The sequence below is a fragment of the Myxocyprinus asiaticus genome, chromosome 24, assembly GCF_019703515.2.
Source record: "Myxocyprinus asiaticus isolate MX2 ecotype Aquarium Trade chromosome 24, UBuf_Myxa_2, whole genome shotgun sequence".
Taxonomy (NCBI): Eukaryota; Metazoa; Chordata; class Actinopteri; order Cypriniformes; family Catostomidae; genus Myxocyprinus; species Myxocyprinus asiaticus.
In genome coordinates this window covers 26,418,486-26,699,113 of record NC_059367.1, presented here as the reverse complement: position 1 = coordinate 26,699,113, position 280,628 = coordinate 26,418,486, and the positions used below count along the sequence as shown (strand labels likewise).

General features: G+C 39.4%; 1 protein-coding gene across 1 annotated transcript; it reads left to right on the top strand.

Annotated features, from left to right (window-relative positions):
• Positions 1–85,123: 85,123 nt before the first annotated feature.
• Positions 85,124–280,253, top strand: ipo11 (importin 11). Its single transcript, XM_051654108.1, is given in 30 exon segments — positions 85,124–85,145; positions 86,340–86,398; positions 89,100–89,148; positions 103,400–103,426; positions 103,429–103,466; positions 103,612–103,808; positions 104,176–104,324; positions 104,494–104,680; positions 105,519–105,656; positions 105,798–106,323; positions 111,952–112,033; positions 114,737–114,784; positions 115,341–115,446; positions 124,960–125,081; positions 146,813–146,845; positions 147,130–147,170; positions 147,792–147,905; positions 154,709–154,826; positions 161,704–161,781; positions 193,332–193,411; positions 196,233–196,313; positions 203,026–203,121; positions 203,236–203,308; positions 205,542–205,586; positions 208,646–208,763; positions 239,334–239,429; positions 242,171–242,205; positions 242,208–242,258; positions 264,539–264,547; positions 280,102–280,253. Coding segments are annotated over 30 exon segments (2,970 nt in total).
• The last annotated feature ends 375 nt before the right edge of the window (positions 280,254–280,628 follow it).

Genomic DNA, 280,628 nt, shown 5'->3' with positions numbered 1-280,628 from the left:
ATAATTTAAATTTTTGGGTGAACTATCCATTTAAGTAAGGAATACCTTAGTGATTTCTAACTGATTTCTGCCCTCAATTATGAAAGCTCATTTACAGTATGTAAAGACCCTACAACAAATATATTTATTGCAGGATCTGTTTTATTATGAGCATGATTATTTATTGATAATTATATTCATGGTCTTTGGTAACGCTAACGCAGGACTACAATAATGTCTTTTAGGAAACAATTTGTTCATCAAAAAATATAATAGATTTTGGAATGTGGGTGCGGTTAACAAGTACATGAATGTCACTATGGGTGTGAGAATTCTGTGTTGATCTATACCTTTTGCTGACACACATTGCTTCATTTGTGTCATAACACTATACATTTTTATAAATCATGGAATTGAGCATATCAATGTGTTTCTCCAGAATTCCTCAAGTTTCCAGACCCACTTGAGAAGTTCCAGTTAAGCTCTTGGGACTGTATAAGTATTCACAAATAACAGTGATACATCATGTTGCATTTGAGGGGTCATGTCCAAACATGTAAACATTCAGTGTTCTGGTTCCGGGAATAACTGATTCCATGCAGAAATGCAACTGCCCCTTTTGGCAAATGAATTAAAAAAGGTAATTCCCATGACTTGCAAAGTAATTTCCATGAGAACAGCCTGAGATCTTTCAGAATCAGTAAGAATTAAGGATTCATGATGGCATGATGTTAATTTCACAAGATTCTAAGAAGGTTATTGTCACGGTTCCGGCATGTGCGCAGGCTCACACTGTTGTTTGTTTTTCAACTCCCTTGTGTCTCACAGATGGAGCCTGCACTTGTTTCCATGGGAACGCTGATCTATCCCATGGAGACGCTGATCACGGTGATGAATTACATGCCCGCTTCCACCTGCTTCCCTCTGATTGCACTCCCTTCTTATTCCTTGTGTTTCCCCTCCTGCTTTGCCAGTTTATTGTTCGCTGTTTGCTGTCATGTCTAACGTTTCTCTCTTGTGTAGCTGGAGCGTCCTCGTGTATCTGTTGGTTGTCTGTCTATAGAAGTGCGGTTACCAGCCTGCTTGCGGTCACTCTCACCAGTTAATGCCCAGTACTGTGGAGGAGGATTCCTCTGTATCTGCCACGTCTTGGGAGGTTCGTCTGGGCTTCGCTTCGCACCACACCAGCTTCAACGGACTCTCTCTTCGGATTGCTCCAGACTACCACAACGCACACACTCATCTCATGAACACACTAATTCCTACCAGCGGCTTGTTGGATCAGCCATCTGAAGCCGGCACTGGAAGCGCCTTTGTGTGACTCTAATTCTACTAGTTCGGCTTGTTGGATCAGCTGTCAGCAGCCGGCACCAGGAGCGCCATTCAGTTACTACACATTCTCTGTCAATAAATACTATTTATTTGTCATCTCTGCTTTTGGGTCCTTTATCCTCCCCCACCCCCCACCCCCCAACCGTGACAGTTATTATCACACAATTTTTCATATATTAATAATCACATTTAATGTTTTGGTTAACGGTCTGTACTTAAAGCCCAACCTCCTGTTAACACATTGCACATAGGCTGTCGTGGCACACACAGAGTGACTCACTCATTTTTTCACATGGGGTCACCTGGCTCTGGTAGCAATTTGGATGCAAATGCATTTTTTTCTGTCTCTGCTTAAATATGAATTTCATACATTCTAAAAATCATAAGTAAAATTGTCATAGGGACAAAAATGTCTATTTTTATTATTTTTTCTAATAATAATAACAATAAAAAAAGAGCAAAATACTGTACGAAGTATCATGTATCGCTGGCAATCTCAATTATCTCATGATTGGCAGGGGTGGCAGACAGTTTCAGGACAGCTGTGCTGAATTTTGGATAGTGCTGATATTCAGTAAAACAGCACAGTTCCATGTGCAATATTGCTTAAAGTGATAGTTCACTCAAAAATTGAACTTCTGTCATCCTTTACAAAAGCTAATGTTGTTGAAAACCTGTACAACTTTCTTCCTTCCACTGAACCAGGACTTGACATCTACACCCGCCAAATGCGAGTAGAAATCGGCAGTGACGGGTAACTCAGTCACTCTTACTAGCCATTTTTGCTTTTCAAGGGTTTCTCCTGTATTGAAAATTCTGTGAATCTCAGGATGCCGAAGCAAATGAAATAATATACATTTTACGTTCAATGCTTTATAAGCGCTAAATATACTTCTCATCTCAAACGCAGGCACGTCTTTTGTGAGATGCGATTGATGCATGGTTTTCATGTGAGTGTGGCGCGAGCCTTTACAGGCCCACTCGCGCGAGTGAACCACTCTACTTTCATGCTCGTCAAACAGGCTTCTCTCACTGTCCACACTTTATCATTAAGCACGCTCACACTGGCGCAGATCATAAAACTTATGCAACCTATTAGAAAATGTACATAGATTGTTCTACATTAAAGTGCTTTGAAGGAAGACAAACATCTCAATCGGTTAGACAGCATCGACATTATAAACAGCACTGATGAGAAAAAGGGGGAAACAACACTGTGGCATGTACCAACATAAGTTTTTTTATGTAGTAACACTAACTGGTATTATAACAGAAATGAAAGACTATCTACATTGACCTAACTACGGTAATGAGGAGCCATCCACGGTCTTACATGTGGTAATGACCTTATTATTACAAATACCACTGTTAAACAATGGAAGAACAATGGTCAACTTTCATTAGGGCAAGTCTTGTAGAATTTTGAATGAAGGGGTATAAAGTCTGCACTTCCATGAATTATGACAAAGTTTTCTTCCTGTTCTATCCTACTCCTTTTTGGACTGGTCATGTTTAATTTCAGATATTCCAAGAGATTACTTAAATTATTAGGCTTGTGTGCTGCTAAATTCATATCATTTTCATTCAAATAAAATGTCCAAACAAATGCATGCAGTTAAAGTCTCCAGTTACCTTTATGACTTTTTGTGGGGCGGGGGATTTTGACTAGTGTTTAGCCCAGCATAGAACACAAAAATAGATACAAGACAGAATGTAAGTCTCAGTCACTACTTTCACTTTTCCCAAACAATGAAAGTGAATGCTGACTGAGGCTGTGATTCTGCTTAACATCTCCTTACATCTCCATACAGGTTTGAAACAACATAAGTGTGAGTACTGTACATGATGGCAGAATTTTCATTTTTGGGTGAACTATCTCTTTCAGTATTGTACCACACCTGTGAGTCAGTGAAGGCCATAATTATGTCTGCTATGCGTCTGTAGAAATCCTGTATTTCCTCATGCCTTCAACAAGGCAATAATCATTCAGATTTTATGTGTGAAACAATTTGCAATCGACTAGTGTTACAGAAATATTTTTTGTGCATCATTCTGAGAAATACAAGATTCAAAGCCATCTTATCGTTGATTACAAATAATAGTCTCCCAGGCTATAATCTACAGATCTCACATTAGGCTTTCTCACATTGTACTTTGAGACTTTCTCATGGGAAACAAGCAGAGGACACGAAGAATGTGAGAAGAATGCTCTTTGAATAGAAGGCATCTTTGGCATGAGTTGGATTAATGTAGGCCTATAATGTAACTATCATAAGAAACTAAATCACAATTTGACCTTTTAAATATGGACAGATGGAGTTTGAAATTACTGTGTTGTGTGGCCAGAAGTTCTTTAAAAAACAGTTTGAAAAGATCCTTTTCAATGTATAGTCTGATCCTCTGTGAAGGCAACTATGGCTCTTTAAACATGCAAAATAATCTGATTATCCATCTTCATCAACCAACTTTAATGCTGATAATGCAAACAATGATAACAGTAGCAGAAGCTGGCAACAGATGTAAGTGGAAGGACTGGACTGCTGATAATCAGAAACTGCATCTGTATCTGCATTCCACAGAATCTAAAGCTGAATTAAAGTTAACACAAAAGTTGCTGTTTCAGTTACAGGTTAAGGGTGACAAAAGAAGTACGGAATACTGGTAATGAAACCCTGCTTATTCAATTCTGAGCAAGGTATTTCACCCTGAATGTGCCAGGGGCATACCTTTGCACTTACTGTTCTGTAGTTGATGTGGCTGAAAAGCATGCCCAGAAATGACATTTAACAGAAACATAACATCATGTAACTACATCAAGAATGTATAAGGTATACTTGGAATGCCAGAGAGCATAACACAGAATCACCATGTTCAATACAGTAAGCTGAATTCCATCTAGGGGTAAATGTGAGTTATTATGGGGAAAAAGATAACATATAAAAACTCTTCTGTGCTATCTATGACTTTACAAGTGCTATAAAGATAAACATTCAAAGAGCAAGATTCAGTATGCTGTAGTTCACTAGAATCCATCGGTCTTGAAACAGCTAAAATAAAATAGTTGTGGGAACTCACAACTTGGATAGTAATTGCAACATTCCGGAGAGACATCCTGGAGACCTATAGTGCCCCATGGAGAAGTGATGAGACAGGATGCAGATTTAAGGAAATTGCCATGAATCAGTATCTAGATTAATTGTATTTCTAGATGACCACACTGTTTTTGTGTCAAATTGTTGTCTTATGACACATCTTTTCCTTACTGTAAATCACATGGTACTAAATCCCACTGAAGGTAGACTTTTCCCACAGACATCAAAGTGAGATTGCCCCTTCTCACCCTAGCGTGCCAGGAGAGTAAAATACTGTGGGGTTACAGCAAGCTTTCTCATCTGAAAACTGGCATGAATCCACAAGATCCTCAAGAGGACAGCTCAGTAACAAGGGAACCGTTTTGCCTGTCTTGGAATGCATGAATGCATACAAGTGTTTTATTGTTTTAGGAAAAAATTATATTGCAGCACAATGCACAATACTGCTTTTTTTGAAGCCCTGCAAAATGTTACCCAAATGACAGACAGACAGACAGACAGACAGATAGATAGATAGATAGACATATAGATAGATAGATATGTTACATAACTTAGTACAGTAAGGTAACATGCTGTGCATTGCAGTGCAGTTCTCCAGTTTCAAATATATTTAGTTCAACTCCTGCACACAAAAAGCAATGTGGGTCACTGTGGGTCAGCATGCAAAACACATAGTAACGAAACAAAACGAAAAAAAAAAATCCTTCAGACATAGTTTATGGAATTAGTTCCTTTTTTTTATCAGGATAATCTATGATGAACTTAATGTGCTGTTTTGTTTTGTCAGTAAGGGACATATCAGGTGTAAATGTGAGAAAGCATGAAGCAATGAATCAAAAATATGAGTGGCACCCTAACAAAGCCTTTCAATCCTTCTAACAGATGCTAACTGTTTTTGTCTGTGGGTGTGAATGCCTAAAATAGTATTTAGAAGGATAATGCAGAGAAAAATGAATGTAAATATGTTGATTGGTCCACAGCTACTGCATGATTCTGTCCTGTTTCTGATTGGCTGTGAGTGTCTCACCTTAAAAGGGGGTTACTGGAGTTCAGTGACGTTCTAAAACTGCGGTGCGTGGCTTTGCTTTACTACCACCTCTGTTTATGGAAGGATTTTATTCTGAGCCTCCTGACACTATTGGCAAGCTTCTCTATAAAAGAGTTAGAGTTTAATTTAACCTCATCAGTTTTCTGTCTGCTGGGTAACATTTGCTTCTCATAGTAAATTCTGCTGAAGTTGGACATTCTCATGCAGTTGCCATGGCCTTCCTCAGATCACTGACATACTGGCTAGCTCGCCGCTGACCACTAAAGCATAAAAACCCACTATTCTGCTCATAAAATACAGCATGCTGGCACATGTGTAGTATATCTGGGGGCAATAAGAGAATCTGCTGAGTCTTAAAATTCAATCTTTAAAATTAAAGACAGAACCAGGTGTCATAAAATGTTTGCTTGAGGAAAGGAGTTTGCCCACTCTTTATAGGATTATTAATTAAAACTAATCCTGTTCTAGTTGTACATTTACAAATTGCTTTGGAACATACTGTAGGGGTAGACTGAGTACAGTTGTAAAACTTTTAGCTTTTTGCTGTACTGCACAAATACAAAGTAGAATAAACATTCCATTTTTTTTTTCACGAGATACCTTTATCTGTCTACTAACAAAATAAATACCAAAAACCGGTGTACATTGTTCCTATTTTTTACAATTAGTGTTTGAAGACAAGGAGTGCTTTTTTTTTAACAACTGTCCCCATATCAGGTAAGATTGTAACAGTATCCCGAGACAGTTGCAATGTGCTAAAAAAAGGCATTGTGCCTAAGGCGCCGTTTACACGACAACGTTTTCAACAAAAAACAGAAAACTTTTTATGTGTTTTGGCTGTTCGTTTACACGACAACGGCGTTTTGGGGCCTGAAAACGCAAACTTTTGAAAACGGGTTTCAAAGTGCAAGTTTTTGAAAACGATGCTGTTATCGTCTCCGTGTAAACATACAAAAACACGAATTTGTGAAAATGATGACGTCATGCGCACGCGTATATTTATAAAGAATGATGGATTGATAGGCATCAATTTGAGATGTATAATTATCAATATGAATACTGGTGTCTGTGCAAATAACAATAATCAACAATTTATTCATTTGGAGTGTTTTGTATGGAGTGTGAACATTGTACAGTAGGCAGAACCTGCAGTTTGAAAATCTTGAAATTAATGTATGGATTCAGATGGGAAAAAATGTATTTGTATTTTAAATATTATTAATTTATTTACTTAATTTTTTTTTATGTACCTTTACTCTGCAATTCATTTACCCACCGCTTATGTATATAGCCTATAGACAGAGATGTGATGCCATGTAGAGTATTTAATGATATGCTTAGAATATGAAGACATGAAGCAGTGAAAATGCATGTTAGATCCAGTGTACACAAGACCTCTCTCTCCGTCAGAAGATATCCATATATCAGAGTTCTGTCTGATATCCAAAACCAGTCAACATCAACAGTTTGTTATGTTGACTTACTCTCCTACCAGCCCAAGAGTCAGCAGGGGGAATACAGAAGAAGGCAGGACACAAAGTGATGGTAAAAATGAGCAGAGTTTATTGAATAATCTTGAGTTCAGTCTAAAGGTATGCGCGCGAGTTCTTCAAAACAAAGCGCGAAACATTCAAAACTACAATGGCGGACTACAGGACTGTGTTTGTGCTGCTCAAGATTTTGAGTTTATTGAGGCTTCTACAGCAAAGTAATTGTAGTAATAAAGCAAACTCATCGTCCGTCCAGACAAAATTGCTCTATGCTTTCACCATCTTCATTGTTTGTATTCACCGCTCTGTGGAAGAATGCTTATGTGCGCAGGCACGTAGTGTTTTTTTATACAGTGGCATCGCCAACTACTGGCCTGGCATGCATAATACAGCCTTTTTAGTCGTTTTCGCGGAACCGTGTGAACGGGGATTGTTTTGACAGTGTTGTCGTCTGTACGCGAAACTTTTCAAAAATGCGAAGGGAAAACGTTTCCATTTTTAGTACATCGTTGTCGTGTAAACGTACCCTAACTTAAGTGAAATATACTGACACATTTTATACTCTGTGATTGTTTTCAAACATTTATAATGCTTGCATATGTATCACTTTTAACACATCAGCTGGAAATATTTTCTTAGTTTTCCTCACCCTGATACAAGGCATCCTGACATGCACACAAATGCAAACAAACCAAAATACTAATTTACAATCATATTTCTTTTTTTTTGACTAAATCTACTTTACAAAATCCTTTACACTGCATAATTCTATCTATCTATTCATCCATACATCAATCTCTTAATTCATTACTTGTTTTGCTTATCTAAGCTTTCTAACTGAATACTGTAAAAGCTAACAAGAAGGAGCATAAGCAACCATGATTCTTATGTAGCGGGTACAGTTGTAAAGTATTTCATCTGTCTGCTGCTGATCACCTTGCATAATTGCCTGATTGTTTCCATTACCTTACATGCTAGGACGTCCCAAAATACATCAGTTGAAGGTAGACAAATCAATAATTACGGACATGTTTCCTTTCATGGTCATTCTGAAATAATGATTTATTCACAATAAAAAAGGAGTGAGAAATTGAAAAAAATACCCCCCAAAACTGTTCTCTTATAATGTTTTCAGCAATGTGGACTATGTTCTTCAAAATGTCCACACAGAGAGAGGACGCTAATGTGAATATGCATAGGCCTACTGAAAATAAAGGTTCAAACTTGCATTAGAAGATAAATATTTACTTACCCCTACTTTTAAAACAATTGTCATGCAACATAAAGTTGAACAAATTCTGTTCTATTCTTTATACCCACATTCAGAGAGGAAAAAGCACTTTTTATAAAACCATGATTCCGTGATATGTGTAGCCTACTTCACCCACTCTTTCTCTGTACAGAAAACCTGCTGACTTTCCCTGGTTTCTGACTGTTAAAAACAAAACAAGTTGTGGTTTTAGCACATAATTGTGTCTCACCCCCCTGATCACACACACTGATCTTTCCTATTCAGAAAGCCGTCTGATGTTCTGTGCAAGGTACACTAATTGGGAAACTGGTGGTGCCACAGAATGAACTTTCAGTCGGTCCAGAGACACAGCAAAGCATATTTGCGTAACTACACGTATACTTCACGACCCCTAAACTCTAGTCTCATCCACGGACCACTCTCAGTCCATTAGTCAAACGTCTGGCTCCGCGGGACTGTACTATGTCCAAACTCTAACTACACACGGGTCGTGTCTAAAAGGGAATCGTCTGGCTGGAGAAAGTCTCGCGAGTCGTGACCCCGCTGTCTGCTGATAACTGGTTGGATGCGTTAGCAGACACTTGACTTCAGCATGCGCGTCACCTGCTGGATAATCAATATAACTACAACAATACATGCAAAACACTAGCATATTCATTATTTAAATAATCACATATTAATAAAAAAGTCCCATACACTTGTTTTCACTATGTCAAACAAATGCATACCGCGCCACATTTTAACAGCCTATGTATCCTACTTTTCCATTTATGACTGAAACTTTGGAAGGCCTAAACGGTTTTACAGTTGTAATTAAAATTTTTGTATCTTTAATGCCTCGCGTGTATAGTAGCACATAACTGGAACAACAACAACAAAAATATTAAAATCCCTTTATGATAAAGGACGTTTTTAAATCAAGGACACATTTTCGGTCTTTTTTTTTATTTGATTGAAATACAAATACAAAACAAACAACCAAAAAAAAAAAAAAAAAAAAAAAAAAGGAATTCACATTACTATCAACGGAGCCAATATAAAATAGAAGTCGATACACAATACAATAATAGTAGTATTAGTAGTAGTAATACTACTACTAATAATAATAATAACAACAACAACTACTAAAACAACAACAATTCCTTCATTGTTTAGTTGCTTCTTTCTTAAATACTGGGGATTTGAAAAAACTGCATTTACGGATAAAAAGTTTCCCCAATATGATAACATTATTGATCAGAAAACTTAATAGAAATCCTCTTTATGCATAAGGAAAATGTATCAGCAACATCATTTTCTGCTGACCAGTCCTGCACTCTTAACCAAAAGGCAACTGCATACAAAAACGATCCATATAGTCTTAGTAGAGGAGTTACATGAGTGACATTTTCAACATTACATTTTAAACTTAAAAACTAATTGGAAGGATTCTGTTCTGTTTCAAGCTTTATTTGCATTCACAACATTTACAATGTGTAGTTATATTAAAACAGAGAAAACAGAGGGGACAAAGTTTTAACGAATATTTTATGTCATTTTGGCGCCACATCTGCCAATGTGGATGACGCCATCCTCACAGCAACGTGCACGCTGTGTTTAGAGTTGAGATGGGCGATACCACTTATTTTCTTTTCGATCCGATACCAATAATTTCAAGTCCAATATCGTCGATACCGATACCAATACCGATACTTCTATTTTTGTTTTTTTCGGTTTCTTGGGATAAAATGGGTCATTTAAAATATAATTTTTGGTCATAATTAAATTATTTATTTATTTATTTATTTATTTTTTTTTTTTTTTTTTTTTACATTTGTGAGACTAAACAGAAAATTATTAGACTTCTGTTTTGTTGACCCTTACAACAATTAACCATGGTTACTACTACAATATTACTGCAGTGAAACCATGTTTAAAAAAAAAAAAAAAATTACTTATTAACAACAATTACACAGAATTATAAGAAATGTCACCTTTAGATATGTTGTTATTTTAGCGTGAATGTACTTCAGAAGCTGTTTCTCTGATTTTCTGTCATTACCTCCACAAGGCACTGATCCCTCTTGTTTGAACGAGCCTTGTGACGGCGCATGCGCTTGTCTGCTTGTGTCTTTCAGCATGCATGTTAAGATGGGTGGAAGAAGAAATAGTTCTAATATAGTCTAGTCCTTTTTATTTCACTTTGAAGCTTATGATTATTGTTCATGGTAACCAAATAATAATATCCCTAGTTTAATTTTTTTAATTTTTTTTTTTAGAATCGATATGTTCGTGTGAGGATCGATATTTTTGATACAACATCAGTATCGGAAGTATTGATACTTTAGACCGCCCCATCCCTAGTTTAGAGCCGACTGCGAAATTGTATTGATCTCACAGGCATTAGCCCTATTCGGACGGTAATTGTTTCTCAGGGTGATGTCTGTAAAGTACATTTTCATGGCTCCTCTGTGATAAAACTCGTGCGTTCGGATGATGATTAAATCACAGGGGACAAGCCAGATTGTTGTGCTTGTTATATGGAAAATTCACAAATCCACAAACTGTGTCATCTGTATTTGCATTTAAATATGTTTGGAATTACATTAATTGCTAAAGTGAAAATAAAAATGTTAAAGCATGAGGGAACCGCGCGGCAAAGCGCTGCGGACATTTAGGCCAACAGTGTACGTTTTCACATACGGAGAAAGCCAAATTTCTTCGAAGAGCAATTAAACGAATCAAGAAACTGTAGGGACAAGACTGTTTATCAATGAGCCAAATAAATCTGTCAATGGTGGTGCGCATGTTTCGTCACCCACATCACCTCATTTGCCGATTGCGCGTTAGAAATGGGAAGTCCGATACTTTTCCGCGAACTGGTTCTTTCGGACAGTTCGTTTCAATAAAGCCGTTAAAAAAACCGATTCACCAGTTCGATTACGTCATCACGCAATGACGTCACTAATACGTAACGCTATTATCCTGGCGGATGAAAATACACGGTCAAAACACATTCAAATAAAGCCATGTGTAAGCACACAGCTGATTTACATTTTATTCAATTAAATAATAATAATAATCTTGGATAAGTTTCATACATTAAAGTTTTCCAACTAAAACACCGAAAAGGGCAATGATGTGCAAACGTGGATGTTTTAACTACATGTCTAAAGTATATAAAGTAAAAAAGTCTTCTTAATCAACTCAACTATTCACAGAAACCATGAGAAACCATAAAGGAACTTACATTTCGCCCCCTCATTCAAGTCATCGGTTCACGCATGCTCGTTATCAGCAGCTCATCAGTTCTCAGCGGACATGTCCGAGACTCCGAGTAGTGATGAAAAGTCAGATTCTTTTCCGCGAATCGGTTCTTTCGGACGGTTCGTTTCAATGAACTGGTTCAAAAACCTGATTCACCAGTTTGACGTCATCACATAATGACGTCACTATATATCCTTTCCCCAATCCTGTAAAATTAGCCTAAAACGCCTATTCAAGGCATTTTAGGCTAATTCAAGTAAATTTAAAGCTGTTCTTGAACACTTTGGAGTACATGCATTATTTTGGTCTCTTTTGAAAGGTGACACTGAAGTTTTTTCCCCAGCAGTCAGAATCACTGTAGTGCTACTGGTTTTGAGTAACAGAAGTTTGAACACTGAAATATAAGTTTTTTTTTTTTTTTTTTTTTGCATACAGGTGCCTGCAGATGACTATAACTGGGAGCTATTTGCTGGAAAACACAATGGGACCACAGCATGAAGCCTTACCTAGTCCAAGATCAAATTTTATAATAATACAACAGAAAATGAATATTTTACACATGTTTTTCTAAGGGTATGTCCAGGTGTTTTCCAAAAGTGCCTTTTGGATATGCCAAAGGACCTTTGGTAACCATGGCTACATACCTAGGATAAAAAGGCTACTACTTTGGAACGCTTTAACGTACAGTCATAATTTTGGGCTATAATGAAAGGTGACACTCGGAGCTGTCATATCCCATATCCACTATTTGTATTTCTGACGCAGAGTAACTTAAGCATAAACACATTAGAGTGCTTTTTTCCCTTATTGAAACTAAACTTTGTGCATATAAAAGTCAAAACAAGTGCTATGGTGGAAAAGCAGTTTATATAAGAAATACACACCAAACTATTTACATACTTTTTTTACACAACATATTTACATACAATTATACCTTTTACAGGTTTTTGGCAACATGCCAGTCATTGTAGCAGTCACGTTTGGGGACAAAGCACAAAGGCACATCACAGGAGGAGCACTTCAATGGATATCTTTGCATGGCACTGCCTGCACTTCAGTCGACCAGCGGTGCTGAGTCCACTGATATGCACTGACCTGTGATGTGCTTTGTTTGGAGCAGGAGATACGGGTCTGGCTGTGGAGTGAGACCCTAATTCTGCCAGCTCCTCAGCAAGGGTCTCTCTGAATGCCTTCTGGTGCATAGGAACCACTGCTTTACCTTTTGCAATGTCTTTGTGGATGAGAAAGGTGTTCACAATTGCCATGTCCATGAAATTATAAAAGAACGTCTTGTACCACTTCTGGGTCTTGTGGATAACTTTATAGTACCCTATCAGGGCATCAGAAAGGTCCACTTCACCCATGCACCTGGATGGACAGAAAGAAAACAACATTGAGAAAAATATCCCAAAACATAAATATATCAACCACACATATTATTACATTTCAAAGAGCATAAAAATAGTTAAATATATAGTACATACTGGTTGTACTCCTTTACCGCTGGTGGAACTGGGATATCCTTCAATGCCCAATGCTGATCTGCACCTCACATCTCAGCAGTTCACACAATGAAACAAAGAGTTACATACACACCTCCCCCACAGGTCAGCAGTAACATCTCAAGACACACACAAACAAACACAAATTATATTCTTATATTCAACTTATATATATATATATATATATATAGTTTTTCTTTTCGTGTAAATATGCATGCATGTATGTATATTTACTGTAAATACTGTATGCTTTGGCAATGTAAAACATCTTTATACCATGCCAATAGAGCTATATGAATCAGAAACAGTGAAACAAAGGGGTAATAAAACTTCACACACGCACAAACAAATACAAAAACCTCCCGCAAACAGTTCAACAGACTCACTGGGGAAACACACAACAAAAGATAATCTACAAAATGTGTATTCATAATTCAAACTAAAGCTTATTTATGCGGAATATACAGTAATATATGTTATATAATAAAAGAAAACACTTACTTGTGGAGAGTAATTTCTCCTCCTTTCCAGAAACATTGCCTCTGCCTCGGAGTCAATATATGATTCATCATTGTTTACTTCTGAAACTTCATCCCCAGATCGTCGCTTTCACACCGAGTACATTCTTCCAGCACATCTTGGAGCAAATATTTTGTTTTCCTCGTCCGTTTCGCCATAATTCACCTTCCAGAAGCGTCAACAGTCACAAAACTACACCTTTCACCTTTTGCGCACGGACGTACAAAACACTTGGCACTGGTTATACAGCTTTACGCATGGACTTCTTTGTTGTAGCTTTGAAACTTCCTACTAAAGTTGCATATAATTTGTTTTCAGAATTTCATTGGCTATACGATGTGCCAGTCATCCACACAATCTGTTGCAACTGGCTCGATATTTACACCAAGGAAAAGGGATAGGCACTTCTTTTTGATGTGGACTATCCTTGGCTATTGAAGGCTATGGAAAGGACATGGAAGCTTCTATTGGGTCAAATGAGGTGTCAATCGAAAGGTAAAAAGTGCAGCAGCCATTCTGATAGCAGATATATGAAATGCTTACATCTGAACTGAAGTTATGATGGAGAATACAAAGATTAGGCACATCTGCCAGATACTTTGAAATGATGCAACAAGAGTCTGTGGGTATTTATTGATGTAATAATGTGTTTTGGACTAAATATTTTACTTGATTGGATCGTTTGGACCTTTGCCAATGTAACGACCATTTTTGTCAGGATGTTATGGATCAGTGGACTACTATGAGGCTTCATAGGTGAGTTGCCTCAATTTTGTTATTGTTTGTTTATATGTTTGTGGTCTGACAAAGACGTTGATTTTACATGCTGTTGTGATTGTATCTTGAAATGGTTTACATTAATAGAATCACAAGAATCTTAACTTTCCAAAGATATGTGGCATGTGTACCAATGCACACACAGCGGTTGTGTACATCGCATAGTTTTATACACTTAACATCCGTGGGCCCACCCGCGGGCCGTCGGAATTCCAACAGGATATATATATATATATATATATATATATATATATAGCTAATATGCCGGGATCATAGAATACACGTACAAACACATTCAATAAAACCATATGTATGTTCTACACATGTTTAAAGCATAAAAAGTGATTAAACTAGTCTTAATCAATTTAATCAGAAACCATTATCCAGCTCATCACAACTTCAGATATACAGTTATGCTCAAAAGTTTGCATACCCTGGCAGAAATTGTGAAATTTTGGCATTGATTTGAAAAATATTAATGATCATGCAAAAACTGATCCTAAAAAACTATCCTTTTATTTAAGGATAGTAATCATATGAAGCCATTTATTATCACATAGTTGTTTGGCTCTTTTTTAAATCATAATGATAACAGAAATCACCCAAATGGCCCTGATCAAAAGTTTACATACCCATGAATGTTTGGCCTTGTTACAGACACACAAAGTGACACACACAGGTTTAAATGGCAATTAAAGGTTAATTTCACACACCTGTGGCTTTTTAAATTGTAATTAGTGTCCGTGTATAAATAGTCAATGAGTTTGTTAGCTCTCACGTGATTGCACTGAGCAGGCTAGATACTGAGCCATGGGGAGCAGAAAAGAACTGTCAAAAGACCTGTGTAACAAGGTAATGGAACTTTATAAAGATGGAAAAGGATATAAAAAGATATCCAAAGCCTTGAAAATGCCAGTCAGTACTGTTCAATCACTTATTAAGAAGTGGAAAATTCGGGGATCTCTTGATACCAAGCCAAAGTCAGGTAGACCAAGAAAGATTTCAGCCACAACTGCCAGAAGAATTGTTCGGGATACAAAGAAAAACCCACAGGTAGCCTCAGGAGAAATACAGGCTGCTCTGGAAAAAGACAGTGTGGTTGTTTCAAGGAGCACAATACTTGTTGACCCCTCTCCAAACATAGCGCTTATGGTTGTGACCATAAAGCTCTATTTTGGTCTCGTCACTCCAAATTACAGTGTGCCAGAAGCTGTGAGGCGTGTCAAGGTGTTGTCGGGCATAATGTAACCGGGCTTTTTTGTAGCATTGGCTTCTTTCTGGCAACTCGACCATGCAGCTCATTTTTATTCAAGTATCTTCGTATTGTGCTCCTTGAAACAACCACACCATCTTTTTCCAGAGCAGCCTTTTTTATATCTTTTTATATCCTTTTCCATCTTTATAAATTTCCATTACCTTGTTACACAGGTCTTTTGACAGTTCTTTTCTGCTCACCATGGCTCAGTATCTAGTCTGCTCAGTGCATCCACGTGAGAGCTAACAAACTCATTGACTATTTATACACAGACACTAACTGCAATTTAAAAAGCCACAGGTGTGGGAAATTAACATTTAATTGCCATTTAAACCTGTGTGTGTCACCTTGTGTGTCTGTAACAAGGCCTAACATTCAAGGGTATGTAAACTTTTGATCAGGGCCATTTGGGTGATTTCTGGTATCATTGTGATTTAAAAAGGAGCCAAACAACTATGTGATAATAAATGGCTTCATATGATCACTATCCTTAAATAAAAGACTTAAAAGGTAAAAGTAAAAAAAAATAAAAAGGTTTTTTGCATGATCAGTCCTATTTTCCAAATCAATGTCAAAATTTCACAATTTCTGCCAGGGTGTGCAAACTTTTGAGCACAACTGTAATCTGCATACACAATACTCAATAGTAAAATTTGTTTACATCTCTCGACTGAAACATTTCACCCCCTCATTCAAGTCCTCGGTTCACGCATGCTCATCAGCTGCTCACTGATCAGCAGTTCTCAGTATTTTGCCCGAAAGAGGCGATTCTCAGTTCAGTGTACTGGTGACTTGAAAACTGCTGTGATCGACTCAATGTACTGTTGACTCAAGAGCTGCTGTCCTCAGATCAGTGTACTGTTGACTCGAGAGCTGTAGACTGGATTGTCCGTTGATAAAATGGTAATACAATCAAGTCATAAACATATTTCCAGTATGTTTTATTCGTTACACTCTCTGTTGTTCAGCAAAATACACCTGAAACATACATTTCGCCCCTTAATCACACACATGCTCAATGTCAGCAGCTCATCGGTTCTCAGGATGTCGGACAAAGAGGTGTCCGAGAACTGTTACAAGCAACTCATTGTACTGTGAACTCGAGAGCTGTTGTGACCCAAGCGTTCAGTTCGATTTGTGAACTAGTTCTAATTACTACTCTAATTGTAAAGAAGAGTTGTCAAAAGCAAATATCACCAGTTCTAGGATCATATTACTCCCGGTTATCGGCTCATTTCAAATGTTTCAAACAATTCAGTCTGATTTGGTGAACTAGTTCAACTTGTTCATCAATATTTCTCAGTTCAGTGTACTGGTGACTCAAGAACTGTTGTACTCCGAATCAGCAGCTCATCGGTTCTCAGTGGACATGTCCGAAAGAGACAGTTCTCAGTTCAGAGTGTACTGTGTACTGGCTCGCGAGCTGTCAAAGACTCGTGACTGTCAATGTAATGTTGATGTGAATTTTTGCGACCAGATAATCGTCGATAACACTGACAGTTATGACACAACATATTTCCAGAATGTTTTATGTGTTATTATCCTTATTTGCTGCTCTGTACATAAGAAGCTTTCATTTCGTCACCACACACTCCAACCCTCGGTACACGCATGCTCAGATTCAGGCAGCAGCTCGAGATAGCCTACTGTTCTCAGTTCAGTGTACTGTTGGAGTAATTGGAGCTCTCTCTCCTAAGCGCACGCAAGAAAAGATAGAAGCCGCACATATCAAGGACAGTAAAATAGTTAAAATTACATTTGAGAAGCTATGGTAAAAAAAAAAAAGTCTTATGTTTTATCTATCAAAATGACAGACATCATTTGGAATCATCTGTCAGTGTTTAAAAAGTGGAGGTGGAAATTAAACCTTTTAAGTAAGACATTAACCCGGCAACGTTTCTGGGACTACTCGACCCGTATAAATAAGTAGTCATGCAAGCCCTATGTATAAATGTATTTAGTAAACGTTTCTATATTAAAATGTGATATATTCCAGTTTTATTACATTGCTGCCATAATAATGGACCATTTCAAAAGTTTATGTGTGTCAGGTTATATCACTAGGAGAGTAGGATGCAAGTGCAGTATGGCAGTTTAATGAAGTTTAGGCAACAATCCAATAAAGACGACAGGCAAAATCCAACAATGAGTACAGGCAGAAGGTCAGGCAATCGGCAAACAGACATAACAGGGCTAGAAGTAAACTCATGGTCAAAACAGGCAAAGGAACTATAACAAAATATCAGGCAGACTATGATGACTTTGCAATGTTAAACACAAAGGAATAGAATGTATATTTTGCACTGACAAAACGTGACAGGGTTTCTTACAAACGGTGCAGTCATAACCTTGGTGACAGGTGCAGGTGAGGCTGATCAGAGTTCAGGTGATTGGGATCGAGGTAGTACATTGTGTTGTGGGAATTGGAGTCTGGGGCAGCCATGTTTGGAGGCCGCATTGCTTGTTGGGAAACTGAGATTATGACAACATGATCTGGCTCTCGCTTTTCTTTCACTTCTACTTAAGAGTTCACACTCACACTGGTGGAGCGGCAATGTAATTTTTACTGTGAATTATTTAAAAGATTTCTGTTACACAATCCTCCAACTTTCACAACTGTCCATTACCGCCAGACCTGTTACGACGCACAGTGCAAACGTACAGCACTTAGCAATGGTCAATAAAGATTTCCAAAATGGCTTTTGGATAAACTCAGAGATGTGGATTCGGACAGTAATTAAATTACCACATGACTTTGGTGTTTGTCAAAAAAACAGTAGGTAATGTGGCTGGGAATTTTCTCGCAGGAGGTGGTAGAAACACACCGACATTTTGGATTCGGACGCCAATAAAATCATTGAATACCCCCTGTAAATGCTAGAATTACCTCACGTCCCCATGTAAAATAATTGCCATCCGAATAGGACTACTGACATTTGCGGAAGGTACGTCAACGAGAATTTTAGCTTGAAATTATGGTGTGATACCTCAAAGATCCCACACTTTAAATAGTCTGTGTTACATTCTTCACTTTTATCTATGTAGGCCAACAGCGTGAAAGCTTGTAGCCACTAAGCTAACGTGCTAGATGTTTCACCGGTTTTGTTTCGAGTGTAGATTATATTATATTCTGAATGATTGGTCACAATGTGCTTCATTTATTAATTATTATCAAATGAAACTAATTAATAAAAATGTGTGACATTATTCAACATTTTCAAGGTGGATTTGGCAGTTTGATTACTTGAGTGCTTCCGCTAACATTAATAATAATATGCTATTGTTTTGTAAGCACAAACGACATGCATATTTGTGTCATGCTATTTATCACATAGCAGGGGTAATGTTTATATAGGCTAAAGCTCATGGATTGCATGCACCAACATGCCAAGAAAAAGCCCTAAGACATAATAATCATTCTGCAATCATGTTTGTACATGAGATACACATACATTAACTAATATGATGCATTCTGTCTACCAATGCTGTTTCTTATGGAGCTGCTCTTGATGGTGCAAGGTTAAGGAAACGCGGATAATAAATGTATAATAGGCCTTTGTTTTGGTTGTGGAGTCCTCAGGTTTTATGTAAGACTGATTTTATAAGTATTGTTTTCCATTAATTTTAACTTATAAGCACTTTGTGGTGGCCCAAGATATCATGCCTGTATTCAGTTCACTTCAATTCAAATGTGACATTTCACCGACATGTACAAATGTTCTCTCATGGCTTTGTACTGTTTAATATACAGCTCTGGAAAAACTGCAGAATTATCAGTTTCTCTGGATTTAATATTTATAGGTATTTGTTTCAGTAAAATTAAAATTTTTGTTTAATTCTATAAACTATTGACAACATTTATCCAAAATTCCAAATAAAAATATTGTCATTTAGAGCTTTTATTTGCAGAAACTGGTCAAAATAACAAAAAAGATGCTGTTTTCAGACCTCGAATAATGAAAAGAAAACAAGTTCATATTCATTTTTAAACAACACAGTACTAATGTTCTAACTTAGGAAGAGTTCAGAAATCAATATTTGGTGGAATAACCCTGATTGTCAATCACAGCTTTCATGCATCTTGGCATGCTCTCTACCAGTCTTTCACATTGCTGTTGGGTGACTTTATGCCACTCCTGGCACAAAAAGTCAAGCAGCTCGGCTTTGTTTGATGGTTTGTGGCCATCCATCTTCCTCTTGATCACATTCCAGAGGTTTTCAATGGGGTTCAGGTCAGGAGATTGGGTTGGCCATGATGGTCTTGATCTGGTGGTCCTCCATCCACACATTCATTGACCTGGCTGTGTGGCATGGAGCATTGTCTTGCTGGAAAAACCAATCCTCAGAGTTGGGGAACATAGTCAGAGCAGAAGGAAGCAGGTTTTCTCCCAGGATAACCTTGTACGTGGCTTGATTCATGCATCCTTCACAAAGACAAATCTGCCCATTTCCAGCCTTGCTGAAGCACCCCCAGGTCATCTACGATCCTCCACCAAATTTCACAGTGGGTGCGAGACACTGTGGCTTGTAGGCCTCTCCAGGACTCCGTCTAACTATTAGATGACCAGGTGTTGGGCAAAGCTGAAAATTGGACTTATCAGAGAAGATGACCTTACTCCAGTCCTCTACGGTCCAATCCTTATGGCCTTTTGCAAACCTCAGCCTGGCTCTTCTTTGCTTCTCATTGATGAAGGGCTTTTTTTCAAGCTTTGCATGACTTCAGCCCTGCCCCTAGGAGCCTGTTACGAACCGTCCTCGCCGTGCACTTCACCCCAGCTGCCGTTTGCCATTCTTTTTGTAGGTCACTTGATGTCATCCTACAAAATCTGTTCATATGTATTTGTATTTGTATCTGTATCTGTGCATATGCCAAAATGATCTGTATCTGTCTCTTTATTCGCATAAAAACGGGTGTTTAAAATTATTATTTAAAAAAATATTTTATTCTTTTTTTTTCTTATCTGATGAAGCTGAATTTGTTGGCTACATTAACTGTGGAATATGTTGTGGTTTCTCCTGGTATAAAACAAGGTAAAAGTATAAATAAACATGCAAATAATAGGACATATAACATAGAATGGCGCATGTACATGTGCAAGTGGTAATGTATCAAGGTAGGGGTATGTACAGTTATTGAATTAAATCTGAGTGGATTTACATATGTACATGAGATATTTATTTACATTATTGCACTATGGGAGAGTCCTGAGGCAGTTTAATTGTTCATGTGGAAATGGCCTGAGGGTAGAAACTGTTCTTGTGCCTGGATGTCCTGGCACTCAGTGCTCTGTAGCGCTGGCCAGAGGGCAACAGTTCAAAGAGGGAGTGGGCAGGGTGTGTGGGGTCCAGAGTGATTCTACCTGTACGTTTCCTCACTCTGGAGACATACAGGTTTTAGAGTTTCAGCAGGGGTCCAGTGATGTCCTTCAGGTATGCCAAAACCAGTCTCTCAAGCAACTTCATGACCACAGACGTGAGAGCGACAGGTCTGTAGCATTAAGTCCTGTGATTTAGTTTTTCTGGGGGACCGGAATGATGGTGGAGCATTTGAAGCAGCAGGGAACTTCACACTGCTCCAATGATCTAGTGAAGATCTGTGTGATGATGGGGGCCAGCTGGTCAGTGCAGATTTTCAGACAGGCAGGTGAAACACCGTCTGGGCCTGAAGCTTTCCTAGTCTTTTGTTTGCGGAAGACCCTGCACACATCCTCCTCACATTTCATAAGTGCAGACTGAGTAGCAGGAGGGGGGAGGAGGTGGGTTTCAGGAGGTGTTGGTGCATGTGTGAAGTGAAGACCAGAGCGGGGGAGGGGTGTGAGACTGGGCTTTTCAAACCTGCAGTAAAATGCATTCAGTTCATCAGCCATTAGTTGACTCTCTACAGAGTGAGAGGGAGGTGTCAACAGAGCGAGAGAGTTTCAAAATTCTACCGTTTGATAAACCTTCTCGGTTGGAGTGTTCACTGCAGCTAGATTTTAATGTGATGGATCGCGACAAAGTGAACCATAATATATGTGTCATGGTATGTATCTTATCGTGAAGAAAATTTGTGATATGCAGCTCTGTTAAAAAGAGAGAGTTTGTTTTTTGTGAGTTAGAGATGGATCGAAGTGAACAAAAAGGTAAGAGTGTAGTCTTAGCCCAATATACAATGCAAAAAAAAAAAAAAAAAAACATTGGTTATTGATTTGTCTTTTTTGTCTTTACTGCACTGGCAGGAAAATGAACAAATTAAAAATTACACTTATTCAAGATATATTCTCTGAAAGCAGATATCTAAATCTAAATATTCTATATGTTTCTATTATATATGATTTTTAGATAATTTAAAATGGAAACACTTGATAATGTTACGTCCAAACACGTTATGTGTTTATTCTTCTACTTTTTTTTTTTTTTTTTGGTGCTGTGTGAGATATGGTGCTTGTTTCAGCCTGTGTTCTGTGTTTGTGTTTCTCTGTTGCTCCTCCTCCTAGCCATTTGACAGGATCATGAGTGTCACCTGATCTGGATTCCAGCTCTTAAGGGGTGACTGGTGGAGTATAAAAGAACCCAGTGATCTTCAGACTATGAGAGAGACTGAGATTATTCCTCTGTGAGAAACTGTCATCTTCTGGTCTCAGCGCTCATTGTTGTTTTTCATGTGTGTATTGTGTTACCTGTAGTGTTAAAGTGGACACTGAAAAGGTATGCATTGTGTTTTCTGCTAACCTCTGTGTGTGTAAGGTTAGTAGTTGGCCTGAATGTGTGAGTAGTGTTACATCCAGCCATTTTGAATGTGTACAAGTAGCTTATTTTGTACATAGTGTATATAGGTGTATATAGTACCGGCCTGTGTGCCTGGGGTTTTTCCTTTTATTTGTTATTTTGCATAATATATTGCTAAAGACCTTTTTGTGGTATCATCCGTAGGGAGGTGGATGCCATTTTTATTTGAGAACCCTTGTTTTCTCCTGTTTGTGAATAGAGAGGGAGAAAGGGAAGCATTTGTGTCTTTATTTTCTCTTTTATTTTGAAAACAGGTAAGGTGTTTCCAAAACCCTCTAGAAAGAATGTCTTTTATTTATTATTTTGGCTGTTTCCCCTCCTGAAGCCTTGTTTATATCCCACGATAAGTAAGCACGATAAGTGCTTTGTGCCTGACATGGAGACAGGAGTCTCTCTCTCCTCACATTTTTTGTTACCCTCCTTTCCAGCCCCTAGACAGAAATGGGGCCCGTAACAATAACAATAGGAATTTTTGCAGTGAATTTAATGAATTAAATTTAATAAAAATCCAAGTATTTTCTCCTTGTAATTCAGAGAATGTCATTTAGAGGAATTTTTAAAAGATGATTTTGTCCTCTTTATTGTTTTATTCACATTTAATAGAACCTTTAAGTTGAGGCACAAGACGAATAGTCTGTTAAGAGCTAATCGTTGCAATAATCGAAGAAAGTCGAATAATCTTTCTAATAATCGTTAAATTAGTCGATTATCAAAATCATTAGTTGCAGCCCTAATATGCATGTATAACAACATTATTCTGGAGGCAAGAGGTGTAAAGCAAAATGTGAAATGTCAAGCATACATTTTGCAGTGAATAATAAATACAAATGCAAACATTAGAAATTAAAATAAAATCAATATAGCCTACAAACAGATGAAAGTCCCGTAAGTCTATTAGGAATTTTTACGATAAGACACCATTATTTAGTTTAATAATTATTATTATTATGTTAAATTTATATAGCGCCTTACCAGAGTTCAAGAACACATAACATTTTCATATGTAGCACAGTTTAAAGAAGAAGAAGAAATACGGAGCATGTTTTAGTTTTTTTTTTGTTTTGTTTTGTTTTTTTACATAAGGAGGAATATTCCTAATATATGAATACTGTATGGAGCATTTAAACCTTTATGGAGCATTTTAACTTTTTTTCAGAATAATGACTTAACCAGTTAATTACCTTAATCGCTGATGTGGATATAAATGTGGTCAACTTTAAGAGATGGAAAGATGAGCTCCGAAGTTAAATCACTTCAGGTCATGAATTTAACATTGTGCTCAGGTTTAGGCTATAAATAAATACATGAAAATCACGTGTGAATCGTGTGATACATTAACATAGACATTTCATGAAGTGGAAAGTGTATATGATGTCCTGTCTTAATGTTACACTTGATAAGCTCCATACTCGCACAATTAACAGAGACCGCAAACTGAGGGAGACTGCGCCCATCCAATCCGAAATCACAGCGTGCGCATTTCCATTCATAAGGTTTACACTTTAGAAATATTGGTTGCACAGATTCATAAATTCTTTGTAATTTTGGATATGTTTATTTAAAATGTCGCTTTATCCTTATGCCTCTTGGATAATCAGTCAAATTAATATTTTTTTATATTATTCGGATGAATCCATTAATCGTTTTGAAGTCATTATTCGTACCTTTCCGAACAAGGTATTCGGCTTCGGGCTCATCCCGAATGGAATGGCTGCCATACATGTAGAGATGCTGATTTAAGAAAAAATTGGAGTGGTCTCTTAATTTTTTCCAGAGCTGTATATGCTTTTTGTCACACATCTTAAATGTCATGGCCTAAAAAAGCAGATAAACTTATGTCACAATTCCTCAAATCGAGGTGACATTTACCTGCTCCTGAACCTAGAGCAGAACCTTTATTGTTGAAATTAGTGTTGTCAAAAATACAGGTACTTCGGTATAAAGTCGATCCTAAAATAAAAAATATGTAATGATATCAGTGTTTCTGCAGTACCGTTAGTACCGAGCACCGCTCAATCCGGTACCAGCGCGCAATATGACTGACACATGACAGCTTTAAAATGCTCACATGCTTATTTTGAACGCATGCTCTGTTACTCCTTTTACACTGAAATGACCAATTAATCAAATTAAAATCGTGACATGTCCTAGTGTGATTTTATTAAACCGCTGAAGGCTGCAATCTTAGTGTGGAAGAGCTTTGTCCTGTATAAATCCGACCGCTCAAACACTGGAAACTCCACACACATTGAGAATCATTCATGTTGTATCAGATGACAAAACAGAGCACCAAGCACTGTAAAGTGCGTATTACATGTAGATTATATATTTATATAATTAAATCATGGCATTTGTGCTTTAATTCCAACTAAACTTTATTATATAGCATTTAAAACAACAGAGTTGACCAAAGCGCTTCAAAGTTATACAATTTTAAACATGACAACATTTCAAAATTACACAAACACCAGTAATCTAAAATACAAACACTCCAAGACTATGTCCTATGTTTCATTTGTCCGACTCAAAGGCCAGTGTAAAGAGATGAGATTTCAGACATGACTTAAAAGTATTCAGTTATCACACTGGACTGTGTCATGAACTGTTTATCTGGAAAAGTGAAGCTACCTGCAAAAAACACACGTCATAATAAAAGCACGATTCATAATAAAAGCTAGATGCCTGAAATTGAAGAAATTGTGACAGAAATATATTACAACTGTATAGTAAAATGTAATATTCACTGTAGTAGTAGTAGTAGTAGTAGTAGTAGTAGTAGTAGTAGTAATAATAATAATAATAATAATAATAATAATAATAAAGTAATATACAGTTGAAGTCAGAAGTTTACATACACTGAGGTTGAAGTCATTAAAGCTCATTAACCAATGTCCTCTGGTCTGATGAAACAAAAATTGAACTGTTTGGCCATAATGACCATCATTATGTTTGGAGGAAAAAGGGTGAGGCTTGCAAGCCGAAGAACACCATCCCAACCGTGAAGCATGGGGGTGGCAGCATCATTTAGTGGGGCTGCTTTGCTGCAGGACAGACTGGTGCATTTCACAAAATAGATGGCATCATGAGGAAGGAAAATTATGTGGATATATTTAAGCAACATCTCAAGACATCAGCCAGGAAGGTAAACCTCGGTCGCAAATGGGTCTTCCAAATGGACAATGAGCATACCCCAAGCATACCTCCAAAGTTGTGGCAAAATGGCTTAAGGACAACAAAGTCAAGGTATTAGAGTGGCCATCACAAAGCCCTGACCTCAATCAGATAGAAAATTTGTGGCCGAGCAAGGAGGTCTACAAACCTGACTCTGTTACACTAGTTCTGTCTGGAGGAATGGGCCAAAATTCCAGCAGCTTATTGTGAGAAGCTTGTGGAAGGCTATCCAAAATGTTTGACCCAAGTTAAACAATTTAAAGGCAATGCTACCAAATACTAACAAAGTGTATGTAAACTTCTGACCCACTGGGAATGTGATGAAAGAAATAAAAGCTGAAATAAATAATTCTTTCTACAATTATTCTGACATTTCACATTCTTAAAATAAAGTAGTGATCCTAGAAGATACATCATGATGGTGCCGCGGATGGCCGCCTCGGTGTGGAGCGCTTGTATTGTTTTGTTATTTTTGTTTGTTTGTCCTGTGTTTAGTAATCTTTTTTCAGTCAGTTTTACCAGAGACGAACTGCTGAACATTCGACAGCATACACCAGTCAATATTTTCCTGGATTTTGTTTGACATTCTAGTGGGAGGCGCGGCTGTGTTGTTTAAACGCGCTATGAGATGCAGGCGAGGGAGACGAGCAGGCGCGCTGGTCAGGCTCCATTGGCGTGGATTTCGAACAACGCTGCCGAGCATTCATCTAGCAAATCTCCGCTCTCTCCCTAACAAAACGGACAAACTACATCTCCTCACCTGCACAAACAAGGACTTTTCAAACACTGCTGCCTTGTGCTTCACAGAAACCTGGCTGAGTGAAGCCATTCCGGACAGCGCGTTACATCTGCCGGGCTTTCAGTTGTTCAGAGCAGATCGCATTGCGGTGTTAACGGGGAAAACGAGAGGTGGTGGAACATGCTTTTACATCAATGAAAGTTGGTGTACAGATGTAACAACATTAAAGAGGATGTGCTGTCCTAATTTGGAAGTGCTCTTTATTAACTGTAAGCCTTCTACTCACCGCGGGAGTTTTCCTCGTTTATTCTGGTGAGTGTGTATATCGCGCCAAACGCGTGTGTGAACACAGCGCTGCAACAGCTGGCTGATTAAATCACAGACACAGAACAACAATACCCGGACTCAGTTATTATTATTCATGGGGATTTTAACAAAGCAAACCTCACACTTGAACTGCCCAAATACAAACAGCACATCACATGCCCAACCAGAGACAGAAATATACTGGATCACTGCTACACAACAATAAAGGATGCATATCGCTCTGTTCCTAGAGCAGCTTTGGGACTATCTGATCACTGTCTGGTTCATCTTCTTCCAATCTACAGACAGAAATTAAAATCTGCTAAGCCTGTATTAAGGACTGTAAAGGAATGGACCAACGAAGCAGAGCTGGAACTACAAGCCTGCTTTGACTGCACTGATTGGAGTGTTTTTGAGGCTGCAGACACCAATCTGGATGAGCTCACAGATACTGTTACATCATGTATCAGTTTCTGTGAGGATATGTGCATTCCTACTAGGACTTATTTAACATTTAACAACGACAAACCATGGTTTACAGCGGAACTCAGGCAGCTTCATCAGGCCAAAGAGGATGCTTACAGAGGTGGGGATAAAGTCTTGTACAATCAGGCCAGGAACACACTGAATAAGGGAATCAGAGTGGCTAAAAGAAGATACTCTGAGAAGCTGAAAAACAAGTTTTCAGCTAACGACCCTGCATCAGTGTGGAGTGGCATGAAACAACTTACGAATTACAGGACTCCTGCCCCCAACCCTGTAGGGAACCAACAACTGGCTGACGACCTGAATATGTTCTACTGTAGATCTGAAAGGCCCAATCTCACACCCCACACTCACTCTGACCTTCACTTCACACAAACACCAACACCTCCTGCAACCCCCCTCCTGCTACTCAACCTGCACTTAAGATCTGTGAAGATGATGTGAGCCACGTCTTTCGACTACAAAGGATAAGGAAAGCACAGGGCCCAGATGGCATTTCACCTGCATGTCTTAGATCCTGTGCTAACCAGCTGGCCCCCATCTTCACACAGATCTTCAATAGATCACTGGAGCAGTGTGAAGTTCCATGCTGCTTCAAATGTTCTACTATCATCCCCATCCCAAAGAAACCAAAAATCACAGGACTTAATGACTACAGACCTGTTGCCCTGACATCTGTGGTCATGAAATCATTTGAGAGACTGGTGCTGGCCCACCTGAAGAACATCACTGGACCCTTTATAGATCCCCTTCAATTTGCTTATTGAGCAAACAGGTCTGTGGATGTTGCAGTCAACATGGGATTGTATCATATCCTGCAACATCTGGACAGACCAGGGACATATGCAAGAATCCTTTTTGTGGACTTCAGTTCAGCTTTCAATACCATCATCCCAGCTATACTCCAGAATAAATTACACCAACTCTCTGTTCCCTTGTCTATCTGTCAGTGGATTACCAGCTTTCTGACAGACAGGCAGCAGCTTGTGAGACAGGGGACACTCACTTCCAGCACCTGTACAATCAGCACTGGTGCCCCCCAGGGATGTGTGCTCTCCCCACTACTCTTCTCCCTCTACACCAATGACTGCATCACCAAGGACCCCTCTGTCAAGCTCCTGAAGTTTACAGATGACACCACTGTCATCGGCCTCATCCGAGATAACGATGAGTCTGCATACAGAAGGGAGGTTGAACAGCTGGCTGTCTGGTGCAGTCAAAACAACCTTGAGCTGAACACGCTCGAAACGGTGGAGATGATTGTGGACTTTAGGAGGAACACCCCAACACTGACCCCCTCACCATTCTAAACAGCACTGAGGCAGTAGTGGAGTCATTCAGGTTCCTGGGCACTACCATCTCACAGGACCTGAAGTGGGAGACACACATTGACTCCACTGTGAAAAAGGCCCAGCAGAGGTTGTACTTCCTTCACCAGCTGAGGAAATTCAACCTGCCACAGGCGCTGCTGATACAGTTCTACTCAGCAGTCATTGAGTCTGTCCTCTGCACTTTAATAACTGTCTGGTTTGGTTCATCTACGAAATCAGATATCAGAAGACTACAAAGGACGGTTCGGACTGCTGAGAGGATTATTGGTTGCCCCCTGCCCCCCCTTCAAGAACTATACACTTCCAGAGTGAGGAAAATGGCTGGAAAAATCACTCTGGACCCCACTCACCCTGCCCACTACCTTTTTGAACTGTTGCCTTCTGGCCGACACTTCAGAGCTCTGAGCACCAGAACCGTCAGGCACAGGAACAGTTTTTTCCCTCAGGCTATCCATCTCATGAACAGTTAAATTGCCCCATTGAGCAATAACTATGTGCAATACACATTTTAGTCTTTCTTATATTTATCCAACACATCCAACCTCTTCTGCCATTTCCTTCCTCTGAAAAAAAAAAAAACAAAACAACAAAAAAAAAAAAACAACAACATTTGCACTGTACATAACAGATATGTATTTACACTGTACATAACAGATTGTATTAGATTTGCCCTACCCATGTGTATGTGTGTATGTATATACAGGTGCATCTCAATAAATTAGAATGTCGTGGAAAAGTTCATTTATTTCAGTAATTCAACTCAAATTGTGAAACTCGTGTATTAAATAAATTCAATGCACACAGACTGAAGTAGTTTAAGTCTTTGGTTCTTTTAATTGTGATGATTTTGGCTCATATTTAACAAAAACCCACCAATTCACTATCTCAAAAAATTAGAATATGGTGACATGCCAATCAGCTAATCAACTCAAAACACCTGCAAAGGTTTCCTGAGCCTTCAAAATGGTCTCTCAGTTTGGTTCACTAGGCTACAAAATCATGGGGAAGACTGCTGATCTGACAGTTGTCCAGAAGACAATCATTGACACCCTTCACAAGGAGGGTAAGCCACAAACATTCATTGCCAAAGAAGCTGGCTGTTCACAGAGTGCTGTATCCAAGCATGTTAACAGAAAGTTGAGTGGAAGGAAAAAGTGTTGAAGAAAAAGATGCACAACCAACCGAGAGAACCGCAGCCTTATGATTATCCAGCAAAATCGATTCAAGAATTTGGGTGAACTTCACAAGGAATGGCTGGGGTCAAGGCATCAAGAGCCACCACACACAGACATGTCAAGGAATTAGGCTACAGTTGTCGTATTCCTCTTGTTAAGCCACTCCTGAACCACAGACAACATCAGAGGCATCTTACCTGGGCTAAGGAGAAGAAGAACTGGATGTTGCCCAGTGTTCCAAAGTCCTCTTTTCAGATGAGAGCAAGTTTTGTATTTCATTTGGAAACCAAGGTCCTAGAGTCTGGAGGAAGGGTGGAGAAGCTCATAGCCCAAGTTGCTTGAAGTCCAGTGTTAAGTTTCCACAGTCTGTGATGATTTGGGGTGCAATGTCATCTGCTGGTGTTGGTCCATTGTGTTTTTTGAAAACCAAAGTCACTGCACCCGTTTACCAAGAAATTTTGGAGCACTTCATGCTTCCTTCTGCTGACCAGCTTTTTAAAGATGCTGATTTCATTTTCCAGCAGGATTTGACACCTGCCCACACTGCCAAAAGCACCAAAAGTTGGTTAAATGACCATGGTGTTGGTGTGCTTGACTGGCCAGCAAACTCACCAGACCTGAACCCCATAGAGAATCTATGGGGTATTGTCAAGAGGAAAATGAGAAACAAGAGACCAAAAAATGCAGATGAGCTGAAGGCCACTGTCAAAGAAACCTGGGCTTCCATACCACCTCAGCAGTGCCACAAACTGATCACCTCCATGCCACGCCGAATTGAGGCAGTAATTAAAGCAAAAGGAGCCCCTACCAAGTATTGAGTACATATACAGTAAATGAACATACTTTCCAGAAGGCCAACAATTCACTAAAAATGTTTTTTTTATTGGTCTTATGATGTATTCTAATTTTTTGAGATAGTGAATTGGTGGGTTTTTGTTAAATGTGAGCCAAAATCATCACAATTAAAAGAACCAAGGACTTAAACTACTTCAGTCTGTGTGCATTGAATTTATTTAATACACGAGTTTCACAATTTGAGTTGAATTACTGAAATAAATGAACTTTTCCACGACATTCTAATTTATTGAGATGCACCTGTATGTGTGTGTCTGTATGTATGTGTATAATTATTTTTTATTATTATCTATGTCTTGCTGCTGTTTTTGTATTGTTTTTGTATGGTTGTACACTGGAAGCTCCTGTCACCAAGACAAATTCCTTGTGTGTGTAAGCATACTTGGCAATAAAGGTCATTCTGTTTCTGATTCTAACTGGCCTAAGACAGGGAATGTTTTCTATGGTTAAATGTCAGGAGTTTAAATGTATTTGGCTAAGGTGCATGTAAACTTCTGACTTCAACTGTATCACAAGCAAGACTGCTATTAAATAAAAGTTTGGTAAAAAAAATAAATAAATAAAAAAATAAAAAAATGCATTGGCATGTTGAAAAGTTCTACTTTCACTTGTTAAAAGTTTTAAGAATTAATTGATTAGACACTATTTTGATGATCAAATTAAACTTTAAAACATTGATTTCTTGAAAATAATAATCATTATAAAGATAACTATGAAATTAACTAAACTGGTGTGTTCAATAGCATATTGGCATATTTTTTTCTGTGGTATTGAAACTGGTATTGAGAACCGTGAAATTTCACTGGCATCGGTACCGACTACTGAAATTTTCATATCGTGACAACACTAGTTGGAGTAAACAATCGTTGTCTGTGCTCTTGCCAGATATGAACTGGCACACTGTAGCCTGCATGTATAGAAGCTGGTCCATTTTGGTTTTATAATTACAACAGATTGATTAAACAGAGCAAATCTGCAAGCTCAGTGTCATGCTTGCTTCAGGGAAGCGAATTGAATGTAGAGATAGATCACTTTTTAACGCCCTTTAACCTAATTTGAGATCAGGCTATACGCATGCCATGGCAAATGTCTAGCACTGAATGAAAACTGAACCAACGGTAGATGGTTAAGTGTGACTTAAACACAAGATTGCCTGGAACCAAGAGATCACAGCTGCCACCTTCCGCTTGAAACACTTTCACGTTTACACCGCAGATGCACTTATCGCTCTAATAACTAGGAGTTTGAACCCCAAGCGTTGCTTACAACTATTTGGTCTGTCTGCAGAACTGGAGACAAGGTGCTTTGAGTTCACAATAGATGAGACTTGCACTGCATCTGTGCAGTATTTATCAAAAATGATAATGGGACTCTAGTCAATTGCAGCATAAACAATTTTTGCAGCTACTTTCCTGTTTGTTCATGAGATGAAAAAACCCCAAAAGCCATCTGTTGTCCTGCCCTTGTTTTTGCCAGTGTCCACAGGACTAGTGCATAAAAACATTGTTTCACACTTCATTTATGCTTTGTACCAATAGGGGGCAAAGTTGTACAGCAAATTTTGTTTTGTCCATGAAGTCATTTTCTTGAATATTCTTGATATTGTGGTTGCAAAACGGACCAAGCAAGTTTTTGCTTACTCTGTGTTTTTATGCAATTTGAGAAATATACAATGTTACTTTATAACTACATTTACTATTGATATTGGTTTCTGTGCTTTGACTGACTGAGATGTAATGGGAGGACAATACTGTGTTGTTTTGTTGTGGAAAAATACAGGAGTGTAAGACAAAGATAACAGCACTGTTGCAGAAATCCAATCTCTGTCAAGTGTCTTTATACAGGCTATGCATTTACTGTAGCTATGAACTTGAATTATTTTATTTTCCTTTCAAATGAATTGAATGTGCGATGAGTGTTTAAATTACTAAAAACACAAGGTTATGATTTAATTATTTCAGTCTTTTATTTTGAATTGTAGGATTAACATAGCAAAATCTAAATTTTTCCAAGTACCCACTGGAACCTGCTTTAGTCCCCCCTGAGGTATACATAACCCCATTTTAGGAATCAATTTGCTAGGAGATAGGCGGTTTCTTAATGTGTGTTCTTATATGTTCTTACATTTGTGGACTTGTCAACTCATTATCCACTGGCAAAAAAAAGAAGAAAATTTATATCAGGTTGTTGAATCTAAATATCGTAGCATATCTCAAAACTTGCAAACAGTGGCAAGAAAAAGTATGTGAACCCTTTGCAATTAGCTGGTTGTCTGCATTAATTGGCATAAAATGTGATCTCATCTTCATCAGTCACAAGTATAGACAAACACAATGTGCTTAAGTTAACAACACACAAAACATTATAATATTTCATGTCTTTACTGAACACATCCCATTAAACATAACACAGTGCTGTGGAAAAAGTAAGTGAACCCTTGGATTTAATAACAGGTCGATCCTCCTTTGATAGCAATAACCTTAATCAAGTGTTTCCAGTAGCTGCGGATTAGACCTGCACAACTTTCAGAAGGAATTTTGGACCATTCTTCCTTACAGAACTGCTTCAGCTCAGTCATATTCTTAGGATGTCTGGTGTGAATGGCTCTCTTGAGGTCATTCCAGAGCATCTTTATTGGGTTAAGGTCTGGGCTCTGACTGAGCCACTCCAAAAGATGAATTTTCTTTTGACGTGGAATCCATTCTGTAGTGGATTTACTTTGACATTTAGGGTCATTGTCCTGCTGCATCACCCAACTTCTACTGAGCTTCAGCTGGCATGCAGGCATCCTGACATTATCCTGTTGGATATCTTGATGAACTTCAATACATTTTCCCTTGATGATGGCAAGTGGTCCAGGCCCAGAAGCAGCAAAGCAGCCCCGAATCATGATGCTCCCTCCACCGTACTTCACCACTGGGATGATGTTTTCATGTTGGTATGCGGTACCCTACACCATTCGTAGTGATGCTTGTTCTTCCTAAATTCAACTTTAGTTTCATCAGTTCACAAAACATTTTCCCAGTTGCATTGTGAGGTGTCAAGGTGGTCTTTTGCAAACTTCAGGCGCGCAGCAATGTTTTTGTTGAAAAGCAGTGACTTACATTGTGGTGTCCTGCCATAGACACAATGCCTTTAGTTGTGACTCTAAGGTTCGATTTTACCTCATTGAGCATTCTGAGGTGTGCCCTTTGACTCATCTTGGCTGGATGGCCACTTTTAGGGAGAGGAGCCACAGTACTAAATCATCTCCATTTTATAAACAATTTGTCTAATTGTGGACAGATGTATATCTAAGCTCTCTGAGATAACTTTGCCCTAAGTACTGGTGGGTAGCAGAAGTGTACTTGATTTTTTTTTTTTTTTTTTTTTTTTTATGATTATAGACTAATAAAATGCTAAATGAGCCATGTCTTGTGCTCTGTTTGTGTCTGCAGTCTCACCAAATGGACATCCAGAGTGCCAGCTCGGTGGTGGTGCAGGCTTTGACCCAGGCCACTAGTCAGGACACAGCTGTGCTGAATCCTGCAGAGGAGCAGCATCGCCAATGGGAGATCCAGCCTGGCTTTTATTCTGTGCTGCTGGTAAGAATATGCTCTTTAAAGCCTGAATACAGCAGTTACAGTGGCATGCAAAAGTTTGGGCACCCCTGGTCAAAATTTCTGTTACTGTGAATAGTTAAGTGAGTAGAAGATGAACTGATCTCCAAAAGGCATAAAATTAAAGATGAAACATTCTTCTCAACATTTTAAGCAATATTAGTGTATTATTTTTATTTTGTACAATTTTAGAGTGAAAAAAGGGAAAGAAGCACCATGCAAAAGTTTGGGCACCTCAATAGACTGGAGCTCTCAGATAACTTTTACCAAGGTCTCAGACCTTAATTAGCTTGTTAGAGCTATGGCTTGTTCACAATCATCATTTGGAAAGGCCAGGTGATGCAAATTTCAAAGCTTTATACATACTCTGACTCCTCAAATCTTGTCCCAACAATCAGCAGCCATGGGCTCCTCTAAGCAGCTGCCTAGCACTCTGAAAATTAAAATAATTGATGCCCACAAATCAGGAGAAGGCTATAAGAAGATAGCAAAGTGTTTTCAGGTAGCCGTTTCCTCAGTTCATAATGTAATTAAGAAATGGCAGTTAACAGGAATGGTGGAGTTCAAGTTGAGGTCTGGAGTCGTAGGATTGCTAGAAAGGCAAATCAAAACCCCTGTTTGACTGCAAAAGACCTTAAGGAAGATTTAGCAGACTCTGGAGTAGTGGTGCACTGTTCTACTGTGCAGCGACACCTGCACAAATATGACCTTCATGGAAAAGTCATGAGAAGAAAACCTTTCATGCATCCTCACCACAAATTTCAGCGTCAGAAGTTTGCAAATGAACATCTAAACAAGCCTGATGCATTTTGGAAACAAGTCCTGCGGACTGATTAAGGTAAAATATAACTTTCTGGCCGCAATGAGCAAAGGTTTGGAGAAAAAAGGGTGCAGAATTTCATGAAAAGATCACCTCTCCAACTGTTAAGCACAGGGTGGATCGATCATGCTTTGGGCTTGTGTTGATGCCAGTGGCACAGGGGAACATTTCACTGGTAGAGGAAAGAATGGATTAAATTAAATACCAGCAAATTCTGGAAGCAAACATTACACCATCTGTAAAAAAGCTGAAGTTGAAAAGAGGATTGCTTCTACAACAGGATAATGATCCTAAACACACCTCAAAATCCACAATGGACTACCTCAAGAGGCGCAAGCTGAAGGTTTTGCCATGGCCCTCACAGTCCCCTGACCTAAACATCATCGAAATTCTGTGGATAGACCTCAAAAGAGCAGTGCATGCAAGACGTCCCAAGAATCTCACAGAACTAGAAGCCTTTTGCAAGGAAAAATGGGCGAAAATCCCCCAAACAAAAACTGAAATACACTTAGCTGGCTACAAAAAGCTTTTACAAGCTGTGATACTTGCCAGGGGGTGTTACTAAGTACTGACCATGCAGGGTGCCCAAACCTTTGCTTCGGGCCCTTTTCCTTTTTTGTTATTTTGAAACTGTAAAAGATGAATATAAAAAAGTAAAATTGCTTAAAATATTAAAGAAATGTGTCATCTTTAACTTTAAGCCTTTTGGAAATCAGGCCATCTTTTACTCGCTTAGCTATTCACAGCAACAGAAAGTTTGATCAGGGGTGCCCAAACTTTTGCATGCCACTGTAAGTGGAGCTGGTTACAATGGAAAACTAAGAGTAAATGGGACTGTATGATTATGACAAAAATGACACATTTTCTTGATAGTGTAATTGTGATTCTTAATTATAAATTAATTAATCCAATTTACATCGAAATACTTTTTGTGGGGCAACTGGATGTCATTTTCTTAATGTAGACAACACATGCAACACTAGTTTGATTTAGGGGCGTCGCTAGACTTCATTGTCATCCGGGGCTTAGCCCACAGGCCATATTATAATATAAAAATAAGAAGAATCATTCCTTCCATGACTTAATATAATTATTAGTTGACAGGTAGGGTGGTCAATTTTTAAGTGCAACACTGACACCAGTTCAGAACTTTATACGAGTAAATGTCAGGCGCACAATAAACAAATCAAACACGTTTGAATTTTAATTGTGGAGGATCAAAGCAAGAATTAAATCTTGTCGGCTTATTGTTCATTGTGCAGAAACAAATGATAACAATAAAATCAAAGTAATTTAACAATTTAAATGTGCTATTGTCTTTATCATAATATTTTGAGAATAAAGTAAAAATTGCAAGAAGAAATTAGAAGCATTATGAGACTGAAGTAATATACTTCCGAAAGGAAAGTAATGTCAATGTCTGTATCTAAATGATGATTGGCTCTTTTACCTGTAAGGTGGGACTTACTACATCAGTTGACCGTTGGGCACTAGAGCTTCTTGGTTGGGCATTCCAGTTTCTCCCATTCATTTAAATAGAAGTGGCCCGACTGTGCAAATCTGTCTGGTTCTTTCTCCTGAATAAATAAAATTTACATAACTGCTGCAGAGTCCAGATACTAATAACTCTGTGCTGATGAGTCAAAAGACAAAGGACTTTTTTATTGCTAAATCCTATCCTAAAGTATTATTTAACTACGTCCTCCACATCCATCTCTTGCTTTAACGAAGCTGCTGGCTCGGTGTCCATTCTATCGTTGTGATAATGACACTCTGTTTAGCCAAATATTGAGATTTTTTCTATAATATTTCTACTTCAGTCACACAATATAGGCTACTACTTTATTCTCAAAATGCTACGACTTTATTGTAATAATGTTTACTTTATTCTCAAAATATTATGACTATAACCTCAAAATGCTATGACTTTATTCTCAAACGATCACGACTTTAATCTCTTAATGCTACAACTTTATTCTAGTAAGCTTTACATTCTTTGCAAAATATTACGACTTTATTATCGAAATACAAATTTTTGCATTTAACGTGGCAATAAAATGGCATCGTGGTATCACCAAGTAAAGTTAAAAATAACGTACATTTTATCAACGCATCTCGAAACACCTTCGTTGGGTTTCAAGACTGTTATTAAACATGATTCCAGTTTGTTTTTAACAAAGCACAGTTTCAACGCTTGATAAACAGTAAGACAGTGTTTTTTCCCTTTTGCTCTGGTGTGCAGACTTAATACAATAATTAAATAAGTTCAATGTCATTTGATTTTAAACCATTTAAAAATCAAGGTTCCCCAAAGAGGCTATTTAAACGCAGCAGTTTAACTTCACGCATGTGACATGGAAATGTGAACCAGCATGGGCAGAGCGCATATAGAGGCAGTGGCAGTTTGAACATTTTTGTTTTACTTTTTGTTTGACTTTTGTGAGATTTATCATTTTAAGGCCTACATATGTATTGTGCTATTTAAGCTTATAGCTCACTGTGCTGCTATTTTGAGTTGCATTTGAGGAAATTCCATTGCAATAAACATTTTTTAGTCCTGCGTCTCGACTAAATCCGAATAACAAGTTGAGTGACGCATGCATTAAAATCTACTTGGTGTGTGAATTGTTAAAAATAAATGAAGATTAGAAATGAGGCTTATAGATTATATATTTAGGAATGGTAAAACCTCAGTGCCTCTGATGCAGAAAAGCTGCACCCCCTGTGAGAGAAAACAGAAAGCTCCCACTTGAGGTGTTCGTAATGTGTCTGATGAACTTGAGCACAAACAGCAGGTAAAAGTCAAAGTGCGAACTGTCAGTTAATGCAAGTTGGGTTCTCTGATCAGAATTAATTTACATTTGAAGCCAGAATTGCAGACCTACTTGTTGCTTTTGTACCCTGATGTAATAAACATTAAGCCTTACTTATTTAAAAAAAAAATTTTCATCACAAAATTCAGCCCTATCAGCCAGGGTCTAGCTACGTCGCTGGCTTGATTAAATTATGCAAAGCAAGCACTACAACAATAGTCGAACACTCCCATTACATTATAATTAACTAAGCTGTTTACACCCTTTCAACTGTTTGAGCACAAATCCATCTACACTGAAAAATAAATCGCTTTTTTACATGTCTGTGCTTTTATTTGTGATGATGGGAGCATTGCAGTTTTGTTGGGTTGTTCGCTTGCAGTGTATATTGGGTGTTACACTGACTGCATTGCAAGTGAGCTGTGCAACATTTAGCAAATCCATTTTCATCAATCTTCTGTTTCTAACCTTCTGCATGTTCCCATTGAGAACATGCAGAAGGTTATAATTTTTTTTGTTTTTGTTTTGTTTTTTTAAATTCTTGGAGCTGGGCTGTTTCATTAGGAGAGTGACATTGAGCAAAAGTTTGTTGCTCTCTGCACTGAGGGGTGATCCACTGATGCGCTGGCCAGATGGCCCTAAGCGATCATGATTCATTTTGCAATTCATTTCTTGCCCGTGTTTTATTTATGAGTACTTTTATTATAAAATAAGACATTTAATTTTGTAAGAAGATGAAGTATGCTAAAGTTCTAAAGGGACATCAAGGGCAACCAGTTATGAGAAAGCAAACCGAACAACACAGGGCTAAGTGGTCCAAGAGGGCATTGCTTCTGCATGCAGCATCCAAATTACATCCATAATAATATGCGGCTCATCCAATGATAAAATTCTTTCTCCTTTCCCAACGTAATATGCAGAGATCTTGAAAACATAAGTATCTGTTTAACTGGCCAATGTTGTGTCCAGGAAACGTTTTTTCATAATTTTCATTGGCCCATGGTCTAATTTATTTTAAATGTGAAATTAATATTTTACACTTGTGGCAGGGTGTAGCTCTTTACAAACTGGTTGCACATACAATTGTAATGACCTTTAAGCTGCATGGGGGTTAAATGCAGGGCATGTAATTGTTACATGCCATGCCCTATCTCTTTAGAAACACCCTGAATCAGGGCTCAAAAATAAGGATTGTTTTTGCATGCTATGCCAACATTTTCATTGGCCCCACCATCACAAATCATTATACATTTTATTTTTAACAATGCATTTTTATGTCAAGTTTTCTTTACAAGAAATCTGTTAGGTTTAGTTTCTATATAAAGTAATGTCTTGAGATCTTTATTCAAAGACACTCTTTTGCCTAAAAATGATTGCAAATGGTGCATGCCTAAGGCAAATGGTACATTACTGATTAGTTTGTAATTTCATCCCATTATTACTGAACAATCACAAGTCATTCTTGCAATTTCAACAAAACCTCAGTTTCATAACGTTATCTTGGTGAAGTATAAATCAACAGAATTTTCAAAACAATTGTTCAAAGAAAATCAGATGTTTAAGTTTGGCATAATAGGCATAGAATCACACAGATCAAGATCAATGAATGTAAGATGTAGTGCAACACAGCACTGGGGCAAGAGGTGAAGTGACAGTTTTGTCAACTGGCCAAAAACTTCCTCACAGTGACCTTGGGTCATCAGGCCATGCTTTTTGTTTTTAAAGTGATATTTTTGGATAGGGAGAAGTGGGGAACAGGATAGGCAAAGGACCTCGAGCTGGATCTCATGCTCGGGATGCCTGTGACCCTACTGCACCATATATCGGAGCACTGCCCACAAGACTTTTAGATGCCTAACAAAGGCAGACCGGGAGCGATGTTTAAACCAATTTATGGTTTTACAGAAGAGACCGTCTCAGGTGTCTGAGGGCATCATCTTTGTGGTTTGCGTTTAGCTCATTGGCAGGAGGAGCAACAGGGTGATTCAAGACATACAAAATCTTCAGGATTTGCAGAAATTCCTGTCTCAACTGTTATGGCTGCGAGTGACTAAATGTTCTTTAGCTCTTGAACCAGAGAATGGGGTGTTATGTGGACCCTCAGGCCTGACCGGTAGGACCACTAATTTACTCTCAGGGGGGCTCAGCAGTGCCAATATTGTCATACAGCACACTGGCTATGGTGGTATGTGTTGGCTTAAATCCTTTAAACCCTCAAACTTGGCACAATCTCCTTCGTTATTGAGGTTTAGCATGAAATAGGATTGTAAACACAATCCCACATATCAACAGAGTTTTCTTGTTGAGATTTCTTCAGGCATCAACAATAGTGTGTGTAACTGACATGCACTATGGAGATGTTCACTCATGGCATAGATTTGTAGGCCAACCCCGAAGGCTAATTTGCTGTGGGTTCTCTTAGGAATATCTAATGGGTTTTTAGAATACTGTAGATTATAGTTTGTATTCCCAAAACCTAAGAGAATTAGCATTTTCAATTCATGAGTTTCCTCAGGAATTTACAAAAGGTTTTGGGGGTTATTTAGTAAAATAATGTCTGTGATTTACCATTTCTTGAATACTTTTTGTTCATCATAAATACATACAGTCAAAGCCTACTTTAAATGTGAATTTGAAGCTGCTGTGTTTAAAAAAAAAAAAAAAAAAAAAGTTTGCTAGCAAGTTGCAGTGTAAGAAGTACAATGTCAAGCACTTAAAGCTAAAGTGTGTAATTTCTGCACCACTAGCGCTACCAAAGGAACTGCAGAAATAAACTTTTTTTTTGTTTTTTTGTTTTTTTTGCCAAATGTATTTATTGATATTTTTAAATCTTTTAACATAAAAAATACAAGCTTATTATAAATAAAAGAACATAAAAAAAAAAATAAATAAAAAAAAAAACATTATCCAAAGGTGCACACAGAGGATTCAGATGAAGGCAGTGCTATATTATACAGTATATTAGCGGATACAGATAAATAAAAGAATCACAAATAGGTCACTTCAGGGCTTTTGCAAAATGGTGACTCTCTACGAATTCAATAAATGACCCTCAAATCATCTGAAAATCTGAATATTTCCCTTTTGTCACAAAGGTGAGTTTTTCCATAGCCAGAGAAAGCAACAAACCATTAAGTCAACCTTGACCATTAGGTCGATAAACTAACTTCCAGAACTTGGCTAGTGTATATCTAGCTTGCAGTAAAGAAAAAGTAATCACATTCTTAACTGTCTTAGGGGGTCACAATCTACCGCGTAGGGTCCAAAAATACACAGCTTAGGACAAATTCATAGCCTAACATTGAAGGCAGTGGACAAAACATCCAATACTTCCCTCCATAAATCTTGTACAAAAGGGCAAGCCCATAGACAATGAAAAGGAGAGCCTTTATGTATCCCACATTTAATACATAAATCAGGTATATTGGCATTGAAATTATGTATTAAAGAAGTTGTGATGTACATCCTCATTTTCCACTTACTGTATATTGAAGTAATCTAAAATGTGAGTTAATTGTCTGCGTTTTTGGACTCATTGATTTTATAGCCTGAGAAAGTACCATATGCTCTTATTAGGTCCATTAAATTAGGAATGGAATTTTTAATTTGGAGAGAAAAGTACGATATCATCTGCATGCAATCCAATTTTATTCTCAGTCATTGATAGTAATGTCTGCTATACTTTCATGGTCTCTAATTGCTATAGCTAAAGGCTCTATAGCTATAACAAACCATAACAGTGACAAGGGACAGCTTTGTCTTGTGCCTCTTGAGAGATTGAAAGGTTGAGAAACCAAGTTATTAGTTAATACTGAAGCCATGGGATTTTTGTATAATATTTTGATCCAATTACAAAACTAGTGACCAAACCCGAAACGTTGCAGTATTTCAAAAAGATAATTGTGTTCAATTCTGTCAAACACTTTTTCTGCATCGAGAGAAATACTCTAGTCAAAATCAAAAGTAACAGTCAATATCTGGTGTGGCCACCAGCTGCATTAAGTACTGCAGTGCATCTCCTCCTCATGGACTGCACCAGATTTGCCAGTTCTTGCTGTGAGATGTTACCCCAATCTTCCACCAAGGCACTTGCAAGTTCCCGGACATTTCTGGGGGGAATGGTCCTAGCCCTCACCCTCCGATCCAACAGGTCCCAGACGTGCTTAGTGGGATTGAGATCCGGGCTCTTCGCTGGACATGGCAGAACACTGACATTCCTGTTTTGCAGGAAATCATGCATAGAACGAGCAGTATTGCTGGTAGCATTGTCATGCTGTCGGGTCATGTCAGGATAAGCCTGCAGGAAGGGTACAACATGAGGGAGGAGGATATCTTCCCTGTATTACACAGCATTAAGATTACCTGCAATGACAACAAGCTCAGTCCGATGATGCTGTGACACACTGTCCCAGCCCATGATGGACCCTCCACCTCCAAATCGATCCTGCTCCAGAGTACAGGCCTCAGTGTAACGCTCATTCCTTCGACGATAAACGCGAGTCTGACCATCACCCCTGGTGAGACAAAACCGCAACTCGTCAGTGAAGAGCACTATTTGCCAGTCCTGTTTGGTCCAGAGAAGGTGGGTTTGTGCCCATAGGCGACATTGTTGCCAGTGATGTCTGGTAAAGACCTGCCTTACAACAGGCCTATAAGCCCTCAGTCCAACCTCTCTCAGCCTATTGCAGACAGTCTGAGCACTGATGGAGGGATTGTACATTCCTGGTGTAACTCGGGCAGTTGTTGTTCCCATCCTGTACCTGTCCCGCAGGTGTGATATTCGGATGTACCGATCCTGTGCAGGTGTTGTTACACGTGGTCTGCCACTGCGAGGATGATCAGCTGTCCTTCCTGTCTCCCTGTAGTGCTGTCTTAGGCGTCTCACAGTACGGACATTGCAATTTATTGCCCTGGCCACATCTGCAGTCCTCGTGCCTCCATGCAGCATGCCTAAGGCACATTCACACAGATGAGCAGGGACTCTGGGCATCTTTCTTTTGGTGTTTTTCAGAGTTAGTAGAAAGGTCTCTTTAGTGTCCTAAATTCCACAGGTGCATGTTCATTAATTGTTTATGGTTCATTGAACAAGCATGGAAAACATTGTTTAAACCCTTTACAATAAAGATCTGTAAAGTTATTTGGATTTTTACAAAATTATCTTTAAAATACAGTGTCCTGAAAAAGGGACGTTTCTTTTTTGCTGAGTTTATATATATATATATATATATATATATATATATATATATATATATATATATATATATACACACACACACCGATCAGCCACAACATTAAAATCACCTGCCTAATATTATGTAGGTCCCCCTCGTGCCGCCAAAACAGCGCCAACCCCTTTCTCACCACAATTGTACAGAGCGGTTATCGGAGTTACCGGTTATCTGAGTTACTGACTTTGGCCAGACTGGTTCAAACTGACATTCTCTGTTGACCTCTCTCAAGGCATTTCTGTCCACACAACTGCTGCTCACTGGATGTTTTTTGTTTTTGGCACCATTTGGAGTAAATTCTAGAGACTGTTTTGCATGAAAATCCCAGGAAATCAGCAGTTACAGAAATACTCAAACCAGCCCATCTCGCACCAACAATCATGCCACGGTCCAAATCACTGAGATCACATTTTTTCCCCATTCTGATGGTTGATGTGAAAATTAACTGAATCTCCTGACCTGTATCTGCATGATTTTATGCACTGTACTGCTGCCAGACGATCAGGGTTGGGGAGTAACGGAACAAGTGTGAGTGTAGTGCCTGGGCTGGCCTGCTGGAATTGCAGGGATCCGGAGCACTTCCAGGATCAGTGTCCTGTGATGGAGCTGGGAACTGTAGTCCGGATCCCCGACACACCACAGGCTGCACCTGATCGGGCTGGAGTGTACAGAATACCGGTAAGAATCAAGGGAAGTACACACCAAGCCTTGGTGGACACGGGTTGTAACCAGACCACTATCCGCCAATGCTTGGTTCAGCACGAGGCTTTGGGCACAGCTAAAATGTTGAGGGTAAAGCATGTGCATGGGGATATTCACAACTACCCTGTGGTGACCCTTGTGATTAAATTCTGCGGTTAGTTCCCGCCTCACCCAGCTGCTGATTTTGGGGACTAATTGGCCTGAATTTAGAAATGTATTAAAGGGAATATGCGTGGATGGGTCCTGCACAAAAGCGATGAGATGTGAAATGTGCGATGCTCTGGTAGGTGAGGTGGAGCCGGGGCCATCTTCGTCAGCTCCACGTCATGATGATGTGAGGGGGGAGAGGCTGCAGCCCCTCCCATCCTCAGGGGATTTCCCGAAGGAGATTTCCCTTTGGAGCAATCGCGAGATGAAACCCTCAAGCACGCCTTCGATCAAGTTAGAGTGATCGATGGTCCACAACTCCAGCCGAGTGTCGCACTTTCATATCCCTATTTCACAATTATAAACGAGCGGTTGTATATAGTGACGCAGGATGCTCAAACAAAGATGCAACCCAGCTCCTAATACCGCGGAGCCGCCGGGAAATGGTGTTCCAGGCAGCTCATTATAATCCGATGGTGGGTCACATAGGGGAAAGAAAGACACTGAACCAACTAATAGCCCGTTTTTACTGGCCGGGCATTGGTGGCGATGTTCGCAGGTGGTGTGCGGCAGGCCGCAAATGTCAGTTGGTGAATCCACCGACCACCCCAAAAGCACCTTTGCGCCCCCTTCCGCTGATCGAGGTCCCCTTCAAGAGAATTGGCATGGACCTTGTCGGGCCATTAGAGTGGTCAGCATGCTGACATCGCTGTGTATTAGCCCTGGTGGACTATGCAATGCGATATCCGGAAGCAGTGCCTCTGCGCAACACCTCAGCATGCAGTGTTGCGGAGGCACTCTTCAAAATAATCTCCTGGGTGGGGATTCCGAAAGAAATCCTCACCGATCAGTGCACAACCTTTATGTCACGGACACTATGCAAGCTTTACGAATTATTGGGCATTAAGTCAATTCGCACCAGCGTTTACCATCCACAGAAAGATGGCCTGGTGGAGCCATTTAATAAAACCCTTAAAAACATGATTTGTAAGTTCGTGCATGAGGATGCTAGAAATTGGGACAAATGGCTCGATCCCCTGTTATTCATACTGGCTTCAAATGTCACGTTTGAAGTATGACTGTGTGTAATTTTATTTTTTGAAGAACAAAGCGTGAATGTCTCTTCAAGTTATGTTAACCACTAACCTCATTTTACTCATAAATCAAAAACCGCCATTCTAAAAGACCAATTGGAAATTCTCGAGAGATGCCATAGCTTGAAAATGCTAATTTTCTTCCAGGTTTTTGGACTACAAACTGAACAACTCTTAAGAATGTTTCTCACGTTCCATCAACCTCTTATCTGTTTGTGTTTGTGCCAACCTGCTGTCACTCGGCCTGCCACTCAAGCAATCAGCCTGATTTGTATGGACTTGTGTTTGGCCTATTTGTGGACCCAAACGCTGCCTTTGTTATGGGGACTTGCAGTGCCCAGTAATTTAAAACTTTAGGATCATCGTCTTAGGTAGGAAATGGGTCTCTGTATGGACTCGTATCTGGCATAGTGGAATGAGCCCCGATCTCTGTGAAGCAGAGCGTGCAGACTTTAGGGTATGGTGGCCCTACGTCAGAGCCTGGTTGAGCTGCTCCCTCTTGAACACAGCTGCTACTACATATTTATCAATGAGCATTAGCTCACTGTGGCTTGCTCCTCGCTCCTTGCACTCCTATTCCAGACACATACTGTGGAATAGCCTTTAATTATTCAGTTTTGGACTTTAGCCTTGCTAAATTTAGAGGCTGCTTCTCTTCACAAGTCCTCATGTGTATTTCATGTTATCACATATTTTAAAGTATTTATTGAAACTTATATGCTGTCTGTTGTCATTTACAGAATAAAGCAAGAGAATTCAGATTAACAGCAGTCCCCAACAACAGACTAGTTTCTTTTTATACATTTTTTTGTTTTCTTTGTGTGGGTTTGATATTTTTAGTGGTGGCACTTTTATTAGCATGCTATGCTTTAGCTGTTAGACACTTTTTTTTGCGTCTTTTAAATTCCTCCCCTTTAAAGGACCACTGCTACAGCCATACACATTCGTTTTTTTGCCGTTACATTGTCTTTTTTGTCATGTGCTTTACATTTTTTAGACATCACGTCAAAAATGTTAATATAGTAATATAGTTAAACTTTTAAACACAACTCCAGACCCATGGATTCTGCTCCATTCCATAGCGTTCTCGGCTAGTCTAACTGTTTGTAATCGCAAGAATGCATCTTATGCAATTGTGTCCAATTAAGGACAGGTGGACCCAAAACCAGCCTATTTATACAGGGCTGCCTGCAAGCAGATTTGATTTTGAAACTTTTCACTTCATCCCAAAGTTTGATTCTGTTGGGTTTAAAGGTTCATCTCTGTTTTAATTTTGTCTTGTTCAGAGCATCTTGATGTTTAGAAATGGCTTGCTGTACTTTATTTCAAGAATGGTATTGATCATTACTGGAGAAGAGTCACACCCCAGTAAGTATACCTTAATCTTCATTTTTTTAACTTTTCAATCAAGGCTCTCACTTGAGAGAGATGAGCGTGACTGTTCTTTTCAAATATGCCTTCATAACCCACTTTGAACCATTATCACATTTATGTCCAAGCAGACCATCAAAATCTTAACAATCTTGCAACTAACAATGGCCCATTAGGCACACCACTGTCCGATGTATAATTATTTTTGAAAAGCATCATTTGGTTTTTGAGTATTTCGCACAGATGTTTAATTCTGTATATTTGACGTAACTAATTTAGTGAAAACTGTAACTGCACAGGTAATAACCAGGTGCCATTCAAACTTTTACATTTACATTTATTCATTTGGCAGACGCTTTTATCCAAAGTGACTTACAAAAGAGCAAAACATAAGCGAATCATCTTAAGGAGACAGTGGTACGAAAAGTGCCATATTACAAAGTTTCACTAGCATCAGAATAGTATTCAGAACAGATTAAAGTGCAATAAGAATGTTTTTTTTTTTTTTTTTTTTTTTTTTTTTTTTTTTAGTGACTGGTTAAGTGCTAAAATTTCAGACAGTTTCATCTGAAATGCTATTTGTCCTTTTCTTAATCATCTTTTGAGATTTGTACTTGTTTTCTGTAAAAAGTGTTTTCTGTTGGAACACTGAAAGTGGTTACTAATGCTTTAAAGGAATAGTTCACCCAAAAATTAAAATTTGCTGATAATTTACTCACCCTCAGGCCATCCAAGATGTATCTGAGTTTCTTTCTTCATCAAAACAGAATTTAAGATTTTCAGGATTTAATTTCAGGCCTCCTCCTTTAAACAATGCAAGTGAATGTACTCCATTTATTTGACGGTCCAAAATGCATATTTAGGGTGCATCAAAATAATCCACACAACTCCAGTCGACAAATAAAGTTCTTCTGACCCCAAACGATTGATTTGTTTTAGAAACAAAACAATACTTATATACTTTTTAAGTATATATATATCTTTGTGACCCGTGCTCATGAGAGGGATGACGTAAGCTCGTTGGTAAGGTCACGCGTCACGTGGAGGAGGTGGCAAGAAGCGCGTCATTGTTTACAAGAGAAGGAGCGCTGTACAAAAGTTTAATTGTCTTTGCTGTAGATTTGTATTTGTATAAGTGTATTGTTCAAAATGGTCGTTTGTCGTGTGTATCCTGGATGCTTCAACCTTCAAAAACCCCAAAGAAAATGCACGCCGGGAAAAATATTAACTTTTCGTCAATTACATGATACATGATCATGAGCGATTGAAGCTCTGGCTTATCGCGCTGAACCTGGATATCAGTACACCCCTACATTCTCTCAAATATTGGAGGGTGTGCAGTGAACATTTTACCCCTGAGGATTTCAGACCATCGAAAGAAACAAAGGGTTAATATCTGAATTCATCGGCTGTGCCCATGCTGTATTTCCAGCGAACTCAGGTATGTGTGAAAACTTTGTCACTGTCATGCCTCCCTCGGGCTCTGCACCTCCCTCAGTGCGCCACTCCTCATCACCCAATTTCTAATTCACCGCACCTGCACTCAATTCACTCGCTCATCACTGCCTGCATAAATAACTCACCTCCACGCCACTTCACTGTCAAGTCTCACACAAAGGACACTTGGTTTCACTAACTACAACTTGTGTGGCTTGAATTTCTGACAGTCATATAGCCTATATATTTCTGCTAAAGAAAAAGCACAAGTAGATAATGCAATGGCATGTCTCCTAAATAAAGTATGGTTATTTACTGCAGTAATGTTTTTAAAAAAAAAAAAAAAAAAAATTATTATTATTATTTGGAATTTTTTTAAATTTTATATTTTTTTGAAATTGTTTTGGACTGTTTTGGTTTGTGAACGGCGCTTGGTCTGTGGTCTGTGCAAGTTTCTCTTGTAAACAATGACTCGCTTCCTGCCTCCACCACAACGTGACGCGTGACCTTATCAACGAGCTTACGTCATCCCACTCATGAGCGCGTGTCACAGAGATGTACGGAAGCAAACATTTATAGATAAAAAGTATATAAGTATTGTTTTGTTTTTTAAAAATAATCAATCGTTTGGGTTCAGAAGAACTTTATTTGTCGACTGGAGTCGTGTGGATTATTTTGATGCACCCTAAATATGCATTTTGGACCGTCAAAAAATGGAGTACATTCACTTGCATTGTTTAAAGGAGGAGGCCTGAAATGAAATCCTAAAAATAAAATTTTCATTTTTGGGTGAACTATTCCTTTAAGGTAGTAAAACTGCACACATGACAACTTCAGTATTCATTCAGCTAGACAGCATTTTAACTTGATATAGCCACCTGCCTATTAGTGAGGCCATGTTCAAAATCATTGCACTCCTTTTCTGCTTTGCTCTCCATTTGGTCGATGTGCATGGCCACGCTCTATGTAACATCTGAAGTTTAAAGGCAACAGCCGATGTAGTGTTCTCCATGCCCAGCTCAAAAACCAGACTGATAATATAGTTTGATGTTATATATTTTCATTAATGATTTTTAGTAATTTATAATGATCTTATTATCTTTTATGATTTTTTTTCTTTATTTGATTTTATTGATTCAGGGCTCTCATGGTCATGGAAAACATAGACATTTCAGGGAATTTTTAAATTGTGTTTTCCAGGCCTGGAGAATTCATGAAAATTTATAAAATCTCAAGAAGCATGGAAAATTAATATGCATTTTTGAAGTTCTAAAATATTTTGTGAGCTAGATATTGCTTTATTGCAGAGTAAAACATGCTCGCTAGCCATAGGGATGTCCAATTTGTCAGAGATTTGCTCTTTTAGTGAGTTCTTTTCAGTGAATCAAAATGGTTCACACATAGATTCAAATGATTAATTTGCAAATCAATCTGTCGCAATGATTTTTTTAAATGTCTGTCCAGAAATCACAAATGGCTGTAAAAGCAAAAAAAAAAAAAAAAAAGGTCAAGGAAAATTCACAGAAATTAATTGGTCAAAAAGAGTGGGAAACCTGTTGATTAGTTGAAGTAGTCAGGATGCTAAGGTGGACACTCCTCCATAAATGCAATGGCTTTTATTATTCCTACTATTGTTCTATGAGGTTTTAATGACAAATTAATTGACTAGAGTAGTCCTGTGCTGTCCTTGACAACCACTTGTTATGGTATTTTGGTATTTCTCTACTTTTATCCTCCGGCCCCAACTCGATAGGCTTTTACTTAAGTGCTTCTGTCACCTGTGGCCTCCAGTGAATGTCTAATTCTTTTGGAGCTGTTGTCTGGCATATAATTCACAGTTCAGCTAAAACTGTTTGGTGTAATTCTGCTTAGTGAAAGACACGCTAGAAATTTTAACTCAAAATGCTGAACAAAGTGTTCAGTCCGCAAGCATTTAAGCAGCGTTTTAATGTTATTGTCACAGCACAGAATAGTACATAAACATATAGAATTACTCTTTTGTGTGTGTTTTATTTATTTATTTATTTTTTTTAAACAAAACAAAATTATCCACAATGGTGGGCATGTTAAGTTGTTAAATTCAGATTTTTTTTTATTTTATACTTTGTCAAAATTTGTCAGAAAATGTTTCAGTTGCAGTTATGTATCATATAAATACAGTGGCCCCAAAGGTATTTGGACACGTACTGTAAGTCAGTCTTGCACATGAATTGCGTATGAATGTCATAGCATTAAATAAAAAAATCTCAAATCAATTGGCATATGAAAACAAATGATGCCAGAACTTTTTTGAGAACTATCTTCACCTTTCTGAGCCATTTTTGCATTTTTAAAATTCACACTTTTGTTTTGTTTTTTTTTGCCATATTTCTATTTTTTATATTTTATAACCTTAATTTAAAACCTGCTTTAAAAGTGTGTTTGTGGTATCTTTCTTTAAAATAAATTCTATTTGGTATGATTCCACTTGCTCTATGGTTGGTCTATTTACTGAAAAGGAGTTATCCCTCCGTGCAGGTCTCATCACCAATTTTAACGAACCAGTCAACCAGGTCAGTGTGTGTGTGTAAAATAAGGCATTGCACATAACGCACACAGACTCCCCACATGAAGAGAATTACAGTTCATTCTCCTATAATATGCTTTATCTGTTTATGAATGTAATGCTTCAAAGGAAATCACACGAGCAGCTGAACTAAGAACTAGGAAATAAAACAAACTAAACATCCACGATGGGAACTGGTACATATGAACAGGAGAGAAAAACACAACAACTCACAATGACTGGGTAGAAATCAGGGTTGTTGATTTGCATAAAGCTGGAAAGGGTTTCAAAGTTATCTCGAAGAGCTTAGATGTTCTTCTGGCCACATTTAGACAAAGTGTCTAAATGGAGATGATTTAGTACTGTGGCTACTCTCCCTAGAAGTGGCCATCCAGCCAAGATGACTCAAAGGGCACACCGCAGTTGGCAGGTGTCCATGGCAGGACACCACGAAGGAAGCCGCTGCTTTCCAACAAAAACATGCGCTGCATGCCTGAAGTTTGCCAAATACCACCTTGACACTCCACAACGCTACTGGGCCATATTTTGTGGTTTGATGAAACTAAAGTTGAATTGTTTGGGAAGAACACACAGCACTACATATGGCATAAAAAGGGCACCGCATCATCCTAACGGTGAAGTACAGTGAAGGGAGCATCATGATTTGGGGCTGCTTTGCTGCTTCGGGGCCTGGACCGCTTGCCATCATCGAGGGAAAAATGAATTCCCAAATTTATCAAGATGTCCTACAGGATAATGCCAGTGTGGCTGTGTGCCAGCTGAAGCTCAGTATAAGTTGAGTGATGCAGCAGGACAATGACCATAAACATAGAAGTAAATCCACTACAGAATGGCATAAAAAAAAAGAAAATCCAACTTTTGGAGTGGCCCAGTCAGAGCCCAGACCTTAACCCAATAAAGATGCTCTGGAATGACCTCGAGAGTCGTTCACACCAGACATCCTAAAAATATAGCTGAGCTGAAGCAGTTCTTTAAGGAATAATGGTCCAAAATTCCTTTGAATGTTGTGCAGGTCTAATCCGCAGCTACCGGAAGCGCTTGGTTGAGGTTATTGCTGCCAAAGGAGGATCGACCAGTTATTAAATCCAAGGATTCAATTACTTTTTCCACAGCACTGTGATTGTTTTAGGGCATGTATTCAATAAAGACATGAACGATTATAATTGTTTGTGTGTTGTTAGCTTAAGCACATTGTGTTTGTCTATACTTGTGACTGATGAAGTTGAGATCACATTTTTTGTCCAATTAATGCAAAAAACCAGCTAACTCCAAAGTGTTCATATACTTTTTCTTGCCACTGTTTTACAATGAATTCTGTATTCTAGATTTGAAAGGGTTGTTATTTGGGCTGGTCTTATACACCGTTGGTTTATCAAAGCCTGATGACTGTTCTCAATTCTTGTTTCAGAGCAAAGTCACATGCATATGAAAATTAATTATAAGCTTAACAAATAGCAAGAGACTTGCATAAATTAGTCAGTAAAGTAGATGTAGTACACACATGCTGTTATTTCTATATTGGACACAGAAATTATACATACGAAAATGTAGAAATTACACAATTAAATGTAAAAAAAATATTTTAGAATTTTTCACTTCACTGTTTCTGTATCCATTTCATTAATTTAATTGTCCATTGATTTATTTGTCCCCTATGAAAGAATGACTCCTGCTGTGATAAAAGGATGGATTTTTTTTTTTTTCTGAGAATTTTATATGTGCAGTATCACTTTTTTCATCCCTAGTAGTGATGCAAAACAGATTAAATGGAATGTTTTCTGCATTTACAACTTTGTCTAACTTGTAATTGCAGTCTTGTAATTGGATAGAACATTGCAATATAATTTGCAATGAGTGTGCTTTACTGAGATTAAGTTTGAGATGATTTTTTTTGCACACAAAAACGATTGTGACTCTTGTAACTCTTGTTACATTTATATGAACATATAATTGCTATCGCTGAAATGTTGCCATGTATTCTGTTGCAGATCACCACACAGATAGCAGTGCTGGTCACTAAAGTGGTGCGTCTGGATTGTCCTCAGCAGTGGCCGAGCTGATCCCTATTCTGCTGGAGTCAGTGAAAGTTCAGGACAGCCTTCAACAGCACAGAGCTCTGCTCACCTTCTAGCATGTCACCAAGACTTTGGCCCCCACTGACAGAAGACTCTTTCAGGATGTGAGTAAAGCACTATCAACCTTTTTCGTTAGATTTATACCCACTGGTCTTGGTATCTTCATGTTGCATTTTTCTTTTCTTTATTAATTATTAACACCCAGGTGTTTTTTGATGTGCGAAAGGATGCCCAGTGTCTCTGTCTCAATAGGAAGATGAATGTATCTCTTTCTGGTGGATTTTTCTTGGTGATTTCACGGTTGTCACGGTCAATGTGGAAAAATCAGGGAATTTAAACATTGTACATTTTCCGACCTGGAAAACACATGGAAATTAATAGAAACTTTAAAGGTTGTTGAAAAGTCATAGATATTTTAATAGTGAATATACATTTTTGTAGTTATGCTCCGCTCTTAAGTGTTTCATCAACTAGAAATTTTAAGTGCAGTCTCTTTAAAATGATATATATATATATATATATATATATATATATATATATATATATATATATATATATATATATATATAATAATACAAATCCTAATCAGTAACCACAAATGGCTGGAGATGTGGTTGGTTGGTTGATGACCTGTTTGTCATCAAACGGGAGTCCATGTGGCACAATTATATGTATGTTGCCTGCCATTTAATGACTGAAAACACATGGCACTTAGCCATGTCTTCCAAACTTTCAATGTACTCTGGTACAATGTGCATGGTACACTGATGTTGGTTGTGTTCATGCTGCTTATATTCCACAGAGCCTTACATTTTTCAGTGCTTCATTTTTATTTTTCTACCCTGACTTGAGAGAAGCTTAATGTTACTCAATGATCTCCCTGATTAGCATGCCTCCTTTTTCCTGCTTTACAAGCATCTGCCTCTAGGAGGCACTGTTAAGCTGTGTACATGCTTACACACTCTGTCCCAGTTCACTGAGCATCCCAGGAGATCAGTCCTGTGTGAAATATCAGCTGAAGTTTTGACTTCAAGCTGTATCACATTTCCCCTCCTCTACATTTCGGTGAGGTTCTGACCGGCGGATAGAACAGCAGAGATAAGACAGCTGTTAATTCCCATTTTGTTGGAAGCTCTGAGAAAACTCTGAATTTTGACAAGTGATTTATCACTGGAATTTGCTCATGTTAAGGCAAGAGTCCTTTTTTCTTTATGAAGAACTAATTTTCATTTTCATATGACCCTTGAATTCAGCTTTTTTCTGATGTTTACTAGCCAACTGTGGAGAGTTCCTTTGAACACACCAAAAAGCAAATGAATGTTGTGTTCATATGCCATTTATTTTTTAGATGCCTATTTATTAAAATAATTCATTTGGTTTGCATATTTGGTTATCGTGGAAAATAGATACAGTTGCTCAAATATATTTTAACATATTTAGACACTTTAAATGTAAGAATTCAATTGCATTAGATTTCATAATGTATAACCAATTGGCATCTACAAACAAATACCCTTTTTTCAAATACTTTTAAACAACTGGTCCTAAGTTCATTTTAATGGATGTATGAATTCAGTTCCCCTGAAGTTCACACGGGTGTCCTAGCAGAGTAACCACATGTGTAGTTCATCACTTGAACTATGGACAAGTTGCTCTGACATTTGACAACCAGCAAGTGTACAAATAATTATTTGTCCTAATTTTGAACAATATATATTTTTTATGTAATTTGAAAGTTAGCAAACTTCTTGCCAATGTTTTGCTTGAAATGCATGCTTGTGCTTTTTTTCTCTAAAAATTCATTCCCCTTGGTTTGGTATTTTGTTATATAATGCATAGGCATTGGGTGATGCTATAGTATATAAGTTTAATCTCATCATTATTTAAAGGTTATCAAATACTTTCTCCTTTTCCATTTGAATACGTAGAGACAGCTATAAATACACCACTGGGAGATTGTTACATTGATTTCCCCCCAAAGCTGTAAAACTGTTTGGAGAGGGACTATCTGTTATTTGACCAATGGCTGGAAACTGGCAGATAGGGGGAATTGTTCAGGAAACCTGTTTGCCAACAGTCATCATTCTTTCAATTATGTTAGGTGACTGTAGTGGAATAGATATTCCACACTTTACCTTTAACTGTTACACTTAAGGTCTTGACGTAGTTTGGACTTTAAAGACCTTTAGAGGACAGGGTTCTGACTTTTCATTGTGATTTGTAAAGCATCGTCCAGGCTTATTGTAGTAAAAATGGATTAATGGCCGGTGAGTGTGGGCAGACTAACAAGACTGAATTGAGTGTCCATATGGGAATGGTAGTCATTAGCTTTAGTATTTTTATTGTGTAGGCAAAGCATACGGCTCACTGTTGGCATCAGATTAGCCTTAAGGTTTTCGGAGAGGAAATCCGTGACACACTAATTCAAAGCAGAATGAGCTTCAGCAGTGGAGCGACACAGTATGTAGCATTTCTGAATGTTTACAGAAGTTTAATTTAGAATTTATTACATGATGTGTAAGGTGTGATTAATGTAGGTTCACGGTCACAAACAAACAATTGTTCAGGTGCCCATTTTATGAGATTTTCTGTAATTGGTGTTGATCACTGACATTAAAGAGGTAGTTCATCCAAAAATGAAAACTGTCCACCTTTACACAACCTCATGCTGTTCCAAGCCATATTACTTTCTTCCGTTGAATGCAAAAGATGTTATGCAAAATGTTAGCCTCGGTCACCATGCACATAAATTTTTACTGATTTGGAGATTTTCCCTCCAAAATCTGTACATAAAATGTGATTTAGTAATAGGGCTGGATAAAAAATATAGATTTTTCTGATGAATCACGATCTTCACTGAAAGATCTAAATATTGACCATGTTTACATGCACTTAAGAAAACGTCCTGGTTACTTTCGTAACCTTCGTTCCTTGATGGAGGGAACGAGATGTTGTGTCGATGTAGTGACACAAGGGGTCACCCTTGGGAGCCCCAAACACCTCTGATCTTTGAGAAAAGGAGAAGACACCTCTGATCTTTGAGCCAAGGGGAAGACACCGCGGAGACCACACCCTGCCCGAAGGGGAGGCAATTGTGTGGAAATACGTCACATGGTCTTACCGAGTCTTGTTGGCAGTGTCGCATGTGGAGAAGTCCCCGTGGTAGGTCATACCCAGAGGGGATGGAGCTCTACAAACACGGCGACCTGTGGCAGAGGGGGACTCTGCACAAGGAAGACGTGAGTTTACCAATGGGGAAACCGTCTCATGAAAGACACATCACACAGGGTTACATAGAGGCAACCAGCGCATGTGGAGCACCTACCCCAGTACTGGGCCTATTAGTACACGTACTGGGCCAGCATCAAATTTCTATGTGGATCCGCCTGCCACAGGGCTAAGGAGGAAGGACATCCAGGGTCCACGGTCTCGTGAACACTGCTGGGGGTTAAAAAGTGCACGTCTTCCCCTCATGAGGTGAAAGGCACTATACGCAAGCGGTACACCCGGCCAGTTGTTCTGCCAACTTACCTGTTCGTACCTGACAACACACGGGATGAACCGGCTCAACCCGGAGATTGTGGAACCTCGCGAAGGTATTGGTGTTGCCCAGCCCGCTGCTCTACAGATGTCTGCTAAAGAGGCTCCATTGGTCAGGGCCCAGGAGGACGCCACACTCCTAGTGAAGTGTGCCCGAAGCCCCTAGGGGGGCAGCACGTCCTGGGTATGGAATACCAAAGCGATGATGTCAACGACCCAGTGGGCGATCCTCTGTTTGGAGACAGCACTCCCTTTCCGCTGTCCTACGAAGCAGACAAAGAGCTGCTCGGAGCGTCTAAAGCTCTGCGTGTTTGTAGATGCGCAAAGCACGCACTGGACACAGCAACGAAAAGGCTGAGTCTGCCTCCTCCTGGGGCAGTTTCGCTTGCAGGTTTACCACCTGATCCCTAAACGGGGTCATGGGAACCTTGGGCATATAGCTCGGTCGGGGTCTCTGGACCATGTGAGAGAATTCTGGATCAAACTCCAGGCACGTTTCACTGACAGAGAACGCCTGCAGGTCCCCTACCCTCTTGATGGACGTGAGCTCAGTCAGGAGGGCAGTCTTCAAGAGACTGCCTTTAGCTCAACTGACTCCAGGGCTCAAACGGGGCTCCCTGCAGGACCACAGAGAGATCCCATGAGGCAACGAGGCATGATCTCGGAGGACTCAGCCTTCTCACACCTCTAAGGAACCTGATGATCAGGTCATGCTTCCCGAGAGACCTACCGTCAACTGCATTGTAGTGCACTGAACCAACTGCGCATCTCTGGAGGTCTTCGCGTCGGCAAGAACACCACTTAGCGAACAGATGCCACTGCAAGGCATACAGGTGCCACATAGAGGGAACCCTAGACTGAGTAATCGTGTCTACCACCGTGGGACCTTGTACTGGTGCGCCCGGCCTTCGAAGGCGAACTGAAGAAAGGGCCTGTGCCGAGGAGAAACCGAGATGTTGAAGTACGCATCCTTCAGGTCTACCGGCACAAACCAATCCTGATGCCGGACACTCGCTAAAATGCGTTTCTGCATCAGCATCTTGAACGGGAGTTTGTGCAAGGCCCGGTTCAGAACTCGCAGGTCCAGGATTGGCCGCAACTCACCGCCTTTTCTTGGTTCAATGAAGTAGGGGCCATAGAACACCTTCTTCATCTCAGTTGGAGGGACAGGCTCTATGCACGCAGGGCAGCGGCATTCTCGCCCTGCACTTGAGGTAAAATGGACGCTGCTGAACCCGGACGGGTGCCTGGTAAATGAATCGCATAGCCGAATCGGACGTCATGGTCAGCCATCGCGACGGGTTGGGGAGCGCAAACCACGCCCCCAAGCTCAAGGAGACAGTCACGTTGGACGTACCGGTGGGTGGGGCCTCGAGGCGGGGCGGAGCTGGAGGTGCCACCTTGAGGGGGCTCGGACCCCGAACTCGTGGCCGAGCTGAGTCTGGGGACATTGAAGAACTTACCTGGCTCCAGATACCCACCATAGGGCCTGGGTCACCCGTCTCAGGAGCACCTAGAAGCCTTCCTCGGGTTCTTGGCAGTGGGCTGTGAGATGGGGGCGTCTGCTTCCTGTGGGGGCTCTACACTGGGGCCGGGCCGCTGGTGCTCAGAGTCAGGACCCAATCGTCAAGCTGCGAGGGTTCAGGGCGGGGCAGAGGGTTCCACTTTAGCCCGACGCTCGCGGCAGCCCGGGCAAGCATGGCTGTCAGCTCGCCGTCAGCCTCAGACTGGGCAACCACACCCGAAGGCGGAAGCCCAGCCGAGTCCTCTGCATCAGACTGAAGCAGCCTGCTCTCCGATACTGCTATCCAGATCTCATCCTCCTCCTGAGCGCCAAATGAGAGGTTGAACCTGCTGTGAGGTGGGCCGCCTGACTCATCCCAGAACTCAACCAGGTTGCACGAGCGTGCTGGGGAATGGGAGGTCCGTGGGGATTCACCCGGCGGAGTTACTACCATTGAAGTCCCCAAATTGTCCCCAGCGCTAACCGTTGTGGTCATGTGCCTGCAGGCAGAAGAACCTAGGTAGGGAGCAGCTGGAGTGGCTTTCCCTCTGAGGAAGGAAAGCCGCAATGTGGCCATGGTCATGCTCTCGCAGTGCGGACATGAACCATCCACGAATGCTGTCTCAGCATGTCTGGAGCCCAGACACCTAAGGCAGCGATCGTGACCGTCAGAAGTGGAGAGATAACAACCGCAACCAGGAACTGCACATAACCGGAAAGGCATCTTTAAAAAGACGCTTTCCATCAGTGCCCACTCTTTTAGGGAATATATACTCTTTTAGGGAGAAATATACTTTTTTAGTGCTCAACGCGCGCTGTCAAAGCGCTCAGGGGCGTTCTCCGCACTTATCTGTGCGAGAGGGGGAGAAACCGCTGTGATGCGTCGTAAAATCCAACAGCCGCGGAGATTACTTGCTTTCTACAGAGGCGAATGGATTGGCAGTGGATTACATCAACACCACTCAACTCCGAAGAAAAAAATCTTAATGAGTGGTTGCGAGCCAGCTCCTTTTATACTCGTATGTCTGGGGGAGTGGCATGCAAATTCCACTCACCAATTCTCATTGGCCTTTTCTCAAAGATCAGAGGTGTTTGGGGCTCCCAAGGGTGACCCCTAGTGTCACTACATCGACACAACGTCGAGTGAGTGACAGATAGGGAACGGTTAATTCCAGGGTTTTTGCAGAAAGTGACGTCATGAATAGTCATTTAATCGATTTAATTATGCCATTTGAGGGATTAAGAGAAAGCGATTTAACACACCCAGGTTTCTCCTGGAGAATGCGGCTTAATGTGGCCATGTAAACGCACAAGAACTGTTCTTACAGGTTTTTGAGGAGTGCGCATGTGTGTGGAACAGACCAGATAACAAACGTAATAAGATGGAGCCCAACAACAAATCAACACAGCGGAAAGAATTAAACATTTCTTGGACTAATGTGGGTAAAGCAAATACACTATAAACTACACCCATATATACACACCAATATAAAATATCGACTGTCCCTCAAGTTCGCGTAAATGGACTCCTACATGACTGGGGGAATCCCAGAGTTTTACATAAGAGGGAAACCCCAATATTGCAGCACAATTCTGGTGCAGGTCACGATAGAAAGGAAACAAACACAGCAACAACTCTGGAATATCTAGTCTGTCCTCTGGTTTGGTTCATCTACCAAATCAGACATCAGAAGACTACAAAGAACAATTCGGACTGCTGAGCTGATTATTGGTTCTCCCCTTCCCACCCTCAAAGAACTGTACACATCCAGTGAGGAAAGGGCTGGAAAATCACCCTTGACCCGCTCACCCAGCCCACAACCTTTTTGAACTGTTGCCCTCAGGTGGCACTACAGAGCACTGAGCACCAGAACAGCCTGGCACAAGAACAGTTTTTCCCTCAGGCTATCCATCTCATGAACAGTTAAATTGCCCCATTGAGCAATAATTACGTGCAATAAATGTCTATTATATTTATTTAACATATCCTACTTCTTCTGCACATTACATTCCCTTGCACCATCTGTATATAACAGATTTGTATTGTACATGTATATTTTTTGTCTTATTGTGTATTTTTATACTTTATTTTTCTATTCACTTAATTTTTATTTTATTACATTTTTTACTATGTCTTGTTGTTGTATTGTTTGTTCACTGGAAGCTTCTATCGCCAAGACAAAATATTTGTATGCGTAAGCATACTTGGCAATAAAGCTCATTCTGACTCTGATTCTGAAATAAAGTGAAGCAAACAGAGAATAAAGTAGCGAAGTTTTCCTTGGATGCCATGTTTGTTATTTACACAAGCGTTGAGGGGAAATTACATTGCCATGGAGAAAGTTGCACTGACCGAGTCACATGTATACAGGAGTAAAGAGTATGCCGCTTATACAGTGCATGTAAATGGAAACGCCCCTTTCTCGCAATAAGTGCAACCCTCTACAATGCGAATAAATCATTGCGTATGCAATAACATTTTGAGCAATGCGACTAATATTGTCAGTGATTAGCCACTGGCTAGTGAAGTAGAGTAGTAGTAGTGAAGAACTCCGTGTTGAGAGTAAAAGTTTGGTTTGACTTGTTTTGTGTAATGTGTGTCCAAAGATGAGATTCACACAACCCATTTGTCATTGAATAATTAGTTGTTGACCAATAACAACAAAAATAGAAACATTCAATTCTAAGCACACATAGCACAGATGTGGTAAAGAAGCCATGCTTCTCCACTCTCGTTAAGATGTGCTTAGTCTTGCGTAGCCAGACCTTTGACTAAAATGGCAAAGTTCTGGACCGTATAGCAACTTAATTGGCCAAGAACCGCCTGCTTAGACAGGTCAAGTCGTTGAACTGGCAGATAAATCAATCAATCAAAGTCATTTTTGTCATTTCATGCTGTTTAGGGGCAGTGTTATCAGAGATACATCATACCAAGACCGTCATGGGGAAAGAAATAATTTATATAAAGGTGCAGCAGTCACTGCGTGCGATTGCACAGAAAACGTGGGACAATAGCGGAAAATGTGTAGAGTCTAAGTACAGCACAGAAAACCTCATCACAGAGAATTTCACATAAGGTAAGCAAAGCAGAAAGCGCAGTTCTGATCATGGATTTCCGCTTTACTTTCTGCTGCGTTCCTCAAACGAAACTCTGAATATATTTAAAAGATTTGATGTCACTAATCTGGCAAATTTGGGCAAATCTGGTGATTATTTTATCCTTTAAAATGATCGTTGTATTAACATGGGACCTTGTGAACACTGCTCTTTCAGGTGACTGATGAAAAGTCTTGTGTGCTTCTAACCGAAAAAGTTCCAACAAACCAGCCAAAAAGACTTGTGCTCACTGATATATAATATAGAACTGGATTGCTCATGATGTCATATCAGTGAAGCCTCTGCACCGCCATATTGCTATGCCTAAACATTCCAATGTCCCTATTCACTTAATAGGAAATCATCTAATTTCAGTGAGTAAACATTGTTCATTCAATCACCAGTTTTATATCTGAAATCTGCCTGTACATCCCTACAATGCAAATGTCCTACACATGTAATTATTTATTTATTTATTTAAAGTCAGGAATTTTTCCTGTTTCTTGAAAGCCCGAGCAAGTTATGTGTATCTATATCAAACAGTATCCACCACTAACAAACATAATCGGTGATCAGATCAGTTGAATGTAAACAAGTTTACTGAAACTGAGGTAAGATACAAACAGACATTTTCAGACTTATTTATTGTGAACATCGAAGTGTTTGTTTAGAGTTATTTGTTTTAGGTTTTCATCAAAAAGTGCCTTTTTCGTAGTCACTTGAATAGGAGCGTGCGCTCTCTCTCCCTCACGCGCAGTGCCTGAGGGAGACACGCAAAGTATCAAACTGATATGCTAGGTTTAAATGGCAAATGAACACGTATTTATGACATGTATCCATGTATGACTACAGAAAGCACTTCAGTATGAAAACAGGCAAATCCCAGGGCGAATTAAAAAAATCCGGTTTGAATTTTTTAAGGACCCTCCAAGGCAAACGGACAAGTTGTCACCCCAAAACAAGCAAATATTACAGCTTTTCATACTTACATTACAACTTGTGGACAGTTTTGCTGCTTCCTTTGGTGATCATTGTGCTGCACTGATGGACTGAACAGTGTGAATAGGTGAATGCTCTGACATCGCGATCCGCTAATATTTTCTCCCTCGTAACGAATATTATCTATAATGAGCAAATTAAACATTAAACATGATTGTCAATAGAGGGGGCGAAATGCAACTGTCGTATCCGCAGGTCGGAGGTGGTGAAACGGGGTTGTTTTCGCCTGTCAGTCATTGATGCTCTATGGCAGTTTGGGCATACTAAAATGTCTGCTCGAACATTTCTGGTGGCTTCACCTCCTGCTAGCAGTTTAACGTTGCATCAGCGATCCCGTTCTATATATATATATATATATATATATATACATACAGTGCTTGTGCTTCATAGCTCAAGTATCTGTTTTCCAATTTTTGTGCTATGCGCATCAGTCGGTCAGAGCATAGACTATGGCCGGTCTGTGCTCTCTGAGGCTGAGACTAGCATGCGCTCAACCAAAACACTTGCTGAACTGCCTCTATCCTTAAAGAGACAGTTTTAGAACTTGTTCTACATATACAGGTGCTGGTCATATAATTAGAATATCATCAAAAAGTTCCATTCAAAAAGTGAAACTTGTATATTATATTCATTCATTACACACAGACTGATATATTTCAAATGTATATTTCTTTTAATTTTGATGATTATAACTGACAACTAAGGAAAATCCCACATTCAGTATCTCAGAAAATTAGAATATTACTTAAGACCAATACAAAGAAAGGACTTTTAGAAATCTTGGCCAAATAAAAAGTATGAACATGAAAAGTATGAGCATGTACAGCACTCAATACTTAGTTGGGGCTCCTTTTGCCTGAATTTCTGCAGCAACGCGGCGTGGCATGGAGTCGATCAGTCTGTGGCACTGCTCAGGTGTTATGAGAGCCCAGGTTGCTCTGATAGTGGCCTTCAGCTCTTCTGCATTGTTGGGTCTGGCATATCGCATCTTCCTCTTCACAATACCCCATAGATTTTCTATGGGGTTAAGGTCAGGCGAGTTTGCTGGCCAATTAAGAACAGGGATACCATGGTCCTTAAACCAGATACTGGTTGCTTTGGCACTGTGTGCAGGTGCCAAGTCCTGTTGGAAAATGAAATCTGCATCTCCATAAAGTTGGTCAGCAGCAGGAAGCATGAAGTGCTCTAAAACTTCCTGGTATACGGCTGCGTTGACCTTGGACCTCAGAAAACACCCCAAACCATCACTGACTGTGGAAACTTTACACTGGACCTCAAGCAACGTGGATTGTGTGCCTCTCTTCCTCCAGACTCTGGGACCCTGATTTTCAAAGGAAATGCAAAATTTACTTTCATCAGAGAACATAACTTTGGACCACTCAGCAGCAGTCCAGTCCTTTTTGTCTTTAGCCCAGGCAAGACGCTTCTGACGCTGTCTGTTGTTCAAGAGTGGCTTGACACAAGGAACGCGACAGCTGAAACCCATGTCTTGCATACATCTGTGCGTAGTGGTTCTCCCCCACATTTTTGAATGGGTTTTGTTTCACAATCCTCTCCAGGGTGCGGTTATCCCTATTGCTTGTACACTTTTTTCTACCACATCTTTTCCTTCCCTTCGCCTCTCTATTAATGTGCTTGGACACAGAGCTCTGTGAACAGCCAGCCTCTTTTGCAATGACCTTTTGTGTCTTGCCCTCCTTGTGCAACGTGTCAATGGTCGTCTTTTGGACAACTGTCAAGTCAGCAGTCTTCCCCATCATTGTGTAGCGTACAGAACTAGACTGAGAGACCATTTAAAGGCCTTTGCAGGTGTTTTGAGTTAATTAGCTGATTAGAGTGTGGCACCAGGTGTCTTCAATATTGAATCTTTTCACAATATTCTAATTTTCTGAGATACTGAATTTGGGATTTTCCTTAGCTGTCAGTTATAATCATCAAAATGAAAAGAAATAAACATTTGAAATATATCAGTCTGTGTGTAATGAATGAATATAATATACAAGTTTCACTTTTTGAATGGAATTAGTGAAATAAATCAACTTTTTGATGATATTCTAATTATATGACCAGCACCTGTAAGTGTAAATACTTGTAAACAGAAAAAATTATGCTTGTAAACAATATACATGTAACCAAATACTTATAGTGCAATATAATACATGCAATTTCAAGACATCATATTTATTAATGGAATGCATGGAATCTGGACATTTTTAAAAGCTAAAATGTGACAAATTATGAAAAACTGATAAAATAAAATTTGAAAAATGTATATTTTTGTAATGTACCAAGTTATAAGGTCCTTGTATAAAAAATGCCATCAAAATGGACATTAAAACTAAAATATACCCAAATGAATCTGAATTTAATCGGAATCAACATCAAATCGAGAGCTAATGAATTGGAATCAAATTGGGAAATCTGTGGCATTACCCAGCCCTTCTAATACACTCAGTATTTGAAAGTAAAACCAGTTGAAATTCAGGATCTAAAGGCCTATTCACATCTGTGGACAAAACTAAAACCTCACCGACCAATAAAATAAGATTTTGGGTCAGATCCGGCACTCCAGCTGTTGATGTCATTGGTCGCCAAGTATAAGGATAATTTAAAAGCTATAGTGGTAACAAACTAGCAGAGCAAAAAGTAGGAGTATGAAAAGCAAGCCAACAAAATCGGGAATGTAATATTTATTATACTAAGCCTATATTAGCACTGTTTTATTACAAAGCCGTTCTATTATTTCTAACAGTATTGTATTGTTATCATTATACTGTAATATATTCCTGTATCACACTTTTGTTTTTGTTTAACTCTTGGCCTTAAAAGTGAATAAGTGTTCAAAAGCAGTTTACAGGTACAGTGATGTCATGAGTTATGTTTTTATTATACTCCCCATCTGGTAAAAGATATGTTATCCAAAAGCCCAGACTGCTTATCCTTGCACTATGTGCGGCCTGAACCTCTCAACTTCGTTCAGTATTCAGAAAATGTGCACACGCTTTTGGAGGCCCATAGAGCTCAGTAAAATTCTCCAGTGGTTGTATTGTAATGAGGCATGCCAGGTGCTTTGCTGTTGATAACTCCCAGAGGCCTAATACACCTCAAAGCCTCAAAACTGCTATTTCTTATTTAGTCTGGTGAACACCTTCCTTAGGCATATTTAGTTTGTGTGTGTGTGTGTGTGTGTGTGTGTGTGTGTGTGTGTGTGTGTGTGTGTGTGTGTGTGTGTGTGTGTGTTTGTGTGAGTGAAAATCTGCATCTGGATGTGGGGATTGTGTGTAAACCGCAGCTGCATGCTGTATTCCGCAAAAATGAGCGACATGGTAGGCAAGTTGCTTTTTTTTTTTTTTTCACATTTTTCTGCTTGCTAATGAAACACCACAGAAAAAGCGTCTTCTGTTGAATGGCGATAATTTACTGCGAATTCCTGTGATTTACAAGGAATTAGCACATATTTTTCCTCCTGTTTTTGTAGAAAAGTTTGACAAATTGACGTTGAGCCAAAGAATTAAGGATTTTGTGCAACACCTACACTAAATAAAGATGATGAATTTGCTGTGCTCACTGCACCAATGGAAGCAATTTGTTTTCAGGTAATTTTAAGGCATTTCGGGAATTTATTTGCTAATAAAATTTAGGAAGTGAAGTCCCTGTGCTGTAAAGATAAGCGTAGAACGAAGATGATTTTGAAAAATGGTGTGTGCAATTTCATTTTTCCTCGAATGTGCATGTGTGTTCTGTCATACGTTGTAAATTTGCCTGTATTTATTGAGCAATATGAGGGAATTCACAACCCAGGTGAGAAAAGGGAGAGATGAAATAAATCATTATCAATGGGAGAAATCAGACCAACCTTGGACGTCATGAAACTGGGATGAGAGCTTTAACTGTATCAGACTCGCTTTCAACATTTCATGTTAAGTGTAGAGGTGCAGGGGCCAATAGTGGTGTTTGGTTTTATTATTCACTTCATATTGTTTTTTTTTGTTTGTTAAATATTTCAACTCTCACGGATGTGAGATCACGGATGTGATGTATTCATTCAAAACAATGAGCGCGAAGTGAGAAATATCAACAGATATTGTCCTAAACTTTATTTTAAATGCGTGCTATTTCTGTATATTAGACAATTATGAATGTAGAAGTCAAAGTCAGAAATAACCATTTATGTTGCAAATATATCACAAAAGACTTTTGTAATTACAGTAAATGTGTGATTAAATGTGTACGTGTCATTTATTTCTGCACAAGCAAAACCTTCATTTTTAAAATCCCATCTATAAATTTCTACAACCTATTTGCAGAATTTATTATTGTTATTGTTAATTATCATAATAACAACTATAAAAACAGTATTGATATTAAATAATGATAATATTTATAAAATACTGTGTGAATTTTAATCATGAATTTAACTGAATTAATACATCTGCTCAACAAAATCACACACAGTAATGTCATTCTGAGTTTTGGTAGCAAACCATTGGTAGCTTATCCCTTACAACGAACAAAATCCTTTGCAAGCAAATTGATAGTTAATTATGACTGCCAGAAATATGACAGTCGTATGTGAATGTCGGAGACAGTGAAAAGGCAGCTTGGGACTCTTTGGCCACAATAACACTAATCTGTTTTTGTTTGAAAAAATGTATAGTTTGCTAACGTCATCGTTTCCAAAGTATGCTCATAATAGAGAGCATTTTCAAAAGTCTCTTTGTTCGGTGGAGGAAAACGTTCCAATATTAGGTGAGAGGCTTAAAGTTTTTTCAAACAAAGACTTATAAGTGTGGACGTGGCCTTTGTCCTCGCTTGGAACCACTTTGCTTGGCTTGCTGCATATTTTACATCGGAAGTTCTATTTCTTTGCAATGACAAATGTTTATTCCCCCAACCTAGTTTGCAAGCAATGAAAAATATAAGCTTTTTTACAAAAGGTTGCATTTGCTGACTTTTTAATGCAGCATAAGTGTATTTACACTGGATTCACAATCTTGGTATACAATAGATCACAAATTTCCAGCACAGATTGTCATGACAACGGCAAAGTTTATAGCTCGTACCTGTGAGCTCCAGAGCAAAGCAATTCCTCTGCTGCTTTGAGGCAACAATCAGATTCTGATAATGATTACTGGAACTGGATTTCACTGAAGCACTCTGATTTATTGTCGTTTACCATCACTCAGTCTGGCTTCTCTCTATAGCGTTTACCTTTAAACACTATGGAGGTTCACTATGGAAGTCAAACTGCTAGACAGCTCAGCATTCTAACCACAACTGATGAGGAAAACAGCTACAACAATGTGTCATTAAACTAAACATCATCACCCTTAATAAAATTCTGTTTAAATGATGTTAGATATTAGGATACAAACCGGCCATGTTTGCCTTCAGATATTCATATATTCTCTACAGAGATGACTTAAATATTTAAGAGCCTATAAGTGTTTATTTTCGTTGGATTTTTTATTTTTATTTGATTTAGTCTATGTATTATTTCCTTTGTTGTATTGCTTTGAGAAGATGTCGAGTTTTTTGAGGGTAGTTATAAAAAATATAAATATCAGGGTGGACTTAAAGAAAATTGGCACTCACACACACTGACTTGTATGTCACTGATAATCATGTCTCTCTGTAGAACTGCAGTAGTTTTAACATTTTGAAAAATGTATTAATTTATTCAATGAAAACGTGACTTATTACATTATGTGACTATTATTATATTATATAACTGGATAATATTTGGCATGTGAACATGTATTGTAAAGGCAGAGGATGGGCTCCTCCAGTAGTTTCTATCCCTCCACTAACTAACATCTGATGTAGTTTATTTTTCCTTTCCACAGTTGCCTTTAAGCATTATTTTCGGTAAAGCTGCTTTAAATCAATACGTTTTGTGAATTTGATATACAATTAAAGTTTACTTGACTTAATACCTATCATGCTTACACATACTACAATTTTCAACATGCTCAAATCCTACAATGCATGCACACAATATACCACATTTTCTCCAAACATGGGGAAGCAAGAGGTTTTCCTTTGTATTACTCTGAAAATAATTAAATAGAAAGGGAATGCACACCTATTTGAACTTTGATATTAGGATGCAATTTAACAAGTAACGCATTACTTTACTCATTGTTTAAAGCTATTTGATTTCGTAACAGACATTTCTTTCAGGTTACCCCAACAGTGCTGATAAAATAACGAATTGCACACTGTGAAGAATCGCTAATCATCATAGCACCAGGAGCACTCCACATGTGTTTAGATTTGACCACAGAGTTAAACCAACAATTTATAAGACTTTCCCTGACCTCAATTTTAGGAGAGGGAAATGGCACAGAAGTGCTCCTCATCCTTTCTGCTTGCCTTCAATTTTGATTATTTTCTCTGTCAGATGCAGAAGTTGTTGCTGCTAAATGTAAGCACTGCCTGCAAATTTGTTGGGAAAATGATATGTGTTCATTGCTTGATGGTTGATTGTCAATTCACAGTGAAGGCGAAATGTTCCAATTTCCATCAAATGGTTAGGCTGTCTTAAAGACCCTGTGAAATCGAAATGAAAGTTTTGCTGCTTTCAGTCCATATCTTTTAGCTTTTAAGGTCATCTATATGCTTGTGTACTTCTAAACATTGACAAAAGTAGTTTTCAGAAGATATAAGCATTTAAAATCTGCAGTTTCTCTCTTCCGACTAAAAAGACTTTGGGACATCCATGACGTCACATAGAGGTTTAGAAACCTTGTCCAATCAAATGCTTTCTAGAACGAGAATGGGAGCACAATCCATGCTTTAAGGTCGCAATTTCCAATAAGAATCGCTTAAAAAGCGAGTTCTGACTGACCGTTATCACCTTTCAGCCATCTGAAGCACTCACAACAGCGGATAATTGAACAGGGCAAAGGGATGATCACTTCTGAATGGGATGTGGCAACACAGGTGCTAGATGCGAGGAAAGTTGCTGGAGTTTATTTATATCTTTTGTGCAGCCGGAGGTTTCTTGGGATGTACATCTCAAGTGTTCTTTATTCTTTATACTTGGTGTATTGTGATTCAAAACATAGATATTAGGGGTGAGCGATATATTGTTAGACACTATAAACTGGTAGGATTTGACAACCAGTATACATTTTGGATTATCGTCTTAAATCGCGGTTAAGCAAAAATTGCCACCCTGTGACAAGAAAGTGCACCTTATTCTATTCACGTTACATGTACGCGATACACATTCTGTCTGAGAAATGGAGGAGGAAGATGGAGCGGCTTCACGTGAGATTGAGAGAACTGAAAAACTTGGACCGGGCTTTTCAGGCAATTAATCGGCACACAAACCACAAAATTTAAGTGACCCATTTGAATTCTACTGAGTTTATTTTTTTACTTTTAAGAGATATGGAGGAAGTCAAACATCTCAAACTGCTAGACAGCCCGACATTCTAACCACCACTGACGAGGAAAACAGCTACAACAATGGCTTTGTTTACATGCACCCTCAAAATACGATTATAGTGTGATTAAGGCAATACTGCGATTAAACTGTTGCTCATGTAAACAAAATATTGTGATTATGATATTGCGATTATGCTAACAATCAGAGTAATGAGAATCTCAGTATGGTATGTTGAGTACTCCTATTTTAATCACTTTATACTGGCATGTAAATACTCTATTCACATTTCTTCCAGTCTGGCCAAAGTGCACCTGCACCAGTGCTGCAGACGGTGATGTTACACTCAAGCACAGGTTCGAAAACATCACGAAACAGAAGAAGCTGCACATACTTCTTGGCTTCATGTGAAACGGCAGTTTCTTGCACTGTTTTTCAGCAGTGGTGCTCCCCAACTGCAGAATCTACGTATAGCCCAGCGGCAAAAGAAAACCTATTTTCGCAAGTTGTGAATGTCCATTTGCAGTCTTAATTGAATGTTGGTGAGATAAAAAGGCCGCATTCCACAAAAAATGGGCAAATATGTCTTTCAAATGAGTTTGTCCTTGCAGCGGAACACAACAACATCCAGCACTTGTAATCCGATTCACAAACAAGTGACTCTTATGAACCGATTCTTTTGAGTGAATCAAATGAGACACCACAACCAGTGTAGTTGAAAATGACTCTTAACCGGTTCTTTTAATAAATCGCTCGATAAAAACATTTTAATACATATACATTTTTTTGACTAGCCAATGTATTATTTCCTTTTTTGCATTGCTTTGAGATGTTGAGTTTCTAAAGGGAAGTTTAAAAGGTAAGTTTGATTTAAAACCAAATTGAGTTCACAGGGACTTTAAAGTTTGCTCATTTTGTACTGTGCCAAATTAGTTTGGAAAGGCAGCAGATAATTAGTTTATGCTGACCTCTCTGTCTGACCTGTAGCATGACATAAGCTGTTGCTTATTTTAATGGTCATATCATTTTTCATGCATTATTCTTACTGTGGCCAGTAATGATTTGTATTGTCTATGCACTATTCTTATGAAAAACGAGACATATTATTATATTTTATATTATTACAAATACATATTATATCTTAATGATCAGGATAAAAACCCTACTGTTTCCATGGTAATTGAGTAATTGCAATGTTAAGCGGGTGATATGCTTCTGTTAAGTAACCTAATTTGGAGTGTGCACTCTCAGATGCTTATTTTGGCTGTACTTACGTTCTAGCTTTTTGCCTGAATGATTAGGAATGATAATTACTGTACATTTAACTTGTCGCTAGGCTGTGTTGACAAGGCAATGTATAATGCCGTCTAAATGCACATGCCTGGTGAAAGGTTTTAAAAATGTGCTCTCACTATAACTAATATTTGCCACCAGACATTCCCAGTCTTAACTGTTGCAACATTTGCACTATAAATGGCAAATAACTATTTGAGCCATATACACATACTGTAAATCAAAATTTCAATACTAATACTAATGGAAATGTGTTGTCATGCACAAATTGGAGACCTTTTACATATTCTTGAGATGCCTTTCATCTGTAAAATGAGAATTGATGTCTTTCAGTCAAGGACAAGCATGCCCAGTGTATTGCCAATAGAGTGCAAATTAGGGATCCGAAAGTAAAGATCCCATTTTTTTTTTTTTTGATAATGTAAACACAGATGTATCATGAGATTCAAGATTTCTTAAAGGTGCAATATGTATGTATGTTTTTTTTTGTTTGTTTTTTTGCCAATGTGTGAATGGCTTGTAATGCAACTTAAAAAATGAGCTCTTCCCGGACTTCCTAGTTTGCCTATTAAAGCCTGTAGACTGATTTTCATGCGAAGGGAGCAGGTCGCTTTTGCCGGGAAAATCCAAAGGATGTGATGTTTATGCGTGCTCCCAAGATCCTTGCCTAAGTGCTTCTCTTCCACTATTCAACAGTGTCAACAAACTGCAACACTAGGTAACATTATTTTAGAGATGGAATTCAGCAAACGTCCGGCTCCCAGCACAACACAGACTCCTACACAAACTCCAAGTAAGCCAAAACAAACAAACAAACAAACAAAAAACATGTATCTAATGAATCCCATCTGGCTAAGCCTGATCGTGATCGCGATCGAGTGAAAACTAGAGTGAACATTGGCAGGGCATTTGATTCCTGGAGGGACCTTCATTCGGTTTTGGGGATCAAAACTGACCCTGAATTGGCATTCTTCTCATTGGACAGGTAAGCTACATAACTGCAAAGTATGTGAAATATAGTGCCATAAGTACTGATCTGTGTAATTTTAGCTAACTTGATTTTGCCTGCACAGTAACTGTCATAATCAATGTTAATCTGTAATTATTCAGTAAGGTAAACTACAATAACACATGAAATGAATGCTAGACAATGTTCAAGATAATGCAAAAATACCCATTAATTAGTGTAACGTAACTTGGTTATACAGAAAATATATACATTCTATTATTATAAAACAATAGCACATCGATATATCAAAATGACAGTTGTGATGGAATCACATCAATACTGAATTGTGTCAACATATTTATAATGTACAGTCTATTTTATAAACTGCTTCTATCATCATCCACCAAATTTAGCTAACTTTATTAATAAAGCTGGCTAGTTGGCTAATGCAGACATAGGCTATCGTATAAACAAGGTTGGGAGGGTCATTTTTGAAATGTATTCCACTACAGATTACAGAATACATGCTGTAAAATGTAATTTGTAACGTATTCTGTTAGATTACTCAAGGTCAGTAACGTATTCTAAATACTTTGGATTACTTCTTCAGCACTGGTAGATTTTTTCACTTGTTTTGACTATAAAAACTCTGCCAGTACAATAAGACAAAATACACCTTAAAAATACATTCTCTGAAAAACCTAAATATCTTATGCAGTGTTGTTTGTAAAACAATATAAATCTAATTGATTTTGTTTTAAGGGTTTTTAGATATTTTTACAGGAAAACAATTCAAAAATTATTATCAAGAATACGATTTTTGCCCTTATATCAAAGGTCTTACTAGGAAAATAAATTATGATCCAACGTGAATTTTCTTGATAAAGAAATATGATCGTGCCTGGTAACATGTGCATGTAAAATGGCTAGAAATCTGATGATATTACAATAATCTTAAAATATATTGTTTTTACACCTATAATCAATTAATTTTTCAATAGATTTTTATATTGACCCTTATACTTTATACTATTTTTTGTTTTCCCTTCAAATCATAGTTAGTAATGTTGTGGTTCATCTCTGGGCTGGTTGATGTATTATTGAATAATTTTTAAAATCCCAGTGGAGAAAATGGATTGGACAAATACCTTCAGTACCAAGGCAGCTAAAAAAGTGGACTGTCACAGTTGCATGCTTGAGCAGTCTACAGATTGGGTGGTAGTAGAAGGGCTAGGTGGTGCTTCGGAAAATGGATGGGATCAATACCTTCTGTACCAAGGCAGCTGGAAAAGTGGACTGTCACAGTTGCATGCTTTAGCAGCCTACAGATCGTGTGGTAGTAGGAGGGCTAGGTGCTTCTTCAGAGCTTTTTAGTTAGAAGATGCTATTTTAAGGTGTGGACAATAAATGTAATTGTTGACAATATACCGAAATTGGAATTTGTGATCCATGTAATTCCCAAGACTACTTTTCAATAGATAGAAATTCTTTGTTTTATTGTCCTCCTTTCCATTGTGGACATATTCCATTACCTTCATTCTCTAACCATCAGTTCACTAGATGTTCTGCTTGTAGCAACAGTTCAAGTGTGTGTTTGCACCTTGTGCAAAAATGCAAAAAAAGTGGTGTAAATGATGTGCTACATGTGCAAGACCAAAATGTGTCCAGGGAAATACAGTATACAATGATCAAAGCTCAAGTGTTAAAGCCTCACTGACAACAGAGTAATATGATACTGTGGAATTTGATTTGACAGAAGAAACAGTTCTGTGTAACCTCATAAAAAGTTGCTTGCAAAAATCAGTTTTCGTTTTGCTTTGGCAAGAAAATATGTGATAAAATAGATGTTGTGAAATACAGTTTTATATACGGTAGATCATCTTGTTTATGGAACGATACAGTGCATGCAACATATACACAGTAGTGCAATACTTCTGATTACTGGTGTAATGTTCAGTAGTGCACTTTCCATGTGTAGTTTAAAAAGAATTATTACTAGCTGTACTTTTTGGCTCATGATTGCACACACAAAGCCTAGACTACCATTCTTTTTCATTGCTTCTTTTTTTTTTTTTTTTTTCATACAATGAAATAGGGATGTGCAGGAGTAATCAATTATTCAAGTACTCGTTCAGCTTTAAAGGGATAGTTCACCCAAAAATTAAAATTCAGTCATTGTTTACTCACCCCTTTTTCTTAATACAAAGGGAGAAATTGTGAAAACATTTTGTGCTCAGTGATGTCATACAATGGCAGTTTATGGTAGGGCTGGGCGATTAATCAAATTTTATTTTCAATTATGATTTTGGCTTCCAATAATATGAAAACATGATAAAATGTTGGACTTCTAAGTATAAATGTAAGCTAGTAGACCTGCTGCCATCTAGTGTAGTGTGTCATTATAATAATCAAACAAACATAACAAAAAAACGAGAAAACACTCACTGCTCTTGCCTGGGTAACTTTAGTAGCTTTTAAAGTAAATGTCCAGTTACAAGCTGGATATTCTATCTCTGTGCCTTTTTAAAGACATTTTTACAACTATTAGTTCCAGTGTGACAGCGATAGTTAACAGCTCATTAGCTAATGGAGTTGTTCCAAGCAGTTTTAAGCATGCAATTCTACATCCTTTGTTAAAAAAAGCCTTCTTTAGATTCAGCAATACACAATAATTATAGGCCAATCTATAAATTGCCTTTTATTTCCAAGATCTTGGAAAGAGTTGTCCATTCACAGCTTTACTCCTGTCTAAATACATTTGACATTTCAGACACATTTCAGTCTGGCTTCAGACACTTGCACAGCACTGAATCTGCATTGCTCAAGGTTACTAATGCTATTTTTCTCTCCATGGATTCAGGCTTACATGTTGTCTTAGTCTTATTAGATCTTAGTGTCACGTTTGACACTATCGACCATAACATTCTTCTCAATCGTCTTGAGTTTAGGGTTGGCATCTAGGGTATGGCCTTCCAGTGGTTTGCCTCCTATCTAAAAGATAGGACTTTTTCTGTAAATATAGGGAATTTCTCTTCTACATCGACTCATTTATCATGTGGCGTCCCTCAAGGGTCAATTTTAGGACCTTATTATTTTCCTTGCATATGCTTACTCTGAGCTCTATTTCCCAGAAGTACAGTATGTCCTATCACTGTTATGCTGACGATTCCCAGTTTTACTTACCAGTGAGTTTAGACAAGAAGTGTTCATTTGATAGCATGCTAAATTTCTTTAAACATAGATATTAAACATTGCTGGCAAACAATTTGTTTTATAATTAAACAAAAGCAAGACTGAAGTTCTGATTTTAGGTCCCCCCATGTCCTCCTTACCTGGCCTGGCCACCCAGTTAGGTCCTCTGACGTCAAATGTACAAGATCCTGTAAGAAGTCTTTTGAGTGATTTTAGATTCATCATTACTTTTTAATAAACAAATTAGTGCTGTTGTTAAGGGTAGCTTTTTCCACCTGAGATCTATTGCTAAAGTCAAACATTTTCTTTCCAGCAAAGACCTGGAAATTGTGATCCACTCACTAATTTCATCAAGGTAAGACTATTGTAACTCATTGTACATTGGCCTCCCTCAAACTGTGTTATCCCACCTACATCTGGTTGAAAATGCAGCAGCTAGACTTTTGACAGTGTCAAGAAAGAGTGATCACATTACCCCTGTATTAGTGTCTCTACACTGGCTTCCCGTTAAATTCAGGTTAGATGTTAAAATTGTGCTTTATGTTTACAAGGCACTATCTGATCTCGTGCCCAAATACATCAGTGATCTTCTCGTCCCTTACTCCCCTACCAGAGCACTCAGGTCTTCTCATTAACTTCTTCTGAGGGTTCCTCGTTGTCATTATAGATCTAAGGGTGATCGTGCCTTCTCTGTGGTAGGTCCTAAACTCTGGAATATTCTCCCTTACCATGTGAGTTCAGCTTCTTCAATAGCTATTTTTAAATCCTCTTTGAAAACTTATTTATATTGTTTAGCATTTGAATAGGACTTTTTAATAGGTTAAATTAGGTAAATACTTGATACAGTTTTTTAATTGTATCTATTTATTTATTATTATTATTATTTATTTTTTGTGTATGTAGATAATTCTGTCATTGTATATTTATTTGATTGATTTGTAAAGCACTTTGGGTCAACTTCTGTTGTTTTTAAATGTGCTCTATAAATAAAGGCTGACTTGACATGAAAAAGTATTAATGTATTATAATCATACAGTGAAGACCAGTAGTAGTTTTATGTTGCATTTCATTCTGAATGTTTACTTGAATGCTTGATAGCCTACTGCTCTTAAAAACTTTTAAAGCTGTTAAAAAAAGCACTGAATTTTCTTAATTTGTATTTTTTTGTTTTATAATTTTTTATCTATTTCTATTCATTGCTGTTTTTTATTGTTATTTTATTACTGACTGTTTACTAGTCTTGAATAATTAAGAACCATTTTTCCATAATTAACAAATTAGTTAGTGTTATTATTTGTTGTGGTTTTAAAGCTGGTATTGAGAATCGTCAAATTTCACTACAGACTACTGAAATTTTGGTATTGTGATAATGTATAGCCTTTTTTGTACATGATAGATCTTGCTGCAATAACATGATGAAAAAGTAGGTCTCATTCCATTGAAGTGTGCGCATCCCTGCTGTTAATGGTGGCGATGGAGGCTTTTTTTATTTGACTACCATATGAAACATAAATTAATTATCATATGACAATAGCCTCCTCCCCTACCCAGTGCAGTTTACATTTCAAGTTCAAGGAAATCCACTGTTAAAAAGACAAGCTTTTTAAAAAAAAGTTCAATAAACTCATGGTGTTTCCAAAGTCAATGAGTAATCGTGTTAAATAATTGTGATCTCAATATTGACCAAAATTTTTGCCATAATCGAGCACCCCTAGTTTATGGTGACTACCTCTTCGAGCTTCAAAAGAACACAAAAGTATAATTCAGAAGTCTAATAAATTATTCCATGAGACTCATGATTGTTATGGAAACATATGATAGGGTTTGGTGAGAAACAAACTGAAATCGAATGTATTTTTTGTGAAACTGGACCGACCGCTGATTTCTTGTGCGCATTCATGATCGGGCATGAGAGCAACAGTTCATGCAGCCCCCTCATGACATGGGGCAGAACACAACATAACTGCACATAAACCAGAGATCAGAGCTAACTAAACATGTCTGAGGAGTTTGTAGTTGAAGAATTGATGCATTTCTATGCCCAGCCTTATTTTTTTGAACGGAGTACTCGTAAAATCAAACAAAAACATAGGAGGCCACAGGCAATCACACTGTGTCCTAACCTGACGGCAAACGAAACATGATAAAAGGTATCTTTTCTATGTTAATCAGAGTTTTTGTCCTAACCAGCTGTGAAAGGCAATGGTACATTCTGTCGATCGCTTGTTTTCTATTTTCGGCATCGCGTGGGTAACTCCGTCTGCTGTGAACTGGCACCGGTCCAATAACATACACCGATCAGCCACAACATTAAAACCACCTACTTAATATTGACAAGGTCCCCCTCGTGCCGCCAAAACAGCGCCAACCCACATCTCAGAATAGCATTCTGACATGCTATTCTTCTCACCACAATTGTACAGAGCGGTTATCTGAGTTACCGTAGACTTTGTCAGTTCGAATCAGTCTAGACATTCTCCGTTAATCTCTCTCATCAACAAGGCGTTTCCATCTGCAGAACTGCCGCTCACTGGATGTGTTTTGTTTTTGGTCCATTCGGAGTAAATTCTAGAGACTGTTGTGTGTGAAAATCCCAGGAGATCAGCAGTTACAAAAATACTCAAACCAGCCCTTCTGGCACCAATAATCATGCCATGGTCCAAATCACTGAGATGACATGTTTCCCCAATCTGATGGTTGATGTGAACATTAACTGAAGCTCTTGATCTGTATCTGCATGATTTTATGTACTGCACTGCTGCCACATGATTGGCTGATTATTGTTGATAATGTATGATTGTTGGTGCCAGATGGGCTGATTTGAGTATTTCTGTAACTGCTGATCTCCTGGGATTTTCAGTATATTAAGTATATTATTTCGGTATATTAAAGCCAGCATCTCATGAGCTGGTTAAAAACGACTTGATTTTGGCCGAGAATGTTACACCTACTAAATGTTTTTGCGGAGGTCTCACTCTCTTCAGGTCTGTCAGAAATACTCTCTGGTTCAGAAAGGAGAAGGGGTGACAGACATTTCCGCCTACTCCATCTGTTTGATTGAGGACTCCGGTAAAAAAATCTTAGCATCTAATCTTCAACTACAAACTCTTCAGACATGCTTACAAAGTTCTGTTCTCTGGCTTTTGTGCAGCTGTGTTGTGTTCTTTTGTCACTATTGTTGTGGAGGACCTGTTTTTAGATAAACAAAATGAGTTTTTGCTTGAACACCCCATGCTGCGAGGGGGTTGCGTGAACTGTTGCTCTCGTGCCCTATAATGAATGCGCACAATGGTCGATCTACAGTTTCACTAAATAATACATTAGATTTCAGTTTGTTTCTCACCAAATGTTATCAAATACTTTTATAAAAATAATAAGTCACATGGAATAATTTATTAGACTTCCGAATTATACTTTTGCATTCTTTTGAAGCTTGAAGTGGGAGTCACCATAAACTCTAACTGTATGACATCACTGTGCACAATTTTTATTTTATTTTTTTTACAATTTATTTGTGTTAAGAAAAAGAAAATTTCATATAGGTTATAACAACACAGGGGTCAGTAAACGTTGACTGAACTTTCATTTTTGGGCGATCTAATCCTTTAAATATTCGACTAGTAAAAACACTACTTGAATATTGCAATTTGATTTACTTTTGTACCCTTTCTTGCCATGGGCAACAATGAAATAGCTTCTAGCTCACCTAAATCTTGCCGTACAACTCAATGCCTTGGTTGGCGCTGTGGATGCATGACATTGTTTTTTTGTTTTTTTAATGTAAATGTTATGCATAGTGCTAATTTTTTCATAAGAATAACAAGTTCAAAGGTTTAAGGTTGAACTTGTATTCTAAATTTTAAGTAGCTGATTATTGATTACATGTGTTTTTATTTTTTATGTGTTAGAGTACTCAACATCCCTACAAGAAAAGTGAACGGTGATTGAGGCTTTCATTCTGCCTAACATCTTCTTTTGTGTTTCATGAAAGAAAGTTACATGGGTTTGGAACCACTACATTTTGGAAGAATTACATTTTTGTACTCATTATCTTGAGGTACCGTTATAGTTTCCCAGTAATCGGAGTACATTGCAGAAGCTGCATTGACATCTTTGAATTATCTTGAGGGTCCATCAGAAGGCGTTAGGTAAGTATGTTACCATCTCACTGCAGTCAGACAGTATTCTCATTGAGACCAGAGTGAAGAATCTTATTTTCACTGCAATGGTGAGGATTTCAAGCTATTATAGTGGTCCTCTTTTCATTGGCAATTTAGTTTGGCAGGGGCTTATTTCTAACAATTGACTTTCTACTTGAGATATCTATTTTTTCCCTCTATCTTGTCATTTCACCATCTTTTTTTTTTTTTTTTTTTTTCACCGTAATTCGTCTCTTTCTAAACTGGAATTACACAGTTTTCTTAGTACAGTGTTTTGACTCAATGGCCCATATGAAGAGACATGTCAAAGTGTATATGTTGGTTTGCAGATAGGTAAGTGGTCAGTTCCTATATCTTTTTGTAACACCCTTTAATGCCCAAAGCACCTTACAATTTTCAGACTTTCTATAACATCAAAACAAGCAATACATTTTCATTTTTTACATCCCTCTCTCATGGGCATTCATCCAGGCACGTTTTCATAGTGACAAAGAGGCCAAGCCCCAGCCAGTGTAGATGTGTGCCTGTACTGATATGGACTCTGAAAATTGCTTTCCTTATAACCTTTTTTTTTCTTTTTTTTGTTTTTTTTTTGCAAATTATATTCTCAGCATAGCAAAACAGCGGAATTTTTAATGACTAAGTATTTGGTATGTCCCCATTTGTTGTAGCATGCTCTCAAGTTGGCATAGGCTCCACAATTTTTTGCAAAACCATCCATGTGGTTCCATGTTTTCCCAGCATGAACCGAGTTTATTTTTGTACAAAGGAGTTAACATGGTCAATGTTATACATTTGCATATCAGAGTGATCTAGAAAGAGCGTAGAACCTTTATATTTATTTTACATAATACTGTTTATTTGTTTAACAGTTTTCAGATTTCCATTTTTTATCTGCTAGGTTTAAATTTAGTTTTGACATCTCAGATTTTCAATATAGATTTTAGAACCAACACTGTAGATTTAAATATTTATGTTTAATTAATTTCTACATATTACTGTATTCTTTGTAGTAATTTAATTTCTTCCTTCTTAAGTAGTCTTTATTATTGTGGCTTTTGTTTTTTTGTTTTTTGTTTTTTTTTTGTCATTTATCATTATGCAAAGTCATCTATTATGCAACTCATATCTCTAATTATGGATAACCTATCATCATCTGCTATGCAAATCCTACAAAATAGATCCAATTATTGTCAAGTGTCTATAAAGGTCTTTGCGTGTGAGACAGCTCCTCTGAAGTGCTCTTCAAGGCAAACATTTTGTGCTGCAGTCTTTGACGTGTTTGCATCCTTTCTGGTGGTTTGAGAATCTCTTTAAATGAACCATGGAAGATACTCGCTATCCTCAAGCTATCACTTAAAGTTTTTTTTGTTTTTTTTCTCCATCCACTGGATGATTTGTAATGTGAAAAATGTCACTATTTAGATACAGCAAAGTGAAAACTGTGATCCACGGTTTACTTTACACTTTAGGGATCATTTGTTTGCTGGGCCCATTTTTTTCCCCAAGAGGCTTTGTTTTTTGTCATTATGAGTTCATTGATATTTTGGCTGTCCTCATAAAGAAGATTTATGTTGATGCTGTGACACTCAAAATGAATGTTCTGGGTTCTTAAAGAATCACCGCTGCTGCCTCTTTATATATTATTTGTAAATATTTGGGTGCCGTTAAGTAAATTTTCACGGTTATTTATTTTTAACTAACACAACAAAGTGTTAGTCTTACTGTATGTCTTACATATTTAAGAATGAACATGCAATGTTCTCTCAATTTTAGCACGCACTGGTATTATAACTGTTGTCTGGGTCCAAAATGAAAGGGATTCTTCAGTAGGATGTCATTCTGCCTAACATCTCCTTTTGTGTTTTATGGAAGAAAGAAGTTAAATGGGTATAGGACAACAGAAAGGGGAGGAAATTACGAAAACATTTCCCTTTAAAGAGAGAGTTCTCCCAAAAATGAAAATTCTGTTTGCTCACCCTCATGTTTTCAAACCCATATGAATTACTTTATTCAGTGGAACACAAAAGGGGATGTTAGGCAAAATATTAGGGACTGACTGAGTCCCCTATCGCTTTTATCATATGGAAAAAAGAGCAAAGTCAACATTCTTCAGAATTTGTCCTTTTGAGTTCCATGGAAGAAAGTCGTATGGATTTGGAACAACATCAGTGTGAGTAAATTATTACATAATTTACATTTTTGTTTCTAGGGATTCACTGAAATTTTGGCCGCCGAAAATTTTCGGCCATAAATACTATTTTTCGGTTTTCAATGAAAGAGAAAAAAAAGACGAAAATCTTGGCCGAAAATCTGAACAAAAACAGTTTCTTTAAAATCAAGTAACAGAGACACTGACATGAAGAAAATGCAGCATTTTATGCAAAAAGATGCAGTTAAAGAGCAGCTAATGTTTAAATATACAGTTGAAGTCAGAAGTTTACATACACTTAGGTTGAAGTCATTAAAACTAATTTTTTAACCACTCCAAAGATTTTAGATTAGCAAACTAAAATTTTGGCAAGTCGTTTAGGACATCTACTTTGTGCATGACACGAGTAATTTTTCCAACAATTGTTTACAGACAAATACATTTAATTGACTATACCATAATTCCAGGGGGTCAGAAGTTTACATACACTAAGTTAACTGTGCCTTTAAGCAGCTTGGAAAATTCCAGAAAATGATGTCAAGCCTTTAGACAATTAGCCATTTAGCTTCTGATAGGAAGTGTAATGAATTGGAGGTGTACCTGTGGATGCATTTTAAGGCCTACCTTCGAACTCATGGGAAAATCAAAATAAATCAGCCAAGAAAAATTGTGGACCTCCACAAATCTGGTTTATCCTTTGGAGCAATTTCCAAATGCTTGAAGGTACCTGTACAAACAATAGTACGAAAGTATAAACACCATGGGACCACACAGCCATCATACTGCTCAGGAAGGAGACTCATTCTGTCTCCTAGAGATGAATGTAGTTTGGTGTGAAAAGTGCAAATCAATCCCAGAACAACAGCAAAGGACCTTGTGAAGATGCTGGAGGAAACAGGTAGACAAGTATCTATATCCACAGTAAAACGAGTCCTATATCAACATAACCTGAAAGGCTGCTCAGCAAGGAAGAAGCCTCTGCTCCAAAACCACCATAAAAAGCCAGACTACAGTTTGCAAGTGCACATGGGGACAAAGATCTTACTTTTTGGAGAAATGTCCTCTTGTCTAATGAAACAAAAATTGAACTGTTTGGCCACAATGATCATCGTTATGTTTGGAGGAAAAAAGGGGTGAGGCTTGCAAGCCGAAGAACACCATCCCAACTGTGAAGCATGGGTGTGGCAGCATCATATTGTGGGGGTGCTTTGCTGCAGGAGGGACTGGTGCACTTCACAAAATAGATCGCATCATGAGGAAGGAAATGTGGTGGATACATTGAAGCAACATCTCAAGACTTCAGCCAGGAAGTTAAAGCTTGGTCACAAATGGGTATATCCCCACCTACTGTTCGAGCCAAGCCACACTCTAAACTGGATCAGTCACAGTCACAGGTAAATTCAGTTTATTTTTCCCCACTCACAAAAATATTGACAATATGGATGATGGACAGATACAAGAAAAACTTAGAATAGGAAGGTATGCTTTTGTCCTTTGTTGTGTATTCATAAGTAGGCTACTTTTATTAGCACTTTGTATGATAAATATTTGCTTATGTTAGGCAAAAGTAATTTTATAAACAGTATATAGGCTTATATATATTATATACTGTATATATTAGTATATACATACATATATGATTGACAGAGAGACAGACAGACAGATAGATAGATAGATAGATAGATAGATAGATAGAGTGCTTTGGAAAAGTATTTGCCCCCATCTTGATTTCTTCTGTTTTTGTGTATATCTGATCAAATTGTTTATATCTAACATAAAACAAAGGTGAACTGATTAAACACAAAATACAGTTTTTAAATTATAATGTTATTTATGGAAGCAAAAAATCTATCCAATACCAACTGGGCCTGTGTGAAAAAGTATTTGCCCTCAGTTAATAAATCCCCAAATCTATGAAACTGCATTCATAATGGGGTTCATCTGGACTAGACACACCCAGCATGAAGTTGGCTAAAAGGTCTCACCCAGTAGCACACTATGCCAAGGACGAAAGAAATTCCAGAAATGATGAGGAAAAAGGTGATTGAAATACATCAGTCTGGGAAGGATTACAAAGCTATTTCAAAGGCTCTGGGACTCCAAAGAACCAGAGTGAGAGCGATTATCTCCAAATGGATAACACTTGGCACAGTAGTGAACCTTCCAAAATTCCTCCAAGAGCACAGCGACAACTCATCCAGGAAGTCACAAAAAAGCCAAAGGATAACATCCAAGGAACCGCAGGCCTCTGTTCATGACTCCACAGTCAGAAGACACTGGCCAAAAATGGCATCCATGGAAGAGTTGCCAGTCGAAAACAACTGCTAAACCACTGCTAACCCAGAAGAACATTAAGGCTCGTCTGAATTTTGCCAAAACACACCTTGATGATCCTCAAAACTTTTGGGAGAATGTTCCGTGGACTGATGAGTTGAAAGTGGATCTGTTTGGAAGACAGGGGTCCCGTTACATCTGGAGTAAATCAAACACAGAATTCCTCAAAAAGAACATCATACCTACGGTCAAGCATGTTGGTGATAGTGTGATGGTGTGGGGATGCTTTGCTGCTTCAGGGCCAGGGGGACTTGCAATGAGGGAAACAAGAATTCTGTTCTCTACCAGAATATCCTAAAGGAGAACATCCGGTCATCAGTCTGTGAGTTGAAGCTGAAGCGCAACTAGATTATGCAGCAAGACAGTGATCCAAAGCATAGGAGTAAGTCCACCTCTGAATGGCTCAAAAGAAGCAAAATTAAAGTTTTGGAGTGGCCTAGTCAAAGTCCTGACTTGAACCCGATTGAGATGCTGTGTCAAGGCCTTAAATGGGCAGTTCATGCTCAAAAACCCTACAATGTGGCTGAACTAAAGCAGTTCTGCAAAGAAGAGTGGGCCAAAATTCCACCACAGCGTTGTGAAAGACAGATCTCCAGTTATCGGAAGCGTTTGGTTGCAGTAGTTGCTGCTAAAGGTGGCACAACCAGCTATTAAGTTTAAGGGGGCAGTTAGTTTTTCCACATGGGTGATATAAACTCAGCAAAAAAGAAACGTCCCTTTTTCAGGGCACTGTATTTTAAAGATGATTTTGTACAAATCCAAATAACTTTACAGATCTTTATTGTAAAGGGTTTAAACAATGTTTTCCATGCTTGTTCAATGAACTATAAACAATTAATGAACATGCATCTGTGGAATGTTCGTTAAGACACTAACAGCTTACAGACGGTAGGCAATTAAGGTCACAGCACTAAAGAGACATTTCTACTGACTCTGAAAAACACCAAAAGAAAAATGCCCTGGGTCCCTGCTCATCTGCGTGAACGTGCCTTAGGGATGCAGCATGGAGGCATGAGGACTGCAGATGTGGCCAGGGCAATAAATTGCAATGTCCGTACTGTGAGACGCCTACAGCGAGACAGGAAGGACAGCTGATCATCCTCACAGTGGCAGACCACATGTAACAACACCTGCACAGGATCGGTACATCCAAATATTACACCTGCGGGACAGGTACAGGATGGCAACAACAACTGCCCGAGTTACACCAGGAATGCACAATCCCTCCATCAGTGCTCAGACTGTCCGCAATAGGCTGAAAGAGGCTGAACTGAGGGCTTGTATGCCTGTTGTAAGGCAGGTTCTTACCAGACATCACCGGCAACAACGTCACCTATGGGCACAAACCCACCTTCGCTGGACCAGACAGGACTGGCAAAAAGTGCTCTTCACTGACGAGTCATGGTTTTGTCTCACCAGGGGTGATGGTCGGACTCGCGTTTATCGTAGAAGGAATGAGCATTACACCGAGGCCTGTACTCTGGAGCAGGATCGATTTGGAGGTGGAGGGTCCATCATGGTCTGGGGTGGTGTGTCACAGCATCATCAGACTAAGCTTGTTGTCATTGCAGGCAATCTCAATGCTGTGCGTTACAGGGAAGACATCCTCCTCCCTCATATGGTACCCTTCCTGCAGGCTCATCCTGACATGACCCTCCAGCATAACAATGCCACCAGCCATACTGCTCGTTCTGTGCGTGATTTCCTGCAAGACAGGAATGTTAGTGTTCTGCCATGGCCAGTGAGGAGCCCGGATCTCAATCCCATTGAGCATGTCTGGGACTTGATGGATCGGAGGGTGAGGGCTAGGGCCATTCCCCTCAGAAATGTCCGGGAACTTGCAAGTGCTTTGGTGGAAGAGTGGGGTGACATCTCACAGCAAGAACTGGCAAATCTGGTGCAGTCCATGAGGAGGAGATGCACTGCAGTACTTAATGTAGCTGGTGGCCACACCAGATACTGACTGTTACTTTTGATTTTGACTCCCCTTTGTTCAGGGACACATTATTCCATTTCTGTTAGTCACATATCTGTGAAACTTGTTCAGTTTATGTCTTAGCTGTTTAATCTTTTTATGTTCATACAAATATTTACACATGTTAAGTTTGCTGAAAGTGAGAGGATGTTTATTTTTTTGCTGTACATACAAGCACAGATATTGGGAAAATTACTTCCCCCATTTACAGGGCAGGGCAGATCAAAGCAATACTATGGAAATTATTCAGGGCAAATCGTAATTAGATTGACGGCCAATCTTTTTTTTAAATTGCAACACGCACCTAAATCACACATACACTACTACTCTAATTAATTTACATATGCTCAGCCCTTGAAACATGACATTATGGCCACTGGAGGGTGAGTAGTAATTGGCAGTTCAAAGCATTTGCAAATATACTCTTTCAGACATGCCGTAATTCAGATGAATATGCCGGTTTGTTTAAAAATTTTTATATTACATGTGTATGAATTGTAAGGTGCCCATTTTTAAGAGTCAGTAGTAATTCTGACTAGTTGTACAGTTAAAGATGGAGAGGACAAAGGTACTGTAAACAGAATTAAAAATGAATTAAATAATTAATAATGATGCACATAAAAGCCAGAGTATACTTGATGTAACTTACTGTAAGTCTCAACAGTCAAGCTCCATTTACATTGTCAGCTTCCGCTGACAGGAGAACAGTCATTTTCAATGAGAGCTAGCAACTTCCTGCGAAATGAGTGACAGTGACCATTGGCGACAGGATGTGGGCATTACGTGACGCGACAAAGTCAGGTGTATCTGTTTGCGTCTCGCAAGACAACAAGGAACACCCAGAACACGTACACACCAAGTAACGCACCCTTGAATCACAAAGTGATTCTGTTGGCTAAAAGAACTTTTAAAATCTTTGCTGTATGATTCATGTTGTCTAACTATAAAACTATGACAAAGAATAACATTTATATGTCACATATCATATTATTAAACCGAAGATATAAATGGTGAAATTAAACATTTCTCTGATCTGTTCTCTCCAGTTAGCTCACAAGCTAACCGATTAGCCTATTAGCTTAGCATACCGCCAGAATTAGCCTGCTATTTACACAGTGGTACAGCTATTTCTCTTCATTTTCATCACGCTTCTTCTCATTGTTGCCACCTAGTGATACGGCGGTATTGTATTCAATAGAACTTTAAGTTGCAGTTAATTTTATAATTTTCACAAACCTTTTATTTTTTTGTGGTTAGGGTTATGTTTAGGAGTTTTATCTCCTTTTGTGTTCCATCAAAGGAAGTCATATGGGTTTGGAAGGGTCAGTGAATGATAACATAAAATAACTGAATTTTAGGATGAACTATCCCTTTGAGGCTTTTTGCTCCCTGATTACAAGTCTTGCATTTTTTCATTGAACCTTATAGTCTACATATAGTTAAACTCTATGTCTTATTCATCATTATTAGTAATACAATTTGTTTCGTTTGACAAATACAACATAATACATTAAGTATGAACTGATATTTGAGCACAAAAAATCTTATGGTTTGTATTGGGTCTTCCAATTTTATAGTTCTTCTGAAGCTGACAGTGCATGGGTTTATTGAGCCACATAACAACATGGAAGTCATGGTAAGTTTTTGGGTATTCCAAACAATAAATGGAAGTGTATCTTAATTTGTGTATAAGAGAGAGAGAGAGAGAGAGAGAGAGAGAGAGAGAGAGAGAGAGAGAGAGAGAGAGAGAGAGAGAGAGATGATGATGATGATGATGATGTGTATACTTAATGTAGAATTTTAATAAAAAGTAATACAATATTGAAACTCAGTCATTTTTTTGTTTTGTTTTTGTTTTAACCAATACCATTTGCTCTCTCAGCGTTTCTCCTCAGTTCTATTTGCTTTATCAGTTAATGCTTAGTTTTGCAATACTATGGAAATTAAACCTTTTCATTATAATGTTTATTGTTGCTTGTGTATGATCTCAAACCTGGCCTGATATTTGCTTGTGTTTGCTTTATTTAAATTAGTCAGTCGCACTGCTACACCCATAAAAAGGAATTTTGGAAAATGCCATGTGAAATTTTTAAATTGAGTAGTTGGTTACAAGTAAATTTATCCTGAGGTCTATGATGGTGGAGTTTTGACATAAAAAAAATCACTATGCATAAATTGATCATTTGCAAGTGGGAGTTGAGGATTGGTGAAAAAAAAAAAAAAAACATTATGAATATTTCATGCTTTACATATATCCTCATGTAGTTGTGCATTAAACATAGGATATCTCTCCTTAAACATAACATTTTCACCTTGCTTTGACCCTTAAGAAGTAATAGTGATATGTGTTGCATTTAAATGGGCTAAATTAGATTTTTGTCAGTGCTATGAATGATGCAGTCTTGATTTGCCGGCACACAGCACAACTGTAGTGCAGCCAGCCTCTGCAGGAAGCCCATATGGTGCCTTCATCTCTTAATGCATCTGTGGGAGTTTGCTTATCAGAGATAATTTTCACATTACATTGCTGTAATCGTTCCTAAACCATAATGAGTCTTTGAAAAGAAAAACTGAACCGGGCAACTGAGAGGCAAATAAAACTTTTTTGTAGCATTGTTTCTCAAATGCAACAATACAAAATATATTTATTGAAATGTAAATACAACGTGTTACAATAAGGTGTTTGATAGGTCTGGAAGGACAATTCAGTGGGATTTACCACACACAGGCAGTTTATTTGTGGTTCAGTAGAAGGATATCTGATGGGGTTATTGACATGTAATATTTTTGGAAGTTGGTGTGCTATACATGCTGTGGTGTGACATCCTATACTCCATCTTAAACTATTTTAAACCACATTTCACAAATTAATTTAGTTTTTATGCTTGCAGATTTTGTGACCTCATAATACTGAAAGACTGTATGAAATATTTGTGATTTTAAAAGTTCATTTGTCATACCACAGGACCATTTAAAATGAGCTAGTGAAGGCAAAAAGTTGTTTTTACTTGGTAAAGAAATGGTAACCAGTTACAAGACCTAAGACAATTTTCCTAATAAATTCCTGTAAATATTAGCCTATAATATTTGTTGATTTAAAATGTAACTGGCATCGCTCATCAATATGTATTATTTAGTCAGAAACATTTATTATTTCACTACTTTAATCCAAAAGATTTTGTGTTGCTGAAAACATACAACAGACACAGATTTTGAGATTAATACATTTCAAAACTAAATATCAAAAATATTCTGATTTCTTCTATTCTTGCTTCAAAGAAGATCCTAGTTTTAGACATTCACCCATTGATTTACCAGTCCACTTGTTAGACTGTCAAGATGACTACAGTTTTGTAATCTTTACAACTGACATTTTGAATTTGAGCATATTAGCTGTGGCAAGGGTGGGAACATAATTTATCCATTCAAGCAAGACAAGACAACACCTCAAAATAGAACACTTTCAGTAAGCTGCTGCCTTTGGGTATCCATCAGCAGCTAAGCTACACAGTTCCAGTGTTCTCCCAATAGGGCTTTAGCTCTGATGTATCTCTGAAGTCTCATAGTCATTAAAGTAGTCTTTCAGTTCAAAACCAGGCAGTCACCATCATAAAATATCCACTTTAACCAACAAAAAAAAAAAAAAAAAAAAAAAAAAGAAAATTCCCAAATGTTGTTCCAAACCTGGCTATCCTCAATGGAACACATAAGGAGATGTTTAAAATAATGTTAGCCGAGTTTAACATTCATTTCATTGTATGGAAAAAAAAAAAATGCAATGAAAGTAAATGGAAGTTTACATTCTCCTTTGTTTTCCACGTAAGAAAGTAAGTCACAGGTTTTGAACAATATGAAGACCAGTAAAAGATAACAGAATTTTTATTTTTGGGTGAACTATCTGTTCAATGAAACATGATTTCATTTTCAGTTTATATATACAGCTAAAATGAGACAATTCTCCTGTTATTTATAGAAGGCAAAGTATAAGTGGTAAAAGCAAAGTGCAGCTGTAATTTACTGTTTGCAATGCTGTAATTTCTATCTGCTAGTGCAGTGTTACTTGCGTCACAGATTGATCAAACCGGTTCCATATATTTAATGACCATTCTAGGATTGTGTTCTGGCACGGCTGTTGCTCTGTAAATCTCTTGTCCAGCACACCATGTAAACAGCCTGTCCTTCCCCAACCTGAGTTAAGACTGCCTGAGGCTTTAGGCCAAAGCTGCCTTCACTATGACCTGAAAAAACCTACATGTTTTGTTGTCAACACTATGATCTCAAAGACACTAACCACACCTGATACCAGTGCTTTATTTGCTTTCTGTCTTCTTCCCTAGGGCTTTCTCAATGCAGTATTTGAGAGACTAACGCAGTTCTTGGAATGCTGTAAATATTGCATGCTTTTCCTTTTATTATTATTATTATTATTATTATTATTAAATTGTTTTTCAATGATTGTTTTCGAGAGGAATTATATAGGAGTTTTCCATCTATACAGGATTCCTAAACTTTTATTTATGGCTTAGTAAATCTTCTCAGACATGTTTATCCCTTGTAGTAGATACTGTGCTGCAGTATTTCCAGAAACCTTTTTTTTTTCTTTTTTTGCTCATGTTAAATAGCCTATGGAATCAAGGATTTTTGTAGCTTTTAGTCTGTCTATTCACTTTGAAGCCATCTAAATGTTAGTGTGCTTCCAAAAGCTGACCAAATTAACATTTAGCTACAAGTTTAAAACTTGCAGTCTTTCTCTTTTGTGAAAGTTAGCCACAAATATTAATAACTCATCTTGATTTTTGTCCAATCAAATGCTCTCTAGAATGAGAATGTCCCTCCCCCTAATACCAATAGGAAACGCATCAGCACAGGAAAGAATACTGCATGGATTTTATGTGGTCTTATTTTCAGCAAACTGAAAAGGGATAGTTCACCCAAAAATGAAAATTCTCATCATTTACTCAACCTCATGCCATCCCAGATGTGTATGCCTTTTTTTTTTTTCTTCTGTAGAACACAAACGAAGATTTTTAGAAGAATATTTCAGCTCTGTAGGTCCATACAATTCAAGTGAACACTGACCAGACCTTTAAGCTCAAAAAATTACGTAACAGCCACATAAAAGTAATCCATTCAGAGCTATTTTCATTTAGGAAATGGATTTGTTTTCGTATCAGTGTAGTGTTGTGTCATTATGGTATTGGATCTAGATGATTAAGGAGACCTTACCATTTTTATTCTCTTATAAAAGTTTTTATCCTCAACCTACCATGAGATAGAGTCATTTATTAGTTTACAGAGTTTGGTTAAATTAAGGAGAACATATTTTTTCCTGATTATTTTTATTTCCTTGCTTTAATTAAATGGATTCATTCAATAAATGTCATTGACTAATATCCAGTTTATTTTAATATCACTAGTATAACTAAATTTAAAATGAACTGTAAATGTAATACATTTGTGCTCTTTTGTTTCATAACATTTTAAAATGATCTTCCCTGCAGCTTAATCCAAAATAATATTAGAATAGTTAAAAGGGTTAGTACAAAGATCATTTTTGAACAGTGGTGGACAAAGTACACTTATCCTGTAGTTGAGTAAAAGTACAGATACCCTGATGAAATATTACTCAAGTAAAAGTGAAATTACACCTTTCACAATTCCACTTGAGTAAAAGTACAAAAGTATTTTCTTTCAAATGTACTTGAGTATCAAAGTAAGAAGGTCTGGTCTATTAAAGGGATAGTGTGGCAGCGGGGGCGTGGTCAAGCATCTCTCCGGAGAGAGAGAAAGCGGTAAGGGCGCTTACACCTGAGCTAAACTATGTCTAACACCTGTCTCTAATTTCAGTGAGCACGGGGAGAGCAGCATAAATAGAGCCACACTGCAAGTAGAAGGGAGAGAGAGCCTGGGCACCACAGACCCGAACAAGAAGCAAGAGTTTTGTTATTACAAATGATGAGAGTTTTATTTTGGTGAAGCGGTGTGTGATTATAGTTCAACTTAGTGAATATTGCAAAGAGAAAAATAAATCCTTACCTGAACCAGGAAAGCTGCTTCTCGCCTCCTCTTTACACTGGTGCCGAAACCCGGGATCTTGAAGTTTGGGTTGAAAATGGATGGAAGTCGTCCCGTAGTGTCCTCCCAGTTGGCGGAGATCCTCCAAGCCCTCACTGGCCTACATCAGAGCCACCAGCAGACATTGCTTGAGCTCCGACAAGACCAAGATCGCCAGTTTGTCGAGCTCCTGCACGCTCAAGCCGAGGACCGGCAGGCGATCCGGAGCCTCCTCAGCCAGGAGGCATCCTCAGCCACGACCCTGGACACTCCCACACCATTACCCCTGCCCGCATTACAGAAAATGGGGGCGGTGGATGACCCCGAGGCCTTCCTGGATTGGTTTGAGTGGACTGCTGAGATCTGGGGCTGGCCGCTCGGCCAATGGGCGGCCCGACTGATCCCACTATTGTCCAGGGAAGCCCAGCTCGTGGCTCAACAACTGCCAGCGATGAGCCTCCTGGCCTACGAAGATTTAAAGAGAGCCATCTTGCAATGGGTTGGTCGCATTCCAGGGGAAAGTCGTCAACTCTTCTGGAGCTTGAAGTTGGAGAGCTCCGACTGCCCGTTTGCCTTCACCCAGCGGCTCCGTGACACCTGCCGAAGATGGCTGCTAGCGGGGGACCACGACGTCGAGTTATAGACTAGGTGGTACTGGAGCAATTCACACATCGACTGCCAAAAGGGACGGCAGAGTGGGTCCAGTGCCACCGCCCGGCGTCGTTGGAGGAAGCTGTCCGGCTTGCGGAGGACCACACGGCGGCGATCCCGAGGGCGGAAGAGCCCTCCTACATTTTTTCTCCTCCCTCTGTCTCTTCCCCCTCCCCTCTCTCCTCTCGTTCTGCTCTCTCTCCAGGTCCCGTTCCTACCCCACGCAGACGAGGAGGACTTCAGCCCCTGAGACCAGTTCCCCGGGTGTGGGAGGCGACACCTACCCCTATCCCAATGCCCCGCCGCTCTCCCCCTCAGGGGAGGGCACCCGCCGACGCAAGTGCAGGTGTAGCGCCTGGGCTGGCCTGCTGGAGGTGCGGAGACCCGAGCCACTTCCGAGATCAATGCCCTCTGATGGAGCTGGGGATGGTGGTGCGGGTCTCTGACCTCTCACAGGCTGCCCCCGACCGGGCCGGAGCGTACCGGATACTGGTAAGTGTCAAGGGGGGTACTCACCAAGCGTTGGTGGACACCAGGTGTAATCAAACCACTATCCACCAACGCTTGGTTCAGCCCGAGGCATTGGTCACAACTAAAATGGTGAAATGTGTACACGGGGATATTCACAAGTATCCGGTGGTGACCCTGACGATTAAATTTCGGGGGAAAAAGCATAGAGTGGAGGCCGCGGTTAGTTCCCGCCTCACCCATCCGCTGATTTTGGGGACTGATTGGCCTGATTTCAAAGTTTTATTAAAGGGAATTTGCGCGGATGGGTCCTGTACGAAATTAGGGAGATGTGTGATGTGCGATGCTCTGGCAGGGGAGGCAGAGCTGGGGCCATCCTCGACAGCTCCACGTCATAATGACAAGAGAGGGGGAGAGGCTGCAGCCCCTCCCCTTCTCAGGGAATTCCCTGAGGGGGATTTCCCTTTGGAACAGTCGCAAGACGAAACCCTCAAACACGCCCTCGACCAAGTGAGAGTCATCGATGGTCAACAACTCCAGCCGGACATCGCCCTTTCATACCCCTATTTTGCGATTATAAATGAGTGGTTGTATAGAGTGACACAGGACACTCCAACTAAAGAGGATACAACCCAACTTTTGATTCCAAGGAGCCGTCAGGAAATGGTATTCCAGGCGGCTCATTATAATCCCATGGCGGGTCACTTAGGAGAAAGGAAAACACTGAACCGTCTAATAGCCCCTTTCTATTGGCCAGGCATTGGCGGCATGCCGTGAATGCCAGATAGTTAACCCACCGGCCACCCCAAAAGCGCCATTGCGCCCTCTCCCTTTGATCGAGGTCCCCTTTGGGAGAATTGGAATGGACCTCGTCGGGCCATTAGAACGGTCAGCACGCAGACATCGCTTTGTATTGGTCCTAGTGGACTATGCAATGCGATATCCGGAAGCAGTGCCTCTTCGCAACATCTCAGCACGCAGTGTTGCAGAGGCACTCTTCAAAATAATCTCCCGGGTGGGGATTCCGAAAGAAATCCTCACCGATCAGGGCACAACATTTATGTCACGGACACTACGTGAACTGTATGAGTTGTTAAATATTAAATCGATTCGCACCAGCGTATACCATCCTCAAACGGATGGCCTGGTGGAACGATTTAATAAAACTCTCAAAAACATGATTCGAAAGTTCATGCACGATGATGCTAGAAATTGGGATAAATGGCTCGACCCCCTGTTATTTGCAGTTTGAGAGGTCCCGCAAGCCTCCACTGGCTTCTCCCCATTCGAGCTGCTGTATGGGCGACGCCCACGCGGTGTGCTTGATGTATTGCGAGAGGCCTGGGAGGAGGGACCTTCAAACAGTAAAAATGAAATTCAATACATCCTTGATCTTAGAGCAAAACTCCACACTTTGGGGCAGCTAACACAGGAGAATTTGCTCCAAGCTCAAGAACGACAGCGCCGACTGTATGACAGGGGAACTCAGCTAAGGGAATTTGCACCGGGAGGTAAAGTGCTTGTATTGCTTCCCACATCGAGCTCTAAATTACTCGCCAAGTGGCAAGGACCCTTTGAGGTCACACGACGAGTGGGAGATCTCGATTATGAGGTTAAACGAACCGATAGAGGGGACACACGTCAAATATACCACCTCAATCTCCTGAAATTGTGGAGGGAGGCGGTTCCCGTGACATTGACTATGGTAGTTCCTGAGAAGGCGGAGCTCAGACCGGAGGTGAGTTCAAAGCATAAACAGTTCACCCCGGTCACTTGCGGAGACCACCTCTCACCGAGTCAACTCACGGAGGTTGCTAGGTTGCAACAGGTGTTTGCGGATGTGTTCTCCCCTCTACCGGGGTGTACAAACCTCATCCATCACCACATCGAGACTGAGCCGGGGGTCGTGGTACGTAGCCGCCCCTATCGATTACCCAAACACAAGAAGAAAATCGTTAGGGAAGAATTGGATGCGATGCTCGATATGGGGGTAATAGAAGAATCCCACAGTGATTGGTCCAGCCCAGTTGTTCTAGTGCCTAAGAGTGATGAGTCTGTACGATTCTGTGTGGATTATAGAAAAGTCAACGCGGTGTCTAAATTTAATGCGTATCCAATGCCTTGCGTTGATGAGTTGCTCGATCGGTTGGGCACTGCTCATTTTTATTCGACATTGGATTTGACGAAGGGTTATTGGCAGATCCCCTTGACACCAATTTCCCGTGAGAAAACCGCCTTCTCCACACCGTTTGGATTACACCAATTTGTGACACTTCCGTTCGGTTTGTTTGGGGCCCCGGCTACGTTTCAGCGTCTCATGGACCGAATCCTCAGACCGCATTCAGCTTACGCCGCTGCCTATTTAGATGACATAATCATTTACAGCAATGATTGGCAGCAGCACATGCAACATCTGAGGGCGGTTCTGAGATCGCTGCGCTGAGCGGGACTCACAGCGAACCCAAAGAAGTGCGCGATTGGACGGGTGGAGGTACGGTATCTGGGGTTCCACTTGGGCCATGGGCAGGTGCATCCCCAAATTGACAAGACAGCGGCGATTGCGACCTGCCCGAGACCCAAGACCAAAAAGGGGGTGAGACAGTTCCTGGGGCTGGCTGGCTATTATAGAAGGTTCGTACCTAATTATTCGGACGTCACCAGCCCGCTGACTGATCTCACTAAAAAGGGAGCTCCAGACCCGGTCCAGTGGACGGAGCAGTGTCAGCAGGCGTTCACGCAAGTTAAAGCTGCACTTTGCGGGGGGCCGCTTTTACATTCACCTGACTTCTCTCTCCCTTTTGTTTTACAGACTGATGCTTCAGACAGGGGGCTGGGGGCTGTACTCTTGCAGGTGGTGGAGGGGGAGGAGCGCCCGGTGCTGTACAGTAGCCATAAGCTCTCGTTGAGGGAAACTAAGTACAGCACCATAGAAAAGGAGTGTCTTGCCATCAAGTGGGCGGTCCTCACCCTCCGATACTACCTGTTGGGGCGGGCCTTCACCCTCTGTTCTGATCACGCCCCACTCCAGTGGCTCCACCGCATGAAAGATACTAATGCCCGGATCACCCGTTGGTATCTGGCTCTTCAGCCATTTAAGTTCAAGGTGGTCCACAGACCGGGAGCGCAGATGGCTGTCGCCGATTTCCTTTCCAGGAATGCGGGGGAGTGGTAGGCAGGCCGGATGTCTCCCCGGCCTGAGTCGGGCGGTGGGGATATGTGGCAGCGGGGGCGTGGTCAAGCATCTCTCCGGAGAGAGAGAAAGCGGTAAGGGCGCTTACACCTGAGCTAAATTATGTCTAACACCTGTCTGTAATTTCAGTGAGCATGGGGAGAGCGACATAAATAGAGCCACACCACAAGTAGAAGGGAGAGAGAGCCTGGGCACCACAGACCCAAACAAGAAGCAAGAGTTTTGTTATTACAAATGATGAGAGTTTTATTTTGGTGAAGCGGTGTGTGATTATAGTTCAACTTAGTGAATATTGCAAAGAGAAAAATAAATCCTTACCTGAACCAGGAAAGCTGCTTCTCGCCTCCTATTTACAGATAGTTACCCCAAAAATGAAAATGCTCTCATCATTTATTCACCCTCACACCATTCCAGATGTGTGTGACTTTCTTTCTTCTGCAGAACACAAACAAAGATTTTTAGAAGAATATTTCAGCTCTATAGGTCCATACAATGCAAGTGAATGTTGGCTGGAACTTTGAGGCTTCAAGAGCACATTAAGGCAGCATAAAAGTAATCCATATGACTTCAGTTTTTAAATCAATTTCTTCAGAAGCGACATGATAGGTGTGAGGGAGAAACAGATCAATATTTAAGTCAATTTTTACTATAAATCTCCACTTTCGCTTTCACTTTCTATTGTTTTTTTTTTTGGTGATTCATATTCTTTGTGCATATCGCCACCTTCTGGCCAGGGAGGAGAATTTATTGTAAAAAAAAAAAAAAAAAAAAAAAGGACTTAAATATTGATCTGTTTCTTACCCACACCTATCATATCACTTCCAAAGACATGGATGTAGAACAGCTTCACAACAGGCGGGAAGGAGAACACAGGAAAGCAGGTTTTTCCTGGCTCAGGTAGGTCTTTTAATAGGCCACTTCAGTGCTTTAAACTTCACAAACTCATCAGCTTCACAGGCATGTAGGCATTTAACACATCAGTTTCATAAACACGTAGTCACTTAAAAACATCAGCTTGATAAACATAACAGGTTAAATGTAACAGCTTCAGGAGCACCATGGCCTTCTTTGTGCCAGACTCTCTCACTCTTTCTGCTGGTGGTGTGGCTGCTTATATGCCACTCTCCCCATGCTCACTGGAATTAGATACAGGTGTTACACATAATCTAGCTCAGGTGCAAGCGCCCTTACCGCTTTCTCTCTCTCCGGATGGACGCTCGACCACGCCCCCGCTGCCACATATCCCCACCTCCCGACTCAGGCCGGGGAGACATCCGGCCTGTCTACCACTCCACCCCCCCCCCATTTCTGGAAAGGAAGTCGGCGACAGCCATCTGCGCTCCCGGTCTGTGGACCACCTTGAACTTAAATGGCTGAAGAGCCAGTTACAAATGGGTGATCTGCGCATTGGTATCCTTCATGTGGTGGAGCCATTGGAGTGGGGCGTGATCCGAGCAGAGGGTGAAGGCCCACCCCAACAGGTAGTACTGGAGAGTCAGGACTGCCCATTTGATGGCGAGACACTCCTTCTCTACGGTGCTGTACTTAGTATCCCTCAGTGAGAGCTTGCGGCTAATGTACAGCACCGGGCGCTCCTCTCCCTCCACCACCTGTGAGATTACGGCCCCCAGCCCTCTGTCTGAAGCATCCATCTGTAAGACAAAAGGGAGAGAGAAATCGGGTGAATGTAAAAGCGGCCCCCCGCAAAGTGCGGCTTTAACTTGCGTAAATGCCTGTTGACACTGCTCCGTCCACTAGACTGGGTCTGGAGCTCCCTTTTTGAGATCAGTCAGCGGGCTGGTGACATCCGAATAATTAGGCAAGAATCTCCTATAATAGCCAGCCAGCCCCAGGAACTGTCTCACCACCTTTTTGGTCTTGGGCCTCGGGCAGGTCGCAATCACCGCAGTCTTGTCAATTTGGGGATGCACTTGCCCATGGCCCAAGTGGAACCCCAGATACCGTACCTCCACCTGCCCAGTTGTGCACTTCTTGGGGTTTGCTGTGAGTCCCGCTCGTCTCAGCGATCTCAGAACCGCCCTCAGATGCTGCATGTGCTGCTGCTAATCATTGTTGTAAATGATGATGTCATCTAAGTAGGCAGTGGCATAAGCCGAATGCGGTCTGAGGATTCGGTCCATGAGATGATAAAACGTAGCCGGGGCTCCAAACAAACCGAACAGAAACGTCACAAATTGGTGTAATCCAAACGGCGTGGAGAAGGCTGTTTTTTTACGGGAAATTGGTGTCAAGGGGATCTGCCAATAACCCTTTGTCAAATCCAATGTCGAATAAAATCGAGCAGTGCCCAACCAATCGAGCAACTCATCAATGCGAGGCATTGGGTATACATCAAATTTAGACACCGCGTTGACTTTTCTATAATCCACACAGAACCGTACAGACCCTTCACTCTTAGGAACTAGAACGACTGGGCTGGACCAATCGCTGTGGGATTCCTCTATTACCCCCATATCGAGCATTGCATCCAATTCTTCCCTAACTATTTTCTTTTTGTGCTTGGGCAATCGGTAGGGACGGCTATGTACCACCACCCCCGGCTCGGTCTCAATGTGGTGCTCTATGAGGTTCGTACGACCCGGTAGAGGAGAAAACACGTCTGCAAACTCCTTTTGCAACTTGGCAACCTCTGTGAGTTGATACGGTGAGAGGTGGTCTCCGCAAGTGACCGGGGTGAAATGATTGTGTTTTGTATTCACCTCTGACCCGAGCTCTGCCCTCTCCAGGACTACCGTAGCCAACGTCACAGGGACCGCCTCCCTACACAATTTCAGGAGGTTGAGGTGATATATTTGACATGCGCCCCCTCAATTGGTTCACTTTACCTCATAATCGAGATACCCCACTCGTTGTGTGACCTCAAAGGGTCCTTGCCACTTGGCAAGTAATTTGGAGCTCGATGTGGGAAGTAATACGAGTACCTTATCTCCCGGTGCAAATTCCAGCAGCCGCATTCCCCTGTCGTACAGTCGGCTCTGTCGTTCTTGAGCTTGGAGCAAATTCTCCTGTGTTAGTTGCCCCATAGTGTGAAGTTTTGCTCTAAGATCAACAACGTATTGAATTTCATTCTTACTGTTTGACGATCCCTCCTCCCAAGCTTCGTGCATAACATCAAGCACGCCGGGCGGGTGCCGCCCATATAGTAGCTCGAATGGTAAAATCCCATGTAGGCTTGTGGGACCTCTCGTACTGTGAATAACGGGATCGAGCCATTTGTCCCAATTTCTAGCATCCTCATGCACGAACTTACGAATCATATTTTTAAGGGTTTTATTAAAACATTCCACCAGGCCATCTGTTTGTGGATGGTAAACGCTGGTGCGGATTGATTTAATGCCCAATAATTCGTAAAGCTCATGTCGGTGAGGATTTCTTTCGGAATCCCCACCCGGGAGATGATTTTGAAGAGTGCCTCCGCAACACTGCATGCTGAGATGTTGTGCAGAGGCACTGCTTCCTGACGTAGAGCAGACGAAGACGGCCCTGGCTCCGCCTCCCCTGCCAGAGCATCACACATCTCACATCTCATTGCTTTAGTGCAGGACCCATCCGCACATGTTCCCTTTAATACATTTCTAAATTCAGGCCAATTAGTCCCCAAAATCAGCAGATGGGTGAGGCGGGAACTAACCGCAGCCTCCACTCTATGTTTTGTTCCCTGAAATTAAAACAAGGGTCACCACAGAGTAGTTGTGAATATCCCCATGCACACACTTCACCCTCACCATTTTAGCTGTGCCCTAAGCCTCACGTAGTACCAAGCGTTGGTGGATAGTGGTTTGGTTACAACCCGTGTCCACCAATGCTTGGTGAGTAGATCGGGGGCAGCCTGCGGAGTGTCGGGGATCCGGACCACCGTTCCCAGCTCCATCACAGGGCATTGATCCCAGAAGTGTCCCGGATCCCCGCAACTCCAGCAGACCGGCCCAGGTGCCATGCCCGCACCTGCGTTGGCGGACACTTCCACCTGGGGGGGGAGAGCGGCAGGGCACTGTAGGGGCAGGGGGTTCGCTCGTTCGGCGAACTGGCCACGGTGGTGCAGCTCCTCACCTCCGCGGGGCAGGAACGGGCTCTGGTGAGAGAGCAGAGTGAGAGGGGAGGGGGAAGAGATAGAGAGAGAAGAAGAGGGCTCTTCCGTCCTCGGGTACGCTGCCATATGGTCCTCCGCGATTTGGACAGCTTCCTCCTGGACCCACTCTGCCATTCCCTTTGGCAGACGAAGGATAAGCTGCTCCAGTACCACTTGATCGATGACTCCCACGACGTCGTGGTTCTCCACCTGCAGCCATTTCCGGCATGCATCTCGGAGCCATTGGGAAAAGGCAAACGGGCGGTCGGACTCCCCAGCTTCAAGGTCCGGAAGAGCTGTCGGTACTGCTCCGGACTTCGACCCATCTGCTGCAGGATGGCCTTCTTCAGGTCATCATAGGCTAGGAGGTTAGCCGCCGGCAGCTGTTGGGCAGCAAGCTGGGCTTCCCCAGACAAGAGCGGAAGGAGCCTGGCCGCCCACTGGTCATGCGGCCAGCTCCAGACCTCTGCCATCCGCTCAAAAAAAGCCTCCGCTTCGTCTTCCGCCCCCGCCCCCATGCGATGAGTTGTCCGGATCGCATGCCGGTCCTCTGCTTAAGCTCGCAGGATTTCAAAGAAGCGGAGATCCTGGTCTTGGCGGAGCTCAAGCAGGGATTGTTGGTGGTTCTGATGTAGGCTGGAGAGGGACTGGAGGATCTTGGCCAACTGGGAGGACTCCATGGGGCATACCTCAATAATCTCCTGGGTTTTGGCACCAGTGTAGAACAGCTTCAAAACAGGTGGGAAGGAGAACACAGGGAAACAGGTTTTTCCTGGCTCAGGTAGGACATTTAATAGGCCACTTCAGTGCTTTACAACTTCACAAACTCATCAGCTTCACAGGCACGTAGGCATTTAAAACATCAGCTTCATAAACACATAGTCACTTAAACACATCAGCTTCATAAACATAACAGGTTAAATGTAACAGCTTCAGCTTCAGGAGCACCGTGGCCTTCTTTGTGCCAGACTCTCTCACTCTCTCTGCTGGTGGTGTGGCTGCTTATATGCCGCTCTCCCCATGCTCACTGGAATTAGAGACAGGTGTTACACATAATCTAGCTCAGGTGCAAGTGCCCTTACCACTTTATCTCTCTCCGGACGGACGCTCGACCACGCCCCTGCTGCCACAATGGATTAAACCACTGGAGTCATATGGATTACTTTTATGCTGACTTTAAGTGGTTTTTGGAGCTTCAAAGTTCTGGCCACCATTTACTTGCATTGTATAGACCTACAGAGCTGAGTTATTCTTCTTAAAATCTTTGTTTGTGTTCTGCAGAAGAAACAAAAGTCACACACATCTGGGATGGCATAAGGGTGAGTAAATTTTTGGGTGATCTATTCCTTTAAGGCTTTTGTTTAATATATATATATATTTTTTTTTTTAAATCAATATGCTGTATCCTCCTGCTCATAAATTTAAGGAGAGAGTGGTCTAATGTCACAGGCATACATGTAGTTTAGAGCTTTTTATTAAGAAAAACTGCCATGCACAATAACTGTGTGTGTGTCACTTTCCTGACTGTATGTCCTTTTCATCAGAAGTGTTGGAGGTATCATCTGGTGACTGGGATGTGATCTCTTCTCACAGATGGTCTCTGAAGTAGTCCTGATGTGAAATTGAATGATCTTTAATTACTACTAAACTTTTTTGCATATGTTAGTGGTCCTGCTCAACCTGCTCTGAACGGGATTTGAACCAGCATCTCTGGCATGGGAAGCGGGCGTGCTAACGAGGAGGCTAAAGGCTACAGCCTCTTGCGTCAGTCGCTAGTGCGCCTCTTGAGGCCAGGGGAGTGAAGATTACACACTGCACAGCTACCTACCAGCTGGCTACCGTTACACATACAATGCATTTACCACATTTAAATTGTAAAATGACAGCACTGTACTAAACAATACAACAGTAGTATGGTTAAGTATGGTTAAACTAATGCAACTTTGTGAATGCAGTGGTACAGTATGGTTATTTGTGTTATATGATTATTCATATTATAAAACCATACTGCCATACATTAAAGCAGGAGTCACCAATAATAAAGATATTAACCAGAAGGTTCACCTGTGTTCTCAGGATGAGTATTCTTCATAAATGTCAGGTCAGTGCAGATTATGTGTTTTAAATTGTTCACGATTTATTTATTACGATATCTGTTGGCAAGATATGTTTTTTATCTTTGTAAATTGCCAATTAGTAAATCTTTGCTATTTTATCAATCATTTTGTACTTCAAAATTGTTATACTGTTTAAATAATTGTAGGACAACATACCCCGCTAGGTCAACGTGTGTTTAATAATATGAATCGTTGTAATGACCGAAGATGCTAAGCAGATGATATTGTAGATTGCAAAAAAGCTCAACAAATCTGGTTTCATGCTTTAGCCTTGCTATTCATTTTATGATTTGATAGTTTCTAAAACAGAGATTAATATATTTTCTTTGACATATAAAGAGAAATTGGCCTAATTAACTGTTCTCGGCTCTTTATATAGCTCTCTCTATATATCCTATATTACCCTGCAACCTAATTTGCATTGGCCAGTGTGCATTTATAAGATTACTGCTAGCAAGCAAGTACATTCGTGGCAGTTTTATTAATATAATATTAAAAATTACTTACCTTGATATGTTTGACAGTGAGTTCTTTTAATTTAAAAATAGCTTTTGGTGCCAAATACACTGGGCAACTATATCTGAACGGTAACCCTCGTTCTGCGGAAACTCTCACAAGACCACATTTGTTGCTGGGTTATGGTTATTGTCTCACAAGAACAAGACCTACTAGTCTATTTTAATTTAACGCTATTTATTAATTTATTATTTTCAAAGTAGCGAGAAACGGCAATTTTTTTTATAAATGTCGTGGAGTAAAAAGTAAGATATTATGCTTCTGAATGTAGTGAAGTTAATGTTTCCTAAAATAAAAATACTTTAAGTACAAATACCTGAAAAATGTACTTAAGTATAGTAACAAAGTAAAAATACTTTGTTACTGTCCACCACTGCTTTTGAATACATACTCTATTCTCAATGAGATAACCAGGTTTATTCTGATGGACTGAGGAGTTCTTTATTGCTTGAGTATAGAGTGCATAGTTGACAGTCTAGCTCATTTATTTTTGAAAGATCACTACTTCAAAAGATCTAAATTTTAAACTAATTTTAAGCAGAATCAAAACACAATAATGTCATATCTGCATGCTTTCACCTGGAGACACTGTGTCCTGATTTTCCCAGGCTCACTGCATGAGTTATATATCATCAGATGAGACAGAAGTAAGCTGTTATCTACTGCTTATATTACAGGCAATATGTTCTCCTGGCCGGGCCGCAGGTCAGGTTCCATTCGGCCTGTTGGTATTTCGCTGTGGATGAGAGACTTGGCTTATGAGCAAACAGAATGTGAAATATCAACTCAAGGCCAGATAAGGTCCCCCAAATAATCCAGGCTTTTGGGATCTATTAATTTCTTCATTTTTCTCTGCACTGAGAAATTGATGCCCAATCCCCTTGAAAGGTTACTCTGCTCTATCACACTGTGTCACGCTGTTCTGAGTTTTAAGGAAACAGATTAGTTTTCAGCAGTGGCTGCTAAGTTTGACTTAAGTAGTGATGCTTCTTTTGGATTTGTAATTTTTGGCTTTGTTTGTTTGAATCATTTAGCCATCATGCTCAATAATGAGCATTGTAATGAATTTGATGTTTATACAGTGGTTACTTCTGGTCCTCTAATTTTATTTGAAAAACTGCATTCCAAGAGTCCTGATATTTAGGGATAATGGCGCTGGTACACTTCTGTTTGTATCATTCCAATTGTTTGTGTTCATGGCATTCCAGACAGGCTGTAAGTTTGTGCGTTATGCGGTGACATGCAATGGTTGATCCTGCTTTGGCTTCTTTTGAAACTTTTTGGTTAGCGGAGCAAATATAAATGGCCATATTGTGTCTAAAATATAAATTACACAGTATTAACTTCTGTAAGAGCAATATCACACTCGTAATTGTGCTGTTGTACTATACTTGCGACCTCGTTTCTACAACCGAATCACAGCAAAGTGTTTAGAGCTGTGTTTTGATATTTAGTACAGCACTCTTGCATATGTGATATTACTTAAATACAGAGATTCAGGCTTGCGTTTTACATCCTCTCACTTTTTAACCCAACTGGTACTTTCTGCAGGTCAGCAAGTTGGACCAGGCAGCCTTTGCAGAAGCTTGAGAAGACCATCATTTTGTACACCAAAGTTGTAAGTCCAAAAGTTCTAAGTTCAGTCAATTAGCGGCAAAGAAAATCGTCTGGCCACTTACACTTAACATGTTGAGTGCTTCACTCTCACAGATTTTGTGCCATGCTCTACTCTTGAAAGAACTGCATTTTTTACATTCTGTTAGCTGCTGGACTTCCTGGAATGTCACACATGACCTTTCATCCCCCTCATTCAGCGCTCACTGGAGTTATTCGTCAGCTACCTGTTCACAGAGGCCGGGGAGGGGGTTGTTTTCGAGCACTTTATTGTACAGTGCATGAACCTCATCAAGATGATCATCAAAAACGATGCCTACAAACCTGTCCAGAACACTGAAGGGAGGCAGGCCATCAGCGCCGTGCGTAATGACTTTGGCACGCTCAGACTCCATATGAAAGTTCTTGCTTGTGTGAAATGGAAAATGGATAACAGCCTTTAAAGGCAATCAAGGACATTTTTGAAGTGTTAGAGGGCTAGGGAGAATCGATGAGATGTTTTTCATAACACAGTCTGCCTCCCAACAGTTCAATCATGACTGTGGATCTTTAGAATGGAATTGAAGTAACATGATTTAAAAAGTGTCTCTTGTTTCAATGTTTTATTGCTTTACGAGCATATTGTCAAAGACGTTTTAATGAATTTTCTAATATGTTGAACATTATGCATAATTGTATATTGAAGTGATGTTGCCATATTGCATTCCAGACAGTAAACCAGAGAACCTGGAGGCACATAAAATAAAGGCTGCATTCTTTACACAACAAACACTGACAGAGATTGGCAGAAGACTGGTTTCCAAATACTTTCTGCTGACAGAGGAAGAGCTAACCATGTGGGAAGAGGATCCTGAGAGTTTTGGTAAAAACAAGTCATATTTTTTATCAACATGTCGTCAACTTTTTGGCAGGCTTTTTGCCATTTTTAATCATAGAGTCTGGAGAGAAAATGATAGGGAGTGAGAGGGCAGGATGCAGATGGCGCAGGACGCAGATGACGGATCCAAAATGGTGCTATTTTTGTTTCTTAGCCCGATTTTTACGGCACATGGACATCGGAGCAACCGGTGTTCGTGTCTACCATCGTCAGACACTGTTAAATTATAAGAATCATGCAACAAACAAGCTGCACGATGATCTGCTGGAGAAGCTACGTGATCTCAGCTTGCTGCGGGGACCAGGCCTCCAGTCCTTGGCATGGCATGATGCCGGGGGAGGGTATGTCCTAAGTGGTGTGCGAGGAAGCGGAAGCGCGGCAAGAGGGGGTCCATGCTAGGCTAAAAACAAACCCTAGCCAGCCGGCTCTCCTGTCTATCCTGCTCTCAAATGTCTGCTCCCTGGACAATAAATTGGACTACATCCGACTCCAGCAGACTACGCGGCATGAGTTTAGAGACTGCAGCGTCTTTGTTTTCACGGAGACATGGCTCAGTGATAGAGTTCCGGATGCCGCCATACAGCTAGATTGGCTCGCCTCATTTCGTGCTGACAGAAATGCAGCTCTGTGTGGTAAGGCTCACGATGGTGGCTTGTGTGTTTACATCAACACAGAATGGTGCAATAACTCTTGGTTACCGTTCATCGCTGGTGGAGTTTGTGACTGTTAGATGCAGACCATTTTATTTACCATGGGAATTCACAACTGTCCTCATAATCAGAGTGTACATTCCCCCCTGTGCTAATGCTAAGGAGGCGCTCTGTGAACTGTATGGGGCTATTAGCGAACTGCAGAATGCACACCCTGATGGACTGTTTATTGTCACTGGAGATTTCAACCATGCGAGTCAGTGCTCCCTAAATTCCATCAGCATGTGGACTTTGCAATGAGAGGGGTGAACACGTTGGATCTTGTTTACACAAACATCCCTGGTGTGTACCAGGAGGAGCCCCGCCCCCACCTCTGCTACTCAGACCACATCTCTGTTATTCTAATCATAGCATACAGACCGCTTGTCAGACGCTCCAAACCGGTTCTGAAGTAGGTGAAAACCTGGCCAGCAGGAGCCATCTCTGCTATTCAGGACTGTTTTGAGCACACTGACTGGCACATGTTCAGGGAGGCTGCCACCAATGGCTGCTCCACCAACTTGGAGGAATACACAGCATCAGTGACCAGCTACATCAGCAAGTGCATCGATGGCGTCACTCTCTCCAAGACCATCACCACACGCTCCAACCAGAAGCCGTGGATACTGTAGAGCTGCGTGCACTGCTGAGGACACAAGAATTCAGAGCAGGCGACAAGGCGGCCCTAAGAACAGCGAGGGCCAATCTGTCCCGGGCCATCAGAGAGGCAAAGCGCACACATGCCCAGAGAATCCACAGCCACTTCCAGGACAGCGGCCACACGCTGGCGCATATGGCAGGGCATCCAGGCCATCACCAATTACAGGACTACATCACCTGCCTTTGACAGTGATGCCTCCCTTCCAGATGCGCTGAACGACTTCTACACTCGGTTTGAGGCGCAGAATGACGTGGCAGCGAGGAAGACCACCCCTCCTCCCAACGACCAGGTTCTATGTCTTACCACAGCTGATGTGAGGAAAACTCTACATAGAGTCAACCCACGGAAGGCTGCTGGACCAGACAACATTCCTGGCAGAGTGCTCAGAGGATGTGCATACCAGCTGGCAGATGTTCTTACTGACATCTTCAACATCTCCCTGAGCAGCACCGTCATTTCTAATGTGCTTCAAGGCCACCACCATCGTCCCCGTGCCGAAGAAGTCTTCAGTGTCCTGCCTCAACAACTACCGTCCCATTGCACTCACACCCATCATCATGAAGTGCTTCAAGAGGCTCATCATGAGGCACATCAAGACCCAGCTGCCCCCCTCACTGGACCCCCTGCAGTTCGCGTATCGTCTCAACCACAAAACAGAAACTAGCACAGCTATATTGGAAATTGGTTGCTTGCGACAATGGTCAAATGAATAAATAGTGAAGCATTTATTGTTCAAAAATATTAGACAAATAAATGGTGCAATTGATCAATTAGAATAAAGTATTCCAGAGAGCTGTGTAAAAAGCTAAACTAATACTAACCATACAAATGTACTGTATATTTATCAATTAAGTTAAAATTTACAGTTTTAAGTTCTAAATACTTCCTTAAATAGTTCACTCAATTGCAGAATGTCCTGCAAAGTTATGCTAATCCTCTAACCTTCATTGGTCACATTCCCAAAAAAAAAAAAAAATGTCATTCAAACATCAGTTAGGTGAATTAGAAAACAGCAGCCTGTTAAGAAAAGGATTATGCCACATATGAATCATTGGGGTTAGAGTAGCAATGACAACAGATGTAATACTCATGAACTTAAACTCAAGCTGCTCTATGCTGTCTGTTAACTGAGCCCTGCTTTATGTTATGATCAGACGTACTGAACATTCACAGAATACTGTGGGTGCTAATTTACAATCTCTTGGTGTACTTTGAGTGTCATTTACTAGTGTCAATTGCCTCGCTCCTGTGATTTGTTTCTGTTCAGTTGGTGAATCGTCCCGGAGTCCTGCTGTCAATGCAGTGTAATTGCGATTAATTCAGTAGTCTGAATTGTTCTGGCCTGTTGATGACTAGTCCTTAGGTACATAGCAGGAATAGAGATGTTAGAGAAGGTGAAATAAGCACTTTTAATGGGATAGTCAACCCCAAAATTAAAACTCTGCCATCATTTACTTACCTAATGTTTTTTCATACACTTACCTATCCTTGGAACACAAAAGATGTTAAATAGATAGTTCACCCCAAAATGAAACATTTCTCATCATTTACTCACCCTCATGCCATCCCAGATGTGTATGTCTTTATTTTGTCAGCTCTGTAGATTCTTAAAATGCAAGTGGATGGTGATCCAACCTTTGAAGCTTCAAAAAGAACAGACAGTCAGCAAAAACATCATCCATATGACTCCACTGGTTAAATGAATGTCTTCTAAAGTGAAATGATCACTTTTGGTGCAAAAAAGATCTATATTTAAGTACTTTTTAAGTATAAATCATCACTTTCAGTCAACAGCAGTATGCGCATTCATGAGAAAGCGGAGTTCACGCGGTCTCTCGTGTGATGTATTTCCTTTGGCATGTTACAGACGTAATCTCATGTTTTGTTTTCTCAGTTGGGACATCCAGGATGAGCACACAAACGCACCATTGTGAGTAAAAAAACAAATACAGATTTAAACAAAAACCAACAAAGCTTCTGTACAGCGTTCTTCCTAGTCCGTTGTAAACAGCACTGCTCTTCCGGTTGTATCGCACGTGTGTCTGTTCTCACGTGAACATGCCAATGCGATTACGTCACACGCACATACTGCTGCTGAACGGAAGCAATGATAATTATAGTTACAAAGTACTTAAACACTGATCTTTTTTTTTTTTTAACCAAAACAACCATTTCACTTTAGAAGACATCAATTTAACCAGCAGAGTTGTATGAATGACGTTTATGCTGATTGTCTGTTCTTTTTGGAGCTTCAATGGCTTGATCACCATCCACTTGCATTTTAAGGACCTACTGAGCTAAAATCTTTTTTTCTATTTGTCTTCAAATGTGTTCTGCTGAAAAAAATAAATAAAAAAAAATCATACACATCTGGGATGGCATGAGGTTGAGTAAGTGATGAGAGAATTTTCATTTTTGGGTGAACTATCTCTTTAAGCAGTCACCATTCACTTTCATTTTATGGGGAAAAAAAAGATGCAATGAAAGTGAATGGCGAGTGAGACTAACATACTGCCTAACATCTCATTTTGTGTTTCATGGAAGAAAAAGTAATTTGTCAGTTTTGGGACAACATAAGTGTTAGTGAATAGTGACGGAGTTTTAGTTTTTGGGTGAGGTATCACTTTAATGACCTTCTCTTTGATTCGATCATGGATAGAAATAATCCTGGCACATCCATACAGTGGAACTATCATCAAGATACAGTTAGAAAAGTTTGAATCTTGTATACAGTGCATCCGGAAAGTATTCACAGCGCTTCACTTTTTCCACATTTTGTTAAGTTACAGCCTTATTCCAAAATGGATTAAATTCATTATTTTCCTCAAAATTCTACAAACAATACCCCATAATGACAACGTGAAAGAAGTTTGTTTGAAATCTTTGCAAATTTATTAAAAATAAAAAACTAAAAATAATAACGTACATAAGTATTCACAGCCTTTGCTCAATACTTTGTTGAAGCACCTTTGGCACCAATTACAGCCTCAAGTCTTTTTGAGTATGATGCTACAAGCTTGGCACACCTATTTTTGGGCAGTTTCTCCCATTCTTCTTTGCAGGACCTCTCAAGCTCCATCAGGTTGGATGGGGAGCGTCGGTGCACAGCCATTTTCAGATCTCTCCAGAGATGTTCATTCGGGTTCAAGTCTGGGCTCTGGCTGGGCCACTCAAGGACATTCACAGAGTTGTCCCATAGCCCTTTGTTATCTTGGCTGTGTGCTTTGGGTCATTGTCCTGTTGGAAGATGAACCTTCGCCCCTGTCTGAGGTCCAGAGTGCTCTGGAGCAGGTTTTCATCAAAGATGTCTCTGTACATTGCTGCATTCATCTTTCCATCGATCCTGACTAGTCTCCCAGGGCTGTCATGTGCCTTTTACTGAGGAGTGGCTTCTGTCTGGCCACTCTACCATACAGGCCTGATCGGTGGAGTGCTGCAGAGATGGTTGTTCTTCTGGAAAGTTCTCCTCTCTCCTGCTGGAGCTCTGTCAGAGTGATCATCGGGTTCTTGGTCACCTCCCTGACTAAGGCCCTTCTCCCCCGATCGCTCAGTTTGGCTGGGTGGCCAGCTCTAGGAAGAGTCCTGGTGGTTCCAAACTTCTTCCATTTACGGATGATGGAAGCCACTGTGCTCATTGGGACCTTTAATGCTGCAGAAATGTTTCTGTACCCTTCAGTCCTGTCTCGGAGGTCTACAGACAATTTCTTGGACTTCATGGCTTGGTCTGTGCTCTGACATGCACTGTTAACTGTGGGACCTTATATAGACAGGTGTGTGCCTTTCCAAATCATGTCCAATCAACTGAAATTATCACAGGTGGACTCCAATCAAGTTGTAGAAACATCTCAAGGATGATCAGTGGAAACAGAATGCACCTGAGCTCATTTTTGAGTGTCATGGCACTCCTCTTGTGTGGCTGTGAATACTTATGTACATGTGATTTTTTTTTTTTTTTTCGTTTTTTATTTTTAATAAATTTGCAAAGATTTCAAACAAACTTCTTTCGCATTGTCATTATGGGGTATTGTTTGTAGAATTTTGAGGAAAATAATGAATTTAATCCATTTTGGAATAAGGCTGTAACATAACAAAATGTGGAAAAAGTGAAGCACTGTGAATACTTTCCGGATGCACTGTAGGTACATATAAGTGTGAAGAAGCTACATGTAAAACCTTGAAAATATGTTATCAATTACTTTTTGCCTCATTCTTTGAGTAGAAGTCACACTCAGTGAAAGAAGTTGTTTTAACCATTCGATGATGATTTAAAGTAATATATATGAATTAGATAATGTTTAATTTGTCTTGTTTACATTACGCAAATGCACTAACACGCTATATATGCACCAGATGCACTCTGTTACTGTCATTTATGATGACACTGATACTACTGCAAAGAGGGATGTATTAAAGAGTGTTAATGTTCAGAATACAGTCAAAAATCTTTTTGCGAACGATCGTACTGATGTAGGTACATTTGCACATTATAACTCTGCATGCCTTTGTGTTCATGTTGAATACTGACTGAACACTGACTGAACAATGTAAACAAAGTAGTAGGTGGAGCCATAGGTCACAATTACTATAAAAAGGTGTTTAGCAGCCGGTTAGAAGTTTTTTTCTAAAAGTTCGCCCAGGCGACATGTTACGAACCACCAAAACGAACGTAAATACACCTTCTTTTTGGCCAGATTTTGTTCTAAATGACGTCATACCTGTTCGTTTTTCAATTTTGTATGTAGTATATCGGGGTCTTAAGTTGTGGATGTTAATCCTCCTATTGTCCTTTGAAGCAGCACCCACTTGTGATCCTTCAGTCAAATATGACTCGTCTTGAAAATCATTAAACATTAATGAATTCATAAATGCAGTACAACAGGTCTAAATACCAGTTTTTTTTTTTTTTTTTTTTTTTTTTGTTATGTTTTTTATTATTATCTCAAAGTGTATTACCATGGAAATGTATTACCATTTTTTTTTTTTTTTTTTTTTAATTGGGAACACAATTTGTCAAAAGAAATGTTAAAGAACTTGCCACACAACTTTGGCAACTGGTGTTCCCAGTTCCTGTTTATTTCAGTCACGTTTGCCATTTTGTAATGTCTCACAGAACAGCTGTATTATTCTGCTATTAGTAACTGTGAAAAGTCAACATCTTAGTGCTGCAATTTTAGTGCAGGCATATTTCACAAATGAATCTCTATTGTGACTGGAGCAGTCAATAAAGGCCAACTTTGCACATCCATCTCAACAAATTCATTCCTCTCCACTTATGCCAAAAAATATTTTGAAGTACTTCAGATGCTTTGGAAAGTACTAGTTTTTGTTGACATTTATTGTCTTAGGGCAGAGTAACATCCAGGGGACCCTTTAGCCAAGTTCTATCCAAATATCTAAAATCATGTTAGTAAACTCATTCACTAACATAGTACCTGTAAGATTTTGAGAGGGTGTATGAAGGGTGTATAGAACAACATGTTTTAGGGGCTAAATGTTAGAAAATATACAATGTATATGGGTCAGATTTGATTTATAATGACTAAACTTATAACAGTGTTTTACATCATATTTGTGATGTAAAACACATTTCACCTTCAAGTAACTTAAATATAAATAAATATATACTATATATATGTGTGTGTGTGTGTGTGTGTGTGTGTGTGTGTGTGCGTGTGTGTGTGTGTGTGTGTGTCCGAACAAGATGTCCAGGATCTCTGGCATAAAAAACAGCCCCACAACATTAAAGATCCACCACCATATTTAACCATGGGTATGGGGTACTTTTCCAGTTGAAAATCACTGGTCTAACAGAAGTTTTGCAATCTTATACTCCATAATTAAGCCTTTTCTTTGTGATCCTCCATAACCAGTCCTGATTCCTGCCCTCATTGATTTGGCTCAGAACTGCATTTATTATGTTAGAGTTCTTAAAGGCATAAAACATATAATTTGACATGTGTGACAAATGTTAAGATAGTTTGCTAAGGTGATATTTGACCTCCATGGGTAGCCATTGTCCCAACCTTTAATAATAGCCCCTGAAGGCCACTGGGTGAGGTCTCGCACACTGACACCCCTGTCAATGCGCACTATCGATTATGTTAGCAAGGGTGATGGATACTGTAGAAAATCAGATGGTTTCCTACTCAAGTGTTTGTAAGTGGGGGTGAATGTTTGTGTTTAAATATTGTTTTTGTACCGATTGCTTCCTCATGCCCTTGTCATGTTGTGTTTCTCCTTGTTCCAATCAATATCTTCACAGCCAAGCACAGAAGTGTTGTTCCTGGACAAATTCAGTCAAACCTTGACACCAGTGCTCCTGGAGATGGTGCAGAATCTTCAAGGTTGGTTTTGTTTGTACTAATGACGTGTGGTAAACAGGGTAAGGGATGTGCAAAACAGCATTTACATGAATGGAAGGCATTCAAAGACGCAAAGAACAAATTATACAAATCAAAGCTTTTAATGTGTTAATTAAAGACCCGCTGATCAAACAAACCTCACTAAATAAATGGAAGCGTCATTATGTTGTGATAATGAAAGAGTCATGAAATGTCACAGCCGAAGCGAGAATAGTTGAGGACATGATTAAAAATGCTCATACTGTAGATTCCTTTTCATGTACAGTAATTATCAAATCATCCTAATAAGTGAAAAATGTTGATTAAAGCTTGAAAGAGGCAATGCTGAAATATGCTCGGATGCCATGCACTTTTAACAGAACCCTTTTTTGAACTGTTTTACAACATGAAAGTACTCTCATTTATAGCTTCCTGCTGACATAAGTTTGGAGATGCTGGGCTGACACCAAATGACACATGCCATACCATCAGTTCTTCAAAGCTCTCTTTGTTTTTAAATGAGGGGTGTTCTCTACCTTTCCACATAAGAAAATCTGATAAAGTTGTCTGGGGTTCTACTTTAGATGTTGGCTTTTTGATTGCACACCCCGCTAAGCTAAAGAGGGTCCACCATTAGTTCACCACTAAGAGCCATGTGTAGCAATTAGGCTGACACTCTCAGCCAAACACAACCATTGCCTGACAAGTGTTAAACTCTCATTGCTTTTGATCAGACTCCCTAATAATTCACTAGTGAATGAGTTTTCGTTGTAAATGAGTTTATAAAATGGCTGTGTATAAGGGTGAATCTTCAATAAGGTGTGCTTTTTTTGTCCCCTATGGTGATTTTTAAGTCAACATTCTAGTTTTCAAGGATTGATTATAATATCTTAAAGGGATAGTTCACCCAAAACTGAAAATTGTCTCATTTACTCTCCCTTATGCCATTCCAGATGTGTATGACTTTATTTTTTCTGCTGAACATAAACGAATATTTTTAGAAGAGTAGTTCAGCTCTGTAAATGCTCTGATATGTTAAGTGAATGGGTACCAACATTTTGACTCCAGTCCTTAAATTAATATCTTCAGAAGTGATATAATTGTTGTGGGTGAGAAACAGATCAATATTTAAGTCCTTTTTAATTAAAAATCTCCACTTTCACATTTCACACTCTCACTTATTTTGTTTTTGGAGATTCGCATTGTTCGTGCATATTGCCACCTACTGGGCAGGGAGGAGAATTTATGGTAAAAACAGACTTAAAAATGTATCTGTTTCTCAACCAGACTTATCATATCACTTCTGAATACATGGATTTAACTTCTGGAGACTTTTTCTGGAGATTACATTTACATTGTCTTTATGTGCATTTTGGAGCTTCAAAATGTTGGTACACTTTGACTTGCATTGTGAGGACCTATAGAGCTGAAATGTTCTTTTAAAAATCTTAATTTGTGTTAAGCAGAAGAAAGTAATTCACACACATTTGGGATGGCATGAGGGGGATTAAATGATGAGAAGATTTTCACTTTTGTGTAAACTTTCCCTTTAAAAATTTTGAATTGTCAAACTTTAAAATGCTTAAATCACAAAATTACACATTGCACTTTTCTAAAGAACTTTTAAAGAACAATTTATTTTGTATTTATAGAATTGCTGCCCCCAGTATTGCTTTCACTACCACCACACCAAGACAAATATCAAGTTTTCCCATTAAAGTTTTTGGTCATGATGGAAATGAGAAGGGGAGCACAGCAGAAAGAGCATTTGAAGATCAGATGTTGTTATTATTATTATTATTATTATTATTATTATTATATATTTTTTAAATATTATGATCTGACACCCTGTCTATACTTGACCTACACCATAATCAAATCTTCATTCCACGACATGCGATTATTGTTCAAGAATTCAAGATTTTTAAAGTCTCATTATAACATGAGTTCCTGTAGCTCTGTTGGTAGAGCATGGTGCTAGCTACATCAAGATCATGGGTTTGATTGAACACACAGACTGATACAATGTATACCTTGAATGCACTTTAAGTTTCTTTGGATAAAAGAGTCTGCCAAATGCACAAATGAAAATTTTAAATGTTAGTTTTCATTAGTCAAAGGCGCCCTCAACTGAAGAAACGCTCATATCTGCTGTCAGTCTGATTTTTATATGGAAGTCCATAGCAATCTTTGTGCATGATAGATTGTATTTTATTTTAATAATCTCATGTACAATTGTATATTTTACCACAAAGAGCCCCACAAAAGTGCTTTTTTTATTGTCATATGTTTAAATCATGTTTAATTATAGTGTGAAGACAACCCTATTCCAAAGGCACACATTTACATTATGATTCTGATAATGACCTCTCAGTTAATTTCCTAGTAGCCTTCGTTTTCTAAGTTTTTTGAGCATTTTCTTTATTTTAAATGGACTTTATTATAAGGAGCCTCACCTTATTGTTGCTATGGGAAGGCTAATTTTGATTGGCTAAGGGAAATGGGTCAAAAGTTTTGGTTGTTAATATTGTTTCATTACTAATTTTACTACTACTTTTTCTACCATTTGCAAATATAATTGGTCATTATTACAGATGTTTAGATGCGATAGAAGTTGTTTTAGTTCAACAGTCCTAAAGGACATTGTGGGCAAACTGTGAAGAATGAGTTCATTTGGTCACAATGCTTGTTTGCTTTCCCTCTTAGGTCCCAGTAATGTGGAGGACCCCGTGCAAATGCTAATGAAGGATGCAGGTACCATTGTGCAGGACTAGTTATTTCATATGCTTACACTTTCTTTCTACCTCTCTCTGCATAAATATTTTTAAACATGAACACAAAGCAATCAAATCTTTCAAATTCTGTTATGAATCTTTTAATTAAAGATTATTGAAGTGTTCCCATCATTATGGAAATCCTAAAAATACCAGGGAATGAATACAATCTTAAGTCATGGAAAAGTCGAAAATGTTTTTCAAGTTATGCTTTGTTCTAAAATTCTTAATCGGCTAGACATTGCTATTGGATGGAATTAAAACTGATTGATAAGCCATGGCATTGTCTGATTTCTGGGCGTTCTTTCTGATGAATCAGTCAAACCAGTTCACAAATTGGACTGAATGGTTTAGTAGCAAATCTGTCTGAATTTTAATGTTGAAAAATAATCCTTATCCAGTAATCTCAAACAACTGGAATGGTCTGGGACAAGTCATAGAAATTCATTGGTCAGAAAGTGTGGAAACCTTGTTATTATATGTTGAATTTAGCTGAATCTGTTTTTTTTATTTATTTATTTATTTATTTTTTACAGTGTACAGTGCTGTTGGGTTAGCAGCATATGAATTATTTGACAACATGAACTTAGAACAGTGGTTCAAGAACCAACTCCTAGAGGAGCTACAATTCAACCACAACAGGTCATTTTAATTAATTTAATTAATTTCCCTCTGAAAAAATTTAAAACCATTCACCGTTCATTAATACAGCCTGAAAATATAACATTTGTGTTAGTGAATGAAACCTGGGAATCCAGAGACACCAACATGATGTTTCACATCAACAAAAAACAGAGATCTTAAGCATTTTTTTTATTTTTTTATTTTATTTTTTATTTTTTAGATAAAATGGTATTCACTCCTTTCGTCTTTTCTAGGGAGTGATGTCACTCAACAGGTGCATTCAAAGAAACGTTTGCGTGCAGCGATAGGGCTAGCCCTTGTACAGATAAAAGACTAAACCTTTCTCTCAGAAGTTTTTTTCTCTATTCCATTACTCCTTTGAGGGGAGATAGGCTTCATTTTATCAAAAAGAATGTTGCATGAACTCCCAGCACCGTCAAGTTCTTTTTCCTTTTGCCAGGATTGTTTCTGGGAATCTAGGTTGGTTACATAAAGGCATACAGGTATACACGTGATTTAATATCTCTATTTTTATTTATTTATTTTGCCCTCTTGTGTTTTGAATTGTGCGGGATAACATCAAATGCCAAACGTAGACAGGAAAAAGCTGATATACCACCCCCCCATCCCCTCCAAAGCCTTTTTAAGAACAGAGCACAAAAGATATCGAGATTTAGATAAACCTCTCAGACGGGAGCCTGGATAATCTTTACACTGGGCCTCAATGACATTTACTGCCTCCTAACAATAGCAGTATTATTGCAACTGTCGTTGATGGATTGGTTAGACAGTGTCCCTTTGGGAGACTCCTGCAGTGTATCTGATGAGGTCAGAAAAGTTGTGAAGATGTCAGTTATCAAACATGTATAAACATAAAATGTCTTGTGGAGAGGTATTTGCTATATTCAGTGTATATATATTTGGAAAAATATGTCTGCTCATGAAAAACACTATTCTTTTATTCAGTAATAGTGGTCAGGTGAAACCATTTATCATCACAGAAGTGTGTGTGCCCTTTTTTAAATGATAACTGAAATCACACAGATGGCCCTGATCAAAAGTTAACATACCCTTAAATGTCTGGCCTGATAATATATACTCAAGTTGACACACACAGGTTGAAATGGCTATGACGGGTAAATATCCACACCTGTGCCTTGTTTCATTGTAATTAGTGACTGTGTCTAAATAGTCTATGAGATTCCTTGCACATTTCATCCAGTGTTGCACTGACTTTTCTGGATACTGAAGCATGGGGAAAGTTAAAGAACTGTCAAATCAGGATAAAGATATCCAAAGATTTGAAAAGGCCAATCAGTTCTGTTCCAACTCTGATCAAGAAGATCAGGTAGACCAAGAAAGATTTCAGACACAACCGGCAGGAAAATTGTTTGGGATGCAAAGAAAAACCCACAAGCAACTTAAACTGAAATACAGGCTTCTCTGAAAAAAAAAAAAAAAAGTGGTGCAGAATGCACAATGAGGAGATGCTTGAACAAAAATGGGCTGCATGGCAGAGTTGCTAGAAAAAAAGCCATTGCTGTTGGAGTGATGAGAGCAAAATGTAACTTTAAGGTCACAAACATAAAAGCCATGTTTGGAGAGGGGTCAAAAAGACCTATGAAGAAAAGCACACCATCCCTACCATGAAGCATGGAGGTGGATCTCTGCAGCATGTTATCAGAAAATATTAGAGGAAAATTAGCATTCATCAGCCCGGCAGCTGCGCATGGAGCACACTTGAAATTTCCAACATGACAATGATTCGAAACACAAGGCCAAGTCAACTATTCAGTGGTTGCAGCAGGAAAAAAAAAAACATAGGTTTCTGGTTCTGGCGTGGCCATCACAGTCTCCTGACCTCAACTTCATTGAGCCACTTTGGGGAAACCTCAAACTGGAGGTTCATGCAAGACAACCACAGAATGTACAGGACCTGTAGGCTTTTTGCCAAGAAGAATGGGAAGCTTTACCACCTGAGAAAATAAAGGGCCTCATTCATAACTATCACAACCCTTACAAAAAATCTAAACTTGCTGCAAACTTGCCACAAATTTGCAGTCAATTTGCCGCTTGTTATTTTCACATGTAAATGAGCATTTGATTCACCGCAAATGTTTGCCAGAATTTTAGAGCTCTTTGTGGGTAGCGGTTAACCTCCAGCAAACCTTTGCCAACAATGGACAATTTGCTGCAAATTTGCTGCAAAACTCATTTGCATGTTAAAATGATCAGAGGAGAATTTGCCATGAACTTTCGATTTTCGTAAGGGAAAATACTGTAAGCCATCACTGGGGCAATACACGGTACTAAAACTAAGAGTGTGCAAACTTTTGAACAGGGCCATATTTGTTATTTCCTTTATTGCTTTGGTGTTTATCGATTGTGCTATTCTGTGATGCCTAATAGTTTAATTTGAATGCCATTAAAAATAAAAGAAATGTGTTTTGTCTGATCACTCGTGTTTTCGTAAAAAATGGTACACATCTTACAAATTCTGCCAGGGGTATGTAAACTTATGAGCACAACTGTATATCCTGGTGCACGTTGTAGTTGCATGCACCATTTTAAAAAGGCGTTTCCATTGTCTATGTCGCTGTGGTGGAGTGATGCTGTACATTCCCAGTAAAGTATGCCTGATTGTGGTAGTCGGTGCATCCGCCACCACCCAGCACTCAAAACCAACCTGCAAGATTGGGAATTGCGCTGCAAAAATTGCATTTAGCACTAAATCTTTGTCCGAGTTTGCAATGTGTCTTGATTTGCATAGTTCATTGAATCAGGTGCTAATTTGACGCAGACAGCACATGCAATAAAATTGTATCAGTGGGCAGGCACAATTCATTCTGTAAACAGTGATTTCCTCTCAAAGAGTTGGAAAAAAATGAGGTTATGGCTCTACACAAAGCATAATTTGTGAGTTTAGAGAGAGAAGAGGCTAGACAGACTTGTGTTGTGAAAGATCTCATTATGATCACATTTGAAACCATGGCCGTTTTTTTCTCCTTCATTCATACGCCACTGTTTTTGTATTTCTCAATTTCCTTCTCTTCATCCAGCTTGGTTGGAACATGCTTGTGGTTAGTAAGGATAGATTTAAACCTTATTTGCATATATAATAACTTTGACTTTGTATTGAAGGAAAGAGAGAGAAAATGTTTTAATATTTCAGAGCTCCTTGTTTGTTTGTATGGAAACATGTCTGTCATTCCTAATGGCTAGCACATAACACACACTGAATTGTTTGTGAGTATGTCAGAGGATGGGGGAATTCATCAGCAGGCAAGTATTTGCATGTCTGCTGGTCTGTGGTGATTGAACAACCACTTGAAAACATGTGTGTATGTGCATATTGAGGCAGTCTCGATACATGCTCTTGACAGAGAAAGCAAATGTACAACTGACTCTCTTTAATCAGGCATGTTTGTCACTGTCATCATGAGGCAGTATACCTGAAAATGCCTTAGAGGGATTTTCACAGACACATGACTAACCCTGGTGCTGGCATTGGGATTTGAAAACATTATAGTCAGCAGAAAGTTCATAGTATGCATTATACCTACATAAATCCTTGACACAGTGCGCTGTCATTTCTCACGGTCTAGCAATGCTCCAGACCCTCATATTGATTCATCACTTCATTAGACCTACTGTGCCACCGACTCTTGAGCTTTGCCCTGGCGAACGGATTATCCAAGAACTGACTGGATCGATAGGCTAGGGAAGCTTGTTGTATCTAACTAATGTTTAATTCCCACTTCACCATCTCTGTCATGTTCATCTCTGCCTCTTCTCCGGCTCTCCAGTAGCGTAGTGTAGTTTTTTTCGCATCCCAAAAATGGGTCGTAGGTCTGTTCTAATAGGATCGCGGACGAGGGAAAAACAATGTAAATAATTGTACCAGGGCAGAGGGCGGGGCCGGGTCGTGATTCCGCACACCTGGACCCTAATAAGGCTGATTAAGCCCGAGAGGGATAAAGCCGACCGGAGACGGCAATGTGTCAGAGAGAGAGTTACGATCAACTGCTACCTTCACACATGGAGTTCTTGGAGGCAGGTGTACAAGAACTCCACCAACTTAAAAGTGGCTTTGTCCTTGCTGAGCCACATCCTTAAGTGCACATAGAGAAGGTAGGTCAGTGCTCAATGCCCCTTAACACAGAATGTATTGCGTTTGAAGTACAGCACTAAAGCCACACTGCAGGCGAGCTGGGAAAGCAGTAGCATGTGTGATGTTCGGCGTACGATGTGCAGCAGCATGAAATGACCTTTTCAGCTGCGAGCTTCAACAATAGCAGCTGTGGTGCTAGTTCAGCTTCAGGGAGTAGACTGTGTCGAGTGTCAAGTCACACATATCGGTCTGGTCCACATAGGATTGTTATCTCATCCCAGACTCATAAGGATTCTAATATAACTCATGTTTTTGTTTACATATTGTAGTTAATTTGCATAGTTGAGGTTGAGACGGTGTCCTTGTTAGAACATGACCAGAGACAAGCTATGGAAGATCATGACTGACCTGCACAAAGTCCAGACTTGAACCCCAGTGAATGTCTTTGGGTTGAATTGAAACACTGACTGTCACCCTGACCTAATCACCCAACATCAGTGCCTGACGTCAATGAAGCTATTGAGTCTGAATTGAAGCAAATGCCTGAAATCATGTTCCAGCATCTAGTGGCGAGTCTTCCCAGAAGAGTAGAAGCTGTTATAGCAACCGAGGTATTAATGGGATGATTTTGAAATTAAATTTTCAACAACCACACATGGGTTTGGTGTTCCGGTGTCCACATACACTCATTGAGCACTTTATTAGAAACACTATGGTCCTAATAAAGTGCCCGACATGGTCTTCTGCTGTTGTAGCCCATCCACCTCAAGATTTGACATGTAGTTCATTCTTGAATGCTATTCTGCTCACTACAATTGTACAGAGTGGTTATCTGAGTTACTGTAGTCTTTTCGTCAGCTCGAACCAGTCTGTTCATTCTCAGTTGACCTTTCACATCAACAAGGCATTTTTGTCCACAAAACTGCTGCTCACTGGATGTTTTTTGGTTTTGGCACCATTCTGAGTAAACTCTAGAGACTGTTGTGCATGAAAGTCCCAGGAGATCAGCAGTTACAGAAATACTCAAACCAGCCTGTTTGGCACCAACATTCATGCCATGGTCGAAACTTTTCCCCATTCTGATGGTTGATGTGGACATTAACTGAAGCTCCTGACCTGCTGACCTGCACTGCTGTCACACAATTGGCTGATTTGATAATTGCATAAATAAGTAGGTGTACTGGTGTTCCTAATAATAAAGTGCTCAGAGAGTGTATTTTTGGCTATACAGTGTATACTAAAAGTGGAGTTGTGTTGTGGTATTGATTTATCTAATCCTTTTTTTACACAGCTTCTGGAGAGTCAACAATGCAGTTCTTGGGCACTTTGTACAGTTATTTTTGTGAAATGGTTGTGCTAATTTTATTTATTTAATTAATTTTTGATGGATTCAATTCTAACCACAAAGTCCATACATTTTCAACAAATTTATTTAATGTTGTCAGTACAACCTTTCGTGGAACTACTGTGCCATTTTTTGAATGAGCTGTTGCTATGTTGCATCCTAGTTTATTATCGTGGTAGCATCAATTTCAGATTTGCATGCAACTGACATCAGTAAGCCTAACTATGGTTGGTCGATTTACGTCTTTGTCAGATGACACCTTCCTGTCTAAGTGTGCTTTTCTTGACCAGAATTACTTTCAATATGTACCAAACTTGATGTCAAATCTGGCTTGTGAGACTAAAATTCCACCACTGATATTCAGTTGCAATTGTGAGGTCTTAATACAGTATCAAACTGAAATAGCAAAGTAGTGACAGAAAAGTTTTGATTTACGGTAGATTGAGCACTGCTTTGTAACCCATTGTGCTTGTATAATTTTAATGGCTGTTCATTATATGCCTCTAATTGAAGAGGTGTTGGCATGCTTTGCAGTGGCCATTTATGATGAGTCAGCTATTTAAAAGCAATTATGGAGGACTTTCGAAACAAAGTTTTGATTATCAATCCCTCTGCTGGAGGCCTGAATGTCATTCAACAATACTCTTCTGTTTGACAGAGACAGACTTAGGTTATCAGCAGTCTTTGAGTGACGTTCTCTGCCAAAGTCTGTTTTGACATGTCTGAGATGCAGCCACTTGACAGCAAGCCTCTTTAAAATCAATCATTTACTCCTCGCATTCTCTCTGAATGCAGGCACTGTATAGTGGTCAGCATCTTTCAGGCTTACTGTGAATATATTTTTTCACTTAAAGTGATTCAAATACTAAATAGCAGAATTTGAATCCCCTCACAGACACACTAACATATGCGAATACATGCAAATAGGTCATACCTACATTAAAACATTCAATTTTCAGTATAAAACTGCAGTCACACCTGTATCACACCCATATGTGATACATGTAATAGGTATTTTGACAAGTTTTTAAGTATAAAGAGAGGAACTTGGGTCTCCTTTCCACTTCTGTGAGATGCATTTTCATAATATACAGTAAATGTTGTCAAGGGGGAGCTGTCAAAAAGACAGCTCCCCGTTTAGACATATATTTCTGAACAGAACATTGGCATAAGAATGAAGTTATATAAAGCTGACATGGTGATTCATAAACCACTTTTAAACAAGTTCCACTGTATTATGTTTGACAGTTTACAAGCTTTGCAGTGCATATTACCAGCCAAACAATACAAGCAGCATCATATGACAGGGATTTTTTTTGTGGAAATGTGTGGAAGAAAATGTATCATGTTTAAGCAAAAAGCCATGAGAGTGTGCATTACACTGATTTTACCCCATGTGAGAATGTATGGTCACAGGTGTGTTTTTATAGTTATTTTACAACAGCTTCGAACGCATCCCATTCAGAATTTAGAGTGGGAGCTATCCATTTTTATGAAATAACTATTAATACATTTTTAAGACTTTAAATAAGGGTCTATATTGAAGGTTTTTGTAATCACTGTTTTCAAACAGATTCCAGAATATGACAATGGCAGATGAGAAACCTGTTTGGAAAACTGTCTGGTCATTTTGCAATTCCGTTTGATGACGTTAGTGGCACCGAATTGCACACTTTAATAGTGGCTCTGAGAAAATATAATTAGCTTATAGAAATGAGTATTGGTATTCTGTTTTATTATTATTATAATATTTTTTTTATTATAATTTTTTTATGTGGGGGTTAATGTAAGGTCGTGTGTCGTGTAGAGACTACCTGATGCTAATTAAGTGATCAAAAAACACTCATCCTTTCCTGTACCCATTTATCATTTATAACCTTCTCATCACATTGCATATTACATTTCTATTAAAACTGAATTAAACAGATTTAATGGGAAAAGGGGGTCTCTGTGGAGAGTCCTTGCACTAATAAGCAAACAGGAAGGTAAAGTGCCCTTGGCATTAGCGCTGTTAACCTTTATGTGCATGCTTTTATTTTATGTTACTTACTCATACGCCACTGAGTATTCATCGTTTTTCTTTTTTTTTTCTTTTTTTTTTTTTTTTTGGTGTGATTTAGATGACATATTGTGGAGCAAACAAAATTCTGTTGCGTCATTACCTCAGAGTGGACTCATTATGACTTGCAGCTTGGCTAATATATTTGTGCTCTCTGTGGAGTAACCTTTATAGTTAATGTAATGAGGTTCAAGGGATATTAGGTAGTTGGATTTATTGGGTGCAAAGTTTTTATCACCACCAGCTCTAATTACTCTGTCACTCACTGGCAACCAGACAAAAGCAGCTTAAACCTCTGGCACACTCTCTTACATTTGATCAATGCCAGCAGTCTGTTTCTCTAGAGATATTCCCTTAAAAAAAAAAAAAAAAAAAAAAAAATAGATCCCTAGTGTCTCTTTTATTGTCTCCAGTGAACTGAGAGATTCCTGGGGCTCAGAGTCGTGCCTGGTTGGATTTTGAGAACTCATCCGGCAGAATGGGTTTAAAACTGGGAACATTTTTGTAGGGAATTTTTATTTTATTTTATTTTATTTATTTTTTTTCAAAAGCAAAAACCCCTGAAACACTGACTGAAATGTTGGTTTGATTTGGTGGTAATGATGGGATTAGATTGAATTCAAAGTAAAATTATTGTTTTATTTTGTATGGTAGCTGGGTGTTCTCTTTTACAGTTTTACTACATATAAGTTTAGATACCTCTTGGAAAATCTATAAGATGTTAAGCTTTTTTATAAAAAAATGAGAGATCATAAAAAATTTAATTTGTGTCTTTTTTAGTACAGCTCTGAGGAAGCTGCAAAACAGATATCCAAGCATATTCCACAAGTTTACAGTTTACACAACTTTGGTTCTTATTATAGTGTTGTGCCTTTTCGAGCATTAATATGAGTAAATATATTTTATGTAAAATAGCTTCATAAGGAAAATACTAAATAAATAAAAAAGTAAAATGCAATTTGAATGAATAGCAAACATCTTGCAGATTCTGCAAAGGCTATGTAAACTTAAAGGAATAGTTCACCCAAAAATGAAAATTATCTCATAATTTACTCAACCTCATTACGTCCCAGATGTGTATGACTTTTCTATACACAAATGAAGATTTTTAGAAGAATATCCCAGCCCTGTTGGCCCATACAATGCAAGTGAATAGTGGCCAGAACTTTGAAGGTCCAAAATGCACATAAAGGCAGAATAAAATAATCCATAACACTCATGGGGTTAAATCTATATCTTCAGAAGCAATATAATAGGTGTGTGTGAGAAACAGATCAATATTTAAGTCATAGTTGTACTATAAATTCTCCTCCCTGCCCAGTAGGTGGCGATATGTATGAAGAATGTGAAACACCAAAACAAAAGGAGAATAAAGTGAAACTGTAAATTTGTGGTAAAAAAAAAAAGGACTTAACCACACTGTGGTTTCTCACCACACTCATCATATTGCTTTGAAGACACAGATTTAACCACTGTATTATGGATTACTTTGATGGCCTTTATGTGCTTTTTGGAGCTGCAAAGTTCTGGTCACCATTCACTTTCATTGTATGGACCTACAGAGCTGAGATATTTTTCCAAAAAAATCTTCGTTTTTATTCAGCAGAAGAAAGAAATTCACATCTGGGATGGCATGAGGGTAAATGATGAGATAATTGTCATTTTAGGTGAACTATCCATTTAAGAGCAGAACTGATTTGAACAAAGTAATTTCAAAGAAAGTTTTCTCCTTGTAATATTTTTTAACTTCTGTGAACAAAAACCTGAAAAACATGCAGTATTCATGGAAATGAGAATCAACCATTTTAAAGTTCAAGTAAGGTGTGCTGAATACAGGATTTGAAAAGTAAAGACCACTATTGGACACATCATCTCCCCATTGTGTCTTACACCTGCAATTTAGAGCCTTCCCTCAGATAGCTTTTTAAAAGATTTTAAGCCTTTTGAAGGACAGTCTAAAGGACTGCTGATTTGACTCATTTTGTTCATTTGTGGAGCTTTGTCATGTTCTTTTAGGTACCAGTTGATCAGAAGACAAGTCATCTGGCTGATTGGACAGTTCAAACCAGAACTGCGGCCCCTGCTCTACAAGATTATTCTCAGTCTCATGCAGAGATGATTCACTGACCTTGTGGTGAGTGACCCTCTTTTACGAACTGGTGATGATCCCAGTAACAAATGGCAAAAATGTCAGTGTTTTCGGAAAATTTCATGTACAAAGTTGATGTTGCGGTCTGTGCTGAGGCTCATGAGTTAACCCCAGCATTGATATTGATATTTCTTTTCACCTTTAAATGTGTTATAGGAGGTCAGTGTTTATAAACATCATGATATTTGTGCATATTTTCTTTTGGGGTGAATGTTAGAAAGCATGGGCATTTACACTTGCATAAATTTCACCACTATTTTAATTTACTCTACAAGTACACTTTCTTGAGAAGCCTTACCAGTAAATTAGGAGGTTGAAATGTGATAATCTAAAGATTCCTCTCTGACCCCCTAAAATGTACCTTGTAATGCATATTTAGAGGCCTGCAATTTTTCATAAACCTTTAAAAGCCTTCCCCGTTAGCTGGATGGTTGAAACTTCGGTATTAGGCTATGTTGGAAATCTTTTGTAGTATTTTATCTATGATTTACTGAATGGTCTTTGTTGTGTGAATAACATGACAAATTGTTGACCCATGCATTTCTGCAACATTTAGAAAAATTGTCTCATATTTACACAGGTGTATATTTTTTGAACTGTGGTCATTTCTGTGAGAATTGTGGAAAGAAATAATAACTATGGTTTAAAGCTTAATTTGATTCGAAACAATCAGATATGGTGAAAGTGTCCAATAATGGGGTGGTTATTGAGATGAAGCGAGTAGTATTAGGTTGGTCATCTGATTCTTACATGGCAGCCCCCATGAGGGGACCCCCTCCATGTAGAATAAAACACCTTTTATAAAGCTGCTGATAGGACTGGAGTCTTCATCTCTTGTGAGTGATGTTATATATATGTTTTAAACTTCTTTAAAAGTAAAACTTTTGTGGAATAAAATGATAGTGTACCTTTAATTGCCTTTAACCTCCTGAGACCAGAGCGTGTGCATTTTCCATTTCCCTTTTTTACTTGTATCTTGTAGCACCTAATAAAAATAATAATAATAAAAAAGTGTGTCTAAGGGTGTGTTCACACTTGTAGTTCGGTTCTCTTGGTCCGGACCAAAAAAGAAAATGAAACGTTTAGTCCTGGTTAGCGTTCACACTGGCATTTTTAACACCGAACCCAAAGATACAAAACAAAAGGCATAAGGATAAGGTCACAACCTGATTGGACAGCTTTTATGATGTATATTTTGCAACGGAACTTGCTGAACATCCAAAACAATGCTGGCTGCTGGGCTAAATGAGCTTGTTGGACCCACTTTCCCTTAACCTATCACTGAACATTTTGAACACTTGAGCATTTTTGTGCATTTTTTCTAGTAAACTGGAAATATGCTCATTGGACTAAATGTTAATAAGAAACTTTACCTCCTCATTGCTCCATGTTTGCCCTCTGCTCATTTTGTTTTGCGTACACCACTCTTACTTCTCTTTCTATGTTATCAAATCACATGATTTTTAGGGTCGCATCTTGTGACATCACATCCTGTTATTGGCCGTTTAGACGTCTTTGGTCCATGCTGTGTTCATATATCAGTCGAACCGCACCAGAGTTCATTTGGAAGTGGAGTGAGACCCACTATTCAGGGGGTCTTGGTCCGCTTGTTTGGTGCGCACCAAGGTTAGGATGGCAACGTTCACACTAACAGACTAATTGCACCAGAGTTCGTTTTAATCGAACAAAACCTGTCAAGTGTGAACACACCCTAAAAGCAAGTCATTTCCTAAAAATTGGTGGCAACTAATGTGGGACTAAGTTGTGAAATTTTAAATAATACTAAGCTATAGAAAGTCCGACTTTTTTTTCATCAAATTGATTATGTTTCCAGAAGTGTTGCTTATTCATGTTTTTGAGACGTTACAGACATTACATCAGAAATCAGCATAACTGAATCGGATTCAAAGTAATGGCCAGCATCATCCAATCTCTGCCTACTGATTACCATTGCCCCATGTCTGCCAAACATGTTGAGTGCTCCAAAAAGTCTGAAACTGAACTTTTGGCCAGATTTTAGGAGTGAATGCACTTAGCTGCATAGAAAGCTATAGGACACTCCCTTGCTCCCTATTTAGTGAATTACTTAACCTCCAGTGTGCGGTCTGTCTGCACTGGTCTCAGAACAGTTCGAAATGCACCTTGATTTCATCCTAACTCCATATAAAGCCTCTCAAAGCAACAAAAATTAATAAAATATATAAAAATCAGCTTTTGGATGAACCCATTGATTCTAAATGTGAAAATGCACAGTGAATATAGGATTTCTAAGGAAAAAATGTGCTAAAGTACACATTAGTTTACATTGTGTTTAGCAGTGTGGCATTTCATGATAAATTGCTCAAATTTTAAAAATGGCTTATCGGATGAAACTAGAGATTCTAATCTTTTGATTCAAACAGGTTTCAATGTAAAAACTTAACTAGGTTTCTTACCAAATGTTGTTTTGTTGGTGTTTCTTCCAAAGACAAGCTCTGCTGTGATTGCCACCATGTTGTTTTGTCACATGACTTCTCACGTCGAAAGTTTAACCATTTACTGACAGCACAGAGTCTTGAACTGAGATCAGTTGGTTTAAATGAATTTAAATTATGTGTTCCGTATACCACACACATGTGTACGTGGGGTCGCACAAGGTTAAACAAATATTGCAGTTTTGCTAAAGTAGGTGTCTGTGTGTTAATATAATTTGTGGCCAATACTTAAAGAGATCAGATAGTCTTACTTGTTTAAAATGCAAATAAATACATCTCTGGACCTTGTCTGGCATCCTAACCTGTTCTTTATTCATACTTTTTTCAGTATCTGTTTGCTTTAAGCCTTCACGGAGCAAAACATTTATCTGTTTTTTTAAGACCAGAGCATAACCTTTTAGACATTGAACTGTGTTTATGTTCTGTCAGATATTTGCTTTATTGAAGGACTTTCTAAATACTGGTAGTATTTTGAGCATGACAGTCCTTAAGTAGCAAGCTAATGTCCAAAAACATGCTTTGTGTTGATGTTGCTAGGCAGAAGAGCTGTCATGAATGCCCAATGAGCGTCACTAATCATTGACTAGCTTTCTTAGCATTGAAAGTCTTGACAAATCACCCATTGGCTCAAATCAATATTGTTTTCCCCAATTAGAGACGCGTGAGGACTCTGATTAGCCACATTGTGTCTTGGTAAATTATGAGAGGCCATTATTAGATGCCACTGTAAAACCAGTGCCATTAATCAGCCAACACCTGTGGCTATTCACTAATACGACTGCCAGTGACCTAAGGCAACCTTGAATGGCACAGCTTAACCACATTTATTAAAAAAAATAATAATAATTCAATGTGCACTCTGAGAAGCTTTTAGATATATTTTTTTGAGCTACTTGCAAACCAGACATTTCCCCAGCCTACAGTCTCTTTTGTATTCGGTGCCTATTCAGTAGGTACAGTTTGCTTTTCACATGAGATATTTAGAAGTGTTGGTTCATGCTGTTAAAAGGATGGTTACCCTTCTGTTATTATTTTCTCACCCTCATGTTGTTCCAAACAATATTATTTTCTTTCCTACAGTATGTAGAACAACAAACTGGATATTTTGAAAAATCTTCACACAGGTCTTTGTGTCCATGGCTTTTAAAAAAGAGAGAGAAAAAAAAATGCACCATAAAAGTAGTCCATATGATTCATGTACTATATTCCATATCTTCTGAAGCCATATAATAGCTTTGTGTGAGGAACAGACCCACATTTAATCTTTATTCACTGATAATATTTCCCTCCATTGAACTGCTAACTTGAGAATTCCTGTCTCACTCTGTTCAACTCAATGTGAACGAATCAGGCCACGTCCACACTAATACGTTTCTGTTTTAAAACACTTCTTTTTTATATATATCTTCTGAAGCCATATAATAGCTTTGTGTGAGGAACAGACCCACATTTAAGTCTTTATTCACTGATAATCTTCCCCTCCATTGAGCTGCTAACTCGAGAATTCCTGACTCACTCTGTTGAACTCAATGTGAACGAATCAGGCCACGTCCACACTAATATTTTTCTTTTTTAAAATGCATCTTTTTTTCTACGTTTTGGTCTTCCGTCCACATTCGAAAACGCTATCCCAAGTGGATACATTTGAAAACACTGTCTTTGCATTGTAGTGTGGAGAGGGGAAACGATGACGTATTTGTTGTCATGTGACACAGTCATGTGATCCATTCAACCCAAACAATCAAAATGGCGTCCCATGCTTTAGTGGCATTGTTCTGCTTGCTATTCACTTTGATAGCATTGTTAAAACATTGTATAGCGTTGTTTCATATCGCAAGACCCTGCAGTGGATATTGAGGACAGCTGAGAAGATCATCGGGGTCTCTCTTCCCTCCATCATAGATATTTAAACCACACGCTGCATCCACAAAGCCACTAGCATTGTGGATGACCCCACGCACCCCTCACACAAACTCTTCACCCTCCTGTCGTCTGGCAAAAGGTACCGAAGCATTCAGGCCCTCACAGCCAGACTGTGTAACAGTTTCTTCCCCCAAGCCATCAGACTGCTCAACACTCAGAGACTGGACTGACAACACACACACACACACAAACACACACACACTCAACTGAACACCATCAGACTCCCTTTGCAGTTTTGCACATTTCTGTATTATCTACCCACATTTTCTTGCTGCTACTATATTCATAAAATATTGTATTTCATTTCTTGTCACTACTACCTGGCTGCTACCCCAATAACTGCTATGTCCATCCTGGAGGAACGTTGTTTCGTTTCACTGTGTACTGTACTAGCTGTATATGGTTGAATTGACAATAAAAGCCACTTGACTTGACTAAAGATAAATGTTACTCTGTACAATCATCACATTGCATTCCTTCAAAAACAATGGAAATTTTACTCTGAATTGCTCTCCAGTAACGGAACATGTGGACATTTGCATTTCAGACCATACCTAGAATGCCGATTTTTCGCATGCACAATAAGGGGATTTAAGCGTTTTCATACGTTTCAGTGTGGATGAGCAACTTTTTGAAAATGCTTGAAAATGACAGTGTAGACGGAGAGAGTTTCAAAAATGAAAACGCCATTTTTAAATGTATCCGGATTAATATGGATGTAGCCTCAGTTGGATTTGTGAATTAATAGTTTAGTCCAATTTGTGAACTGGATCAGTGGTTTAGAAAAGAACCAACTCCAGTGGAGTTTATCTCACTGATTCGGTCATTTGGTTAAAGCAGTTCTTGAGTTAATAATTCACTGGAGGGGAAGGTTATCAGTGAATAAAGACTTGAATTTCAGTCTGTTCCTCACACAAAGCAATCATGTGGCTTTAGAACAGCATACAAGTTTGGAACAAAATGAGGGTGAGTAAATAATGTCAGAATTTTCACTTTAATGCATTGAAAAACCTACTACCTACATCTTTTAGCAGAAATATTTTGGCAGTCTGTGCAATGTTTTTATGCTGTTTGTCTATTTTTGCCTTGTGGCATAATTTTCTAATCTTGTCCTGTGGAGAGTTTAAATACATTGTAGAAATATATTTATGTGAAAAGATATCTGTAGGGCAAATACCTATTGGAATTCATAGTATGTAAACAGATGTTTGAGAAAATCCCTTATTGTTAGGATTATCAAACTGGCAGAGTTCTGAAAATGGAATGAAGGCATTATCAGCTAGTGGATGAGTGGGCATGTTCATTCAGTGAGCCAGAGAGTGGAAAATTATCTCTGAGTGTTTTTCAGAATATCTTCAATGTTAAAGGCAAAATACTTTTTCAAAAGATTTTCATTTCCCTTATGCTGATTGAGATTGTGATTGCTGATTCTGGCTTCCAAGTCCTGCATTTCTTTAATGGTAATGACAGAGTAAAATCAACTTTTTTTATTTATTTATCTAGATTTAGCTTATGCTTATTGTCCTGCTTTGATTACCTGTAAGGGATTAGTAATTTACAGCACATAGGTTAGAACATCTCGAGACGTATATAATATTGTGCAATAAAACATGCACAAAACTAGGAGGTGATACAAGGCTCATAGCAATAGCAGCACCCGAAAGCTCGGAATAGATTGCGATACTATGCACTAGGTTTAAAAATCAAAAGTAACAGTCAGTATCTGGTGTGGCCACCAACTGCATTAAGTACTGCAGTGCATCTCCTCCTCATGGACTGAACCAGATTTGCCAGTTCTTGCTGTGAGATGTTACCCCACTCTTCCACCAAGGCACTTGCAAGTTCCCGGACACTTCTGGGGGGAATGGCCCTAGCCCTCACTCTCCGATCCAACAGGTCCCAGACGTGCACAATGGGATTGAGATCAGGGTTCTTCGCTGGCCATGGCAGAACACTGACATTCCTGTCTTGCTGGAAATCATGCACAGAACGAGCAGTATGGCTGGTGGCATTGTCATGTCTGAGGGTCATGTCAGGATGAGCCTGCAGGAAGGGTACCACATGAGGGAGGAGGATGTTTTCCCTGTAACGCACAGCACTGAGATTGCCTGCAATGACAACAAGCTCAGTCCGACGATGCTGTGACACACTGCCCCAGACCATGACAGACCCTCCACCTCCAAATCGATCTCACTCCAGAGTACAGGCCTCGGTGTAATGCTCATTCCTTCAATGATAAATGCGAGTTCGACCATCACCCCTGGTGAGACAAAACCGTGACTCGTCAGTGAAGAGCACTTTTTGCCAGTCCTGTCTGGTCCAGCAAAGGTGGGTTTGCGCCCATAGACGACATTGTTGCCGGTGATATCTGGTAAGGACCTGCCTTACAACAGGCCTACAAGCCCTCAGTCCAGCCTCTCTCAGCCTTTTTGCGGACAGTCTGAGCACTGATTGTGCATTCCTCGGGCAGTTGTTGTTGCCATCCTGTACCTGTCCCTCAGGTGTGATATTCAGATGTACCGATCCTGTGCAGGTGTTGTTACACGTGGTCTGCCACTGCGAGGACGATCAGCTGTCCTTCCTGACTCCCTGTAGAGCTGTCTTAGGCTTCTCACAGTACGGACATTGCAATTTATTGCCCTGGCCACATCTGCAGTCTTCATGCCTCCATGCAGCATGCCTAAGGCATGTTCACACAGTTGAGCAGGGACTCTGGGCATCTTTCTTTTGGTGTTTTTCAGAGTCAGTAGAAAGGTCTCTTTAGTGTCCTAAGTTTTTATAACTGTGACCTTAATTGCCTACCGTCTGTAAGCTGTTAGTGTCTTAACGACAGTTCCACAGGTGCATGTTCATTAATTCTTTATGGTTCATTGAACAAGCATGGAAAACATTGTTTAAACACTTTACAATAAAGATCTGTAAAGTTATTTGGATTTTTACAAAGTTATCTTTAAAATACAGTGTCCTGAAAAAGGGACGTTTCTTTTCTTTTTTTTTTTTTTTTTGCTGTTCATATATATATATATATATATATATATATATATATATATATATATATATATATATATATATGTATGTATAATGTATATATATATATGTGTGTGTGTGTGTGTGTGTGTGTGTGTGTGTGTGTGTGTGTGTGTGTGTGTAAACATGGGAATTCAACCAAAAAATGGTTTACATAGCAAAAATCCATGTACTATTGCCAAAAGTTGTGTAATCTAATGAAATAGATACTTTTCAAATGTACTTAAAGGTGCACTCAGTAACTTTTGCACTCTTTGTGTCATCTTGGACTTACATTGACACCTAGCGGCTTGGATGCAGCATAATTTAAAATCAGTACTTTTCAGTTTCAGATGCCATTGTAGAAATTTAGGATTCACAGTCAGCCATGATTAATTTAATCAATGAGTGAAAATGTCAAATAAAATGACGGTTACTGGGATGAAGCCAGTAGTATTTGGCATGTCGTGATTCTAACATGGCAGCCCCCATGTGCGGACCCTCTCCATGTAGAATAAAACAGCTTTTATAAGGTTACTGTTATGACTGGTGTTTTCATTTTAATGTGAGTGGTCATGATTTCCTACATATATTGCAAAATTACAATTCATGCCTTTAGGAGTTAAAGTATTTTAATGAGGAAAAAATTACTGATTGTACTTTTAATGTCATTTTATTTTATTTTTTTCTCTTTTTATTTGGAACTTGATGAGCACAAACCAAAAGATAAGATTATTCATAACAAATGAATAAGTCTGGCATTAGTGCAAAAATGACTTTACATTATGTAAAACGAGTTAAAAACAAAAGACTCAAAACAATAAATCTGTCATTATAAAATGGATAGTTTTGTCTCTAAATTTGGGTTGGATGAACCATGTTACTCTATGCCCATCTGCGACTACACCTCAATTTAATTTTATTATAATGGGCCAAGTTGCAATGTTTATTAGCAACTGTAAATAACATGGACTCTGCTTTGCATTGTGCCGACTGCCTAACACCCCCTCCACCCATAACACAAGTTCCTCCTTGTTTTGACTTGTTCCTGCTCTGTACTTTAGCATTATTCTGTTTTGTTTTTTTTTTTGGTTTTTTTTTGTCACTGTCATATAAATTATGTAAAGTGGTCCTGCACACGAACAGTCGTGCAGATATTTCTGCCATTCTGTAGCAGAACACTGTCATACTGCCCAGCCCTAATGTCTACTTATTTATTCATTGATTTGTTCGTTTTATTTATGGAAGGCTGTTGTGCGGCCCACTATCTCATGCCATATCGCCCCTGCGGGCTCCAGACACTCAGCAGATCCAGTTTAAAAATGTAAGCTGTGGAGATGGCAGACCATTAGCATGCTGTTCAAATGTCTGAGAGTTCTCTGCAGAGCATGCACTCGTGCGTTTGTGCATGTATTTACGTGTGTGCCATGGGAAATTGAAGTCTGAGACCGCTGAAACGAGTCAGACCACAGGCTCACCAAACCCTATTAACTCCCTTTCAACTTTGCAGCTGCTAGCTGTGTGTGAGAAAGAATCTAAATAAAGTTTACATGTTTGTTATTAACTTATAAAACCAAGTATGAAACACGGCACCATCTCACTCAGCCAACCTGTTCTGAGAGAGAAAGGGAAACAAATATTATTGAACGATGTTTGTAACTTTTCATCAAAAATGTGTTTTGGACGTTGAATTACGGTCCCGTGTCTAAGGGGTAAGTTTTAATTTTACTTGAATTGGTGCTATTTTAGTGCATTTCTATCTTTATAATGTGAAAGGCTTTGTTTGGAAAATTTTAATAAAGCATTATTGTTTCATATTGTTTTGTTTCCTTTATCTGGCGTAAAATCTGTGCCAAGTGAAATATGCGGATCATGGATCCCCTAACGGGAGCACCCGAAAGAAGAAGAAGATTGTTTTGTTTTCTTTCCTAAAAAGGAAACTGTGCATTTAAAAGAAGTATATATAGAGTAAAATTTCAGCACTTTCAAAATCTGCAATTAATCGCTATTAACTATGAAAAATTATGCGATTAATTGTGCTAAAAACATTTAATCATCTGATAACACTACATAATATTAAATGAGACATGGAATATTTGTAGAGTGCAGAAACTATTTCAAATTATCCCTTTAAGCCCAGATTGAGGTGAGTAACCGCGCCACCATGAGGACCTACTAAATAGTGGGTATTGGGCATTCCATATTGGGAGAAAAAGGGGATTTAAAAAAAAAAAAAAAGATTTCCTGTTTCAGTGGCATATGCAAAATTAAAGACAAAAATTCAACAACAAACAAACAAACAAACAAACAAACAAAAAACTGTTTGGTATCATTGTAAAGAAAACTTTTCAAAGTTTTTAATGATATAGATTATGAAAAATTCTAAGACTCTCAGCCTCAAAAAAAAAAATCTTATTTATTTTCTGATTTGACATAGTATCTCTGTGTGTAAATAAGATGGCTCTGAAAAAATGCTTTTGTTCCCCTTCATGTCAACTGTAACTGAGTAAAATTTTGTGTTGATTCAGTAAAGCAATCAAAGGTTATATCATTACAAATATAATTTATCCTAGTGTACTAAAAAGGTCTCCAAGTGTCCAAAGGCCTCTCCAAACAAATAAAACATAATATTTGTAAAACATAACAATGACTCGAGGTTTGCATAGCATGCAGACATGATTTTAGTTAAGATATTTCACAGAATGAGTGCCATTTAACTTAATGAGTCTTCATCATTGAGTCTGAGGCCACATTTAACAGTCTCCAATCACTTGTCTCTCTGTCCAAATATGGATTCTTTTTGCACTGATCTGAACCCAATCTGATTGGTTTAGCGTTCCATGATGCTACATAATTTCCGATTATGTCATCTGATCCAGGAAAGCTAATGTGTTTTCTGCTGGATTGCACGATGCCGGATAGCCAGACGCTTGCATTGTGCACGGCGTGCTTCATGTCAGTAGTCTGATGAACTATGCATCCGATTACCTTGTGTGTGGGCTTGTTTGAAAGATAATCGCTTCCTCTAAATAAGGGGTCGGCAACCTATGGTACACATGCCAATGGGGTAATCACTGGCATGCCAGAAACAGCGAGTTCCGCACCTGCATTCCAATCTACATCTTGATGTAATCCTTCCTCATGATCACGCAGCGTGTTTTCATGAGCTGAGTGGGAGGCTGAACAAAAAGTTAAAATGTGACGAGACTGCAGTATACCCAACAGACTCGTGCAGCGTGTGCAAGCCATTCGTGCATCATGAGCCGGCAGCGCTTCACTTTCTGTTAATCGCGCCAGTAAACGCGCCCACTTTGCTTCAGTCAGACTGCGCGGATAGCAGCCTACATTCCGTGTTTCATTTGTTTATTTTTGCTTTAAGAACAACATGTGATGTAATAAGGAAAACACCACTATTAATCCTTGAGATTTCCAACCCAGCATATAGGTACACCCTCCTTAAACCATAGTCACACTCAAAATTACATTAAAAGATGAAAAGAGAAAACATAAACCCACATCGTGGGGTTCAAAAATCTGAGTCTATTCAAAATATAAATTAAACCTGGAAATAAAGTTTTAGGATTTTGCAGGTGCAATTGACCGAAAAGGGCTAAATAGTTGATCGGCTTGTGATGCGCGATTGGCTTGCACGTGCAGCGCACTCCTCACACTTTAATAGTGTTTAGTCTTCCATTCAGCTGATGAAAACACACTGTGTGATCATGAGGAAGGATTACATCAAGATGTAGATTGGAATGCAGGTATGAAAAACGTATAAATATATAAATAAAATAGCCTGCTCCTCTCTCGCTGTTGCTTGCGTGCTAGTGATTACATGATTACAATGACATAATATAAGAAGTATTTAAGATTCCACACAATTTCGTGATCAGTAATCAAATAAGCAAATTTGTGACATTAACTGTGTTAACCCATTTTGTACAAAAGGACAGGTTTTTTTTTTTTTTTCATTAAAGCACTTTCACAAGATGCTCTGTGAAAATTCACATGCAGGATCATGATTATATCATAATCATCGGGTTTTGCACAACTTTCTAACTCAAATTGTTATGCTGATAATGTCATTTGTAATGAAAAATAAAACAATTAAATTAGAAAAATGCATCAATTTCACAAGTGGACTCAAACTTCGGAAAATCACATAAATAACCATGATGTGTGTATGTTGGGGGGGCATTGACCAGGAAAATAATTTGACACTCCATGTCTAAATAATGTTATGTGATATTTTATGTTCTGTTTATTTTTCATGAAGTTATATGCAAAAACGTGGCATACAAACAACACCTGTTCACTTGAAACAAATGTCAAAGACAAATACTTAGCTATTACTTAATATATGTTTGTCTGTGAGTAATACAAATAGGCTGGTTGTATTCTACTCTTTGAGAGCTTTCAGCAACATATAACACATAGCTATTTGATGAGTTTGATGTTATTTCTGATTACAATAATATGTACTATTATTAACTATTATTAATACATGTATATGTATTATTGTATGTTTTTTTTTTTTTTTTTTTGCACACCCAACAGCAAATAAGACACGTGTTGTTCAGCATAATGGTTGAAGGTGGCTCTGATGCGTGTATTGCATTTTATTACAGTGTTTTTTTTAGGTTTTTTTTTAGGAAAAATACTATATTTTCAATCCTTGTATTTGGCCACCCCAGAAATGAGTTGGAAACAACAGAGCTCTCGTGCCTTAAGGAAATTTGACCACCTAATTTTTTCCACTGTAGAAGATAATTTATCTCACAAGTTTCAACATTGCCCGAACTCTATTATGCAGAGGAAATGAGATTGGGCTAGTTCTATTTCATGGTTTGTCATTTTGAAAAGAATAGACTAAAGGCTTTCATATGCACGCACCCACATACATATATACAACATGCATAGATAGTATTCTCGCCAACTTTCCATTCAGTTGAGCCGAGGGAAAGTAGGATTTAGATGCTTATATCCATAACAGAGGCAAGCTGAGAAGGCTGATAACAGTGATGCAGTCAAAACCTTTGGGTGAAAACACCCGTTCTGATTGGTGGTCAGGTTGGGCAGGTAGCACACAAAATCATTCGACATTCACCGGCAGGCTGATACCTCGTTAAAGGGTTACTGTCACTGAATTCTATCTTCTCACTAATAATTCTCTCATATCTACTGGGTGGAAGCTCTGTACTCTGGCAGGGAGTGCTTTATTTTCAGCTAGTGTTTGATGTGTTATGCTCCGGATACCTCTGGGAAAAAAGGCAGTCCTGCTTATATCTGCTTTTATTCCTTTGTAAAATATGTAAGCCCTCCTAAACCCATTTGAATGAAGACTTGAATTCAGTCACTGGTGACATGTTTTTTTTTTTTTTCCAGCTATCGTTACTGTTTCTGTTAGTTACACCCTTTACACTCTGTAATTTAGCAATTAAAATGCTTAGAAAATAATAGGTTTTATGTGCTGCTAATTTGGTTGCCTAAATAGGAAAGTAAATTAAATGCAAACTGTACCACCTGTGCAACACACTTTTACGTTTTTCCACAAATGCATCTGAAACGCCATAAAGACTTAAATCTGAAATGTGTAATTTGGGTGACCAGATGGAATTTTAAAAATAATGGTGTTTTCAATAGGACTGGGTTTCGCCACAATACAACACCTGTCACTATTCAGTATATTGCGATACATCACAATATCATAATTATATTGCAACTGAAACAGTGCCAAATCCGTGAGAGAGACACAGCTTGTCCGCAAGAGAAGTGTGAATCATGCGGGTTCAGTTTCAATGTTTCTCGCACCTAGTTGAAGAGATACTTCTGACCGCACTGAGAAACACTGTTCACAGAGTTTGCGCTTATTAAGACAGCCTACCTCTTCATTATTGAAATGTTGCACATGATATGAACACACAAACAAATACATAAAAATATAAATACAGGGATTTACAGTATTGATACAATATTTTGAGAAAAGTATTGCAATTATATAAATATGTAATTGTATCAGGACGGCCTTAGTTTTCAAACTGTTTTCCTGAACACTGCAATTGGTCAGACAAACAAATATTCCTTCTCCAAGCCACGCCATTGGTTAATCCTATGTTGCAGTGTCGGCTGGTCGGTCAAAGTGCAATATTTTAATACCTACAAAGTGTTTACAATATATGGAGTGATCAACCTATGAGTGTCTTACTTGTACTACCCTCCAAAGGCAAAACGCAGTCACCATGCCAACACTGAAACTCCATAGTTGCTTGGTTTTAGTGTGGATTTTTTAGTTACTCCTGTTTTATCACTCTGTTTTCTCTGAATCAGAGCATAGTTGAGCCAAACCCACCTGTCACAGGATAAACTGTTCTACAAGACCCAATTTTGGTCATTTTTGACTGCATTTTAACACAAATTAAGATTTTTAGAAGAATATCTCAGCTCTGTTTGTCCTTAAAATGCAAGTGAATGGTAGCCAGACCTTTGAAGTTCCAAAAATCACATTAAGGCAGCATAAAAGTAATTCATAAGACTCCAGTGGTTAAATCCATATCTTCTGAAGTGATATGATTAGAGTAGGTGAGAAACAGATCAATATTTACTGTATAAATATTACTTTTTTACTATAAATCTCCACTTTCACTTTCATATTTTGAAAGTGAAATTGGAGATTGTGGCAGGCGTGGGGGCGTTGTCAAGCATCCATCCAGAGAGAGAGAAAGCGGTAAGGGTGCATACACCTGAGCCAGATTATGATTAACACCTGTTTCCAGTACAGTGAGCTTGGGGACACTCTACAGTCTGCCCCCGATCGGGCCGGAGCATACAGGATACCGGTAAGTGTCAAGGGGAGTACTCATCAAGCCTTGGTGGACATGGGTTGTAACCAGACCACTATCCATCAATGCTTGTATCAACTTGGTTCCCCCGTCATTACATTTCGGGGAACAAAGCATAGAGTGCCCATCCGCTAATCCTGAGAACTAATTGGCCTGAATTCAAAAATCTGTTGAAGGGAATATGTGTGGATGGGTCCTGCACGAAGGCTGTTAGATGTGAAATGTGCGATGCTTTGGCAGGGGCAGTCTTCGTCAGCTCCACGTCAGGGTGACGTGAGGGAGGGGGAGGCTGCTGCCCGTCCCATCCTCATGGGGATTCCCGAAAGGGATTTCCCTCTGGAGCAGTTGAGGGACGAAACCCTCAGGCACACCCTTGACCAAGTGAAAGTTATTGATGGTCAACAACTCCAGCTGAACATCACACTCTCATATCTGTATTTTGCGATAATAAGAGAGCAATTGTATTGAGTGACACAGGACTCTCATGCAAAGGTGGATACAACCCAGCTGTTAATACCGCAGAGCCGCCGGGAAATGTTATTCCAGGCGGCTCATCATAATCCGATGGCAGGTCACTTAGGGGAGAGGAAAACACTGAGCTGACTATTGGCCTGTTTCTATTGGCCAGGCATTCACGGCGATGTTCGCAGGTGGTGTGCGGCATGCCGTGAATGTCAGCTGGTGAATCCACCGGCCACGCCAAGAGCGCCATTGCGCCCCCTTCCATTTATCAAGGTCCACTTCGAAGAATTGGCATGGACCTCGTCGGGCCATTAGACTGGACTGCACGCGGACATCGCTTTGTATTGGTCCTGGTGGACTATGCAATGCTATATCCTGAAGCGGTGCCTCTGCGCAACATCTCAGCACACAGTGTTGCGGAGGCACTCTTCAAAATTATCTCCCGAGTGGGGATTCTGAAAGAAATCCTTACTGATCAAGGCACGAAATTTATGTCACGAACACTCCGCGAACTCTACGAATTATTGGGTATTAATTCGGTTCGCACAAGCGTGTACCATCCGCAGACAGATGGCCTGGTGGAGCAATTTGATAAAACCCTGAAGAATATGATTTGTTAGTTTGTACACGAGGATGCTAGAAATTGTGATAAGTGGCTCGTGCCCCTATTGTTTGCAGTGAGAGAGGTCCTGCAAGACTCCACCGGGTTTTTCCCATTCGAGCTGCTGTATGGGCGGCACCCTCGCGGGGTGCTCAACATCATATGGGAGACGTGGGAGGAGAGACCTTCAACCAGTAAAAACGAAATTCAATACGTCCTTGATCTTAGAGCAAAACTCCACACTCTGGGGCAATTAACACAGGAGAATTTGCTCCAAGCTCAAGAACATCAGAGCCGCCTGTATAACAGGGGAACTCGGCTACGGGAGTAGTATTACTAAAGTACTCATATTACTCCCCACACTGAGCTCCAAATTACTCGCTAAGTGGCAAGGACCCTTTGAGGTCACGCGTTGAGTGGGAGATCTCGATTATGAGGTGAATTGAACCGATAGAGGGGGCGCACGTCAAATATACCATCTCAACCTCCTGAAATTATGGATAGAGGCGGTCCCTGTGACATTGGCTACAGTAGTTCCAGAGAGGGTGGAGCTCGGGCCGGCGGTGATCACAAAACCCAATCATCGTATCAAGTCACAGAGGTTGCCAAGTTGCAACAGGAATTTACAGACATGTTTTCCCCTCTGCTGGGTCATACGAACCTCATCCAGCACCACATAGAGACTGAGCCTGGGGTAGTGGTACGTAGCCATCCCTACCGAAAAAATAGTTCAGGAAGAATTTAATGCAATGCTCGATATGGGGGTAATAGAGGAATCCCACAGCAATTAGTCCAGCCTGGTTGTTCTGGTTACTAAGAGTGAAGGGTCTGTACGGTTTTGTGTGGATTATAGAAAAGTCAACACAGTGTCTAAATTTGATGCATACCCAGTGCCTCGTGTTGATGAGTTGCTCGATCGGTTGGGCAGCGCTCGATTTTATTAGACACTGGATTTGACAAAGGGTTATTGGCAGATCCCCTTGACACCAACATCCTGTGAAAAAATGGCCTTCTCCACATCGTTTGGATTACACCAATTTGTGACGCTTCCGTTCGGTATGTTTGGGGCTCTGGCTATGTTTCAGCGTCTCATGAACCGAATTCTCAGACCGCATTCGGCTTTTGCCGTTGCCTTTTTAGATGACATCATCATTTACATTAATGATTGTCAGCGGCACATGCAGCATCTGAGGGCGGTTCTGAGGTTGCTGCGATGGGCGGGACTCACAGCAAACCCCAAGAAGTGCACGATTGGGTGGGTGGGGGTACGGTATCTGGGGTTCCACTTGGGCCATGGGTAGGTGCGTCCCCAAACTGACAAACCTGCCTGAGACCCAAGACCAAAAAGGGGGTGAGACAGTTACTGGGGCTGGCTGGCTATTATAGGAGATTTGAGCCTAATTATTCGGACATCACCAGCCCGCTGACTGATCTCACTAAAAAAGGGAGCTCTAGACCCGGTCCAGTAGACGGAGAAGTGTCAACAGGCCTTTACGCGAGTTAAAGCCGCACTTTGTGGGGGGCCGCTTTTACATTCACCCGATTTCTCTCTTCCTTTTGTGTTGCAGATGGACGCTTCAAACAGAGGGCTGGGGGCGGTGCTCTCGCAGGTGGTGGAGGGGGAGGAGCACCCAGTGCTGTACATTAGCTGCAAGCTCTCGCTGAGGGAGACAAAGTACAGCACTGTTGAAAAGGAGTGTCTCGCCATCAAGTGGGTGGTCCTCACTCTCCGGTACTACCTGTTGGGGCGGGCCTTCACTCTCTGCTCAGATCACACCCCACTCAAATGGCTTCACCGCATGAAAGATACCAACGTGCGGCTCACCTGAGCAAGATTATGATTAACACCTGTTTCCAATTGCAGTGAGCTTGGGGAGAGCAGAATATAAGGGACCACGCCACCGACAAGAGGCGAGAGAGTCTGGGTCCAGAGCCCTATTGTGAAGTTGATGTGTTATTGTGAAGCTCATGTGTTACTGTGAAGTTGTAAAGCTGACATGTTATTGTGAAGCTGTAAGCGCTGGAGTTTATTCATTAAAAACCCTTACCTGTGAGTGGAAGAAACCAGTTCCCTGTGTCCTCCTTCCCCTCCTGTCCTGAAGTTTATTACAGAGATTTATAGTAAATAAGGACTTAAATATTCAAAGGTCTGGTCAACATTTACTTGCATTGTAAGTACCAAAAGAGCTGAAATATTCTTCTAAAAATCTTGTTTTCTGCAGAAGAAAAGAATCTTCATGGGATGGCATGAAGAAGAGTTAATAATGAGAGAACTTTCAGTTTTGGGTGAACTATCCCTCTAAGCTGCTATATGACAATGTATTAAGAAAAAATAAATTACACACTTCAGCTTTAATTCAGCGACTTATCAGTAAACACGATCATGAGAGTTCAATAGTTAAAATGGCATGTCGTGTTGTCCAGTTTGGTCTTTGTCCATTTACATGGATTCCACTGTGCCCCTTGCCATTACTCACAAAATTGCTTGATCATTAGTTTTGATGCTTTGAGGAAATTTAATCATCTCCAGCTATAGCTCATTATAAACCTGTTTGTGGAGGACAGAATGCTTTCCCATTAGCCAGTGTAATAGATCATTGTGTGAGGGTGACGGGATCTGTCATTAGCCACCTGCTTGAGTCTTACTCTTTATGTGATCCCTGCTAACACCCTCAGGCTCGACTGTTATACCACTCTGACATAGCCTCGTAATGCTGTTAATAGTGTTCTGGTTACAGGCTAACTTTTAAGATTTATCTGTTGAGGGAACTTGAGTAGGCTTAGAGGTCTCTTGTCATTGTGCACCACACTGATTTGAGGAGAAATTAATGACTGTCCTTCAAAAGTGTACTGTGAAGGTAAAGTGTGTAATTTTTTGAAGGTAATATACTTTCTCCTATCTGAGTTTAATGTGCAGAGACAACTATAAGAAAGCCTTTCACAGGTTGACTTTCTTATGGAAGTTCGGTGCTTTCTTTGACATTGCAGTTTTTTGAGCACCCAACATGTCAGCTTCTTGCTTAAATAATGGCACGTGTTTTGGATGAATGGGGCAGGGTGAAAGTCTAACCAATCATTATTTTGCAATAGGGCTGAATCGATGAATCACTATCTTCTTTTGAACGATCCCGATATGGATTCTTAAAATCCATAGATCGATCTTTTACTCTCTGCCGAACTCTCTGATTTAGTCACTCATATATGAGACCAAATTTCTCTCCATGCTACTAAAAATGTCTGTAATTAGGTACTTTTTCATATTTTACTTGCCAGTGATTGAGTAGTATAGTGGCAAAGAAGTTCAGCAACGAGATCTATTAACGCAATCCATTTGTCATGGAAAAATGTCTCTTCAGATTCTTTATGTTGTTTATGGTCAGTTGTTGATCAAAAACAATACATAACATTTTATTTTAATCACACAAAGCACGGATGTGGTAAAGAAGCCATGCGACTCTCCTTAATATGTGCTTAACCAAAACACTTCTGTTAGAAACTTGCTGAACTGCTACTATTCTTAAAGATACAATACTGTTTCAGGCCTTGTTCATATCAATGTAAATACTTTTAAATTGTTCCAATTGTGCATGTAAACAATAAACGTAACAAAATATGTGTGTGTGTATACAGTGTGTGTGTGTATATATATATATATATATATATATATATATATATATATATATATATATATACCGATGAGCCGAAATGACCACTCACAGGTGAAGCGAATAACATTGATTATCTCATAACAAGGCCACATGTCAAGATCTGGGTAGATTAGATGGTATGCAGACAGTCAGTCCTCGTAGTCAACGTGATGCATGCAGGAGAAATTGGCAGGAGTAAAAACCTGAGCAACTTTGACAAGTGCCAAATTGTTATGGCCAGATGACTGGGTCAGAGCATCTCTGAAACAGCAAGGCTTGTTGGGTGCTCCTGGTCATCGGTGGAGTACCTACTGACAGTGGTCTGAGGAGGGACAAACCACAAACTGGCGACAGGGTGTTGGGTGCCCAAGGCTCATTGATGTGCGAGGGCAGCGAAGGCTATCCCATCTGGTCCAAACCGACATTAGGTCTACTGTAAGTTACAGAAAATTGTAATGATGGTTACAGGAGGAATGTGTCACAACACACAGTGCATCGCACCCTGCTACGTATGGAGCTGCATAGCCGCAGACCGGTCAAAGTGCCCATGATGACCTCTGTCCACCGTCAAAAGCTTCTACAATGGGCACGCCAGCATTGGAACTGGACTTTGGAGCATTTGAAGAAGGTCGTCTAGTTCGATAAGTCTCATTTTCTTTCACATCACGTGGACGGTCTCGTACGTGTGTGCTATTTATTTGGGGAAGTGATGGCACCAGGATGCACTGTGGGAAGACGACAAGCCAGTGGAGGGAGTGTGATGCTCTGGGCAATGTTCTGCTGGGAAATTATGGGTCCGGCCATTCATGTGGACGTTAATTTGACACGTGCCACCTACCTAAACATCGTTGCAGACCAGGTTCACCTCTTTATGGCAGTGGTATTCCCTGATGGCAGTGGCCTCTTTCAGCAGGATAATGCACCATGCCACACTGCACACATTGTTCTGGAATGGTTTGAGGAACAAAATGAAGAGTTCAAGGTGTTGCCCTGGCCTCCAAATTTCTAAGATCTCAATTCGGTTGAGCATCTATGGGATGTGCTGGACCAACAAATCTGATCCACGGCGGCTCCACCTTGCAACTTGCAGGACTTGAAGGATCTGCTGCTAATATCTTGGTGCCAGATACCACAGGACACTTTCAGGGGTCTTGTAGAGTCCATGTCTGATGGATCGGCACTGTTTTGGCAGCACATGGAGAACCAACAGCATTTTAGGCAGGTGGTCATAAGGTTTTGGCTCATCAGTGTGTATATATTATATATATATATATATATATATATATATATATATATATATATATATATATATATATATATACAACAGTTAGTTCCGGTCCTCGAATCTGATTGGACAAGAGATGTTCCATAAGCACTGATGCTCTGACACCATCAGCACTCCGACACTTCACTGTGTGTATCACACTGCTTGTGTTCGTGCCATTCTAAACTAATGTGTAAGAGCAGTGCATATGTGTTAAAGATCTACTGTTTTTTTTTTTTGTTTTTTTTTTTGACATTACATATGTTAGCCAGCAGGTGGTGGCAAAAGATCATTTTTGTGTGTAATATGAGCCAGTTAGGTGACGTGAAGTGAATCTGCATCAGCCACTGTTTACATACAACAGCTCTTCGTGATCGCTTGTATTACTACTACACTACTAAAGCTAGGAAATAGCTTTAAACGGCTTTAAATGAACAACTTCATCATCACAGCTGAGAGACACAACAGACTGATTAATTACACAATGCATGCTGTTTAAAATGGTGGAGGACATTGCGGTTTCTATAGTGATCGACTCTTGCGCACCGGCTGCCACGAAATAGAGAGAAATACCCCCGCTTGGATGTTATTTTTCCACTGAGAAAGCTGATCTTCAGAAAGCTGACAGCATCTCTGCTTGGGAGTGGCAACAGGTGATCGCACACACTCTGTCTCTCTCTCTCTCTCTCGTGCTCTCTCTCGCTCTCTCTCACTCACACACACACACACACACACACACACACACACACACACACATCCATCCTTGTTTATCCAATAACTTGTTTGAAACAGCACAAGACGTGATACTATTTCTGAAATGAAATTTTTGAATTACTAATGGAGGCTTGGACGCATCATTTGTTTTGAACCAGCAATGGCAGATTCTGATACGTTGCGTAAGAAAGTAGTTCCTTGCACAAATACGTTTTTTATGACCATACTAATTTTTTCCAATTTTTAAAATAATTTACTTGTTCATTGAACTGTTGTACATAAGCAATATCACACTCGCAATCATGCTATATGGCCCTAAATCAACACTGCTGTGATTACCTACGGCACTCGGCCTGTGGCCTCGTGCCTGCAGCCAAATCACAGCCATCTTGTTCATGTGATATTGCTTAAATGTATATATATATATATATATATATATATATATATATATAAAATATACATTTGTATAATAATTGTTTCTTCCTGTGTTTTATCAGGTCATCCCTCTCGGTAGCTATTTTTATATCCAAGCTAAATGCTTAATTTTATTTCATAGCTTTAAATACTGTCTTGGAAAAATTGTCAAAATCATGGTCATTCATTTTCCAGTTGCTTTTTCCTTTTACTAGTAGTATGATGTTTGATCATTCAAATATTTTATATATTTTTTTTCTTTTCTTCTGTTTCTCTTCTTGCTTTTTTGAATCGTTCAGCACTTTGGCTCAACTGCTTTTGTTTTTAAACATGCTATTGTATTGAATTGTAAAATAATTATTTTTCTCTGTTTTAGGTTGCATTGAAACAGCCACAACACTAATGTTGGATATCCTTTTCTCTTCTTGTGTAATGCTGAATTTTTGTAATTTACATCAGGGTAGTCAGTTTTCCCCTGTAATTGGTTGCACTTCTTTAAGCCCTCTTGTAATTAGTTTGTCTATTAACCTAAAGCCATTTAAAAAGCACCTGCTTGTTTACATGGTAGCAAATGATTGGTTTAGTGCTTCACATCCCCATTCATCTGTATGACTACTAATCGGGTGTGTACTTAAGAGGTCATTGAGTCTCCTGAAATCTCACCTGCAGTCATTATACTTAACTCAGCCTGACCCGTTGATGACTTCGAGTTCAGAACAGAGCAGTTCTTATTGGTAGGTTCACATCCCTCCAGTGATTTTGAACAACTGATTTGCATTGGGTATACATTGGGAAATAGGCCCTGTTTACACCTAGTCTTAAGATCTGTCCCGGGTTATCTGATCAGGTGAGACATATTTCCATTTACACATGTTAGTAACTTGCATCACAAATGCATCTTTTTGGCCACTTGTGATTTTAGAAGTTGTTCTCTGAAGTTTTCTGCATGTGTGTGTATGTATAATATATATCTATATGCGCTTTCCTGATTTTCTGATCACACTATTATTATTTTTCCAAAAGCAGAATGTACAGTAACTGGCTTAAGTTTAAAAAATATCACAGTGATTTATTGAGGGGTAAGTTTGCTGTCCTTTGATGTTGTTCCGGATGCATCAGGACGGATTAGTGTTCACACTACAAATGCGATGTGGTCACATGCATTTTCGACTACCAAAAAAAGTGGTTCAAGTGGTCCGATCACAAAACATTTTGCACTATTTTATTGTATTGCCTGAAACATGTTAGAAGCGGGTGTAAACGGGCTCATAATTATTAATAATAATTTGTTGTCAAATACAGTAGGTCTTCATTAACATTTGTCTCTCCTCTCATTCCTCTCCTTTGACCTTCAGTACTTGGAATCTATATTCAGTTTGTTGTTAAAGCTGTTGTAACAGGACAACGAATGTGTTTCTAAAATGCAAGTGCTCCATGTTATCTCTTGTGTCATCGAGTGAGTCAGCATTCAGGTAAGCTTCAGCCCTCATGAAAAGGTCACAGGTCAAATGCGGTCATTAAAAGACAGAGGGTGCATTCTTGACCTTGGAATGGTTGCTTTTCTTCTCTGGTGTGTACTCATTATTTTTGCGCACTGAGAGACACGCACTGATGTTATGTCATTAACAAACCAGGCTGACCAAGGACAAGGCCGCAACCTGTGTCAAAGATAAACTTTTGCTATTGCATAAGCCTCGGCTTGGTGTAGAGCTCAGTATTGATACAGGTTTTTCAATTCGATTACGATTCAGAATCTTTTGATTCGAAATTGATTCATATGGTACATATTACAGTTAGAATGTCCATTTTGCTTACATATGAAATACATTCTTTCCCAGCTAATGCTGTTAATTATGCAAGGGAACTTCTTACAAGGTACATTACGAAAATATTAATTTTATGAATTATATTTGATTAGTTTGTCATAATTTTGGTCACATTTTAGCTCTTTAAAAATGAACAAATCTAAGTATTTTAACAACAGATATGATATTATATTGCATATATCATATTTTGTTATATGTTTATTGTTTACATGCATAATTTGTACTATTTACAAATATTTACATTGAATTGTTCAACATGTACTAAAAAACGGTACTGTCTTTTTAAGAAAACCGGCTGTTCTGTAAAGAGCGTCTGCTGATTAGCACATCTTAAATGGAGAGGACACAAATGGCTTTACCTCATCCGTGCTAAATGTGATTAGAATTTGTAGAGCCGAGGAGGGCAGGGCCGGGCTGGAATGAGACACACCCGGTCCCCAATCAGCCTGATGGGGCGCACGAGGGATAAAGGCGGCCGGGGACGACAGTTCGAGAGAGAGAGAGAATTACAGACAGCTGTACTGTGTGTTTTTGGTTGTGTGTTTTGTTTAAATTGTTTATTAAATTATTATTTAAGTTGTCAAGCCGGTTCTCGCCTCCTCCTTTCCACTGAACCCCCTTACACAATTATTTTTATTTTATTTTATAAATCAGTAACAACAATTGTGATTGTAATTTATTCAAATTATAGAAGGTTGCACATATAGTAAAGTAACTTGAAATGTAAGAATTGATATCGAGATACAAATGAAGAATGCGATGCATTGGAAAATCAATATTTGTACCCAGCCCTTTAATGAATGACATTCAATTTAGTCAAGGACGGGTTAGAATTCAAAGCTTGTGATTTAAAGCCATGGTTTACTCATATGTTACATTTCTGTCAATATTTACCTACCATCATGTCATTCTATACCTGCATGATTTTCTTTCGTGAATTTTTAAAGAATCCTGGCCACTCTTTTTATTAAAATGAAAGTGAATGAGGATTAGAGCTGTCAAGCTCCAAAATGAAAGACAATGCACAATAAATATATCTTAAAAGTGGTCAGTATGACTTTCCAAGTCTTCCAAATTCACATGTTAGCTTTGTATGGGGAAGAGATCGAATTTTAAGTCATTGTTCACTGAAAATTCTTGACATTTACCCTAGTCCTCCGCACGTTCATGGGAGAAGAACTCGTGAATTAATTTTTCTTCTTTTTAACAAATAAGTTGATTAAGTTCACAAAACCTTAATCTTAATGACTTGTTCAAAAATCAGACAATCCGGTTATCAAGTTCAGCTCTGTTATCAGCCCACTGGAGGGAAGATTATCAGTGAATAACGATTTAAACTTTGGTCTGTTCTATTTGGTTTCTTCAGAAGACTTGGAATATAGCACACAGTAGCACTCTTTCCTCATTATAAGTGTGGCCAGGATATTAAATATCAAATATTCACCTTTTGTGTTCCGCCAGAAAAAGAAGTCATTTGGAATCACATGAGGGTGAAAAACATGACAGAATTTAACATTTTGAGCGACCTTTTCCTATAAACTTTATGTTCAATCAAAATAATAAATCAGAGATATTTTGGCATGCATGCACTGAGCAATGAGATAGAATAGCTTTCAATAACCTTCAGTGTCAACTTTGGACTGTGAAGCAGTGGGGTTATTTAATGCCCTGTTCAATGAGGAACACCATTGCAAAGCTGGTGTGACTTGGACACCTCTCCTCTCCAGGTCCCCTTGAAGGATCTGCCTTTGAGGTATGACTCAAACATCCAAGTGCAGTTCCTGTGATGCCCAGTTCAGATAGAGTGGGCAGGAGAATCTTGAGGTTCACTGTGTCAAAAGCAGCAGACAAGTCAAGGAGGATGAGGACCGATGATTTGGAGTGGCCCTGCCAGTCGCAGGGTTTCAGCTACTGACAAAAGGGCAGTCTCTGTCGAGTGTCCTTTTTTGAAGCCAGACTGATGTCTGTCGAGTATGTTGTTTTGTGTAACAAAAGCAGTCAACTGGTTGAATACTAGTTGAAACATTCAGTTTAGGGAATAGATACAACAATAGGCTAACTTGGAAAGAAATCGATTTAAATAATGATGCGGTTGTTTAAAAACACACACACACACACAAACAATGCTAAATATGTGTATAGACTCTGATCAGAAGAGTTTTTCACTAACAAAACGAAACAAAGTGGAATATATTGTTCTGCTCATGGAAATCTAGTTAATATGCTACAAACAAAACTCTCTAAAAAAAAATAAAAAAAAAATATCAAAAGCTCCAACTCTAAATATCTTTCAAATATTTCATGCCAATATTTTGATAAAACTTCAACTCCATTGATTGTTTTTTCATCCTCAACATTCTTTTTTGTACCATAAATGTTTTCACAAACAACATCATTATGATCATGATAAAGATTAATAAAAAGAGAATGGATTGACCCACTCTGCCTAAGTTTTTTATTTTATTTTTTTTCATATGTAAATTGTCTTTAGCAAATTGATCCCTTTCCTGCTGTGAGTGAATGAACACACAAACAGACATGAGTTTGTTATTGATGGGTGTTTTTAAAAATTACTACAGTGCCTCTCTGTCTTCCTCCACATGGTAGCTTGCAAGCCGCTTTGTTTTGACCACTGCTATTCATACAAATGGTCAATTATACTCATTAAACTTGCGTGCATCAGAGTTGTTGTTAGATTGAGTTTATTTTGCAAACATTTCTCTGAAGAGAATTATAAAATAATCATCATCTTGAATGAGCTGTTCTTTGTCTTTGAAAGTGCTCTGTGCTTCAGTAACCACATCTTGCATATTAACATTTCTTGCTCATGTTAAAGACCCTTCATTACAGCACTTTCCGTTCGTGTAAATCACAGGAGACAGACACATGAATCAGTTTGAAAAATCGGCCCAGACTCTGCTGAAATTTGCATACTTCCAAAAATCCGGCACTTGTGCCAGCTTAGTTGACCAGCTCTCTGCATTTTTTTTTATTTTTTTTTTTTTTACTTAATTCCTCAGATTTGCATATTAAAATGCCAACAGGCCTTCAGGAGAGCATCTATTGTGTGCATACAACACTTGCATATCTTACCACCCGCCATCAACAGTTTGCTATTAACCTTGCGTTTGTTTGTGTTTTGTGCGGCCTCCTCTGCCAGCCATATGGTATCACAGCTGCTGTGCTCCAGCCTGGCACAGAATGCTGAAGAGACAATATTACCAGTGAACATTTAAAGTCAATCATCCCTAAATGGCCCTGTCATGGGTCCATCCCCAAAAGCATATTTTTGGCAGATGCTCCAGGATGGATGCTCTCTTTACAACACATTTGCTTATGATTTGTTGATCTGCTGAAGCTAAATTGCCTTGGCACATGCCGTGGCCTTGGAATTGGCCTTTGTTATGGACAGAGCAGTTATTTGAAAACACAGTTTTTGGGGTGAAGCATTTTAGATAAATAGAAAGTCGATATACCAGGGTTCCTAAATAAAGCAGTAAGAAAATATTGGGTCTGTTCCAAAACTTAGTGAGCTGCCTTGCTGTCTCCTGCCTACATAGGCAGCTGTCTTCTATGGCAGCATTCTTACAGAAATGATGCCTCATAAGAGAGCTATTTGGAATGCTCTACATAGGCAGCAGCTCCACGCATCATTTAAATAGCGCTCCTCATGTGCAGCACACATGAGACTCGACACGTAACTGATTTCAATACAGGTAACGTAAGAGAAACGTAGCGATACTCTGAGCATAAATACGCATAATAGACACACATTTTGAGTGTGTACAGTTTTCTATTATATATATATATATATATATATATATATATATATATTTATGTATATATTTAAATTAACATTACTTTTCAGTATTGAATGGATTATAAGTATATATTATAATCCAAATTTCTCTCACTACGACCACCATCTTGGATTTATTTTTCTGCCAAGCTCATCACAGTACATTCTAGGATTGCTAACCTGGGGAAGGATATGTTGCTACCTTAGAATTTGGCCAAAATGAGGTATCTAATGAGATAGCATAATTAAAATACCTACCTTTTGGAACAGCCTTCATGTCGGAAGCACGCCAGTGATGTCTTAAAATGCTGGCTCTGAAGGTAGCTCACTAGGTTTTGGAACAGACCCAATATATTGACTTCTAAAGCCACTTTTTGTATTGTCTAATCAATGCTTTAATTGTCTGCCACAATAATGCATAATATACAGTATTTCTATCTGAATACTTGAATTATTATATTTATTATAGGCATGGCATCCTCCCCTGATTCTCATTACCATGATGCACAAAGAAATTCTCATAACCGTAATGCAATTTTTATTTTATTTTATTATTAAATAAATCAAAGGTGAACTCTGTAATTTTTTCAATGTTAAAATGCTTTAACCTATCCCAGATTAATATGCAAAGACAACTATAAGACATTTGTTGGTTAATTTCTGTGAAAAGTGTAAACACTGACTCTCTTTCAAAACATTGCTCTGTTTAGTATACCGACCAGCCTGACATTGTAACATTAGCTCAATGATGGGCAATTGGGGCCAGCCAAATGGCAGATGAGGCAAATGTTCAGGAAACATTTTTAAAAACAGTATTAATTTTTGCAGTTCTTTTTGGTGAAATTAAACACTTCATCTTTCTATAGTAAAGTATTTATTCATCATGCATGGTAGTATTTTTTGTACTACCTTACATTTATGCTGATTATTTTTTTTAAACATTGTGTCCAGACTAGATGATTCTGATTATTGTGTAACAGTAATGACAATCTAATGAGCTTAAGAATAATATGAATTACAAACAAATTCAAAAGTAAAACATGCAGACACATTACAGTGTTGTCAAAGTTCCATTTCACTCAACTTTCAATCTACCATTGCACACCACCTGTCGTCCTACTTGCCAAGTTGTGACTCTAAGTGTCTGCAGTCTATGTCCTTGGCTTCTGTTTGTTGTTTTTCATTATTGGCCCATTGGCAGTAACAAAGCATCACCTGAGTCCTGCAGATGCTGCATTCTACTCTCTCTAAGTCCCCTGGAGCTTTCCCTCTGTGGTTTGATGGACAGCCCAGAATCAGCCTGAACTTAAGAGCCCTTTGCGGCGGTCTTTGTGATGAGCCCTCATCAGTCAGAGGCTGAGTGGACACATCCCACCCAGGGGAGAGCGAGGATGCTCACAAGACTGCCTCCTTCACAGAGCCTCTAAATGAACTCAGGAACACACAATGCGGCCATGTGTTTTCTAAGATTCCTTTATATAGAACATGGAATGCTGACAGAATTCTACATCTGCCACTGTTCAGGCTGAAAATAATGATTGCTGTGCTCAAGTGTAAGGTGGATTGAAACACATTTTGTAGAATTTTAGAGAGCTATGTTACATTGTATATCTCTTGAAAGCCTGTTCACATTTTTCTGAATACATTCTTTGTCCATCTTCACTCTACTACTTGTTATATTGTCAGGCCTTCCTAACACAGCTTTTATTTGGGTGTTTTAAAACACTTGTCTTTCAAGAAGCCCAGGCTTGTTAAATTTGATTCTGACTAAGTTAAGTGAACAGTTTTACTTTGCTAAAACATGCTCATTTGTAGTTTTTTCTTTTAGTTTGGTTGTTTTTTGTTTATTAAACAAAATACTCTAGGATTTAGGCAAAATTACAGTACAAATAGGCACTACAAAAGTAATGACATTTTTTTAAAAATGCAAAAAAAAAAAAAACAAACAAAAAAAAAATATCTATTTTTATATTTTCTAGTTAAGAGTTGGGTGATATATTGAATATTCTTAATGATTTTGCAGGCGATGTAAAATTTCATATCAAATTACATGTAAAAATAAGATTTGAATGCACTTTTATGTTGTCGTTAAGTTTCCTAAAGAGCACGCTATGAGACTAATTTTGCTATCCTTCCTCATAGGCTGCATAATTAATATAAATATATACAAGAATATTGTCAATAGGCTGAAAAATTTCAAGATATTTTTTAACAAATGACCCAACCCTATTTGTAATGAAATAAATGCTGTAACTTTGTTCATTCAAGAGTCCTCCACTTGTGCAGACTTTAGGCATTCTAGCTGTCTGTTTATAAAGATATTCAGGTGAAATTTCATCCCATGTTTTCTGCAGCATTTCCCATAGATGTGTTGGTATGTATATATATAGGAAATTATAAAAAATATAAACAAAAAACAAAACCGTGGCAGAAAATTATTTACAAATTTTGTATGGATTTATGTGTCACCGTTTTAAAACCATTCTTCCCAAGCTTGGACTGCTCAAATAAATAATACTATGATAAATTGTCCCTTTAAAGGAATATTCTGGGTTCAATACAAGTTAAGCTCAATCGACAGCATTTGTGGCATAATATTGATTACCACAAAAATTTATTTTGACTTGTTCCTCCTTTTGATGTTGTTTAGGGCCTGGGAGCAGAGAGCAAGAATCTATATCCCTTCCTCCTACCTGTTATCCAGCTCAGCACAGATGTTTCACAGCCTCCTCATGTTTACCTGCTGGAAGATGGTCTGAAACTCTGTAAGTCTCAAAGTGTGTATCAGAACCAATGATCCAAATTAGTTATACAATTAAATGTAAGATAAATGTAAATATAGATAATGTTTTAATAGTTTTGACATATAAAAAATGTTATCACAATTCCCATACTCATGTTTTTTTTTTTTTTAATTATTATTATTTATTTATTTATTTATTTATTATTTCAGTTCTATTTTGATGGTTATTGTAAAACATGTCTAAAATATTAATAATAAAGCAATGGGTGTCCAAACTTTTGACTAATGGAGTATACACTGCATATTTACAAATTGTTTTGTTCTGATGACTCTTTTAAAAAGATCTTTAACAAAGTCAGACCAGAATTATTTTGTGTTTTTTTTTTTTTTTTTTTAATAACTACCTTTTACAAAATTGTAACCTGGTTTTCACCCTGACAATAGCCATAGAACATGGCATGGTATAAAATCACAAACAAACTCTTCCTATACTCTTTATTTTCCATGTTCTTAGGAATCTCTCTTCTGTTTCTTCATCTATACTGGTCTTGTCTCTATCCCTATACTTTTACAAATGTATTTTTATTTTATTTTTTAATCTCTTTATTATCTCTGTGTGTCTATATTTATTTATATTGAATCATGAAATTGTGATCGTTGCTTATGGGCTCACTTGCTTCCTCTGCACTAGCAGACTGACCTCAGTGTGATGTGGTAAATGGAGAGTGATCAAATGACTGCAGAATTTATAAAGACCACTGTATCCCCATAAATTTGAAGTTTCAAAATCCAGACTTGATAAACATAATGAACTTGGATTTCAGTTGTGGTGGGCTGCTATAATAAGCCGCAAAACATGTTTTGGCTGTGTTCACACAGTCTGCTCAAATTTATTTATTTATTTTCCAGGTTCCCACATGAAAAACCTGAAAATATCTTAGTATTTTCAAGGACTGGAAAAGTCATGAAAATTAATAAAATATGAAATGTCATGGATCAACTTTGTTATGCCCAGTTTTAAAATATTTAATTAGCTCACTTTCTCGCAAAACATAGTGATGTCTGATTTTTGAGTGAATTATTTTCTTTTAGTACTTTAGTACTTTTTTTTTTTTTTTTTTAGGACTAGCGTATTTGATCTGATTCTGAATGACATTTAAAAATCCTTATCCTTTAATCAGAAATTTCACTCAACCTACTTTATTTTAGGTGTCTTAAACTACTATGTTCTGTTTTTACATGAAAAAATAAAATAAAAAAAATAATTATTATAATTTGATCAAATCAACTTATTGTGTATTTATATGTTGTTAAAGAACACTGAAAGTACCAGCATGTAATAAAATCTGAGACTGTAATTACACTTGACCCTTCATGAATTGCTCCGTTGGTAAATTCCTTATTACAGAATTTACAAAACAGTAGCGGTGCATGACTCATTTTGTATTTTGATATACATTTACATTTATGCATTTGGCAGACGCTTTTATCAAAAGCGACTTACAGTGTACTTATTACAGGGACAATCCCCCTGGAGCAACCTGGAGTTAAGTGCCTTGCTCAAGGACACAGTGGTGATGGATGTGGGAATTGAACCAGCAACCTTCCAGTTTTTACCAGTTATGTGCTTTAGCCCACTACGCCACCACCACACTGAACCGAACCTAACTGAACTGAACTGAACTAATATAATTAATTACACTGAATTAATGTGTTAAATTGACAGCCTTAGATATATACAGTATCATCTTTAAATGGGTCCAGAATTACCCAATTCATTGATATTTCAGTGACATGACCAGTCACTTGTCCTCTGACATTGTTCAAGCAATTCCTAAACTCAGAATTACAGCTGAAGCCATTGCAGTGGTATGAACTGCCCTGAATCTAAGTGGAATCCCAGTTAGTGGCTGTTTCTCCTCTGCTGCCTTACTCTGTCGGTCACTGACACACATAATGCTTAAAAGATTTGTGTGACAAATTACCTGTCCAGATGCGAGTGATAGCATGAATCATTAGAGTAATGCGTCAGAGAAACTGAGCCAACCTATTTTTAGGGTAAGTGAAATCTTATGGGAAAATTTCTCATCTTCAGCTAGGAGTTCACATTGTGCGTCCTACGTTTCTGATCACTGATCTCTATATATAACTGGAACTAGAATTCTAAACTGCCAGCAGTAGGTGAAGCCACCGGAAGTGCTCTGGCAGCCATCTTACTGTTCCCTACCGACAGAGGGCATCGACAACCAATGGACGAAACTCTCAAGATGACCCGATGTGCTGCTTTTAACTGCGAAACAACATTAACTAAAGGATGTGGCAAAAGTGCCCACAGGTTGTAATTTAAACAGACTACGTACCTATTAGGCACAAATGAGTCATTATCCCCATGTAGAGTGGGCATAACGATCATAATCTTTAATAATCAGCAGTAAAAATACAACATCTAAGTGTATAAATATCCAACAGTGACATCTGCAGATTGTTACAGGATGCAACATTTCTCTGCCTAGAGTTTTAAAAACTTTATAATCACTGAGATCAGTGATTGTTAATAAAAACGACTAGCTTTGTGTTGATATTGTAACTAGACAGTACCTCTTTAAAATAAATCCAGAAGAACTGGATCGAGAGCTCTTCCCAAGATGAACTTGGACACACACTGATCGACATGAAGTCCCGAGGTGGACTTATCAGACCGTCAGACAGCGTACTGAAAGTCTTCAAGACAGCTGAGAGATTTATTCAACAACACACCCTCACTAGGCCCACCTCTGAATTTGACACCAAATTTAAATCCAGGTCTCCACAAAGGTTCTGAGACTCCATGGTGGTTCTGCATTTAGGGAAATTGAGGCACACATGTTCAACCTAGAACCATACAACAAACACGTCTTCATACTCATAAAGCGCATTTCAGGAAGCTACACTAACATAAGGCTCCACTTCATTGCCAAGGAAACATGTGCTGCATCACACTCCAAACGGCTTAGGAAAACTGGGAAGCTTGTACTGCACAAAAATCAGTAAGATATAAAGATCAATTCCTACTGCCAGCAACCCTCTCTGCAAGAGCCAAGCCCATCCCTAGAAATAACATTTTGAAAAGAATCATCTTTATTTTTTATAACGATATGTAACAAAGATAAAAAAGAGATGAGAAGTGTATTATACATACATTAAAAGGGATAGTTCACCCAAAATGTAAATTCTGTCATCATTTACTCAACCTCATGTCGTTCCAAACCTGTATGACTTTTTCTGTGGAACACAAAAGATTATATTTTAAAGAATGTTTTTTGTCCATATAATGAAAGTCAATGGTGACCAAAACAAGCTATTTTGCTCACCATACTTATATGGAATACAAAATACCTTCTTTTGGGTTCTGCAATAGAAAGTCACATGGATTTGGAAGGACATGAGTTTAAGTAAATGATGACAGAATTTACATTTTTGGGTCAACTTTTCTATTAACATTAAAAGTTATAACTATCAGAAACACAGTAATTTTATAAGACTATTGTTATACTGCATGTTGCAAATAGTATAATCATATAGTATAATCTTTTTTTTACTCTGCTATTGTTGTCTATTCTCTTACCTGTTAAAACAGCTTTTCAATGAAGCCATGCTGACAATTGTCTCCTCATACAGGTTTTTCCTCCTGTTGCAAACCCATTTCGGTTTTATCTAACATTTAAAGGGATGACTATTGAAATCCAACCTGCAGACTTACCTTGTTTAACTTCTACAATATCCATGTGCTCCTCGGGAATTCCAACTAACCACTTTAGAAATTATGTCCACGAGTTGGGCCGTGTTCAGGCCTGCACTGCAAAAAGTACAAATCACACACGGAGAATTAATGCAAGCCACATTATATTCATCAGTTTTATCACTGGTGTTGATCTGTAAGTAGATATCCAACTTGACCAAAAAAGTTCATTGTGGTTATTTTCCTAAGCTAAAATTAGCTACATAGCTAATATTCATTTAGCCTAAGAAAATAACCACAGTGAATGTTTAATGTGAACAAAAGTTACAAAGCATAATTATGTATTTAGAATAAACACTTTAAAGCCTGCCAAACATATGTTTGAAAATGTCTACTGATATCTTACCTCAGGTTCTTAAACTTGTTTCTATTGAGGTAACACGTGCGCCACTGAAGGTAATGCTGCTGCAATAAAAAGTAACATATCACGCTCACACATAGAATAAGCAGGAAAAAAATTAGAGTCCAAATAAATAACTAATTACATATATAGGAAGATTGATTGTGATGCTCTATATGCAGACTTCATTTTTTTTTTTTTTTTTAAAGTGACTGCCTGAATGGGTAAAAATTACTCATCAAAAACAGATGATTTCCCATTAAGACCCATAGGGAGTACAGAATGTTAGGGAATACAAAGATGGTGGCGCAGTAGCTTCACTGTATAGATCAGTGTTTCTGATCAGTACTGTCCATGATTATAAGCCTGGCCCTGCTTTGTGTTTACCATATATTTAGTCTCTAGCAGTGTAATTTATACACTCTGTGTATTTTATTACCTTTCTGTGTGTTAATCTCTCATGCTCTCCTTCAGATCTTTTATACCAACATTTCAAGAGCAGATACCAATACCAGTGAAATTTCGCAATTCTCTAAACCTATTTTAACACCACAGCAAAAACTAACATGCTACTGAACACGCTTCTTTATATACAATGTTAAATATTAATATAAATGTTAGTAAATTAGGTATTTTTCAAAGTATGCATAGCTTTATATTTTTAAGTAACCAGGCAGCAATAAAATAATGTACGGTATTTTAATTCAACTTAATTTTGCAGATGTGTGAATGAAGTAAACAGTGATCGGGTTTGAGTTTTGTCTAACAGATCATTCAGTTAAATTTACGGTGAATTACTGGCAGCTGTGGTTGCCAGAAATTTGCCATAAAGCTACGGTGACCATATTTCAGGCTTTCTGGCATGTCATTTTGATGCCCGTACATTTTACAGTTCACTACCGTTTATATTATTAAATGATATAAACTTAATATACTAACATTCTGGAACTATAAAAGTCTAATTTCCACTTTAAAATGTATTGTTAATCACCGTAGTAGTTAAAAAAAGGCCACATGATGACTTAAAGTTCAACAAGAGTGCTCTTTCCAGGGAGCAATAATTAATACACATGTAGAGGCTGCGCACAGTGTTACTCATACAAACACAAAACACCATCAGGGTAACACACATGTGACACTAAAATAATGAAATAAACATTAAACTAAACTACATAAAATATAGCACAGAACACCCAATGTACATAACTGATATTGAAAATAAGAAACAACATAACTATTCCCATAAATTATAATGAAATGTGATGGGTCACGCAGGGACCGATTATTGTTTTTCACCGTAATTTTAACAATAGTTTACCGTAAAAAGTACATGTATTCTCTTGTTAAACATAATATACATTTTTACCATTATCTATATGATAAAATGTAAATTTTTACATCTAAAAAAAATAAATTAAAATTAAAATAATATTTTACTATAAAATTATATGTCTCGTTAAATATATTATCATTTATTACTGTATATGTTAAGGTAGCTACCCATTAACAAGTTAATGTTTTTTTTTTTTTTACTGTAGCATTTTTACATTCTTTTACCTATAAAATTATGGAAATTTTTTATAGTGTGTAATCAAATGTAAAATAGAACTATCGTACTTAAATTATTGAATTAATTAAAGTTAGCTGTGAAGTTTTTTTTTTCGTAACCTTGTGTTGATGTGAGATTAAGTGAGTGTTTTCTCTTTTTCTTGTAAATATTGTTTGTATTAACATATTAATATTAACATAATAGAAGATAATAAGTCTATTCAGCTGCATTTACAATGTAATTCCTAATGCACAGATCCAATATTTTGACAAATTTAATAAACATTTTGTCTCAGCTCTTTACATTCTTTTTAATGGGTAGAGCACCCAAAAATATTATGTTTATTCACTCTGATGTCACTCTCATATGGATTTTTCTTCCATGGAATTTGTGTAGAAGTATGCCCAAGCTGCTCTTCCCCTGGTCTATTCAAGCTGTCTATTCCCTTTTACTGTTATTCTTTTCTGTACAATGAAAGTATATGGTTACCAGGTACAGAGCAGCTTGGGACATTCTGCTACAAAACTCCTTTTGTGTTCCACAGAAGAAAGAAAGGCATACAGGTTTAGAACAACATAAGAGTGAGTAATTTTGGGAAATTATTTCTTTAAGCAAAAGCAGCTGGCTGTCAAACAACATTTGGATAAAAAATCAGTAATTCCTTAGAAAGACAGGGTATTTATTTATTTATTTATTTTGACTTGACTGAAGTTGACTGAAGAACCAGGTTGACAGTCTTACTCCACATTCCATCACTGTCACTGTAATCACTCGTCCCTTTTTTTTTTTTTTCCACTAAGTTCAAGACTTCTGACTCACTCTATCCGTTTGTTCCTTCCTGCTGTTCATTTATCGGAGTCACTATCTCTCTTGAATCAAGACTGTACAAGGCAACCCGCACAATGTCTTCTCTGTAGCCACTGAATCAAAAATAATAGCAGCACTTCAACAGATTTAGTGGCATCCATCCATTTTGCGGAATGTTTTTTATTTATTTATTTATTTATTTTATGAAAGATAATCTGTTTTGTTTAAAGATGGAAGCTGTTCAGCTTGAAGCCACCATTTTTATGAATCATGCCACTGTAGTGTTTCCATGGACACTAAAAGCATAGTTCTTTCATTGTGATATACATTTTTTTTGAAGGTTCCCTTCACAATGACAGAGCAACACGTCGGACTTAGAAATGGTATTGCATGTTAAATACAGGCTGATTGTTTGTGTTCATGCAGGTTTTTGACATTAGAGAACAGTCCCGCCATCACCCCTGAGCTTCTAAGAATCTTCCAGAATATGTCTGCCCTACTTGGTAAGTGGTTGCCTCTAAAGTATATTTTCTTTTTGTTTCCAGTTTCTTTCTTTTTTATTTTTCTTTCAATTACGGATCAAGCCAATGCCATTGTGGGAATAGTTCACCTGAAAATGAAGGTTCTTTCATTGTTTAGTCACCCTCTTGTTGTTCCAAACCCATATGACTTTTTTCTTCTTCTGTAGAACACAAAAGGGGATATTTTAAAGAATGTACTGCTCACTCTTTTCCATGCAATTACGATGAATGGAGATCGAAGTTTTCAAGCTTGCAAAAGGATACAAAACTGGTCTGTACTACTAGTGCATTTCATTCCAAGTTTGTTTTTTTTTTTTTTTTTTGTGAGGAATTGAACAGAAATGTAAATCATTATTAGCTAACAAAAATCTTTACATTCACCCTAGCTCTCCTTGGTGGATTCATGAAAAAATTATTGATGTCTGATGTTCTTTGATGTTCATAATAAATCAGTTGATCTGGCTCACAAACAACTGTCAATTATTTGTGCATAAATGATCCCGAGTGTAACCATCTCGAGATGAAGATGAGAAAATGATGACAGAATTTTCTGGGTGAGCTATTCCTTTAACCGTCAAATGGACATGCCTTCAAATGCAGTTCAGATTTTTCCAGCTGAATTCCAGAGCTCAATTTGTCCTTACGATGTTGGCTTAATTTAAACTAAGTTGACCTTAATCCTTTTTAAACATTTATGGTCAGTTTGATTGTCAGTTGGCAGCTAGCTAATGATTCGTTTCTTTTATTCATGACAGTGTTAAAAGTTTACAATTATTAAATTAACTGAAAAGAACACTTTCATATTCTGGTTCTTTTTTCTTTTCTTTTTTCTTTTAGTTCCCTATTCTGCACATTCAGATCCTTGAGTGCTTATATGTCAATCTCTTATGTTTAATTAACTTAAATTATATTTTGGTTGTAAAAGGACTGTTTCTCCATCATTAATATGTTGATTTTCATAGAATCTAATACAGCACAAAAATTACTGGTTTTGCTACACTGTTAAAGATTTTCTCGTCAAAAAACATTAAAGAACTGGCAGCAGGGTTGCCAGCATGTTACTGTAAAATTAACGGTGTCTTGCTGTTGCTGAAATCAACAGCTACTTAGATACTGTTTTTACAGCTACAGTATACAACTGTAATTTAGCAACATATAGCTGTCAAATAACATACTATCTACTGTTGTTGAAATTAACAGCTATGTTCCCAGCTTGCACTGCGGCATGAAGAAATTACTTCGATTTTTTACTATTTACTGGTTCATTTTGACGTTGTTTTTGTTGTAGTCTAAGTTACTTGTATTTTAATGTTCAGCTTCTACTTTTTTACGTAAAAGTATGTTTGTTAATTGTCACCATTGTTACGTTTTGTATGCTGAGAGTTGATTCCTGTGTGTGTCTCGCTAACAAATCAAGTTATGCTGTAAGTTCATCAAAAACATCAAACACTTAATTTGCTGATATAATTTTGCTGAAATAACCTTTACTGTTTTTGCTTTTATGTTTTTATGTGTAATGCATCACTATTGCCACATATAGTGCCATTTCCAATGTAGGACCAGATATTCAGTCTGACCTTAGATTTTGTCTTCCAAGTAGCACAGTGCAACAGCTTGTGTTCTACTTAAACATAAATTGACTGTCTGGAAGAACATAATATAATAATAAAGAAGGTCCAAGGTGCCAGCTCAAGAGATCACTAATCACCATAATGGTGACTTCATACAAAACACAACTATTGATAACAAAACAACAACACTAACTAAACTAAGACTTCTATTAAGTCTGAATAAAAACTTTTTTGTAGCCCCAATGCATTGCCAAAGCATACATACTTATTCAAGCGCAAAGGCTTAAGGGTATTTCACCATTATAACCCACAATGCAGTGCTATACTGTTATTTTACTGTGTACAGGTGTTGTTGTTGTTGTTGTTGTTGTTGTTGTTGTTGTTTTCATAAAAAATTCACTGTTAAATCCTGGCAAAATTGTACATTTAATATGTACATTGCTTCAAAGGTTTATTTTTTTAAATTTTTTATTTGACTTCTCATTATACAGACAAGTGAAGGCTGATGTGAGATGATAAAGAACAGAGGTGTTGGTCAGAAACATCATGAACACTAACCATGTGCCACAAACTAAAGTTTCAAAATGTCACTATAGCTTTCACCAAGATGATATCATGATTTTAAATGTTAATTTTCCCCTAATGCATTGCATAGAATGGCTATTTACCGTAAAACTAGTCACTTCACAGTGAGCCTGCTCTTGATCTCCCAGAATGCAACATTTTTAATAGCAAATACTGTATTTAAGAATCACAGTAGATTGCTGTAGGAATATGGCCGTAAATTTACAGCAATTTGTTTACAGTTTACCCTGTGGTTATATTAAAATTGGATAAATAACACTTTGATTGGGGCACTGTAATTAAGTATGCTTGTAGCACAGTGTCCCAGCTTCTATGAAAATGTCACACAGAAGTGTACGCTTGAGTGAGTGCGTTCTCTCCTCTTTGGGTACAAGCGTAAGGCCTATACCTCTCATAACCTCAGACAGTGTAAAAGACATGCAACAACTGGAGTGGAGGGATCGCTGAGGTCAGTGAGAGAGCAAAAGAGAATGAGAGAGCTTTTCATTAAAGCATGTGCTCGTTCATTGAAATGCAAAGACAGGTGGCTGATTGAAGCGATTTTTCCATTTGCATGCTCATTTCTCCATCCCTCGTCTCTAGCACAAAGGCCTGTTAAGACTCTGTCTCTTTCATCCATTCTTAGGGGAGCTAGTTAAGGAAAAAAAATTAATTTCTCTTTATCAAATGGAATGAGGGTGGCCTCTGACCAGAAAAGAGTCAGTATCTTCTCCCTGATGCAATTTTTTGACTCCATCTTCTTTTTTTTAATTAATTAATTAATTAATTAATTAATTAATTTTTTAATTTTCTGTGAAGTCTGTTTCTGTTTCTTAAAATGTACATTGATATGTGATGCCCCTACTTTTCCCCAACTCTTTATGGGGGCCCTTCTTATATTTTTTTTGAGCAAAGTGCCATTCTAGACAAGTCAGTCCACTCTGCTGCCATCTTGAACACTCCCGGGCTTTATTTTCTATGTATACAAGCAGCATAAAAGTACAGCTCCTATCTTCTTGAACGGGGAAAGACCAAAATCTCCAAAACAGATGGTCAAGATCACAGTCGAATAACATGTTAGAATCTGCAATAAAATTTGACAACAATGGTATCATAAATTGTGCTTATTTAGCTTTTATCATGCTTAAAAATGCAATTTTTCAGGCTGGTCCAGCTAATGGGCTGGTCCCAATTATATTTTGGTAAAATCTGGCTGTCTAGATCTGTTTTTATACTGCACTGAAGCTGTTTCTAAGCGGCAAATATACCTTGTGTTTAAACAGACTTTTACAGTTGCACAGAGGTGGCCTATAGGAAAAACATTATTAAATTTCTCTCCACCATTGTCTAAAGAGTTAGGATAAGGATGAAATGAAACATAAAAAGTTTTGTTTAAATTAACAAAGCATTTTGACCACTATGTGGTGTTGCTCAGGTACCCTCAGGACATGATGTTGAAGAAACATACTAAATTTCGTTTAAATCCAACAAAGCGTTTAAAATATACATCACTTTATATGAAAATTCAAAATGGCACAGATGCAATATGGCCAAAAAAAATGGTAAACGGTAATGGTCAGAAAAAAGGGTATTGCTGAAATCCTCATGACCCAAGGAATCCATAGACACAACCTTATGATTTGAGGACATTTATTGCTCAATAGCTGGTGCTGTCTCAAAACTTTGCATGTATCCTCAGATCATGATCATAATAGAGCTGTTCAGCCATAACATCAATTTGTAGGCAAACCCAGAAGAATAATTCGCCATGGGTTCCCTCTGGATTTTCCTATGGGTTTTTATAATGGGGTTTTTAAACTTATGTGTAAAATAAGGTCCGTGGTAAACATTATTTGACGATACGTGGACGTTTTGTTCTACAACATAAATTACACACTTTCATACCTCAAATGTGTATTCTGAAGCCACCGTGTTTTTTTTTTTTAAAAAAGTATGTAATTCAATATGACTTCAAAATTCACATTTGAGGTATGAAAGTGTGTAATCTATGTTGCAGAATCAAATAATTATTACCACAGACCTTATTTTTCTAAAACCCCATTATAAAAACCTATAGGAAAATCCAGATGGAACCCATGGTGAATTATCTTCCGGGTTTTTGGACTACAAGATGAACAGCTCTATGAAGCATATCAAATTTTGTATAGTTTTTGTTGCCGAGATACAGCCTCACTTCCTGTTCTACATCGACATCGGTAACTTCACGTTGCCGTAACTGTTTAACAAGACAGAAAATCTAAATTCTCTGTGGCTCAGTCTGAAGATTATTTGAGCCACTTTTTGTGCAAATAGGACAAAGTTTGAATCATGTGAAAAATTTAATGATAAATTTCCTAATTCTAGATGGTGGCCACTGTAATGGGAAGAGTTTTAATGTAAAGCGGCCATTACAGTCAGCATGAGGAAAGAATTCTTCATTTCGTATTCATACCCACCCCTATAAGCGTGCCAAATTTAATTATTTTCCTATGTACAGTTCATAGGTCTGCCATAGACTCCCAGTCAGAAGAATAATAATAATACGAAATTTATGAAAACAATAGGGACTATGCCCCTTCAGGGCTTGGCTCCTAATAATAGGCAAATATTTTTTTCAGCTTAGTAATATTCAGCTGAGTACAGGTACAGAGCCAATGAAATGCAGTTAGCATCTAACCAGAAGTGCAAATAGCAATATGTACATATGAGTATATACAATAAAGATTTTTATGGAGTGCAAAGTTATGAGGTAGAGAAGCAGAGACCAGCTGGCCAGGCAGTGTATTATAGTGATAATTTACCCCCAAATGGAAAATTTGGTTGTCATTTACTCATTTTACTCTTGTCGTTCCAAACTGGTTTGACTGACTTTCTTTCGTGGAACACAAAGGAAGATGTTAGTGAGAGTATCATTGAGTGTATGGAAAAAAAATATGCCATGAAAGTGAATGGTGACTGGGGCTAACATTCTGTCTAACATCTCCTTTTTTATTCCATTGAAGAAAGTAAGTCAAACGGCAACAACGTGAGGGTGAGTAAATTACAGAATTTTAATTTTTGGGTTAACAATCCCTTTGACTGTAATATATAATGTCCTCTGAATGGCACTTTACAGATTTACTCTGTGCTGCAAGACCTGCAAAGTTACTATAGTTCAGTGACTTTTATGTAGCCCACGTAGGTTTACAGCCCATTATAGCAATGTTGACACTGGGCCTACCACCCCTGGAGTTGCGAGTTCGAATCCAGGGCGTGCTGAGTTACTCCAGCCAGGTCTCCTAAGCAACCAAGTTGGCCCGGTTGCTAGGGAGGGTAGAGTCACATGGGGTAACCTCCTCGTGGTCGCGATTAGGGGTTCTCGCTCTCAATGGGGTGCGTGGTGATTTGTGTGTGGATCGCGGAGAGTAGCATGAGCCTCCCATGCTGTGAGTCTCTGCGGTGTCATGCACAGCGAACGACGTGATAAGATGCGCGGATTGACTGTCTCAGAAGCGGAGGCAACTGAGACTTGTCTTCCGCCACCCGGATTGAGGTGTGTAACCACGCCACCACGAGGACCTGCTAAGTAGTGGGAATTGGGCATTCCAAATTGGGAGAAAAGGGGATAAAAAAATAAAATAAAAAAAGGTTGACACTGGGCTTAATAAGGTCTGCAGAAATGTAATGAACATCTATATTTGTGACAGCCGAGCTTTGTTGGTAAAGTAAATACTGAAACCCCAGGTTGAGGTCACTACACATACTCTCACGTGTACACACCAGAAATCCCATAATAAATAGATGCATGGGCTGTGATATTTGCCTTTAAAATGCCAGATCGTTTGCAGCAGTTTTAAAAACCTTTATTTTTCATATTTACTGATGTCCATTACTGCAAGGATATGCTGAGAAACACGTTTCACACAAGAAACTGTGTTTATCTTGATTTAATATTATCAAAAGATGTTCCATTTTTGTCTTTGATGAATCTCTCCACATTTGTAAAGAAAAAAAGCCTAAATGCTCCCTCTGTTAGCGGCATTTATTGGCTATGTCAAGGAGTCATAGCCACAAGCCTTTAGTAAAGATCAGTGCCCATGATAGTTGCACTGGAAATGGAGTGGCATCTGCATTTCATAACAAGCCCCCTGAGGCCTGAAAAGTTACCTTGTTTTCTTTATGGTTTTAGTAGCACTTCTCAAGTGAATTTCAACAAAAGGTTGTGCAGAGTAAGAATCTGTAGGAGCACCACTACTCGTGAAAATAAGACTGAAAAAAGTTTGTTTTGAAACCTCAGGAGGCACATGCTGATCAAAGTTTCTAGGGATAACAAAAATAATAGTGTGCTGTATTCAGAGCAGAGATTTCGAAATATTTACAGATTTAGTCACATTAAAGTGTCATCTGTAATGGGGTTGAAATGGCTCCTGTAAAAAAAAAACAACCATGATAAATATGAACCACTACACTCCTCATCTGTTATTAAAGGGCTTCCCTTACAGCAATAAACTGCATTTTCCAATTGCAATTTTGATTAAAATAATTAATAAAAAGATTGATTGATTTGATGCATCTTATTAATGTATTTATTTTAGCACAAACTTATGCTCGTTGAGTCAGAGTTTAAGCTCTGGTGCTTCCCTTCATCAGATCTTATCGAGTGCAAAACTTCTGAAACAATACTATATTTTATAAAGGTTTTCATTTCTGTCACAAAATCTGATTTACAATAAGGCAAAGGAATTAATACATCTATACTTTTGGAGATCTGTGACATGTCTTTTGTCTTGTGTGTCCTGTATGTCTATTCATAACAATGGACCAAACTTAAAAGTCATTATATCAAAAATGGCAATATTTCAAAATCTGTAAATGAGATTATATATTATGGATCACTTTAATATCCTACAAGAAGAAATTTTAAGAAACTTTCCATATCAAATTTTTTTCTGTACAAAAAGACTACTATGGGTTTTTTTCATATTGGTTGGACAAGCATTTATAATAGCCAGATAATAATCTTAGAAATTTCAACTTTATCATGCAGCTTGTCGTGCAGGAAAAATGTCTTTGTGATTTAACTCTGTGTGGTGGAAAAAATGCTTAAAAGTGCTGCCAAGGAACCAGCTTTGGAAGACGGATCCTGCCACGTAATAACAAAATCTATCAATTGTGACTTTTTTTCCTCAGAATTATGACTTTATATTTTGAGATATAAACTCACAATTTTGAGATATAAACTCAAAACTGCGTGATAAAAACTCAGAATTGCGAATTTATTTCTCGCAATTTCGACTTAACTCGCAATTGTGTGAAGGGAAAAAAAACTCGCAATTGTGACTATTTCTCTCAGTTTCGACATTCTAACTCGCAGTTGCGATAAAGTCGGAATTGTGAGTTTATTACGCAATTGCGAGTTTATATCACATAATTGCAACTTTATGTTTGCATTTGCAGTGGCATTTCTCGTCATTGTGTCGGGTTCTCTCGATGCAACAATCTAACAAATATAGCCTATCATTAGCACAATTAGGTTAAAGAGTATATAAAAATACTATACGGGCATAAAACACTTAAAACAATCAACGTTTGTTGTAGCTACAGAATAACGTTTGGATGACCTTTCATTGCCTGGCGTATGCAAGGGACCGCCTAAAAATTCCACCTACTGCGCTAAAACATCAGAGGTGTCCAAGCATTCAATCAACTGACTTATGCCTATTATATAATTCTGTATATATATATATATATATATACACACTACCGTTCAAAAGTTTGGGGTCACTTGTCTGAAATGTTTCTCATGATCTTAAAAACATTTTGATCTGAAGGCTGTGCTTAAATGTTTGAAATTGATTTTGAAGACAAAAATATAATTGTGCCAACATATTAATTTATTTAATTACAAAACTAAAATTCTGATGATTCGCCTCGGCTATGCGACCTAGCAGGTCTTCCGCCAGCAGTGGTAGACACGATCGCTCAGGCCAGGGCCCCCTCTACGAGGCGGCTGTATCCCTTGAAGTGCCGTCTTTTCGCTAACTGGTGATCTTCCCGTGGGGAAGACCCACAGAGATGTGCCATTGGTTCTGTGCTGTCTTTCCTTCGGGAAGGGCTGTCCCTGATGGAGGGAACGAGATGTTGTGTCCATGCTGCCGCAGCGCTGAACTGGCCACTGACATGGCCGGGACTATCTATCAGCTCCTCAGCATAAATCTGAATGAGTGATGCACGCCATCTCCTTTTATACCCATATCTCCGGGGTGGAGAGTGGCATGCAAATTCCACTCACCAATTTTCATTGGCCTTTTCTATTTTAAGCAAAGGTGACTGGGGCTCTCAAGATCGAACCCCTAGTGTCACTACATCGACACAACATCTCATTCCCTCCATCAGGGAACAGAGGTTACATCAGTAACCAAGATGTTTTCTATTATTTTAGGGACAAAAACACTAAAATTTACAAATGTAATTTTCACATTCCAAAGATTGTTCCATGTGCTGCATGACAAACTACTTTCTTATTTTTCCAATGTTTCATTATATGTATACAGTTACATTATGCATTTACAGTATTCAACTAAAAAAATCACTTAAATTCACTGAAACTATATTTTCACATAGAAAAGGTTGTAATAGGTCCCCAGTGAGATTCATGACTTACTACAGGTATTATTTTCCCAATATGTCTAATTATATGTATACAATATTCAATTATTTAAGAATAAAATAAAAAAAATCAACAAAATCCTGTTTCCACTTCCCTCAAGCTGTAGTAGGCTCCTAGTGGGATGCATGACTTACCACAGGTATTATTTTTCTAATATGTCCAATTATATTTATATTGTATTCAATTATTTAAGAAAAAAAAAAAAAATAGAATAAAAATAAAAATAAATCACAACTTTCATATTCCAAAGGTAGGTTCCAAGAGGATATACTGACTTACTACAGGTGAGATTATTACAGTAATTCTAATTATATGAATCACCAAAATAAGTTGTTTTCTTATTCTAAATGTTGTATTAGGTTTCAAGTGAGATGCATGACTTATTACAGGTATTATTTTCCCAATATGTCTAATTATACGTATACAGTATTCAATAAATTAAGAAAGAAAAATCACTAAAATTCACCAAAATTATATTTTCACATCCAAAGTGATTTTTTTTAGTGAATACTGTATTATAATACAGTATTATATGTATAATTAAACATATTGGTAAATGTTTGTGATTTGTTTTTCATAAAATATTTGAAAACTATATACTAAGAGTACCCCAGCCACTGGGGGTTGCGTCAGGAAGGGCATCCGGCATATAAAACCTGTGCCAAGTGAAATATGCGGATCACGGATGGTGCAGGAGCAGCCGAAAGAAGAAGAACGTTTTAGCGCATTGGATGGAATTTTCAGACGGTCCCTTACTTATGCCAGGCAATGAAAGCTCATCAGTGTTTGCAGGCTTCTGAAGCTACAACTAACCTTGACTGTAAAATGTTTTATGCCATGTATATGCCTGTGGTTATATACTTTTTAATGTAATTATGCAAATGATAGGCCTATATTTGCGAGAGAACGTGACACAATGATGAGAAATAGCCTATGCCACTGCAAATGCAAATATAAAGTCACAATTAGGTGATACAAACTCAAAAATACTGACCTGGCCAGTCTTAAAAGTTGACACACTTAAAGGGATAGCTCACCCCATAATCAAAATTATTTTTATAATTTTCTCGCTCTCATGTTGTTCCAAACCCATATTGGTTTCTTTCTTATGTTTTTAATTGTATTGAAAAGACCAGAATATGCAGTAAAATTTCTCCTTTTGTGTTCCTCATAAGAAAGAAAGTCATACGAGTTTGGAATGACATGAAGGTGAGTTAATAATTCCAGAATTTTCATTTTTGGGTGAATTTTTTCTTTAAAGCCATGAAGCCTGACATTTTTGGTGTTCGTTGATTTCTAAGTTGTTTTTAATCTTTTGTAGTAATGTTCTTACTCTTAATGTCCTTTTTTATTTGTATTTATTAATTTTTTGCCTACAGCTGTAGCTTGCTTGTGTAGTGACCTTTTTCCGAAATAATTTAATGACCAAAAACCATTTAAGCTTTGGTTGATTCTTAGAAAGTTATATCACCTTTTTGACTAAACGTCAATAAAAAGAAAAGTAGCCATGTAAAAGATTAATTGAGTTGTGTTAATTCTGTTTTGTTTTCACATCTAAAAACATTTCCCTACACACATCTGTTCAGTTGACAGTTTTGTTTTGTTTGTTTTTTTCATTGCCTCTGGGCTGTTTGGCCCTTGGCCATCTGCACTCTCCAGCACTCAAAAATTCTGAATTCCTTAGCTCAGCCCATAGTGTCTAAATGGAGCAGGGAACAATGGCTGAATATTAAAAGGAAATTAGCTGGCAAGAGGGTACAAAATGTGATATTCCTTTCCTATTTCACAACCGTGCATGAGCAAGACCTTGATTCTAGTATTTCTGAATACTCCTCATTGTCCTTGCATATTTATGAAGTAAACATGAAAGCAAAATTCACCCAGTTTACTTTCTTACATTACATTAATCATTTAGCAGATGCTCGTTCATTGACCGTAGAGAGCGAGTTGAGACATTGAGCTGGAGGAGTGAATTGAAGTAAGATGGTGGAACAGCAGCAACAAGTAACCATTGGAGTGAAATCAAGAGTGGGGTGAAATGAGCACTTTTTGGCTGATTGAAGACCAGATGTGCTGCTATGTTCTGGACCATCTGCAGTGGCATAATCGTGCTAGCTGGGAGGCTGGCCAACAGACCATTACTGTAGTCCAGTCATAAGATGAACAGAGCTTGGACCAGGAGCTGTGCAGCATATTTAAGACAGGAAAGATCTGATTTTCCTGATATTGTAAACCCTGCAAGATGGGGCAGTTGATGAGATGTGGGCAGTGAAGTTAAGCTGGTCATCTACCACCACTCCCAGTGTTACCAAAGTAAATGGTTTGCAAATGGTGTTTCATGTTGACTTTATACCGCCACATACCTTCAAAATAAGCACTATCCTACTGAATGCACTATCAAAGTGAAAAACTTGACTTTACTTTTGAAATTTGACTTTAGAACTTTTATCCCTGTTTCAATTAGTTGCTTTGAACTGTATTCTTTTTAGCATGTATTCCTTTTGTGTGTGTGTGTGTGTGTGTGTGTGTGTGTGTGTGCAAATATATACATATGTGTGTGTGTATATATATATATATATATATATATATATATATATATATATATATATATATATATATATATATATATATATGCAGTTGAAGTCAAAAGTTTACATACACTTATGCTGAAGTCATTAAAACTCATTTTTTAACCACTCCACAGATTTCATATTAGCAGACTATAGTTTTGGCAAGTCATTTAGGACATCTACTTTGTGCATAACACAAGTAATTGTTCCAACAATTGTTTGCAGATGGATTGTTTCACTTTTAATTGACTATATCATACTTCCAGTGGGTCAGAAGTTTACATACATTAAGTTAACTGTGCCTTTAAGCAGCTTGGAAAATTCCAGAAAATGATGTCAAGCCCTTAGACAGTTAGCCAATTAGCTTCTGATAGGAGGTGTACTGAATTGGAGGTGTGCCTGTGGATGTATTTTAAGGCCTACCTTCAAACTCAGTGCCTCTTTGCTTACATCATGGGAAAATCAAAAGAAATCAGCCAAGGTGGTCACGTGACACCATGCAAGAAGCAGACGTGTGAGCGACGAGCTCTGCGTACTTTGCTACATTTTTTATTATTTTCATGTTATAATCTGGTGAAATTTGATACACCCAGTTACACATTTGCTCTTTGAGGCAAAGCATGGTAAAGAAGTCAAAATCCTTGGGCTCTGGAGACATTTATAGACACTTACATGTTCAGGATGAAAGCCCTGACAGGCCTACAGACCATGGACCCGATTTGAATGGCGTGGCGGGAGAGGTGATCCAGCGTCAGTTGTCCAACATTTCGGTGATGTTGACGAAGGTTCTTGCTGACTTGGATGATCTCGCTGTAATACGTCGGTCAACTACGGTGATGGAAATAAAATTCTCTGAGTTAGTTACAAGAGTGACTGATGTTGAGAGACAAATCGACTGTCTGGAGACTTCGGAGAGGGAATTAACCGCTAATCCGCCCGTGACCAAAGTTGATTTGGAACATCTCCTTGAAAAGCTTGAAGATCTTGAGAATAGAAGCCGCAGGAATAACGTTCAAATTGTTGGAACTCCTGAGCATGAGGAGGGCAGAGATATGGTGAAATTCCTAGACAAGCTTTTTCAGAGTCTGCTCAACATAACAGGCCATAAACTGGAAATCGAGCGAGCTCACAGAGTCCCAGCTCACAGATTTGCTGAGGGAGATCAATCCTGGCCAGATTCCTGAGATCATCCGATAAAGATCTTGTGTTGTGCCAGGCGAGGAGCAAAGGGAAGCTTTCTTGGAAGAACCATAATATTTTCTTGTTCCTGGACTTTGCGAGCTCAACAAGAGAGAAACGCGATCGGTTCAAAGAATGTAAGAAGCTCTTACATCAGCGAAAGATCACTTTTGCTCTGATGTTTCCGGCCAAACTAAGAATAGAAACGAAGGACGGTCGCAAAGTATTTACATGTCCCAATCAGGCAATGTCTTTTATTGAATCAATGGGTGAGTAAACCATTGGGTGTTTCTCATGTGAGTGGGTCGACTCGCTGTACTTACTCTGGCTTTTGAGGAAGCTGGACGTCATTTTGGCTGGAGTTTGTTTTGTGAATAACACTTTTCCTTAAAGAAACTTTTGCATTGACGAAATATTACATTTGCATTGAAGTTCCCAGCCAGTTTGAGAGTGGACACAAATTTGTGAGGCAAAATGGAGCAATCCAATGGCAAAGTTGTCATGGGGGCTCGTGGGCATTCATGGACCTTTTGAGTTTAGAGGGACTGTCGCCAGTTGGCGCTTTCATGCGCGGGGTTAATGCGCATGTTTTTCTTTTTACTGTTTGTTTTGTTCGGGGGGAAGTTCGGGGTTTGATTGTTTCAATAATGGGGAATGTGGTCTGTATAATTTTGTTTTTGACACACAATTAATTTTTTCTACTATATCAAAATGTCAAATGTTAATACGAGTGTACTATCTCTCTCCACATGGAATGTGAATGGGTTGGGGCATCCCATAAAAAGAAGGAAGGTTATTACTTTTCTTAAACGTAAGAAATATGATATAGTGTTTCTTCAAGAAACACATCTCTCCCCGCAGGAAGCTGAAAAATTTGGGAAGATATGGGGTGGACATGTTTTTTTTAATACTGGCTCAAGTAAGAGCAAGGGAGTCATTATATTGGTAAATTAACATTTACAATTCAAATGTCTCAAACAGACTAAAGATATATTAGGGAGAGTCATTATTGTTTTAGCTGAAATTCAAGGGCAAAGGTTGATTTTGGCTAATATTTACCCACCTAACGCTGATGATAAGGGCTTTTTTATAGATCTTGAAGGGATGCTGCAAACCACTGCCACCCCTCATTCATTTCATGAGTGGTGCTCGGAGATGGGGAGGGTGGCGGCCTTTGAGGAAGGGATGTATAGAAGGCTGGGAAATCTGGGGTTATCTGATAGGAAATGGGGCAGATATTTGGCCTTTTTGGATGGCTTTCAGGGAGGGGTAGTGGAGAGGGATCTCTAGTTTTAAATATGTGTGTGCAATTTGATTGTTTTTTATTTATTTATTTATCTTTTGTGTGCATGTTTTGTGTGTTTTTTTTTTTTTATTATTGATTTCCAAATATTTATGACCACTGAAGTGTGTTTGTGTCGGGTGGGGGTGTTTGGGGGAAGGGTTTAATTGTACATAATTTGATTCTGCATTTTCTGTGATGTTTATTTAATTTGTTGAATGGAATCAACACAAATTGATAATAACAAAGAAATCAGCCAAGACCTCAGAAAAAAATAATAATAATTGTGGACCTCCACAAGTCTTGTTCATCCTTTGGAGCAATTTCCAAACACCTAAAGGTACCACGTTCATCCGTACAAACAATAGTATATAAGTATAAACACCATGGGACCACACAGCCATCATACCGCTCAGGAAGGAGATGCATTCTGTCTCCTAGAGATGAGCATAGTTTGGTGTGAAAAGTGCAAATCAATCCCAGAACAACAGCAAAGGACCTTGTGAAGATACTGGAGGAAACAGGTAGACAAGTATCTATATCCACAGTAAAACGAGTCCTATATCGTCATAACCAGAAAGGCTGTTCAGCAAGGAAGAAGCCACTGCTCCAAAACCGCCATAAAAAAGCCTACAGTTTGCAAGTGCACATGGGGACAAAGATCTCACTTTTTGGAGAAATGTCCTCTGGTCTAATGAAACAAATATCAAACTGTTTGGACATAATGGCCATCGTTATGTTTGGAGGAAAAAGGGTGAGGCTTGCAAGCTGAAGAGCACCATCCCAACTGTGAAGCATGGGGGTGACAGCATCATGTTGTGGTGGTGCTTTGCTGCAGGAGAGACAAAATAGATGGCATCATGAGGAAGGAAAATTAAGTAGATATATTGAAGCAATATCTCAAGACATCAGCCAGGAAGTTGAAGCTCAGTCGCAAATGGATCTTCCAAATGGACAATGACCCCAAGTATACCTCCAAAGTTGTGGCAAAATGGCTTAAGGACAACAAAGCCAAAGTACTGGAGTGGCCATCACAAAGCTCTGACCTCAATCCGATAGACAATTTGCGGGCAGAACTGAAAAAGCGTGTGTGAGCAAGGAGGCCTACAAACCTGACTCAGTTACACCAGTTCTGTCTGGAGGAGTGGGCCAAAATTCCAGCAACTTATTTTGAGAAGCTTGTGAAAGGTTACCCAACACATTTGACCCAAGTTAAACAATATAAAGGCAATGCTACCAAATACTAATAAAGTGTATGTAAACTTCTGACCGACTGGGAATGTGATGAAAGTAATAAAAACTGAAAAAAATAATTCTCTCTACTATTATTCTGACATTTCACATTCTTAAAATAGAGTAGTGATCCTAACTGACCTAAGACAGGGAATGTTTTCTATGATTAAGTGTCAGGAATTGTGAAAAACTGAGTTTAAATGTATTTGGCTAAGGTGTCTGTAATCTTCTGACTTGCATAATTGTTTTTGTAGTTAACCGCAATTAATCGCAATATCTTTATAAGCACGAGTGGACAAAATATGCTTCATTCAGATGTATTTTTCAGTCATCCACACAAAACCTACCACACCAACAGAGTTGAACAACAGAAAATGAACACAACTCAATTCAAATTATGTACAAAATATGGTAGTTGTAAGTGTATTGTGACAGGATTTATTAGCTTTTTTTATGGAGTTTTGACAGACAAAACCTTTCCAGGAGCACAGTGGAATTAAATAGCTCTGGTCATGTGACTATCTGTACCACTCATGCAAAAAAGTCTGCACTGTCATTTATAATTGACAACTCTGTGCAAAATACATCAAAAACTCCTTTTAGACCCCGGTCACAATTGAAACTAGTGGGATTAAATGGGTTAATGGCAGTGTAGATTACCTGCAGGGTTCCAGCAATGTCTCCAACATCTGCATTGGCTAGTGCTCTATCAAACAGAGACCCTGCGACAGAACATTGGAGACAGCAGCAGGGTTTCCGTTAGCCAGTACCGCTGCTCCCTATATGCATATTACGCAGTCTGCATAGGGCACCAACTCCCTAGGGGGGCATCAGAAACTCCACCGGCTGCCTTTACTGACACGTTATCCGTTATTCAAGAACCCTGTAGCAGTCGCGGAACACAGACGATCACCTCGCACTCTCACTTTCATTTCGCCCTACGCACTGCGCCTCGCAACTTTCATACCGTGCCTCACAGCTTTCGTACCGTGCCTTGCAGTGCAAGGCAGGTATTCAAATGGCAGCTGTCTTGCCACTGCAATCATGTTACAAAGTTCCGAGCTCTATCTGTGCTTTGCGGTCATGTTCTACTGCTGTGCTACATTGATAAAATGCTTGGCACAGGTATCAGCATAATGTCTCCCACCATTAGTGTTGGGTTCGAGTCCACCTTAGTCGAGTCTGAGTCAAGTCCATGTCTTTAACATGTCTTTAACCGTAAACTCAACATCAATATTTTAAGCTTATTTTAAACTTCACAACCAAGAAAAACTGTTTGTCAATATAAATGTAACAAAAACACCTCTGTTGCATTTCATAGTTTATTATTAGTATCCTGCTGAACAAACTTCATGGCTTCAGAATGAAAGCATATGCTTTAGGTGTATGAAGACAAAACTGTCCTTCAACACAATTCTGTTGACATTTCAATTATTTGTTGCTTTTTCCCCTCCACTCAAACATAGACTAAAGAAAGTGAAACTGCTTTAGTCATTACAACCAAGATTATTATGTTTCAAATTTTAATTTATTTTTATTTTTATTTCTACTTCATTTTCAATTTCACAATTCAATTTAATTTAGTTTTATATAAAATTATCCCTATCTAAAGTAATAATAGTCTATACTGAGATTTCATTCTGAATCTTTTTCCCTATCTGCCGACTGATTTGGGAAAATGCAGTACATTCAAATGAGTCAACACAGCAGTAATTAGAACTTGCTGTGAAGTTATGTCTCACAATTTGACTGCAAATGCTACATCCAAAAACACTGGAAAAGCCCACTGATAATATTAGGGCCTTGTCATCACGGACATGATTTTACAGTTAATTTGCGGGATATATATATATATAATTTATATTTGCTTGAGCGGCAGCCGCGTTGGTCTGCAATCAGTGTGAAATCTTTAAATACCAACCAAAGAGCTCTTTTTTTAACTGCAAAAAACATGGAGAATTATAATTTTGAGTCATACATTTAACAGAAATGGCCTTCAGAAGTGTCAGAGATGAAGGCTAAAAAAAAAGATGTGCATAAGTTACCCGTTAGTTTAAAATAAAAATTAAATAAAATAAAATAAATAAACATTTAAAATAAAAACGTCATAACCAACTAAATTCATCTCGTAACATGAAGTTTAGCTACATACACAAACTCTGTCATCGAATAATACATTTATTTTATAGTCTATAATTAAATTATAAACAAAACATTTCACTGCCCAAAATATCCTAATATTTTATTGTGCATGGTTGAATGTTGTGAATGGTGGACAAATGCTGTAAAAGACTGTATTTTAAGCAGCACGTCAATGATTTGAAAATAGTCAATCAATAATAAATAGGTGCTGTTTATCTGTTTAGAGTTGCTGTCTGCATTAGCAATAACACTTTTTCCCCCAACTATTTAAAAAGTTACACAGTTAATTCATCAAGCTATTATGGACCAGTTCAAGCTGACAACACTGGGTGGACCACAAAAGACCACAGAATCCTACATGTGTAGATACATTACGCCTAAAAAGACTTAATATCCAATATTAATACTATTTTTTATGTATTTTTATTTCGATATGCTGTTTTTAGTAAACTGTGAGAGACATGATTTGGGTGACTTGACTCAATGAAGTTCTTGATTTTATGTTTTTAACCATGATGAATCCGCAATACGAGCACTGTCTTGGCTGCATAAACGGCACACGCAATTTGACCAGTTGTCAGGTCCCATGTCGTGTGAAACTGCCTTGTTTAATTTCTATTACATTGGATACATACCCGTCTTTATGTTTTCGTCGTGCAAGCCACCTCGGTAGTCGATGTTATACGGTAGTCTCTGTAGTAACATTCAAGCGTATTGGTTGACTGATGAGTGTGCCTGTGCACGTGCGTATGTGTGTGTGCATTTGTTTGCTTAAACACAGTGAAACAACTCTGGCTAAGTCTATGATTTCAGGAGCTAATACAGTTGCATGCAGACAGAGATGTGTTCATTCATTTCTGTTTTGTTATTTATTAATTTTTTTCATTGCATCACAAATGTCATGGACTCTGCTAGACTCGGAAAAAAAATCCTGAGTCTCAAAGGCTCGAGTCCGAGTCAAGTCCAAGTAAAAATGCATCCAAGTCTGTGACAAGTCTAAGTCCATTAAAATTGGAATCATGACTTGGACTTGAGTCCGAGTCCAAACTCGAGTACCCCAACTCTACCCACCATCTGCTTTCCCGACGGTCAATGCATGTCACTTTAGCAGCATTTGCGCGAATTGACTCGCTTCTCATGAACTACGGTTTATTCAAAGGGTCATATTACATGTTAACGGCATTAAAAAAAATAATGGCATTAACTATATATATATATATATATATATATATATATATATATATATATATAGTTATATATATTATATTATATATAGTTATATATATTTATTCACAATTTGTGTGCAATTTGAATTTCGAAATGTATTTGATTTAAGTTTTTCATTTTTTAAATACATTTTCAATGCAAAATCACTAAAGCAAGAATATTCACCGATCCCTCAGCCCCGGGGTTGCTGATGTAATTGGATATTGCGATATATTTATATATATATACACAGTGCATCTGGAAAGTATTCACAGCGCTTCACTTTTTCCACATTTTGTTATGTTACAGCCTTATTCCAAAATTGATTAAATTCATTATTTTCCTCAAATTCTACAAATAATACCCCATAATGACAATGTGAAAGAAGTTTGTTTGAAATCTTTGCAAATTTATTAAAAATAAAAAATTGAAAAAAATCAAATGTACATAAGTATTCACAGCCTTTGCCATGACACTCAGAATTGAGCTCAGGTGCAACCTGTTTCCACTGATGATCCTTGAGATGTTTCTACAACTTGATTGGAGTCCACCTGTGGTAAATTCAGTTGATTGGACATGATTTGGAAAGGCACACACCTGTCTATATAAGGTCCCACAGTTAACAGTGCATGTCAGAGCACAAACCAAGCCATGAAGTCCAAGGAATTGTCTGTAGACCTCTGAGACAGGATTGTATCAAGGCACAGATCTGGGGAAGGGTACAGAAAAATGTCTGCAGCATTGAAGATCCCAATGAGCACAGTGGCCTCCATCATCCGTAAATGGAAGAAGTTTGGAACCACCAGCACTCTTCCTAGAGCTGGTCGTCTGGCCAAACTGAGCAATCGGGGGAGAAGGGCCTTAGTCAGGGAGGTGACTAAGAACCCGATGGTCACTCTGACAGAACTCCAGCATTTCTCTGTGGAGAGAGGAGAAACTTCCAGAAGAACAACCATCTCTGCAGCACTCCACCAATCAGGCCTTTATGGTAGAGTGGCCAGACGGAAGCCACTCCTCAGTAAAAGGCACATGACAGCCCGCCTGGAGTTTGCCAAAAGGCACCTGAAGGACTCTCAGACCATGAGAAACAAAGATTGAACTCTTTGGCATGAATGGCAAGCGTCATGTCTGGAGGAAATCAGGCACCGCTCAACACCTGGCTAATACCATCCCTACAGTGAAGCATGGTGGAGGCAGCATCATGCTGTGGGGATGTTTTTCAGTGGCAGGAACTTGGAGACTAGTCAGGATCAAGGGAAAGATGAATGCAGCAATGTACAGAGACATCCTTGATGAAAACCTGCTCCAGAGTGCTCTGGACCTCAGACTGGGGTGAAGGTTATTCTTCCAACAGGACAACGACCCTAAGCGCACAGCCAAGATAACAAAGGAGTGGCCCCGGGACAACTCTGTGAATGTCCATGAGTGGCCCAGCCAGAGCCAAGACTTGAACCCGATTGAACATCTCTGGAGAGATCTGAAAATGGCTGTGTACCAACGCTCCCCATCCAACCTGATGGAGCTTGAGAGGTCCTGCAAAGAAGAATGGGAGAAACTGCCCAAAAATAGGTGTGCCAAGCTGGTAGCATCATACTCAAAAAGACTTGAGGCTGTAATTGCTGCCAAAGGTGCTTCAACAAAGTACTGAGCAAAGGCTGTGAATACTTATGTACATTTGATTTCTTTCCATTTTTTATTTTTAATAAATTTGCAAAGATTTCAAACAAACTTCTTTCACGTTGTCATTATGGGGTATTGTTTGTAGAACTGAGGAAAATAATAAATTTAATCCATTTTGGAATAAGGCTGTAACATAACAAAATGTGGAAAAAGTGAAGCACTGTGAATACTTTCCGGAAGCACTGTATGTATATATATATATATATATTGTGAAGGAGGGAGCAAAACAAATTTATTCACACACATAATGTATTTTCCCAGACAATGTAATACCTGACTGGATTCACCTGCACAGATGAAGTAGGTTCTTTGCCAGAGAGAGTCTGAGCCCTTCACAACTGTTGTAAAGCCATCTTTCAAAAAGTTGAACAACACACATTTTAATTGCACTTAATTTTTTTAAGTGTCCCATGCTCAGCTTTCTTGCAGAAGAATGCAAATTGTCTGCCATTATTTTATGATAACATGCTGCATTCATCTTGCCATCAGTTTTCACAAGATTCCCCGTGCCAAAACATCAGTGAGCCACCACCATGATTCACAGTGGGGATGGTATTCTTTTCACTATAGGCCTTGTTGACACCTCTCCAAACATAGCGCTTATGATTGTGACCCTAAAGCTCTATTTTGGTCTCGTCACTGCTGTGATGCGTGTCAAGGTGTTGTCGGGCATATTGTAACCAGGCTTTTTTGTGCCATTGGCACAGTAAAGGCTTCTTTCTGGCAACTCGACCATGCAGCTAATTTTTGTTCAATTATCGTCGTATTGTGCTCCTTGAAACAACCACACTGTCTTTTTCCAGAGCAGCCTGTATTTCTCCTGATGTTACCTATGGGATTTTCTTTGTACCCCAAACAATTCTTCTGGCAGTTGTGGCTGAAATATTTCTTGGTCTACCTGACCTTGGCTTGGTACCAAGAGATCCCCGAATTTTCCACTTCTTAGTAAGTGATTGAATAGTACTGACTGGCATTTTCAAGGCTTTGGATATCTTTTTTTATCCTTTTCCATCTTTATAAAGTTCCATTACCTTGTTGCGCAGGTCTTTTGACAGTTCTTTTCTGCTCCCCATGGCTCAGTATCTAGCCTGCTCAGTGCATCCACGTGAGAGCTAACAAACTCATTGACTATTTATACACAGGCACTGTTTGCAATATAAAAAGCCACAGGTGTGGTAAATTAACCTTTAATTGTCATTTAAACCTGTGCGTGTCACCTTGTGTGTCTGTAACAAGGCCAAACATTCAAGGGTATGTAAACTTTTGATCAGGGCCATTTGGGTGATTTCTGTTATCATTATGATTTAAAAAGGAGCCAAAAAACTATGTGATGATAAATGGCTTCATATGATCACTATCCTTGCATGATCAGTCATATTTTCAATATCAATGCCAAATTTTCACAATTTCTGCCAGGGTATGCAAACTTTTGAGCACAAATATATATATATATATATATATATATATATATATATATATATATATATATATATATACTGTAATTATTTCAGTTCCATTCCGGTTCCATTTAAAGTTTTTACACCAGTATTGCAGTTTCTAGAGATTCTTTCCAAGTATAGACATTTTTTTTTTAAAGCTGAAATGTGAAATGTCTGTGCAACTGTGCAACAAAATGCAAAAATAATTATCTTCAAACAGTTTCCTGAACACATCTGCCATTGCTGAGAAAAACAGATGGTCCGACTAAAAACTCATGCTATTGATTGAACAAATGTTGCTATGTCATGCTTGTCAGTATAGTCAAACAAACAGAACAGCATTTGGAGCACCACAGTGTTTACACTTTACATGGAAATCTAAATAAAAATGACTTGCTTCTAGTTGTTCCTGCAATATATGGGCCAGGATCCAAGAAAACATTTAAAATCAAAACAGTTACACACTTCCAAATTATTGAGGAGTCAAAATTAATTTCTTTGAAGAGTATTTAATTGTCATTCAGGTTGCTTGTACAGCCTGTGTTAAACTGACATGAAACAAAAAAGATTTCAAGCAGCTTTAAAGCAGCATGTTTAATCATGCCCTAATGGACTGGTCATTATATTCTCAGAGAGAGCATGGTTTAGTGAGAGCCAGATTAGCTCAGAACTCACAATGACTGCATTGCTGCAAGAATTCTCAGCTAATTATGATCAAACCTGGATTTGAACACAAGCTCTACAAATACCAATTTTACAGTTCCCTTTGGCATCAGTAATAGAATTTAACATTTTGTTCCTTTGGAGTAAAATCTTTTGTGATACTCAGATTTTGCTTCTATGGTCCTCCAAGGCATCTTTTCATAAACTCTGGTAATGGCAATGAGTGTAAATATAATAATTGTGTTTGGTTTGAAGTGGTTTTATTTTGAATTATATGAGATCTATTGTTACAGCTTCATTGACATCATTTTGACTGAATCACAACATCAATCAATCCACTTAAATACATCATGCTAACACATACATTGAATACGATTTGTTTAGCAATAGCCTGAAAAAAAAAAAAAAGAAAGAAATTACTGCTGACTAAATATGGAATAGTATGTTTCAAGGTGCGAGCCCTGCTGATTCAAGTTCTCTCTCACCATATCTCCCTCTTTTATATCTCCCTTCTTTCTCTGTCTAATAACAGTGCTTATGATGCACTTGTTTCAGTGCACTGGAGACTGAGCAAAACTGCCTTTCCTCTGATGACATAAATATTCATGAAGCGCACAAGATGTTAAAATTTTTACATTGTTGTGTTCCCCATCATCACTAACTGTCTGTTTATCATGGATGGGGGGAGCAGGGAGACCTCCAGCAACAGTGTTTTTCATTTTGTGAAATTGGAATTTTATTTTAATGATTTGAGCTCTAAGTAGTGCAAGACAGTGTCCTCAAGATAGTGTCATATGAAGAGGAAGCTTGAAGTGCTCTTGTAGAGGAAATGGACCACTGGACACTGTTGAACAATTCCCATTTCTGAGAAACCAGTGGTGTTATAAAACAGTACATAATGTAGAGGCTGCTTCAATTGAGCCACAGAGACATGGAAAATTATTATTAGTCTTCATCCTTCATGCCAAGGGGCTGGATCTTCTGTCACGATGTCATTTGTTATCTGTCCCACAGCTACAATAATTACACTTTTTGACTTATTATTTGCAGAATGACAAAAACTCTTAAAAAAAAAAAAAAAAAAATGAATGCTTAAGTTTGTAGGTTAATGTTTTCGATGTTAAAATACTTTCTCCTATCCCTTAAGTAAAAAAAAAAAAAAAAAAACCTATAAGTAAGCCATTTCTAAGCTGATTCCTCCAAAAGTGTAAACAATCTGTTTGTTTGAGCATCCTGACCAGCAACATTGGCTCAAGCAATGTTGTGAGTTTGCGGGTGTTGGACTATCTTTTGTCTAACAAATAGCAGACAGGGGAGTATTCTAGAAACAATTTTGAAAACAGTCATTATTTTTGCAATTTCGTTTGGTATTGCTAATGGCACAGAATTTACGCACTTCACCTTTACAGTGGCAAGAATAAGTATATGAACCCTTTGGAATTAGCTGGTTTTCTGCATTAATTGGTCATAAAATGTGATCTCATCTTCATCAGAGTCACAAGTAGAGACAAACACAATGTGCTTAAGCTAACAACACACAAACAATTATAATCTTTCATGTCTTTATTGAACACATCCCATTAAACATTCACTGTGCTGTGGAAAAGTAAGTGAACCCTTGGATTCCTCCTTTGGCAGCAATAACCTCAACCAAGCATTTCCGGTAGCTGCGGATTAGACCTGCACAATGTTCAGAAGGAATTTTCTTACTTACAGAACTGCTTCAGCACAGCCATGTTCTAAGGATGTCTGGTGTGAACAGCTATCTTGAGGTCATTGCATAGCATCTCTGTTGGGTTAATGTCTGGGCTCTCTCTGGGCCACACCAAAAGGTGTATTTTTTTAAGCCATTCTGTAATGGATTTACTTCGATGTTTAGGGTCATTGCCCTGCTGCATCACCCAACTTCTACTGAGCTTCAGCTGCCACACAGCCACCCTGACATTATCTTTTTAGGATATCTTTTAAAAAATTGGGTTTTCTTTTTTCCCTTGATGATGGCAAATGTTCCAGGCCCCAAAGCAGCAAAGCAGCCCCAAATCATGATGCTTCCTCCCCCATACTTCACCATTGGGATCATGTTTTAATGTTGGTATGTGGTGCAATTTTTACGCCATACATAGTGCCGCAAGTTCTTCCCAAACAATTCAACCTTAGTTTCATTAGTCCACAAAAATTTTTCCCAGTAGCGTTGAGGAGTGTCAAGGTGGTTTTTTGGGCAAACTTCATGCGCACAGCAATGTTTTTGTTGGAAAGCAGCAGCTTTGTTTGTGGTGTCCTGCTATGGACACCATTCCTGTTTAATGTTTTCCATATAGTAGACTCATGAACAGAGATGTTAACAAGTTCCAATGATTCCTTAAAAGTCTTTAGCTGTCACTCTAGGGTTCTTTTTTTTTTTTTTTTTACCTCATTGAGCATTCTGCGATGTGCCCTTTGAGTCATCTTGGCTGGATGGCCACTTCTAGGGAGAGTAGCCACAGTACTAAATTGTCTCCATTTATTGACAGTTTGTCTAACTGATGGAGTGACTAATATATTAGCTCTTTGAGATAACTTTGTAACCCTTTCCAGCTTTATGAAAAAGCTTTTGTTGACATCATTAGCGTAGGGGTTCACATACTTTTTCCAACCTACACTGTGAATTAGTGTTGTCACGGTACCAAAATTACAGTAGTCGGTACCGATACCAGTGAAATTTCACTGTTGTTGATACCAATTTCGATACCCAAAGTAAACATTTGCTAATATGATAATGTGCCATTGAATACACTCATTTAACTTATTTAAAGTTACATTTCAATGTATATGCATGTTTCTTGCAAGTGACACTTGTTTGTTTTTAAGCAGGGCCCTACTGAAATCTGTTTTATTGTTTCCCCAAATCCTTTTTTCCTTTTTTTAAAATTTTTTTAATTTTTAATTTTTTTTTTATTTTATTTTTTTTATAATTTTTCCAGAATTCCATGTTTTAAAGTTTAATTTCTTTTCATTATCAAAATGGTGTCTAATCATTTTTTTTTTCCTTAAACTTTTAACTAGTAAAAAATAGAACAATTACTATCATTGCATTTTTTGACAAACATTTATTCAGTACACAATCACTCTTGCTTGTGATATAGTGCTTAATTTTTATTATTATTACAATCATTATTCATTAATTATTATTATTATTATTATTATTATTATTATTATTATTATTATTTCTACAGTGAGGATTAAATTTTACTATACAGTTATAATTTATTTATGTTGCAATTTCTTAAATTTCAGGTGTTTAGCTTTTATTATGAAATGTGCTTTTATTTTTACATGTATTTTTGACATAAGTTTAACTTCTCCGGATAAACAGTTCGCTATATGGCCCAGTGTGATCGTTAAACCGCAAATGCAAGTGGATTAGTGCTCTGCTCTGTCATCTCTGATACAACGGTGATGATTCTCATAGACTGTGGAGTTCCCAGTGTATGAGCGGTCTGCTTCACACATTAATTTCAAGCTTATGCAGCTCATACAGACAAAGATTGCAGAATTTCGCTTTTTAATAATCACACTAGGACATATCATGATTTTAATTTGATTAGTTGTGCATTTCAGTGTAAAAGGAGTAACAGAGCACATGCTCAAATAAGCATGTGAGCATTTGAAAGCAGTCGTGTCAGTAAGACACGTGTACCGAATTAAGTTGGTGCTCGGTACTACCGGTACTGTAGAATCACTGGTATCGTTACATCTTTTTTATTTTATTACCGACTTGGTACCGAAGTTCCGGTACTTTTGACAACACTGCTGTGAATGTTTGAATGATGTATTCAATATGTACAAGAACAATAATTTGTGCCCTGTCTGTCACTCACTCGACGTTGTGTCGATTGAATTTGCATGCCACTCTCTGCCCCGGACATACAGGTATAAAAGGAGATGGTGTGCACCACTCATTCAGATTTGTGTTGTGCTTCCCCTGGGTGCTTCAGCGGCTGAGTCTACGTGTGCTAAAAGAGTATATTCAAAAGAGTGAATATATTTCCTTCTAAAAGAGCTCACGCAAACGCTTGGCGTCTTTTTAAAGATGTCCTTCTGCATTTGCACTACTGAATGTGGCCATTATCTTTCCCCACCGGACAGCCATGAAATCTGTCTCGAGTGCTTGGGGCGCCAACATGCCGAGGCAGCTTTCGTGGAAGGCAGCTTTTGTGGAAGGGTCATATTCTCATTTCCAGAGCATGCCCATGAGAACGTTGCGGTCGCGGCTCACTTCCTTCTTCATGAAGCAAGGATCCACCGCGGCTGCTCCCCAACCTGGTCCGTCCTGGGCTGTTGCTCAGCTGGCCGGGTCGGCAAGCACCGCAGGCAATCTGGATGTGGACATGGGAGTGGTTCCGCCCCCTCAGCCCCCGTGGACCTCCCATCCCCCAGCACGCTCGTTCTATTCGGAAGAGCTGTCGAGCAATGCAGATGCTTAATGTGTCGTTTGCGGCTCGCGACGAGGATGAGCTTTCGGTTGCAGCATCGGAGAGTGGGCCTCTGCTATCGGAAGTTAATGAATCTCTTGAGCTCCCGCCCACAGGCAGTAGAGCACAGGATGAGGCGGATGCTGAGATGGCAGCCGTGCTTGCCTGGGCGGCTGCGAACATCGGGCTAAAGTGGAACCCTCCACCCTGCCCTGAGCATTCATGGCTGGATGATTGGTTTCTGGGCCGCCCAGAAGCCTTTCTTCCCGGAAGTGCACGAGGAGATAACGAAGTTGTGGAAGGTACCTTTTTCTGCCCATACACGCTTTGCAGGCTCGTCCACTCTGACTACCCTCGACGGCAGAGCGGCTAAGGGATATGTCGAGCTTGCCCAGGTAGAGTGCGCCGTAGCGGTGCATTTATGCCCGCAGGGCGCAGCCATCTGACGCAACAGACCAAGGCTCCCTTTCAAGGCTTGTAAGTTCTCTTCCTCTTTAATGATGAAGGCTTACAGATCTGCACGAGGGTAGGACCGACCCAGGGCTGATTCAGGAACTGCGCACTGTGACTGATCTTGCCTTATGTGTGACGAAGGTCACGGTGCATGCCCTGGGCCAGATGATGTCCACTCTTGTGGTCCAAGAGCAGCACCTGTGGCTCAACCTTGCGGAGATGCGTGACACCGAGAAAGTCCGCTTTCTCGATGCACCCATCTCCCAAGGGGGGCTTTCTGGTGACACCATCGAGGATTTCGGCCATCTGTTCTCGACGGTGAGGAAGCAGACCTAGGCGATTAAGCACATCCTGCCGTGGCACAACTCGGCCGCCTTCAGGCCTCCGAAGTCCCGCACCCCATCTGCTTCTCGCAAGAGCCGTTCCTCTGCGGTGCCGGCCCCGGCTCCTGTAGCATCGGAGCCCGTACGCTGGACTCAGAGAAAGAGATCCTCCTGCGGGAAGTCAGCTCCACCTGCCCGTCAGCTGGACAGGCTTCAGATGGGCTTCGAGGCGGTCCTGATAAAGGCAGCCCAGGGATGAGGCAACTACTGACCGGTCCAGCGTGTGGTGAGTATTCCATCACCGACTGCCCTCTGGGCCTCGGCACCCACATGGTCAATAAAAGAGCAGTTTCCTCATTCCCTGGGCCAGCGCACTCGTGACAGCCAGGTGCTGGAAGTCTTTCCGGTCAATCAGGCGAACGCGAGTACCTCCCGTTCCCTGTTCTCCGTCGAGAGTCAGCCGGCGAACAGGTAAGTGTGCTTGTCTTTGGGGTTGCTCACCCGCCCCAGTCACCGGTCACCGTTGCAGGCTTGCGAAGCAGCATGTCCTCCCTGGGCTGTCTTCCCTCCCTCCCTCTACCCTGAAAGTGTATATGGTTGCCATAGCAGCATACCACGATACAATGGACGGGAGACCCTCATGACTGCGCAACCTGATCAACAGGTCCTTCAAGGGTGCAAGGAGGTTGGATCCTCCTAGACTGCACCTGATTCCCTCTTGGGATCTCTCTGTGGTCCTAGCTGCCCTACAGAGAGCCCCCTTTGAGCCCCTGGAGCAGGCCGAGCTCAGCACTTTGTCTCTGAAGATGGCCCTCCTGGTGGTGCTCACTTCCATCAAGAGGGTGGGGGACCTGCAGGCACTCTCTGTCACCAGCGAATGCCTGGAGTTCGGGCCGGCACACTCTCACGTGATCTTGAGACCCCGGCCAGGTTACGTGCCCAAAGTTCCCACCACTCCCTTTCGGGACCAGGTGGTGAAACTGCAAGTGCTCCCTTCAGAGGAGGAAGACCCGGCCTTGTCGTTGCTGTGTCCAGTTCATGCCCTGCGCATCTATCTGGACCGCACGCAGAGCTTTAGATGCTCGGAGCAGCTCTTTGTCTGTTTTGGAGGGCAATAGAAGGGTAAAGCTGTCTCCAAGCAGAGGCTGGCCCATTGGATTGTTGATGATATTTTCCTCACATACCAATCGCAGGACTTGCCGTGCCCCTTGGGAGTCTGGGCGCACTCCACTAGAGGTGTTGCGTCCTCCTGGGCACTGTCCAGTACCTTCGCGAGGTTTTACAACCTACGCATAGAGCCGGTTTCGACCTGAGTGTTACGTGGTAACAGCAAGTTGGCTGGGCGGCCGGTTGGTTGTATCGTTTGCATTGCACCTTTCCCCTTTTTCAAAGGTGATAATGTGTGCCTTTTGTCCACAACAGTTCCCCGTATCCAGCGAACCCCAGACATCTCTTTAATTCTTAAGCACTGTTCGGTGATGAACTCGGTGGATGAGTTATTGCACCAGGCCCAGTACTCATGGTATTGCCCTTTTCAGGCGAGCCCGTGTGCTCAGCTCAGTGCTCCATACGAGGTGATTCCCCTTGGTAATCCCATATGATGAGTTTACACTGTTCGGTTTCCCTGCAGGTGAACCCTGTGTTTACCCTCGCCAGAGTTTTCACTGCCTCGGCCACTATTGCTGTGTACCCTCTCTGTAGATAGGGTCTTCCGGTGGTATCATTCCATATGTGAACTTCCCCATTGGTAAGTCCATGTGAGGTATTCTCCACATGTTATCCTCCCTCTGGTAGGATGTGGTCTCCATATGCCCTCCCTCCTGGAGAGGGAAGAGCATTTCCCAGCGCTTTCTAGAAAGTGCTCGGTGGAAATTGCTTAACAGCAATTCAGGAAAGGCTCCGCCAGTAGCCTACTTTGGTATGTGCCTCCTCCCCCCTTAATGGGACTAGGGAGACGCCTTACCTAACTCGCTGGAAGGTCACGACGTGGTTGAGTGCTTGCTGCGAGGCACGCAGCAGCTTGCCCGTGTCCACTCTTCCGTACCTCGTGACACGGTTCAGCGCCAGCGGCATTTCCTATAGGAACCCCTAGTGTCACTACATCGACACAACGTCGAGTGAGTGACAGACAGGGAATGTCTTGGTTACTGATGTAACCTCTGTTCCCTGATGGAGGGAATGAGACGTTGTGTTCCTCCTTTCACGGCGCTGAACCAGCTGCAGGCATGGCCTGGACTCTCTATCAGCTCCTCAGCATAAATCTGAATGAGTGGTGCACGCCATCTCCTTTTATACCCGTATGTCCGGGGCGGAGAGTGGCATGCAAATTCCACTCGCCAATTCTCATTGGCCTTTTCCATTTTAAGTAAACATTGATTGGGACTCTCAAGATTGAACCCCTAGTGTCACTACATCAACACAACATCTTGTTCCCTCCATTAGGGAACAGAGGTTACATCAGTAACCAAGACTTTATTAGTTAACAGATTGTGTTTGTTCTTTATGTTAACTTAGAAGAAGATCAAACCAGATTTTAAGACAAATTTATACATAAATGCAGGTAATTCCAAAGGGTTCACATACTTTTTCTTGTCACTGTAAATACTGGTTTTAGCATTAGCTCCATCGATTTTAGCTCAGAAAGGCAGTACACTTTTTTAAAATAGGCACTGGACTTTATGTATTTTCCTGTCCATTCAGCTGTCAAACTGGCTTGCGTAGATTCCAGGCGGGATGGGGGGAGGTAACCCCCCTAATAATCAAAACAAGCAAGTAAAACTCAACACCCCCTCAAGACAAATCTATGCCCTTGCTTGTGACACAAACTTTTGAACTTTAGCAGTTTATAAAAAGCAATTTTATCCTCAGATCATCAGTTGAGGGTAGCGAAAATGGTGTGTGCACGCCACTGAGAGATCGTGCAGGATGGGGACCCTCTTGACCTCTGAAAAGATAAAAAAGACACACTGCAGTTCAGGCACAATTGAAGCAGTGATTCTGCCATCTCTCATTACTATTAACAATATAATGGTCACCCCATACTAAAGCCCTTGAAATTCTCCCCAAATCCTGTTCAGCCTTTGAGACATTTTGCACCATTTTTTTAGCTGAGGTCACCATAGCTGTGTGCAAGGTTGTTTCCAGGACAGTCAGCCTTCACAGTGTCCTGACTTCAACGGTTGTGAATTACACCTGGTAGTCCACTGAAAATCATGTAGAAAGATTATATTAAAATATCAGTCTTATTTAACAAGATAAAAACCACAGTTCAATTCAAGCTCAATAATTTTGTCTAATTGAAAGTACTGCATCAAGGTGATTATTGGATTCCATAGCAACTGTAGCAATAAATAGAAAGATAAGTGGTAGATGAGTGACTTTGCTTCTTGCTTGCAGCTGCTCTGTGGAAAACACAGTCGTTGTTCGTTCATTGTTGTGCCAAAGTACATTGTAGCAGTTTAATTGTTAGTGTAATTGCTTAATAATTATCTCTTGACTCACAGCTTGTAGTGTAAACACTATTTATAAGCTTCACTAGCCCTGCCAAAGGGGAAACAGAACTTGTTTGCATGGCTGCTCATTTTTACTTGTCGTCCAGAAAAGTAGCCAACTGTTCAGCGGGTCAATATTTACTTAATGTAAATGATTTACAATACGGCGTGCAATATCAACGGTCTTTACTGTTTCTGACAAGTCTAACTCTGTGTAATTTTCACACACAGAAAAAAATATGTAATTTATGGTGCGCTCACATCATGTCGGAATGATCGTATTTATGAGTGGAACGGCACTACAAAGTCGTAATTACGAGTGGCAAACTCTGGATTTCTGTGAACCCCAACTTTCCGAGTTGGGGGCATGTCGATTTAAGAATATGGTTTCCTGTTTTAGTTTTTTAATTTCAAGCTTGTCTGCATCACCAGGAGTATGACTTCTCGATGTGTGACAGCTCACTCCAGACTGTTGTGGTGTTGTATGAAATGTAACCATTTTCCTCTTTCCACACAGCACTTCTCTTTCTTCTATCACCTCTGGGTTTTCATGTTCTTCTGACTGTTATTTTTCTCTCAGAGAAATTGCTAGCTGATATTGCTTTACTTCATTTTTATTTGGTTTCTCTATTTCAGAGCTGAGCTCAGATAATGTGTGAACGTGCTTGCAGATCATCAATGCCAACATTTATCTCTCACCTACAGAGTTCTTACATGTACGTGTACAAAAGTCTTTAAAATGGATGGAAATAGCAGTATTAATGAAGAGTGATAACCTTTTGTGCTTGGATGAAATATGAAAAGGCTAGTGTGTGAATGTTCTGAATGACTAATCAATGTCTTCAACTGTGTTTTTACTAGGGCTGTCAATTTAATGTGTTAATTTGGCATGATTAATTATAGAAAAGTATGCAATAAAAAATTAACACAAGGACCTATATATAAATTCCGTAATACTGATTTTTTACTTCCATCGTAGCAGTTCAAGCTTGATATGCTATTTTTATATTATGTTTTAAGTATACTACTACAGACAACGTACCTCACAATACCATGCTTACCGAGATCAGGTAGCACAGAATAAGTAAGGAGCCGTTCATATAGGATGCATTCATGTGCTCAAAAACAGATATATGGAGTGCAACGGAATGAAACAGAATGCAGGGATCTCGAGACACATTTTTCAAAATTGAACTACTTTTAATTTGACGTAGCTTCTAAAAAAACATGGTACTCTTCAGATGTCAATCTGCATGTTTACATAGATCAACAGTTAGAAATAATGCAGACTGAAGCCAAAAGGTGATTGACATCCAACTTTAATTGTCTTGAAATGTATTTTTAAAAGTGGTCGATTTGTTACTGTAGGGCTTTACTGGTTGTTTAGATCAGTGTTACTATCAGAAATAATTAATAATTATTTCTTTAGTTATTAATTAATATTTAAATTAATTAATTGAATCTAACTCATTAAAACCTCATATGGGGCTCCAGTAAATGTAGTGCGCTACATTTAGGAGCAAGTTTGGTTATTAGCAATAATCAATAATTATCAAAGATAATTATTAATTATTAAAATCAATAAAACATTGATGAGAATCAATGTTAGCTTTTTTTAATCCTTTAAATCAACAATTATCAAAGATAATCGTTAATTGTTAACATCAATGAAACATTAATTAAAATTAACACTAGCTTATTGATCATTCAATTTCAACAATCATCAAAGATAATGATCAATTATCAAAAATCAACAGAATATTAATAAGGATTAACACTGATGGGGCACCACCCTGGAATCATGGACTAATAACCAGATAGTATAACAGTCTCAATATTAGATTGTCTTCTTAGGAAAATCGACAACCGAAGAATATCAATTTTCGGGAAAAAAAAAAAAAATAATGAACGAAGGCTTGAATCCGAGCACTGACATCCCGTCAGCATGACACAGGTGTATGCAAAACAAACCAAAACACTTCTCTTTGTAATATAAACAAAGTTTATTTATGCAGTAATATCAATTAATAATTAATACAATGCAGTCAATAAACTTCTGACTTACAACTACAAACTAAACAGTGATATGATTAGATATGGAAATCAAAATAATCCTATAACACATGAGGGTGTGTGTGTTTGTGAGGGGTCGCGTGTGTGTGTGTGTGTGTGTGGTTAGTACGAGAGAGAGAGAATAAATTGACGGCCCTAAAGCCGATTTCGCGATCGTGGGAGAGAAAGCAGCTGTTAGTTTATCGCTCAGAGACGTGGTGGATGGCTCGTAAACAGTCCCGCGTTCTTTGACTCTTTAATGGGTAAACTCAGTTGCCGGTCTCACCCGCGATGGCGAAAATGCACAACAGTCCAATTTGGTTGGACCACAATACGGCAAATCTCATTCGTGATAATGAATACCCTGAGTATTAATAATGAGCGGACATGGCAGTCCGCAAACTGTACAAGCAAAAACCTTGAAACACAAGAATAGCGCACTATAATATTCTATCTCTGCCCAGACGTAAACCTCTTACTTGAACTGCATGAGGATGCAGAATGTGTGTTCCTCCATCCTTTAACTCCGACCCGGTTCCTTGTGGCTCGGGTGATGACGGGAGACTGTTTCCTCACTCTGTCGGCAGGCGTACGGCTGCTGATTCTCGGTGGGCTGGCGGAGAACTCAGAAATGTCGACTTGATTGAAGATGGAAGAGAAATCTTTAATCTCTTCACTTCTGCAGGCAAACGGATGAAGATGCGGATTGCTCAGCGGTCTCCTTCGGATCCGTTAGAGTGTTCGGTTGAACACAGAGTAATCTCAACTCGTCCAGCGAGATGGAGATTGTATAGCCACAGTTTCAAGTCGGACGTTACTTCCTTGTGCCACGAGGTTGCACCTGAGAGCAGCGATGAGCTACGTCTATACACGGTGAACAAAGTTGCTGGAAGCAAATCCCAGAAGCATTTCAGAGGTATTTCTACTCCTGATGATGTCACGGTTTGAGGGACGTTCTGTTGTGTGCCTCATCCAATAGGAGTTGAGAGTTCAATCCTTTAGTGAGCAAGGCTTCATGGGATTTGTAGTCTGTTTTGGACTCCCTTTGTTTGATTTTGGCGTGATTTTTATCAGTATAATTTATGACCTGGTATGTGGGGACCTGAGTTAGGTTTTTACGACTGTGTTAGGCCTGCCTTTGTCTTCTATCTGAATACATGAGGCCCAACATTACACAAGTGGTATGTTGATGGTGGTGTTGTTGTTGTTTTTGTTGTTTTTTAAGAGATGCATCTCTAAGAGAATTTACCATGCTGCCATTGTTTTACATGCTGTCAGCATGGTAAAATCCTCTCTGAGAGGTTGCATTTCTAAATTTATCCCCTTGAATACATTTCATTTAAAAGAAATCTAGATAAACTAGTCAACCTCACTTATAGACTTGTCGGTTGATGGACATTTTGTAGTCAACATGATCAAATCTAATCAATGACTTAGACAACCTACTGTGGCCTCTCTCACCACTTTCTCCCCTGTTATCCACAGAACTATGCTGAAGCCCTCTGCAGATCTTTCTCTGAGGTGCTGGGAGACATCACCAATAAAGGGCAAGTCTGTGTTTTAAAGGTATGACTGTCACTGTTTCACAAATATCCTGATCCATCCTTCCTCGAACGGCTCTTTTGTGCCTGTATGCTTGATGCTTTGTTGTGAATTGAAGTGCCCTGGCTCTACTGCAAAGTAATTTTTCACTCCTTAACTCCTTCTTGGTTTGAGAAAGCCATATCCTATTATTATTTTCTTAAGTAAGCCTTTTTCTGCTATGCTTTCTTTAACTTGTGCACTCAAACACTTAGATCTGACAAAAGAGGTGTTCTCTTTGACATCACCATCTGTTTTTGGCACGATTTAGGGTCCAAACCCCGAAGGTGCTGTGGCACCTATTGTTTTTGTTAGTATTATTATTAGGGGCCAAGCACTGAAGGTGATGTGGCACATATTGTTTTCTTTAGTATTATTATTAGGGGCCAAGCACTGAAGGTGCTGTGGCACCTATTGTTTTCATTAGTATTATTATTATTAGGGGCCAAGCACTGATTTGCCTAAACAATGGCTCAAATAATTCTCCAGACTGAGCTGCACAGAATGAATCATACCAAATTTTGATTTTCGACTTTGTTTAAAAGATACGCAAAGACATATTTTATGAGGTGGCCATGAAAACGGAGGACGGAAATGCCTGGATGATGAGAGAGGTCAACAGAGAATGGCCAGACTGGTTTCAACTGAAAAAGTCTACGGTAACTCAGATAACCGCTCTGTACAATTGTGGTGAGAAGAATAGAATCTCAGAATGCTATTCTGAGATGCGGGTTGGCGCTGTTTTGGTGGCACGAAGGGGACCTACACAATATTAGGCAGGTGGTTTTAATGTTGTGGCTGATCGGTGTACAGTATATGGGAGTGATATATTTTGAAAGGATTGAGAAGTGACAGCATCACCTGTAGTTCATAAGAATATGCTATGATAGCTTAGCATACTTATTGGTTAGCATGCTAACTGTTGGGTTTTTTGTCTTATAAGGATATTTGGTCACAGTGTAATCCATAGGGCAACATTAGCTTAGCATGCTAATCAGCTAGCATGCTAATCAGTTAAATACATTATGACCAGTCTGTTCTTTCTTTCTGCTGTGTTTGATATGGCTCTCCATTATTTTAAATATATATTTTTTTATTATTCAAAACCTGTAAAATAAAACCTGTGGCAATGTGGTCCAGTGGTAAGGTGCACCATACCTGTGTGTTGTGGAAATCAAAAGGTTGCTGGTTTGAGACCAGCTTGGGGGAACTGGAAAAAACTTTGAGTAATTGCAATATACATTATGACCAGTTTGTTCTTTCTTTCTGCTGTGATTAACATCAGCCATATAAGCACACCACCATTTTAAATAAACAATTTTGTATTCAAAACCTGCTGACTCTCAGCTTGGTATGTCTCTTTAGCACCTCTGAAACCTTTCTGTTTCTGTCACTTTTTTGGTGACTCGTGTAGTAGTGTGGGGTTGCTTTGTATATCATATTCATGCAATGTGTTGTGCTTACTATGGTGTAATGCTTGCCATGACGGAGATTTTAATTCTGTTTACTGAATTGTTGCTGGGCTTTTCTCCAAGCAAATTTTTATTTTCCCCTTAAAAAGTTACATGAATATAAAGTTAATCATGGTAACAGCTGTGCTTGGATGTAATTCCTCTAGTCTTGGTATGTTCCTTTGTTGACTGGCAACTTTGTGGCTGTGTAGTGTAGAGCACACTGAATTCTAGAATGGAAAGTCATGGGTTAAAATCTGTCCTGGGGTGACGTGATCTGTGCCTGCTCTGTGAGATCTTTGGGTCGCGTTTACTGTTGTGCAGTTGTTGCCATGTTGGTGCTTGGCCCCATAATGGCTGCTTGCTGCTATGCTTTACATGTAATTTCTAAACGAACACTTTCGCTCTCTCTTGCAGCAATCTGCAGTTCATTGGATGCCAGTCGAGTTTAGTCTGAGCGTGCAGTAATCAAAGGAAGCGCAATGTCAAAGATGTATGAACTTGGAATATATTGTACAAGTTGTATGGACCACTTTTATGATAATCCCATGGTGTTTTTTTCCTTTTTAGAGTTTGCTTTAGTTGTATGGAAAAGAGTAGTCACATTCTACCCAATATTACATTATTTAGGTCACAGAAAATATTTGTGTAGGCAGTGGAACTTTCAGACTTGTGGGCAGCCATTCGATTAACCTTGCTGTGTATTCCCTGCCTTCTAACTCCACAGGTGCCATGTTTTGTACATAAATCATCAAGTCCAAGGACAGGAGCTTTGTAGCTCACTAATTAACTTGTTAATTTAAATCAGCAGTATCTGAATGCACTGCTTTCACTTTATTGACATATTTAATTAACACGAAAGATGCGCCAACGTCTCAGTAACTTGGTTTTGAGAGATGTTTCTTGAGTCAAAAGCTTAAGGACAATGACAGGCCATTTTGCTCTCTTACGATGTACATGAATCAAGGACATTACTGTTAATGTTCTTCCATGACAGACATCACCTTTGTCAAGTGGAACTAATCTGGAGGCACTTCTGTTAACAGTACTCAAAAATCAGACATGCACACAGTTGCTTACAGGGTGGATAAGAATTGCCAGGCTTCAAAGAATAGTTCACCCATGTATGAAAATTATGTCATCATTTGCTCACCCTCATTTTCTTTCAAATGGAGCATGTTCTTTCTTGGAGCATAAAAGGAAAAATTTTGTAGAATGTACTGGACAGCTAAAAGTGAATAGATTCTGGGGCTGTTGAGCTCCAAAAGGCACTATAAAAGAACCTTAAAACAACTATTTAAATAGTCTATAAGACCTGTGCACTATATTCTGAGGCCACATGAGAGCTTTGTTTAAGTAACAGATTCAAATGTATGTTTATACATTAAAAATCTTCCTCTCCTCCATAATGCTCAAATGTAATTTCTTCTCAGTCTAATTTAACTTGGAGTGATCGGTTGGTTATGTGACACACGAGAACCGATGGTGCAACACTTCTACACATACCATGTTTGAATATACCGCAATGTAAAGAGTTATTTAAAAGAGAGCTGCAATGGAAGGGAATATTTTCAGTGTACAATTACTTAATTTCAGTATCTTCCTCACACAAAACTATCTCATGGCTTTAACAGACTTACAAAATAGCCAAAGAATCATTTGGACTACTTTCATGGTAATTTTATGGTACCATTTTGACATTGAATTAATGATCAAACGTACATTTTTAGGTGAACTGTTCCTCAAGGCATTTATAATCCTAGTTTTGTCAGGCTTTGTCAAAAGATTTCAGTGAGGTTTAGGAAAATGTTTTCGGCCTCCTATCCACCCTGGCCAGGGCATCCGTAGGGAAAGTGGTAGTTTGTGATTGATTTGAAATGAAAACTATGCAGCTTGAGCATGAACAAATGAGAGCCTGTAGGGGCATCTTTGGATGTTCACACACTGACACCGGCATGCATCGTGCTCTTTCAATGCTCAGCTCCTCTCCTGTGAAAGATTGTTGCTTTTACGTTTGGCAGAACTCATCTGGTCAGTGTTTTTCTGCATGCTGGGATTTAAGTGCAGCATTTCTTAGATATAGTCTTCATGAGCTCACTGTAAATTGGGACAAGATGGCTTAATGTAAGCAAACCAATGAAAGGGTGTATGAGGGTCCTAAAAAATGTCTTAAATTAAATGTTCAAATTGTAAGGCCATATAATTTTTACAAATCTTACAAGGGATAATGGAGTCTTAAATACTGTTGTCGGAGGTCGATAATTTTTTTCTATTGCCCATTTGAATTAATTGCATCAATTCAGCGATTTTATTTATTTATTTTTTAAGATTCTTAAATGTGATTATTCCAAGAACTCATTTTGTGGGAAAACTGCAAGTAGAAAACATGGCCTTATGTATTTTTTAATGCAATTTTACTGTATTTTACTTCTTGCTTTAACCTTCATATTCTATATATATATTTCAGATGTAATAAAAATGGTTTTGTTTATCTGAGCGGTACAAGACTTTGTGACTTTTCCTCCACTATCCATATGAACACCAAAAAAATTGGGCTTTATTTGATTAGTCTGTGTGGTCTTAGAAAAAAAGCGGCACCTTTGCTGTACGCGGTCAAAATTGACCGACCCTAGGAAATGAATGAAAAAGATTCACAAAAGCACGCACACACAAAATCACGTGTTCACGCATGCCCACACACACACACACAAACTTATGCAAGGCACACAAAGAACAAAGTTTGAGTCTTCTGTTTTATACATTAATTGAATATTTTGGCATTATCATTAATTTACTTTTAGTTATAAAATTCTGATGTTTGAAATAAAAGATTGGTAACAAAATGATTATTTTATGTATTGTCTTTGTAACACCAGGTAAGTTTTGACTGTAAGCATAATGTGACATTATTGAAAAACTGACATTTCAGAACAGTTAAAAAACAAAAAGAAATGCTAAACTTTGACAAATAATAGTTTGATAATGTCTATGACGTTCTATGAGATCTAAAAAAAACATTAAATCCCAAAAGAAGTGCATACATTTATTGTTTTTACTTCAGGAAAGTTTCTTTAAAAAGTTAAAAAAGTTACACCGGAATTGTTTTTTTTTTTTTTTTTTTTTTTGGTCGAAAAATACCGTGAACACTTGATCAGAATAGGAGGGATAAACATTTTTAATCTACTATCCAGTAATTGCTGTTTGGTCCAAATTTTGGCTCCATTGAAAACAAATTACCCTTTTAAGTCATATCGGAACATCAAATATTATAAAAAATATATATATTCCCAGCCCTAATCACAATTCATACACTTTTATTTTTATTAAATTTTTCAGTTTGAAGCTGTTTCCTTCCTAAAAACAAAAACAAAAAATAAAATTCTCTATATAATGATTTGATATGATTTTTAAAAATCTATTTTCTGTTTTTCCAATTAGAAATTGATATTATTATTTATTTATTTTTTATTAATTTTGTTGCGCTTTAAGTCTTAAAGGGATAGTTCATAAAAAAATTCTGTCAGCATTTACCCTCATGTTGCAGTAAAACATACACTAAAACATTTAGTCCTCCATGGAACACAAAAGGAGATTTTAAGCAGAATGTTAGTCTCTGTCACCATTCACTTTTATTTTATGAGGAGAAACGATACAATGAAAGTTAATGGTGACAGACTTACATTCTGCCTGTAACATCTTTTTGTGCTCCACTGAAAAAAGAAAGTCATCAGGTTTGGAACATCATGAGGGTGAGTAAATGATTACAATTTATTTATTTATTTATTTATTTTTTTGGGGTAAACTGTCTCTGAACTATCATTCACTGAAACATGCAGACATTCTAAATAAGGAGTAACCAAACATGTACAGAAAGCAAAGAATGTTTGTTTTTCCTTTTTCTCCTTTCCACTTGTAAGACCTTGTAGTGACATAATACCCACAGCAGTGGGTAAAGAGTTTTCCAGCTCAACCTTTCCATCATGGCTGCAATCCAGACATATCAGTAGAATTAGTTTCTTCATTTTGTTTCTAGATTACCCTCTGTAGTCAACAAAGCAAAGTCCTGCTCTTTTTGCTAGGCGATTCTGCGTGTAGACAGCTTGAAGGAAAAAAATGAGAACCGTATAACCCCTTGAGGGACCTTTTCATCCAGCATCCTGTCAGCATGAGGGTGGAAGAGGCAGGGTAATAGCCTTGTGCTGCCAAGAGCTCTTCTCAAGCCAACACCTAGAGATTTTAAGTAGACTGAAAACAAAATGTTAATTACAAACTCCTCCGCCCCTTTTGGAGCAGATATGCAATGTGAGGTCACTGAGAAATAAGGACTGTTCTGACCGAATGAGTTCTTGCGCTAAATAAAGCTAGACACAGTGCAACAAATAGAGCAGAACGCAGGTGTCACAAGACATTTTTATAAGTCGCAATTCTTTTAAACTTCACATGGTGTCTAAAAAACATGGCACTCCAGAGCAAGATGCTAAAAAGACAGGGAGATGCGGACGCAAAAACGCATTTGGTATGAACAATCCCAGTCAGAAGTGTGCGGTAGGTATGGGTGAATTAGAGAATACTTATGATATAATCAATATGATTTTGCTGGCGATATAAAATTAAGCTACATTTAGAATATTGTAGGAGTTTTGATGTGCTTTTTATTTGGTTAACCTCTTCAACTCTTGAGCATTTTTGGGCTGCTGTCTGCAGTTTTTCATACTCAAATTTAAAAGCACACCATTTATACACACTGTGGAGTAATTGCCAAAATCTGGTCAAATTTTTTCGGAGCCAAAAAATAAATATTGAAATATATATTGAATACTGTATTGTCAAGAATGATTGTTTTTTAGGTATGTCTCCCAGCCCTAGTGGCAACCATGCTTACGTACGTGCAGGAAAACATAACTTGATATTTGAGTGTTCAGACATGGAGGCTGGGTTATGATTTCACACTTTGGATGAACAGTGCAATATCTAACCCAAGAATTTAAATGTCAGCATTTTAAATGCTCACCCCCAGTTTACCACCTAGAAGATTAATCAGCCTTTTTATATGGTTCAGACACTATTTATCATCACTTTCCAGACCTGCTCTCTAGACCAATACTTCATTTCCAAAGTCCTCCAACATTTTTAAGTGGAAATTGTAGGCTATTGAACTTTCTATTTCTACTGATGCCCACTTTCAGTTGTGGCGTATTGTCTGAAATGACCATTTAATTTTTTTTTTCTCTCCTCGTCTCTAGCAGGTGGTTGAAATTGCCATAAAAGTCAGTCCTATATTTAGCTCTCATATGTTCCAGCCTCTTCTGCCAGCTGTGTTAGTGGGGATTGTTGATGACGAAGTATGTTTAAACACTGTATAGTCCACTAGGCCAGTTACACTAACCTAATTTCAGTTAAACCATGCAGTTTCCCATTTTCAGTGCTTACACATACTTGTGTGTTTTTGACTTCAGAGGTATCCTGTGGTCATGTCTACATACCTGGGCATGACAGGATGGAATCTTCTACAGAATTCTATTTTTTTTTTTTTCAATAAAAAAAAAAAAAAAAAAAAAAAAAACAGATTATTGTGGGACTGGATTCACCTAATACCAGTGAAATTACATGATTCTCAATACCAAATTCGGTACCTCAGTAAAGACTATAATAAGCTTAAATCTGCTAATGAGCACACTCATTTTAAGGATTTTTTAATATATTTTTACAGGAAAACAATACAAAAAAATTTATCAAAAATACGATTTTTGCCCTCAGTATCAAATTATGATCCAACATGAATTTTCTTGATAAAAAAATATGATCGTGCCTGGTAACATGTGCATGTAAAATGGCTAGAAATAGCATTTTAGCTTAGCGTAAAGCTGACAATTTACACAAAGTTTATTTCTATTTCTTCTGCTCCAAACTTACTTCAAACTTACTTCTCCGTCTGCTCGTATGAATGTAACACAACATAAGAAAGTGTTTCACCGTTGCTCAAATGCATTTTGGATCGCATCATTTACATTTTTCCAACTAAATATTAAATGAAACAAATGACAATAAAATGCAAATCTCTTCAGTAATCAAAATACTTTTTGAATGTAACTGTATTCTAAATACCATTTATTTAAATTGTAACTGTATTGGAATACAGTTACTTATATTTTGTATTTTAAATACGTAATCCCGTTACATGTATTTTGTTAATCCCCAACACTGTGTGTGTATATATATATATATATATATATATATATATATATATATATATATATATATATATATATATATATATATATATATATGTGTATAAACATTAAAGCTGCACTATGTAACTTTGTGCTCTCAAGCGACATCTGTGGTTGAAGCTTAAAATTGCTAGCAAATTGCTAGGTCAGTTGTGTTCTGGCACTGCTCTTCTGGCAGGTGAATCTCCCAATTTGAGCTTACTAGGACATCGACTGTGTGTGATCATGACTGGAGCCGGAGTCATAATGTGCTATTTTCATGTTGATATTATGTTATACGATTAAACATTTGAAAACGGAAATATGACATGCTTTGATGAAGATAAACAACACTGTTATTTGCATATTTGAATGAATTTTACACTTAAATCACTTTTCAGACACTACACTCAAAGCACTTTTAAAAAGAGGACAGACTCTCCTTAGCCACCACTAGTAGATCTTAATATGATTATTCAAGTGTTTAATCTACTATTAATGTTTGAATTGTACTACAATTTTCAATTTAAGAGGTTCAGCTCATGACATGGCTGATACGAGTTCAATAGAAGACATTATTATTTTTATACTATATTGTCCATGGGTGCCTGCAGGATTTCATCTGAGGGTACGCACAGAAATTTGGCCAATACAACCTTATATCTAGGGGGGGTCCAGGGGCATGCTCCCCCTGGAGATTTTTTTTGTTTGTTGCAAAAACTACACCAAAGCATTCAATTATGGTGACTTTGAGAGAAGCATTTATTTTTTTTCTCTAGTACGAGTAGCATTTATGTAACTATTGGCTAAAAGCATTTCTTCCAGTAACCATTCAGAACAAATGCGTTCTCGCTCCAAAAAAAGCAAAACACACAACAACGAATGAGCAGAACACAGGTGTTTCAAGACACGTTTTTATTAGTTGAAGAAGTTCTTTTTAACTTGACACAGGGTTTAAAAATGCAGCACTCCTGTGAGAGATGCTAAAAACACAGTGAAACATGACACAGTTGCCAAAAGACATCCATTTAGCGAATGTTTACATGGAAAACGATTTAAAAACAGTGTGAGAGGACGCAAAAACACGTTTGGTTTGAACAGCCCCTTGTTAACATGACAAAGCACTAACTGAAGTTTCTCAAAGTTACCTCTCAAAAAGACAGCCTTTTGTTTCAGTTGATTGTTGGTGCATATCCACTGTATCCAGCGCTGTTTGTTCTGTGTTCGTAAATATCCCGATATTGTTTTACTGTGTGAGAAACCTCTCCAAATGATTCAGTGAGTGAGCGTTCCTAACAAATTGTACTGAATCACAAATCCATTTAGACAGATTTGCAAGACCGATTGGCCAATTCACTGAAAAGAACCGATACTAAGAATTATTCATTCACAGATTGGGCATTGCTAGTTGTTTTAAACAGCCAACAGAAATATGGGTCACATTTCATGATTGGTGAAATATTCTGAGAGTAAATATTTCTCAGTTCAGTCGGAGCGCTCATGGTATGCACAGTGTGTACAGCCGTACAGCTGCAGGTACTACTGATATTGTCCAGCCTCAGTTACTACAATAGCTATGCAATGCACACAGGAACACCGTAAACTAAACACATAAGACGAGGATTCAATAATGATGGGTATAAATATATACTTTATTAAACGTAAAAATAATATGCTTAAATATGCAATATAACAATTACAAGAAGTCAATTTCAGAAGTCATACATATTAAACATGTTACAGTAACTTCACCGGACAACATAGATACATCGCGATCTGTTAACATGCAAATTATGTTGGATTCATAAAAGCATGACAAGCAATATAAGCTTCAACAACCCTACCAGAAAACATATCAAAGTATTATAACAGGTAAACAACTTCGCCAAATGGATAACAGATAAACATCCATCTAGACTGCAATGATGCTCTTCTGGACTGTGTGAGTGTTACTGAACTGAGCTGAACAGCTTAGTTAGTTTCTCCAGCCTGAACATGAGACAGACGGCACTTCTTTCCTGTGTGTGCGGACATGACGTAATGACGCAAAGATGAACGTCATAAGTCAGTGATTTTCTGCCAAATCGAACCTGCCAGCTGAAAATAAATATTATTTTATAGGCTTGTTGTTTGATACATTTTTAAGACATAATAGACAGTGGCAAGTTTATTAGATTGCATTTACTTTGCAAAGTCACATTTGTGATTTTTTTTGTTTTTTGTTTTTATTATACCTGTCTACTTTCATTTAAGACAAACTGACAAGCCCCTCGATATGCCTCACCCAAACTTCATGTTTCATTATAAAATATGTCAACACAGGAAAGATACTGCGCCTGTCAAGCTAATTCTTTATATATATATATATATATATATATATATATATATATATATATTTCTTCTATAATGTGAATATAGACAGAGCTAAAAGGGTTGCAGTAAATATACAATTTAGTGAAGCCTATCATATCTTCCGACCTGTTTGAAATTATTGTTCAGTCATTGGCGTGAACAGTGAGCTGTGGCAGTGACCTGTAAGCTTCTTCTCACACTGAAGAATTGACCAGCCATTTTCCTGCTCAAATCTGATCCAAACATTTTCCTGATTGTTATCCCTGGTGATTGTGTAACAAGCATTTTTTTTTTTTTTTCTGGGGTTCTCCTGCATGTTAGTGACTAATAAATTAAGAAAGCAGAGGCAGAACAGTCTGTTTTTTATTATTATTATTATACTTCTCACTGAATCTGAGCATGAACAAATACTTTCTACGGCAAGCTAATCATAAACACAATCACAATAATTCAAAGGGAAAAACTACTCCATGAATTGCATCTTTGTGCAGTTCATGTGACAGGAAACCAGAGAAAAAGTTCAGTGGCAATCATTAAGATTGTCACCCCTTTTCCATTCTTATTTTGCAAGTGTGACAAACTTCTGACAGAAGAGGACGAGATTTTAACAAAAACAAGATTTGGTTGATAGGTGGATATCCCAGACCAAAATAGAGTGAGAAGTCAACTTCTTGCTTTGACAGGAAATATAAAAGTCTCCCCTTTCCCTTGTACTCTTTCTGCACTTTATCTTACTTTGATTTAAGGTTAAGTGCATCAATTGCAAAAACAAAAAAGCATAAAAATAACAAACAAACAAAAATACTTCAGCTTGGCCTACTTTTTTTTTTTTTTAAGTGCAGCATAGCTTTAGTTGTGTGTGTGGTAGCTGATAATACTGTAATTTGGTCCCTGTGGAGCTGGCTGTCTTGCTGAACCGCCCACACAGAGTTTTCCCTCTCAACCCTGGGCTGCATCTCTAGCATCTCTCCCTTTTGAATAATTGAACTAATTTGCTTTATTGTAGTCTCAGCATATATCAGTATTCTCCTTAATTTCCTCAATCCCAGAAATATCTTTTCCACCGAGACTCCTTCGTTATTTACAGTATCAGCCAGATAACTTCAGAGACTGAGGTTTTAATATATACACCCTGTCAGGCAGCTTTAAGGACCCTAATTTTTTCATCTTATCTTATGATGCCTGTATTAATCGTATTACTGGAGCCTTACGTACTCTAACCACATGTAAATATTATGGTAAGTGCAGGTCTCTGCAGATTCTTAAAGTATTAAAATGTATTAAATTCACTTTTTTTATTATTATTTAAAGAGATAGTTCACCCAAAAATGAAAATTCTGTCATCATATACTCACCCTCATGTTGTTCCAAACCTTAATATTCTTCTGTGGAACACAAAAAGATATTTTAGGGGCTCTTCACGAACGTGTTTTTGCATCAATCCGCATTGCGTTTTGCTTTTATATGTAAACATTCGCTAGAGTGGCGTTTTTGGCCATTGTGCCGTGCCCCAATATTTTTTTCAGCGTCTCACGCATGGGCGGCATGTTTTTTAGACACTGTGTCAAGTTTTAAAGAATTTCAACTTTTAAAAGGATCATGACATGAGGAATCATTTTTTCCTTGATATTTTGTCACTTAACAGGTCATTGTTTATAGATACATACAGTAGGTTTCAGAACGCAAAACTTCCTCCTCACTGCAAAAAGAGCATATGTTGAAACCAAGCTGCCAAAACGTCTAATTTTTCTACTTCCTCCACATTGTTATATCACACTATGTTATACATTTGTATCTGACTGGCTCCACTACAACACATCAGTGCCTACTTTACCTTATCTCTTCCATAGCCCACCCAGCAGCGGTGAGCAGTGAGATGGCAAGAAGAAAAAGCAGGTCAGTCAAGAGCAGAGAGCCAATCATAACAGTGGGCGTTTACTGTAGAGTCTTAAAGGAGATTCAGCACCAAAACCGAGTGTTTCTAAATGAGGGTTAAAATGAGGGTGGAAAATGTTGTAATATATGTAATATATGTTTGTGTAAAAAACTTTACTAATATTATAAGTGAACCTCAAGGAACATATTAAAATAATAAAAGAAGGCATGTCATGACCCCTTTAAAAGCATGTCATAGGACACCTGCGATCTGTTCTATTCGTTGTGCTGCATCAAGCTTTTCTTATCGCAAGAGCATTTTCTCTCTGAATGGCCTCTTACATTTCATTCCTTTAAACATGCAAATACCCTTAAATGAGAATATGAAAAAAGAATGTTTATCATGGAGATCCATTGCTTTCTCAGGCAGACCAGCTCTTGGGTAATATGATTGAGATGTGGGTGGACCACATGGATAACATCACCCAGCCAGAGAGGAGAAAGTTCTCTGCCCTGGCTCTCCTGTCTCTTTTACCTTCTGAAAACAGGCAAGTCATCTTACCCTCACTGCAGCCTTATCCTTTCACATTTACATGCAGATGTCTGAAGCCTATATAGTAGATGTCATCAGCGAGCTGTACAAATGATAACACTTACACAATGATTTGACATTCACTTCAGAATGCAAAGGTATGCAACATCATTATGTTAAAGTGGCTCACCTTTAGACATGGCTGTTGGTATCTCGTGTGTCATTAGTTTGGATGTCGGTGATGGGCCCATTATCTTGACTTGTCACTTTGCAAGATAACATGTCTTGGAGTAACCTGTAAGTTATAGCTATTATTTTACAAGCTGTCATTTGCATCTCATCTAGATGTCAGCTGTCAGATAGGCTGTAAAGGGGAATCAGTCATTTTGCCTATAATATTATGAGACATTTACATTCACATGCCTCACAGTTCAATCTATTTTATCCCTATCCTGTTTTAGAGAAGCCTTTTTACAGCTTTCACTTTTCTAATCTCAGTGGTTTAATTTTAAAAGGGACATTTCATGGAAAACAAAATTGTCCATGCTCTTTTGAAATAAGAGTTTAAACTACTTTGTATACTCTAATGCTCGCAATGCAAAGCTCCCTCTCCAGTCCACCCAGAGCTGCAAAAACGTGTCATGTAGAATTACGTCGCAACCATGAGAAGCATATTTACATATTAACACCTATTCAATATTAAGCTACTTAGCGCAGTGTGATCTACTCCAGTACTCTGAGGTTAGCCAATTATAATTTTAGTCATTTACATATAAAAGTCTTAAAGCTATAGTATATAAAATGGCCTGTTTAATTCTAATAGACAGAGAGGGTGGAAAACAGTCATATAAAGCTAAATTACATGTGTTCAAACAATATGGGACTTTCAATAGCCAATACCAGTGCTGATATAAAGCGTATATACTGTATTTACGTAATACAATTGAATGATGCCGAATGAGAAAAAAAAAAAAAAAAAAAATCATATTAATTAAATGAACATCTATTTTACATAATGTTTTCTCAAAATTTACAAGCAAAAAATAAAACTTTTGATGTTTAAATTTTTACCAGAATTTTTATATATATAATTAGGGGTGTAACGATTCGATCTCATGATTCAGTTTTGGTTCACAATACTGAATTCCCGAATTGGTTTGGTTCACGATACTTTAAAGAGCACTTATTATTATTATTATTTTCAAATATTACCTTTCATGTAGTGTGTCATATAGCTGTTTGTGAATGTAAAAAAGTCTGCAAAGTTTATAAAATCAAAGTGTACGACAAATGGAGTTATTGACTCCCAAAAGAAAGAACCGATTCTCAACACCTGAAACGAGTCGTTAGTAATTCCAGACTTACTTCCTGTACTAACCTACTTAATTTGGTAACAAAAAACTCGCCTCTGGTCTTCACTGGCTGCTCGCGAACAGCTTTGACCCGCCCTCAAACACTACACTAAGCGGTAGACCAATCACAACAGACTGGGACATCTGACCAATCAGAGCAGATTAGGCTCTCTGAAAGGAGGAGTTTAGAATGAATCCTTTAGAACTGATCATTGAAGGAGTTGTTTTTGACACAGGGAAAAAAAAGGTAATGCTGCAATTTAAATAATGAGCAAATTAGAGTGTTTTTTTTTTTTACATTTGATGCATGTAAATCTATTGTATGAGACCTTTAAAACAACATTAGGCACGTTTAAAAATCATAATAGGTGCTCTTTAAACAAAGCCTGAATTAAGAAAAGTTAAGATTGACTGGTTTTTTTTATTATTATTATTATTTTATTATTATTATTATTACATTTAAGACATATACTGTACTAAACAGTTCCTTTACTTCGCTAGTAAAAAACGTAACTAAAAGTACTGTTCATTAAAGTGTTAAATGATCCATCAGGGATGTACTGAGACTAATAAAACATCCCAGCACAGGGCAGTACTAAATGGAAATATGAATAATTCTGCTTAGCTGAAAATACAGAATTATGTAGATACACATGCTTTCAGACTGTAACTGATTACATACAGTACATTTAAAATATTTTGAATTAATATTGTATTTTTCTAAACTATTGTTGTCACTGATTACATCTAAACTATTCTTTTCAAAAATAAATTTTTAATGAAAGTTCATGCTTATCCAGTTAAATAATGTAGGCTCTAAATTTACTGATGAAATCAAATCACATTGTACATTTGACATTAGCATTATATTCCCCCATAACATTATTATACATAACATTCAGCATTATATTTAGTATATTAAGACAACACTATCATTAAACCTCTGTAAACATTTAATTTTCTCTCATGAAGAGCAGATTGTTCTTGTGCTTTAAATTAACATTAGATCCCTCATGCTGAAAAGGCGTGTCTCTCTCTCTCTCTCTCTCTCTCTCTCTCTCTCGCTCCTAGTGCTCCCTGTATTAGATTACATGGTGAGAGGGAAACCATCTAAAATAGTTTAAACCTGAAGACTTTGATGCCTGGGACATCGGTCACCATGGAGAGTGCAGAATTAATTGCATTAAAAATGGCATTATGTTGCTGCACGATTACTAAACTGCAACAAGCTGCGATTATCATGCTCTTATATGGATGTAACATATTAAATCATATAAATGTTAATTAAATAAGAATAAACCTCCATCACCTGTTTATTATGAGGATTCAAAGCGCGTGTGAAGCTCAGTCTGAGCAGCGCACATTATGAGATGATCAATGCTAATCGTATCGCTGTTCTGATTGCAAAGTTTGACAAAATTATCCTTTCCCAGATGTTTTAGCTACAGTATAACTGCCTATATATGATCGATCTGAATCTTCATGGTAAACGAGCGATGGAGGTTGTGTGCTTCTTCAAATAATTCTAAATAATCATAATAATGTTTTACGTACACTCACTGAGCACATTAATAGGAAAACTATGGTCCTAATAAAGTGCCTGAGTCATTAAAACTAATTTTTTAACCACTCCACAGATTTCATATTAGCAAACTATAGTTTTGGCAAGTCACATACTTAGGACATCTACTTTGTGCATGACATGAGTAATTTTTCCAACAATTGTTTACAAACAGATTGTTTCACTTTTAATTGACTATATCTGAACATATACCAAGTTAACTATGCCTTTAAGCAGCTTGGAAAATTCCAGAAAATTATATCAAGCCTTTAGGCAATTAGCCAATTAGCTGATAGACTAATTGGCTAATTGGAGCCAATTGGAGGTGTACCTGTGGATGTATTTTAAGGCCTACCTTCAAACTCAGTGCCTCTTTGCTTGACATCATGGGAAAATCAAAAGAAATCAGCCAAGGCCTCAGAAAAATATTGTGGTCTGGTTCATCCTTGGGAGCAATTTCCAAATGCCTGAAGGTGCCACATTCTTCTGTACAAACAATAGTTTGCAAGTATAAACACCATGGGACCACACAGCCATCATACCGCTCAGGAAGGAGACACATTCTGTCTCCTAGAGATGAATGTAGTTTGGTGCGAAAAGTGGAAATGAATCCCAGAACAACAGTAAAGGACCTTGTGAAGATGCTGGAGGAAGCAGGTTGACAAGTATCTATATCCACAGTAAAACGAGTCCTATATTGATATAACCTGAAAGGCTGCTCAGTAAGGAAGAAGCCACAGCTCCAAAACCACCATAAAAAAGCCAGACTACAGTTTTCAAGTGCACATGGGGACAAACATCTTTCTTTTTGGAGAAATGTCCTCTGGTCTGAGGAATCAAAATTTGAACTGCTTGGCCATAATGACCATTGTTATGTTTGGAGGAAAAAGGGTGAGGTTTGCAAGCTGAAGAACACCATCCCAACCGTGAAGCATGGGGGTGAAAGCATCATGTTGTGAAGGTGCTTTGCTGCAGGAGGGACTGGTGCACTTCACAAAATAGATGGCATCATGAGGAAGGAAAATTATGTGGATATATTGAAGCAACATCTCAAGACATCAGCCTGAAAGTTAAAGCATGGTCGCAAATGGGTCTCCAAATGGACAATGACCCCAAGCATACCTCCAAAGTTGTGGAAAAATGGCTTAAGGACAACAAAGTTAAGGTACTGGAGTGGCCATCACAAAGCCCTGACCTCAATCTGATAGAACATTTGTGGGCAGAACTGAAAAAGCGTGTGCGAGCAAGGAGGCCTACAAATCTGACTCAGTTACACCAGTTCTGTCTGCAGGAATGGGCCAAAATTGCAGCAACTTATTGTGAGAGGCTTGTGGAAGGCTACCCAAAACATCTGACCCAAGTTAAATCATTTAAAGGCAATGCTACCAAATACTAACAAAGTGTATGTAAACTTCTGACCCACTTGGAATGTGCTGAAAGAAATAAAAGCTGAAATACATCATTGTCTCTACTATTATTCTGACATTTCACATTCTTAAAATAAAGTAGAGATCCTAACTGACCTAAGACAGGGAAAGTCATTTCTACGACTAAATGTCAGGAATTGTGAAAAACTGATTGTACAACACCTGGCTGCTAGTGTGCAATGAAGCGATTTCTAGATGAGTGCTGCATGACATAGGTGTAGGACATGGCACGTATCGGATAGAAGAGATGTGAAAATAAAAATTAAAAATTAAAAACAGCCATTCTCCACGATGTGCATCGTCACATTTTTTAACCGCGATGTATTGTGCCACGATAAACAGTTACCCCCTAATTTTAATGTATTATCTAAAATCAATATTTTAGATTATCCATCAATATTTTAGATTATCCATTGACAAGGCTTTCGGTAGATTTTTGAAACTGGCACAAGGGGGATCTAGTACTTCTCTTGGACCAAGTGGACAGCCTTATCAGTAGATCCTGACAATCTCAAAATGGCCATTAATTACTCTTATTGGCTATTGATCCACCTGGCCAATATATTGGTCTATCAATATAAATAACGTACTGGTTACTTTCGTAACCTCCGTTCCCTGATGGAGGGAACGAGACGTTGTGTTGATGTAGTGACACTAGGGGTCACTCTTGGGAGCCCGAAACACCTCTGGTCTTTGAAAAAAGGCCAATGAAAATTGCCGAGTGGTATTTGCATACCACTCCCCTGAACATACGGGTATAAAAGGAGCTGGTATGCAACCACTCATTCAGGTTTTGTGCTGAGGAGCCGAGACAAGGTCCCGGCCATTTCAGCGGGTAGTCCAGCGTTGTGGCAGGAGGGACACAACATCTCGTTCCCTCCATCAGGGAACGGAGGTTACGAAAGTAACCAGGACGTTCCCTATCTGTCACTCACTCGACGTTGTGTCGATGTAGTGACACTATGGGTCCCTATACGCAATGCCACAACTAGCTGAACTGTGTTACGTGAACTGGTGGTGTGTGACGGGCAGACCACAGTGTGCCACATAGCCAGCGCACCAGGCCAACATGTAACCTCCCCCAAAGCTGTTAGGAGTGTCGAACGGCCCTTCGGGAACAAGTCGACTGCCCAAAAGATAGAGACAGGCTAGCCCAGTCGTGGCCTTCTTATCCTCCGGCCAGCTGTCCCGGACTTACCTGCTTGTGTCTGCCACTACACGGGACGAGACCGGCTCCACCTGGAGATTGTAGAACCTCGCAAAGGTGTCGGGTGTTGCCCAGCCTGCTGCTCTGTAAATGTCTGTTAGAGAAGCGCCCCTGGTCAAGGCCCAGGAGGCTGCCACATTCCTGGTAGAGTGGGCTCATAGCCCTGCAGGAGGCGACACGTCCTGAGCGTGGTATGCCATTGCTATGGCGTCAATGACCCAGTGGGCAATCCTCTGCTTGGAGACAGCGCTTCCTTTCCGCTGTCCACCAAAGCAGACAAAGAGCTGCTCAGAGACTCTAAAGCTCTGCGTGCAATCCAAATAGATGTGTAAAGCGCACACCGGACACAGCAACGTCAGGGCTGGGTCTGCCTCCTCCTGGGGCAGTGCTTGCAAGTTCACCACCTGATCCCTAAAATGGGTCATGGGAACCTTGGGTACATAGCCCGGTCGGGGTCTCAGGATCACGTGAGAGTAGCCCGGACCGAACTCCAGGCACATTTCGCTGACAGAGAACGCTTGCAGTTCTCCTACCCTCTTGATGGAAGTGAGCGCAGTCAGGAGGGCAGTCTTTAAAGAGAGTGCCTTAAGCTCAGCTGACTGCAGGGGCTCAAAGGGGCTCCCTGTAGACCCTGAAGAACTACAGAGAGGTCCCATGAGGGAATGAGGCATGGTCTGGAGAGATTCAACCTCCTGGTGCCTCTCAGGAACCTGATGATCAGGTCGTGCTTCCCTAAGGACTTGCCATCCACTGTATCGTGGTGTACCGCTATAGCAGCTACATACACCTTCAAGGTGGAGGGGGACAGCCACCTCTCCAAACTGTCCTGCAGGAAGGAAAGCACCAATCTAACTGCACATCTCTGGGGGTCTTCGCGTCGGGAAGAGCACTACTTAGTGAACAGACGCCACTTCAAGGCATACAGGCGCCTCGTAGAGGGGGCCCTAGCCTGAGTGATCATGTCTACCACCACAGGTGGTAGGCCACTTAAGTCTTCCGCTTCCCATCCAGGGGCCAGACATGGAGGTTCCAGAGGTCTGGTCGCAGGTGCCAGATGGTGCCCCATCCCTGAGAAAGAAGGTCCTTCCTCAGGTGAATGCACCAGGGGGGGCTGTCGCGAGGAGCATGAGGTCCGAGAACCACATCTGGGTGGGTTAGTAGGGTGCTACCAGGACGACCTGCTCCTCGTCTTCCCTGACCTTGCACAGGGTCTGTGCAAGTAGGCTCACAGGGGGAAACGCATATTTGTGTAGTCCAGGGGGCCAGCTGTGTGCCAGCGCATCTATACCGAGAGGTGCCTCGGTCAGGGCGTACCAGAACAGGCAGTGAGAGGATTCTCGGGAAGCAAACAGGTCTAACTGTGCCTGCCCGAATCGACTCCAAATCAGCTGGACCACCTGAGGGTGGAGTCTCCACTCTCCCCTGAGGGTAACCTGTCGTGACAGCATGTCCGCTGCAGTGTTGAGATCACCCAGGATGTAAGTGGCTCGCAGCGACTTGAGGTGCTGCTGACTCCAGAGGAGGAGACGGCGGGCGAGTTGTGACATACAACGGGAGTGTAAACCGCCTTGACGGTTGATGTATGCCACCATTGCCATGTTGTCTGTCCGAACTAACACATGCTTGCCCTGGATCAACGGCCAAAACCTCCGCAGGGTGAGCAGAATTGCCAACAACTCGAGGCAGTTGATGTGCCAACGCAGCCGCGGGCCCGTCCAGGAGCCGGCAGTTACGTGCCTGTTGCATACAATGTCCCAGCCCATTTTGGAGGCGTCTGTCATAACCACGACGCACCTGGAGACCTGCTCTAGGGGAACGCCTGCCCATAGAAATGTGAGGTCGGTCCAAGGGCTGAAGAGGCAGCGGCAGGCCACGAGATGTGTCTCGTGGTGCCATGCCCATCTCAGGACTCGAGTCTGGAGCCAGTGCTGAAGCGGTCTCATATGCATCAACACGAGCGGAGTGGCCACCGCTGAGGATGCCATATGCCCCAGGAGCCTCTGAAACAGTTTCAGTGGAGCCGCTGTCTTCTGTCTGAACACTTTCAAACAGGTCAGCACCGACTGTGCGCGCTCATTCGTGAGGCGCGCCGTCATCGAGACTGAGTCCAACTCCAAGCCGAGAAAAGAGATGCCCTGAACTGAGAGGAGCTTGCTCTTTTCCTAGTTGACCCGAAGCCCTAGTCGGCTGAGGTGCAAGAGCACCAGGTCCCTGTGCGCACACAACACAACCCGAGAGTGAGCTAGGATTAGCCAGTCGTCGAGATAGTTGAGGATGCGAATGCCCACTTCCCTTAACGGGGCAAGGGCTGTCTCTGCGACCTTCGTGAAGATGTGAGGGGACAAGGACAGGCCGAAAGGGAGGACCTTGTACTGATACGCCCGACCTTTGGATGCAAACCGCAGGAAGGGTCTGTGTCGAGGTAGAATTGAGACATGGAAGCACGCATCCTTCGGGTCTACCGCCATGAACAAATCTTGATGCCGGACGCTCACTAGAATAAGTTTTTGCATCAGCATGTTGAACGGAAGTCTGTGTAAAGCCCAGTTCAGTACTCGCAGGTCCAAGATTGGCTGCAACCCACCGCCTTTCTTCGGTACAATGAAGTAGGGGCTGAAAAACCCCTTCTTCATCTCAGCCGGAGGGACAGGCTCTATTGCACCCTTCCGTAGGAGGATAGCGATTTCCACGTGCAAGGTAGCGGCGTTCTCACCCTTCACCGAGGTGAAGTGGACGCCGCTGAACCTGGGCGGACGTCTGGCGAACTGAATTGTGTAGCCGAGTCAGATGGTCCGGACCAGCCATCGCGACAGGTTGGAAAGTGCAAGCCACATGTCCAAGCTCCGGGTGAGGGGGACCAAGGGGACAATCTTGTCGGACATACCGGCGGGTGGGGCGGAGCAGCGGGGCGGGGCCTGAGGTGCCACATCGTGCCGTGGCCGTGCTGAGTTCAGGGACATCGAATCACTTACCTGGCTCCTTGTGACCACCCCCAGAACAGCCTGGGATGGGGGAGGAAGAGGCCTGTCCTCATGACCCATGGAGACCGTCACACCTTATCAGCTCCTCGTGCACTTCCGGGAAGAAAGGAACTAGGGTAGGGCTTGGCTGTGAGCGGCGCCGCGGGCCCTGGAACCAATCATCAAGCCACGAGGGTTCAGGGGAGAGTGGAGAGTTCCACTCTAGCCTGACACTCGCAGCTGCCCGGGAAAGCATGTCCATCATCTCCACGTCAGCCTGTGACTGGGCAACCGTACCCAAGGACGGGAGCCCAGCTGAGGCTTCCACGTCCGACTGGACGAACCCGCTCTCCAATGCTGCACTTGAGAGCTCATCACCTTTGCGGGCTCCGAACAAGAGGTCGAACTCGCCGTGAGATGAGCCGCTGGACTCATCCGGAAGCCCGATCGGGGCAGACGAGCATGCTGGGGAATGGAAGGTCCATGGGGGGATACCCGGCGGAGGTGGTCCCATTGGGGTCCCCAAATCGCCGCCAGTGCTAGCCACGCTGGCCTCATACCCATAGGTAGATGGACTGGGGCGGGGAGCTGCAGGGGTGGCTTGCTTTCTTACAAAGGCAAGCCATGACCGCAACGTTGCCATGGTCATGTTCTCGCAATGAGTACATGACCCATCCACGAACGCTGTCTCTGTGTGGGCAGCGCCCAAGACAGTGATCGTGACCGACAGAAGGCGAGAGATAACGACCGCAACCAGGAATAACACACAAATGGAAAGGCATCTTTAAAAAGACGTTCCGTGTGTGCCACTCTTTTAGAGAAATATCTCTTTTTTTAGAATATACTCTTTTATTTCTGCCGAAGCGCCCAGGGGCATTCTCTGCAGTACACCAGTGCAGAGGGGGAGAAGCCACTGAAATGTGCCATCAGATCCAGCAGAGGTGAATGAACAGTCGTGAGAATTCAGCTCAGTGAGCATCGACCGTTCGGCTCCGAAGAGAAAATCAGAATGAGTGGTTGCATACCAGCTCCTTTTATACCCATATGTTCGGGGGAGTGGTATGCAAATACCACTCGCCAGTTTTCATTGGACTTTTTTCAAAGACCAGAGGTGTTTTGGGCTCCCAAGAGTGACCCCTAGTGTCACTACACCAACACAACTTCGAGTGAGTGACAGATAGGGAATGACTTTTTTTGGTGAAAGAATTGACTAACTAATTATAAGTGGACTTCAGGCAAAAAACTGAATGCTTTAAATGTGTAGAATATGGTCACTTTAAAGCCTGGATCTTCTAATTAGTCATATTGCTGTTAGAAAAATTATTTTTTGTTTGTTTGAGATTGACACTCTTTCATATCATTCTTCAGTAAATTTTAGATGTTCAATCTGGCTACATGAAAACAATTTAGCGTGTTCCTGCATGCAGGCTTATGTTTGGATTGTCGAACAGCTATTTGTTGCCAAATAATTTTACTCTTCGGATTTATCTCATCTATTGTATACAGTTGTGCTCAAATGTTTGCATACCCTTGGAAAATTGGTAATATATGTACCATTTTTAAAGAAAATATGAGTGAGCAGGCAAAACACATTTCTTTTATTTCTTATGGGATTCATGTTCAACTGTAGGTTATAACAGAATGGCACAATCATAAAGCAAAACATGGCAACAAAGAAAAAAATGAAATGACCCCTGTTCAAAAGTCTGCATACCCTTAGTTCTTAATACTGTGTATTGCCCCCTTTAGCATAAATGACAGCATGCAGTCTTTTGTAATAGTTGTCTATGAGGCCCCAAATTCTTGCAGGTGGTATAGCTGCCCATTCGTCTTGACAAAATGCCTCCAGGTCATGCAAAGTCTTTGGTCGTCTTGCATGAACCGCATGTTTGAGATCTCCCCAGAGTGGCTCGATGATATTACGGTCAGGAGACTGTGATGGCCACTACAGAACCTTCACCTTTTTCTGCTGTAACCACTGGAGGGTCAACTTGGCCTTGTGCTTAGGGTCATTGTCATGCTGGAATGTCCAAGAGCTTATGGTTGTGACCATAAAGCTCTATTTTGGTCTCATCACTCCAAATTACAGTGTGCGAGAAGCTGTAAGGTGTGTCAAGGTGTTGTCGGGCATATTGTAACCGGGCTTTTCTGTGGCAATGGCGCAGTAAAGGCTTCTTTCTGGCAACTCGACCATGCAGCTCATTTTTGTTCAAGTATCGTCATATTGTGCTCCTACAAACAACCACACCGTCTTTTTCCAGAGCAGCCTGTATTTCTCCTGAGGTTACCTGTGTTTTTTTCTTTGTATCCCGAACAATTCTTCTGGCAGTTGTGGCTGAAATCTTTCTTGGCCTACCTGACCTTGGCTTGCTATCAAGAGATCCCCGAATTTTCCACTTCTTAATAAGTGATTGAACAGTACTGACTGGCATTTTTAAGGCTTTGGATATCTTTTTATATCCTTTTCCATCTTTATAAAGTTCCATTACCTTGTTACGCAGGTCTTTTGACAGTTCTTTTCTGCTCCCCATGGTTCAGTATCTAGCCTGCTCAGTGCATCCACGTGAGAGCTAACAAACCCATTGACTATTTATACACAGACACTAATTGCAATTTAAAAAGCCACAGGTGAGGGAAATGAAACTTTAATTGCCATTTAAACCTGTGTGTGTCACCTTGTGTGTCTGTAACAAGGCCAAACATTCAAGGGTATGTAAACTTTTGATCAGGGCCATTTAGGTGATTTCTGTTATCATTATGATTTAAAAAGTAGCCAAACAACTATGTGATAATAAATGGCTTCATATGATCACTATTCTTAAATAAAAGACAGTTTTTTTTGCATGATCAGTCATATTTTCAAAATCAATGCCAAAATTTCACAATTTCTGCCAGGGTATGCAAACTTTTGAGCACAACTGTATATCCACATATTGTATGTATGTATCTCTCTGTGTATGTGGGATTATGGAATTGGGTTGGAGACTTGAATTGATTGTGATGCCACTGCAGGTCTGCTGTTGCCTTATTTCATTTAGATTGCCCTTATTGTCAGTCCCCCTCCCACCCAAATCAGTGATTAACAGCTCCATCATGGCCTTGTTTTCCTTCTCAGGGTTTTTGGCTTTGCTGTGATATACAGAAGGGACTACCCATGCGGCTTAAGTTTGAGTCTGAAAGGGGGAGCAGAATGGCCATGCATTATCATGCTTTGTAGAGCCAGTCTGGATCCATCTGCGGAGATGTGCGATTTCTCTGAGCCTCAGTCTCTGAAGCATAGAAGAATTATGGTTGTTTTCACCATTATCAGCACATCTTGCCTTCTGCTCTCACATTCAAACTGGCTGGAGAATTCTGTCTGGTGTGACTTAAATGAAAAGTTCACCCAAATATGAAAATTCTGCCATTGTTTACACACCCTTATGTTGTTCCAAACACTGTCAATATTCTAATGACAAAAAAGCAAAAAAGTGGTCCATTTGACTCATGCACTGTATTCCAAGTCTTCTGAAGCCATACAATAGCAGTTGTGTGAAGAACAGACCAAAGTCAATATTCACTGATAATCTTCCCCTCCAGAGGGGTGTTAACAGCTGTGACCTGACCATTGAGTCAGTGAGTTGACCTCAAGAACCAAGTCAGTCTGATTCTTGGACAAATCATTCAGAAATGGATTAAGTGATTAATGGAAAAGATCCCATTCAAAACAGCAATTTGTTTACTAATTGAACGTTCTGGTTACTTTCATAACCTCCGTTCCCTGATGGAGGGAACGAGACGTTGTGTCGATGTAGTGACACTAGGGGTCACTCATAGGAGCCACAAACACCTCTGATTTTGAAAAAAAGGCCAATGGGAATTGGTGAGTGGAATTTTCATGCCACTTCCCTGAACATACGAGTATAAAAGGAGCTGGCTCGCAACCACTCATTCAGGTTTTGTGCTGAGGAGCCAAGACAAGGTCCCGGCCATTTCAGCGGGTAGTTCAGTATTGTGGCAAGAGAGACACAGTGTCTCATTCCCTCCATCAGGGAACGGAGGTTATGAAAGTAACCAGGATTTTCCCTATCTGTCACTCACTCGATGTTGTGTCAATGTAGTGACACTAGGGGTCCCTATACAAAACACCACAATAAGCTGAACTGTGTCACGTGGACTGGCGGTGCGAGACAGGCAGACCGCTGTGTGCCTCGTAGCCAGCGCACCAGGCCATCACATAACCTCCCCCAACGCTCTTATGAGCGTCGAACGGTCCTTTGGGAACGAGTCGACTTGCCCAACAAATAGGGACAGGCTAGCCCAGCCATGGCCACTTTTCCTCTTTTTTCTCCCCAAAAAGAGTGGCATTTTTTTTTACCGGCTGGGGGCCATAAGTGTCTACGTCGGGGAGGTGTCACACCCAAGGGGAAGACACTGTGGAGACCACACCCCGCCCGGGGGGGGGGGGGGGGCATTTTGTGTGGAAATATGTCACATGGTCTTACTGAGTCTTGTTGGAAGTATGTCATGTAGAGAAGTACCATGGTAGGTCCTACCCAAAGGGGGAGGAGCTCTTCAAACACGGTGACCAGGGCAGAGGTTCCCCGGATGCAGTTTACCGACAGGGAAATGATTTAGCGGAAGATATATCACATGGGGTCACCTATGGGGAACCAACGCATGTGGAGCACCTACCCCGTACAGGGCTTAGTTAGCACATGTACTGGGCTGGCAGCGAGTTTCTCCACAAACTCGCCTGCCACAGGGGTAAGGAAGAAGGTCATCCAGGGATCACAACTTGTGAACACGACTGGGAGTCAAAAGCGCATGTCTTCACATCAGGGGAGGGGAAAAGGCACTATGCGCAAGTGGTACACCCAGCCTGCTGTACCGGAACTCACCTGCTCATACCTGACAATATACGGGACAAGACTGGCTCAACCCGGAGATTGTAGAACCTCGCAAAGGTGTTGGGTGTTGCCCAGCCCGCTGCTATGCAGATGTCTGCCAAAGAGGTGCCATTAGTCAGGGCCCAGGAGGCCACGACACTCCTAGTAGAGTGGGTTCGTAGCCCCACGGGGGGCGGCATGTCCTGAGCATGATATGCCATCATGATGGCGTCAACGACCCAATGGGCGATGCTCTGTTTGGAGACAGCACTCCCTTTCTGCTGTCCACCAAAGCAGCCAGGAAGGAAAGCACCGATTCGACTGCGCATCTCTGGGGGTTTTCGTGTCGGGAAGAACACCACTTAGTGAACAGACGCCACTTCAAGGCATACAGGCGCCTCGTAGAGGGAGCCCTAGCCTGAGTGATCGTGTCTACCACCGTGGGTGGTAGGCCACTTAGGTCTTCCGCATCCCGTCCAAGGGCCAGACATGGAGATTCCAGAGGACTGTTCGCAGGTGCCAGATGGTGCCCCGTCCCTGAGAAAGAAGGTCCTTCCTGCGACTGGGTGACCGGACCCGAAGGTGGGAGCCCAGTCGAGTCCTCAGCATCAGACTGGACAGCCCATTCTCTGATGCTGCAATCGAGAGCTCATCCACTTCGCGTGCGCCGAAACGAGATCGCAAACTCGCCCTGAGATGAGCCGGCGGTCTCATCCCAGTGGGGCAAACTACTGTACTGAGGAATGGGAGGTCTGCGGGGAGTTACCCGGCAGAGTGGCTCCCATTGGGGTCCCCAGATCTCCCCCAGTGCTAACCGATGCGGCCTCAAACCTGTAGTTAGAAGGACCGAGGTGGGGAGCCGCTGGGGTGGTCTTTCCCTCTAATGAAGGAAAAACCACGACCGCAACGTTGCCATGGTCACGCTCTCGCAGTGAGAACATGACCCGTCCACGAATGCTGTCTCCGCGTGGGCAGCGCCCAAGCATGTAAGACTGCGATCGTGGCCATCGGAAGCGGAGAGGTAACGACCGCCACCAGGAAATACACACAAACGGAGAAGCATCTTTAAAAAGACACTCTCCATTAATGCTACTCTTTTAGAAGGGAAAATATACTCTTTCAGTAGGAAGAATATACTCTTTTAGCTGCTGAAGCACCCAGGCTTGTTCTCTGCACTTCACCAGTGCAAGAGGGGGAGAAGCCGCTGTAATGCGGCGTAAATCCAACAACTTTTCGAGGTGAATGGATCGACAGAGTAATTCAGCTCGCTGAACACAACCGCTCGGCTCTGAAGAGAAAATCTGAATGAGTGGTTGCGAGCCAGCTCCTTTTATACCCGTATGTTCGGGGGAGTGGCATGCAAATTCCACTCGAAAATTCCCACTGGCCTTTTTTTCAAAATCAGAGGTGTTTGGGGCTCCCAAGAGTGACCCCTAGTGTCACTACATCGACACAACATCGAGTGAGTGACAGATAGGGAACATTGCTACTCTAATGAGCTCTCATGAGGTGGATGTCAAGATTTTCAGTGAATAACAAATTACATTTTGATCTGTTCCTCACACAAAGCTGTTGAATGTCTTCAGAAGGCTCAACATATAGTGCATGAGTCATTTGAACCACTTTTATGATACATTATGGTTCCTTTTTTATCATGACGGAGCTTGACAGCCCCAGTCTTTACTCACTTTCATTTTATAGAAAAGAGTAAGCAGGATATTCTTTAAAAATTCACCTTTTGTATTCTATGGAAGAAAATAATTAATACAGGGTTGGAATGATATGAGGGTGAGTAAATAAAGGCAGAATTTTAATTTTTGGGTGAGCTATTCTTTTAAAATCCAAAGAACCATTTTTTCAAGTACAATATTGAAACAAACTAATTTTAGGAGAAACTGGGCTCCACCAGTCAACAATCATCCATATTCAGATTGTTTTTTGTCTGTTTTGGACTTGTATGACTAGAATAGCGCCGAGAAAATTATGAGAGCTGACTCTGAAAGGATATTTAGCTGCATCGAGAGGCTTGCTTGAAATGAGGCACAGCATATTAATTTTCACAGGCATTCAAAGCGCTCCGAATCGCATTTTCTGATGTTGCCATTGCTCTTCTATTTGCTGTGTTCTGACTGCACTCTCTCTCAAACCTGTGTGCTTATAGCAAAACCCAAGGCACTTAAAGTTTCTCCTGAGGCACAATACATCACAAATAATGTCACCCCCTAATGAAGTATAACCATGGTAATAACAGCAATGAAACAATACAGATTTGTCTCTGCTTCACTCTTTTGTAGAGCACAGAATAAACAGATTATAATAATAATGATGTAATGATTTCTGTGCATACAGCCAGGCCAAAAATAGAAGTGTGCAGATGGGGTCTTCATTTTTATACATGCATCAATAGAACCATTCGAGGTGTTTTCAATGGGCCATTTGGAATAATGATGTTTCAGTTTGCCAGAAAATTTAGACAGTTTGCAGTAATGCTGTTTGCTTGATTACCGTTAGCATACATATTCATAAAGAAAGGCAAGTTGATTGCATGATTTAGATGGTGGCTAATGTAATGTTAATTTCCTTTAGCATTCCCATGAGACATAATTAACACTGGTTAATTATTACTTAGGAAGATTTAACTATACCTTTCTGCCCTTTGTTAATGTTGCACATGCCTCGAGTAATAGTCGAAATGAATCACTTTGAATTAAACAAAAATGTAAATAATATTAATAATAATATCAAGGTTTTTAGAGTTATTGACATCGTACAAGAGTAAAAACTCTTCTCACAGTAGGTTATCATTTAACACTTACAGCAACACTTTCTTTGGTTGTTTTAAATGACATTCTTTCGTACTTGAATGTATGATTGCTTAATGATTTTTGCTTGTCTTTGCTACAGCAATTGATCAGTTTACTTCCTGTCGCCGAAGCCGTTTTGTCTGCAGCTGTTGCTTAAAATCCCTACTGTAACTTACTGAACTCAAAATACCCTCTTCAATTAAAAAAGAAAATTCAATTTAATCAAGCTACAAAAATGATTTAACACCCACATTTACTCATCATCAATGCCTATTCATGTTCAGTAACTTGAAAGTTTGAGTATTTTCATATTCAGATATGAATGAAGTTTTTATCTATAAAGCATTGTAAAATGACAATTACCAATGGCAGTTATAATGTTGTTATTATTTCTCAAAAGTTTTCAACAGTGCCTGCTTCATTTTTAAGTGGTTTGGGTTGTGAACATATGTTTCCCATTCATTTTCTCTTTAAGCATAAAAAAAAAAAAAAAAAAAAAAAAAAAAGATTCTGTAAAGAATTGTAAGCTTTGCACCAAACCAACCGGCTCTGAGATTAATCACAACATTGCAACATTTGTTTTCAAGTCAGAAATTGTTATGATTTGTTTTCATATATTTGACTGATTTTGAAGGTTTCATACACTCACTGGGGATTGACACACCAAACATATAGATCGATACTTCTTCTCCCCCTGTTCTTTGCCAAATCCATATATTTAAAATAATCAACGCATTATTCATTTTTCCCTTTAAGTTTCTACCTCAAGAATTCTCCAACCTTGGTTTCTCGCCCTGTTTTAGAACCTTCAATATTATGAGCTTTGCCTTAAGAATAGCCGAGGCGACCATGGACGTTTTTTGGTTTTGTTTTGTTGATTAAAAATATACAAATACAAAATTTTGATAATTTTTTTTTTTTTATGTTATTTTGATACTTGTCTTATTATTATAATATTCTTATTTATATTTTCTAATATATATATATATATATATATATATATATATATACACACACACACACAGTGGCATGCAAAAGGCATAAATTTAAAGATGAAACATTCTTTTCAACATTTTAAGCAATATTAGTGTATTATTTTTATTTTGTACAATTTTAGAGTGAAAAAAAGGAAAGGAGCACCATGCAAAAGTTTGGGCACCCCAAGAGATTTGAGCTCTCAGATAACTTTTACCAAAGTCTCAGACCTTAATTAGCTTGTTAGGGCTATGGCTTTGTAGGGCTTAACTGGTTGTTTAGATCAGTGTTACTATCAGAAATAATTAATAATTATTTCTTTAGTTATTAATTAATATTTAAATTAATTAATTGAATCTAACTCATTAAAACCTCATATGGGGCTCCAGTAAATGTAGTGCGCTATGTTTAGGAGCGGGTTTGGTTATTAGCAATAATTAATAATTATCAAAGACAATTATTAATTATTAAAATCAATAGAACATTGATGAGAATCAATGTTAGCTTTTTCTAATCCTTTAAATCAACAATTATCAAAGATAATCGTTCATTGTTAACATCAATGAAACATTAATTAAAATTAACACTAGCTGATTGATCATTCAAATTCAACAATCATCAAAGATAATTATCAATTATCAAAAGTCAATAGAATATTAATAAGGATTAACATTGACGGGGCACCACTCTGGAATCAGGGACTAATAACCAGATAGTATAACAGTCTCAATATTTGATTGTTTTCTTAGGAAAATCGACATCCGAAGAATATCGATTTTTGGGAAAAAAACAATGAATGAAGGCTTGAATCCGAGCACTGACATCCCGTCAGCATGTGACACAGGTGTATGCAAAACAAATCAAAACACTTCTCTTTGTAATATAAACAAAGTTTATATATGCAGTAATATCAATTAATAATAAATACAATGCAGTCAATAAACTTCCGACTTACAACTACAAACTAAACAGTGATATGATTAGATATGGAAACTAAAATAATCCTATAACACATAAGGTGTGTGTGTGTGTGTGTGTGTGTGTGTGTGTGTGTGTGTGTGTGGTTAGTATGAGAGAGAGAATAAAGTGACGGCCCTAAAGCCGATTTCGCGATCGTGAGAGAGAAAGCAGCTGTTAGTTTATCGCTCAGAGATGCGGTGGACGGCTCGTAAACAGTCCCGCGTTCTTTGATTCTTAATGGATCAAAACAGTTTGCCGGTCTCACCCGCGATGGCGAAAATGCACAACAGTCCAATTTGGTTGGACCACAATACAGCAAAACAAATTCGTGATAATTAATACCCTGAGTATTAATAATGAGCGGACATGGCGGTCCGTAAACTGTACAAGCAAAAACCTTGAAACACAAGAATAACACACTATAATATTCTATCTCTGCCCAGACGTAAACCTCTTACTTGAATCGCATGAGGATGCAGAATGTGTGTTCATCCGTCCTTTAATTCCGACCCGGTTCCTTGAGGCTCGTGTGATGACGGGAGGCCGTTTCCTCACTCTGTTGGTGGGCACAGCTGTTGATTCTCGGCAGGCTGGCGGAGAACTTCAGAAATGTCGACTTGATTGAAGATGGAAGAGAAATCTTTAATCTCTTCACTTCTGCAGGCAAACGGATGAAGATGCAGATTGCTCGGCGGTCTTCTTCGGATCCGTTACAGTGTTCGGTTGAACACAGAGTAATCTCAACTCGTCCAGCGAGATGGAGATTGTATGGCCACAGTTTCTAGTCGGACATTACTTCCTTGTGCCACGAGGTTGCACCTGAGAGCAGCGATGAGCTACGTCTATACTCGGTGAACAAAGTTGCTGGAAGCAAATCCCGGAAGCATTTCGGAGGTATTTCTACTCCTGATGATGTCATGGTTTGAGGGACGTTCTGTTGTGTGCCTCATCCAATAGGAGTTGAGAGTTCGATCCTTTAGTGAGCAAGGCTTCATGGGATTTGTAGTCTGTTTTGGACTCCCTTTGTTTGATTTTGGCACGATTTTTATCAGTATAATTTATGACCTGGTATGTGGGGGTCTGAGTTAGGTTTTTACGACTGTATTAGGCCTGCCTTTGTCTTCTATCTGAATACATGAGGCCCAACAGCTTGTTCACAATCATCGTTTGGAAAGGCCAGGTGATGCAAATTTCAAAGCTTTATACATACTCTGACTCCTCAAATCTTGTCCCAACAATCAGCAGCCATGGGCTCCTCTAAGCAGCTGCCTAGCACTCTGAAAATGTAAATAATTGATACCCACAAAGCAGGAGAAGTCTATAAGAAGATAGAAAAGCGTTTTCAGGTAGCCGTTTCCTTAGTTCGTAATGTAATTAAGAAATGGCAGTTAACAGGAACGGTGGAGTTCAAGTTGAGAGAACTCCTCATAGGATTGCTAGAAAGGCAAATTAAAACCCCTGTTTGACTGCAAAATACCTTAAGGAAGATTTAGCAGACTCTGGAGTAGTGGTGCACTGTTCTACTGTGCAGCGACACCTGCACAAATATGACCTTCATGGAAGAGTCATGAGAAGAAAACCTTTCCTGCATCCTCACCACAAATTTCAGCATCAGAAGTTTGCAAATGAACATCTAAACAAGCCTGATGCATTTTGGAAACAAGTTCTGCAAACTGATGAAGTTAAAATATAACTTTCTGGCCGCAATGAGTAAAGGTTTGGAGAAAAAAGGGTGCAGAATTTCATGAAAAGAACACCTCTCCAACTGTTAAGCACAGGGTGGATCAATCATGCTTTGGGCTTGTGTTGATGCCAGTGTCACAGGGGAACATTTCACTGGTAGAGGAAAGAATGGATTAAATTAAATACCAGCAAATTCTGGAAGCAAACATTACACCATCTGTAAAAAAGCTGAAGATGAAAAGAGGATTGCTTCTACAACAGGATAATGATCCTAAACACACCTCAAAATCCACAATGGACTACCTCAAGAGGCGCAAGCTGAAGGTTTTGCCTTGGCTCTCACAGTTCCCTGACCTAAACATCATGGAAAATCTGTAGATAGACCTCAAAAGAGCAGTGCATGCAAGACGGCCCAAGAATCTCACAGAACTAGAAGCCTTTTGCAAGGAAAAATGGGCGGAAATCCCCCAAACAAAAATTGAAAGACACATTTACAAGCTGTGATACTTACCAGGGGGTGTTACTAAGTACTGACCATGCAGGGTGCCCAAACTTTTGCTTTGGCCCTTTTCCTTTTTTGTTATTTTGAAACTGTAAAAGATGAATATAAAAAAGTAAAATTGCTTAAAATATTAAAAAAATGTGTCATCTTTAACTTTAAGCCTTTTGGAAATCAGGCCATCTTTTGCTCGCTTAGCTATTAACAGCAACAGAAAGTTTGATCAGGGGTGCCCAAACTTTTGTATGCCACTGTGTATATATATATATATATATATATATATATATATATATATATATATATATATATATATATTTTTTTTTTTTTTTTTTGAAGACCCCAAGGGCTCTGTTGACCTCTGGTTGGTATATTGGTTTTACCGAATAACAGCTGTGGCTCGTGCATTTTAATTCTAGGCCTTCAGTGCGATTCATGCCATTAAGAAAACAGTTTCACAATGAATAAGACACCGTATGTATATCATACATTACGTGGCAGTCAACTAATAATACCAATTGACATTTTAAAAACGTGTCCACGCACAAAAGCCAGAACCAAGGAGGTCTAATACTAAGAAAAATCTCTGTAATAATATTTGCGATTTAAATTTTGCTTGCAATAAATTTTGTTTCGTCAGCGAACACGGTTACTTTTCAAAACTTGATCTGACACTGAATGCTCAAGCAGCCTAATTTACACCTAGAAAACTCCTGATGTTGCTATAACAATGCAAAAAGCACTTACCAATTTGCTTGAAGTGAAAATCAGTCCTCCTTTCCTGTTTAATTAATCAGTCGCACGATCATGCAGAACGTCTGAGGCTTTTAAATCCATAAGGATCTCTTTCTCAAAAGCAATAATAGCAGTGATGACAGCTGACTCGTCAGCAAGATCTCGCGCTCTTCGCTTTCAAATTACGTAAATCACTTAAAGCGTGATTGCGTCACTCAAGGCCAGCTAGAAGGCCTCAACTGGAACATATCCTAAAGACCACACCCACCAAGAACAAATAAATCAATCTGATTGGCTGATGAATCTGACAATATGACTTTAGATGCCTATTCACTTACACTGTTGGGGGAATTTCTATGGAAATTCTGAAGGCCTGAGGGGGTGGAGCTCAGACTCACGCATTGCTTCGGACTTTGCTGGCCCTGAGAAATCACCACTGCCGAATAATCTGTGCTGATATTTTTTTTTATATTCCATTGTGTTCCTTTGTGGCCGGCACTATTTTTATTAGATATGCAAGTAATCTAAATTGAAGTGAGGGCATGTAAAGAAAAATATTACTATATGGAAACGTCGTATCTGCACATACATTGTGTCTCCAACTTAATATCTTGTGAATAATAATAAACCTTATTCCTCATTAAACCTCATGGTGAAATATACAAACTCAAGCTTAATTTGGTAAACACAAGCATTTTAACAGAGCAAAGTCTAATTTCAAAATAAGAGTCCCTTGTGTGTTTTGGGCTTGTTTACAGTTACAAGTCCCACATTATGCACCAAATCTTCATTTATTTTATTGATTGATTTATTTTTAATTGGGATTTTGGTTGAACAATAAACTAAATCTGGGATTTTTTTTAAACTATTGGCTGATTAGTCGGTTATCTGCCTTTTCCACCACCTTAGTTATTGGTATCGGCAAAATCTATATCGGTCAACCTCTAAATGAAATCCTTGAAAAATTACTCTACCATCTGGCCTGCTAAACGAAACGACGGTTCAGTAGGTTTAATTGTCTGAAAGTGCTTGTTTGGGTGTCAGTGCATATTATACAGCCCTCTTATTCAGGTGCAAAATGATAAGAAATCTTTAATATGATGCGTCTTTGATAAGTGACTACTGTTTCTCGTGTAGCTATAATATCAGCGGAATGAGATAAGATTGCCCCCTATCCTGTATTATACTACAGAGAAGTAATATTAAAACAGTAAACTTTATTAAATGTTTAACTGTGGAGTAGATATTAAGCTCATTCTGGTGCATGCAATGTCTGTTTGTAGCTTACTTATAGGGTATCTGCAGGCTAAACTGTAATTGGTACGTTTCATTTTACATTATTTAAATCTATTTTATTCAGCATTTCTAAGCACTGAGGTTTATGCAAAACTGAGAATTTTTTTCTAAAAGGTTATTGACAAAAAGGGGGAATATTTGAATGAAATACTATGAACACTTTTCATTTTTAATTAAAGGGATAGTTCACTCAAAAATGAAAATGATGTCGTCATTTACTGACCCTATTTTTGTTCCAAACTCATATGGCTTTCTTTCTTTCTTAGAACATGAAAGGAGATTTTAAGCAGAATGTAAGCATTCCTGACCAATTTTTTTGTTATTAAGTCATTTAAGCTTTGCCCCTCTCACCTCATCTTCTTTCTCCATTTCACCAAAGCAGAGATCTGATTGCTGCACCAGAAATGGTATCGACTAGTTAATTGCACAGAGCAATGTTTTGGGTATTTAAGACTGACCTTCCTTATCTGGCTTTTCATTGAATACTGCATGTGAGCAGATCGGAGGCGCAGGAAGAATCGTCACAGAGTTATCATGTGTTTCGGCTCTACAAGTGATGAATGAACCAGTTTGGATCAGACATTGGGGGTTATATTGAAGGCAATGATTGAAAGAGCCAAACACAGGAAATTTGGCCCAGGCACACATTACAAGAGAGACATGTGCTTGGATTTAATAAGCACCATCTGTAATATGTCAGACAGATCAAGAATTCAAGGCTCTCAAATGGAGAGATTGCCCTTCATAACAATGCAAAGTGTTGCCGCGTCACAGCAGACCTGCATAGGACTGGGTGGTATGACCAAAATCGTAGAATTTTATATCACGTTTTTTCTTCTGCAAATTCAACCCCAAAATTGGCAAAAGTGCCATTAGTGCAAAAACATCTTCACATTATGTAATACTTGAGTTAACCCTTTCAGACCCTGCGTCCATGCAAGTGGACACCACTTTCCCTGGTGTTTTTTATTTATTTTTATGTTTTTGTCATTTGAAGCAACCCAAATTACAGAGAATTGTTAGATTAGAAAATGTCATGGTTACTGGTGTAACCTCCGTTCCCTGATGGAGGGAACAAGAGGTTGGTGTCAATGTAGTGACACTAGGGGTCACTCTTGGGAGCCCGAGATACCTCTGGTCTTTGATAAAAGGCCAATGAAAATTGGCGAGTGGTATTTGCATGCCGCTCCCCCGGACATACGGGTATAAAAGGAGCTGGTATGCAACCACTCATTCAGGTTTTACGCTGAGGTGCCGATATAAGGTCCGGCCATTTCAGCGGGTAGTTCAGCGTTGTGGCAGGAGGGACCAGCATCTCATTCCCTCCACCAGGGAACGGAGGTTACACCAGTAACCATGACGTTCCCTATCTGTCACTCACTCGACGTTGGTGTCGATGTAGTGACACTAGGGGTCCCTATACAAAACGCCACAAGGCTGAACTGTGTTACATGAACTGGCGGTGTGTGGTGAGCAGACTTGCTGTGTGCCTCATAGCCAGCACACCAGGTCGACACGTAACCTCTCCCAACACAGTTATGAGTGTCGAATGGCCCTTTTTGGGGACAAGTCGACAACCCAAAGATAGAGACAGGCTTAACCCAGTCGTGGCCTCTTTTCCCCTTCTCTTTTTCCACTCCCTAAAAAAGAAGGGGGATTATCCGACTGGGCCACCAGGTCTAGTTGGTGGGTGTCCCTCCCAAGGGGAAGACACTGCGGAGACCACACCTCGCCCCAAGTGAGGGGGGGATATCTAAGTGGAAGAATACGTCACATGGTCTTTCCAACCATGTGGAGAGCCTTCAAGGTAGATCCTGCCCAATGGGGGAGGAGTTACTACAAACATGGAGACTGGGGCAGAGGGGCTCTGCCCAAGGAAGACGCAGTTTGCCAGCAGGGAAACGAATTAGCGGAAGATATAGATCGCATGGGGTTAGCCTTACAGGGAACCGCCACATGCGGAGCACCTACCCCAGAACAGGGCTCTTAGTTAGCGCGTGTACTGGGCCGGCAGCGAGTCTCTCCGAAAACTCGACTGCCACAGGGCTCGGAGGAAGTCAACCAGGGAACAAGTTTTGTGAACACTACTAGGAATTAACGGCGCATGTCTTCAGCTCAAAAGGAGGTGGAAGGCGCTATGTGCAAGCGATACACTCGGCCGGCTATCCCGGGCTTATCCGCTTGTGTTGCGTGCCTCTACCTGGGATGAAACCGGTTCCACCCGGAGGTTGTAGAACCTTGCAAAGGTGTTGGGTGTTGCCCAGCCCGCTGCTCTGCAAATGTCTGTTAGAGAGGCACCTCTGGCCAAGGCCCAAGAAGCTACTACACCACGGGTAGAATGGGCTCGTAGCCCTACCAGGGGCGGCATGTTTTGGGTGAGATATACCATAGTTATGGCGTCAATGAGCCAGTGGGCGATCCTCTGCTTGGAGACAGCCCTTCCTTTCCGCTGTGCACTAAAGCAGACAAAGAGCTGCTCAGAGACACTAAAGCTCTGCGTGCGATCCAAATAGATGCCTAAAGTGCGCACCGGACACAGCAATGACAGGGCTGGGTCTGCCTCCTCCTGGGGCAGTGCTTGCAGGTTCACCACCTGGTCCCTAAAAGGTGTGGTGGGAACCTTGGGCACATAGCCCGGTCGGGGTCTCAGGATCACGTGAAAATAACCCGGACCGAACTCCAGGCACATTTCACTGACAGAGAACACTTGCAGGTCACCTACCCTCTTGATGGAAGTGAGCGCAGTCAGGAGGGCAGTCTTCAAGGAGAGTGCCTTAAGCTCGGCTGACTGCAAAGGGGGCTCTCTGTAGACCCTGAAGAACTACGGAGAGATCCCATGAGAAAACGAGGCACGGTCTGGAGGGATTCAGCCTCCTGGCACCTCTTAGGAACCTGATGATCAGGTCGTGCTTCCCTAAGGACTTACCATCAACTGCGTTGTAGTGTGCTGCTATGGCAGCAATGTACACCTTCAAGGTGGAAGGGGACAGCCTCCCTTCCAGCCTCTCCTGCAGGAAGGAAAACACTGATCCGACTGTGCATTTCTGAGGGTCTTCGTGTCAGGAAGAACACCACTTAGCGAATAGACACCACTTAAAGGCATACAGGCGCCTCATAGAGGGGGCCCTAGCCTGAGTGATCATGTCTACCACTGTGGGTGGTAGACCACTTAGGTCTTCCGCGTCCCGTCCAGGGACCAGACATGGAGATTCCAGAGGTCTGGGCGCGGGTGCCAGAGGGTGCCCCGTCCCTGAAAAAGAAGGTCTTTCCTCAGGGGAATTCGCCAGGGGGGAGCTGTCGTGAGGAGCGTGAGGTCCGAGAACCACGTCTGGGTGGGCCAGAAGGGTGCTACCAGGACGACCTGCTCCTCGTCCTCCCTGACCTTGCACAGAGTCTGTGCAAGCAGGCTCACTGGGGGAAATGCATATTTGCATAGTCCGGGGGGCCAGCTGTGTGCCAGCACATCTATGCCGAGGGGAGCCTCGGTAAGGGCATACCAGAGTGGGCAGTGGGAGGATTCTTGGGAGGCGAACATGTCCACCTGTGCCTGTCCAAATCAACTCCAAATCAGCTGGACCACCTGAGGGTGGAGTCTCCAATCTCCCCTGAGGGAAACAGGGGAGCACGGCCATGACAGCACGTCCGCTGTAGTGTTGAGGTTGCCCGGGATGTGAGTGGCTCACAGTGACTTGTGGTGCTGCCGACTCCAGAGGAGGAGACGGCGGGCGAGTTGTGACATATAGCGAGAGCGCAGACATCCTTGGTGGTTGACATATGCTACCGCTGCCGTGCTGTCTATCTGAACTAACACATGCTTGCCCTGGATCAACGGCCGGAACCTCCGCAGGGTGAGCAGAATTGCCAGCAACTCGAGGCAGTTGATCTGCCAATGCAGTCGCGGACCCATCCAGAGGCCGGTGGCTGCGTGCCCATTGCAAACAGCACCCCAGCCCGTTTTGGAGGCGTCTGTCGTGACCACGATGCACCTGGAAACCAGTTCTAGGGGAACACCTGCTCGTAGAAACGAGAGGTCGGTCCAAGGGCTGAAAAGACGGTGACAGACCGACGTAATGGCCATGTGGTGTGTCCCGTGGCGCCATGCCCGTCTTGGGACTCGAGTCTGGAGCCAGTGCTGAAGTGGCCTCATATGCATCAACCCAAGCGGGGTGGCCACCGCTGTTCCCTGCTTGAACGCCTTCAAACAGGCCAGCACCGACTGGGCGCGCTCGTTCGTAAGGCGCGCCGTCAAGGAGACTGAGTCCAACTCCAAACTGAGAAAAGAGATGCTCTGAACGGGGAGGAGCTTGCTCTTTTCCCAGTTGACCCGAAGCCCTAGTCGGCTGAGGTGTGAGAGCACCAGGTCCCTGTTTGCGCATAACACATCTCAAGAGTGAGCTAAGATTAGCCAGTCATCGAGATAGTTGAGAATGCGAATGCCCACCTCCCTTAATGGGGCAAGGGCAGCCTCTGCAATCTTCGTAAAGATGCGAGGAGACAGGGACAGGCCGAAAGGGAGGACTTTGTACTGATACGCCTGACTCTCGAACGTGAACCACAGGAAGGGTCTGTGTCGAGGAAGGATCGAGACGTGAAAGTACGCAACCTTCAGGTCTACCGCCGCGAACCAATCTTGATGCCGGACGCTCGCTAGAATGCGTCTCTGCGTCAGCATCTTGAACGTGAGTCTGTGTAAAGCCCGGTTCAGTACTTGCAGGTCCAAGATTGGCCGCAACCAACCGCCTTTTTTCGGTACGATGAAGTAGGGACTGTAAAACCCTTTCTTCATCTCGGCTGGAGGGACAGGTTCTATCGCGTCCTTCCATAGGAGGATAGCGATCTCCGTGTGCAGGGTGACAGCGTTTTCACCCTTGACCAAGGTGAAGTGAATACCGCTGAACCTGGGCGGGCGCCTGGTGAATTGAATCACGTAGCCAAGTCGGACGGCCCGGACCAGCCACCGCGACGGATTGGAAAGCACAAGGGGACAACGTCGTCGGACGAAACGGCAGGTGGGGCCTCACGGCGGGGCAGAGCGCGAGGTGCCACAGCACACCATGGCCGTGTTGAGTCTAGGGACATCGAAGCACTTACCTCGCTCCTTGTGACCACCCCCGGAACAGCCTGAGACAGGGGAGGAAGAGGCCTGTCCTCGTAACCTGTGGAGGCTGCCACATCGGGGTGGCTGTATGCCACAGCTGGGTGCTCAGGGGCGGAAAGGGCACCGCTGGAGCGCCAATCCTGCAAGAAAAAGCCAGTGGACGGTAGTCGTGGTGACGACTGTACACGCCGGGTATGTGACCCAGGGATGAAGGAAGCCGTTCTTTTGCTGAACTGTTGGGTACCACAGCCACTTGGGCGTGCGGCGAAATCAAACAAAAAAGCCAACAAAAGATTTTCCACCCGGCCCTCCACTGGGGGATGGAGTGGTCTTCCTACCAGCTCCACGTGAGTGGGTTCCCTTATCCCTGGGTTGCCCATCTCAGGCTCAGGCTCTTCGAGGACCTCCGTGGGTTCTTCGGCGCCGGCTGTGAGACGGGTGGCGCCGGCTTCCTGCGGTGGGCTCCACGCCGGGGCCGGGTCGAAGGGGCGGGCTGCGGCGGAGCCGGTGCAGTCACTGCAGGGGGACGGCCTTGGCGATGAGCAGACGGGGTGCGGGACCTTGAGCCGCGCCGGGGCAGGATGTGCTGAATTGCTTCCATCTGCTGCTTTACCATCGAGAAATGCTGGGAAAAATCCTCAATGGTGTCGCCAAATAGGCCCGCCTGGGAAATGGGGGCAGCAAGGAACCATGTCTTGTCGGCCTCGCCCATCTCGACCAGGTTGAGCAACAGGTGGCGCTCCTGGATTACTAGTGTGGCCATCGTCCTCCCAAGAGACCGTGCCGTGACCTTCGTCACCCTGAGGGCGAGGTCGGTCGCCAAGCACAGTTCCTGCATCAAATCTGGGGCGGAACTACCCTCGTGCAGTTCTTTCAGAGCCTTGGCTTGGTGGACCTGCAGGAGAGCCATGGCGTGCAGGGCAGAGGCGTCTTGTCCAGCAGCACTGTAGGCTTTAGCCGTCAGGGATGACATGAGCCTACAGGGCTTAGACGGGAGCTTAGGGCATCCACGCCAGGTGGCAGCGCTCTGCGGGCATAAGTGCACCGCAAGCGCCTTATCCACCAGGGGAATCGCCGTATAGCCCCTGGCCACCCCGCCATCGAGGGTAGTGAGAGCAGGAGAGCTGCAGAGTTGGGGCTGGGTAGTGAAAGGTGCCTCCCATGACTTCGTCAGCTCCTCATGCACTTCCGGGAAGAATGGCACTGGAGCGGGGCGCAGCTGTTTTGAATGGCGCCGCGAGCCCAGAAACCAATCATCAAGCCGCGAGGGTTCAGGGGAGAGCGGAGGGTTCCACTCTAGCCCGACGCTCGCGGCCGCCTGGGAAAGCATGTCTGTCATTTCGGCATTGGCCTGTGACTGGGCGACCGTCCCCGAAGGGGGAAGCCCAGCTGAGGCTTCTGCATCCGACTGGACAAGCCCGCTCTCCGATGCTGCGCTCGAGAGCTCATCATCTTCGCGGGCCCCGAACAAGAAGCCAGACTCGCCATGCGACGAGCCGGTGAACTCATCCGGAAGCCCAATTGGGGCAGACGAGCGTGCTGGTGAATGAGAGGTCCACGGGGGGATACCCGGCGGAGACGATCCCATCTAGGTCCCCAAATCGCCCCCAGTGCTAGCCGCGCTGACCTCATACCCGTAGGTAGAAGGAGCGAGGCGGGGAGCCGCTGGGGTGGCTTTCTTACGAAAGCAAGCCACGACCGCAACGTTGCCATGGTCATGTTCTCACAATGAGAACATGAATCATTCATAAACGCTGCCTCCGTGTGGGTCGCGCCCAGACATGAAAGACAGCGATCATGACCATCCGAAGTTGAGAGAAAACGACCGCAACCAGGAATAACACACGATCGGAAAGGCATCTTTAGAAAGACGTGTCTTTAAAAAGACGTTCCGTGTGTGCGCTCTTTTAGAGAAATATACTCTTTTAGAGGGGAAAAATGCTTTTTCAGGAAATATACTCTCTAGTTTTTCTGCCGAAGCGCCCAGGGGCGTTCTCTGCAGTGCACCAGTGCAGAGGAGGGAGAAGCTGCTGAAATGCGCCGTCAGATCCAGCAGAGGTGAATGAACAGTGCTATTCAACTCAATGAGCATGACCGTTCGGCTCCGAAGAGAAAATCTGAATGAGTGGTTGCATACCAGCTCCTTTTATACCCGTATGTCCGGGGGAGTGGCATGCAAATATCACTCGCCAATTTTCATTGGCCTTTTATCAAAGACCAGAGGTGTCTCGGGCTCCCAAGAGTGACCCCTAGTGTCACTACATCGACACCAACGTCGAGTGAGTGACAGATAGGGAACTATGAGTGTCATATCACATATTGTTACTTTTGTAACAGTGTGTGGCAACTTGCTCACTTTTTCTAGGAAATCCTTAGAAATGATACTTTTTTTAAATAAATGTATGAAACTACCTGTACTGCAACATGGTTTATTAAACTGACATGCAGTAATTAGAAAATTGTTGCCAGAAGATATTTAAAACCTGATTGTACTTTGCGTCAGAGACACAACATGTGAAAATGTCTGGTTGAATTATATATTGATGCAGCAAGTTGTGATGTTGCTGAGAAACTTCAGTTCAACACTGGACACATGCGATGTGACGCAACATGTCAAAAATAAATCACTCCCATTATAAATAATAAAAGCTGTCCACACCGGAAGTGCCGATCTGTGATGCAGTTTTTCAGAGTGGACTATAGTTTTCTGCTATGTGTCAGATTTTCAGAATCACACTGCAGATATACCATGGCGTGAATGGTATAGAAGAATATCTTGTGGTTGACACATGGTATTTATTCCATCATACTGCCGAACTCTACACCTGCATCAAGGGGGTTAATCGAATGAACGTCTTTGAAGTTATTGCCAATAACTGTCTCAGCTTATATATGCATTATAATGTTCCCTTGATCCCTTGAGTGTAGTTTACATTTTAACAGTCAGTCAGACTGAGTTTTGCTTTTAAGCTTATGATTATGCTACTTTGCAGAAGTATTTGAGAGCTCAAGCTTTTTTCTGTACTAAAAGCATTTTTTTCCCCAAAACTTAGAATCTCAATAGCTACAGGCTTGTGAAGACTTTCTCTCTTAGATATGATGTGGTTTGATAGAACGTCATTTTCATTCTCTGACTAATATTTTCCACTGCGATCATTTCTCAGCGTGATCCAGGACAAGTTCTGTGGGATCATTAACATCAGCATGGAGGCACTGCACGATGTTATGACAGAAGACCCTGAGACTGCCACTTTCAAAGAGTAAGTTTGATTCTGTCTGTTTGATGATACTTCTACACAGAAGCAGCACGTCTGCCTAATGACCTGGAACTTGGTGGACAAGGGCACAAACTGTCATGCTAGCTAAGGTGTCTAATCTCTTCAAATCTGCGGACCCGCCGGCAAGTCCAAAAGGGGGCGCAATGTCGCAAAAATGTTTCGCTTCAAATGTTCAAGTCTCCGAAAATAGTAAGTCAAGCATACCTATGTGGTATCGTTTGAAAGCTTAGAATCTGAACTTTTCATAGGTAACCATCACTTCTGCATTTATATTATAAAAGATAACAAAATAAGGCCTGAAAACATTCTTGTCGCAAATCAGCACCACCTAGAGGTCATGAGGTAGAAATATTAATATGAATATAAAAGTCTTTTAAATAGCACTTAAATAGAAAAATCATATATAAAATCAATGCTCTCATTCTCAGGAATGTGACTGTACAGTTGATTCTGTTGCCCTAATGCCACAGTTTGAAAGATTTTCAAAAGAATCACAATTGAAATAGGATATCTGTAAGACATCAAATAAAAAAGGCTCTTTTATGCGCAGATCACACCACATAGCTAAAAACTTTATATCTGCTTTTACCTTAGGCAGTTTTCTAACAAATTAGCCATTTTTACTTGTCTGTGAGCTTGCTTGTGTGAATAATCCAATGTTGTATCTTAGATGTCCAGAACAAAATATGCAGTCCAGCAGGAAAAGCATGCTTTACAAATCATTGTAAATATATGTTATTGACTATTGATGGTAAAATGTTTCACATCATCACAAAGGGGATGCTCTTAGCTTTCTAATGACACCTAGACATCTATTGAGCTTTTAGTCCACTCATAGGCCGAAATATTTAATAAAACAATGGGGGTGGGGCATGAACTGAAAATTGAAAATAGACTGAATGTCTATGTACGAGCACATCTGTGAGGGCTGAGATGCATTACAAACATCAACAAAGAATAATAATAATTCTATTTATCTTAAGATTTTAAACACATACAAAGGCCCTTTCTACAACATGGTGACAATGCAAGTATATTTTCTCATTCCACTGAAATCACACCAAAGACCCTTTCTACAACATGGTGGCAAGGCAAGTATATAATCTCTTTCAATTTTCATAATTTTAACACATGTTGTAGTGTTCAACCTTCAATCCTGTTACCCAAGTTATTATAAGAAAAAATGGTCAAACAAATAATTGACTTTTTAAGAGATTCAGGCCCGATTTTCTACTTTATTCAGGGGCTGCACACCAAGCGTATCTGTTGGATGACATGGCGCGTTCTAAAATTAGAAACAATTATTATCTACGAAGGTAAACACACACCACCACCACTTGCCATCTCTGGAGGCTACTAAAAAAATGTGTAGCGCCGCAGAGCTCAACTCTTAGTTTTCCATTAAATTCAACCCAAATCATTATCATAGCACAAAGATTATTTACTCTAGCCATCACTGGATGATGTATTGTGTATATGTACTGTATCTTTAATACACTGCCTGCCACCCCCCCCCCCCCCAAAAAAGTTGAATACTCTAATATTTCATTGGACCGCCTTTAGCTTTGATTACGGCGCACATTCATCGTGGCATTGTTTCGACAATCTTATGCAACGTCACAAAATCGAAGAGAGTCGAACCACTCCGTAAACTCTTCTCCAGCACATACCAAAGACTTTCAATGGGGTTAAGGTCAGGACTCTGTGGTGGCCAATTCATGTGTGAAAAGGATTCTTCATGCTCCCTGAACCACTCTTTCACAATTTGAGCCAGATTAATTTTAGCATTATTGGCCTGGAATATGCCCATGCTGTCAGGGAAGAAAAAATCCATTGATGGGATAACCTGGTCATTCAGTACATTCAGGTAGTCAGTTGACTTCATTTTATTGACATATAACGTTGCTGATCCTAGACCTGACCAATTGAAGCAACCCCAGATCATAACACTGCCTCCAGAGGCTTGTACAGTGGGCACGATGCATGACAGGTGCATCACTTCATGCGCTTCCCTTCTTAATGTTCCCTAACAAATTGAAGTTGTTTTTTCCGATTAACCTCACTAACAAGTGGCTTTCTTGTGGCCACACAGCTGTTAAGTTCTCGTCGCATTGTGCATGTGGAAATGCTCTTTCACTATTAAACATAGCAGTGAATTCTACTGTCGATTTTTACAATGTGAATTCACCAAGCGTTTTAGTGATCTCTGATCACAGTCATTCAAGATTTTTTTTCTGAACCACATTTCTAGCGCAAAGCTGACGGTTCACCACTGTCCTTCCAGGTATTAATAATGCGTTGGACAGTTCTTAATGCAATTCCAGTGGTTTCAGCAATCTCCTTAGTTGTTTCTTTGCTTGATTTTTTTGAAAAAGTTTGTGCAGTGCATATGCAGGTCATGAAATGTGAATGATGCTGCTAGGCAGCCAATAATTCATGACTTCAGCATGAGATGCTATACTCTTTATGTTCACTTTCTAAGGCATTTTATCATTTTCAGTCAGGATGGATACACAACTTGCCTCATGTATATTTCAGTGGGGTGTCAAAAGTGTATTCATAAATGGAGTGAGTGTTTACACAGCCAGAGTGCAAGGCACCGCTGGAGACCAGGGAAAAATTGGCACATTTTAGAAATGAAATGTAACATGAATGTGATATCTCTTCTCTGCGCTCTCACACTTCGCGATCTTACACCCTCACTCTGGCTGTCTGTCCTCTAGTTGCATGCTGATGAGCCACTTCGAAGAGTCAAAGCTGCAGATGATGAGGAACCCCCAACAGAACAGGACAAGTGGAGAAAACTGGTGAGTGACTCACCCCAGCTCAAAGATCACAGATGTTAGATGCACCTATTGATGAGTTGTAGGGGGTGAAATCATTTCTTTACAAAATAGTACATTAAAACTAATACAGTCTAACAAAGTGTGTCTTATGCATTGCTACTTCAAAGAAAAAAATAATAAATTATAAGATAACTTTAAGAACCTATTTCATTGATTTTATTCATTTAAGGACTTTACCAGTAACCAATATACACTGTGATTGGCTAATTCCAATCCAGTTGCCAAAATATATTTTCCTAGATATAGTATGTTCAAAAGCAAGAGTGATATATCCTATACTGGCTGTTCTAGTGAGATAGTTTGTATCTATTATTACCCTGATTAGGGTTTTGTTTAGGATAAGGATCTCAAATCACAAATAATTAAGCATTTAGGAGATGTCTCAATGCCATTATGTCTCATTGAGTTGGACGGCTGATAGAAAATCTGCCTGCAACCATCGAAAATTACAAAATTTACTTTGTGAAGAGTTCAAAAACCTACTAGAAATTTTAAATAAATCACTTCCTTGAATTGCCTGCATAATAAAATGTTCCTGGTGGTGTCTAATACTTTCGGGCAATTCAAAATTAAATGCATTTATGCAAGTCATGATCTTTTCTTAGTGGGCTTATGCGACTGTAGAAGTAAAAGTAAAAAAAAAAAAAAAAAAAAAAAAGAAAACTAAAGGTTTCAGAGAGGGCGAAATGAAAGGCAAAAAGCAATCAATTTTTGTTTCAGTAAGATGAACAACTGTAAAAATGCAGTTGCTTTTTTTTTTTTGGCTTACAAAGTAAGTAGTGATTTTTGCCAAAGGAAGTTAATTGTTCCTTTGTTAGAGAATGAACTGAACATTGTGTCCGAACCAGAAAAGGTTTGATAAAGCTATCTGTTCCATGTAATTCTTTGCATTTATCCTAACCAGAAGCAACAAGCAACTGGCCATTTGTTGATTACTTGGTTTCTATTTTTTAAAAATTTGTCTGTTTCACCAAAACTGTTTAAGAATTAAGATTTGAGTTGTTCTCACAAGATTTGAGTTGTTCTCACGTGATTTGAGTTGATCTCACGTGGCCTGTATTGTAATTGCCTGAGGAATTGCCTGACATATATGGTTTATATTTTACTGTATATAGCATGCAGAGTTCAGCGTTTCTGTCAATGTACATTGTTCCAAATCAGTCACTTTGTTCCACAATAGTTAGGATGCTACCATAGAATGCATTCTTATGTAGGCAGCGAGGCAGCTCACTAGTTTTTGGAAGGGAGCTTAAGTTGGTCGTGCAATAGCTACTGTACACCCATGTCCCCCACAACTAAAATGCTTCAAATAGAAATTATGTGATTGAACGGCTTTTATATATCAAAAACAAGTGGAATGAAAGAAACATAACCATTTAAAGATCAAGGGGGACCATTTAAGGGTATATTATATATACACTATATTGCCAAAAGTATTCGCTCGTCTGCCTTTAGACGCATATGAACTTAAGTGACATCCCATTCTTAATCCATAGGGTTTAATATGACGTCGGCCCACCCTTTGCAGCTATAACAGCTTCAACTCTTCTGGGAAGGCTTTCCACAAGGTTTAGGAGTGTGTTTATGGGAATTTTTGACCATTCTTCCAGAAGCGCATTTGTGAGGTCAGACACTGATGTTGGACGAGAAGGCCTGGCTCGCAGTCTTCGCTCTAATTCATCCCAAAGGTGCTCTATCAGGTTGAGGTCAGGACTCTGTGCAGGCCAGTCAAGTTCTTCCACACCAAACTCGCTTATCCATGTCTTTATGGACCGTGCTTTGTGCACTGGTGCGCAGTCATGTTGGAACAGGAAGGGGCCATCCCCAAACTGTTCCCACAAAGTTGGGAGCATGGAATTGTCCAAAATCTCTTGGTATGCTGAAGCATTCAGAGTTCCTTTCACTGGAACTAAGGGGCCAAGCCCAGCTCCTGAAAAACAACCCCACACCATAATCCCTCCTCCACCAAACTTCACAGTTGGCACAATGCAGTCAGACAAGTACCGTTCTCCTGGCAACCGCCAAACCCAGACTCATCCATCAGATTGCCAGATGGAGAAGTGTGATTCGTCACTCCAGAGAACGCGCCTCCACTGCTCTAGAATCCAGTGGCGGCGTGCTTTACACCACTGCATCCGACGCTTTGCATTGCACTTGGTGATGTATGGCTTGGATGCAGCTGCTCGGCCATGGAAACCCATCCATTAAGCTCTCTACGCACTGTTCTTGAGCTAATCTGAAGGCCACATGAACTTTGGAGGTCTGTAGCAATTGACTCTGCAGAAAGTTGGCTACCTCTGCGCACTATGCGCCTCAGCATCAGCTGACCCCGCTCTGTCATTTTACTTGGCCTACCACTTCGTGGCTGAGTTGCTGTCATTCCCAATCGCTTCCACTTTGTTATAATACCACTGACAGTTTACTGTGGAATATTTAGTAGTGAGGAAATTTCACGACTGGACTTGTTGCACAGGTGGCATCCTATCACAGTACCACGCTGGAATTCACTGAGCTCCTGAGAGCAGCCCATTCTTTCACAAATGTTTGTAGAAGCAGTCTGCATGCCTAGGTGCTTCATTTTATACACCTGTGGCCCTGGAAGTGATTGGAACACCTGAATTCAATTATTTGGATGGGTGAGCGAATACTTTTGGCAATATAGTGTATATATACATATATATATATATATATATATATATATATATATATATATATATATATATATATATACACACTACCGTTCAAAAGTTTAGGGTCACTTACTCATTCTTTATTTATTTTTATTTTTTTGTATTCACATTTTAGAATAATAGTAAAGTCATTACAACTATGGAATAATAGAAATGGAAATATGGGAATTATGTTGTGACTAAAAAAATCCTAAATAAATCAAAACTGTGTTATATTTTAGCATCTTCAAAGTGGCCACACTTTGCCTAGATTTTGCAGAAATGTACTCTTGGCATTTTCTCAACCAACTTCTTGAGGTATCCCCCTGGGATGCTTTTTAAACAGTATTGAAAGAGTTCCCATCTATATGCTGGGCACTTAGTGGCTGCTTTTCTTAATTATTCGGTCCAAGTCATCCATTTCAAAAACTTTTTTTTTTAAAACAAAATTTTAGTTTTGTAATTAAATTAATATGTTGGCACAATTATATTTTAGACTACAAAACTAATTTCAAACATTTAAGCATACGCCTTCAGATCAAAAGGTTTTTAAGATCATGAGAAACATTTCAGGCAAGTGACCCCAAACTTTTGAACAGTAGTGTGTGTGTGTGTGTGTGTATATATATATATATATATATATACTGTTTACTAGAGCTGTCAGTCGATTACATTTTTAATCACATTTAATCGCATACTTTTTCGTAGTTAATTGCGATGCGATGAATCGCAGATTTTGAAAGTGATTAAATTTGACTCTAAATATACTTATTTTCCTGTCAAAATGCATTTATTTCCTTCTTAGGAAAGACAACAAAACAATATGTAACAATATAATGCTTTAATATTTTCCAAACAAAGCCTTCCACAGTATAAAGATAGAAATGCACTAAAATAGCACCAATTCAAGTAACATTAACATTAAACGTTTCCCAAAGTCTAAGTGTGAGTTCACATCAGGGCATCAATGCCAGTGTCAAGCGCCACTCTAAACTTCACATGAAAAGCACTTGCAGACAAAAAAAAGTCTCATTCTGTGTTTTGGTGATAGTTAAGACTTGGCCTGCTTCTGTGGTACTTAAAATGCACCTTAGGATGAAAAATACTTGATTTCTGTCACAAGTTCCATCTAGGCTTCTTTTGTACAACAAATAGCGTTAAGATCTCCTTTTCTGCATTAATTTGTCACTGACACTGAATCACTGTTGTGTGTGTTTTGGGCACACCACAAAGGTTCGCCCTTCCAACCAGTTTTTATGCTGGTTTATGCTGTATTAACAGTAAATGTGTAATCGCGATTAAGAAAAATTAACACATTTAACTTTACTAATTAATTGCAAGCGTTAATGCATTAATTTTGACAGCTCTAGTGTTTACTCATCTGAAACATACCTGGAACACTTTAACACATTAGTAGTAGAATTACACTTTTTGTTCCTGTGGAAAGTCGTACAGTGTTCAGAGTGCTTGTGAGGGAGGACCAGGGCAGAGTGCATTGAGCAGAGAAAACAGATAGAAGAAATGGACACAGCGAGCAATCAGTCCCCACATAACAGGCGGTGGGGTGCAGAGCAGTCAGTAGATAAAGTCAGAGATCTATTACACTACAAATCTCGACTGACACATGGAAGGTGTAAGTTCCTGCTGGTTAATGATGCACAAAATTGATTAAAAGAAAAAGTGTTTTATCACTCCCTCTAGCTCAAATCCAGGTTCAGATTTAAAAGGTTTATTTCGAATCATCACAGCTATTAACCAGCGAACTGTCATGAAGAGGATATTACGGACAGGGCAATATTTGTGCAGTCATCCCACACAAAATTGGTTGCAGCAGCTTTACACTGCAGGCAAATCTGGGACAGGTAGCATGTTAACCTTATTTAACCTTGTTTCCCAAACTGGTTAACCTGTCACTCTTTCGCGACTGATGTGCAGTGTGTATCATTGCCTTATAAAACGAAATGGAACTGAAATCGTTTCACCTTGGTGCTTTATAGGCACCAAGCCCTCTTTTTTATCAGGCATATCTTGTAGTTTACGATAAGGCTCCATATGGACACTTTTTTACAGTGTTCCATCAAAGTGTTTGTGATTTTCTAAATGGTTTGAAGCCATTATGTATTTATATCTGGCCTTTGTCCTGTTACACTGAAACAGAATCCTGTGCCCAAAGAATGTAAATAAAGATGCTGCAATTAAGAAAATGGTTTTGCTTGCAGTCATGCATAGCTTCTATAAAATACTACATCTTAAGGCTATTTATTTTAAGTGGATAATAATTTTTTTGATGACGAATTGGATAAGTTAAACATCATTGATTGATGCTGCAGCTTCAAAACATTAGTGTTTCTGTTATTGTGAAACTCAATACTAAAATGTATCTGTAACAAAGTTCAAGGAATAAGGAAGAGGGAGACGGCAAATCCAACTCAAAGGTAAATTTATTCTTCACACAAAAACACATTCGCTTGACTGCATAATGGTAAAGCTTCACACAAACACTCAAACGCTATATATAAAATGGGACTGGCAGCGGCCAACACACTCATAGTTTCAGCTGGTCTCTCTCTCCCTCACTCTGAGGTCTGGCCCCTTTTATTTCCCCTGTCTCTCACTGCAAACAAAGAAACAGCAATTACCAGCAATTCATCTCAGGTGAAAACCCTTACCACTTCCTCTCTCCCCTGATGATCGCTCGACCACGCCCTCACCTCCACATAACCCCACTGCCCAACTCAGGCCGGAGGAACTTCGTCTCTCTCATAGAGAGCTTCCGACTAATGTACAGCACCGGGCCCTCCTCCCCCTCCACCACTTGGGACAGTACCGCACCCAGCCCCCTGTCCAATGTATCCGTCTGCAAAAGAAAAGGGAGAGAGAAGTCAGGGGAATGCAGAAGCGGCCTGACACAAAGTGTAGCTTTTACCTACGTGAATGCTTGTTGGCACGGCTTTGTCCACTGGACCGGGTCTGGAGCTCCCTTTTTAGTGAGATCAGTCAGTGGGCTGGTGACGTCCGAATAATTAGGCACAAACCTTCGATAATTGCTTCGAAATCCTTTTTGGTCTTGGGTCTTGGGCAGGTCACAATAGTTGCTGTTTTATCAATTTGGGGCCACATCTGACCATGACCCAAGTGGAACCCCAGATACCGTACCTCCACCCACCCAATTGCACACTTCTTCGGGTTTGCTGTGAGCCCCACTCATCACAGCGACCTCAAAACTGCCACCAGTTGTTGCATGTGTCGCTGCCAATCATTACTATAAATAATGATATCATAGGCAGTGGCTGAAACATAGCCGGGGCCCCAAACAAACCGAATGGAAGGGTCACAAATTGGTGTAAACCAAACGGTGTGGAGAAGACCATTTTTTTTCATGGGACATTGGCGTTAAAGGGATCTGCCAATATCCCTTTATTAAATCCAATGTCGTATAAAAGCGAGCCGTGCCCAACCAATCGAGCAGTTTGTCAACATTGGATAAGCATCAAATTTCGACACTGCATTAACTTTCCTATAATTCACACAGAACCGGTAGGTACCAGAACCACTGGGCTGGCCCAATCACTGTGGGATTCTTCTATTACCCCCATATCGAGCATGGCCTTAATTCTTCCCGTACTACCTGTTTCTTGTGTTCGGGTAAGCGGTAGGGATGACTGCGTACCACTACCCCTGGGGTTGTCTCGATGTGGTGTTTTATGAGATTAGTGTGGCCGGGGAGAGGCGAGAATACATCAGAGAAATTATTTTGCAACCTGGCAAACTCTGTACGTTGTGACAGTGACAGGTGGTCTCCGCAAGGGACCGGGGTGAACTGATTGGCTTTTAGATTCACCTCCATTCCGAGGGAACTTTATCTCTCTGTGCAAACTCCCATAGCTGAGCTCCCCTGTTATACAGCTGGGAATGACATTCTTGTGCCTGTAGCAAATTCTCCAGTGATTGTCACCCCAGTGTGTGGAGTTTTGCTCTCAGGTCAAGAATGTATTGAATTTCATTTTTGCTCTGTGAAGGTCCCTCCTCCCAATTTTCCTTCATGACGTCTAACATGCCACGGGGCTTACACCCATATAACAATTCAAACAGGGAAAACCCAGTGGGACCTCTCGCACTGCGAATAATAGGGGTTCGAGCCACTTATCCCAGTTCCAAGCATCTTCGTGCACGAACTTACGAATCATATTCTTTAAGGTTTTATTAAATAGTTTGACCAAGCCATCCATTTGTGGATGGTACACACTTGTCCGAATCAATTTAATACACAATAATTCATACAGCTCGCGTAGTGTACATGACATAAAAGCCATGCCCTGATCAGTGAGGATTTCTTTAGGAATCCCCACTCGGGAGATCATTTTAAATTACGCCTGCGCAACACTACAAGCTGAGGTGTTGCGCAGATGCACTGCTTCCGGATATCGCGTTGCATAATCCACCAGGACTAATGCAAAGCGATGCCCACGTGCTGTGCATTCTAATGGCCCGATTAGGTCCATACCAATTTCTTCTAAAGGAACTTCGATCAATGGAAGGGGGCGCAATGGCGCTTTTGGAGAGGCCGGCGGATTCACCAGCTGACATTCATAGCATGCCGTACACCACTGGTGAACATCCCCGTGAATGCCTGGCCAGTACACTCATAGCTTCAGCTGGTTTCTCTCTCCCTCACTCTGAGGTCTGGCCCCTTTTATTTCCCCGTCTCTTACTGCAAACAAAGAAACAGCAATTACCAGCAATTAATCTCAGGTGAAAACCCTTACCACTTCCTCTCTCCCCAGATGAACGTTCAACCATGCCCTCTCCTCCACAGTATCCTTGCCCCTTTCCCTCTTGTCATTTCATAATTTGTTTGTATGCTTCAGGGTTTGGAGGTCAATCATAACAAGAATACTGAATTGAAACTGCTTTCTGAGATGCATTACTGCTGTCACCAATTGGCATAGACACAATAATGAAAGGGAGATGGGTCAAGTAACACAGAATAGTTTATTAGTGAATCAGCTGGAACACAGTGTTCAAACAGGTAAGATGATCAGTAGCGGGGTTCTTGGAATGCAGGATGGTATGATAGTGATTGAGGGTTTGCCTTACAGATTTCCGGAGCACACACACACATGGAAGGAAACGAGGGACAAAGGAAGACTGGATGTCGACGTAGGTGACTGGATGACTGGACGATGACTGGGAAGACTGGATGACTGGATGCTGACTTGGGATGACTAGAACGAGGTAACAACGCTGGTTGGAGATCATAGAAGTTCGTAGAAGGTAGGTTTCGAGGTAGGTAGTATTGTAGCTTCTGACGAGGCCAGACAATGACTGAGGGTGTGTGTGCTCTTCTTATAGTGCTGGTGATGAGGGTTGATGAGTGACAGGTGTGCCTGATTAGTACTCTGGTGAGTGTGAAGGTTGAGTGAGTGAGGGAGAGCCTGGCATGATCGTGACAACTGCATAACGGATCCATCTATTTAATAAACACAATTCTCTCTGATTTATTGCCCATTAATCCAAGGGTATGCTAAATTTGTTTTGCCTGTTAAAAGTATTTTTATTTAATGCTGCTCTGAGCAAAAAGGTTCTAATTCCACACACTTTTCATTTTTCACTTTTCATTTACCCTGAATGGTGTTTTCTTGTATTTTTTTTTTTTTTTTTTTGGTTTGGAAAAAGGCAAATTATGTTTTGAAATTACTAACAAATGACATCATCGACATCTATAGAGCAGCCTTAAACTAAGCAGAAGCCTTTGTAATTATAATGACATTATGGCAACACTTAACCATAAGGATGTATTTGTTCACATTAGTTCACTTCATTAGTTAACATGAACTTGTTAGTTCATAACATCAAAAGTTTTTGCTAATGTTTACAAATAGAACCTTATTGTACAGTATTATGGATATTATTTGGTAATATTATTAGGGGGGAAAAATAGTTTTAGCTGAATAAATAATATACTGTAAATATGTCACAAGAAATGTCAGACTATTTTCCATTGATTTCCTATTTGCAGCAGAGTTTTCGTCTATCCCAGCAAGCTGGTGACGTCCGAATAATTAGGCACAAACTCTGTCCTGTTCGGCATAAAAAAAATTGGGTCAAGTTTAAACTTCTACCCAAACCTTTTCTAAATTAATGCCGCTAGCCTAGCCAGTGGCATTAGCATATTATTAAAAGAAATCAAAACCAAATTGAAACCAGAATATTATTGCAATATGCACAGTTGGCAATCTTCGCTAATGTATTCAGATAACTCAAGATATCAAGGTTTTTGCAAATCGCAAAAAAATATTCTGAAAACGATTCTGATATAATGACAGCTTCTTCCTTTATGACTATAAAAAATTTCAAGCCTACCCTCATGCCGTTAGTATAATTTGATTATTATGCAGTTGTTATCATAGCATAATAGTAATATGCAAATTTGTGACTAGGGAGTAGGGGGAGGAAAATGGGACGTGGGATAAGATAATCACTCTTCTTTAGAAGCTCAAAATTTATGTGCAATGGAGAAAGATGTTTAGTAACACTCCATAATGTGACTGAAGGGAATATTTTGTTTGTTGAATACTTAATCCTTTAAAGAGGCCCTATTATGCTTTTTGGGATTTTACCTTTCCTTTAGTGTAATATAGCTCTTTGTGCATGTAAATGGTCTGCATAGTTACAAAGTACAAAGTCCACGCAAAAGGGAGTTATTCTCTCCCACAGAAAACACTGCTACTGAACTACATGAAACGCCTGGTTTGTAGTCCAGCCATTTCTTCTGTAAAGTGTCTACATCTCTATGTAACACATTTGCATAATGCCCACCTAAGGGCTACTTTGGCCCGCCCTTAAACAAATGTAGTTATAGCAGAGGCCAGGATGATTTGGGTTAGTGTTGTTGCCATGTCGAGAAGATGCTGTTTTCTTAACCAATGCCGGATTTTCAAGACGATTACTCCTGAAAGATGGTGCAGTTCCCACTTTGTTGGGACAATCTGGCACTTCAGGATCACAACTTGTAAGTATGTTTGATTATTTGTGGATTTATCTGCTACCAAGGGTTCAAATGTTGAGTTTTGTGTTGTAGCTACGGTGTACACCCAGTGCACATCCGTAGGCCTCTGCTAACCTGCTAGCTAATGTTGTTGTGTTGAAATAGTTTTGCTAATCAGTTGCGGGCCCACTTTTACCTACAATTGTGTAGAATTATGCAGACTGTTTGTCGTTCTTACTATCATGAATAGTGATCAAGTGTTGAGATGGATTTATTTATACAAACAGTAATTTTACGTCTGCAATCCATGGTAGTGCTCGGCTAACTTGCTATGTAATGTTATTGTTTTGGTAATGGTTTACTATTCAGCTGTGGGCCGGCTTTTACCTAAAACTGTGTAACAAAATGGTTGATCTTAAGAGTCTTATATAATTATATAATTACAAGCTGTAATGTTACAGACACTATCCATGGTAGTCCACGGCTAACTTGCTCATTAACTCTCTAATACCCCGGTAATGTCCAACTGCAAGTAAGCCTCTGTTCTTCGTTCATATCTCGGGCGAAAAAAGTTCAGCTACACCCATCCCAGCAAAAGATGACTAAATTAGATGGACTACGTGCCTTTTACTTGAAGCTTTTTAGGTTTACAATAATCAACAGTGTACTTGTAAGAAAAATACAAAATTAAAAACTTACCACTGTGAAACGTCCTGCTCAAATCACGCTTGCGAATGTGGTTTGGGTCGATCAGCTTGTTCTTCCAAACTTTCATTATTGGACTCGGGCTCGAACTTTGTACGGCAAAAACCGGCTCCACTGTTACCGTAGTTACAATAGTGTTTACAGCTGTTCAGGAAGCATGAAACACAGTTATGTAAGGGCTGTTACATTTCCGACACATGCTCTAAGCGGTTGACCAATCACAACAGACTGGGCCAGCTGACCAATCAGAGCAGACTGGACTTTTCAGAAAGGGGAGCTTTAAAGAGACAGGAGCTAAATCAGAGCAGACTGGGCTTTTCAGAAAGGGGGGCTTTGAAGAGACAGGACATAAATCAGAGCAGACTGGGCTTTTCAGAAAGGGGGGCTTTGAAGAGACAGGAGCTACAACAAAGAAGGGCTGCAGCAATGTACAGTATGAGAAAACTAATGTGTTTTTTGAACATTAAAGCATATAAACATATTCTAGTAAACCCCCAAAATAAAATTATGAACCTGTAAATTAGCATAATATGGGCTCTTTAATGGATCTAATGACTTGTGTGTTGGATATGAGAGGTCAGTGTACCATTGACCCTTATATGGTAAATACATCATGGAAACAAGTTTGTTTCCAATCAATGCTTTCGTTGTAAATTTAATTTGATTTAGGTGGTTTTGTTTGTTTATCACCGTTTATTAGGGCTGTCACAATTGTAAAATGTTGGCTGACGATTAATTTTCCTATAATTGTAATTAATAGTTTAATTGTCTCTTTTGTTCATGTAACTTGCATTGTAGCTGAATACATGTACAAATTAAGAAGTCATTTATTCACATTGAACTTGGAATCAGACAATAAAGTGCACATAAATTGTAAACAAATACTGCACAGGGTAATAAATACTATTCTACATATTTAAAGGGGTCATGACATACTCTTTTATATATATTATCTTTCTTTCATGATATTTCTTTCATCTCACCTTTCAGACAAAATATAATGACAGTGTGTTTTGGAATTTGCATGCTCTCATAAAGAAGCAGACCAATAGCCGCTTTTACACTATCGGGTCAGTGTGAGCCAGGGCTATTAACTGGCCTGCCGGGGCCAAAAGCTGGCGCCAACGTCACACAACTCGCCCATTTCACAAGCAAAAGGGGAGGTCAAGCTGAGGTATCATGTTATCTAGTTATCTAGAATATCGAGTTTATATTGAATGTAAACATTAGCTAGCTAGCAAGATAAACAACTCATCGACTGTAACTGCCATGATGTCCCGAGTGGACCCTCCACTAACAGCGGAACGATGTCCCAGCACACCATCTAAGAAAGTTCATGGTAATTAATTTCTTTGGGCACTGCTTTGTCCATTGTGTTTTAACAGATTTGTACTGTGCCCGCATTTTTTCATATTTTTTATTTTCCTGAATCTTTACCATTGTGCACTGGATACATATCCTGACAAGTTCGGCGAACCTGAGCCTTTGACATTGTACCCACCTCAATCCCCGGTTGGCCTTGTTTGGCCCAAGGGTAATCGGCGGGCAAAAGGCCAGTGGCCGTTGGCCCCGAGAAAGCCCCGAGGAGGCACGATGAAGCCCCGGAAGTGATGGTGGGAACGCACTTGCACGCCCTAATTTGGCCCAATAGTGGAAACGCGGCTAAAGTTTACTAATATAAAGAAGCTTTTCCACAGCTAAGCTATATAAAGCCTCATAGGGCCTTGCTCATCAGTCACTTTGTGGCAGCACAATGGCCAAGCAATTCTTTGTACATGAGGCTCTTGATCACATCCTTGATCATGACACTAGACCACTTTCCCTGGTTAATTAAAAACTAAGTCTTGTTTTTTTGTGGTCTTCCCCATTCATTTTCAATGGCCAGTCATTTTTGAATGGGAACACCACAAGTGTGATTTTCTGACATTATTTTACCAAATAAAAGTGATTCAAAACAATCAAAAATTAGGTGCATAAGCTCAGGTCAATGAGGCCTATGATCAGTAAGTTACAAAAAGAAATACAAAACCTGTGCTAATAGAAAGAAAACAATTTGACAAAAAAATCTAATCCGATATTTGGTGATAATGCAGCATAAAGAGAGATTTATAAGCAATTTTAATAGGCCTTTAAACGTCCTGTTTAACACCAAAGCACACTACTGTGATATATAGTACAGCATGTTTTCATATTGTATTTAATATTGCTAAAATTATCGACAAATAATGCTTTTTTCCACTCAAAAATTAGGTGCATAGGCTCAGGTTAATGAGGCCTACGATCAGTATGTGGTTGCCAGGTTGTTACTATGCTGTTGCTAAGTTGTTTTCTTTTTTTCTTCTTTTTTTTTGCACATTGCTATGCAGTTGCCAGGGTGTTCTGGGTGGTTGCTTATTGGCCAAAATAAAAAGAGCCCACCCCACAAGTCTCTGTTCTGGTCACTAATATGACTCAACTCTCTCCTTCACTGTTCCAATTTTTATGGATGGTGGTGTTCATTTACACTAATCCCATAAATATGATCATTCTGATGTGAGAAATGATCATAGAACAATTATGAGGAAATTATGAGAGAATTTTCATTTCTAAATGAACTATCCCTTTAATGGTACATTCAAGTCACATCAGAATGTTCATATTTATGGGATGAGTGTAAATGAACACCACAGTCCATAACATTTTTAATGTGAGTATTAAAGGATACTTAAGTTAAAATGTGTAGTTATATTTTTAAAGCGAAATGGCAAAAAAAATATATATATATAATAATAATAATAATAATAATTATCCTACTGTATTTGATGACAGATTGTGATTGAGATGTTAGTGTTAATTCAGTTTTAATGAACATCACAGGCTATCTTTTCAACACAATGTCAGTTGGCAGTACCTCACTTTAAAGCTGAAAAAATAAATAAAAAATAAAGAACACACAAACCACTTTTAAGGAGCATCTCTCATTTCAGGTCGTTGCTCGCAATAAATAAATTATTGTATGCCTTCTGATGACTTGATGTTAGATGCTCAAGTCACATGGACTACTTTTATGACATCTTTTGGGTCTTCTAAGCTTTAAATTGAGCCTCTATCCACTGCCATTGCATTGAAAAGGAGGGCTGTGATATTCATTAAAAATATCTCCTTTTCTGTCCCCACATAAGAAAAGAAAGTCATACAGGTTTGAAACATCATGAGTGTGAGTTTAATGACAATTTTTATTTTTTGGTGTTAATAGTCTCTTCTGGAACACAGGACGTCTTTGAATGATACTTGACTCATATCTTTGCAATAGCACATTGCAGGAAGTGAGCATATTTTTTCATATAAAAAATTGATATTAATGGAAAGTTAATCATTCACATTAACTTGATATTAAAGTGGTCACACCAGTCTTATAGAAATAGTTCACCCAAAAAGGAAAATTATGTCCTAACTCACCCTTATGTCGCTCCAAACCTGTATATCTTTTTCTTCTGTGGAACACAAAAGGTGAATGTTTGAAATCTTCACAGTGTTTATTGGCCATAATGTAAGTGGATGGTGACTTAAAAAAAAGCTCAGAAAGAGGGAAAAAATACCAGAAAACCACAGTTAAAGTAATCAATGCTACTAACCAAGTAACCAAGTTTGTTTACAGGATGCAATGAGAACCAGTGAGGTTTTCAGAGCTTTACTGCTTTAATTTGATAGTAAATAACAACTTAAATTATGTTTTGTTCATCAAAGTGATCATATCACTACAGAAAACTTGGAATACATCACACCTTTTATTTCAAATACTTTTACTGTGGTTTATGTCCTGCCATCAGAAATGCACCTTTTGTGTTACAAAGAAGAAAAGAGTCATGTTGGATTGAAATTACATTAGGGTGAGTAAAAGACTGAATTTTCCTTTTTGGGTAAAATATTCAACAACTTTTCAGCAATATAAAAATATTAAAATGCCCAAGTGTGCCCCTCTCATTTTCATGTCCCCCTGGTCTTTACAATGTAGTTCTAACCTATTGTTCCATGTGCAACACTGAATTCAAACATGTATTTTAAGATGATAATTGACATCAAATTATCTCTGATATTACTTACAATAGAGTTTTTAATCCACCAGTAATTTCATCTTCTATCTCCCTTCTCCGCCATGAAAACGTTTACAGCATCCAGTCTTTAACAATCAAGGTTTCTGGTAGCATCTTGACATACAGTACATGCAAAATATTTACATGTCCCTCAAAGGTGCATCCTCATCAATGACAGCAAACTCCTGTTGGAGCCAAATAAAAAGTGCAGAGGAAAATATTTGTTCAATCTCAGATGTTTTCCCATCTGAACTTAAAGTTTGCAACCGCTCAAAGATACTCTGTTACTCTTCACTATAAAGAGTATTAATGCTATCAGTGATTAGAAGCTATATGTATTGTGAAAAGCACTATACAAATAAAAATGAAGACAGAAATTATATGTCCTGTAAAACATTATTGTGCACTTGGGTAGCTAATGTGTTATACTACAGCAATCCACTCACTCAGACCTGTGACAGGCTCTTTGCAGTTTATTCAGACTGTATGACTGTGCCCAAATTTCTCCTTACTCCTCTCCTCGATAATCAGAGGTACACGCTCCAAGAGACTGGTGCCAAATATGCTAACAAAAACAGAGAAACATAAGCATGATCAAGGATTACAGGCAATAAAAGTCATAATACTTGGATTTATTGTGACAATACTGTGGCTGGGGAAGCAAAAGTGTAATAAATCAATGTTTTTTAATACTTTGGGCATTCGGAATTAACGCTGGCATCTTTCCAACTGTAATCGCGCATATTAAAAATGATATTATTGCTCATTTATTATTTAAATTAATGTTGGGTGACTGGGACAATGAAGTGAATTTCATGCACTTGAAATGTTTGGCTTTGGCAACCTTGAACCACCCCTTCCCCCACCAGGCAAATCATTTGATTGCAGTATTTTGTACCTCTTTTGGGGGAAATGGAACATACATGGACCCTATGATGGACAGAAATGTATTTATACATTATCTATCCCTAAAGGGTACATAATAGTACCTTAAGGTGAAAATCTGACCCAGTGAAGGTACAACCATATAAGCTGTACCCTATGTGATCACAAATGGACCCCGACCGGACCCTTTTTTCTGAAAATGTAGAGGTATTTTTAAAAGATGTTTTTGTCCTCTTTATTGTTAGTAAACACGTTTAATACAACTTTTTAAGTCGGGCACAAGCTGAATAATCTTTTAAGAGCTAATGATTAATTGTTGCAATAATATCTGAATAGTCGAATAATCATTCTAATAATCGTTAGATTAATCGATTATCAAAATAATCGTTAGTTGCAGCCCTAGGCACAAACCATCACAGACTGGGTGCTCATCCTTCACATGTTAATAAACAAGACAGAAATGCGTGTTTCATGGCATTTTAAAAATCATTATTTAGATGGCAATAAGTGATTGGAATTTAAAGTGCAAAATAATCACTGTTATCTCAAATAATCATGATCAGGCGATTATGTAATTATCGTGACAGGCCTACCATTCAAATGATTTCTTCCAGAATATTGTATGGTTATATGCAACAGTTTCTAAGGCCTTTGACCTTATCCACACCTAAATAAAGAGCTCTCAGCACATCTCAGAGAGCTTAACCTTCAGTTTGTTGATGGGAGCACACTGGGAAGCTTCTCAAGCATGCTCTCCTCTGTTCTGGTTTACGTGATCACGCATTGGCACAGCTAGCATAACAGCACTCTGTCCTCTCAAGCTGCCTCTTGGCATTGAGGAGCACCTCTCTTTCCTCAAGTGACTGGAGGGGATCATGTCAGTGGTAGTTTGAGTCAAGTTGAGAAGTGCTGGACAGATTTTTGCTTGATTTTTAGAAGTTTGCAAGGCAGATCTCCTTTTCGTGTTTATTTTCTAGCCATCTACAGGGTGCTTTTTAATTATTTTCTTTGTGTTTTTTTAGTGGTGACAGACTCAGTCCCGGGATCCAGAGTCCCAACAAGAGTCATAATTCACTCTTAATCTCAGACTTCGTCCACATTAATCCAGATACATTTGAAAACACATCTTCTCTATGTTTTGGCCTTTCGTCCACACTGAGACTGTTTTTGTCCAGCGAAAACTGAGCTTTTCAGAAAGTGGATAAGTGGATAAATTTGAAAACGCTGTCTTCCCATTGTAGTGTAGACAGGGAAAACAGAGATCTCCGAAGAAGATGATGTATTTGTGGTCATGTGATGCAGTCATGTGATCCATTCAACCCAATACAATCAAGATGGCGGCCCAGGTTGTAGCACCATTGTTGTGCCTGCTATCCACTTTGATAGTGTTGTTAAAGATAAATGTTACTTTGTACAACCTTCACATTGCATTCTTTCAAAGGCGCCAGAAAAGTTTAAATTGGAATTGCTGTCTGGTGCGGAACTCAAGGACAGTTGCGTTTCAGACCAGGCTTCTTTCTTTTTTTCTTTTCTTTGTATGCACAGTAAGTAGACTGACGTGTTTTCAGACATTTCAGTGTGGACAAGCAACTTTTGGAAAACATTTGAAAATGGCAGTGTGGACGGAGAGAGCTGTTTTCAAATATAACCAGATTAATGCGGACATAGTCTCAGGTTGCTCTAGGGAAATTGTTCTTGCAATTAGCAAATTTAAATGTATCGGTTGTTATAGTTTTCTGTTTAATTTAGTTTTTGTTTCGATTTGTCCTTTCAATTTAGTTTTGTTTTCATTCGTTTTTTCTCTGATTGTTAGTTTTAGTTTAGTTTATTTTTTTCATTTTTTTCAGTATATTTCAGTGTATTTAGTTTTTGTTCTAGTATTTTAGGGCTGTGAAAACTAATGTGTTAGCTGATATAATTTGAATATGTTAATTGTTAAAGGTGCAGTATATAAGATTCAGAAACCCTTGTTATTAATGACACCTGTGGCCATTAAGTGAACTGCAGCCAACTACCTGTTGTTCGTGCTCGCACACACACTCCATAGGGACGCGAGCATCAGCCAAAACAATGACGTAACCAGGGTTTGGGAGTAACGGAATATATGTAATGGGATTAAGTATTTATAATATAAAATATAAGTAACTGTATTCCACTACAGTTACAGTTTAAATCATTGGTATTTAGATTACAGTTACATTCAAAAAGTATTTTAATTACTGGAGAGATTATTTGCATTTTATTGTCATTTGTTTCATTTAATATTTAGTCCTTTCAGATGGAAAACATTTATACATATAAATGATGCGTTGCGGTGAAACACTTTCTTATGATGTGTTACATTCATACGAGCAGACAGAGAAGTAAGTTTGAAGTAAGTTTGGAGCAGAAGAAATAGAAATAAACCTTGTGTAAATTGTCAGCTTTACGCTAAGCTAAAATGCTGTTTCTAGCCATTTTACATGTACATGTTACCAGGCACGATCAGATTTTTTTAACAAGAAAATTCACGTTGGATCATAATTTCTTTTTTTTTTTAGTAAGACCTTTGATATTAGGGCAAAAATTGTATTCTTGATAATAATTGTTTTCCTGTTAAAATATCTAAAAAATCCTTAAAACAAGATCAATTAGATTTATCTTGTTTTAGAAGCAACACTGCATAAGATATTTAGGTTTTTCAGAGAATGTATTTTTAACGTGTATTTTGTCTTACTGTACTGGCAGAGTTTTTATAGTCAAAACAAGTTAAAAAATCTACCAGTGCTGAAGAAGTAATCCAAAGTATTTAGAATACATTACTGACCTTGAGTAATCTAACGGAATACGTTACAAATTACATTTTACAGCATGTATTCTGCAATCTGTAGTGGAAGACATTTCAAAAATAACACTCCCAACCCTTGACATAATGTACAAAGAGACTGAATGTAATTCACCAGCATCATGCTGACAGATGATGTAGCATAATTAAAATTACACAGTTATGATTGTTTTACTTCAAACTTTGAGACTAAACTAAAACTACATATCAGCTAACATAGCATACAGATACACACATACAGCTACATACTACCGAACTATTCCAGACAGTTTACTGTTGCACTGCACTGTTATGTTGCACTATTGTATGTTTTCTATGTCATACTGTATGTTGTACTAAGAATAACAAACCAGCAGATTTGCTTAAATTTATCCTGTATACCTGACTTTTAGTATAAAGAGAAGATCGTTGAAATTATTTGAAAGTTACGAAGCAAGGTAGCTTGCAATTCATCAGCGTTAGCAGGCAAGATCAAGTTAGCTAAACTTTCACAGATCAATCCTTGTGGCACTATATTCCACATGCTTTGCAGTTATGTAAGCTTACCTGTCCAATAAGAAGAATGCCAATTCAGCATCGGTTTTGATCCCCAAAACCGAACAAAGGTCCCTCCGGGAATCAAATGCCCTGCCGATGTTCACTCTAGTTTTCGCTCGACCATGATCACGTTCCCACTTAGCCAGATGGGATTTAGTAGATACATGTTTTTATTTTTATTTTATTTTTTGTTATTTTTTTATTTTTATTTTTTTTGGCTTACTCTGAGTTTGTGTAGGAGCCAGACGTTTGCTGGATTCCATCTCTAAGATAATGTTACCTAGTGTTGCAGTTTGTTATTGCTGTTGAATAGTGGAAGCACTGAGGCAAGGCTCTTGGGAGCACGCATAAACGTCAAATCCTTTGGATTTTCCCAGGAAAGCAACCTGCTCCCTTTGCATGAAAATCAGTCTACAGGCTTTAATAGGCAACCTAGGAAGTCTGGGAAGGGCTCATTTTTTAAGTTGCGTTACAAAAAAAAGGCGAATATTACATGAAAATTGTTACATATTGCATGTTTAAAATAATGGTTTGGTGTCATAGATAGAAATGTATTTTAGTTAAGTTTCAGTTTTTCCTATTGTTTTTTTTTTTTACGTTAACATTAATAGCACTAGTACCTACCTGATAAACAATTCCTGTACCTCAAAATCTTTTATATTCTTGTTTTTAGTTTGAAATGTTGTTTCTGTAGTGGTCGATTTTTATTTATTTATTTATTTATTTATTTATTTATTTTGTGCTGCTGCTGTGCCTGAAATGCTAATTTTTACCTAATTTTTACCTTGTTTTCAAATGAGAAATTTCAAATATTCCTGAATATCTTTTTCCTGCATAAAGCACAGCTGTGTGGTAGCAAGAAAAACATAATCCAGATTATTTTATGCTATACTGATGTCACTTTTGACATATTGGAAAGTGTAAGTCTAAGTCATATTTTTGTGAGGATGGAATCATCTGTCTTTTATAATATTTATTTTTTGACAAGCTGTGGGGTTTTTATTTTTTCAGTTTCAAACTAATTAACTATGATTTCCTGTAGGAATATGTTTTGCATATCAAGTGTCAAATAGACTTTTTTCTTGCTTTAGAAGTTTCTTGCTCAATAATGTTCAAAATAATTTTACTTGGCAATGTTGAGATCAGACAAATTCTATCTGATTAGTTTTTGGTTTCAAAATGTATAATACTTATATATATAGCTAGACGGTCTTCTGCTTCGACAAATTGATTACCAGTCTGAGCAGAACTGATCAATACAAGGACGCAGTCTAATGGCATGAGGGTCATGACAATAGACAAATTTGACACAATGACACTCTTCCTGCTGAGCTTAGTGAGCTGCTTTTCAGTCTGTGGTCTACATACTGTAAGCAGCTACCTTCTAGGCAACAGCCTAACTAAATGGATCCTTATAAGTGACTGTTTTGAAATGCTTTACAAAGGCAGCAACTCAAGAGACTATGCTAACAATAACAACTGATTGATGGAACACAATACATTTAAAAGGCTGCTTTTTCCCAAACAATGAAAGTGAATAGGGACCGAGGCTGTCATTCCCTAACATCTCATTTTGTGTTCCTCAAAAGAAAGTAATACAGTTTTGGAACGACATGACAGTGAGAAAAAAAATCAAAATTATTGAACTATCCCTTTGAGACTACAACAGCCTCTCGCATAGAGAATTATTAAATTATCTGGTGCTGTGACATCTCTGTCAGGGAGGGATATTAAATCCACTGGCCCGAGGAGCACCACCCGCAACCTCTTTCACTTCTGTGTGACCCGTCACATTAAAGAGAAGCCACAGCTTGTCGAGCACACAGTAGAAGACAATGATGCTAACAAAAGAAGATGATGGTTAATGACAAATGACTGAATGACAGATTCTTGATTTGTATGAGAAACCTCTTCAAGTGATTTGATGAGGTTTAAAACTGTAATTAGAAATTTCTGAAGCATGGCACCATCTCTTTGATCCACTCCCTCACCCACAGCCTCATTACCAGCCCAGCAAATTAGATGCATAGCACACCATTAATATCATTTAGAGTCTATTTTAAGAGTGCAAGGATGTGCAGAGTAAGCAAACGTGGGCTTAACCTTTTAGACAACTTTAAGAAGTAGGTAGGATTTATTGGTGACTCAGGAAGTAAATCACAGCTGCCCCGTCATCCCTGAAAAGTTTGATCTACATAAACAGTTAGACTGACCTTTCCTTTTAGAAAATGGTTTTATGGCTTAGCTGTTAATATAGTACCTTGTAGTGCTGGACATGCTGAGCTGTACTCGGTGGGTAAACAATTCACTTAAGGGTCTTAAACAAGGACCCTGGGGCATGTTGTGTAAACATTGCATATGCACAAAATGTGCATCGAAAATGGCCTATGCCATTTCCCATAACACATTGTTATTTATTAAAAGTAAACTTGGCATAAATATGTGCACCCTCTGGACCATGCATACTGTACACACGTTCACTGGTGTGAGCGAGCTGGGACTCCAGTGGCCAAGTAATGAACTGATCAACATGATTCAAAACTCATTTAATTCATTTATTCATCACATTTACAATAAAAATGCCAACCCAATGTCATGCCATTAGAGTTCAAATCTTAAGTAACTGTCATCCAAGTGTTGTAAATTTAAATAAAACCTCTGATGCATGAATTAATAAATCAAACAAAAAACTTTTTTATGTGATATATATTTTAACTTTTATTTTTACTTCAAAAAGAGCATAGGATCATTACCATATATATATATATATATATATATATATATATATATATATATATATATATATATATATATATATATATTTTTAAATAATGTATCTGGAGAGAGTTACACATCTATTACAATAGAAGATAGTGGTAAATATTTGTACTATATTCACTTGATGCCTCACCAATTTTATTTGGATGTAACATAACACTCTGAATTAGAAAATAACTTATAAAGATCTGTCCACTGTGCATGCGCACCATGAATTAGCAGGTTCATTTTTTCATAACTGATTGAAAGGCATTACATTTACATTTACATTAAATTATAATCTGTAAAAATGAAAGATTGCCAGTGGATGTGTTACAAGATTTTCCCCATGGCATTCTGTGTAGGAAGCTTGTTTTCAATAAACAGAGGGATTTCTTGGCTTGATAATTGATAATTTTGTTTCCTCAAAAAGGTCATAGTCTTTAAATTGTTCTCTAAATTACAGAGATCGCACATGTAAAATGTGCACTGATTATGCATAATTAAAAAGGCATTGTATGTACCATCTATAGTCGCTTAGAGGAGGAAACGGGTGCTTATTAAAGCTTGTACATGTACTTTATGCACAGTCCTCTGCAAACAGATAGTTATAACTTCCTGAGACCCGAGCATGACTGCTGTGTGCATTTTCCATTTCCCTTTTTGATTTGTAAATAGTAGCACCTAATTAAATAAAACAATTTATTTATTTATTTTTTTTTTTCTAGAGAAAATAGTTTTCCTAAAAATGTATGGCAACATATGTGGACAGTGGGACTAAGTTGTGAAATTTTAAATAATACCAAGCTATAGAAAGTCAGATGTTTTTTTCATCACATTGTTTATTATGTTTCCAGGAGTGTTGGTTATTCATGTTTTTGAGACATTACAGACATTACATCAGAAATTTGCATAAATAATTCGGATTTAAAGTAAAGGCCAACATCATCCAATCACTGCCAACCATGTTAAAATGAAATTATACAATATAAATCGTTGTACTGATTACCATTGTCCCATGTCTGCCAAACATGTTGCTGCATAGAGAGTTGTTGGATGCTCCCTTGCTCCCTATTTAGTGAATGACTTAACCTCCAGTGTGCTCACTGTCTGCACTGCTCTCAGAACAGTTCGAAGTGCACCTCATTTTCATCCTAACTCCATATAAAGCCTCTGAAAGCAACGTTTTCAGCTTTTTGATGAACCCATTGATTCTCAATGTGAAAATGCACAGTGAATATAGGAAAGCATTTACTAATGTTAATGAATAGAACTATATTGTACAGTGATAACAAAATAAAATATAACAAAATGTATGTTAATATGTAGCGAAATGACCCACAGATTTTTTTTAATGTTGAAAGGTATTCAAAATAACTAACATGTTTTTTATTTTGTTTTTTTACTTTTGAGGGATTAATGTCCCAAAATCCTCATATGTGGACATCAGGTTTATCAGCGTGCTGACCCATGAAAATTTTTTAATTTTTTAAAACAGCATATCAAACAAAACTAGATATGCTATTCTTTACACCCAAACAGGTTTCAATGGAAAAAACCTAGAGGTGTCTTACCAGAGTCCCTTTTGTTGACTCTGCGCCCGTAGAAGCACTTCAGTGAAATCGACATTATATTGTTGTGTCACGTGACTCGATGCACCAGAAGTTTAACCCTTAAATGACAGTCTAGCGTCTTGTGAACAGGATTCAGTTGTTTAAAATTAATTTAAATTACAAATACAACGTCCACGCATGTGGATGCGGGGTCACACAATGATAAAATTGACAGGTATTTATAATATGGGGACAATAAAGCCTATAGAAATTCTATGAATGAGGCCCCAGAACCCTTCAAATGAACATTGATTTATATGTAGAAAAAGAGATTTTTTTGTGTAGATGTCACAGTTTGTCACCTTTCTGTTCCTAAGGACTCTTATTTTGACATATTTATCGTCTTCTTTTATTAGTTTGCTCCATACTACATTTCCCATGTTGCACTGCCCTCATCACAGCCATCTGTTCCCCATCTTCCTTACCTGATGGGGCCGGTTGCACCAGCTGTGCGTAACAGCTAGTTGTGGCGTAAATGGGCACTAAGTCACAATTTACGCACTACTAAATATTTGAGCATTGCACCATTAAACTTAGGTAGAACGTAACCCTACGTGTGAACTAAATATATACGGAAGCCTCCGACCTGGCATAACGGATGGAATAAAAAAGCAGACTCATTTAATGGCATCAATGAGCTCATGTTTTGCATGACAGGCATCAATCATTTTGACACATTATGATGTTGACATTTACGATAGAGAGAGAAAAAAAAAACGTACTTTTAAGCGGCTCGTCAGCATGAAACCATTCTAACGGTGCAGTTTTCAGGGTGCGTCACCCAGTGACATGTTTCAACACATTCAAAATATATATAAGATATTAAAATGAATAAATGTCTATTTTTCCAGCCTGTTGTATTAGTATTTATTTATCACCCCTCATTTATTTTAGATATAGTTCCTATAATATTGTTATTTACACAGGGCAAATATATTATTTATCAAATCTACTTTTATTATGTTTCGCATATTAATGGTGATATAATTTATTACAGCTGACACTTACGTGAACAAACAAGGTTTGAAGATCAACCATAACAAGATAAAACTGAAATTCACGGCTTTTTAACACTTCTGTGTATAAATATGAAGGCTGCTTATTGGATAAATACAGGTAAACGTCATATAATGCAACTATGCATTACTTTACGGAGAGCTTACAGCCTACTAGTTAAATCTTGCCTTAAGAACAGGTGGTGCAACCAAATTAAGCACTGACTTAGTTACAAACTAACTAGTAGTTACTAAGCCCTTAGTGTGAACTTTACATCCTAACTTACGTGAGAACTTACGCACAGCTGGTTCAACCCTACCCTGTTCCCTATTGCCCTATCAAGCATCAGTTTGTATATACTGTATATGTTCTAGTTTTTCACAATCATTGTCAGTTCTTATGTTACTTAGTAGGTTTCCTAGTACGTTCCTGTGTTTGTAATTGATAGATTATTTGGTTCTTTGCATTTCTCCACATTGTTTTGTATGTCCTTCATCACCTTCATTAAAAGCATGCATATAGATCCATCGTCTCCCACCTCATCTCTGCTACAAACCATGACAGTAGAGTAGGACTCCAAATGGAACTGCCTTAGTCATCTTATAGCTGTGAAATGGGATCGTTTGTGGCATAGACACTTAATAGCAACATGAGAGAGAGGTCATTATCCGCTTTCCCTTAATGGCTTTCCCCAAATCTACATAAATGGATTTTGTTTTTGTTTACTTCAGACTGACAAGAGTTCTGTTGCTTACAGGCTTTCAGACAGTACTTACTTTAAAGTGATTCTTTGGTATAGAGGATGTGGAATCTAGATAATGTTTCAGGAGTCGCAATGTAATCAACTTTAACTGTGAGAAATCCCTCACCATTGAATGGATAGTTCCCCCAAAATTGTAAAGCCTATCGTCATTTACTCACCCTTAAGTCTTTCAAACCCCTATGACTTCCATGGAACACGAGGAAATTAATTTTGAAGAAAGTTTATGCTGCTCTTTTTTCCAAATGAAAGTAAATAGGGAATAAGGCTTTCATTCTCTGACATTTGGCTAAACCGCTTTATTTATTTATTTATTTATTTTCTATGGAAGGTACAAAGTCACATGAGTTTGAATCAACATGAGGGTAAGAGAACTTGGGTGAACTATCCCCTTATCCCCTTGGTTTTGGGTGAACTATCCCCTTATCTTACCTGACATATTAAATGAATCTTACATTCATTATATCAATCAGAACATTATCACAATCGGATAATAAACACCAGCAAGTCACTATCGCAAGTTTCTTTTGCTTCATTAAAGTCCTGCTTAATGGTGTCCGTGATCCAATTTATCCTTGTTTTCACTTTAAATATACTAGAAATAAGGGATCAAGGGTCCAGTGGAGTTTAAATATAGATGACTGCCTTTACTTTTGAGACAAGACTTTATTGCCATTTTACACTTCTGGTCTTCAAAGACCTTTCCTTTATTCATTTTCTCTATTCTATTATCTATTAAAAGTTTACTGTGGCTTGGACAGAATTTCTTTCCAGAGGCCTCTGCTTTGAAGTATTGTTCTTAGCAAAGCCTATACTATAAAGTTATTTTTGTGAGTGTCTTTTTTTCCTCAAAGAACCCTCGCAATTGTTCAAGGCCTTAGTGCTGCCTTTGTCTAACTGCCATTTCGTGGTCTCAACAATTCATAGTCTTTGTAGTCTTTGAGGTTTAATTTATGAAGTCGACTCCATGTCCTACAATGACAGCCCATTTTAAGAACTTCAGATTGCATTCTTCTCTCCAGAACTAATTGATTTTTCCATAGATATAATAATGTCCCCTCAAATTCAGGGTCGGTCCAGTATGAACAATGACAATGCAGCTTTATAGTGTCATTCAGCTACCACCATGTTTAACTCTAGATGTTCTTTTCTCATGATGCTGTTCTGTTCCCAATTGCATTACAATTTCAAGTATTCTGGAAATTCATTTTGTCCTCTAATATCTCAGTGAATTCTCCCTTTTAAGCATCTAATTACAGTGAATATTACTTTAACCCCTAAAAGCGCAGGGATTCTGCTTTGATAGAACAGCCAAGTTTAGAACAGAATTTTTTCTTAAATAATACCCGCTAGCCAGCCGCAATTGATAGATTTTCTCAGGAGAGCATCAAGTCTACATCGGCTCGCTTGAGGTTTGATTTAGGCTCTATGTACCGTACAATTCTGTGTGACTTCCAAGGTCATTCGTAGAAGCATTTACCTAGAATTAACTGATTCCCTGTTTCAACTTTGATTCTGTAACTACGAGGTCATTCCCTTAAAAGCGCCACCATGATGCACCTTTTTCCCTGGTCATGGAGAGTAAAAAGGAGCTTTGTGTAGCATGTATGACCACCGTTCTCGACACCTGTTGCATTTTGGCGAGACGGAATATATGTGCAAGAGAGTTCTTTTTATAGCTGTTGTTTATTTTCCTTATGAATCAACAACTTTATCTGTGACTCTTGTACTAAGTAATTGACTGGCAAATAAAAGTCTCCATTATTCATTTTGCCTTTTGCATGCCGATTTTGCACAGTGTCTTCTAGGGTTTTTTTAAAGGTCAAGGGTAATCATATCAATACGCTACAAACCTCTTAAAGTAGGATTTTATTTTTTTACCATGTTTGGAGCCTCTCTTGCACTTTTCCACTCAGAAAAATATTATAACATTTAGACATGTCAATATCAACAAAATTCCATCAAAATGAACTGTGTAGTTAATACCTTAAAATATTTAGTTTATTTTATTTGGATAAAGATTAAACAGTACTCCTAGAAATTACTAGTATTTTTGAAAAATATACTGTATTTAAAGTAATGTTTTGGGTTTTATACAAGTTAAGCTTAATCGACAGCATTTGTGGAATAATGTTGATTACAATACAAATAAATAAATAAATTCGACTTGTGCATTTTTTTTTTTTTTTTTTTTTTTTTTACAGATGAAACTGCTGTTACAGTAAGGCACCTACAATGGAAGTAAATGGGGCCAGTCCATAAACATTGAAATATACACTTTTTCAAAAGTATACCCACAAGACAAAGACATTATATGTGTTAACATTCTTTTAGTGTGATGAAAATCGCTTACTATATCTGTTTACATTCCTTTTAAAATCATGTACACTCTTTTGAGATGCAGACTCCAGTCATACCAGTAGCCTAATAAAACATGTTTTATACTATATGTAGTGGGTTGACATTATGAGATCACATGACCAGCTACTGATTCTATCTCAGAAACTACCCTATCCTTCTACTCACGGAATAAATTAATCATGGCTAACTGCAAACAGTGAGTTCACCTTTAAATTCGTCAGAAGACCTTTGGCTTTAAAATAACTTTAAATTCATCAGAAGACCTTTGGCTTTAAAATAATCTGATTTATGCAGCATGATGCACAGTAAACCTGGCTCTGTGAAATGGGAGTGTTGAAATGTCATCTAGCTTAATTGGGTTATAGTTTGTATAGTGTTGTTGTATTCATAGCCAGCAGTGTCAATGCAGTGCTCTGTGAAATCAATCCATTATGAGTTCTATAAATTCACTTAGGAAGAAAAATAAGCAGTTATTAAGGCTGATCCCTCTGAGCTAAATTGTTCATGAGCTCACACACTCTGTTAGGTTCAGACAGCACCAGGAAATCAATGCTGTAAATATATTTGTTCTGAATATTTTCTCAGACACTATGTTTTCAATTATGGTCAAATATATTTTATACTGAATTTGGCTGTAAAATGTAGTTTAATATTTTGGGCCTTGCACTTTTGGTTCTCTGCGCAGACACGCTGCAGTTGCTGATGTTTTGGGTATGGAATTTGGGTCAGTTGTGATCAAACTTTTTTAGTTAAAGTTTTTAGGACACCTTACGACACTTGGGGAAGAGTGCATCTTTAGAGAGCATTTGCAGGATATGTTTGTAGAGAGTGCTGAATGGCTGAACAGGCAAGATGTCCTAACAGCTCAATTGCAATCACAACTGACCAACTAGCAGATTCTGCACCCAACATCAGCAACTGCAGAGTGTCCACTAAGAACAAACAGTGCAAGGCCTGTTTACAAACAAACGCTCTACAGCGGCACTTCCAGGTTTTTTTTTGGCACCCAGAAAAGAACGGCTGTCAGTGGGTGCTTCCTTTAGATAGGCTGCGTTAAAAATGGTCCAAAAGTTGGACTGATTAACAAAAAATTATGGGAGATTTGGGCTTCTTTAGATTTTGATCAGGATAAGTGGATCAGGACAAACTCAGGGTTTGACATAAATTATGATATTTTATGGATCTCCATCATTGTTATTGTGTATACTCTAAAAAGACCCAATTGCCCCCCCAGCTGCTGTTGGTAGATTTGAAATTTTTCCATGTAGGAATTCCAGAAACTCTTAACGAAACGGTTTCTAATTCCCATTGCGCAAACCTCTGTGACAGAAGTGAGGTCAATTATGATCTAACAATGATCTTGTATGAATAAGACCTAATGGGACCCCGTCTTCACCACCGCAGCACATGACTCATTTAGAGTAATCCAGATTCATCAACATTAGAGCAAGGGTAAGAAGTTTATGTGTAAATTTACATGTTGTAAATCCACAAGTAATTTTATGTGAGAACATTTTGTACCATGCTGTAAGTAAAAACTAACTTACAGATAATGCAATTATTAGGGAATGACTTCTGTTATTCTCTTATTAGTGAGACTTCTGTGCACATGTGTTTAGGTTGAATAAATATTCTAGAGTCTTGTGTTTTACACCAATATTGTGTGAGAGATAATGTGTAAGACCTTCATTATATTTAACCTTTTTGCTGGATATAGTTTGCGGATGGTGGCATTTTAAATATTTATTCCAAGACTTTTCTCCCTCTGCCGTAAGGTTCTTTACAGTATTTGTAGAGTTAATTTAGTGTGAACTAAAGTATAATCATAAAAGATCACAGTTGCATCGTTAATGCTCATCACATACACAGAGGCAAACTCCATGACACGTCTTAATTAGTTCATTAATGCATAATACAGTTATTTAAAAATCATTATTGTGTATGTGCTAATTGTAACCATAACATTGCTGTTAAGTTCAAATAAAATAATCAATCTCTGCACATTGAAACCACAAGCTTCAAAGCGAGGTTTGAAATTCCAGTGTAGATTTCCTTAAATTTTACTTTTGCAACAATAGAAACTAAAACATCAGGTTAATATATTCATGCAACAATAATCTCTCTCTCTCTCTCTCTCTCTTGCTCTATCCCTGTTCCTTCCCCTTCATTAGCAGAGCATTATTTATGTGTTGCATGTATTTATTATTATATTCAGTGGCTCAAGAGTTTGCTACTGTATGAGTGCCGTGGTACAAAGACTTCAAAAGAGACTTTCACCATCTGATGCAAGAGTTGAACTGTTGCTGTAATTTTATTTGTCCACTTTTTTTTTCACTAAATAAGAAAGTCTAGTGTCTCAGTTGCATTAAACTTTGCTTTGGGTTCACATTGTAAGATTGAATGCAAGCCATCAAGACAAAAATCAATGTACTGAATGGGTGATTAAACAAATAAAACCCGATAAATTTGAAAACATGTCCAAATGTAGCTAATTTTATTTTGAAACTTTATTATACCCAGGAAGACACAAGGACCAAAGGTCAATTTTGTATAGAACACCTTAAAAATATATCACTATAAATGAGTAATGCTGCATCTAGAGTTATCATTGTAACCCATTAAACCCATCCCAGTGGGCAATTGATGTTGAAAAGACATCAAACAGGTCAAATATGCAAATCAAACTGATGTCAAAAACTTGACGTTCATTTGACATCCACACACTGATGTCCTATTCTTGACCACCAAAATAATGACATAAAAGTAATAAAATGTAAGGAAAGTTTTATTCATCAAGCTTCAATTCAAAAATACAAATGTAAACTGGATTTTGTATCCCCTGAAGGGACAACAGCGCATGTAAAGTAAAAATACTATGGACTATAATGGAAAAAAGATAACGATATATGGATGATAGGCCTAGATTCATAGATGGATACATGGATGGATTAAGATAGATGGATGAAGCTGATAAATGGTAGTGTATACCTATTCTGAATCTGAACACAGATCAATCGCTGTCCGGCCCTTTTGGCGTCCCATACCCCCATATCTGTCGGGAGCAGACCGGAGATAGTTCTTCATGTGTTTTTTTTATATCAGCCTTTGACGATGCTGGTTTTGACTGATGTACAGCAACTGAATGAAGATGGAGCGACTTGTATCACTTGTTTTAAGACATTATAAAGTACAGCATAAATTATAAGATTTTCAACAACCATCATTCGTACTAACATAGCAATCCACAAAGTAATTAAAACTCTCTAAACAAGCATGGATAACCATCTAGATCAGTGATCCTCACTATTTTTTCCAAGTGAGGGATATGGGGGTATGGGATGCCAAAAGGGGCGGACAGCGATTGATCTGTGTTCAGATTCAGAATAGGTATACACTAGCATTTATTTACATCATCCATCTATCTTAATCCATCCATATATCCATCCATGAATCTAGGCCTATCATCCATATATCATCATCTTTTTTCCATTATAGTCCATAGTATTTTTACTTTGCATGCACTGTAGACCCTTCAGGGGATGCAAAATCCAGTTTACATTTGTATTTTTGAATTGAAGCTTGATGAATAAAACTTTTCTTACATTTTATTATTTTTGTGTCCTTATTTTGGTGGTCGACAATTTGTGTAATTTTATCAATAAACTTGAATCATGTATTATGTTTTCCTGTGTATGAAAGAAAGTATGGTACTGCTTTGTCTGCACAATAGAAAGCAAGCTCAATTAATTAATTCATCATAATGAGGGTGGAGACATCAGCACTTTGTATTAGCTCAGGCAGCCATAGCTGTGATTAGCATATAAATGCTGAGAGAGCATGAATCGTCATGGTTACTGGTGTAACCTCCGTTCCCTGATGGAGGGAATGAGACGTTGGTGTCAATGTAGTGACACTAGGGGTCACTCTTGGGAGCCCAAGACACCTCTGGTCTTTGATAAAAGGCCAATGAAAATTGGTGAGTGGTATTTGCATGCCACTCCCCCAGACATACGGGTATAAAAGGAGCTGGTATGCAACCACTCATTCAGGTTTTACGCTGAGGAGCCGATATAAGGTCCGGCCATTTCAGCGGGTATTTCAGCGTTGTGGCAGGAGGGACCAACATCTCGTTCCCTCCATCAGGGAATGGAGGTTACACCAGTAACCATGACGTTCCCTATCTGTCACTCACTCGTTGTTGGTGTCAATGTAGTGACACTAGGGGTCCCTATACAAAATGCCACAAGGCTGAACGGTGTTACGTGAACTGGCGGTGTGTGGTGGACAGACTTGCTGTGTGCCTCATAGCCAGCACACCAGGTCGACACGTAACCTCCCCCAACACAGTTATGAGTGTCGAACGGCCCTTTTTGGGGACAAGTCGACTACCCAAAGATAGAGACAGGCTTAACCGAGTCGTGGCCTCTTTTCCCCTTCTCTTTTTTCACTCCCTAAAAAAGAAGGGGGATTATCCGACTGGGCCGCCAGGTCTAGTCGGGGGGTGTCCCTCCCAAGGGGAGGACACCGCGGAGACCACACCTCGCCCCAAGAGAGGGGGGGGTATTTAAGTGGAAGAATACGTCACATGGTCTTTCCAACCATGTGGAAAGCCTTCAAGGTAGATCCTGCCCTATGGGGGAGGAGTTACTACAAACATGGAGACTGGGGCAGAGGGGCTCTGCCCAAGGAAGATGCAGTTTGCCAGCAGGGAAATGAATTAGCGGAAGATATAGATCACATGGGGTTAGCCTTACAAGGAACCGCCACATGCAGAGCACCTACCCCAGAACCGGGCTCTTAGTTAGCGTGTGTACTGGGCCGGCAGCAAGTCTCTCCGAAAACTCGACTGCCACAGGGCTCGGAGGAAGTCAACCAGGGAACAAATTTTGTGAACACTACTGGGAATTAACGGCGCACGTCTTCAGCTCAAAAGGAGGTGGAAGGCGCTATGTGCAAGCAATACACCCGGCCGGCTATCCCAGGCTTATCCGCTTGTGTTGCGTGCCACTACCTGGGATGAAACCAGGTCCACCCAGAGGTTGTAGAACCTTGCAAAGGTGTTGGGTGTTGCCCAGCCAAAGGTGGCGCTCCTGGACCACTAGTGTGGTCATCGTCCGCCCAAGAGACCGCGCCGTGACCTCCGTCACTCGGAGAGCGAGGTCGGTCGCCGAGCGCAGTTCCTGCATCAATCCCGGGGCGGAACTTCCCTCGTGCAGTTCCTTTAGCGCCTTGACGGACTTGCAGGAGAGCCATGGCGTGCAGGGTGGAGGCAGCTTGTCCAGCGGCACCGTAGGCCTTGGCCGTCAGAGATGACGTAAACCTACAGGCCTTGGATGGGGGCTTTGGGCACCCGCGCCAGGTGGCGGTGCTCTGCGGGCATAGGTGCACCGTGAGCACCTTTATCCACCAGGGGATTGCCGAATAGCCCTTGGCCGCCCCACCATCGAGGGTAGTGAGGGTGGGGAAGCTGAAAAGATCGGGACCGAGCAGTAAAAAGTGCCTCCCGTGACCTTGTCAGCTCTTCATGCACTTCTGGGAAGAAAGGAACGGGGGCGGGGCGTGGCTTTGAGTGGCGCCGCGAGCCCAGGAACCAATCACCGAGCCGAGAGGGTTCAGGGAAGAGCGGTGAAATCTACTCTAACCGATGCTCGCGGCTGCCCGGGAAAGCATGTCGTCATCTCTGTGTCAGCCTGTGACTAGGCAATCGACCCCGAAGGGAGGAGCCCAGCAGAGGATTCCGACTGGACGAGCCCGCTCTCCGATGCTGCGCTCGAGAGCTCATCACTTTCACGGGCTCTGAATAAGAGGTCGAACTCGCCGTGAGACGAGCCGGCGGACTCACCCGGAAGCCCGATTGAGGCAGACGAACGTGCTGGGGAATGGGAGGTCCGTGGGGGGGATACCCGGCGGAGGCGGTCTCATTGGGGTCCCCAGATCGCCCCCAGTGCTAGCCGCGCTGGCCTCATACCCGTGGGTAAAAGGACTGAGGAGGGAGCCTCTGGGGTGGCTTGTTTTCTTACGAAGGCGAGCCGCGACCGCAACGTTGCCATGGACATATTCTCGCAATGAGAACATGACCGTCCACGAACGCTGTCTCCGCGTGAGCAGTGCCCAAACACGAAAGACAGTGATTGTGACCGTTAGAAAGCGAGAGATAATGAACACAACCAGGAATAACACACAATCGGAAAAGCATCTTTAAAAAAGATGCGTCTTTAAAAAGACGTTTCGTGTGTGCGCTCTTTTAGAGAAATATATACTCTTTTAGAGAGGAAAAATGCTCTTTCAGAAAATATACTCTCTAGTTTTTCTGCCGAAGCGCCCAGGGGCGTTCTCTGCAGTGCACCAGTGCAGAAGGGGGAGAAGCCGCTGAAATGCGCCATCAGATCCAGCAGAGGTGAATGAACAGTAGTATTCAGCTCAATGAGCATGACCGTTCGGCTCCGAAGAGAAAATCTGAATGAGTGGTTGCATACCAGCTCCTTTTATACCCGTATGTCCGGGGGCGTGGCATGCAAATACCACTCGCCAATTTTCATTGGCCTTTTATCAAAGACCAGAGGTGTCTCGGGCTCCCAAGAGTGACCTCTAGTGTCACTACATCGACACCAACGTCGAGTGTGTGACAGATAGGGAAACATATTTTTATTTCTGTCCTCATGTGTTAAGGCGCATGTGATATAGGCTTGGATCAATGGCTTTTGTGTCAACACCCGACAAAATTCCTTCACAGTTGTTTGCTGACGTGTCACTCATTCTGTCCCTCAGCAAATGTGCAAGAAATTGATAATGCTTTTTATTGCAATTTTTAAATTGCTTTGGGGCCCTGAATGGATTTGTTTTATTAAAAAAGGAGAACAGGAAACAATATGTAGGATTATGCTTCAAAAGCGCAATATTTATTTTCCTTTATTGCCATGTTCCTGTAGCTCAAATGGTAGAGTATGATGTCTAGAACACCAAGGTCATAGGTTTAATTTCAAGGGAAAAAATATGCTGATAAAACTTACTTTGCCTTAAAATGCTTTTAAAATATTACTTTTTTATTTTTCTCTTTTTAAAGTAACTGTATACAAAATACTTTTTTCACAATACTTAAAAAACATTAACTTGGAAAAAGAGGTTTTCAATTCAGTTTTTCATTTGTTTTGCATGTTTGATGTGGGGATTTTTTTGTTATTGGTTTATTACCGTTTTCAGCAAGCAAGGAGAACTTTTTATTGGATAATTTAATGCTGCATCTTGTAGGTTTTATATATTTTGAGTCTGGATTGACTGCTGCGTTATGACAGAGGTTTAACTGCTTTATTATTTTGTTACAGATCCACGTCATGATATTGAGTCATCCATCAGAACGTAACCTAACTGTGGGCTTATTCTGAAAGTCTTCCATAATATGTATCATGCTCTGACTTATTATTATTTGCATTCTGTTCTTGTTCATAAAATGTAATATGTAAAAAGTAGCTGTGTTTCGATATCAAGTCAATACTAAAATAAATTAAAAAAGATACCAGTATTTGTACAGAATCTGTAGTACTGACTCAGTTTGGTAGCTAAGTGCTGTCTGATGGGGCAAATGAAAAGTCAAATGCACATCTTAGTCATTGTAAATGGCTAAAAAAAAAAAAAACACTCAGTTCCTATTTTTTGTACTCTTGATTTATATCTTGGTAAAATGTAAGAGAATGTTTACTTTATTGAGAAATACTTTGTTGTTTTAATTTTTATATAAATACTATACTATAGTATTTATATAAAAATACTATAGTATATATAAATATAATACTATATATATATAAATTAAAACTAAACGAAAAAGTGAGTTTAGTAGCATGTCAAAATTGTTATCAGGAATCATTACATTTACTCCGGTATTGGTATCATCTCTGAAATTTTGGGTGTGTAAGAACCCTAGTGTGTGTCTATGGATATGGGCTTTTATGGAGGTTTTTCGGCTGATACCAAAATCTAGATATAATGTCAATATATTTATTTTTGTTTTGTTTTTTCAACACTGGACAAATTGTATGTCCTATGGGTTGATTTGTATTAAAACTAACAGATTTCATCTTTTGTCTTTTTGTTGTTATGGTCACATTAAAACTCACTTGGAAACTTTTTACCAAGCTTTATTGATTTATTTTTGTTACTTTTAATATTCCTTTTATTTACATATTTTCCAATTTTATAAACATAAATATTATTACGTTTACAACTGATAATCCAAACAAAGACTGAAATAAAAATAAAAGAAAATTACACTTGTCCCACAGTTTTGGTGTCATTTCCACCACACCAAACAGTTTTGCCCCTAATACTTTTTTTAAAGGTTAGTGTACTTGCTAAAGCCGACACCACACTAGCATACACAAAACCACTAGATTTTGGCCAAAGCTTGCCGACTGTTTTGCTGAGATGGGAATGGGACGTATGACACACTTGCCAATACAAAACGGTGGAGAGGTGACACACATACCAGCTCAGCGCAACTCTCTCTCTCTCTTTGATTCTCTGTCAAGTGGAGCTCGCCAAAATAACACCAGTAGTACTGCGTAAGCATAAACAATTGTAAAAGAGTAATTTAGGAAGCAATTCATATCTTGTGAACGTTTGTGATTGCATATTTATCCCCTCAAGGCTTGCTGTAGAATGCGTATGTCCACATGCCTTCTGTAAGTAAAGAAATTAAGTTTAATAAAAATAGACTGTTGTGCCTCCGCTTTCTGATATGATTTAGTGTGGAAATACGCTTGGTGACAGAATCATTAGAGATAACAATCAGCATTTGTGATAATATGCAGCTGAGTGCGATGAAAACATTCAGATAAGCATGACGTCTTGTCAGTTCTTCAGTAAAGAACTCATTGGTCACTTGAAGAGAAAAATTCTCTGTCATGTTAGATCCTTTTTTCCTGTTGCTGGAACCATTAACTCAGCAGGGAGTCCTGACGGTCAAGTTATTAGGGACCTTCTGCTGGCTGCTAATGTGAGCTTCGTTTCCCTCCGCCTCAGATTATGTAAATAAAGCTTACACCTGAAAATCACTGGGAAAATCGGCTAGTGTGGCACCAGCTTAACCAATTTGGTGACCAAATGAATTGTAAGACAAGTGATGTTTAAAGAAAAAAAATTAAGGTAAATATCACTTTTCCAATCAAGCTGTAATTTTGCCAAATTATGCAAAAAGTGTGAAAATATTATTTAATTGTTTGCAATTGGGAAACATGAAAGGTTAGCTATATATTAGCAATACAAAGATGTCAGCCATTTACTTCAAAAAAGTTTCAATTGTAATTTCCATCACCCTCATTTTTATAACATAATACAAGATTTGAGATGTGGTGGAAATGACACTAGTGGGAATTGTCATGACTTTCAGAAAAAATTACAAATCTCCTGTGCAATCTATTCTCATAGAATGAACGTTACTATAGCTAAATTTTTGCAAACTAACTTTTACGTGTAGCGCATTCCACATTTCGCCACAGTTTCCTGGTGGAATAAACACTAGAGGCACTACAACTGTGCGATTATTTCTCTTTCACACAAATCTCTACTACAACGGCTGATTATGACTTTATAAACAATTGTGTTTCACACTAGTACTCGCACACTGCTATGTTATGATATTAAAACACTTTTACTATAATGCATCATTTGAAAAGCGATACGTTTTAATGCTTATTTTACAGACCCACCTACATTTACACATGCATTTCAATGTGAATAACTTTTGCAGTAGCTCACCTGATAAAGTGTTGGACTTTGGACTCGGAGGACCACGGCTCGAGCCAGTCAAGCTCGTATGCTGACACGTGAGACAAAATTGTAATTAAAGGGACACGAAATGACGTGGCTACTTCAGAAAATGTGCTTTTCATGTCGCATTTGCTTTTTCCACACTATCGGTTAGGTTTAGGTATTGGTTAAGGATAAGGATGTCTGTTTTGTTCACCTCTCATTTGCATTAAGAACACTGTTGGTTGGATTTAGGTTAAAGTTTTAGGTTAGGGAGGTAGATTTTATTCATTAAAACCTCCATCTAATATTCACCTTAAAAACCTTGTATGATTACAACACCATTTCTCTCGCTTTTGGCGCCCCCCACTGGACATTTCACTGGGAAACTGCAGTGAAATGTGTAATGAAGCACATAATTTAGTTTTACAAAAATATTGCCACGGTCACATAAAGCTCATGAGATCAGGCTGCTCCTGTGATGCATGTGCATGCACTATTGGGCATTGTTAGTAGATAAATTAAACTAGTGAGTGAGAAAAATGTTTTAGCGAGACTTTCTAGAAGTTCACAGTGCCAAAAGTCCCCGAAGTTGAAGGAACATTCATACTGTATACAATTTAATAGTAGCAAATGAGAGTTACACAAAAAAAAGTCATGTTTTACACATTTACTCAAAATTCACTTTAAAGTCACAAAAAAAGTGTATTACCTATAGAAAATGTAGTTGGTAGTTCTGGTGTCTGAAACAAAGGGGAGCTATAGATTTCTGTTAATAGACAAAGTAGGTTTGGTTATCAGCCAGGGCCAATGTTCTCAAAATGGTCTATCACTATCACTTGCTTTCCTTATTCTGCTTTCTGACTGTGATTTTTCTCTGTCTCTAGCTTGCTCTGGAGGACCTGTGCACAGTGTCTCTCTTCAGCAGTTTGTCTATGAGAAGCTGAAGGCACAGCAGATGCTGATGGGCGACCAAAGCTTCCAGGCTCTCATGGAGACAGTGGACACAGAGATTGTGTGACAGCTGCAAGAATTTCTCCAAGGCATGTGAGGAACAGATTGTTAAAACCAGTCTTCTGACACCAGAGATGCCAACCTTTTGACCCAGAAAAGACACAAGCTTCCTTTTTTTATTTTTTATTATTACACATTCATTGGATTCCTCTTTTTGTAAGTTTGAGATGGGGCAGAGAGGAATCTACTTAGACTGAAAAAAAGATCCATTGTAAAAAGAACAAAGTGAAGAAACTGTTATGATGCCAAGTTTTGTAATGGGACAACAAGGGGCTCTAATATTGAGTTTTGAAAACCCCAATTAAAGGGCCCAAGCAGTGTTTACATTGAGTCTTCATAAAAAATGATGCAATATTTTTTTTTAATTTATGTAAAAATACACTGTTTGAAAACCTTATTACTTTTTTCCCCC